We start from the raw sequence: 288,358 nt of genomic DNA on the forward strand, positions 1-288,358 counted from the left end.
CCACCAGTCACTGCCAGCAATCTGTGCCAGTACTGGCTCAAAATGCAAGACCCATTCATGTACAGTCTATGTATGTGTGTTCCTGTGTGTGCTATTGTGTGTGTAGATGTTCCATGCCTGCATAAACCTTCCATATGCACACTTATGCAAACCTTTGTCACTAAACCGGTTAATCTAAGCCCCTTAAACACTTGTGCCTGTGTGTATGTGGCAGCAAGTTTTGGCTTCAGTTTTCCACTCTGCCCTTTTAACCTTTTCTCTTTTTATGTAGGGGATGCAAATGAGAGCTGTACTATGCCTAGCTGTAAGCAACTGAATCCCCATGGTCAAAGGAGATGGCAACAATGAAGGGTCATTCAGTCAATCAGTTTGTCGATGACTCTACTGTTTCCCCCAGAGTGAAATATCTAAACAAATGGCAAATTTTATAGATTTTTCTGGACTAAATGAGGCTTATTAGATTAAACTGTTCAATTTATACAAGTTTAGACCAAAAAAGTATAAAATTTAAGAATGCATAGTGCCTAGGTGAAGAACAACAATTGCATCAAATGTTTGAGGAAACCGTTAATTAACTTGAGATGATAAACCACAGGATATTAATGGGCTAAACACTACTCTGTGTTTCTGGAAGATTTTCTTTTGATATAATATTAATGAATTCTCCTTTTTTGTTGTTGTTTGATTTTTTTTTATTGTGAAGTACAGCAAATAAGTGAGGCCTCTGGGATTCCTGGAGGTCAGAATATTGTATAAAGGTTACTAAATTTAAAATTGCAAAAGTGCTTCTGGAGTTGGCCCAAGCAGCCAGCTCCAGACTAGAAATATAAAGCTTTGCTAAAGTTTTAAAAACTTTAATTTTTCGAAAGAGTATGCTTCAGGCTGGCTTCAGAGATATTTGAAACCACAAACACAGCAAGCCAGAAAAGCACACTTTCACAGCAAAACTTCTCACAATTACAGCCTGGTTAAAAAATATAAATAATAAATTAAAAAAAAAAAAACAGATTGGTCTTAATAGCTCGTCACTCTATCAGCACCAAGCAGCAACCTCCGGTCTAAAAATATGAAGCAATGCAGAAGTGCTAAAATCTACAGTCGTTGAGTGGGGGAGGGCTGTTAAAAAATGTGCACTTACCCTTTATCTTCCCCGTTATTAAACTGACAAGTGTTGATCTTATAAAAATATGGCTGACTGTTCTACAGGAGCTATATTAGCATAACATAGCTTGTTGTTATAATATTTCTGTTTCCTTTAATGCAAATGTTAGTTCAGTATGGGCAGCTTTTCCTTCTGCTTGTGCTCTCAGGTTTAGAGAGCTTGTTGTCGAGAGTATTTAGAGCATCAGCGTTTGTGGTTTTATCGCTAAAAGTTCATCCATTAGGTCCATTTTTTCTTAGTTATGTGCTGTCATGACTGCTAAGATGACTTCTTCTTACAGAATCAGAAGCATCTGGTTGTTTGGGAACTTACTCATTCATATTCAATACACCTCTATGTACCAATAACAATATCAGAAAACAATGCACTAGCTTGATTCAAACGTATATAGGGAATTATATTGGTATACTAGCAGTTAGCGTACATGGATTTAACGGTGGTTTAAAAAAAAAAAAAAAAAAAGATTTTCAACTTCTTTTTTTCCACAGAAACATAACTTGTAAAAGATACTTACATGGAATTATTTTCCAAACAAGATGATAAAAGAAAAGTTACATTTTAGCTAATGGCTGACTCCAGCATAACAAGGGTGTTCAGGTTCCAAATAACTCAAAGCATTGCCATAACCTGTTCTAGACACCAGATGTCCCCCCTCAGTGAATAACATGTAGCAAAACAATGCAGTTTTTCAACATGGCCTCTGTCAACGATTGGGTTTAAAACTCTGTATCAGAAACAGATGGGTGATGTCATGAATAATACATCTAGATATTATATGATACGGTATATGGTTGGCCCAAGGATTATGTGGTGCCCTGTGTACAGAAGTTGAAGTTTGGGTTTGTTTCCAGTGTGTTGCCCTTTAATGTATGTCATTTCTCTTTCTTGCTCCATTCACTGTCCTGTGTCTTCAAATTAATGCACAGAGAAGCTCCCCTGATCCAGGCCCCCCACATGTGGAAGGCCACCCCTGCTATTATTCTTCAAGTGTAACAGAGTCAATGTCTCTTTCTGCCTTCTGCCTTCTGTCTTTGTTCGTTGCTTTAAATCCTTTACCAATGTCAAAAATAGACCTGTTCACTGCTGTTCCCCCTGCTTTTTTCCCTTTTCTCCCCGTTTCTCTTGTCTCCCCCCCTTCCTCTCCCGCTTCTACTCAAGCTGCTTTTCTTCAGTGTCAGGGAGACATTTGTGTGCTCTGAATGTGGAGCAGAGGAGATGTTTGGATGTTTTGAAGCAGAACTGTCTGTCTCACCGTCTGAATGCGGACTGAGACCTTTTGATTTCTGGTTTACTAAGGGATCAGAGGCTAATCTGTATGACACGCGCGCACACAAATGCAGCCGAAAACACACAAAGACACATGCGGTGCCAAATGTTTTCCTTCCATTACAGTAAATATGTTTTTGCTCATCCGGGTATAATAAAGAAGCAGCTTTTATGGAGTGTTATGAGGCTTTCATTAGATGGGAAATACATCTGCCTACACACACACATACACACACACTGATGGCTGAGTTTGCTTAAGGTCACACCATTAGCAAGAACTGAGTGCTGAGCAAACCTAGTACAGTACAAATGACGTCAACTTGTTCTCAGAGAAGTCTGATTTATCCACATTGTTATTTCTCACGCACATGAAAACTGTATGAGCTCTTTTCAAAAGTATCTTACAAAACCAGTCCTTAGTCCTTACAAAGCCAGGCTTTTCAAAGATTTCTTAAGTCTTAGTTTTAGTCACCTGAAAGAAGAAAGAAATATACTTGTTAATTAGTGATGAAAAGGTGTTACTTCCTGCGCAGTTTGCATTTTATACCCTTCATATTTTCAACCATAGGTCATTTTTCAGTTTTATTTTAAGACTGCTGCATAAATTACAGTATTTGATATAAAGCATCCTTTATTAAATCATTTATGTTAAAGTGATTAGACTGGCTGGATTGCTTGAATATTTTTTACGTTTTTTTATACTGAACCGTCTCCTCATTTTCAAGGCAAAGTAATTTTAAAGGCTCCTTGGACAAGTCCCAACAAAAGTACTGCTCCTCTTTTATTAACTCCCTCCTCAGTCTTCTTCCCACGACCCCTTTTATTTCATTTCATTTGCCTATTCTGCCGGCTGTCATGTTGATCTAGTGGGGAAGTCATTTGAAAGACCAGAACTTAAAAAAACGAAATCAAACCCAGACTGGGGCGCAAACTTTTTCAAGCCTGAGGCTTTCAGAAGAAACCAGATCAGCTAAAGCCTATTTGAATAACCTGAAAACAAAAGAAATTGAGTTCATTAAGGTAGGATTTGGGTTTGATATTAATGAATAATTATGTAAAGGGGGTACTGTGCTTTTTAGGCTTTATATTGTCCTTGTGGAGCTGTGAACAAGCTTCAAGATTTTTAGCTGAAAAATAGAACTATTTTTCTCACAGTGGTGTTTAAGAAAGCTCTTATTTCAGCCTCTTTCTTAAGGGCATGTTTTAGCTGCTGTCTCAAGGGCACAGTCACACTGGCCACCCATACAGTGCCGTACTAAAGCATAGTTGGCAGCACCATTCCTGGCCCGGCTAACATTTCTATGACTTTACTTACTCTTGGTTAGGTCGTTTTGTTTCAACACAGCCCTCTAGCAACCCAGCCATTGAGTAACAAACTGGACTTCTGGGTTGAGGTGGGCTTGGGGACTGTAAGGATGGCTAGTGTGACCACATCCCAAGGCCCCCCACTCAACAAACCCCCCTCGGTCTGACTGGGCAGTCCTTTGGAGGCCTGTCAGGGGCAAAGCAATGGGCAGACTGCTGTTTGAGGCCTGCCCTTCCAACACGTCATAAACCAGTTAGGATATCCCTATGAGATAAACTCATCACTTCATGATCTTTCAGAAAGATCCGGTGGAGATCTTGTTCTACTTTTTAGAACTGACTGTTTTGAGCAGTTTACAGCATCTGTTTATAAGACGTGCAGTCTCATCAGAGCTAGTACAATGGAGACCACAGAGAACATGGTTACAGCTCTAGTTATTTTTTGGCTAATGTTAAGACAGTTTGGTCATAAATCCTTTGCTGCCATTGATCAAAATGATTGTCAGGAGGAGCGGTCACATTATCATGGATTATACACCATGCCATTGTTGTGTACACATGCTTGTGTTACATGAAGTGTACCTGACCTAAGCACACCTTTTCCAGGTGTGCCAAAGACAAGTACACCGTGCCTGAGCACAGTACGGAGTGGTCAAACCAGCCAAATGAAAGGGTTGACGCTTGCTTGGGCACGGTACAGATGGACAGTGACCACGCTCTCTCTTCCTTGCTCCAGTTGGTATTCAACATAGACTACAAAAAATGGACATCATCTTGCTCAGCTCGAAGTGATGTTGCCACAAAAACTACTCCCCCTGGTAGCTGGCTGCATTAAAGGTAAAAAAAAAAAATCTGTCTCTCCAGTCATTCCAGATGGACTGTGGTCAAACTTTAAAAAATCAATACACCTCATAGAAATGTTTCTCGGGTCCGGTTGTTGTGGTGATTTGGAGATATTATTTGGCTTCCTTGTATTCAAGTCCTCTTTTTTCTGAAGGGTTTATTTTCATTAGTTATAAGAAGTTAAAAAACAAGGTTTTACATCATGTTTAACAATGATTGACAGCTACCGTTCTTGTGTATTTTTTGGGGGGACTGTAAAATATGTCAGGAGGTAGAGTCAAACTTCATTTATCCCCGAGGGGCAATTAAGGTGCGTAGAGAAGTCAACAACGAGAACAGACAGCACAAACAGACTGACCATATTGTACATCTGACTCAAAGTCTACTGTTAATAATGCTAAAGTCCTAACTTCAGGAAAATAAAATGTAAAATAATTGCTCAGATAGGAAAAAAACGATAAAACCATGAAAAAAAAATTAAGCGCAAAGAAATCCTGAGACATAATTATTTTACAAAAAGATGGATGTACCACATAATTGCATACTTTTCCATTTAAAAAACAGATTTAATGTGTAAAATCTGATACTTGAAACTAAAAGGCGGAAAGATATAGATACCAGTCATTCAGAGGCGGAGTGTGTCTTAATATTGTGTCTTCTATCATGATGTTTAGTGATGAAATTCAGTTGAAATAGTGTCCCAAATGGAGCCAAACTGCATCATGAACCAGTTATCTGACCCTGGGGCTGCTGCTGCTGCCGAAAGAGGCAGAATTGTTTTCCTCAAAGCTGGTGCAGCAGCGTTCAAAGTTAGGCCACCAGCTCCTTGAAATGGGTTACTAAATTATTCTCGAGGTATTGGTGTCAGACAGTGTATTTATAAAGTCTCTATAAAGTTATTTACAGAGAACAAAGTCTTATAGATGCAGGTAAGATAAACAATAGAGACAGGAAAAAGAACAAAACGTGTAAAAAGCAAAGAGGTATTCTATGGGCTCAGTGTCTGATCCTGTTATCTTTTCAGATACGTACAATGAGTCCAGAACAGTAATATCAGCATGCTGCCGATAGAATTGAGTAAATTTTGGATATGGGTTTATATATGAATCTACTGCATACTTTGGCAGATGTCCAGAGCAGCTGGAGGTTCACCTAAAGCTCAAAATGAGTTTGGCTTCTACCATAATGGAAGTGATGGCTGAATTTGAGAAGCCATCATGGACAAAATCCAAGTCAAAGAATTTCTTTCTGCTTGGGATATAACTGAGTAGAAAAAGGAGTTTATAGAACTGCATGAATGAACACTGCACATACATGCTGGGAGATTATGTTATGTAATTATAGATGACAGATGTTTTTACTGCCAAAGTTTCAAAGAGGGAATTTGTGTTGTAGAATGGTGTTTGAATGCTGACTCACATAAAGGCAAAATTGGCCCAAGATGAGACTTCAACCTTGTGCTGGAAGATCAAGCTGTGAGGAACAAAAGTTGTGTTTCAAGCTCAGCAATAATTCTGCTGCTTGTTTAAAGGCATATTGTGCGTGTGTGTGTGTGTGTGTGTGTGTGTGTGTGTGTGTGTGTGTGTGTGTGTGTGTGTGTAAGTGTGTGTGTGTGTGTGTGTGTGTGTGTGTGTGTGTGTGTGTGTGTGTGTGTGTGTGTGTGTGTGTGTGTGGGGTGGGGGGGGGGGGGGGGGGTCGTCCCGGTCTTCCCGGTCGTCCCGTCCCTGTAGTAGCATTGAATGATCAGAAAACCATACTTGCTTTTGCTTCTGTCTCTTTAAGGCTCCCTGCCCCACAAACCCCCTTCTCTCTGATTGGCTGTGGAGGCCATTATGGGGCCACCTCATTTTCTCATAAATTGGTGCAGGTCCAAGCACTGTTGTCTTATAACCAGGGGGCTGTAGTTTGAATTTGTTAGCTGAACACATTCACTTGTGTGAAAATAATGAGGTTTTCACTTGCAGGTGGGGTTGAGGTTAGCTATAATTTATTATGGCTGTAGTACTTTCCCATATTTCAAACATGTGTATAAAGTAAGAATGGTGGATGTTCATACTAAATGTGTGCAGATATTTGACGCTACATATCAATATGTTTTGGAAATCCCTAAATCTGACAGGAAACTGCTCAAAATGTAGATCTTATTGATCTCTTAATGAGACTTGCTAAAAAACGAGGTCTTCACGTAGGGATCTCCATACTGGTTCATGACACATGTTGGAGGGGCAGGCCTCAAACACCAAGGTCTGCCTATAGTTCTGCCCCTGACAGACCTCCAGAGGACTGTGGAAGGGGGTGTTGAGAGTCAGGGAAAGTCTGTAACAAAGTGTTTGAGACAGAGGCTGAAATAAGGGTTTTGTAAAACACCAGTGTGAGAATAACAGGGTTTGTTTTGATCTATAAATCATGTGAAGCTACTTTGGTGGTACCAGTGGGACCCTATATGGTCTCCAAAAGCAAAGTACTCCTTCTTTAACTGAATATATTGTTTCAATAATTTATTTAAAACTGCAAAATCCGAGCTTAGAGAAAATAGAGTTCAGATTGACTAGAATTTCAAAATTGGCCAGACTGGGCAATGAATCATGTGCTTCACTTGCTGAGTTAAATAGCTCCTGCTTTTGTGAAAGTTCAGAGATACAGGGCTTAGCAGGTGGCTAATTAGGCTGACAGTTTTCAGCTAATTGTTTTAGGAGATAAATTTCTATGTTTCTGCAACACTATGCTGCCAGGAAATAGAACACCATTGAAGGAGAACTGTAGAAGTTGGCTGTGTTATATGGACTTAGTATTATACAATAAACTGAGAAGAGACTATGATAATTCTTCAACAGTTTTACAACTTATGTGAAAGTTTTGAGTTCTAAAGCAGACTTCATGCAAACTCTGCAATTAGACAGCTTCAACCAATTAAACAAGCTCTGGGATCAAGTGGCTATAAGCTTTAATCTGCTGCAATACCCTCCATTCAGCAGCTGTCTGACATACAGAGGCTGTGAGAAGTTGTATTTAATTGTAAGAATTGCTCTGAGTTATCTATCGACTGGGTGGGAAATGGGTTGGGTTACTGAGGCGGTCACTCTCCTCCCCTTGCTGCTCGCTGAGATAAGGCTGAAAAACCACAAACGTGTCAGAAAAACAACCCAATTCATTCTTTGGCTTCAAGGACACACCAGTTCACTATGACTGGCTCAAGCTCTGTGTAAGTATGGACGAATTTTCAGTTTCCTGATGACGTGAGTTGGTGAAACATTAATTCAAGAAGAGTGACTAAAGCTACATAGGAACATAACATGTCTTTTAGAGATGAGGAGAAAAAAGAAGATGGAGATGGTGGTACGAAAAAGAGCAAAAAGAAGCAGAGGACAGGAGAGACTTGGCAGCCAGAAGGACCAAGGGACCCTTTTACTTTGGTATGTGCGCTTAAAACAAAGTGAACATTAATAGCTTGTCTCTAGTATTCATATTACTCATAAAACTTCACTATCGAGCACACTCTTGCTTCTCTGTGGTGGTCAAACCTACAATTTTCTGGAAAAGATTTGATAACAACTTGTCCTTGCCTGTCCTTCTCTAAAGCTGGACTCACTTCCAGAGAAGAAGCAGCAGGAGATCCAGAGAGCTATCCACCTCTTCTCAATGGGCCCAAGTCTGCCAAAAACCCTGCAGCAGGCCAAAAATCACAAATACCACTTCTGGGACACACAGCCTGTCCCCAGACTGGGTAAGAAGTAATTTTCTGCTTATTTCTGTTAAAGCAATCTGCCAGAATCCTCTGGATATCAGAGCAGTATGGCCCAACTTATACTTACAGTGAAAGTTTATTAAGTGATTATTCTTTTCCTGCAGGAAAACCAGGGGGGAGTATTCACCGCTACTACATACTTTACATATAAGACACAAACTGTCACTATGACAGAGCACAGTGAGCAATGGAGCTTGCAAAAAGCTAAAATTATTGCTTTAAGCTGTAAAATTTGGGGAGCATGTCTGTGTTCCCACAGCTCTATGTTCCCACTCCTTTGAATTTTTTTTTTTTTTTTTTTTTTCCAAAACCTGGTTTCGTCGGTTTGACTTCAGGAAATGAAAACAAGGGTTCAGCATCTATAAGCTCTGCTTTGGCGAAGACCCCAGCCTATTTTACTTTTTCTTTAAAGACTGTGATTGTGACAATTTGAAATGAGCTAGGCAGCAAGCTAATGGTAAGCTAACTGGCAGCCAATTGCAGAGCTTCCTGTTCATAAACAGAAAACATAAAAAATAATCTTTGAGTTGTAGTTAAAGTTAAACAATAATATAAAAAAAGTTTAGAACAAGATTGTTTAGTTATCTCCAGTCAGCTATCCACCATTTTATTTTTCTCTTTCATTTAGCTAAGCTATCTTAAGCTAACCAGTAGCTAACAAACAGGTTTTTTTCAAAGACAAAATGAAAGTGATATCAATCTTCTCATCTGACACGATATTTTGTATCTTTGTGTCTTCAGGTGAAAGTATTGAGACCCATGGCCCCATAGTAGAGGGTGAAACCAGTGTCCGTACAGAACCATTCTCACTACCTCAGGGTTTTTCCTGGGACACCCTGGACCTCAGCAGTCCTTCAGTGGTAAGTACTGACTGTAGGTTTTACACAAGTGGCAACCTCTGGTCTAAAAGCATCAGACTTTGTGGAAGTGCTGAAATCAGCAGATTGTTCAGTGTCTGCTTGAGCCTGACTCTGGAAGTACCAAACACCACATACACACTGTGCTAACAAAAGCCATTTTCACAGCTGAAATAAACACGTTCACAGCCTGGTACAAAAAAAATGTCCAACCCTTTTGTTTCAGTTGAGAGAGCTTTGCACTCTGCTGAATGAAAACTACATGGAGGAGGATGACAACACTATCAGATTTGACTTCACTCCAGACTATCTACAGTGGTAGGCACCCAACACCAACGTAAAATCACTCTGTCTTTGTTGAGTTTTAAACAAGCAACAGTACTTTTTGTGATCTTTCATGCTCCATCTTTGGTCAACGCTGTGCTTCTGCTCTGATATAAGCAGGTGTTCAGTGTTTTGGAAAGTAACATTGTTTATTTCTCTTAGATTGATGGGATTGTAAGACAGTAATTGGTCAAATTAGCAAAAGATGACAAGTAACAAACTAATAGCCTAGAAGGGGTTATTGACTGAGTATTTTATAAGTTGCCAAAAACTTTTTCAAAAATTGTTTCTTACAACTTACAGAAGATCCGCTCCATCTTGATCCAGATATTATGCAGCCATCCTATTTTTATATTTTTGCTGGACGCTGGAGCTGTGAGACATAAATTCAGTGCAGGGAAGATCAAGCTGGACAGGAAGTCGTGCAAGGAAACTATCTAAAAACACCCAGTGACTTTCAAAATAAAACAAACCGTGTCAAAACCGAATTATATTTAGCTTGACTATAACAACAAACTGACATAATAAGGGGAACCAAACCAGGGGTCAACAGGTTTGATGTTTTGCAGCCCAACCTGAATGATGAGAGGCTCATTAATGGCGAGGGAAGCGCGCAACAGAGCAAAGCCAAACTGCAGACATATCTGGTGTATTTGTGGCATTCGTCTGTTAAAGCGGCGGTCCCAAACCTTTTTGCGACACGGCCCGGTTTAATGTCAGACAATATTTTCATGGACTGCCTCTTCTTCTGTCTCCTCAGGGGCTCATGTGCCCTTTCTAAAGAAACTTTCCAAAGATGTATGTTTTTTGTCCATTTTGCTAGCTTGGGGGTTTGGCCTCAAGAATGTACCAATTGACCCACGGACCGGTACCGGTCTGCAGCCGGGGGTTGGGGACCACTGTGTAAAAGGAATACTACAAAACTGGACTGATGTTGGAATGCTGTCGCTTCACTCCAGTTTTTTATACAGTAACTCCAGAATATCACATCTTTATGGCAAAACCACAGGGGTTTTGTTTGAACTAAGCTAGCTAGCTAGTACAGTAGCTAACTGTAGCCAAATAAATTATACGGATATTAGGGTTGTATTAAAGTCACCAAGTTTTCTTAGAATCATAAATGGCTCCCTTAATCATATTTTTACATGGAACCATCTTCAAGCTACATGGCTTTTCTTTGTCTCTGTGCATTTAGCAAAGTTTTGGTTACTAGCTAGCTTCTCTTGCCCTGAGCTCCTCATTTCTTTCTCTATGATAAGTGCAAACAGTGAACAGTACATCTCCACATTCATTGGCACCGTTCTGACAAGTGGTACAGGTCTTTGTCTCTGAGGTCAATGAAAGCTGCTTTAGCTATTTATTCACACTTCAAGTGTTCAAGTTCATGCTGTACTTCAAACTTGATTATTTTCAAAGGAATTGTCCTTTGTTAGTGTTTCTTACACATATTCATTTACTCAGAGTTGCAAGCCATGTCCTTCTGTCCCTCTTAAGGACTTTACAGCCTCCTAACTGGCAGGCCCAGTGGTACTGTGGTGTGCGAGTCAACTCCAATAACAAGTTGGTAGGCTTCATTGCTGCTGTTCCTGCAGGAGTTCGTATTCATGAGACGTAAGTACATCATAATTATATGCAGAGATATGAGTTTGTGTGGAATCTTATGGGTAATATGAGCATTCAGAGTCCTTTTTTAGTTAAACTAAAGCAATTTCTCTGCTAATGCTTTATATGTGCTCTGCAGAGAGAAGCCGATGGTTCAGGTCAAACTTCTGTGCGTTCATAAGAAGCTGCGCCTCAAGCGGATGACTCCTGTTCTGATTCGAGAGCTCACCAGACGGGTCAACCAGCAGGGAATCTACCAGGCAGTCTACACAGCTGGCACAGTGCTGCCCACGCCTTTAAGCTCCTGCAGGTACGATGTTCTGTTTTTTGTAATGCTTTTAACAGATTTTAACTCAAACCAAAATAACCTTCACATCAAAATCTTCATATAAACTTTGGAATTTTCTAATGGCTGGTGTTATCTTTTTAAAGTCTACCTATTCAGAACCACAAACTACATTTGATAAGGAACTTGCAGCCAATTTATGACGTACTCTTTCAGAAAATTAAATTTAAGTCACACAACTTTATCTAAAAGTGTAGTCGCAAGATTTTGTCATTTGTGGCGGATAGTGAGAAAAACAGAATCTTTGCAAACAGACTGTTTATCTCCTGAATGTTGTGGTTAACTGATATGTGACTTTTCCTCTTTTGAAGGCATTAATCTTATTGATTTGTTCAGAGTAAATGTTTCTCATCCGTCAGTTCTGACAGAACAGTTAAAGTGCTCATGCTGATGGGTCCTCCTCATGGTGATAGGAAATGTTTGTGACAGAAATACTGACTCTTTTTTTCTGATACCAAAGAATAGTCCAGCATGAGGCCTTTTGATCAGTCTGTGACAGATAAAAAGAAAGTAACTAAGCAAATATTTATTCTACTGGAAAACTTCAGGAGCATGGTTTTAAACCCTCCATAAATAATTCAACAGGATGATTATTATTTTTTCTGCTACAGACTCTTTGACTTTGATTGTTGCTCAGTCATTCATGAATATTTAAAGCTAGTCTCCCTCTTTCAGTATGAAAAAGGTAATCAGAGTTTTCAACAAAATGAAGAATTAGAAAAGCCTGAATCATCCTCACTGCACTGGAAACTTATGATTACGCTCTTGTATAGTATAAATTGTTATTTCTTCTGCAAATTGCTGCAGTTCAGTCTTTCAAGGACGGATTCTTTGGAATGTTTATTTCTCAAGCAACATCTACCTTTGCTTCGTTTTTCTCCTGAAATTCAAACTAGATACTGGCATCGCACTCTGAATCCCCGGAAGCTGACTGATGTGAACTTCCCAGGTGTGAGACAGAGCATGAACCTGCAGAGAGCCCTCAAATTGAACCGTTTGCCTGAGGTTGGTTTGTGCTGCCACTTAGAGGTGAAAATGCGTAGTGCTACTACAGTCTGACAATGGACCTAAAAGCACAGATCAAACTAAAATGTTGCAAGTGTAAAGCATAAAAAGCTAAAGAGGTATTTTTTTCTATCTCATTGACTCCAAGGTGACAAAGACACCTGGCCTGCGCCCAATGATGAAAGAAGATGTTGCTGGAGTACTCTCTCTCCTCCACTCACACCTCAGCAAGTTTCATCTCAGCCCCATCTTTTCCGCACAGGAAGTAGAGCACTGGCTGTTGCCGAGGGAGAACGTGATTGACACCTTTGTGGTTGAGGTCTGACCTTACAACTTTTCAGCTCCAGCTTCTTTAACTTCAGAAATATGTCAAAACTTACCAGAAACTAACCTCCTCTCCACATGCAGAGAAGTGACGGCACGCTGTCAGACGTGGTGAGTTTCCACAGCACCTCCTACAAGGTCTTGAATCACCCGGTCCACACCGGCTTGAAGGCAGCCACTCTCCTGTACGCTGCTTCCACCACCACAGATCCAGTCGACCTCATGGAGGACACACTGGTGATGGCTAAAAGTGTGAGTGTCTCACTGGGAGAAATGAATAAGTGCATAAAACATCACCTGGAAAGCTCTTGAAATTTATTTTCCAGTGAGATAATTCCTGTTGCCCTTTTTAAAAAAAATTTGATTCATATTAAACAAATTGACTTCTCTTCTTCTAACCTTTTAGAAAGGTTTTGACATCTTCTCTGCTCTTGACGTGATGGACAATAAAAGTTTCTTTGAGAAGCTCAAGTTCAGCGCCCACACGTCAAACCTTCACTTCTACCTGTACAACTGGAAATGTCCCAGTATTAGCCCAGACAAGGTACTGTTAAAGCATAATACATATTTGCACAAGTGAATGATGTTTTGAAGCAAAAAATAAGGACATTCTTTTATTTTGTGGATGTGTTGATTTATAAATATGCAAAGAAAACTAATGAAAAGAAAAACGTTTCAGATGGTTTAGAGCCAACTATGTTGATATATAAGACGCATTAGTAAGAAAACAGAGGCTAAATTCTACCTTCAAATATATTTGTACACTGTTTTTATTGCAACACATTATATATTTGTTAGAAATGATCTTAAAACACCTAAAACAACACTCTTGCATTAACATTGGTGAATGCATATGTTACAGGTGGGCTTGGTGCTGCCGATATGATTTTCTACTTAAGGAGGAATGAGCCATGAAGAGGAGCTGAGCAGAGTGATAGATTGGACGCAAGAGTGCAACACCACCCTGGACTTACATGTTGAATAAAACTGTCAAACTTATGAAATTGCAAACACACCTGTAAATCAGTAAAAGAAATTAAAGAAGATGTTCCATTTCTAAAATGCATCAGCCATCAGGGTGTCTGTGATTCAGTGAACTTTCTGACTTGACTTGACTTGTTAGTGCGTGGGAGGGTGAGTGTAGAGTGACACATTATATTAGAGTGACCAATACACAAGCTGGCGATCGTTAATCATTTGCACCAAGACAGTTTTACCCCATGCGCACTCACATGCACACACACACACACACACACACACACACACACACACACACACACACACACACACACACACACACACACACACACACACACACACACACAATCTAAGCATACACACAATAAGCATTACATAGAGACATCATTAAGTATGATTATGTTCACAGAGTTTTATTTAAACCTCCTCAGACCCAAGTTTTTTTCTCATGTAAGTGTTTTTTTTCTCTTGCTATTTGGGGCAGGTAAGACCTAAAAAAAAAAAAAAAAAAAAAAAAAAGAATTAAAACTAACATAGGTCTTTGTACAGGAAGTTATGGTCAGTAGTTCCAATGTTACATTAATAGTAATTAGTTAATAGAGAAATTGTTCATAAATACATTGTTTTTTTCCACTGAAGTGGGTGTAATGTTGTGATATTGCGACAGGATGATGTGGGCGTTGTCCCTAAAGGTGACTAATAGAGAGATTCAGATATGTAATGTCCTCATATGAAGGCACAGGGTCTTGGGAAACTTTTTTGTTTGTTTGTTTCACAAAGAATAGCTGGATTACTGACTGAATGATTGTCTATATGTTTTCAAACTTTTTTTTGTATGTGTAAAATCTGTGTCACATCTTTCTAGTCTTCGGGGTCACAGTTATTTTGTATATTTCACTGGTTTGGGGCACACAGTAGACATCTACTGAAGTGTTTGAGGACGCTTTGAAAAATAAAAAAAGAAAGAAAGAAAAAGGGAAAAAAAAGCGGAACAGAACTTACTTGATGTCCTTACATTTTTAATGCACGATCAGCAGGGGGCACTATAACATTAACATTTAGGAGTGTCTTTTTGTATTGTAGACAGCCACAAGGGCAACGTAGCTGATTTTTTATATTCTGTTATTGTCAGAAATGATGCATTCATTTTTATCGGGAAAATGGCAATTAAAGGTTTTCCAAAGAAGAAAGGGAGTCAAAAATATCATATGGAATTGCTTCTGTTCTTGGGGATTTTGCTGTTAAGATTGCTACCCAGATATGGAAGGGCAACAGTATTTTTTGCCGATAAATTAAACATTTTAGGATCTAGAATAAAACTTAAAAGTACTTTTTAACTTTATTTATAAACTAAAATCAAAATTTGGATGATAAAAATTCTTTTAAGTATATAAGTATAACAAATACATCCAAGAATGGGTCGATACTATGGGGGAGTTGGTATGTGAATTTACTTTGTTTTCCTCATAAATGTCGCACAAAATATTTTTGTTCTGTAGCAAAAATATAATTTATAAGCAGGTCGTTTCTGACTTTTCGCTTTTCGTTTTTTTTCTTAAATTGTAGCTTCTCGTTGTACTTCTTACTACTACACACGTCTTGGACCCCACTGTTGTAGAAGTAGGAGGGTCACCGTGGGCACGTGAACGTAGCACCGTGCTGAGTTCCGGACCAATCAGAAACGAGAAGCATTTTGAGTTTGAAGCTGTTGGACCAGGCTCAGCCAGCAGCAGCTCTCAGCGCCTGCCGCCGCCTCCGCGCTCTGCTGCATGGGCAGGACAGAGTAGTGTGTCCCCGTAGTTTCATTTTCATTAAGCAATAGGACAGGACAACGAGACCCTCTCCTGGAGAAGTGAAGAGTGCATGTCTGCCTTTTTGTTTTCGTCACTCGCGAACAGGAACTCGTGCCGGCTCAAACACTGGTCTGTGACGTGCTGCGGTTAAACGTTAGCAGTATCAGGAACTCTACAACATCACGTATGCTGTTTTACTGTTTAAATTCGTCGCTGTATTTTGTATGAAAAGCTGTCTCACGTACTTCTGTGGGTGTGAAGTTCTCAGACGACACTTAAAGACCTCCCTGAAGAACTGCAGGTATGTTTACACACTATACATTCACTGTTTATGCTGTAACTCTGATATACGTGTTTTGTAATGTAATTCACCACAATGTCACGCAGGTCGATTGGGTGCATTCACAAACTCCACTTTTCCGCGGTTTTTGAGGGGTGGTCATTTGTCACCTTTTTTCGATAAATTGCGCAGTGATGTGTCGAAACGCTGTCATACACACACTCATGAGCTGTCAAAGCATTAGTCAGTGTAACTTCCTTCCTTAAACATTAACCTAATTCTCACGGTGACAAGAGACACTGTAGGAAGTCGAGCAGACCTCCTGCGGTTTGTTCCTACAGCTGACAACAGTTCTCCCTTCTTTGGCTGTTCAGTGAAAGGCTTTTCACATCTTCATCCCATGAAGACTGGTTTGAATTTAATTTAAGTTTCTATCCATGTATGTAGATATTTATTGTTCAAACCGTTCAAGTATCAAGTGACAGCTGTTTTTATATCTTTTCTCCCACTGTCCTACTTTCCACCTGCAAATGATAAGCCAAGCTTGTCTGCCCTCTACTCACAAGTAAGACTAAGCTTGCAGATAACTCACCAGCCCTTCCTGCAAGCAGTGACACAAGGGACGGAGCATTCAGGGTTGTGTCTGCAAAACCACCTGTGAAAACAAAGCTACGAAAAGGCTGAAATGTGCAGAAACCCCAAGCAGATATGCAGTTGTACATTTTTTTTACTTTGCATTCCTGTGAGAACAAGTTATTTTCCTAGAGATCTCGACTTCTCAGCCTCGACATCTTCATTTATACCTCCTCAACGCAAGATGATCACAACTTGCATCCTCAGAGTTGCAAAAGCACAAAGTAAACAGGAATCGGTTCAGCTTGCCTCATTAGCGTGTGCAGCGGTATCAAAGCTTGTTGCCAGAACATCATCCTGCTATCACAAGAAAACAAGCCCTTGTTATCTTGTGATGAATGAATCTGTTTTTAATGGGGGAAACCAGCTGCGTTATCCTGAAATAACAAGAAAAATAAGCACAAAATCCACTTGTTATGACAGGAAAACCAGTGTTGTAATCTTGTAATTATGACCCAATGAGCTGAGATTGCGAGAAAACAACCAGAAATTGCTCATTATACTGTGAAATACAGTGAGTAAATGGGCGGATGCATGTTCATTTCGGGCTTCTGTGGAAATTGCAAACCTTTTTATTCCAGCTCAATAAAAGGTTACTCTGATTTGACTAGGCCTGTCACGATAATCAATAAATTGATTGACCGAACGATAATTAAAAACGACCTAGGTAAGTTTGCCTGCCTGGACAAACTGACACGTGCATGCATGTTTGTTTTCCTCCTCTCTTTCCACCAAAGAGGCTGAATGAGAAGATGGCTCACTATGTCTATCTTTCCCAACATCGGGGTGCAAAGGTTCTGTAGCGGATTTATAGTGGAGTGATAGTGGAGTGAGCATCTGTCATTTTTTGGGGTGAAGACGGGGCTGCTCATGTGTACACACGGAGAGAGCTGAAGCGAGCGTCCTGAGGGGTAAGGAGGAAACACACACTAATATGAGTGATGGCACGAAAGATACGGTTCTTAAGCCGCCTGCCACAGCCCCAGTGTGGGAATATTTTGTTTTTTATCAGAATGAACAAAGTGTGAGCTCATGAACACCAACGAGCTGATATGGCGCATTTGTTTGAAAATAGTGGCGACGAAGAAGAAGTGGAGGTGCAGCGGAGCCTTGTTCTTTGACAATCCGCTCTTACTGAGGCTTTTAGTCTGCAAAGTAAATAGAAATAAAAGCGCCAAATGGTGGGCACTCAAAGACAGCTACATTGCCAAAGAAATGCAGCCCTTCAATACGGTTGAAAGCCAGAAATGTTAAAATTGTTTGACAGACAGTACAGATTGACTGGGAAAAAGTACATGTTACAAACAATTCAAGAACTGTATAAACTCCCTTTTATTTAGGCTATAGTTTCTATTATTGTTGTTATTATTATTTTTTTTTTTTTGGAGTTTTGTTTTTTCTTTAGAGACAGGGTCTATGTTTTATTGTTTTTGATAAGTATTAATTATTTTCAAAATCAAAAAAATATTGACAATAATATCGTTTATCGGCAATAATATTTTGGAAAATTATCATCTAGCAAAATTTGTTATCGTGACAGGCCTAGATACCACCAGAGTCTGGGTTATGCAACCCGTGTAGAATCAAAGTCTTGTTTATCTGTGTCAAACCACCAGAGCTATGCAAATACTTGCAAACTGCAAGGGTTATGTGTACACTGGAGATGGATGAGGCTTGTTTGATTTCCTTTGGAATATGCTGACTGTACTCACTGTGAGGTGTTCCCTGTGTTTACTCAACGGGCTTTTCTTTCAGCAGACAGGCTCCTAAGATTTCAACAAAGATTGGCTTTTATTGCTTGTTAACTTTACGTTTTTATAAAAAGAGTCTAAAAAGAGTATAAAATCTAGAGTTCATCACCCCACCCTCCAACTCCAAAAGCGCTCCTGCTTCTTTTTTAAAACTCTCATAGTGGATATAATGAAACTCACTGAAGCTTCATATCCGACGGCTATAGTATTTGAGGCTTGTAAGGCAGTATTTTTCGGCTTGTGTCACAACAGGTTTTCCACAGAACTTCCTCAGCCAGCTGCTGTTGTGCAAGTCAGAGAAAAAACTGATAGTCTCCTTGATAAGACATTCTGTGGAGCTCTAAGCAGGACAGCACATGTTTGTGTCTCTGTGTTCCTCATTAATAACACAGCATGCTGCTCTGTGTCACTCCTAAATAGCACAATGTGAAAGGATGAAGCACAGCCTCTGCTGATCCATATCCAGCTTGTGCCGAGCAGCTGCAAGCAGAGCGTGTCCGCACAGGGAGTGGCTCTTTTTTTTTTTTTCCACCCACATCATTCTGCTGCTCTTTACCTGCCCCTCTTCTTTGGACCATGTTAAGACTCCAAACAAAGAGACAGACGCTTCATTGTTGTTGGACAGGAGTGAGCTGTAAGTGTTATCATTCACCTGAACGCCTCGTGTTGTCATGCTGCCCCTGCAGGGATCGTGTTACTCAACACAGGTTAAGAGAGGAGCGTGTGGTAAATGAGGGTGTGCTGCTGTAGAGACATGTTTAGTCCAACACTTTAACATCAAATTGTTGCAGGTTTTTTTCCTTAGAGTAAGTTGTCATGAGTGATGGAACACACCGCCTAATGTTCTGCCAGCCTCCTGTCATGAAGCAACATCTAAAGTTTCAGTTTGCTTCACAGTGAGTGAATTTACCCCTTTAAGTGTAGTCTCCCTGAAAAGTAATTGGAGGGGTGTTAAATAAAACCTTGTTAAATTAGGATAGTAATTTAGTTTTAAACAGGTAATTAAGGCTTTAACAAGGCTTTTAAAACCAAATAAGGGTGCTTGTGGAGTTTAACTCATTTCACTGAGAGGCAAAAATGTACATTTAATGCCAAATTTAGGTTAGATGGGTTCATTGCTTTGCATTTGTTTTAAAGAGAAATGCCTTCTCGTAATATAAACTTTGCATAAAAGGTTATTTCTCTGTTTTAACAATGCTTCTTGGCATTGAATATTATGTGGGATGAGCAGCAGAGCTGAGTCTGTGAATTACACCCATGAAAAAATAAAAGCCAAATCTTCTCTGCCAATGCCTAACAGCTCATTTTGTGGTTGTTATCAATTTTTTATTGAAGCTTTAGGTGCTGACCACCAGGTGCTGAATTGACACCAGATTGGCAGCACTTGCCATTAGGGATGCACCGATACCGATTCCAGTATCGGTGTATCGGTGCCCCTCAAAGCTGGATCTGTATGGGTGGGAAAGGGGCCGATCCATAGTGCCGATCATGGCAAACAGCTCCATGCCTTTTTTCCCTGGTGTTCTTGGCTATTTGATTTAAAATGTTACCTTTGATGCACTTTAAAAGTTTACATTTGAATAGAATTTCAGTACATTCTGAAGCATTGTTTTTACCAAAACAGTGCTAAACATTTGAATATTATATAGTTTAAATTAGGGCTGCACGATTATCGCAATCGCAATGTCAGCACATGCAATTACGTAATCGCAAAAGAGGTTATCGCAATCGCAATGTTAGCACATGCAATTCAGATTTTTCTCCATGATAACCAAGCAAGTCTGTAGACTCATCATGACACAACTTTTATTATTAAATCGCAAGCACAATATTGTCCACCTAATCGCAAATCGCACCTTTTCCCCAAATTGTGCAGCACTATTGCCAACTGTATCGGTATGGTTCGGGTATGGGCACAATTAAATTTTAATAGATCGGAATGTAAAACAATGTACCAGCTCATCTCTACCTGCCATATTTGACTGATCTGGATAGGGCTTGTGTGGAAGAGAAGGGTCTGTCTGCGTGCTCATAGCAAAGAGGCTGCTCCCATACCACTGTGAAAATCACTCAGAACAACGCCAGAAGTCTTAACCATGCTGAGTTTTTAGATTAAAAGTTACTCACATTTCAGTTTAACACATAAAAATGAACAGCTTGTATTTTCAGTTCTAAAAGCTAAAAAGCAAATATTATTTTGATGAAAAAAAAAATGTACAAAGCTGTTTTTTGTCATTATTTTCATGAACTTCTTTTTCTCATTGTCAGCTGCTGTAACACTGCACATATTTCCATTAAACTTTGGTGGCATAGAGTGCAGAAGCTCTGCCAACAGTAATAATTTAATTTATATCAAAGAGTGTAAAATATAGACTGGAGTGGTTGTGCGGCTGTTTGTCCAAAGAGTTCTCCATTTGGGAGCTCAAAGGAGACAATAATTTTCTGTCCCTGCTAGGAGCTATCTTCTAGAGATGTGTAAGTTTGCACAACAATATGGCGGACAGCTCTCTGCCCAGACTATTCAGAACAGGCTACACGCAGTCAATCTCTGGTGTCAAAGGGCTGGGAGGCCCAAAATGACTGCTTATCAATTCACCAAACAACACCAAAGAGTCAATGGCAGAGTAAGCTGTTTGGCATTGGCAGAAAAGATTTGGCAAATTTTTCATGGGTGCACCCCACGGACTCAGCTCTGCTGTGGCTCCATTTAAAAGTGAAATAAACGGGCTTTCAAACAGTACTTCTTAGCATTAGATCATGTATGATCTTTGATCAAGGTGTTAGAGAGGGATGTTCAAATCTTGTATCTGCATTTCAGTCCTCAACTTTGTCTTTAAATTTCAACTCAGAAGTCAAGCAATGTGGTACAAACTGCAAAAAGATGCTTCAAAAATAGACGTAAGAAACACCCACTCATCTTTTAGTGTCCCACTCTCAGCGAGTGGTGAGCACAACAGCTGCACAGCCACAGAAGTTCTCCAAACAAATGTTTATACAAAGCAAAAGTGATATAACAGCGTGATTGATAGGAAGTCCACAGAGAAGTGTACTATGGGTAACCCACATGCTAATAATTACCAGGACATATTTATAAACCTAGCTAGCACTTTGAGCAGCCAAGGAGGGAGCCTCACTGTATTAGCTCAGTAACCGCTCTGCCAAGGCTCCCTTTAATGACGTCCTATACCAGTGTAATATGTGCATGGCACATAAACATACGTTTATGCTTTTTGACTTTTATTTGATTTGTGCACACATAATAGTTTCCATGCACAGAGGAAGCACGAGGCCCCTCTCTGTACTGCATTTTACTTTGTTTTGCACAGTCCCAGAGCTGCGTTTCATCCGACACTATCGTCAACTGAAAGAAAGACTGAGAATAAAATATCAGAGAGTGTTTTGAAGCTAGGTTCAAAGGGAGTGAGTTAATGGGGGCTTTTTGTGCGTGTCAGCCAGGGTTTAATTGTCTTTGTACCCATGTGAGTGACAGATGTTGCCATGAGTACCCATGAATGAAACATGCAAACAGATGTGTCTTTATAAATCACATTCAGAAATGTTGTTTAATCATAGAGTGGGTAGACAAAATAGTTGTGTTGAGTTTTTTTGAGTAAGGTTGCTCTTGTTCTGCATACTTCTGGAGTTTTATTGTAGGTAAACCGTACACATTTAGCCTGTTGATGGTTTATATGTTTCTGCTTTTGTGTCATGAATGTGATCCGCCCTGGTATCAAGAGACTACTTTTTATGCAATGGTTCAAACAACAACAACAAAAAAAATGTAGTTGAAGATGGATGGCACAGCAACTCCTCAATGGTGAAGCCAAAATATTCAGAGTACCCTCTGGTGGCTGGCTGTAGTATAGATGGTCTCCTTAATTGGGTCAAACCAGATATTTAAACTACATGTCTAATAGAATTCTTAAACCAGTGTGTTTATTATGTTAAATTATGTTCAGTGGTGTTTTGTATCAGCATTTGTCAGACATATAAAGATTAAGAGTGCTGAGAACCTTAGTACTACACACCACACATGTCTTCCATTTAGATTTTCCATTTAAGAGTTAAGTTGGAATTAAACGGTTAATACGTCTACTGTTAATTCTCCATCTCTCAGCTATTACCCATCCCCCCCTGCAGGACAGGACACCCCCTCAACCCCTCCACTCCTCCACCCCACACTCAGTAGCATTCCAGCTGGCCAGATGGTGTCTGCTCTGCTCTGCTCTGCTCTGCACAGCCGACACCAATGAGGGAGAGAAACCCCACGAGCAGGATTCTCTGGATGAGACATTCCTCCCACTGATCTCTCCCTCCCTCCCTCCTTCATGTAGCCCTCTTTCTCTGTTCAGTCTTATGTGTGTCTTACAAGCCACCAGTCTAAGTCCATGTTGATAAGTTGTTGACAGGCAGAAAAATCGCATTAGACGGCTGCTGGGGACAGACAGCTCTGACAACAGTTAATGAGTGAGAAACTGAAGAAAAAAGTAGAAGTAATACATTTCTGCCTGAAACATACACTTCAGTACAACCATCTTGGTATATAAGTGAAAAATTATTCACCTGTTACATATTGAGTTTGGCAAAAAGCATCTGTAAACTTGAGCGTTCTTAGCACATTTCTAACCAAAGAAGTCTATGATGACACTTGATGACACTGTAGAAGGATAGGTCTTGGCAGATATGTCTAGATGTATTTATTGTCCATTATAAGTAAAATGTGCACAGGTAGTTGATCCATAGACTGTGTAATAAATGTACATAGTCTCTGTGATGTCACTCATCTGTTTCTGAACACTGACATCTTTGTACCAGGCTTTGTTTATTTTTGCTGTAAAAACGTCTCTTTTTGGCTTGGCGTTAAAGTGGTTTCCAGTACTTCTTGAACCAACTTCGAGAAGACGCTCAACAAGCTTCTAGTTCAGCACCTCCACATTACCTCTAAATTTTAGACCAGAGGTTACCACTTAGTTCAATCGCGATGACGACAAGAAGTGACAAAAATGCAGGAACTACGCATGAAAGAGCAAATCACCTTATAGCTCTGTTGCTTTTGAGCGCTATTGAAAATTTTGTGACGTTTGGACAAAACGATGGGTTGGTTGTCATTGTACAGATTTCTCAAAGAAACTACGTAAAGAAAAGGAATCCAACCTATTTAGCAATCATTGTATAGTTCACTTTGAAACTACTGGTCTTTTGAGGTGTAGATATCCTAGCAGTCTTCCCGCTCCATAGGGTTTATCCTCAAGCAGTTGGCGGGTTTGACTCCAGCCTTTGGCCTGTTTCCCTCCATGTTACTCCCATAGATTGTTTAAAACAAAGACGTAGCCTCAGCGACGTCACCTGTCAGTTCCTGAAACCTTGAAATGGAGCCAATCATTGCTTTTGAACAATTCCTTTTGGACAGCTACAGGGCGCCTGTCAGTCATGTGAGCTGAGCTGTGTCTCTGATTGGACAATCAAACAATCCCAATAACTTCTAAACCGCCAAGTTAGGAAAAGTATTACTTACAGTGTGTGCTGATAGTGAAATCAACAATTAAGACCCAAGCCGTTGTTGAACCAGGCTGTAAATATGCTGTTAAATGCCGTAAAAGTCAGGTTTTTATGGCTTGGTGTGTACGTGACTTCTGGTCTTTCTGCAGCCAGCCTCAAGCAGATTCTCTGTGAACAGCAACTTCAAGCACTTCCGCATAGGCTTCATTTTTACTGATCCGATGTTCCCTCATGGTAAGTCTCCACTCTCACCCCTTTAGCTAATTTATCCACTGCCATCTCCTGTCTCATTAAAGACATAAAAAGCCCCAGAAAATAATAATTAAAAAAAAGATACAACTGGTCTTTTGCTTTTCACACAATCCCTGTACTGCAAAAAAACTGGAATCCCATCAAGTGTTTTGTCTTATTCTAAGTAAGAATTGTCTTATTATACCTGATTTGAGAAACTTTCAACTGACCAGTCTAGAAAAAGGTCTTGTTGCGGGTTGTGTAGGGACAAAAATGAGGTCTTGCTTGTAACAAGTAAAAAAAATCTGCCAATGGAACAAGAAACATTTGCGCAAAAATTTGCTTGAAACTAGAATAATGTCTTATTACGAGTAACTTTTCTCTTGTTCTATTCACAGATTATTTAACTTGAAACAAGACGTTTTCTGGACTAGTCAGGTGAATGTGGCTTATATTCTGTCTAAAAAGACATTTTCTACTGAAAATAGGACAAAAACACTTGATAAGATCTCAGGTGCTCCTTTAAACTGGAAGTACTTGGGTAATATGAATTAGTTGATAACAATGCATTGCCTTTAGACTTCTCAACTGAGTTATCTGGAAGTTTTTACGCAGAGTGAAATGTGTTATTCAGGAGTGAAGCAGGGAGCTAAACTATGGTGCGACAAAAAGGACAAAATGACAGTGGATGAAGGTAATAATAATAATTTCAGACTTCAGATGGAGTGTGAACTGAACGTTTGCTCTTTACATACATTTTGACAAATTAGATCAAAACATTGGAGTGGAGGTAGGTAGAAAGGTTGTAGATAGCAAGAAGGCCTGAGTTTTAACTGTGGACACTAAAAGTATCTTTCAAAAAAACGTGTGGGTGTTTGTTGACCCACATTAGCATCACTGAAAGGAATCTTGTGTGGTACATTGTGCGTGTGCCTGCATATTACCCCCAGCTTGATAACACCCACCCTTCCTGCTTCGATCTGCAGCCTCCACGATTGTTGCCTGTTTTATAGAATCAGTGCGTTTGTGCATCTGCGTCAGTGTGAATTTTATTGTTTGCTTTCCCATTCATCACATTTAGTGGCTTCTTTTAAAAACAGAAAGCAGGGAGCCTGGGACAAAGAGATGGCCTCTATGAAAAAAAAATACAGGATAAGACGCAGATGCTCCTCTGTGTGAAACCTTAAAACATTTGAATGGCTCAAGCTGTCCCCCCCTGTAAAACAGATTTCTCTGAGGCTAAGCAGCACATTTTCTCTGCCTGGTAACAATAGTTACCCCGCCTGGAGCAGGCCTGTACAGTTTTTACAGTGTCAGTTACTCGGGCAGAGCAGAGTGCAGGCATGAGCACCCAGGGGGCTGTTATGTCAACTGGCTCTCGGGTGACTGGCTGCAGTCAGCAGGACTTCTGGTAAAAGGGATTTGAGGGGGTTTGTGTCTGTGAGAAAGAGTGGGGAAAGAGGGAGGCTGGATTAGGCCCTGTGTTTTTTTCACCCCAGCCTCCTCCTCTTCCTTTTCTGCAGATCTTGTCTCCTCTCCACCCCCCCTTGTACCACCAGACTGGGGCCCCTTGGCACCCTGGAGACACATGCCCCACAAAGCCATCACATCCACCCCCACAGAAAGCCCACTCTGTCCTCAGCTCCTTCCATCTTCTTCCTCTTCTCCGCTGCTCTCTTGACCTGAGCAGCTCTTTCATTCTCATGTTGTGCCCTCCCCTCTTCTGCTCTTTTGATCCCGCACACCCCTCTCCTTCCTCCAGTCCTTCCTCTGCTTTCACTCTGTCTTTCCTCTCTATCCCTTTTTTCCTTGCAGCTCACAGCCAGGGAAGAGTTGAGTCATGTGATTGGCGTTTTTTTTTTCTGTGCTAAATAAACACACCCCTCATGTCAGACTCAGGCTTTGAAGCTCTCTATTAGCAAAGGCCCGTTTCATCATGACAAAGTGTTGCGCGCCTCTACAAATACAATTAAAACTTCTGCCAGTGGTTGAAAGGAGGCAGGGTACTTAAACCGCCTTAAATGCTGAAGAATTGCTTTTTAATGAGTAACACATTTGGCGCTCAGTATGTGGTTGATTGTTACATTAACATGGCTTAAAATAAAAGTGACACTTCTTACAAACGCCCCCATCCCCGACTGCTCTCTGATGGATGTATTTGGATCAGTTAGCAGCCGCGTGTACAGCATGTGGAGGAAGGAGTTATTGGATTAGGGACTGGTGACCTCTACTTAGGCCTATCTGCTTTCAATGGTTGGTCACATGACCTGGTTGCAGTAACACAGACACCTGCACACAAACATGCAACCATTGCTATTTTGCTATAACAGCTGTTTTGATGTCACTTTCGGGAAGTTGAATACTTTTTCAGCCCTAGTGAGGGTTTTAACTTTGCAGATTTGAGCATAAACTAATCAAGAGCAACTAGTCAGTATTTAAGGAAGTCAGGTTTCCTTCAAACTCTCGATTTCCTTTGTTCTGAAGTTACTTCCCGCTTTTGTTTCACACCTTAATGGTTCCTGAAAGTGACCTTGAAACTCTGCTGTGCTTGTCTTAAAAATGTATCCCCAGTATATCCTTTGTTTGCTCTTTTGCCAAACCATGCCCAGCACCTGTGTTTTTTCTCAGCAGAGCAAAGTTTCCATTCTCCACCCTCTTCCCCACCAAAGAATGTGTGTCAGAAGTCCTTAGCTGCCTTTTTTAAAGAGCTAAAGATGGCCAGAGTATTTAAAATCTCTCTGATGCCTGCGGTTACATTTTAATGTGGTTTACTGACAAATTTTAAGTGTTGTCAAGATACAACGTGTTTGGAAAGTGCATATGCTAAATAATAATGACTGCAAAAAACTGAACTCTATGCGTAAACCTCTGTGGTATTAGATTGGAGTTCTAAACTAAGGAAAGAAAGTCAGAGTAGTTAAACCAAAGCTGCATCAGGAGTTTGACATTTGTTCCTGCCTTTGGTTTCCAGCTTTATATGCTCCATTAGTGCTGAGGCCTGTCTTTAAATAGACAGGGGAGCTGTGGGCTCTGTGGTCAAACTAAAAAGCAGACTGTCTGTCATATAACCCTAAATGATTTATCAACTCAACTCCACATTACTAAACCTCAGTCAGAGAAGGCAGTTTTTTGCTTCACAAACTCATACTTTACTCTTAATCACTTCCTTGGAAGAAAAAAAAACGCTTCAATTTAACACAGATATGGTCCCCTCCTTTTCCCATGCAAATCCACTATTTATAATGAGGGTGTAGTCTGCATTCCTGCTCTGTCCTCCTGTGTGTACATGAGAATTCTTAGTGAAGACACAGCAGTGGGCCACAGGTCAGCATTAGCCTCTGAGGCATGTTTCTGTCTTCAGGTATTCTTTCCTCATAAAGATCCTGCTTCCCAGTTCTCTTAGGTCTTTAACATGGCATTAGTGGCCTGTGGGTGTAGTAATGATGACATACAAGGGATTCATTTGGCTGTCTCCTTGGAGTTCCTTATTTGACCCACTTGTTTTAAAATTTAAAGGGAGGCAAAAGCAACAAGTGATTCCCTTTTAGGAGTTACGCCTGAACTTTTATTTTAGGGATGTCCCAATGAGGTTTTCTTGCACTTGAGTCCAAGTCAGAGTCATTTTAATTTCGAGTATCTGCTGATAAAGAGTCCCAATCTGATACTTTTACTCTGATACATCGTAGTCCCAGCTTTAATCTCCAGCTTTACTGCTCCACTTTGTGGCATACCAGTGGTGTCAATGCAGATTTCATGTATTGTTTCTGTGTGGAGTTCAGACTGTCTGACTCTGTACCACCATACGGTTAGGGATAGGTACCTTTCACATTTGAAAAGATATGGTGCCAATTCCTGGAACGTGGTAATTGGTGTCAGTACTCAACAGTACCAATTTTCAGAACTTTTGTGTGCTCATGTGATAAAAAATATCAATTTGTTTATTAATAAAATGTAAATTCATTTCAGTTTAACATATTTATTCTTCAATATAAAACCTTGTAATGCTGTGTTTGTGTCCAGCGTGGAAAATCACCTACTCTTCTACTCCCTTAAAGTCACAGGGATGCAGTTAGGTACCTAAACATATGGTACCTTTTGATTTTACGTGAATTGGTACCTGGTACTTTTAACAGAATTTAGTCGGTACCTACAAAAATGCCTCGGTACACATTCCTAATAATGGTAGTTAATACTTAAGACAATACTAAGGTATTCTTCCCAGTTATTTTTGAATATTATAGACCTGATAAAAAATAATGAGAATTAACATATATCTGGTCCTGATTGGGATGTAATGTCCAATTCCTATTGAGTCTGTAACCATGTGAAAGGCCCCAATTTCCCATCATGTGATGGGATCGGGACATCCCTATTTCATTTACCAATGATTTTAGGCACAAATTAGATTTTAAAAAATCAAAAGCATGGACCAGATTCTGATGAGCACATGTGATCAGCTAAAGAGAGCTCAACCCAGCTCAAGGGATGTGCGATAGAGCTAAATCAGTGTTCGATAGTCACTGACGTCAATTCAGTGATATTAATGAACAGAACTTATGAGCAGTGGATAATGTAGGAATTAAAACTGCATGGGTTGCAAGTCGCCACCAGAGTTGTAAGCAAAACAAGCATTAAATACCTCCAAATTGCTTATCCAGTGTATTTATCTTCCTTCATGCTATTTTAGCTCTGCCTAGCAAAAATGCATTGATGACATTACACGTATATGGTTGCTGTTAAGTATAAACAGCATAGAGCTGAGTTAACTAGATATGTCTGATAGCTCAGCTCTTTGTCACCGATATTTGATCTTTTTAGTCTGTATTGCTGTACACCGGCATCCATAGCAGTTGTGTTAACCCGAACTGGGAAGAAAAACAGCTGGTACGGTCGACGGTAGCATCTGTTTCAACATTTATGGTGGTGTTTTTTAACGTAACAGCAATGCTCAGTCTCTTCTTTGTTTCTGAATCCCCAAGCATTGCACAACCCCTGTATTTCCATACACTTTTGATAAAGTTTTTCTTGTTCTTCTTTTGTTATTTGATGCAGTCACCATGGTTTTTCTCCTGGTATGGAATTCACTTTGAAAACACTTTAGGGACATGCTACGGCCACCGTCCAGGAATGCTTTGATACAACCCATCCAGTCAGTAACAATGCTGAAAATCACAACCCATACAAAGTGCATATGAATACAAACACCTTGACCTTGTTTGTTTTGAGAGAGTCTATATCAGTACAGGTTAAAACCAATAGAGAAGTGGTTTAAGTTCGGGCTTCTGCTTTCACTCTGGGGGTTGGAGGATTGTTTTTTTTTTGTCATCCAAAGTGAGTTCAACAGTAAAGGCTGAAAATTTTACAGAACCTCAAAACCAGATCCTCAGTGATATAAGTACTGTATCTAAATCTATCTGACAGGCCTGTAAGAGTTTGTCTGACAAAGAAGAATGAATTTCATCAAAAGGGGGGCGAAAATTCTCCTCAAACATCTCAAATCATTTTAAACTGCCTTGGCTGTTGCAGCTTCTGCATTTGCGGTCCACTACATCTGTCACTGGATGTAGAACAGCTATTATATAATCTTAAGTAAGAGCCTTTAATCACTGAGGGGGTTTGCAGTGAAGTAAATATTTAAAGATGGGACTACCAAGTGGTACTTATATGAAGACACGGTGACACTTGATCTGATATGATTTGAGTGCACGGTCCAGAAGTCCACGGTTTTCACTGTCCTTACACATCCTGTCCCTCTTGGAGTACTGGACGTTAGCCAAACTTATGAGCAACATTTCCTGGTTAATTGAGCTTTAATGGAAGAGGATACAAGGCTTGGTCAGGAAGTGACACAGTTGGCCTTTGTTAGAGCTCTTTCTCTCACTGCCAGTAAATTCTCCAAACGGGAAACACAGGGTCAGAGAGCGGTCTGAGTGATAGGAAAAGTGAGGACTCTGTTTGTTTACATGCCCTAGAGGAGCAGAATATAATATTGTAAGTATGAATTAACAGGCATGAATTGGCAGGTGAGACTGGTAGGACTGCATTCTTCTCTTCTCATGTGTTCGAAGTAAAAACAAAAGCAGCACGCGTGCTTGGGTGATTTTCCTCCTTTGTGTCTTTCGAGAAACGCCTCAATGGGCGCCTTGCAGACAGTCAAAACAAATGTGTTTACTTCAGTGTGATGCAGGGAATAATCATCTTTAGCTTAATCATTATTAGCTTTTATTAAGGATCATTTTAATGAATTTTAATCATGTGTTTATCTGCCCACTCCTTATTTGTAGTAACCATACATAGGTAACGAAACCAAAACAAATCCTCTTGTGTGAGCTCACATTTGCTGATAGGACCACTGATTTTGAACATGACTCACACTTTTGTGTTTCCAGTCCCACGTTGCTTGAAATAACACTATGCAGCTTCCAAACAAAGCAGGCCCAATGTTCTGGGTCTCCATGGACTAAAGCTTTAGTGTACTGTTTAGCACTCCTTTTATAGGTAGTGACCTAGGTGAATTATGTAAGTGCGTGCACAGTCCTGAAATCAACATCTGAACTCAGGATGGTTTTTGCCTTCATAAGGCAATTCACTTGGTTTGGAGTGGCATGCAGCTCAGAGATGTTCTGATCCACTTTTTTATCTTCCTGATATAAAGACCTTTCTAATGCCATCATAACATAACACAGTTGCCATGCTAATTCTAGGAATTCATACTGATAAATTCAGTGTACTTGTGGGTGCAGTCCACCTTCTGTTTTTAAATCAAATGCCTCTCCTTTCTTTACTACATGCATCTGCATTTTTTATCACTGCTGCCAAATGATTAGTTCTGCACTTTTAATGGCCCATTTGGGTCTTGTATTTTACAGTAAATCTCATTTAAAAACAGCCTTGGCCTCAGTATTCACAGGCTATGATTTCATTTTTGCTCTGACTGAAACTTGTCACTGAACTTACTGAAATGGAAATGATTGGTGCTGATTTGCTCATCCAACAATCAGATGGAGACTTTTATTCATTGCAGTGCCTACATTTCCCATAGTGTCTAGGACGATCCCAGGTTTATGATAAGGAGCAGACAACATGTAATTGGCCAGCAGAGTTTACATTCAGACTACTTTTAAATCCACACAAGGGAGGTTCTCTTTAGCCACGAGCTGTTATGTTAGCTGGAGGGGAGGTCAAGGTGAAACCCACACGTATGAACACTCACATATATCCTGGCATATACACTGATTTCCTGGGTTAAATTTCAAAGCCATATTTTTGAAGGAGGTCTTTGCTCTGGGCCTGCTTTAAAGCAGAGCAGGTTTTCAGAGGTCAGAGTGGGTGCACCAGAGATTTGTTCAAGCTTGTCATGATGACAGGAAAAGGCTCTTAAAGTCAGCCAATTTATTCCACGTTATGACCGTGTTCCTTCTCCCTCTTGACCTATTCTTCACTTGTACGCTTTCTTCTGAACATTCATTACAAGCATTGTTCAGACATTACTCACTTACCTACACTTTTCCCATGCATCCCTCTTCCTGACCATAAATGTGAGAACATATGAGGTGTACTGTGAGGGATACCATGGGGATATTTGAAACCCTTTCCCTCTCCAAAGTAAATATACCTTCAGTTTTATTAATTGGTCCCTGGACAGAAGCCCTGGACAGTTTCTTGAGTTGCGTTTTAACCCCAGGAACTTTCCTCTTGATCTAGGGACTTTCTGAGGAACTCTGGGCTTTTCAACTACAGGAACTATGATCCAAATTAGGTTCTGGGGTAATTGATCCACCCTGTGAAAAACCTTGCTCAGGAGGTGGTACTTCCCAGATATCATGGAAAAAGACTAGTCGAGAGTGGTCTGGTGTTTTGTCTGTTGAGGCAGTTTTGTGCTTTTTGAAATGGCTTTGACCGCATCAGCAGCACTTGTCTCCTTGCAAGTGTTGATTAAATGCATCAGCAGTTCAACATAGCACAGGCTGAATATCCTTGCTAACAGGCTAACTGCTTTACTACACTCGAGGATGCCAGCCTGTTTTTACCTTCTGCATTGTCAGTTTTGCTGAATGGCCTGTCCTGGTGTCTTACTAATCTTTCTCTCTATCACCAGTAGGGATGGGTACAGAGTTAAGTACTTTTATGGGTATTGACCAAATTCTGTTAAAAGTACCGGGTACCGTTTCACGCACAATCAAATACGTACCATGTTTAGGTACCTAAAAGCATCCTTGTGACTGAGGGAGTGAAAGTAGGTGATTTTCCATGCTGGAAATGAACACAGCATTGCAAGTTTATATATTGAAGAACAAATATGTTAAATTGAAAAATAATATATATTTTGTTGTTAAAGAAACTGATATTTTTTACCACACAAACATAAAAAAGTACCAAAAATTGGTACCGTTGAGTACCAGTACCAATTGCCAGGTACAGGGTATCAGTACCATATTGTTTCAAATGTGAAAGGTACCCATCCCTGATCACCAGTCTGATTTGCATTCATCTTTCTGGGCCAGTGGTGGAAACACAGACAAACATTGGGTCACAGGAATCTTGTAGTTCCTAGAACTAAAAGTTCTGGGATGTTCTTGTGGAAGAGCACCGATAAACACACTTGTAGTGTGTGAAATCCTGGAAAAGCCTTTTTATTGAACTGCAGCGATTGGGGACTCAAATTGAGTTTGTCAGCTGGCGATGCATTTAAGTGACAGCCTTTTTAAAACCTCTGAATCTGGGCCATGTGCGGTTTTTCTGCTTTGTGAACACTTAATGGAACCAAATGAGCTCAACCCAACCCCCTTAGATTTAACTCACTAGCTTTCAGAAAGCCAAAAGTTGTAAAATATTTGATTTTTTTACTGAGCTGGATATGGAAATGGAGATGTTGAACCAATTTTCCTTCTTAGGGACATAAGAGAGACTGAAGTCTGTCCCAGCATGCAGTGCTGGAGATGCTGTGCACACTTGAACAGGTTGCCAAGTCCATCACAGGGCTAACACATCCACACTTGAGGGCAGTCATTGTGTTTGTAGTAAATACAGACTCATTATGAGGTGGGATAATGTTGAAGAGGTGATTATTCCAGGCACAGAGCCTCAGTTATGTAAGGGCTAAAATTGGATAAAGATGTTATTGGATGTGTGATTCTCACTCCTTCTTCCCCCTCCCTTTCTCCAACAGGCTCCAAGTGAGCCGATGAAGTTGAGGTTATGTGAGAGTCTCTCTGCGGTGGTCGGCGGCCTCTGAGCAGAGCTGGCTGACATCATCCTCACAGGGGGGTGATGGTGTTAGCTGGGGCAGGGCAGGGCTTGGCTTGGAGCTCTACAGCAGAGTCACTTTTATTTTGCATGCTGAAGCCGTGCGTTAAGATTTACGGTCTCACAGCTCCTGCCACATGATATTCCACTCTGTATTTACGAGACACTAATTATGACTTCTTTTCTTGTTTGCAGCACTGGGATGATTTTGACAGAGTGAGACACTTCTGCTAAAGGAGACCTACTTGCCTTAGTTTGGATCATTGAGTAGCAAAATCAAAGCTTCTCACCTATATTGAATATCAAAGATGGATGGAGTTGACACCTTACAGAGCTCAGCCCCAGAAACCAAGGCTGAGAGAATAGCTCGCTACAAGGCGGAAAGGAGGAGGGAGCTTGCTGAACGCTATGGCAACACAGACGAATTCACCTCCAAATATGTCCGCAGGGATCGGAAGGTTGGTGACACATCTGAAACGGCGTCTTCAGATACTAAAGAGAAGGAAAAATATGAGGATAATGCATCAGAGAAAAGTTACACCAGAAGAGTCCCCAGGAGCAGAGCAGCTCCAGAGCACACGGAGGATGAACCCACAAAGGGAATTGAGGATATCAGTTACCTCAAAGCAAACACAGAAACTGTCTCATCCAGCAAGATATCCTCTCAGTTCAGGTGAGTTTTTTCTTTTCTCAGAATTTTTCTGACTTATGCCTAGAGATGGGAATCAAGAACCAGTTCCAGCTGAGACTTGGTTCTACTGACATCAACTTTATTCCCTTTATTTGTGTTTCTGCTAAGTTGTGCATGCCTTGTAAAACAATAACATCAGGCATCAGGAGAGGCAGTCATTTTGAAAAACAGCCAAGGAGGAAGTTGTCATGATTGACAGGAGACAGAAGTGATCCAGAGTTGCTTTAACACAAACCAACGCTAACAATACCTCTAGCTGTTTGTTTAGAGCAAGAGAGGAAACACCAGTGTCATGCCAAAACATCTGACCGATGCAGTGCGGTTTGAAATGCCAGGAGTGTCATGTGTTTGATGTCCTTCCCAGCATGTGTCTGGTGTGTTGCAACATCTTTCATACATTAAATACCTTTTTAATGACAACCTCGAGGCATTAGCAAGGCTGTTTTGAACTACAGCGCAAAAGTTGCAGGTAGGTGAAAGTTGCTAGCTATCAGGGTGACTCTTAAAACCAAAACACAGATCAACGACTGCTTCCACACCTTAGCAAAAGTAAAATTGGAAAAAATAATCTTTGTTATTTTGTCAAAAACATTGACTGTTGGCATTAAGATAGCTTTAGCTAACACAGATCTGTTTGCTAGCATCACACTTTTGCTGTCAGTTACTATGACAGATAAATTTACTGAAAACAGTTGATTTTTTTTTTGTCGTACACCAGAGGGTATTTTCTAGCTAATCTGAAGAAATGGGGGTTGTTGCTAAATTTGCTATGGGTATTGGAAAAGTTGTCATCTAGCAAACCTCTACTGATGCATCAATCTTATAAACTAGACAAAAATTCAACCATTTTAAGGTAACACAAACGTGAGAGTGTAATAATTATTTAGACTTAATCCAACTTTTATACCTTTAAGACTGGATGATACATGTAGGTTATTTCAGACGGTGACATCATTATTAAGATGTGACTAAATGTGTGTCACTGAATCACATGAGGAGGAGGTGAAGTTTGTTCATTTTTGTTTCTCTTGACAACCAGCTTTTTGACAGGTAAGATGGACAACACCGCCTCAAATGACCAACATTTCGCATCCAGTCTTAAAGGAAAAACATGCATATGTGGTATTTTGCCTTAAAGGTATATAAGTGTAAACATTGCCTCAAGCCTGATGGAATTAAACTGTATTATCAACACATTCACAAACTCTGACAACTTCTAGAAATGTTTGTGGTGATGTTTGAAAGGAGATACAATCTTCACACCTCGTAAGGTAAAACTTTTGTTGGTTAGTCCCAAGTAAAATTCTTGCGAAAAAGTTGCTGATGTAAGAATGCAGCAGAATGAAAACGTGGGAATGATAAATGTCAGTTTATTTTGTGTGTAGTATCTCAATAACTGCAGAAACTGTTATCTAGGCACAGTTCTTTTTCCCCATCAGTACACTGTGCATTGCACAGCTATATCATACCTCCTAAGACTCCAGTGCTTCCCCTACCATTGAATAGGGGGGCGGCCTGCCCCCCCTGAAAGTCGAGTTAATTTTATTTTCAATACAGTGCCAGATCACAGCAGAAGTAATTTACAGTTCCCTCTCTCATAAATTAGGACTATACCTTCTTTTTTTAATCTAACAGACTGAACTAACTTGCGTTATTTATCTAATTTTCAAGATGGGATGCCATATGTACATCTTTAGGTCCACATTTCTCCTCATGGGACTTCAACATGTGCCAATGAGCATCTAATCTTAAGCTCACAGACACAAGCATGCATGTGTCAGCATTTACACACACAGACAAGCTCATCCCGTATAGCGGACAGAGAGCCGGAAAAAACGCTACAAGAAACATCTCCCTACACTTCCTGCCCCCCTCCAGTCTAAATATGTCGAGCTTATATGGAAGTGCTACACACTTCAGTTCTTTGATATTCCACTTGAGACTGGTTAAATTTTCAAACATATTACGCAGGTGAGGTGCATCTGTGAAAACATCAAGAAATTTTTGCACAATTTATTTCATGCAACCGGACGTTGAAAAATGCTACACAGCACAAATTATTACCAGAGGCTGTTGATTTAACTATTTATCAGTGATACCAAGAGCAAAGTGGGCATCCTGTAGCTAACTGCAAAGCATCTAAATACCAGCCCCTTTACCTTATCCAAACCTGAACAAAGTTGATAATTTCTGGACCACAACACTATGAGCTTTCATCAGTTTGTAGCACAAACACGACTGGCTCAACTAGATGCATCCAACTGTTTGTTTAAAACTAGTCATAGTGTTGCTTCTGATGTGACACAAACTTGGCCCAAGACCTGAAAACAAAGCTGCCTGGATGCAGGAACTCATGAAGTATCGCAGGAATTGTTTGAAATAAACACCTGATGTATAATTTAGATACTTTTACATGCAAGGTGCTGAGTGGTCATGAAGTTCACCTGACCTTCAAGTGACTCAGCTCAAACTGGGAGCTAAGTGTTGAGATCAGCACTGATTTTATTAAAGCAGCGCTGTGGCTTCTGTCTGATGCACGCCTTGATTTAGAGCTCTTTAGTGCAGGGAGTGCAGACTGCTATTAGATTAGTGTAAAAAGGCTCACTAACTCCTAATGAGGGAAGAGGAGGCAACAAGTCGGCACATATGCAGAACACTGAGTGCTATCTCCTGTCTGAAGTAAACACGGCTGCCAACATTTCCAAAATTGGCCATGTGTGCGAAGCAGAGCACTGCCTCATTTATTTTGCCAGGCAATGTTTTGTACTGATGACATGAAACCAGCTTGTTTTGATTCGTTTCAAAGTAACATTCAGGGGGACTTACATGTTTAACAGTGCGGGGCAATAAAAAAGAGGAGCTGTCGTAACATTCTGAGTTTTCACATTCACTCTGCTGTGTATCTCTCAGAAAAATGTACATAAATGGAGTAGAACATGACCAGTCGTGTGTCTGGGGGTGTTTTTGCTGTAATCAAGCAGAGGATTCCGCCATGTGCACATAGTCAGACCTGTCTGTTCTTGAAAAACAGCCCCGGGGGGATGAAGAGAGGAGGAGGAGCAGAGATGGACAGAGTGTTGAGATAAAGTCAGATTTTGGCTTTCACAGGGAGGTAGGATTATTGGTCTCTGCCAAGTTTTCATGCCCTTTGCTTAATGAAGCAAGACGTGTAGTTAGCTGCAAGATGGTTGGATATGATCGAGAAACAGCATGTGTTGAGGTTTTTAAGACATGAAGAAGAAAGAAAGTACGTGCAGCATCACATGTTTCATCAAATCTTAGCATATCAAATATTTTACTTGCTAATCTCTGTATTTCTCTGTGAACTAAAAGAAGCTACTATCTCACAGTCTGAGCTCACCACAAGCAGGGGGAATATTCTGGAAAGTCAAGAATTTAGTCACACAGAGGTATGTCTTACTTTTTAATTACAGAGAGCATAAACACAGGTTGATGTGTTGATGTGTTTCTCCAAATGCCTGTCTTTCACTTCGCTATAATCTTGGCAGGTTTGTTGACGTTAACTATGTGTCAAACTTCTTTTCAAAGTATTTTGATGTGGCAACTTACACAACAACTCAGAAAGATCGAGTCAAAGCCACTTCTGAAATACAAATTGTTCATTCTATATCTTTACATTCTTGAGTTCTCATTTATTCCAGCTTTCTTCTTTTAATAGAATAGTTTTTCTGAGCTCAGCGTTGATAGAAAACGTCCCAAATTTCCGGTGTGCTCAAACAGGCCTCTCACATTTTTACTAAACCTTCAAATGTGAGATGTCTACATGTGTCTGCTTCAGAAATAGCAACAAGGAAACTGAGTCTGAGCTCCTCCACAGATAATGAAAACTGTCTGTCAACGGGGTTATCTCAGACAGACAAGAACCCACTCTTGATGCTTGCAGGGTGACATTCTTCAAGGGCTTCATTTTGGCACTAACAATTACCTGTCAATCATAATTCATGGTTTGTAATTCATGAGCCTGGATCTCATTTTCAAAGAGAATACTGTGACGTCATGTTCGATTGTTTCCTGGCAGCGCTGGTACAAAATGTAATCCTTAGGTTAAAGATAACATCTGAAAATGCATTCCAGCATTTGAACTACGCAGTGGAAAATGTCAAGGTAGATAATCATGAAGCATCATTGTACTACAGTATCATATACGTTAGTAAGAACTGGAGCAGCTTACAAAGAAGTCTGGGATTTTTAGCTCCATCCTATGATGCTCTAATGCAAATATGTTCAAAGTAGTCAATTGGAGAATGTTAAAGAGGGGATACCCTAGACCTTTCTCACTCCAGGGTTTAAGTAAACCCACATTTCAGCCTCTGTCCCAAATGCTGCTTTCTCTTTAAAGCTCCCAACTCCAAAAACCCTCTTCCGAAGCACTACGGAAACCTACCAGGGGCAGAGATATAGACAGACCTTTGTGTGTGAGGCCCATTCCTTTAACGTCTCATGAACCAATTAGCAGAGCCTTGTGTGATGACCTCATTATTTCAGCAAGTCTTGTGAAGATCTTGTGTGACTTGAATGGGCTGTGAAGAGTTGGAAAGTGATCTTGAAAAAGTCTCCCTTCCAGATATATACGTGATTGTAATCTACTCTTTAAAGTAAGGGGTTGACCAGGACCGGGTTGATTAACAGCACGTCTAGGTCTCTATGACAACACTACGCCGGCTGATAAAGTTTAGTAGAGAAAAGAGACATAACACAGAGATCTGTATTTTTCTCAGCTAAAAATGATTTCTTTGACTACTTTTGTAGTGATGGTGGACACAGGAGCCGAACTGTCAGACAGAAAAAGGACACAAGAGCAGACAAAAGCTAAACGGGAGAGTGATACAGCCCGAGCTAAAGGCTAATTAGCCTTTTGCTCAGGCTCTATCACTCTATAACACAGGGGCTAAACTGTTGGTGCTAATGTCCATTCAAACCCACAGTCAGCAGTTATTCTGCAGTGGTCTGTTCAAACTTGAGAGTCTATCAATAAAATGAAGAGTGAGGTAACGTTAGCTCTGCTTGATGACTGGCAGGACATAACCAGGATTTACTAAGGTTACACATTACGGACATGTCTTAGAGCCCCGGACTGCTGGCTGCACTTAATATGAACAGCTACTAAACTACTTACAAACTGACAGTGTTTACTTGTTGTCACATTGGCCTACAGACACGTCGGAGCACTGGGATAACACATAGCTAGCTGCTACAACGTTTGCTTGATGTCACATTTTAAACTGTAGAGCTATGTAGCTGTACTGATTAATTCCTTACCTCGGTGCGTTGTATCCAGTGAAAGGTTGTCTTGAACAAAGAAAATTTGTTTCAATCCGATCTCCATTTTATTCCAAAACAAACACACGCCTCACTATAAGTAATTTACGACAGTGTGAAGAAACCCCAGGCCACAAGGTGGCAACAGAGTACAATTAAAACAGATCCTTCTCATAGCATCTTTAAAAATTGACCCTTTTGAGCAGTTCACAGACACACTCAGTGACTTCCAAAACATATAAACAGTAGCTGTTTGAAAATTTGCACATTTGGTATGGACACCCAGTAACTTTACTGTATCCATGTTTGAAATATGGTAAAGCACAATACCTGTTCTTTAAAGTGACTGACACTGCTTTAGTAGAACGAGAACATGGTTTTATCTAAGTACACTTTGAAATGCACAAGAGCCAGAGATTGGCCCACTAATCTACCAGTAATTTATGACCTTCTCTACCTTTGAACCACAGCTGCCTGGAGAACATCTGTCAGGTTATAAACGTAAGAAGTATCTGCTTTTCACTTGTATTCTGGGTTTGATGTTCTGTGTTAACCATGTGTAGTAAACACCAGCCTTTGTGTTTCCTCCATCATAATAAAAGGAGAGAGACGGAAAAGGCTGCTAAGGATTTGAGCTAAGAATTGTTTACATGACTCAACCATTACACAGTGTAATACCTGACTTATAAGGAAGCAGGGCTTCCAAAAGTAAAGCACCCTAAGTAGAAACATTGTAATTAGATCTTTTAGCTTCTCCACAGTCATGATTATATCCCTTCCTGTAACCTGATCCTTACAGTGAGATGTGGTTCAAATAAGCAGAAATGAGGAGGTTTACTGAGTTTCTTTGTCTGCCTTTTTTTGAATGTGTATGACCTTTATTTTCCCAGCTTACTTCTTGAGGTCAAGTGTATATCACCTGGTTATGGATTGCAATTTGTGGCACAGTTTACAATTTGTAATGCTCAGTACCATTTCCCATCTTACACTACCTCATATTCACACACCATGGGTACTTTACCCTGGTATTTCAGATTTCCCACTATTTCACAAAGCTCTCCTGAGGCGTGCCAGACCAAAACTGTCAAATCTCTCCGTGGTCGCCAAACCAAAGCCCACAATTAGTCATAATCATACACTGCTGTAAAAGTTACTTTTTAGATGCCACAACAAGATCAGTCAGACGAGACGGAGTCTGATGGAGTAGTTCATTTTTAGGGTTTCACCCTGAGTTATAGAGCTGTAGTAGTCCACACCAAAGAAGAGTGGGAAGATCTTATAATATGAGTCGAAGATATTTTTTTGTTGATGCACCAAGTCCACACTTAGTTGTTTGAGCCCCTCTATGACTATGCGACTGGGGAGATTACTTTCATGAGCCCGCTCCCCGTGTTGATATTCAGCTTACTAAACATTTGTATATGATCCAAACTATAAACGTAACCAATGCGGTCGTTTGTGTACATTGTGCTGCTATAGGAACTATGATTTCAGTAAAAAACATAACAATTAAAAATTAATTAAAATTAGCATCCCTGAGCAAAAACTCAGAGACTCAAGAGGATGCTGAGTAATGTAGTTTAAAGCTCTTCTGAAGAGGCCTCATGTGTTACAATCATATGTCTAACCATGAGTTTACTGTGATGTCACTGTGGGGCACACTTTGATCAAATGCTTTATCATCCAAATGTTGTTTGATACATTTAGATATGGTATTAAGTATGACTTGCTTTAGTCTTGAGCTGCTTGCTAATGCGCTGTAACACAGATGTCATCATGCCATTTCACTAAGTGGGATTTGTCCTGCTGCCTCTATTCTCAACCATCTCTTTATAAAGCATACACAGAAGCTGTCGCTCCTTCTTAAGTTATTGTTAATGTAAAGTGTTATAAGTTTAAAATTCCAGTTATCTTTAATGAGTGATTAATGGTACTTACGAGAGTATCTTGTTTTCCCATATTTAAATATGGCTGTGAAGTTACAATGGTGGATGTCCAGACTAAATGTGTTTAGATTTCCAAACTGCTATCTCTTCAAATGAAGAAATCTCTTAATCTGTACTTAAGCTGTTCCAAAAAAAATGCTTGTGATCTTCATGAGAGCTGCTGAAATGATGAGGTCATTGCATAAAGATCTCCTAACCATCCTAACCAGGTTGCATTGGAGGGACAGAGCCTTTAACACCAAGGTTGGCCCATAGCTCTGCCCCCAATGACCTCAGAGGGCTGACCAGAGACAGCACAAACAAAGCATTAAGGAAAGAGGCTGAAATAATAGTCTTCTAAGGCCCCGTTTACTCGACAATGTTTCATCTAAAGACACTAAAATGCAGTTAAAAAAATCTGTGTTTACACAGAAACACTGAGGGACTGAAAACGCTGTATTAAGCATACCAGGCCTGTGGGCGGCGCTATAACTGTCTTGTCCAGAAGCCGCTTTTGAGAGATCTCCACCGAAGTAGAGTTGAGCCGATCATCTGGGCTGTTTCCCGAAGCCCAGGTACCTTGCCTTGCCTTGGTCTGATGTGGGCGTGGGCAGGCATCCACATCATCAGTCACTGCCCAAGTGCTGTTCCAATGTTTATGTCCTCCAGAGGCATATGTCCTCCGTTTGGTTAGCATGTGGCTAATTGACCAAGGATACACAGGTGTATCCTTCGCTGCCTTGCCATGGCTATAAATACCCAACATGCAATGCGCAAATATACAAAAAAGGAATCTGATGGTAAAAAATATGCCTTTGTAGGCTGTTCCAATAGCATCTCCTTTTGAGCAGAGGCAGGACACTTGCCTTGGATTGGAAGGAAGTGGCTTCGGAGGCACTGCCTTCCAAGGCAAGGCAAGGCAAGGCAAGGTACCTGGGCTTTGGGAAACAGCCCTGGTGTATTGGGGAATAACAAGTGCAGAACTGGAGCAACAAGATGCACATTTTGTTAAAAGACAGTCAGCAGATTCAGCAGCACAAGCACATGGAGACCATTTTCAAAATTTGCGTTTTAGGTTGACTGAAATGCCATTTTCATGTAAACGCGAGGCTGAAACGTAACAACACTTTTGCGTTTTACCCTAAAGCTGTTGTCATGTAAACGGCCCCTAAAACACTAGTTTGATAAAAGTAGGGATGTTATAGAGCTGTAAATCATGTAAACCTACCACAGGGTACCAGAAGGACAAAATAAAGCCTAAAATGAACAAATTAAAAAAGCACAAGACCCCTCTTTAATAAAAAAAAGACCAGTGCACTCACATCTTTAATGCTCATCATTACTCAACTTTTGCATACATTAACACCCTGATTGTTTGGATCAACCTAATCTTGTGTTACTTTTTTTGATAAACTTAAATTTTGGTGTCTCTGAACAGTTCTTTAGCGCAGTGGCCTTGGTTGAGCAACATAACTTGGCCATTTTTCATTTGTTGTCCACCTGCATCAGTTCATATAAACCGCCTTCTAGCTTTTACCTAATGCTCAAAGTGATATTTGAGATAATTACTTGTAAATTTGTGTGAAACTAGGTTTGGTGTAGCTGCAGTTGCTTACCAAAGCACAGTGAACAGCAGCTGAATCAAACTGCTTGTTTGTTTATTTGCTGCACTCACAGCTCACAATGCTGCACTTTTAATGGACTACAGCACACTCCTTATTCTTAACAGTACACAAAGAATCAGTCAAGGGTCTGTCTTAATTTAGCCGTTACCAACCAGCAGACGTCAGACACACAGATCAGATCAGCCCGGGGCAGCCTCCCCTCACTCAGCGACCCCTGACCCCTCCCAGATGTCCACCAGGGTTCTCCTTTGTGTGTAATGCTCTCCCCTCCTCCTGTTACATCATCGCTGCTACCCCACAGGCAGCTGCTGTCCCCATCCATATTTAACGCGCATTACTTAGAGATGAATGGACATCTTCAGATGCTGCACAGGCAGCACGCTGTCCTCTCATTGCCAACATGAGACTGAAGGAGCAGCATGAGTAAATGTTGTTACATGCTTATCAAAGGAGACACAGTGAGGAGCTTTCCGCAGACTTGTCAGCAGTCAGGGTTATAGCCATGATTTCACAAATCGGATCCATTTTTTCTGTCTAGCTTGCAAGCTTGGGATTGTAACTGACTTGTCACCGCTTCAGAACGTAGAAAGTGACCTCATCTGTCTCTGTCTGTCTCTCTCTCCTCCAGACTGCTGGAAACTGATGACACAGAGGAGCCAAAGGGTAAGACGAACCCTTCACTTTCCTTGCACTCCCATCATCTATTGTTTCACACACACACTCACACACTTCATCCACGAACTCATCCAAGTCCTCTGAATACTGAGCTCACCACTGATGTCAGATCACCGACCTGCTTTTATAGAAGCTGGCTGTTTAATTCTCTGCCACCGAGCAGAGGGAGTAAACGAAAGCAGATCGACTGATGTGTTTGGCTCTGTTTTGTTTAGAGTATAATTGAAACTGAATGTTTTGCCTCGGGCGATAGTTTTCTTTTCTAAAAGCTGAGGGAGATCATTTTTGGCACGTGTCTGCAGAGCTTTTGCTCAAAGAACACGACTCTGTTGGTGTGCATGCAAACACTTGTGTGTACTTGTGTGTTTTCGTGCAGATCTTTGATCACATGACAAAACACTGGGAGCCAGCTAGCTTGCTAGCAAACATTATGGACTAAATTTGGAGCCTGCTGTGATGCAGAGAGTGATACAGTTAAGTTTACACACAGGCTGCTGGCTGTTTTTTTAATCACATTTAGCCACCTGAGCCCCAGCCTGACTGTCTGCATCAGCGCCTCCTGCCTTTACTTCATTGGTTGACCTGCCTGTCTGTTTGTTTTACTGTGCTCACATATTGAACATGGCTTTGTTTTTGTTTGTTTGCTGCTTTTCAGTGAGCTGCCTGTGGGTGTGTGTGCCTCTAAGTGCGAGATATTGAAAGACAGATGTTGAAGGAAAGTCCCTCAGAGGAGAAAAGACGTGTTTTTCAGTATTCAGTCTGTTCTAAGGTGTTGTGTAAAGGGTTATCTATTCAACTTGTAGACTTTTCTTACCTTTCCAGTTAAGCAGGAGGTCTAGTCAGATTAGATTTAATCTGAGGGTTGATGTATTTTCTGATCACACATAGAGCAACAGTGTGATAAGGTTGTGTTTTATATTCTGTTCAGTCTGTTGTGATTTGCTTGTTACTGGATCATCGATATGTAGCATTTCAACCTGACTTTTGCAAACAAAAATCAAAATCATAATTATTTGAGCCTTCTACCTTGATTTTGGTTCATTGATGACTATCCCACTCTCAGCTCAGTTTATTCTGTAATTTTGAAATGAGTCACTGAACTAAACATGCACAGATGAAAAATTAAGGGTTATTTATTGAAGCACTGGAATTGAAGACACATCAGGTAGGATGGAAATGTTTTGAGGCAGAAAATTGAAATAATCGACACAACAGTTTTGAACCAGGTAGAAGCTCTAATTGTTGGTTTCTATTATTTTTCGATGAATCCCCCAGCCCTACTTTTGCCTCATAGTTTCACAAAAAGAAAAAAATGATGTCTCACTGAGCTGATAAAGCCATGAAGAAATGAATCACAGGTTTGATCGGAAAGCTTGTCATCATGTCTGGATTTTGTGATGACTTGAGGGACTTTTTTGTTTGTTTGTTTGTTTGTTTGTTTGTTTTAGTAAAATAGGTCTAACCTACAATGAAAAGTTTGTTTTGATCATTTTAAGTTATCTATAGTCATTTTAAGATATAAAATAGCAGGAAAATTTTGGCTGAAAAATGCTGATGAAAACCTAGGGCCAAAGCATGTTTGTTGTAGGGCTGCAGCTATCGAATATTTTAGTATTCGAGTATTCTACTGAAAATCCCATAGATTAATCGAGTAATTGGATAAAATACATTTTTGTTTAGTCAAAGAGCAGTTATTTTTCAAATGAAAAATTTTCTCTTTAAGAAATAGAATTTTCTGATACAGCATGTCAATAAGAGCACTTGCTTTGGTAGCTCCAAAATTTGTAAACACACTTTGAGACATTTTTTTTGCCTTGTACATCTCATCAAATGCATCAAACCCATTAGTCTCCAAACTCCAGAAAAGAAGCTAGATTTGTTGCTAGTTTCTATTTTGTATAAGAGATAGCTTGAGGGGTCTGAAAACTCTCTTGATATGTCCTCAGCTCTATTTAAAATACCACTCTTTGATCTTTTTTTAAATTAAACGATTCCTTGAAGCGGAGAAAATAACTCGAGTATTTTTTGTAATCGAGTACCTCGAATCATTCGAGGAATCGTTTCAGCTCTAGTTTGTTGAACTGCAAACTGCAGTTTGTACTTCAATGCAAGTGCTGGCCATAGACTTTATATAGAGTGGACAGCATGGCTCTGCCATTTATCATTGTATGGTTTTGAAGCCAAAATAACCCTGTCACAGGCGCCGCCATTGGTAGTTTTGCAGCCAGAGTCTGCGCATTAGAGACTGTAAGGGATTCTGGGAGAATCTGAGAGGAGCTGAGTGACAAAAATTATAATCGTTTTTTTTCTTTTGAGAGTCTAATCACTTCTTGACTCCACCTCCCGACATATTTTAAAATCTCCAAAAAAAAATACACAAGAATGGCAGCTGTCAGTCATCGTTAAATGTGACATAAAACCTTGTTTTTAACCTCTTATAACTAATGAAAATGAAACTTTTCAGAAAAAAGAGGACTTGAATACAAGGCAGCCAAATGATTTCTTCAAATCACCACAACAGTCAGATGTGAGAAACATTTCTATGAGGTGTATTCATTTTTTTAAGTTTGTCCAGAGCCCATCTGGAATGACTGGAGAGACCGATTTTTTGACCTATACTGCAGCCAGTCACCAGGGGGGAGCAGTTTTTGTGGCGACCTCACTTTGAACCTAGCAAGATGACATCTTTTTTTTGTACAGTCTATAGTGCTGACATTTTTCTGCGTGGTTATTCAATTTCGTACAATAAAAATAACTTGTAACATTAAATAACATGAAGAAAGCAAAGTGAACCCAAACAGTTTAACCCATCACAAAAGAACTCAAACAAGATATTAGAACATGAACCTCTCATACTCCAGGCTACACAAGAACCTAACAAGAAGAATTGGGACCAAAGAGACCAGGAAGTGGAATGATTAAAGCAATAAAATGTGTAACAATAACAAAGACTATGAGCAGCAAAAAAGAAAGCAATAACGTAAAATGAAAGCAACAAAGGAAGATGAAATCATATGTGAAATATTTAAGGATAAAAGCCCCCAGAGACTCTGAATTAAACTTTTTTTGTGTTCAGTAAGGGTGAGATGTTGTGTGAAGCAGAAAATAATGAGGGTAATGCACCATGAGGGGATGAGCAGAGGCTGAGTTGTTTTTTTGGGAACAGAATACAAAAGATAGTGAATCGTACCGATTGTCTGAGCCTCAGTGATTGCATGTGTCTCAAACATGACCGGTGATCTTCTTTGGTTAGCGATAAGAGTGAACTGCACTGAAAAGCAGAAACAGCAACAAAGGACAGTCAGTGCTTATCTTCTTTGATGTATGTGAGGAGGAGTGTGTGAGAGAAAAGCAGGGTATTCACATGGCTGATGGCACTTCCTGTCCAGACTGGCAGAGTCCTGTGCTCCCTTTGTGACATATGGACTTTCCCTTCAGCTACCAAATTACCCAGCAGAGGCCTGAGTGAATCCTGCTCTAACTACAAGGATTTAAATAACTTCTTTTCAAGTATGCCGCCCTATATTTGAAGTAAAAGGTGAAGGGTCAATGCAATGAGCTCTCAGCAGCCTTCTTTGAGCAGAGACGGATGAAAACACTTATGGAAAAGTCACTAAGCTGAAGTGGAGCTTTTTCCATTGCTTGAGTTTTCCTTTTTTTTTCCTCTCAGCCCATTCTTGGACGCTGGATGTACGATGATGATGTAAGGGAGTTTGGACAGGAGTCAAACTTGAACGAGTGCAGTCTGAGTGGAATCACCAGTCTGAAATGTTTCATCATCACATCTAAATCAAGCTGAATTCTGGACAGCAGGGGAGCCCGACGACATAAATCAAAAGTGGAGCACTCGGCTCCAGTATTTTTCTTTCCACCAGAAAAGGGGAGTTCATCAGAGACAGATCATTATTTGTAATGGTTTAGCTCCTTTGTTTTCCTAGGGAGGGGAAGATTTTGGCTTGAACGTTGGATTGTGAAGGCAATAAAATGCATTAAAAATGGGAGAATGATGTTGATTGTGCTGACTTAAGAAATGTGTGTTGTTTTGGAATATCATTAAATTTAATGGTTTCCTTTTGTTTCGGATTAGAGGATTATATTCACAGGGCTGTTTCTGATTAGACTACTCCCACGAATAAATATCTCCTCTCTCACACATACTTACATACACTCATACAAACACACACATGCTAAGGATATTTCTTCCTTTTTAAAGTCATTTATTCCACTCTTGGCTCTGGGTGGCTTTACCTTCCTTCATGTCTGAATCCAGCAGAGCCGCACTCAGCCAGAAAAGGACACTGATATCATTTTCTGATCCAAAGACTCATTAAAAGCACTAGTGAAGCCAGTGAGATTATACTTAGTCTCTTTAGTTTATATTAAAACTGTAAATCCTAGCATGAAGAGCTTCCACTTGAGCTGAAATATGCTCCTGTGTGCATGTGCTTGTGGCGTATTGCCCTCAAGAGTAGAGCACTGCTTTTGCACATGTTTGAAACGAACAGTATCAGTTCAGTTCAATAAAAAGATTGTCCCAGAAAGGCCACATGCAACATGCTGAAACTATTTACATACATTTTTATATATTTTACATCTTCAAACCAAACTATGAGATGTCATTCTGCCTGATAACACCTATGTCTTGTGTGTTTCTTTCAGTTGGAGAAGAGACTGAGGAACCAGCCCAGAGGACTTCATCTGTTTTAAAGGTAGAGTTGTCTCAATGCAAAAACTGTGGTCTACACTGCAAAAAGCTGATCTACACTGCAAAAAACTGAAATCTTGAGTGTTTTTGTCTTATTTTCAGTAGAAAATGCATATTTAGACTTAATATTAGCAACATTAACCTGACCAGTCCAGAAAATTGTCTCATTTCAAGCTATTTAAAGACAAAAATGAGCTCTGAAATGTTTATAACTAGGAATGGGTACCGAATAGGTACCTTTAAAACGATTCTCGTGAAATCAAAAGGTACCATGTCTAGGTTCCTAAATGCAGCCTTGTAACTGTGAGGGTGTGGTAGAGTAGGTGATTTTCCATACTGGACATGAACACAGCATTGCAAGTTTATATATTGAAGAAGAAATATGTTGAATTGAAAAAAAAATTAGATGTCATTATTAAACAAATTGATATTTTTTACCGCGTACAGCCAAAAAAGTACCGAAAATTGGTACCGTTGAAAACCGGTACGGATTGCCAGGTACCAGGCATCAGTACTGTATCATTTAAAATGTGAAAGGTACCCATCCTTACTTATAACAATCAAAAATAAACTACCAGTGGAGCTAGAGAAAGTTACTTGTTTAAGACATTATTCTAGTTTGAAGCAAACTTTCGAGCAAATTTTTCTTGCTCCATTGGCAGATTCTTTTAACTTGTTAAAAGCAATTCAGACCTCATTGTTGTCATAAAATTATTGGAAATAAGACATTTTTCTGGACTGACCTGCTCAATGTGGCTCATATCAAGTATAACAAGAAAATTAAAATGAGACAAAAACACTTGATAAGATTTGATTTTTTGCTGTGTATAATATGATACAACTAAACACAACAGGAATTAAAACATGTTTAACAAGCAAAAATGGGAGTGAAAAAAAAAACATTTTTCACTGCTTTGTGGTCATAGGGATGCTCACCCAACTCTCCTTCTATACAAAATTTCTCCTCATCCGCAGTTTTGATTGAAGTACCTTTTCACTTAATAAGAATACTGTAAAATATCAAAGCTTGTATTGTTTTTAGGCACATGGTACTGACAAGAATTAAAGCAACAAAATATAGAAAAGAAATGTGGGTAGGTGTTCAAGCAAAAGTTTAAAGAGGGGGTATTGTGCTTTTTTGAGTTTTATATTGTCCCTCTGTTAACCCCTAGAAGCTTTACATGATTTACAGGAAAGCAAAAAAAAGGCTTTCTCACACTGCTATTTTAGAATCTCTGCTTTTAGCCTCTGTCTAAAATGCTGCAATTTAACTGCCATCCCTTTAAGGCACCCTGCTCCAGAAACCCCCTTCCCTCTGATTGGCCAGCGGTCTGGAGGCCTGTCATGGGCAGAGCAATGGGCAGACCTTGGTGTTTGAGGCCCACTCCTCCTATGTGATATGAACCAGTCAGTTGATTCTTAAGTGGTGATGCCAACATTTTAGCAAGTCGTGTGAAGATTACCTGCTTTTGTTAGAGCAGAACTTTTTGAGCATTTACTCACAGTTTCAATGATTACTTCACCATATGCATACCAAGTGATATGAAAATGTGCACACATTTAGCATGGACATCTAGCAAAATTACTTTATACCCAATACTCAGATTATGGGAAATTGACATACCCCCTTTAAGGGATTGTACAACAACTATATCAGCTTAGAAAGTGACTCTTTCCAAACAGTGGATCCATTTACCCATCTGCATGCTGCTGAGAGAGCTTTGTCCACAGAATAATTCTAATTCTTATGACTGTTAAACTAGGGCAGGATGAAACTATTAGACACAGGACAAAATAAGCAAAGGCAATGGGCAATGGGTGTGCCATAATTGACATTAACTATAGAAGCTTTGAATTTGAACACATGACATTAAGCCATCAGAATGAGATGGCTCTGTTACTTAAACATGAGTGGACAGACTTGTTTGTTCCCTAATGAGGTGACAGGGATGGGTTGTTTTTCATTTGGTCTCACTGCTTTCAGTGGACAGACTAGTCTAGGAGGAGTAACTGTGACTTTGGTGAAGGGCAGGAGAAGAAGGGAGATGGTTAGCACTGACCAAAAAAGGAGAAATCAGAGGAACTTGTTTCATCATTTGCTGTTAGCTGGCTGACACAAGTCTTCTTCTTGGACATTCACATCCACCTGGTTTCCCATTAAGCTGGTGTACAATAGACTCCAAAGGATGATCAGCAAGCTCCTGAAAAGTAAAGCCAAATAACTGTTTGATAAAGTCTTTTTTGGAGCTCTTCTGACTAATTTTACTGCATTGAAATATCAGAGGCAGGAGAATAGCGAGACAAAAAGTCACACTGAACTCATACTGTCATGATGACATGACTCTGAAGGTGTGTGTTTGTTTTGAAAAACATGACAACAGGCCAACTTTGTAAATTTGTACCGTAGTTTATTTACCAGCCATATTTAGTGCTACTCTCAGCACAGTGCTCTGACGTGTCTGTAATGTGTAATGTTAGTGAAGACCTGGTGGTCTCTCGAGCAACTGCTGCATGTGGGTTGAAATGAACATTATCAAAGACAGTTTAGCTCATGTTTTAGCCTTTATCTTGTGCTCTATCACTCTCCTGTTTAGCTTTCTTCTGCTCTTCTGTCCTTTTTCTGTCTGACAGTTTGGCCCCTGTGTCAACCGTCACTACAAAATTAATCACAGAATTCGTTTTCAGCAGAGAGAAACACAGATCTTTATTTCTCACTACTAAACTTCTTCAGCCGGTGTGGTGTTGTCATAGAGACTTTGATGTGCTGTCAATCAATCTTCTCTTGTCTGACCTGTTGGGAAGCTGAGAAATTTTGAAATAACTTTTTTTTGGGTAATCCCATTCTAAGTTTTGGATTACAATCAGGCATCTAGAAGTGAAGATTTTTTTTAAGATCACTTAGAAACTCCTCACAATCTTTTTCATAAGCAGTGGATGGGGCAGGATGTCAATACCTAGGATCCACCATCTGATTTTTATCCCAGCTCGTGCTCAATGGGAGGAGTATTCTGGAGGTGGAGGTGATGTCATAGTATTGAGCCTCTTAGGTAGGGGACTTAAGTACAGTCATAGAGACTGAGCAAGCCTCTGGGTGGTGACAGTAAATCCTTACTCATTATAAGGTTGTCTGTTTGGTTAACCATAATCTTTTCTGTGCAGGTGTGAAATTAGGACAAATTAATGCCACAAACTCAGCTCTGCTGCTTATCACAAAAAATGTTCTTTTCTTACAAATGTGGCTACTATTAAAGGTGAAATGATTAGGGATGCATGATAGACCTTCTTTCTTTATGTCTCTCTTCCTGTTTCTGATCCAAAAAAGAAGACAAAATGTCCTTTTTTGACTGCATTTATCCCGGGTGCTCCATACTTTGATACTCTCCATGATCGTCTTTTTTCACGATTGTACTGCTCTTTCTTTCTGAAATACATCGACACATCATCTCAGATTTTTTTTTTTTTTTTTACCAATATCGATATCGGTTAAAAACAGTTATTGGCCTTAACAACAATATTAATATCGGATATGTATCGGTCAAAATTTTCATATCCATGCACCCTTAGAAATAAACAGGCTCTCAAACAGTTTAACGTTACAATAACAACGATTATCCAAACACAAACATTCTTACTTTTGGTGCTAAGTCTGTATAACATTTTTGTTCTGCTAAGGCATGAAAGGATGATAATTTTAAGATGTATTATTATTCACTGAGCACTGTTCACAAGGAAAATGTTAAAACTTCTGCGACGTGGTCATTGTCTTTGTTTATTCCAAGAAAAGGCCATTTAAAGTGTTTTCACTGACGGACAAATGTCTCTGCTGTCAACAATGATGCATCATGCTTCTCACCTCAGCGCTCGTCCCCTCCCTCTTTGCTCCAGCGTTACATTCCAAAGTCTACAGCTCACCCTGAACTAAATCAAAGGTTCAAAACATACATTTATCTGATGAATGATGCCACAGATGCAATACCTTCCATTTTTCTACACTTATTTACTCACTGTCTGTTCCAGTGCAGCTGGTGTACACTTAAAACCCCCTTTGGGAAGTTTGCTCCATTAATAACAAATTGAGCTGTTTTACACAACACAGAGCTGCTCTGCACCTGGGTGCACACTGGGCCAAAGTCATGACTTCACACAAACACACACAAGGACACACACACACATACACAGTAAGTGGAGGTCTTTTTAAAGCAGTGGTGGGAAAAAGAGATCCAGGGAGGTATAAGATCCATCCAGGCACAACATCTTGATAAAGCCCTGAATCCAAAAGGAAATAGATGTGTGCTTAAATCTCAGATTATCTGGCCACCCCAGGCTGCTGAAGAATCAGAAGTGGTTGGGTTTCATGATATTAGATGTAAATAGCTGCTCTTCCTTGGCCTTGACGGAGCAGGAGCTGTGCCAAGGTTCGCCAAGTGAACCCAGATGGCCAAAAGTTTCTCCAACCAAAAAATCTGCTGGGTAAACTTTCAAGGCTATCTCTTTATCCCATGACTTCTTTTCTTCCCTCACTGTTCTTTGTTCTGACCTAGGCCTCTGTTATTTAAAGACGTCTCATTTGAAAGTCATCGGTAGTGACAGACGCCCCCCCCCTCCTTTGCTGTCATCACTTTTCCCTTATCACTCATTTCTCTTCCAGTCCCCAGCTGAGAGCTGGTGAGTCAGTGTCTCTGGCTGGAGGGGCAGATCAGGAGGTTACAGTACATCTGCTTTGCAGCACGGATGGAGGCAATAAATGTGCAGACTCCTGAGGAGGCCTCATTGGTATTCTCCCTTATACTGCGTATGAACTAAACTATATCAGTGTTGTTTTGATGCATCCACGCTGAGAGGAAAATAAGTCCCTGCTTTATGATCAGCCTGTTTAGAAGAGGTCTCTAATTGTGAAAGCTTTGGTTTGTATTTTTTGGGATAAAGGGCATTAGATTAACTGTCATTAGTTCACAGCTGGAGACCCACTCATCTCCCCCTCCCAGACACCCCAGGGTCTTGGTGAAGCATTTACTGACAAGATGTCTCACACAGCTGCACGAATCACACTGCATAGTTTAGTTAAAGCTAAAAGACGGACGGAAATTGAAAAATTACGATCATGTCTTCCTCGCAAGGTCATGAAAACAGGTGTCTGTTAGAATGTCTGAATAGTTTTCCCAGTGTCGAGCTATTTCTGATTCATCACAACTAAATTGGGTTGAAAATGGTTAATATCATTATATCACAAAGTAGCAGTCCCATACAATCAACATAGTCTCCATCCCTATGGTCGTATCTTTCAAGCTGTTCAAACATCTGCTGAAAAATGTGTATTGCTTCTTGTTTTCTTCACATTAATGCTTCACTGTCTTGTTAGGTCTAAGTATTTCTTTAACATTTTCACAAATATAAGAGCCAAACTCACTGTTCTGTTCTGTTGCATATTGTTATTGGGCAGCATCTTGTTCTTCAACTTTTCCCACTTAGTGTGGTTTGCTCCTTTGTTCTGGAGCTGTGAGCATCTCATCTCCTTGGTCTGTAGAGCTAACCTCCACAGAGCTAATTTTCAGATCATTTACATGTGGGGTGTAAAAGAAATATTGATACAGCAAGATATCACTGAACTCTGAACTCCGATACAATATCCGTATTTTAACTCTTAATACTGATATTTAAAAAAAAAAAGAAAAATACACATTTTTCAGCCGAGTGTGAAGTAAAATACGACTTCTGCACTTCCACAGCGGTAGATACCACCAAAGAGCTACTACCCCATATGTTGCCAATAGACCATATAATAAATTTCATCTCAAAGTATAGTTAAAATAATTAATTTCTTAACTTCATACTGTGGATTTTTGTTGTTATGAGCTAGCAAGTATGCCATAGACATCAATGTTTTCCTTGTTCCTTTGAATTTGGGATAATATTTTGATTTACATATCTCATCTCCATATTTTCTTGGTAAACTGTGTAGAATGTCACAATTTATCACAATATTGTGAAACATTGTGATAGTATCGTGTCATAACCTAAATATCGTGAGGCATATTGTATAGAGAGGTTCTTGTCAATACTCACCCCCATGTAATAATGGACATAGTCTCAGTGTGTGCAATAATCTGTTCCCGAGTTTCGAAGCCTTTTGTCCTCTCCTGCCATAGTACTTGCTAAATTCAACTTAACTTCATTCTTGGTAGTATGGGGAATGATGTGGAGTAAAGGTAGGGTTTAAGCTTTATCGCTAACACCTTCATGTTCTTAATCTTTGTTTACACCAGACTGTAAATTTATGCTTATTTTGCTCTAAAAATCTGCTTGTTTTAATTATATTTCAGTATTTGAGGTGGGCATTTCATGAACTGCACATTTTAACACTTGGACATCCTCAGACTGATTTAAACCCTGGTTATAATAATATATTAGGGCTGGGACGATATGCTATCCCTGCAATTCGATTATATTATGATTTTTGGGGTGCCGATTTGATTTCAATTGCGATTTTTGGATATTTACGATTTTTGCAGTGTTTAGTTCGCTTTTTTTCAACACCAGAGCATGTGAAAAAGTTAAATTATGATGATAATGTCTATATGTCTATATCAGGGGCCATATTTTCTCATAAAATGCACATCACATGAGTCAGAGAGAAACATTTCACCCTCTGCTGGAGAAAAGTGGAAACTTTTTCCGGTCTGGTTTAACAAAGACTGAAATGAAGAATTTGAATTTGGGAAATAGAAGATTTTTTGACAAAGAATCCCAATTTTGATATTGTCAAACAAAAAAATCCTGTTATAATGAATTTTCAATTTTTTTCTCCCACCCTTATAATATTACTTACCACAGTAATAGTTCCTCTTGACAATTTATCTTTATTGTTCACTGAGATTGTTGTCTCCCAGATCACTTAGAACAAGATATTTTTCATAAATACTGTTACACAGTTCCCACCAACTCCCAGCAGATATTGACATTTTCACGCTGCGCATATCTATAAGTGCTGATGTTTATGAATTTTTATTGCGAAGAGGATCATTCTAATGGAAGAGGCAAAGATTATTCCAAACAGCCTCGGGGTACAAAAAGGCAGTTTGATCCCTTGGAGCATTCTTTATGAATTATTGTTTTGACTCATTTGCATTTGTTTTTATGGCTGCAAATGTTGCTTAATTCTTTTTGTGATTAAAGCCTGGGAGTGGGCTTGTTATTGAGTTTGGAAAGCAGATTTTTCCATAAGAATTCTAACTAGGTAATAATAATAATATATGAGAAAAAAATATTCAAAAACAGAGTGTTTTATGTCAGCTGTAAAGTCCCAGAGATAAATTTCAACCTAACAAATGGTAGGAAAGCGACCAAAAAGGCTCCCTGAAGGGTGTTTCACTTTAATGTGGAAAATGTTGAACCAACGGTTCTTTTCTCTCTGTTCAACTTTTACTGTTTGCACTCAGAGTGCTCTTATCCCTAACTAAATACTTCACAATCACTCCCTCTGAACTCTGAGGAGCTCAAGCAAGGGTTAACAGTTTTAGTGTTTAGGTGGAGCCTTGTTCATTCATTCACTTCCCTTATCATGAGTTTTTTTCTTTACAGCTGGTGGAGGACTTCAGCAGGATTTGTCTCAGACGCAATCCTGACTCGAAGGTAACAGATACTTTTTTCCCTCTCCCTGTAGGACCAGGAGGGAACAGAGGATGGAAGCAGGAGCCGACGTGCTAATGACAGACTGAAGTGTCGGCTGATGAGCAGTGAAGAGGAGGAGGAGGAGTCCACCACCAGGTAGGAAGCTTCAGGCTGATGTCTGTTTTGATTGCTGCAGGAATAACTTCTGAACAGATTTCTCAAGTTACCCTACCTCCAAAAGAAAAGCTTTTAGACGGTTATTACATTCAGCCAAACAAAGCAGTTAAAATCACCTTTGTACACAAACACACACACACACACAGATTGAACAGGGCACAGAGGTAATTACAGACAATTTTAAAGGGCTGTGCAATGATGTCATCCACTGCAGAGATAAACCAGATCAACCTGCAGAGCTTCTTTAATACCAAACACCTTCTCTCACGCACACACACGTGCACCCGAAGCTCACACATAAACACAAACAGTCAGAGCTGTGTGGTCGCCATGGGGATGCAAACCAGACTGAGTTTAATAGCAGCAGCAATGCGAGCCAGACTGTACTTAGCACAGTAACTGCAGGGGTTATAGATCTAGAGTGTGTTACAGTGTGTGAGTGGATCGTTGGTAGACTAAAAGTAAAGTTCATTCCTCTCTGTTTCCTCCCGTGTCAGAGGCTGTATTATTAAACTTGGCTTTTAGCAGCTGCACTTGGTCTCTGACTTTTCAAAGAATTCAGCACATCCATTACAGCAACAACTCATTCGGACAAATCTGCTGTGGAGGAAGCTCAAAGTGAAAGTAAAATACCTGGGTATCACTGCTTTCCAAAGGTGAAAAACAATCTCATCAGATCTGGACCTACTTTTCTTATCAGTGTTTGTTTTGGTGTATGAATGATGTTCAAATTCTTCATGCTGGCTCAGAGTCCTTCTGATTGAAAATCAGTGTTTATTGATTTTGGCAACACCCTTTGTGTCAGCAAGCAAAACAAATACAGTCCTGTGAAGTAGTGTAGCATCTACCATTAAAGAGGGGGTATTGTGCTTTTTTTTAGAAGTTTTGAACTGTCCCTCTTGTACCTCAGTAGCAGCTTTACATGATTTAAAGCTGTAAAATCCCTGTTGTTCTTACATAGGTGTTCCAGAAAAACCTTATTTCAGCCTCTGTCTGTATTTTAGGCACTGTCTCTTTAAGGGTTTCTTCTCCACAATCCCCCGTCCCTCTGATTGGCCAGCCTTGTTGGGGCCTAGCACAGGCAGAGAAATTTCAGCAAGTCTAGAATTGTGCAAGTTGAAGTTTAGTATTCCATCCAGCATTGTTACTTTATATCCATATTTAAAACATGAGAAAGCAGAATACCCCCTCTTTAAAGTATTATTTACCTTAGTGGTATTGTACTGCAGTTTGGTTTGTAGCTCTCTTATTTGAAAATGGAGCCAAACCACAGGCCTTGTATCAATAACAGATAAATTTCATGCTGGTACAACTGGCTAACTGAGGTGTCACTCTGGTGGGGCTCAGGAAACAAAGAGTAGCTAGATGAAGTCATGGTACAGAGCAAAGTACAGGGCGTGGGCTGATTGCTGTAGAGCTGCCAGTTCACATCACTGCTGGGGTTTCCTTGAGCAAGGCAGTCCTTTTCCTCTGACATTTCTAAAGGGTCCTCTTGTGTATGAACGTGTGTGTGTGCATTTATCAGTCTTTGTGTTGTAGCATAATGATTTGTGTTGTTTAATATTTCAGCCGAAGCAAAGCAATGGATGACAAAGATGCCACAGATGGACTTACAGGGAAGGAGCAGAGAGAAAATGCTGTCACCACAGAGGAGAAAAAGGTCAGTCTTTGGTCCCATTTCATATTATAAAGCCCCACTTCTTCTTGGGATAGACTGATCATTGGCCAGGCCGATATTCAGCGTTTTATGGCATATCAGCATTTTTAATCTGACGGCCGATAAAAAAAAAAAATTAAAACTGTGTTATTTTGGCTTTGCTGCAGTTGCGCCTCTCTATCTGCAGTCACTACTCTGTCTACAGCATTGTCCCACCCACAGTACCATCTGATTGGCCATGGCTCAGATAACAGCCAATCAGCAGTGAAAGCTGTGCATGCACAGTGCTCACGCACACTGCAGGGAGTAAAAAAAGTTTTGCTGAGTGGAGAAGATCTGGAGAAAAGATATATGTTTCGAAAGCAACTTTAGGCGGCAGACCCTCCCAAAATTGTAATAAAAATCCCAGACCCTTTTTTTTTTCATTTTTTTATTTAACTTTACAAGACATGCTGCTGAGCCTGGAAGCTGTTTAATAAACATGTGCATTAAGGCATTTAAAGAAAGTTAAGTGTTGGGGTTTGTATTTATCAAAACTTTGATGCCAATAGTTTCACTTTTGCTGCAAACAAACATCAGCTCCAAATAACAGTTATTGGTCTCCTTGACTACTAATAATTGTTATCTGTATCAACTCCGAAAAAATCATATCGATCTTGTTTCTACCAAGTGGTTCATTTTGGTTCATCTCGGTACGGCACGCATTTTGTGGAGTTTCCTTATACTAAAACCAGGACAGGTCCCCAAACAACCAACCTGTACCGTCCCATCCCTTTCTGTTGGGTAGTCAGACATTCCAATCCGACCCAAGAAGGTGGAGCTAGAAACACTGCAGTCCACTGATTGGTTGAAAGAATCGTCACTTCCCATGTAACAGCAGTTGCTGTATTTCTTCTTGCAGCACACGGCCTTCTCTGAAACAAAGCTTCATTGCACTTTGTATTAAAGAGCCACATCCCAATTATAAAGAAGATGAATTTCTGGATGTCTTCCATCATCGCGTTTCTCTGCTTCATTGGATTTATTCGTGGGGTACACTGTGTGGCACTGCAATAGCGTCACGCTATTACGTAGCTGACACAGCTATTAGTATCCAGCTGCCGCACACAACCTACTAAGAGGGGGCACAGTTGGCTGTGTAAACGCAAACAGGATCAGGCTTTACTGAGCCAGTCCATACCGAACTGTACTGAGCCATACTGGACCGCTTGGTGGAAACAGGGCTACTCTGCAAGCATGTGATTTGTCACGTGTTTTTCATTACTCAGGGTGAATGTAAAAGTAACCTCGCTGGAATTTGTTTTGGAAAGATGATATTTCCAAGTTGACCAGCACTTCTGAGCTAATTCCAACGCTCTTACTCACCTTTAACTTTGGCTCCATCCTCCTCCTGGATCTGGTTTTGCTTAGCTGTGTGTTTCTGAAGCTTTAGTGTAGATTGTAATTCATGTCAGTCAGTGATGTACAGTTCTTCAAAACACACACATACACCCATGCACACACACACCTCATGTATAAAATGTAATTACGTCAGCCAGCTCCTCGACTGATCCTCTCATGTAATCAGATGTACACACACTGTAAGCACCACACACTCTTATTTCACTCCCTGCTGTTTTGAATTTAAATCGACCACCTGGTTAGCATTGAACTCCTACACCCGTCTACACCCAGCTCACGCTCTGTTTCTCCCTTTATCTCCTCCTAAATCAACACTCCCTCGTGACCTCTTTACCTGTCAGCAGGACGTCTGCTGTTGTTCCAGCTGCTGATGTATCAACGACGCGGTTGCATATAGAGCACACACAAAAGGCTGTGTTTGGATGTTCACTATCTATCCATGTTTGTGTGTTGACATTTAATTTAGAAAGCTTTGTCGAAATTTACTTTTTCACAGTTCCATGGGTTAAAGTTACAGGATTTGGTTTTTTTTAGCGAGAGTTGCGAAAAAGTTAAAGGAGGAAACCTCTTTATTTGTGGAAACTGTCCACTCCTATCAGCTCTTTGATTTTTCATTCAAGTCTTTCCCCTTATCATTATTGTTTGACTTTTTGTGGTTCTAAGTCCACTTTCATGTTTACTCTTCTCTGATTTATCTCCCTTGAATCCTCCTCTGTCATCCTCAGCCTGAGTCTCTTCAAAACAGCTGCTGAGCAGAAAACACTGCAACACTGGTTGCTATATCAGGAGTACGGGTTCATTTTTGCATTTGATAACATATTTGCTTATTGAGAAAACAGTTAGCAAAGGGTTTTCTTTCTTTCTTTAGGTGGGAGAAAAATGTCAAATTTCAGTCAGCATTATATCAAAGTTAAAAATCTTATAACTGGTATTTGAAAAAAAATAAATAACTCTTTAATTCTGTTTTTCTCTCCCTACACTAGACGTCCAATTTTGGCAAGAGCAGAGACGCCTCTCCCCCACCCTCTCCCTCCTACCAGCCGGCCTCCCTGCAGCGCCAAGACTCCGGCCCCCGAGGCATCAAGGGAATCCTGAAGAAAAGCCGCTCCACCAGCCTGGAGTCTGACCAAAGTGAGGGCTCATCGTCAGAGCGCGTGCCCCCAGCTCGCCAGAGCAGCATAACCCTCAGCCACCATGAGAGTGGAGAGGAGGAGGAGGAGGAGGAGGAGGAGGAGGAGGAAGAGGATGAGGAGGAAATTGAGGAGGAGGACCTAGAGGAGGAGGTGAATGGGGAGAGTGACAGAGAGGAGGAGTCGTTCACTGAGGATGTCACAGATGGAGGGAGCTTCAGCATGGACACACAGCAGAGGGGGAGCAGCAGCAGCGGGGGGAGCTTTGAGGAGATGCGGAGCCCATCGCCGGTCGAGAGTCTGGAGCAGACGTCCTCGGTGTCAGAGGATGTTGAGGAGCTGGAGAGCAGTTTGGACGGAAGCCTGGGCTCCTCTATCAAGCAGAGGTCAATGGATGTACACAAACAAACCACACACTATGAAACTGAAGTTTTTCCTCTGTGCAATTCTAGTGAGAAAGAGATAACAGTACAAAGCTTACAGTTTAAACTGGTTAGAAAACTGAAATGAATATTGGTACATCTGTGTGACCTACAAAAGCACTCAAGTGTTTCAATGACAGGATTTATTATGTCTGCTGGCAGATGGGTCAAAGTGCTTAACTCCACATTTCTGGATCAGCTTTTTTAAACACTCTAAGACAATTTCATCTTGAAGGATTTCACTTTTAAAAGCAGTAGAAAAAAACTCATGTGCAGAACTTTATCAGATGAGGGGTCCCGAGGGGTTCTCGAGGTTGAAAAAAACATGAGTTACACACAAGAAACTGAGGATGATTTAAAGTTTAATCTCCAAGAAAGATACACATCTTAATCTCCTGGTGAGGTCCTGACAGCCTGTTTGGCTCTTAAATATTGTTGCAGTAAAGAATTTAAAAGCAGTGGGAGGACTCTGTGAGTGATCTTGAAATAGCCTCACTGTTATTTATTTGCCACAATTTAAAAAGAGATTATCAGTGCCAAAATCAATTATTTCTAAAGGTATTTTTTGGTAACTGTGGCCAGAAAAGCACAAAGACTGAGGGTCCCTTTCACAACACTACGCCAGCTGGCAAAGTTGAGCAGTGAGATGCAAGATGTAGCCTTTTTCTTTAAGAAAAACTTGAGAGTCTATCAATGAAAGGAAGAGCAAGGCTATGTTTGCTCCGCTTGCAGAGGTTGGAGTTTGTAGATAAGCTTTGGTAGAACATAATGGGGATTAACTAACTCCACAAGTTACTCATCTGTCTTGTTGGCTGTGGGTAACAGTAATCAGATAGTCTGCTCAGCTTCTGTCATTAAACTATGCTACAAGTGGAGTTTACAAAGTTTGCTTGTCGCTTTTCAAATAATAGTTATAAGTAACTAAAAAAAAAGCATGAAATGCAGTAGTTGTCTTATACTAAGAAATGAAGTTTTTTCAAAAGGTTTATTTTCCTTTTTTTCCAGCTGTATATTTTTATATTTTTGCAAACCTTTACAGGTGATATAGGATAAAAAAAAATAAAGAAAACAATAACAGACAGAAAATAAAAAGTTAATGTCCACCCCAGAATATAAGATACAGACGCAAATCCAGATCAGAAACTAGATGACAGCATTTTGATATACAACAGGAGGCTTTTGCATCACCCATAGGTATTATTATTGTAGTCATAACAGTAGCATAGGTTCCCATCTTTTCAAAAGATGGCTTTATGAAGCCTTAGTGAGACTGGTCTGCTCCATTTGATTAACATCCCACACCTTTTGAATCTGTGTATTGTACGAGGAAGGTTCTGGTTTCAACCATCTGATGGTTATTCATTTTAAGGCTGTAGTAAACAGTATAGTCTGAGGTATTTGTCTGCTCTTCTGTCCAAACCTTCAGGTATTACTCCCAGTATTGCTGCTGTGAGGTTTTAAAAACCTTCTTCAGGGCATTGAAAAGCTCCCTCTAAAACTTAACTTAGGAAATAACCAAAATATGTGGGTGGGATCAAGAGAAGTAGTTTTAAAAGAAGGTCCGCACTCTCCAAAACAAATGCACACCATGGCAGGAATCATGTCTTTACTACAGTTGGTGATGGGTGCTCATGGGAAACATTTTCATCTTGAAGGAGACACTACTGATTCCAACCACAGGTCTATTTGCAATCAATGACATGTGAGTAGTCCTCACAGCGCTTCAAGTTGTAGTTCAAAACTAACATCAACTGAGAGATCTGTTACTAAAGTTACAGTTTTCTTGAAAGTTCTGCAACTTCAAAAATTCTCATCAATTTGTGTTAAATTTAAAAAAACACATAAAAACATCAAACCAAACAAACAAAATGAAAAGACTGCTGTCAATAATTAAGAGAAAACCTAATCTGTTTTTCCTTTTTTCAGACTGATGGAGTTTAATTCTGAATCTGAGAAGAAGGACAGACGGAAGAAACCCAGCCCAGCTGATAAGATCCAAACGTCTCTGGCTGATCGCTTTGGTCAGCTCCACGATGCTGAAAATGCCTGGAAGAAAAAGGTACCTTGCCTTGTTTCTTCATCTGACTTACAGGTCTCTCACAAAGACAGTCTGTTTCTGCTTGGAGCGCATTGTATTTGATGCAGTAATGAGAAGATCCTGCCATATGTTCAGGCTTACCCTCAGAAAAAAACGATTTGGCTCCAGAAACAATTTCTTCCTCTGCTGAATCAGCTTATTTCCCAGAGCTGCTGCCAACAGGGTGTGAGGTTAGTGTGAGGGGGGGGGGGGGGGGGGGGGGGCTGCAGATTTGGGAGTGGTGGTGCCAAATCCAGAGATCCAGGGCTGAAACTGCCTCCCACTGAGAAGGAGGGACACGCCTATTCATGTTGTAAAAATAAAACCCTCCACCATGACCAAACACCTGCAAACCTCCCAAAGTTAATGCCTCCTTCCTTTGTCGGGCTTTGGCACCTTCCTTTCCTTAAAGTTAGACAAATAACCAGCAGCTCTTTGTGTTATGTTGAGACTTCACTGCCTCATAAATGTACAAAACCATCTCGAGGTCAGCTTTATATAGGTCAGATTTTAAGATTCACAAAATAACAGGCGTACACAGGTTTCTACATGCTTTCCTCCTTAGCAAACAAGACCACCCTTGCTTTGCTTTTAAGTGGAAAAACATCTACACACTCTGTTATTAACGTTGCATAGACAGTCTAAGTAAAAAAAAAAAAAGTGCTACACTCGTGGAAAACCCAGCATGGATATCCCCAAAACTGCAATGATGTCATTTTTATTCATGTAGACTATCTCTTGATCAATGAGTCTTTGGGGTGTTTCTGGTTTGGGCCCATTCTTCATCCAGTGATGACCTAACCTTTAAGTAAATCCACTCTTAGTCTGAAAAAAAAAACGCTAAAGTCAGCCAAAAATGTGAACAGATCCCTGCTTGACCAGAAAAAACTGAGAGGTGAAGTCATTCGAACATGGAGTGTGGTCTTTCTACATAACGAAACATCAACACAGAATCCAGAAGAGTTTAGCGTGATTCCACCAGTGGCACAAAAACTGCATCTTCAACACTCACATGCATGAGCGGGAGCCAAACGGGTGTCTGCAGATGTCTCCTTCTTAAGTCTATCTGTGGTCACTGCCTGTAAATTTGTCTGGAACCTGCTGTGCACTGTGAGGATATAACTCACATGACAGATAATACATGGTTTGGTTAAACTATTGGCACTGATGCTATTAGCTGCGGTGCATTTACTCGCATGATGGAACTATTTTGTAACATTTCTCTTCCTCTCTTGAGGAAAGGATGCTGGTTTCTCGTTCAGGCTTGCACTTTTTTATCTCACACTGCTGCCAAAGCTGGGGCAGATGTTGTCGCTCTCTTGGCTGATATGTGGGAGACCTGGGAATGCAGCATGCATGCACAACACGCTCACCTTCAAGCAACTCCAGATGTTTCCTGTAAAAACCTGCTAAGCTGTTCTGCACACCGCAATTGTGTTTTAAAGTGAGGCCCTGCTGTAGATTTGGTTTTGACAGCACAGCTAATAACAGATTTCATGTGTGCTGTCCACAAAGACTGTTGTGGATTCTACAGTTTGCTTACAAATCCTTTGGGGTTTACTTAATGACTAGGTTTTGTTTTCCAGTGATGACTCATTGAAAACTGGTCTGATCCAGTCCATCAAGCACTAAAGATCATTTGGAAACGTTGGTTCCCAGACAATAACAGAGGGATAATCAACTTAAAACCCCTGTGAGGGGTTTTGACTGGCGATTAAGGAGACCGAAATGAATACTGATGCCTCTTAATGACCTGCAAAAGAAAACAAACTATCATTTACAACAAGAGTTCACAAACTTTTCAGACTGTAACCTTCAAAATAGCAGTGCTGCAGAGTGGTGACCCTCTGCTGTGGGAATACAAGAGGCCAAATATCAAAAAAAGACAAGAATGAACCAAAAAAGACTCAAGCATCTTAATTTAGCAGATCAATAGAGGATAAGACGACCTTTGTACATAAATGTGTTATCTTTACTAATCTGCCACCACTGATGCCAACATAATAGAAAATACAAATACAAATACAAAATTAAACCCCTGTAAAAAGTCGACCCTCCTATCGGTGTTTTGTGACTCCCACTTTGAGAACCACTGGTTTCCACTCTTTGTAGACACACACACATTGTCAAACATCAAACATCGACAAGTCATGGGACTGCATTACTTCCAGTCTCAATTGGTGACACTCATGTTACCTTCTAACACCCCTGGCAACGATGTAAAGGAAAATCATTGGAAAAGCAACTTTTGCTTTCTCTGCCAACTTTTTAGAGCTTCTGTGAGGGTTTTTTTGGTGGTTTTGAAAAAAACTGATTTCACATCCAGCCTTTTTTCAGACAAGCAATACAGACCTAATTTGTGATTTATAAGATTTTAAAAGAAGACATTTTTCCTCGACATGTGACTCATATGGGGCAGATGAAATGAGTGGACAAGATGGATTTTACTAAAGTAATACAAAAACTGTCTCACTTAGATTTCAGTTCAGTCAACTTAGGAACATTTGTTTAAAAAAGTAACCTGGAGTTTCTTAAAAGGAGATCGCTTGTCGACTTTCTCTCCTGAGGAATAAGACTTTCCGCTCTTGATTTATACCAGCTTTTCTTTCCAGTTTCTTTTGTTTTGCCCTCCACATCCACTGTTCTAAACAGTCTGTTTCCCGTTTCCTTTCTCTCCCATCCTCTCAAACTTTATCCCAGCCTTCAAGTGACCCATGTCTCCCTCCTTCAGTCATCCATGCTAAATCTCACTCACTCCAGCTGTTGTGGTCTTATGTTACCCTGCTTCTCTTTCTCCCCGCTTCTCATAATTCCCCCGCCCTATTCCCTTGCTCCTTCTATACTTCCATCTTTTCCTCTTCTTTCCAGCTTCCTCTGTCCTCACCTGCGGACTCTACCCCTTTCTTTGACTCTGACACCTGCCTGTCAACCTTTCCCCGCCCCTTCAGGTGAGTTTGTGCACGTGTAAACACACGTAATGTGTGTCTTTGCATGAACTTTATCAATCATATTTTTCTCTTCTGCTTTTCTATCTGTGTTCTGAACAACTTCACACACTCACAACTCAGAAATCAGTGCTGTCAACACTGACTGTTGCTACATGGATGTGGTTTGCCGGCCCCTCCGCCAGTCGATATCTGTGTCAGTGGTTTTGGCCGAAGCTCTGAGTACACTGTACAGTAAGGCAGGGCTGAGAAAAATGGTTTCCTGTGGGGGTTTTAGAGCCGGGCTCTTTCCTTTCCTTCCCTCCCCTCTCCCTGGGGTCCTGTCAGGCCGAGGTATTTCCCTTCACTGATTGACTCCAGAGATGGGCATCTGGCTGGAGGGGCTGTGTGAGATAACAGGTATGGAAGCGTGTAGCAGCTTATGGCAGGATTCTCTCCCACAGTGAACATTTGTCTTTGTCCTGCATGAAGTCATTGAATTTGGAGGCCCATAGACTTCAAAACAGACCCACTTTTTAACTTGTGTTGACCTCAAAACATTTGTGAAAACAGCTCTGCATGTCTTAAACTCTTTTGTCATGAAACCAGTAAAAGCTAACTTCTGGTTAGCCTTTAGAGCGTGTCTCTGCGTGTATAATTAAATGTAATTATTTTCACATCAGGCTAATATTTCAACACAAAATGCAACAAACAAGACAAAAGAAATGCCTACTGAAGGTTTGTCTTGTTTCGTTTAAGCACAACTTTGTTAGAGGGAACAGTTTTCTACTGTACGGCTTTGGTGTGAAGCTTGTGACACATTTGATCAAGAGAAATAAAACAGGAACTCACAGGTGTTACTCACACAGTGTTTTGGCTACATTTTTGTTATAAAGAGATTTCTGTTCAGAGGTAGCTCATCAGCAAAAGCATTGTCCAACATACCCAGGATGATACATAAAATTAGTAGGAAAAAGCAAAGGCAATTTGTAGCAGGAACCAGTGCTCACAGGTGCTGTGCCTGGGGCCACAAGACAATTAAACCAAGCATCATAGCAACTTAGATTTGCCAAATTTTCCATATACGCAACACACATAATCTCAAAAACATATGTTCCTTTCAAAGTGGCACCATTTGAAAACGAAATAAACAGACTTTCCTATGTTACAAGGTCTATTGCCAAAAAGTGCTGTTACATCAAAGGAATCATTGTCTCACTTTTTGTACTTTGTTTATGTTAATATGTCCGTCTATTAGTGCAAATATTTCATCACTGACCCATAAGCATTTACACAAACAGCATTAGAATCTGAATTAATAACCATAAACCTGAAAAAGTATCTATGGTATCAAGTAACGCTTTCTCAAGTAACGTGTTGGCATGTTGCTAGTGTAGACCAAAGGGTAGCACATATTGCTAGCTAAGTCTCCTTAGGCAGACAAAGAGATATAGACATTTTCACAATTTTCTGTTTGCATGTTTTTTTTCTAAATTTAACCCCTTGTTTTATTTACATTTTTTGAATAATGGGTGAAATATGCTATTGTTAAAAGTTGTTTGCGTTTGGGAGGCATTTTGTGATTCCAATATCAGTGTTTCAAAACACACACGCACCCCACTTTGTGAACTACTGATACTGACAACTGAGTATGACAGACATGTTTTCATAACAGTTTAATTAGAGATGTGAAAAAATATCGATGAAGCAATATATCACAATACTTTGACCTGTGATTAAATATCAATATTTCAACTCTCAATATTGATATTTTTGTTAAAATAAAAATTCATAATTTAGGTGAGTTGGGAGTACAATACGTCCTCCATATCTCCATTATAGTTGATGGCGCCGAAGATACAGCTACTCTGCTGTATGTTTCCCATAAACTGTATAATTTATATAATCTCAAAGTGTATTAAAATATTTTATTGCTAAACTTGATGATGTAGGTTTTGATGCCGTAAACATAATTTTTTTTCGCTCTATTCTTGGGTCGGTTAGTTTAAAATCATTTTAAGTTTAATTGTTTACAGTGTAGTAGACTGATGAAATAATAATCATAGTCATGTTTTCTGCAATAATAGATTTTTTTTATGAATAACATTGGCTACATTATGTGACATTTATCAGTTTCACCAACTGACCATGTCTTTCCCCAATAATTTCTTTGTAACATTAGTTTATTGTCGCAGTATTTTAAGTGACAAATTTGATAAACTTCGTTTTTTCAAGTGTCTGTATGAAACACTGCATCTGACTGTGATTATTTGAACACAATAAAATACAAAAGTTGATTTCAATCAAATAGTGAAGTTGGTAGAATATGGCAATTTATCACAATATTGTGATATTGTGATATTATCGTATCAAGGCCACAAGTATCGTGATGTGTATCGTATTGTGAGATTCTTGCTAATATGCAGTCAGGTGAAAGTCAGGCTAACTAACAGCTTCTCAAAGATAATTGATGTTTTAAAAATTACAGTTTATGGATTTATTTTGAATTTACAAGGGACACTTTATCATGCTGGACTTTATCTTAAATGACATCAACTAATACGTGTAACTGGCATAGTAAGCTATGCAAGATCAAACAATCCAGGGCAGACTGTGGTGATTATTTTTCCCTTTTTTGTTTTTTATTCTCTAAGCATTCACTGACAAAGTGCTTTAACTCCATGTGATTAATATGGAAATAAACAGCTTATTTGCATGTGTTCTTCCGAAACAAAGACCACACTGACAGCATCAGGATCTTAGCCCCAGCTCAATGCCGCTTTCATACTTTTTATTTGGCTGTCTGACAGTGTTTAGGTTGACCACTTGGAGCCTATGCTGGAAGTGTGGCGTAGTTATATCTATATATGTGAGGCGAGTTTTGAATATACATTTATGAATCTTTCATTGCTTCTTGTTTTTCTGCCTGTGAGCTTTTGTAAGACTCTTAAACACAGAAAGGAGCTCAGCACCCATGCTGCACTACACACCGTGAATTGCTCATTATTAGCTGAGAATTATGGGGAAGTAGCCCGTAAAAACTGATGCAGGGTCATAAAACGCTTCAAATATTTAGAGGTGGAATATCTTTAATTACTGTAACAGCTCCTGGGGTCCAGGGGGAACAGGGGGCCAGTAAACCTCTGCTAATTCATTTTTAATGGTGGAGCTCAGGTGCAAAGATGGCAGCAGGAGTAAATCACGTTTGGAAACCTGGCTAATCCCTCAAGATACAGTGTTTAAAAATCAGGAGCTTTGGCATGTAATGCCTGAACCTCTCATTCTCTTTCTTTGTTTTTCTGTAAAATATGGTTTGAGTCATGCAGCAGAAACTTCTGGCAGTCATTATCTGGAAAAGTTTCACTCTTTCAGAAATAATTAGAAAGTAATGGGATCAGTGGTCAGCTCTCTTTGAATTATTTCTTCTTTTTATACCCTACAAAACCTTTCTGCCTCACTGGGAGTTACTTCACTGCACCCTCATTACCGTCTTATCCTTTGTGATATAATTGGACAGCAGAGTGCACGACCTACATTCCTTAAACAAGCCCTTATGCCAAATCTAAAACTGAATTGACATGTGCCTACAGAAGTCCACCGTCGATTTGGAGCCAAAAATGTCGCTGGCGGAGAGGATGAAGATCCTGAAAGACAAGGAGGAGCAGTGGAAGAACAAAGGCAAAGGAGCAGCCAATGACTCAGTCCAGTTCACTGTGGCCGGACGCATGGCCAAGAGAGGTAAAAATACACGGTGTACTCAGCAAGGTGTGACAGAGGGTGGGAGGAAACCTGGCAAAAACTCTGAGCTATTGTTGGACTTTGGCTCAGTAAGAGTCATCTTTAAGCTAATACATTTAGCTTTGAATTAGTCTTTTAGTTGTCATGTTTTTAATATTTTTATAATTTTCTTTTGTTTCTCATTAATACAAGTCTTCGTTTTTATTTCAAGAAACTTTTTGTACATTTTCTTTCCCCGTTGGCAGATTTTTTTCACTCTTTACAAGCAATTTTAGCTTTATTTTTGTCTTTTGATATCTTGAAATAGGACATTTTTCTGGCTTTGTCAGGTTAATGTGACTCATATTAAGTTAAAAAAAAACTGGCTCTGATTTCATTTTTGAGCATTATTTTTAAGGCAAATATTGACCAAGTATATATCAGCACAGGACTGTCGAGCTGATTGGTTTGATTGGTGACGTCATTACACGTAGGGCTGAACAATTAATCGATTTTAAAACAACTCGCAATGTAATAGAATGCAATTTCAAATTGTAAAGGCTGCAATTAGAAAAAAAAAAGTTTCATGTACACAGAGGGAATAAAGTAACTTGTACTTGTTCTCCCTTAAAACCAGCAAAAGTCAAAATGCGTTTTTTTTTTCCTGAGCCAAATCCCCTGATCCCCAAAGATCCATCCAGTGGATCGCAGAGCCATACCCCTTGATCACTTTATTCTGTATGGTTTGTTACTCTCACTGACAACTGGAGGTCAGTAAAATTTCACAGTGTCCCTTTTTTCTTTTGTTGTGTTAGTCATACTATAAAATGTCTTAAAACTTGTGTTAAGTGAACAATGCAGAAGATAAAGCCCCCCCCCCCCCCCCCCCCCCCAAAAAAAAAAAAAGAAAAAAAAAAAATTAAGCCCTAATTACTCGGCACGTTTCGGCAGGAATTACTTGTCGGTCCCTGGTTAGCAGATGTTTTATGGAGAATGGGAGAAATGCCCTTAAACATATTTTCATTTTTAGGTTTCTGATTAAAATTCAACTAAAAACTAAAATGGTATTAATTTTAAGTCCTGCTTAGGATAACCAAAAATGTATTTCTCTCCAAAAACTGAATCCTGAGCAAGTTATCATGACTTGTATTTAGTGAAATGTGCATATAATATGAGCCACATTTCCTTGGCAGGTTGTGAACTGACTTGTTTTAATACATACAGAAAAAAAAGTGAGATCAAAAATTTGCTTAGACTTAAGCTTTTACAGAGCAATAGATGAAAAGTTAATCTACAGAAAACTAAACAGTAGCAGGCCCAGTTCAACTTCATTCAAAGACCTTTTTGAAAAGAAGAAATCAAATAGTTTATTGTTTTTTTCCTCCACTTCAATATTTCTGCAGTCACAAACTTTTGGTTACAAAAACATGACGTTCAGACAATAGTGGATTCTGAAACTTAGTGTGGTGTCCTTGACATTTTAGGTGAAATTTGTTGAATAATCTGATTTTCTCTCCGTGTTCCATCAGGTCTCGTGACGGACACAGGAAAGGAGGAGTCTCCTCTCATCTCTCTGAAAAAGTGTAACGCCACACCCATCAAGCCTCATGAAGGTATCTGACATTGTCCTCAACTCTTGGTTATCATGCAAGTCAAGAGTTTAATGAGTTATATAATACGCCTGATACATTAACAAGCAGATTTTTAAGTGTTAAGTTTCTGTCAGGTTTTTAATCTTCAACCGTTACCACTTTGTTTTTGGCTGGACAGAGATCTCCAGTAGAACTGATGTGAAGGTGGAAGGAGATAAAAGGCTGGACAAGCTCGAGTCCTTCCTCGATAAGCTCCACAGTAAAGGTAAGAGCCTCAGTATGGAAGGTGATATCAAGTTATTACTGTATCCCTGGTCAGGTGTGTTAATGCTTGATATGAATTTGTCATTTTGTGTAAATTCTATTTGACTGCGACCACACACCTTGGCCTCATTGATGTCCCTTTACCATGAACAGAAACCAGCTAAAAAAAAACGGAAATTAGTGAAAATAATTATTTTTTCTTGTATCTTCATCAGGTGTGAGCCAAAGCAAACCATCCACCATCGAAGTGACAGCACAAGTTGAGAAAGAAGTGATGACTCTTGATGATGATGAGACATTCGGCAACTTCTACAAATCTGTCTCACCTGGGACGCTCCAGGACTCCAGTGTGGTTTTGACTGAGGAGGATCTCAGCCAGATCCAGGCTAATACACCAAAGTGAGAAAAATTACAACAGCAGGAACATTTTTAAGCTCTTTCTGTTTTGTTTTGTTTTTGTTTTAAACTTGAAGTCCCCTCTGTCTGTGTGGATTATCTTCAGGCTTGACTCAGCCGTGGCTGAGCACAAGCGAGCGGTGCGACCAGCCAGAAGGAATCAGGGCTCCAGGAATCCTCTACGGGCTCTGGCTGCCCGCAACGACATCCGACAGGTCTACACTGAGCAGAGGCTTAACGTAGCCACAGTGGAGACTAAGAGGATCCAAGTGGAGAGGAGTAAGATTTCTTACTTAGTTACTGTCAGGCTTTAAAAGTTTCTCCTTAGTGAGGTCGATCTGTGACCACAGTTTGATGCATTATGACTCCGCGTGGCGTAAGTGGGTTGTGAGTGTTGTGGTGTCTAGAAGCAATCTCAAGAAAATGGAAAAAAATAGATTCAAGACCATACAGTGATTAAAATAATAACACCTCACAGACTTCAGGTAGTAACAGAAACGTTTCTTTTCTAAGCTGTTTACTTGGCGTCTCTTGTACACCAAAGATACCAAAGAGACTTAAAAGACACAACAAAACCAAGGATGCATCCTTTTATCCTGCTTCCCAGCAAAATCAGTCCCAGTCTCATTTTTCCTCTGGAGGTAACGGTCAATATCTCAGGGCCTGCAGTTGCTTATCAGGAGTACTGATAAAAGAGGACCTTGAGACGACCTCCTGCTTCTTTCCTTGCGCTTGTTTGTTTACTGTAACTTTACAGACAGTGAGTTACTGTGGCGAGATGACATCACCAGTTATTCATTATACTGACATGCATGGATCTGTTAACACAGATAAAAAAGAAGATAAACTTGTGAAATAGTAATCAGTTGGATGCAAATCTCAAAAATGCTCAGACAAAACAAACACGCTGACACTTCAGACTGTAAAACTCATGTCTCGTGTTGATTCTGCATCCAGAGTCAGAAATATGTCCAAAACAGAAAGCTAACTTTGTTTAAAGTCCTGGGAGCATTTTCCTGTTTGCTTTCAAGCTGATGTCACTCACTGAATTTGTTTGAGGCTGGTCTGAGATTACAAGTTAGCTTCCTGACATTCTCTGATGTGTTTTTGGTTTTCAGTTCAGTTCACTGCAGCGTTATTTCCTATATTTGAATTCTCTCTGTTTATACTCCACACAGAGAGGTCTGACCTCAATTACCCCATCACAGGTTACACAAGAGGAAGTTCTGACAGCAGCCAGATCAAGAAAACAACCCTCTTTTGTTTTTTAACTCAGTTACATGTCTGCTCATGATCAGAAATCCTCAGCTGTGTATCGATGTCTAACTGTGTTCTCTTGTCTTCTCTTCATCAAAGTGGCAAAACACGCCAGATCAAACTTGGCAGATGTTGCCCTGGCCGGTCTCGCCAGCAAGGAAAACTTCCGCAAGGTCAACCTGCGCAGTACGAAGTCCACCGATGTTGTGACCAATAACAGCGCTGTGCCTTTCAAGAAGCTCATGCTCATTCGCATCAAAGGTCAGTCACCAAAGAATGTTCTCCGTGTTTGTTTTCTTACATCTTTAGGGATGTTCTGATCAGGTATTTTTGCCCCCGAGTCTCAGTCATTTGATTTTTAGTATCTGGAGATACCAAGTCCCGATCCGATACTTCTATTCTGATAAATCGCGCTCCCAGCTTAAAGCTCCTTCCATGATCTGCTCTACTTAACCGCATTCAACCAAAAGTGTCACTGTTGTGATGTCATGCCTTGCATTATTTCTGTGTGTGGTTGAGACAGTCTGACTCTGTACACAACAGTAGAAAATATTCAGAATAGAGAATTTTTTCAATTTCTTGTAAACTATTATGGATATAATAAAAATCATGTATATATATATATATATATATATATATATATATATATATATATATATATATATATATATATATGTACACACACACACACCAAATATCTTGATCAGGATGTAATGTCTGATTCTGATTGAGTCTGATCAGGACATCCCTAAACATGTTAGAGCAGCTAACTGTGAGGTTTTACAGATTCATATCAATCATTTATTTCCCTGAAAGTGAATATCTGCATTAATTTGATTGTTTAATAATTTCTGCAGGACGGCGGCACGTTCAGGTGCGCCTCATGGAGCCCACAGCCCACTCTCTGAACAGCGGGGACTGTTTCCTGCTCATAACGCCAAAACACTGCTTCATGTGGAGCGGAGAGTTTGCTAACGTCATCGAGAAGGCAAAGGTGAGGAAAATAACCCCCAGAGAGACAAAGTCACCTGTCAGTTTTGGGTGTTAAAACAAGCTGCATTAAAACATTTACAATGTCTTTTTGTGCGGCCAGGCTTCAGAGATGGCATCGTTTGTTCAGGCCAAGAGGGACCTGGGCTGTAAAGCGCCACAGGTGACGACACTGGAAGAGGGAATCAACACGGACAGCAGATGGGCCAAAGAGTTCTGGAGCCTTCTGGGAGGGAAAACCAAATACAGAGGTTTGCCATGTCACCTGCTTTCTGTACACGTGCAGCACTTTCCTCCAAGAGAAATCCCCTCAAGGGCTCAACAAAGTGAATCATATCATGTCATATTGTATCCACCATCTGTTTACCTTTAACATGATCACTCCAAGCTTCCCTCCACCTGAGGCTCTTCATTTAGTGCTTTTTAATGGCTTCTTATTAGTCTGATGAAAACCTAATGCTGGCTCTGTTTTCGTTTTAGGAGCCGGGGAACCAGAGGAGGATGAGCTTTACGAGAGCGGAGTGTGTGACTCCAACGGGGTGTACAGACTCCAGGGAGACAAGCTGGTGCCTCATGAGGACGCCTGGGCCTCCATACCAAGTGTCTCTTTGCTCAATTCCAAAGAGGTAACACAGTCGCACACCAGAGCTATGACCTCATGTTTTCTGGGAAGCTTTTGTCAAATGTGGAAAGCAAATTTGATCCATTTTACACCTGGCTGGAAACATCGCGGAACGGCGCAGAAAGACAAATGAGGAAAGATGAAGATGAATGATGCAGATGGCAAAGATGTAACGACGTTAATGAACTAAACTTTCCCTGTCTTCCCTCCCTGCTTGTCCTCACCAGGTTTTGGTGTTTGATTTTGGCAGCGAGGTGTATGTCTGGCATGGAAAAGATGTGCCCTTGGGTGATAGAAAAGTGGCTGTGAAGTTGGGTAAACAGCTCTACAGCGGCAGCTTTGACTACAGCAACTGCAGAGTGAATCCTTTAAACGCCTCCTGCACGGATAAAGACGTCCCTGTGTGAGCATCTTATGTTGTACTTTGATTTATTGCACCCTGGGGTTTTCTTTATATACTTTGTGATGCAGCTTTGTCAGCTTTGAAGTTGGCTGATGATATTTGTTGTGTAACAGTGGCCCCTAGTGGTGGTATCGTGCAATTGCAGCTGCTTAAAGTGACTCCTTTTCAATCACTTCTTCTCTGTGACTTCTAGAAAGGGGGAGGGTCGTCCAAGCTGGACTTTGTTTGGTCGGCTGTCCGAGCACAATGAGACGGCGCTGTTCAGAGAGAAGTTCCTGGACTGGGCCGAGAGGAAAAAAGAGGAGACTGCACAACTTGAAGAAGTCAAGGTAAAATGCGCCTTTAATCCTCTAAATCCACAGTTAAATTGACTTTAAACTTTAAACTTTTTCTTCTCAGAGCCCAGTCCACACATCTGACCGCACCTCCTTCGACTTGGAACTGCAGCCATGCGACGCCAAAGTCCTCCTGGACAACGAGCCAGAGCCGGTGAAGACAGTCCTGGAGGGCGTGGACGTACAGAGGGGCCACGGCATCGTAAGGGCTGATGACGGTAGACAGGCGGAGCTCGCCACAGTAGCTGTGGATGCCTGGCATATCAAAGAGCACGGAGAGGAGGAGCTGCCTGAGGAGAGCCTGGGACAACTGCACCAAGGAGACGCCTACATCATCCGATGGAAATACTCCATCACTACACTTGGTGAGTTAGGAGTCTGGAATGGAGATGCAGGGAGTATGTGAGAGGAGGCTCAGAGAAATTGAGGAGATTGATAGTGGAAGGAAAAAGTATCTGACTCTAGTGACTTAGTGATGATGAAGCTCAAACAAAAATAGCAAGCTGGAAAGTCGTGATATTTCTGTGTTTTGAAGAAAGTTCTTAGGTCTTACATTTCAGAGCTTTAAGAGTAAAATGTTTCCATTCTTTCCACTCTCTGCTCTGTTTGTCAGTGGGGAAGCGTCAAAAACCTGGTGAGCTAAGTGCCGGGGCTCCTGGGAGGGAGAGGATCGCATGTTTTTTCTGGCAGGGTCGTCACTCCAGCGCCAGCGAGAAAGGGACCTCAGCTCTGATGACGGTGGAGCTGGGCAGCCACAGGGGGTCACAGGTCAGTCAACTTTGACAACAGCCACACTGATGATTGAGTTCTTGACATTTGAACACACTCCTGGTCGATATCATAATCCGCTGAAGTTCAGTCCAGAGATTGACAAATTCTCTTTTTTGTGTGTGTTTCTTTTATACAAATTTAATCCTTAATTAAATTCACTTGGATTAAAATGTCAAGTAGGCAAAGCTACTGAAGCTATGTTAAAACAAGTGTATGAACTACACCTTTAAACAGGGTTTATAATAACTCACATAATATTGCTCATAGTTCAGGGTCAAGATTTTTTTTTTCTTTTAAGTTATTTTTGTTCTTTTTATGCCTTTCATTAGAGAGGACAGGACAGTGGGTAGAGCAGGAGAGTGGGGAATGACGTGTTGGAAACAGGCCAAAGGCTGGATTTGAACCTATTTGAGGGCAAACCTCATGGGCCGTGATCTAGACTGCAAGGCCATCTTTTCCTCATCAAAAATTGTTTCGGATCCAAATGTTTTTCATCGGTTTGTCACTCAATTTACTTGAAATGTGTCTTTATGTTTTTTAAGGGTTATTCAATAATAATTGGTAAATATCATTTTTTTTCATACTTTTGTTTATCCATTATAAAAATTAAATGAATTTTCTGCATCTAAAAAAAAAAATTCAAGAAATGACATCAAGTGCATACAAAAACGCCTATGTACCACAAAAATTGAAATCCAAGCGAGTGTTGACGTCTTGTTAGTAAGAGTTTCTGATTAGACTTTGTATGAGCCACATTCATCTGAACATGTATTTTTCTAATTGTGAGATATTAAAAGTAGGGCTGTCACTTTAATGCATTAATTAGATTAATGAATTACACCACAAATTAATGCGCTATAAAAATTAACACAGATGACCTCATTTGCTGCCAGCCATTTTCAGAGCACCTTGGATGATCTTTGAAGACCCAAATAATGTTGTTTTCTGTGACTATTTTCTTTGACTTCTTTCATGCCTCTACCTGTTTTTGAGCCAAAAAACAGACAAAACATATTTTTTTGATCAAGCTCCATCCTTTGATCTTGCTGCTCTTTCTCTCTGCTCTACCGTGACACATCCTCAGTTGGAGCGTGAGCTGCCTGAACTTTTCGGACTTGCAGCCTCACATTATGTCTCTGTCATCTCACATCTTCTCCTCATATCCATGCCGAGCTCTCATCCAAAGAGCACACTGCTCTCACCCACAGTAGTTTACGAGCATGATTTTGATTGACAAGCTTCACCAGACCCTGCCTCTATAGACATTGATGGCACTGAGCACAGACATTTTAATATTGGCCAGTTGAAAAAAATGTGGATTTACAAATCTTCTCTTCAATGTTTATTCATTCATTTAGTCATGCACTACAGTTCTGTAATTTACTAGAATTCAAATTCACAATTTGGGGACAATAAGCAGATATGAGTTTTAAAAAGAATTAATTAGATTAAATAATTAATCCTGTATATGATTAGATTATTTTTTTTAATCACCTGACAACCCTAATTAAAAGGCATAAAATGACAGCTGATTTGCTTAGAAAAAAAAAAAGAGTAAAAGGCCAAATGTGGATGCAACCTTAGTTTGAGAAATTTCTTGGAATTAGAAGCTTTTTTCTTTTAACCCCATTTGATGATTTGTCTGCTCACATTAGATCTAATAAAACTATTTATATTAAGAACCAGACATAAACACTTGCATACATTTTACTTTTTGCAGTGTGTGGACATTGGCTGACTGTAGTGTTAATTACATTAATGAAAATGTAACAAATGGTTGTCGACGACCAGTATTTCTGTAACAAAGACAGGGAGATGACAAGCTAGCTAAGTTACTGATGATAAGCTCAAACAAACAGGTTTTGTTTTGTTTTATTTAATGAGACAAAGATGAGATATCCCTGAAACGTCAGACCTTCAAAATCTATAACGTCTTACCACGGTGTGACTTATCTGTCAAAGTACAAGCAATCCATTCCTGTCACAGGTGTGTGTTTGACATATTTGGTAAGACTGTCTGTCCAATGTGCACCTTTCACTGCAAGTGAACACAGTTTTTGTATTGTGTGTCCATCCTTTAATCTACAACAGAGAGATGTACAGAGATCAAAAAAAGAGCCATCGAGTCCACAGAGAGAGAAATTTCTTTTGACTTGACTTGAAGTTAGGAACATTCTTCTTCATACAAGCTCAGTGTAAATCTCTGGACTGCTACTTGAATGAATTTGTCCTTTTAATTAACCCTGTCAGTCTGTTTTATAGCAGGGGGAACAAAGAGTTAATCATTGTGTGATTTTGTCTGTACAGGTGTTAGTGACTGAGGGGAAAGAGCCTCCAGCATTTCTCCAGCTCTTCCAGGGAGGTTTGGTCATCCATAAGGGCAGCAGAGAGGGCAGTGCCAACAACACAGGTAACAAATCCCCCTCTGCTTTCTTTTGTTTGCTTCTCACTGATGCATAAACCCTGAATCATTCCCGCTTTGACACGTCTAACCATGTTTCCCTGACTCCTCCAGATGGCTGGAGGCTGTTCTGTGTCCGTGGTGAGGCGGAGGTGGAGGCCTCTCTGGTGGAGGTAGACTGTCAGCGTTCCAGTCTGCGCTCTCGTGCCAGCTTGGTGCTTCTTAATGCCCAGAAAAGCCGTCTCTATCTGTGGCACGGCTGTAAAGCTCATGCCAGCGCCCGGCAGGTGGCTAAAAGAGCCGCAGACAAAGTGACCCAGAGGTGAGGCTGCAGGAGGATGTATTAAGAGAGGTCCCACTGATTCAGACGTGTTTGGAGCTACATTTCTTTTCTTGTTGTGTCCTCAAGGTGCCCCTCTGAGTTAGGTCTGAGCAAAACAAGTGGTGTAAAAGTGGAGGAGGTGGAGGAAGGATCTGAGCCAGCAGAGTTCTCACAGGCCCTGGGCGCAAAGGACAAGAAGGCTTACGACTGCATGCTGCAAGGTGCACCCTCGTAAACAAAAAAGAAATACCACCTATCGCTGTTTTTCATCAGTAGGTGAGCTGACGCAGTAAAACGTTGTTTTTCATCTGCAGATCCAGGGAAGTACAACTACACACCCCGGCTGTTCAGGCTGAGTGCGAGCTCTGGAGTGTTTGAGGGGGAGGAGAAGTTGTACTCAGCTCGGGTGACAGAGGGAGTCATGGCGATGCCGTTCCTGCAAGAGAACCTCTACTCTGCACAACAGCCAGGTACCACACACATGTAGCAGTGATACATCCCCTGTTTCTTTTCAATTAAAGGGGCTGTGAGGAGTTTGAATGTGATCTTGAAAAAGTCTCCCTTCTAGTTATATACCTGATCATAAACCACCCTTCAAAATGAGATTATCAGCGCCAATGTTGTTGGTTACAGGTTATTTTAAATTGCCACTCTTTAGCTACCAGAGTGGGTCGACCAGGACCATATTGACTTACGGCACGTCTAGGTCTCTATGACAACACCACGCTGGCTGACTAAGTTTAGTAGAGGGAAGAGATACAACCCAGAGATCTGTGTTTTTCTCTGCTAAAAATGATTTCTGTGGTTAATTTTGTATTGATGGTGGACACTTAAGCCTAACTGTCTGGCAGAAAAAGGACTGAGGGGCAGAAGAAAGCTAAACGGGAGAGTGATAGAGCACGAGCTAAAGGCTAATTAGCAGGACATAGCTAACCAGGATTAACAAATGTTACACATTACGGACATGTCTTAGAGCACCAGGCTGCCAACTACACTAATTATGAACAGCTCCTAAACTACTCACAAACTGACAGTGTTTACTTGTTGTCATATTAGCGTACAAATACGTTGTAGCAGCAGGCTAATAATGTTAGCCCGCTGCTACAACGTTTGCTTGATGTCACGTTTCAAACCGTAGGGCTACATAACTGAACTGATTAATACCTTACCTCAGCGCATTGTATTCAGTAAAAAGTCGTCTTGAACAAAGAAAATTTGTTTTGATCCGATCTCCATTTAATCCAATCAAACACACGCCTTACTAAAAGTAATTTATGACAGTGTGCAGAGACTCCAGCCTACAAGGGGGCAAGGGAGTGCAATTAAAACAGATCCTCCTTACAGCATCTTTAAAGGTCATATCAACTATTTTTTCTGTGTAATGTCAAGTCATGTTCTTCCTACTCTGTTGTGTTTACAGCCCTGTTCATGCTGGATAACCGTATGGAGGTGTACCTGTGGCAGGGCTGGCAGCCTGATGACACTCAGTGCACGGGGTCTGCAAAGATGCGCTGGAACAGCGAGAGGAAGTGTGCCATGGAGACGGTTCTGCAGTACTGCAAAGGTCCGTGTTCAAGCTCAGCGACTGGAGCTTTAATGTTTAAGTTTATCAAAGTGCAGGACCAGCATACTTACTCTACCTGTTCTGACTTACAGAGAAGAACCCTCGGCGCCCCCCTCTGGCCTATTTGGTCCTTGCAGGCAGTGAACCATTAACTTTCACAAACATCTTCCCATACTGGGAGAAAGACACCAGTATCACCTCAAAGGTGGGAAACCCTATTTTCTGATCAAGATGTTGTTTCTCTTTAAAAGTCTGTGTTGTGGCAGGAGGAGGGGATGGAGGATAGAAATCATCTCACTCAACCAGATGTCTTTTTAAAGCTGAAATCAATGAAATAACTGCTACTGAAGGCACAGAGGAAGCAAAGCATTGAAGAGGATTTACTCAGAAAACAAAAATCAAAACTTTTCTGTTGAGACTGAAAAATGAATATTTTTGTATTCCAGGTGATTGAACCACACACTGCTTGGTTCCCTCCTTTAAAAAATGCCGTGACTTATACATCAACTTGTGATTTGTGTAGGCTGAAGGCTCAAAGAACAAGGTGATCCTGGTGAAGGAGGCTCTGTCCAAGCTCAGCAAACAGCAGTACTCCATCGAGGAGCTGACCAGGAAACCACTGCCAGAGGGAGTGGACCCTCTGCGCCTGGAAGACTACCTGTCTGACCAGGACTTCAAGGTGGGGGAGACTCTCGAAGACTAAAAGATAGCTTTTAAAGAGGGGGTGTTGTACTTTTTGGGGGTGTTGATACTGTCTCTCTGGTAGTAGCCATACATGATTTGCAGTTTAAAAAAAAACAAACTTTTTTTTTTTTCTTTCTCTGGTGCTTCAGAAATGACTTATTTCAGCCTCTGTCTAAAACACTTCATCTTAGCTGGTGCTCCCTGCCCCACAAACCCCCTTCCTTCTGATTGGCCAGCCCTCTGGAGGCCTCTTGTGGGCAAAGCATCGAGTGGACATGGTGTTTGAGGCCCGTCCATCATCGTGTTGTGATTAGTAGAGTTAGGAGATTCTTATGAGATGACCTCATCATTTTAGCAAGTCTTGTGTCGATGGCGTGCTATTTTTAGAACAAACGTTTTTTAGCAGTTAACTGTTGGATTCAGAAATTTCTACAGCATATAAATAAATATGTAGAGATTTGAAAATCTGCACACGCTTTGTCTGAACATCCAGTGTTGCTACTTTGAATACATGTTTCAGATGTGGGAAAGCAAAATACCCCTCTTTAAAAGTATCTCCTATTTTTTTTTCTACTCTGACTTATTTTTGTTTGTTTTGCAGAGCCTTCTTGAGATGAGTCGAGTTGAGTTCAACGCCCTGCCAAACTGGAAGCAAAAGAACCTTAAGAAGAGCAAAGGCCTCTTTTGAACACATCTGTTTGTTAATAACTCTGCCTGTTTTTTATGTTTAAAGAAGTTCTCCTTATGTACTTTTATTCCAAGAAAAAACATGACCTTTATTTTTCACAGATAAAAAAAAGGAACTGTACAATTTGTTCATGTGACCTTATTTGTAAGGAATTTTTAAAGAATCACACTTTTTTTGTAATGTATCACTAAATATTTTAGCCAAACATTATGTGCAATTTTTAATCTTTGAATGGCGAGGTGTTTTTATGGTTTAAAGTAGCTAACCTTCCTATATAAATATGTAATATACTTTTCCTGAATGTGTTTTAATGTGTTCTTCAAATGTGTCAGTTTTTGTTTTTATGAATATTGCCTGTCAGCCTGAGTTTGTTTTGTTTTTTTAATCTCTTTTTGTTGGGATTCCATTGTTCAGCATCCTCTTCCTTATCTGAGTTTTTTCAAAGAAACACAATGTTCTTAAAAACCATGATTGTATTCTTTAGCTTAGTTTTCCTGCAGGAGAAAAACAGCTTAATTTGTATCTTTTCAGCAGACGTCAGGTAAAGTCTGGTAAAAGTCTTACTTTTAAAGCATAAATTTGTTAATAGACTGACCCCAAGAGTTTTTGGTACTGAATACTTCCTGCTTCATATGAAAAGCTGTCTGTGTGCCTGTTATGGCAGGACTATTAACTGGTTGTTTGGGACCAAATGTGATTGTTTCATCGTCTTTTTGTGCGCTGTTTTGTATTTGTGTGTGTCTTTGTATGAGTGTGTACCAATGTACAACTTAAAAAGTATTACGTGTGTCTTTGTCTGTGAAAGAAACAAGAGAGGAACTGTGCTGTGTAAACTGCCTCTGTAGCTGGCACCACAAATGTAAACTTGTGGCTTTTTATGATGTGTAAAACAAACTGTTGATATGACTCCCTGCTACGTCTGAATTAAGGATTCTCTGCATGATATCCACAAAAGCAATTTACCAACAATTGTATTATTTTTTGCAACATATGCAACTTTTTGTGATACATTATTCTACATGGAGACAGCCTTTAGGTCAGCTGTGTTTCATGGCACATACATGAGGTTAACATTGGTGGAAGGGAAGATATTAACACTCAAGATTCCCTTCTCAATAAAATGTTTCTAAAAATGTTTGGCTCTTTTCTTTCTTGGCTCTCTTGATAAGAATTAAAATCACATTTAAACTTTTGAGGTCACCAAGTTTTGTCTTGGAAGTGTATACCATCAAAATACATAGCTTGCTGAATTAGTTAACATGTGATCATGGCACCTGTGGTTTTACAGCTACATATGTACGTCAAATTGTGCACACATGTTCCTCAAGACCTGCAAAATATATAACATCTCTTGTGGCCTCTGAATAAATCAAGAGCAATGACACAAGAAAAAAATCTTTAGAGGTTAAACCTTGAACACTAAATTATGTGAATTAACAGGTGAGCTATGAAACTCGGCTGTTCCTACCAACCAGAGGGGTTATTTCACCCTCCAATATTTTAAACATGGACATAAGGTATTGATATCCAAACTAAACGTGATCTGATTTTCATACCTCAACGTAATTGTGTCGTAGAAATCCTTAGATCTGTCTGTAAACTCACAAGACCTTTTTGAATGATGAGGTCATCGCACAAGGATCTCCTTACTGGTTCCTAACATGTTCAGGGGTGGGCCTCAAACACCAAAGTTTGCCTATAACAAGCCTCCAGATGGCTGTCCAATCAGAGTAAAGGGGTTTTGTGAAGCAGGCAGCCTTAAAGAGACAGTAGCTAAAACAAAGCTTTTCAGGAGCTGAAATGGGAGATGCCAGTGTGAGAAAAATACATTTGTTTTAGCTATAAATCTTTTATGCTAATACAAGTGTATTAAATAGATAGTGAAAACCTTAAAGAAAAGGGGGAACAAATGAAACACTACCCCCTCTTTAATATACATTTCAATGACTTTGAAACACAAATCATTATTTGAAAAAAATTAAAGATCTTGGTGCTTCGTTAGATAGCACATGAGGTCATATTTAATTTGTTTTAAAGAGCTGAGCAGGTATGTCGAATTCTTCAAGTTTCAGGCTCCATATTTTTTTCCTACGACCAGATGCCCCTTTCTGTTTGTTTGGTTGTTAATAGAAATTATTTGGATCAATGCTATACTAGATATAAGAAAAAACTGTAGTGTCAAAAGAAAAAAAACACTAGACTAGGGTTGAGTATTAATCCAGAGGTTTGTTACTAAAGAGATCATATTACGTTTAATAATGGTTCAAATTTCTTTCTCATCATGCAAGATTGCATGTTGTAGTACAACCTTCACACAATGACAAGCAGTGTTTTGTGATATCATGTTAATGTTGGCCAACCTATGTTAAGCAAGTCTTAATTTAAACAACATTTAAATACTCTATGAAAGGTCATCAGTGAATTAACTGAAAGGAAAAACAACAACAACACGACCTTGTTATGATGCTGCTGTGTGATGAAATTAGATGATAACATATGAATCCATCTACAGAGGACATCCTGGAGTCTTTTTTTGTAATGCAGCTTGCATCTTTATGCATTAGGTTGGATGTGGATAATCATTCCCATAAGTAACCACCAGGGGGTGCTGCAAGTCCAATATTACACTTTGTAAATGTTTGCAGATTTTAAGGCCATGCACAATAAATTAGTTATGAGCTGACAGTGAAACATTTAGAGCAAATAAAAACAAACTGGCTTGTAATTGTTGTTTGTAAGCAGCGGGTCTTGAACATTTTGTAGAACATTGTGTCTAAATTGTTAATGAATATCCATTGTGTTCTGCCCGCCTTTTGCATTGTAATGACTGTTTTAAGTAACACCTGCCTGGCTGAGAGGGAGAACATCTGTTTGCCACACATACATGGTCAATGTGATACTGTAAACACACAAAGTTAAGGAGGTAGAAAAGGCACATCTATTAAATCACAGCAAAGCTTCATGTCTCATTTCTATAGATCCCCCTGTCAAACACGCAGCAGCAGCAAACATTATTTCCACAACAGATGGCAGGAGGCAGCCGCTGCTTCCTCCAACAGCAAATGGGCGGCTGGTTTGTTTATTTATTATCATCTCTGTCCTGTGAGCATTAATCACCTGCATCACTCTGCCTCCTGGCTCAGGTGCCCCAGCATCCCACAATGCGCCTAACATGCAGGCAAACAATGAGGCTGCTAATACAAGATTAGCTTGAGAAATAACAGGCTGGATATGAGATGATAGAGCGGAATGGACAGCTTGGAAAGGAAAAACAGTCTCAGTGTCTGATCAGGCTCCAAATTCTGTCCTATTATGAGCCTGGAGGGATTTTAAACTCAGTCTGAACCGTACTCAGCAATATTTTATCAAGTCAACTCAGTAAAAACATCTTGTTTATCATCTTATAAAAGTGGGGCAGAATAATAGGCTACATGCATAAAACCTCACATTTGCATTTATTAAATGACTTCATAGGCTACATTTTCATAATCTGCAAATAGTGTGGCTCATAAACACTATAAAGCCTCTTAAACACTTGTTTTTCTCACCTATTACCTGACTGTATAAAATGCTTGATTCTGATTGGTCAAAAGTTCTCAAACAAAAGCTCTTACTTCTCAGATTAGAGGGAAATGGGATGCCAGGTATAATGTGTTTAAATCAAACCATATTAAATTTAATAGGGTCTTGCTCACTCTGTTGGGATTATAATTTGCACAACCATCTGCTCACCATAAATTGTTGTCATGCATTTCTATCAGATTGGGGAAAATTTATTTAGCTGTTGTGATTAATTGTGTGAAGATGTTTGATCACCTGGGACTTTTAAACAAAAGCACCACTAGAGTCTCCTCAGCTTTAGTCAGTTCAGTAAAGGCGCTGCTGTCATTGTTAACGGTTCACTGATCAGAACAGTATTTTAACATTTCAGCAGTTATGGTTATTCCTTTTCTGGATATGTCTGCATAGAAAAATAAAGCCCAACCTTTATTTCTATATCGCTAAATCATAACAAATCATATCTTAATGCTCTCTTTAAAAACATTAGTAGGTCTGGAAAGAATTGGTCCAAGCACTGAGCCTTGTGGAGCTCCGTAACTAACCCTGGTCTGCACAAATGATCAACTGTGTTCTTATTATTTAATGAAATTCTTAAGTATTATTCAAAATAAAGAAAAAAATGCATAAAAACAATAAGTTTAGGTTTTTTGTATAATTGATAATTGACCAATCCTTGGCTGGGTTATGTGACTACTACTATATGTGACCATTTGCAGACACGTACCTACTGACTTTGCTTACTCCAGTGCACAGTGGAAGCTGGTGAGTTGTTATGCATTAAAGATAGTTGGCCTACTTTACATTAATTTCAGTGACTGTCAAATTTACAAAGATCAGTGTTATTGACCTGTTTTTAGGATTCTGCTATAGATCATATGGCCATGATGCCTTTGAAATCACTCCAAAAATGCAAAACTCAACCTCACTTTGTGAGGTAAGCTTGTAGCCTCTTGACAGGCAGCTACAAGGTGACCACCTTTCTGCCAAGTCAGTCATGTCCTTATATGGGCAAAATGTATTAGGCTGGAAAATGCTATATTTTTAGTTTTGGTATTAAAACAGACACCCCCTATTTTCTGTTCATTTATGTATTTATCTATTTTTTATTTTTTAAATATATGAACATATTTATCACATTTCAAACCATTTGGTATGACAACTACCTAAAAGTGTCAGTAGATAGCGCTGTTGCGCCGTTGTGGCTGCAGGGAAGAGACAATGTAGTTTGTTCTGCTCATGCGCAGCACAGATGAAATGAGCAACGGCAGAGCAAGACGCTAACCGTGTCCTCGCCTCTCCTTAATCCACAGGTGCGTTTCAAACTGTGTTCTACAATACAAACTGTGTTTTGACAACTATTGAAAAATTGAAGCATGAGGTTTTATTACATTTTTTGGCTTTTGTAGTGATAAGTACAGTGTTGTTGTGTTAGCTTTGTGAGTGAGTAGACGGCACAGGACAAGTTGGTTCTTATTCAGTAACTTTCGCCGAAAGCGTGTTCGCGCCAAGGTGCCACACGAGATAGTATGTGTATGTGTATGTGTATGGGTGCGCGCGCGCGTGTGTTGTAGTGAATGTGGGTTTTGCTATGTGCTTTAGAAAGAGTGATTTTGGAAAAGGTAGCGTTTTGGTTTAGCTATGGAGTTGTATGTAGGATTTAATTTGCACTATTGCACTTTTGGTTGTATTTATTTTTGTTTAAAGACAGTTTTATATTGTTTAGTGTCTATTTTGTTTTGTACATGTATTCATTTATGTTACTTTTGCTTTATTTGGATGTTTTTGAGTCATTTATAGTTTATATGGAGTATTTGAAAGCTCTGCAAAGTTATCCAGATTAAATGAGCTATGGCAGAGTAAGAAGCTAACTGTGTCCTCGTCTCTCTTTAACCCACAGTGTTTTATGCCATTATTTTGGGTTACACAGTGCACTCTTGCCTATGCTAACCTTTTGCTATTGGCCCAGTTTCCCCTAGACCTGGTGCCGGTAACAAAAACTTGAAAGTTTAATTACGAAAAAAATAATAATAATAATCAACCCCTGCACTGTTGTTTGAATGCAAGTTGTCCTTTTTTTGATTGTCGTTTTTGATTGTGTGTGTGTGTGTGTGTGTGTGTGTGTGTGTGTGTGTGTGTGTGTGTGTGTGTGTGTATGTGTGTGTGGTTTCCAGCACTTCTGGAGCCAGCCTCAAGTGGACACTTGAGGAACTGCAGTTTCTAGAACTTTCACATTGGCTTCATTTCTTTCTCCAGAGGTTGTCACTTAATTGTAAGCTAATATCAACAGCGTGACTTCTGCTGACATTTCAGCTGACGCGTGACTGCAAATGGTCATTTAGAGCACACCACTACCACTATAAGAGATAAATCTGGTTAAATAGTAGGAGTGGATTGTTCTGTTTGTGGTCTGTAGATTTTGATTATTTCCCCTAGACCATGCTAGTAATGTACAGTGAGTATTCGTGTAAACACAAAATGTTTGGTGAGCTTAACTGGATCAATACAGCACTTTGTTGGACTTGTTTCACTTCACCTCTATCGTTAAAAAAAAAATGTTCGTGCTGATTTGATAAAATACAGTTTAAAAAAAAAGAAATAAAAGAAAGAAACAGCCTTTGTTCTTTGATTTTTGTTTTGTTCTGTTTTTTTTATTCCTGCCAAAAAGTGATGGGATCGTAATTGCAGAGCAGCGAACAGAAGGCTGACAAAACAAAAGATTTAATAAACGTCCAAATGAGACATGCTAGAAAAATTGATTGCCTCAGGGGAACCCAATCAGTTCTGCTGCTTTTATAGCCACTTTCTTTCACTGTAAGAGAACATGTTTATTAGCTGGAGCAGCAGAAATGAACTCAGCTTTGAGGAGGACAAGAAAGTCCTTCAAAATCTCATAACTCTCAAAGCAATAATGCCTTGGAAGGAAGAAAAAGAAATGAACCCTTTTTTTAACGTGGGGAATCCAAGGCCATGGAAATTTCTCACAGCAGGCAGTATTGAACGAGTAGCATGCAATAACCTTGGATCCTGTGTGTTTGTGGGGGTATGTGTGTGTGGTCTTGTTTTTATGTTTATGTGTAAGCAATGAGGAGCATCAGCAGGAATAAAGGTGTTAATGTTTCTAATCAATGTTTTTTTTTTTCTTCCCTGCAGTGCTTCCCCTAGCTCTGGATTCCTGCTGCTGACTTCAGTTTTCTAAGTTTTCCCAGACTGCTCGAGGCCTGCTGCTGAATTAACTCCGAAAGCTTTGCAGTATGAACCCATCCATTAGGTAAGATCCTCATCTGCAAAACATATTGTTTTTATGATTTATTTCTAGTCTGTTAAATGAATGTTTAGATATTTCATGAAAGCTAAAAAAAAGTATGTTCTTATTGTTGTTGTTATGGGTTTGCATTAAAAAAAGATTATTATTTCACATATTATCACACACTCTGATTTGTGTTGCAAACCCATGCTTTTCACAGCAACTTACACACTGTAAATCTTAGTATGCTAGACCAGAATTACTGACAGGTCCAACAGATTTTTGATTGGGCTTATAGTGCTGGCTCAGGCTGCACCAACTGCATTCTTGTGCATTGATTCGCCTGTACTGCTTTGCAATACTCCTCCAAAACACTTGAGGGCAGTGTGGTCTGCCAGATTGCTCTGGATTTTCAAAAGATTCAAATTTAACACAAAGCTTATCAGAAAAAAAAAAAGACAGAAAATTCAAAGCAGACTCTTATTAATAGAAGCCCCGAGCACAGACAAAGGGTGGTGGACAGCGGGGAATTCCAGCTGCAGCCAGACTGAGGATCAAGCCAGCCTTTTAATAAACGCTTCTTCAATTACAGCCCTGATTGGCTGAGGCAGCCTCTGGACGCTCAAATCAGATCAGCTCCAGTCTGGCAGTCTGAAATGAGGGGGAAAGCACACACACAGGCACTTACCAGAACCACACAAGGTACTTCACAATACATACTTACATGTTAATAGGCCTGTCACGACAACAAATTTTGCTAGACATTAATTTTCCACAGTATTATTGCTGATAAACAATATTATTGTCAATATTATTTTGATTTTTTTTTTTTTTCATTGATGTAATTATGATAAATGGGATAATAAAGTGAGTACACCATATCAAATGCAAGAAACTTTAGTTTCTTAAGAGCATTTAACTGTAATTAAAAGGTCAGGATCTTTTAAATAAAAAAAATTAAACAAAAATTATAATAACTTTAACAAACAAGAAAGAGGAAAAAAAATACCATGAAAATGAAATGGACTCTCTTTTTGAAAAAAATACACGTCAGTGAAAAATTGTTAATACTAATCAAAAACAATTAAACATAGACCCTGTCTCTAAAGAAAAAACAAAACTCCAAAAAAAACAACAATAACAACTATAGCCTAAATAAAAGGGAGTTTATACAGTTCCTGAATTGTTTGTAACATGTACTTTTTCCCAGTCAATCCGTACTGTCTATCAAACATTTTTAACATTTCTGGCTTTCAACCGTATTGAAGGGCTGCATTTCTTTGGCAATGTAGCTGTCTTCGAGCGCCCACCATTTGGCGCTTTTATTTCTATTTACTTTGCAGACCAAAAGCCTCAGTAAGAGCGGATTGTCAAAGAACAAGGCCCTGCTGCACTTCCCCTTCTTCTTCTTCTTCGTCGCCACTATTTTCAAACAAATGCGACATATTGGCTCGTTGGTGTTCATGAGCTCACACTTTGTTCATTCTGATAAAAAACAAAATATTCCTGCACTGGGACTGTGGCAGGCGGCTTAAGAACCGTATCTTTCATGCCATCACTCATATTAGCGTGTGTTTCCTCCTTACCCGTCAGGACGCTTGCTTCAGCTCTCTCCGTGTGTACGCGCGAGCAGCCCTGTCGCAAAAGATGCCAAAGATTGCATTTTTGAGAGATGCTCACTCCGCTATAAATCCGCTACAGAACCTATGCACCCCGATGTTAGGAAAGATAGACGTAGTGAGCCATCTTCTCATTCAGCCTCTTTGGTCGAAAGAGAGGAGGAAAACAAACATGCATGCACGTGTCAGTTTATCGAGGCTGGCAAACTTACCAAGGACGTTTTTATTTATCGTTCGATAAATTGATTTATTGATTATCGTGACAGGCCTACATGTTAAAGGGTGGACGATAGCAGCCACAACAGGCTTTGATCTAGTCAGTACATCTGAACAAAGTTTTGTTTTAATGACTCAGTAACCAATTTAAATTTCCTAATAGTGATTAGTTTACCAAAAGAGCAACATACTTTATAATTGGAACATTGCTTGTCAATCAAATTTCTTGCCAGTTGAACCCATAAGCAGCTAAATGTTCTTCCTGAAATGAAATACTTATATTTTAATCATCCAAGAATTTTTGGACCAGTTTTCTGCCACCCACAATTTATTTCCTTCCCCATTAGTGTGAAATGTGGGCGAAAAGTATGCATCTGCAACACTATTAGAAATTTTACAGTCTGCTTCAATTATTTATTTATTTGTTTTAATTTAATGCCTCTCAAGCTGGAACACGTTACTCTCTTTTGAACTCTGCCAATGATATCACACTTGTTATCCAACTGGTAGTGAGTAGTATGGCTTCAGGACAAGGAGCGTGACTGGCTGGAGCTGCCACAGACGTCCTGGTTTTTTATTCCCTGAACAAAACTGTTGGATGTGGATGAAAGATCTGACAAAATTAAAAAGTGGGTCGTTTGAATTCAGTTTACATAAGTTCTGAAAAAGCAGACAGTCTTATCCTGTAATATCAAGGCAGACTTCCTGAAAATAATCAAGGCAGCACTCTCCAGTTTAAAGCTTGTGCAGGTACATAGTTAAAATAACCCCATAGTCAAGTCTCACAACCCCAGAATCAGAATAAACCAGCTGGAATGTCATTTACTTTTCTTGGGGTAAAGTGCAACACCAAATGTGTTTTGAGTCTAGCTGTCATTTCCTGGTCCAGGTCATATATTCTGTTGGTCTGTTTAGTTGAAGCATGCCAACACTTTTTTGTCTCATCTTGAAAATGAAAGCAAAGTGTGTCAGACCAGCAGACATTTGCTAATCGCTCTGGTGATGTCATTGTCTGATAAATCATTGCTGGTCTACTTTCTCTGGGACTGTTCTGCAATTACAGCAGAGCAACAGAGCACAACAGTGCTGTGCTGTCCTCTCAGTTTACCTTCAAATGAAAGTCTTAAGAGCTTTTATACCAGGATTGCCTTTTTATCCGAGTTAATCAACGCAAATTGTGCATTTACATGGATTTGTGTGTATCATAAACAGTAGAAGTGTAGAAAAAGCCCAAAAGACAGCCAACTGAGTGGACCATCCCAGATCAAAGTGATTACTTATGTAAATACTTTTAGGCAAAAAACTTAAAAAGCTTCTTCATAAATTCAATTTGTAGCAAATGAATATTTGTGGATGTATGTGTGCAGTTTTAAATCTTTGTGCACTCTTTTTTTTGTCGCAGTACACAGAGGGCATTGAACCTTTGAACCATCCAGTGAACAGTGTTTTGTTCAATTTTTTCAGTATTATTGGAATTTTGTTTAATTATTAATAATAGGGATGGGAATTGATAAGATTTTGTCAATACCGATGCCCTTATCAATTCTGCTTATCGATCTCATTCTTTATTCATTCCCTTATCAATTCCTGTTGTGAATTTTCTTGGTACAAAAAGTAGCTTTACAGGTTTTCTGTGTCAACAACATTTAATTGAGTTTATACTGGAAGTGAATAAAATGTAATTGGTCCCTGATTCTGGATATTTCTGGGCATAATTATACAGAAACAGATAAAAACTGCACACAATGTGACGTTGATGTACTTTGTTGTAATATATTAATAATTCAAGTAGGCCATCTAGTGTCTCAAAGTGGTTATAGCAATGGTTATTTGGAAGCTTTCCGTAGTTATGAAGTCAGCCATTAGCCTTTCTATTGCCTGTTAGCTTTTGACATTTGAAATTCTCAGTATTTTTTTTACAAAGAGTTGATGCGATATGTTTCTGTGATAAAAGTTGAAATTCTATTCTGAAGCTGAAGATATACTGATGTATGCTAACTGCTAGCATCAAGCTTGCGTTATTTTGTTATTTTGGTAAATAAGGTGATTTATACCATTTTGAATGAACTGAATATGAATCTCCTGAGAGAGAGTAATGTACATTTCTTTATGAAGTCAGTTCTTCAGATAAACTTCAAGCTGAAAATCCTGAATCAGAGTTTCTTGGGAAACGTTATCTAACTGCTAAACTAAGGTAGCTGCAGCAGACTAGTCCACGCAAGGCCCGGCGGCTCCAACACAATGTAAAGAATTGATAAGGGAATCGTTAAGCACAAAGGTTAACAATATCAATGGATTGAAACATTTCTTATCGATCCTCAACAGGAACCGGTTTTGGATCCCCATCCCTAATTAATAACTGTTTGTTTCTGTAGAAACACCTTGTTTTTGCTTCTGCAGAGTTAATTTAGAGCAAGTACAGTGGCATTACTTAGTTATGCATTCACTGAGCATCATGGCGCCACATTCATTTAAGGAAGCAAAAACACTACGTTTAATGAATTTCCCACTTAAAGAATTCTGACCCTTTTTATTGAATATTAACTCAATTTAAAGTATTTTTATCGTAGAACCTCTTCCACCTTGCAATAAATGTAATAACTACTATCAGCAAAATAATCCAGAAAAAAGTAGGAAAAACCTTCTATGTGCGCTTTGCAAAGGCACTTATACTTAGACAGTATTGTAAACAGTTAATACAGATACATAGTGTAAAATCAGTGTGTCATGCATTGAGTATCCTTAGCAAAGAGCATTCTGCAAGAAAACTGCATGTTTTTTTTTTAGTTTTCTCAAAAAAGTGAATTTTACAGATAGGAGGTTTTGTGTTTCTGCCATTTATAAGATGTTAGATATTATACCCAAATATGTTATTATTTATTTATTTATGTTAAGGCTTTTCACATCTTTTCTAGTATTTTACATTTCATTTTCATAGCAGACAGAATCATTCATAGGAAAAAAATTAGACTCTTTATTCGAAGAAGATGCAGCAGTTAGGTTTTATTACTCATGTCTACACTTTCTCTCTTCATCCAATGTACAAAAAGAGTAAAACGAGAGTTTTTAACATTTGAAATGTGTACCAAAAAAGAATATATTTGAAAAGCTTTGTTAGTTTGAAAAGGAGCCAGAATGAACAACTCATCATCCCAGATTTTGAAGTAGGTAGCTCAAACATGAAAAATCCAGAATAAAAATTGCCTTTTTGTCAAGGACTCCAGTCATCAAGAGTTGTGAGCCTCTTCCTTCAGGGTGAGATTCATGTAGAGGAATTTCAATTAAAAAAAGACAATCTAAAACACTCACACAGGACACATGTTTGGGATTAGAAACGCTGCTTCCACTGAGCCAGCTGCTGAAGTGAGCATTATACTGTCTGATGTGGAGTGTCAGCGGGTAATTCCAGGCAGCAGATGGTGACAGTTTGACTACTTAGCTTTGGAGCAACACACTTAAACACACACACACTTACACACACACACACAGGCACATTTGTAGTCACAAACCTTCACTCTTTGCCACAGAGAAAAACAAACATTTATCCGTTTTCAGACCCCTTACATTGCCGCCTTTCTAGAAGCAGGTGCTGCACACTGTTAGTATGCAGAAACTCTCCTTCACAGACACACATCACCGAGGAACAAAGGCCTGCCTGCATCGACCATGACATAAGTCCTCTTTCCTGTGCATGAGAGGGGGACTGCAGATGACACATTGATTGAAAGATCTTTCTCCTCCTCTCATCCATCATTTTTGGCCTGTTTATCATCTCCTCTCTGCTCTATCCATCTGCTGGAGAGAAAAAGGGAAAACCAGAGGCCGAACCCTGACCCCCAAGTCAGCCAGAGGGGCTTCAGATGACACACAGCTCAAGTCTCGGCATAAACGCCCTCGTAAAGCTAGAAGACAAATATTTCTTCAGTTTCAATTCATACAAATTGACATTTACTTTAGCCTGCCTTTCTGACTGTCCAGAAAGCTTTGTCCTCTTCTGTCATTGTGGCAAAGGAGCAGCTGGATAATCTAATGAAGGAAGTTCTGTACCTGAGTGGTATTGAGAAAAACTCTAATTCAATCTTGAACGTGGAGGGATATCTTTTGACATCGCTAAGATATATTGCGGCTGTACAGCGTAAATTGTAAATGTTCCCCATGAAGTTCTCAAGGTACTAACTGTCCCCTGTGTTGGTTTTCAGAACCAGAGGTCAACAAGTTTGCCTTAGATGTTGACACTAATCACGACAAGTCTAATTGAAATTGCATTGTAAGTAGAGCCCGACAGATATGGGATTTTTGGGGCCGATGCCGATACTGATACTGGGGGCAAAAAAAAGCCGATATCCGATATATCGGCCGATATATACATATATATATATACGATATATTCATTGATATATACGGGATATATACTGTATATAATCAAAAATCATTACAATACCCATATGATTCAAGACAGAGACAGAACACTATTAAATTAAAACAAAGAACTTAAATTATAAAACTGTCAACATAAGAACTGTAGTGTAAACCAATGATAAATAAGAACAAGCTGTAAACACAACAATAAATAAATAAGTCAAACCTTAAACACAATAAGTATAATAAAAAAAAAAAAAAAAAAAAAGTTGTTCAGTTCAGTTGTGTTGTGGTGCGTTTGCAGTGCATTTTTCTAAAGTGTTGTGTTGTGATCTTTGCACCACATTTTCTAAAGGCTGCCCACTTGTTGTTGGCCAAAATGTAGCCGATTATATATATATATATATATATATATATATATATATATATATATATATATATATAATCGGCTACATTTTGGCCAACGTCAATTAATCGGTGAAAGGCATAATCGGCCCAGGCTCTAATTGTAAGAATTTGAAATCATAACTAAACTATATACTAAAAATTAGAATTGTACGGTGGCCCTGAGGGCTCACAGCGCTGCAACTTGAGAAAACACACGCAAAAAGACAAAACTCTGGAAAATTGAGATAACATCTTTATCAATTTGACAACAAGTGGGCAGCCTTTAGAAAATGTGGTGCAAAGATCACAACACAACACTTTAGAAAAATGCACTGCAAACGCACCACAACACAACTGAAGTGTTTCCAGAGGACACTTAAAAGTGATGCACATGTCCACTCAGGCTTGTGTTTGACGCAGATTTCTAGCCACAGCTCTATTATGGTTCTTTTTCTGTCAGTTGTGTTGGAAAATGAGGTAAAAAGTTTGTGTTTTTGACTGGAAATCTGTGGCAACTACAAGCATGTTGGGACATGTGCATCACTTTTAAGCGTCCTTTTGAAACACTTGTGTTGTGTTGCAGAGCTTTCAGGGCCACCGTAAAATTGTTTGTGACTGAAAGTTACAATTTTTAGAATAGGGTTCTTCTAAGGACTCAAGTCAACAATTTTCAAAACTTTCAAGTCAGTACAGCCCCATTATATCATAACTGGAGCTCTTAAAGAGGGCTATTGTGCTTTCCCATATTTCAAACATGGATGTAAAGTAACAATTCTGGATGTTCAGACTAAATGTGAGCAGATTTTCAAAGCTCTACATATTCATTTGTTGAAAAAATCCTTGAATTTGCATGTGAACTGCTCTAAAGTATCATGAGATCTTCATGAGACTTGCTGAAATTATGATGTCATTGCATGAGTATCTCATAACTGGGTCGTGACAAGTTGAAGAAACCTCTAACATCAAGGTCTGCCCATAGCTCTGCCCCTGACACACCTCCTAAAGACTGGCCAATCAGAGGGAAGAGGGTTTGTGGAGCAGAGAGCCTTAAAGAGACAGCAACCAAAACAAAACACAGACTGGAATACAGATTTTTAAAAGCAAAGGTTAGGAAAAAATAGTTTTTTTTTAAAGTTGATTAGCATGTAAAGCTATAACAGGAGTACCAGAGTGACTGTATAATGCTTAAAATTAGACAAATACTCTGGTGCTCCAATCAATACCCCTCTTTAACCTGCTGTGTTACTCAAACTGACAACATGGTGTCCATGTTTCCATTGGATCACAGTTCAGTTACAACAGGAGCATCATGAATTTCCAGTACAAGCATTAACAACTCAAAGTAATGTAACGTCGCAGAAAGCTAAAACATAACTCAAGTCTAATCAGACACAACTGCTGCAAGAGTACAAGAGGGAATACTCGAGGTTTATAATCAAGGTATCCTGTTGTGGTTGGATCGTTTTTTATAGCAAAGTCCCATTTGCTCATACAGATCTCTACTGGGAGATCAACCAGCAAGTGAATGATTTGTACTGGTCTCTTTAAATGACCATTTTTCTCATCCCAGTGGACAACTTACTGTGAAAACGCCAATATCCCCAGCATCCAATGCTCAGCTGCCACAAATAGATCACTTAAAGACAGACACAGAACAACCTGGGACAGGTAAGCAGTTAATTAAAGCTTAATACCTATTTTTACTCTGCTGACTGACCGAGGCACAGGCTCCTTAGACAGCCGTTCAGCACAATGGTATTTGGTCAGTAGACCTTACATACGGCACTTTCTTTTGATTTTAAAGTCACGTTTACATCACTGGTTTCATTCATTTATTCACCCCCATTAATATTCAGAAACTAAAGAGCACCTGTGGCCTGTACTTGTTTGCGTTTCTACGAACCTATTGTCCAATCAGAGACACAGCTTAGCCCACGTGACTGGCGGGTGCCCTATAGCTGTTAGAGAGGAAGATCAAAGCTTGTGTCATGTCCAATATGGCTGCGTCCAACTATTGGCTTCATTTCACTATTTCAGGAACAGACGGATGACATCACAGAGACTGTGTCCATATTATATACAGTATATAGGGTCATCGTACTGTATCTCCCAAACCAACCAAACTAGCGCAACAATTCTTCATCACTTAGAGGGCTTTATATGAAAAAAAGAAAAAATCACCTCGAATGCCGCGGCTACATGGGGAACTTGCGAATTTAAACGCGCGTCACGCCTGTAATGCGCCAAGTGAACGCCCGAGTCTGGACGCTGGATTATTTTTACAACCTAGGGGGTTGACGCGCGTCACTGTGCAGGCGGAGTAGAGAGCCCGCTTATTTAAAGACCAAAAGCACAAAACAGCATCTGAAAAACAATGAGCTGTGGTTTCAAAAGCATAACAAAAGATTGTGTGAAAGCTTCTGAGGTTACAATCAAGGCCTGCTGCCTCTCCCTGGTAATCCACCTCGACTGGCCCTGCCTGGCTGTTCCCTGTGACCTCATTCTCGACCCCCTGACCAATGTTCCCAGAGGTCTCCCTGGGGACAATGAAGGGTCAAGGAAAGAGAGGACCGCAGAAAACTTCCATCTTTTCCCTGGCTCTGCCCCTGCCCTGCTCCTCCCTCCTCTCTGTCAGGCTCAAAACTCCACTGAGTAAAACACAGTCAGACTCAGTGATGACCCCTGCAGGCAAGTCCAGCTGGAAACGAATATTTACAGAACTTACATTCAAAACCTGTCTCCTCAGCAACTTTCACCCAAGCCTGCTCCTTCCTTGTTCCAGTCTCTGAGGAGTACACATGTCGTAGCGTATAACTCTAGATAATGACACACTGCACAGCTTATTTTCTCCTCCATCTTCCAACAGGGTTGGAGTTGGAGTAGGTGGCGGTCTCCCCCCCCCAACATCATCAAATCAGTGACGACGTGGGGAAATGTCATTGCTGGTTGGCTGCAGACCAGCAATGAGGCACAGCCTCACGCAAATTCATATCAAAAATTCAATATTTTCAACTTGAGCATTTAGGCGTCTGATGTTCGCGCGAACGCCCCAAACGCGCTGACGCGTCAAAGCTCCAAATGCACAAATGCCCCAAACGCGTCCGACACGCAGTCCGAGGTGAATCGGCGTCCAAATGCGTCTTTGCATTGACTTTGTATGTAATCTTGACGCAAATTTGCTTTCGGTGTGGCCGTACGATTATAGAAAGATCATGAAATGAGGAAGCAGCAGAAATAGGTGGACTTTGTTTTCTGGAGTAAGTCTCTAGTGACCATTTTAAGACTACAGATTTTAGCACTGAAGGATTTTGGATTCATGTGAAATGAATGTTTTGAAGGCTTGAATTATTCTTCCACATAAACCTACAATAAATAGAAGTTAGACTGCAGTAGTGCATACATTGTGGTACCTAACTACAATCATCACCGTTACCCTTTGAAGTGGCACCATCCTTCAGGTGCTGAGATGCGTTTTAAAGCAGTGAAGTAAGGACAGCCTACGAGTCCCTGAAAGTCTGCACAAAGGAGAAAAAAACATTTTCAGGTGTGGATGGTACTTATCCACAGGGACCAACGTCGAACACAACAGTATACGAGATCCAAGGCCAACAACGCAGACACCCATTAAGGGAGAATGCTCGGGTCAATAGCACCAACCGATGTAAACAAACCTTCACCCTTTGTTACCACTTGATAAGACCTGAGCAGGATTCAGCATAATAAAGCATTTCATGTCCAAAAAAAAAAAGAGAAGCACTTGTTAATATAAGCATCAACTGTATGTTGTGCTTTGAAGGAGAAAACAGAAAAATGACTCATTTATATTTTATAAAGATAAAGAACCCAATGCGTCATACTTGGAAATACACCTCCACAGGGGGTGGTGATGTGGGGAGGGGGATCGAGCCTGGTCCGATCACTGAGGGTCACAAAGTTTTTATTGTGCAGCTGATGATTCACTTCTCATTGCCTCTCTTTCACTCTTAACTTCTTAAAGACTTTTGTATTTGGATACTTCTTGAAACTTTGCTCATTGTTTCATGTTGTTTTCTAGCAGAGTAAGGTGAAGATGAGACACTCTGTGTTATACAAAGTCAATGAAAGACGTGAATTGTTTTTTGACTCCTGAGTGGGTAGCACTTAATTACCTTCTGTGTGTGTAGAGCGAGGTTTTTGTTTACTGCATATGAAGAAGAGAGAACAGACGAGGCAGAAAAACATCTCACACAGAGTAATCAGACTTTTGAATAGTCCAATCTTTTGTTTGCTCATGTAATTAAAACTTAAGAGTAAAACTTCAAGACAACTTTCAAATGCATTGCCTTAAAATTAGCATTAAATATTCAAAGTCTCAACAAAGATGCGTCCTTATTAATTTTGACTTCTGCAAATGCCAACTGGAAGCTGGCAGGAAAACACTCCAAACCAAGTTGGTAAACACAGTAGAAATCACATGGTACCCTCTCTTCATGCTCAGTCTACCATTGAAAATATTATTTAAGAGAAGATACAGACCAAACAATGAATAAAAACACCCTCGAAACACCAGCAGTCATTGACTCACAAGATATGGGCATCCAATTAAGCAATTACTGATTTGCCAAAACAAGGCAAACCAGGAGGATGGCAGGAAGACTAATGAACTGGGGACCCAAGACAGTAGTGATGTTCAATACCACCGATGTCCTTTCCGATCCAATCCTGAGTAAAATTCAGGCTGGTATCGGCAATACAGATCCGATACTCGTGTCTGGTAAATCTTAAGAAAAAAAGGGCATTTCAAATCATACCACTAAATTGAAAATACCAGTTCTATATTTAATAAAATTAATTAATTAATCAAGTCATTACCTACATTTTGAGATAAAGAACTTAAGACAGGTTGTAAATTATAATGGATATATTTTATAGGTTAAATGGCTGCCTTAATCCTTGGTGGCATAGATTGAACAAGGCACTGGAAACATTCCTCAGAGAGTTTGGTCCATATTGACATGATAGCATCACACTGTTGCGGCTGAACATCCATGATGAGAATCTCCCATTCCACCACATTCCAAAGGTGCTCTATTGGATTGAGATCTGGGGACTGTGGAGGCCATTTGAGTACAGTGAACTCATTGTCATGTTCAAGAAACCAGTCTGAGATGATTCCAGCTTTATGACATGGAGCGTTATCCTGCTGGAAGTAGCCATCAGAAGATGGGTACACTGTGCTCATAAAGAGATGGACATGGTCAGCAACAATACTCAGGTAGGCTGTGGACTTTAAACCATGCTCAGTTGGTACTAAGGGCCCAAAGTATGCCAAGAAAATATCCCCCACACCATTACACCACCAGCAGCAGCCTGAACCGTTGATACAAGGCAGGATGGATCCATGCTTTCATGTTGTTGATGCCAAATTCTGACCCTACCATCTGAATGTGGAGCAGGAAGATTGGAAGTTTTTCCAATCTTCTATTGTCCAGTTTTGGTGTTGCTGTGTGAATTGTAGCCTCAGTTTCCCGTTTTTAGCTGACAGGAGGGTCACCCGGTGTGGTCTTCTGCTGCTGTAGCCCATCTGCCTCAAGGTTGGACGTGTTGTGTGTTCAGAGATGCTCTTCTGCAGACCTCGGTTGTAACCAGTGGTTATTTGAGTTACTGTTGCCTTTCTATCAGCTCCAACCAGTCTGTCCATTCTCCTCTGACCCCTGGCATCAACAAGACATTTTGGCCCACAGAACCGGCACTCACTGGATATTTCCTCTTTTTGGGACCATTCTCTGTAAACCCTAGAGATGGTTGTGGGTTAAAATCCCAGTAGATCAGCAGTTTCTGAAATACTGAGACCAGCCCGTCTGGCACCAACAACCATGTCACATTCAAAGTCTTTTAAATCACCTTTCTTCCCCATTCTGATGCTCAGTTTGAACTTCTGCAGATCGTATTGACCATGTCAACATGCCTAAATGCATTAAGTTGCTGTCATGTGATTGGCTGATTAGAAATTTGTGTTAACGAGCTGTTGGACAGGTGTGCCTGATAAAGTGGCCGGTGAGTGTATATCCATCCATCCATCCATCCATCCATCCACCTTCTGCTTCTTATCCGGGGTCGGGTCATGGGGCAGCAGCCTAAGCAGGGAAGCCCAGACTTCTTTCTCCCTAGCTACTTCTTCCAGCTCTTCTCAGGGGATCCTGAGACATTCCCAGGCCAGCCGAGAGATGTAGTCTCCCCAGCATGTCCTGGGTCTGCCCCGGGGTCACCTCCCGGTGGGACGTGCCCTGAACAGGCGTCCAGGAGGCATCCTCATCAGATGCCCGAGCCACCTTATCTAGCTCCTCTCAACGCGGAGGAGCAGCGGCTCTACTCCAAGCTCCCCCTGGATGGCCGAGCTTCTCACCCTATCTCTAAGGCCCAGCCACCCTACGGAGGAAGCTCATTTCGGCCGCTTGTACCCGCGATCTTGTTCTTTCGGTCACTACCCAAAGCTCATGACCATAGGTGAGAGTGGGAACGAAGATCGACCGGTAAACAGAGACCTTTGTCTTTCGGCTTAGCTCCCTCTTCACCACGACAGACCTGTGCGGAGTCTGCATTACTGCAGACACTGCACCAATTCACCTGTCGATCTCTCGCTCCATCCTTCCCTCACTCGTGAACAACAGTGAGTGTATAATGCTGTGCAAATCATGTAAACACAATATCTCTAATGAAGAGTAACCCGTCACCCCTCTTTTAGGTGAAATTTATTATCATTACCATTTTTTAAGATAATTACTACTTTTTGAATAAATTCTGAAATGGCTTCTAAAAACGGTGATGCCATTAGCCACACCATTTTATGCTGGCCACACACAACACAATTTAAAGTCAAATATGAGGCCTGTTCAGCCTCTGCCAGTGACCTGGTTCAGGGCTCCTTGTAACTGAGGTGCTCAAGTGTGTGGTGTCGGTATCACTGTTTTATTACTCCAGCCTCCCTGATTGAAATGTGAAACATGAGTGAAATTTATGAGTCCTGGTCTGACTGCCTCTGATGGAATAACCAATGAGCAGAGCAGACTGGATGTTGCTGCCCATGAGCATGGCAGTGAACGTGAACAAAACTGTACCCTGAGCCAAATGAAAAGAAATCCAGCTTCCTACTGTTTTTACTCAGCTTTCTTACTTATCATCCAGGTGAGATATATATACAATATACTTGATTTTGGTTGATCAAACCCATTGACAACTTTCATCAGCATTGCCAGGGGAAAATTGATCACATCATGAGAAATGAATCAGCTTAAGAGATCAGGGAGTTTCACCAGATTTGCTTGTTGACGCCATAGACTATTCATTGAAGCCAAACCTTAAGTTTCATTTAGCATGATACTGGTAAAAGATGCAGTAACAGCGCTAGTTTTAGCATAGCATACTGCTTTTGCAAGCCAAAACAAACAGATGCTTTCTTACCAACTTTGTGAGTGCACTTTTGGGCTTTACCTTGTGAAAGAAAGAGAGTTTAGTGTTAAATTGATCACAACAGTCAGCAAAGAAACCATTGCCATGTGACTGTAACGGCTGTAAATTCATTCAAACCATTTTTTTTTTACCAGCTATATACATTTTAAACCAATAACTAAATCAGTCTCTAAATATGAGTTTTCTTTGGCAACATAATTTTGGAGCTGCAAAAAGTGGGATGTAGGGTCAAAAGGAGGTTATGGGAATTAGAATCCGAGCGGACAAGACCAAGAGCAGTCTTGTCATGTCAGGTCAGGTCACGGACTCTGCAAGATCCAATGTCTATAGAAACGCGTGGGTTGTAGCAATCTTGCAGAATTGTTAAGTGTATGTTTCTGGATTGACTTTCTGTGTGTGGTCTCCCACAAGTTGTAGTTTTCACCATCTAAAGGTTTTCTCGTGTGTGCCTGGCCTTAAAAAAAAGGCTGAATTATCCCAGCTCTACGACTAGGTCAGAGCATCTCCAAAACCGCAGCTCTTGTGGAGAATCTCCAGTCTGCAGACATCAACTGAGCACCAAACCAAAGTGGTCCATGGAAGGACAAGTGGTGGGCTGGCAGCAGGGTCATGGACAGCCGAGGTTCATTTATGAGTGTGGGGAGGGAAGTCTGGCCTGTGTGCTTTGAGCCAGCAGAAGAGCTGCAGGAGCTGAAATTGCTGAAAATATTGTATTGTTTTCAGAATATGAAAGAACACACAGGAAGCATCGTAGCTTGTAGTATTACTCTTAATGTTTGTTGTGGATTTATCAGGAAAAAGATTCAGAGTGTACATGGCATTATGCAGACTTCAGCATTACAGAGAGCAGTTTGAGTGATCCAGGGTTTCGAATCTACAACTATCACTGAAAACAGAGATAGGGTAAATAAGGCGAGTGATGACTTGGACCTTTTTCTGCCCGTCCCAATTTCTCTGCACATATTTTCTGAAACAGTCGACATAACCGTAATAAGACCTCTTCAGTAAATCACAGGGGCTCAGAATAAAGAGCTTCGCTCAGCATTGTGGGTCTGTTATGTGTCATCAGAGACACGTTAGTCACACACAGTATGGTGTCATTTAGCAGCTTTCCCAAACAGACTGAAACGTACTTTTTTGCTGTAAATGTCTGGGGGATTTCAGCAGGAGATGACTCGGTAATTGAGTCATAATTTTTATGTTACGATTGGACTCGGTTAACCTTGTTCTGTCTGTAATTTTTTCAGCCAGTGAGTTTTTGTGCTCGCTTTCTAATCCGTGCTAAGCCCGCCAGGGTCACAGCTAAATGAAGTTCTCCACTTTTTGATCTGAAGCGACCTTCCCTGTGGCAGAGGAAACTGAATTATTTCTGCTCAGGCTCACTCTTTATACCTTCATCCCTTTCTCCTTCTTTCATCCTCACCTCCAGTTGTAGTGTGATATCTCCTCTCCTCTTTTTATGAGATAGGTTTAATCCAGATCTGATGCTCTGGTGTCAGTGCGACCCACTCCTCACCAACAGATAGCCAGAGACACTGTGGAAAGAAAGTACTAAATTTCTGAAGACGACTAAGTGGCAGCAATTTTAGAAAAATTACTCATCCATTTTGAGTTGCAGTTTCGCTCTCTTTTCCCCTCTCTGTTTATCTCTTGAGTTGTTTTTTTGCCACTCATAGTAGCGGAGTGTCTGCTGAGTTTCTGGGTTTTTATTATTTGAAATATAAAAACATGGGGTTGGGTTATTTGCTATATCAGGAAAGACTTTTGTAATAGAAAAAAAGCCCCAAACAGTGTTGAAATCCATTATTGATGATCTTAAACAAAAACAACCTTTGGTGAACAGAGCTCCATCGAGGCATGTATCCTTGAAGGGGGTAGTGATGCAATAGGATGCAAAGAATCAGAGACAGATTTGCTCTTTGTGTGTTTCTTGATGCTTTTCAAAGGCAAACAGACTCAGACTGTACATGCACTTCTTACTCTACCAAAGAAGTAAAACATATCATATGCCCTTTGAGCTCACTGTGGAGTGGGAAGTGTCACGATGGGTTCAACAACAAAGAGGAGGATGAGTACCCATGTGCAGAGGAGGAAAGAAATGTAATAAAGAAAAACTCAAAACTAAGAAAACTAATACCAAAAAACAAACAAAAAAACAGTGAGGAAAGATCCAAAAAGGAAAAATGATAGAAAACATAGAGAATTGATAAACTGATGAAAAAGCAGGGAATGACAGAGACCAGGTACTCAGAGGGTAATTCATCACAGGTGTGAGACAGGCCACAGGTGAAACTAATCAGGGTGCAATCAAAGAGGAAAACTCACAACAGCACAAGATAAAACTAAGGCCCTCCTCACAAGAGGACGGCCCCGTATTGTCTTGGCGTCGGCATCAAAACATGTATCGCTGTTTACACATCGTATTGTACATAGGCTTGAGCATATCCATGACAACGCAAAACTGTCGTCAGGTTGCCCGTTTGGTTCTGCTCCGAGGCGGATTCCCTGTCAACAAGTGCTCATGCCCGCGTAACATGCTGCGCCTCTGCATGAGCACTTGTTGTTGCCATAGCTGGTGTTGTCCATGCTCTTTGAGAAAATGTTGATATAATAGTCGAAGCAATATTTGTAGCTGCTGGAACAATATCAGAATCAGTCCGCCTGCCGCCATTGTTGATGTTATTGTGTGTGACAGCGTGGGTTGGGGGGTGGGGAGTAGGAGAGGTGCTATGAAGTCACCGTCTTTCCCGGACTTGTCTGTTTATACCAAATACGGCATGAAGACTAAGACGCAGATATCCACCTGCAGACCCGTTTTCAAAAAAGATGCGGAGTCATGGACAAATACGCGTCTCCGTGTGTCAATATCACCAGATCGATAGTTTATTTTACCGGAGTTGTAGAAATTCGTACTTGTGTAAAGCCCAAGCAGACTTTTTTCACTTTGGCCCGTTTTCAAAAAACATCATTTTTAGTGACCCAGAACTGCTGTTTCATGTGGACAACAGGCATAAACCTATAAAAATATACACGGTTTCCCAAATACCTGGCTATGTGTGAACATGGCCTTAGGCCTGGTTCACACAGGCAGGTATCTGGGAAATTGCTGTTTAATTTTTTGCCATTAAAATGATGTAGTCTAAAAAAAACCCGACCAAAGTGAAGAATTTGGAAAACTCTGGTTTCAGGGTCTCACGTATCAGCCGGTAAACAGGGTTTCTGGTTCTGAAACATTACTGCTAAATGACTGGGTTCATTCTGAATGGCTGACAGTGGTTTCACGTCACAAACACTGGCAAATATGGGTTTGGCACGCCTCAAGCCACACTTACCTGTAAATTTGCCCGGTGTGTGTGGACAAAGGTATTTTTAAAAACATATAAGTGGGGAATATTCTTTTTTTAAATTTCAGGCTATGTGTGTACATGGCCTTAAAGGGGAAAGAATTTACAGAATAGAAAAAGAATTCCGAAAGACTAAATATGACAACACAAGTTAAAATATTAGGAATACAGCACTAAAATGATAAACAAGGAAGACATGAGGATAGCTATCATAGGGTGACCATATTTTGATTTCCAAAAAAGAGGACAACGGCACAAATTCAGACAGGCTTCTTATGTTCTTAATATTTTCACTGCCCCGTGGTTACTCCCGTCTGTGGAAACACCACAGTACTGGATTTTTTTGAGTGCTTCATGAGTGACTTCAACAGAATGGGGGGCTTTTACACCTAGAGATGGGTACTGAATCAGGTACTTCAAAAGGTACCGACCGAATTCTGTCAAAAGTACCAAGTACCGATTCATGTAAAATCAAAAGGTACCCCGTTTGGGTACCTGAACACATCCTTGTGACTGTGAGGAAGTGAAAGAATAGTCGATTTTCCATGATGGACATGAACACAGCTTTGCAAGGGTATATACTGAAGGATATATATGTTAAATTGAATATATATATATATATATATATATATATATATATATATATATATATATATATATATATATATATATATATATATATATAATATTGTTAAAGAAATTGAAATTTTTTACCACATAACTACAAAAAAGTACAGAAAATTTGTACCGTTGAGCACTGGTACCGATTGCCAGGTACCGGGCATTGGTGCCAGCACTACTAAACTGTTTAGCAACGTCAGAGTCAGGAAATGTCTTTTTTTTTAGCAAGGCACTGGTGCAATCCATGGACCTGTAGCTGTTGTGGTGTTTTACAGTATGAAATGCCATTGTCATGTCATGTTTTTCAGTGTCCATGTGAGCTTTGAGATCTCCAGCACCTTTATTGGACACTGAGACATATGTGCCAGCTTTGCACATGGTTCACTCCGCCTTCCACTTGTCCCGATCTGGATGGTATGTCGGAAATTTTTTTTTGCAGTTTATCTGTGAAGCTGCACTTACGCTTAGGCATCTTCCATGCAATACAGCTCCGTTGTCTAAACAGCCCCGTCTTCTCCGCTCTCCGTCTGTGTCTCTCTCTCTCTCGCCTTCTCTCTGATCTTCTCATTCTCTATGCGTGTGTGTGCACGCGCAGAGCAGACCTGCCCACAAGGCAGCCTCTCGGTAAGTGATGCGCATCATCATATTGTTTGCAAGCGCCGGTCAATTTACGGACGTGCGTAATGGTCCTATGAAAATCAGTGAACACCGGACATTTTCGCGAATTTATTAAACCCGCCCGGACACCCCGGACAGGACGTAAAAAGTGGACATGTCCGGGCAAAAGAGGACGCTTGGTCACCCTAAGCTATCAACAAAACAAAACAAAAGAAAAGCCATAAAACCCCAAAAATCTACAAAGAGAAACAGGAAATAAAATACAAATAAAGATTAAGAAAAATGATAGTGATGTAATATATAATCAAATAATACATATAATTATTTACTAGTTGTTATAAAATACAGCTCTGTTTTAATGAAGAAGCAAAAAAAATTGACAGTATAGTCATTGAGAAGTCAACAAATTGATGCAACAGTAAATTGGGTCTTCTTTTGAAGAAGTCTGTCGTTGTACGAGGCTTCTTTATATTCTAAGAACAGATCAGGCTCAGGTGTGAACAGAGCTTAAATGTGTCTTTTAGTAGATGGATTATGCTTAAATCCTGCTTTCATGTGACCAGTCACATTCACACCACATATATACAACTACAGAAGAGGCTGCTGTGTAAAGAGCCCATCAGTATTGAGTCATCCCATTCACACACTGACTGCACAGCACTTGGGGGTAGATTAGGGTTGAGTGTCTTGCCCTAGGACACTTTGGCATGAGGACCTGGGCACTGGGCCACCAGCTGCCCCTGTTAGTCACATGAGTATGTGTGAGAAAAATGAAAGGCTGAATGAATAAACTGAGCTTTTAAGTCTGAAAGTCTCTTCTCTGTTGCCGTGGAGATATGAATAGTCTGTTTTGTCTATGTAAATTGAAGACTTAAGCAACAACTTAGGCCCAACTACATAAAATAACAGCACATATATGTGAAGTTAATTTTCATTTTCTGGTTTGATCCATGTTTTAATAGTAACCTTGTAGGAAGCTAAATTCAAGATGTATAGTGCCACTTTAAATGTTTTGACTTCACTTAAGGGGAGCTGTTCTGCTGTCCATAGCTTAATACGATCTAGCATGACTGTTTTCTTTGCGTCTTTTGTTTTGTTTCATTTTCAAGCACATAAGCAACAATCACCGTCACCGTCTGATCAACATGAAAAAACTGACATTGAACGCTGCAGACTATTTTCTTTGGGTCGATATGGTGGGATGAGGAACAGAGTGGCACCTGTAGCATTGTTCTGCTCTTCACAGTCAGGGTCTGAAATAGAAAAAAACAGCATACAGAATACTAAGTTTTAAAAAATCATCCACCAGCGGTGTAATGCACTTTTTTCAGACTGTACCAAGAAAATCTTTTGAAGCCTTGTTTTTCAAAAACCCTGTAAAGGCAGAATTGATTTCAAAGCAGTTTCCAACCTTGATTCCACACTTTGGTACACACAAAACTACACCCCTTACTTTGATGTGATACCTTTTTGGACACGACTCCTCTGACCCTCTTAAAAACAGACAAAAGAAGAAAAAAGCAATCATCTGCTGAGGGTTTATTAGGGGCTGAGACTGTACCAAGATTTCATCAAGAGCACTGTGAGGTCAATTTACCCGTGACACACAAGAGGATTTCTCCTTGTGTGTGTGTGTGTGTGTGTTACAGTTGTGTGTGTGTGTTTTGAGGAGATGGGGCTCTGGTCATGTGTTTTGTATGTTTTGAATATGTTTCCTCTCCATATGTTATTTCCACAGCAGCATTTGATGTGCCCCTGTTTTTATCACTGCTATCAAAATCATTATTTCCACCTTACATGCACCTCCTGTGGTTTTGTACAAACTCATTCTCCTACGCAGATGCTGTGAAATTGCTTTCCTTCGCGTGTTTACTGTGACACTCAGCGCTAACACACGAACACATATGCACACATGATGCTTACGCACATATATATAAAATATTCAGAATATTTATCAGTTGCATATTCCCAGCTCAGGTTAAGTGTCACTGCAGGTGTGTCCGTCGTCAAAATTGTTTGTCTCCATTTTTCTCTCCCTTGTTCTCATTTTCTCATGTACACATTATCTTTCCATCAGTGCATCCTCTGCAACTATCCCACACTCATCTCCTCACCTTATTTTTCCAGCAGTCTGCAGAATTGGAAAAGCTAATCCCCTGTGCAAGCAAACATCTGTAATTTGGCATCAAATGTGTTGATGTATACTCCTTTTTAAACACAGACCAGAGAAATAAATGTAGGTTATTCAGTCTCAGGAGGTGTCTCCACTAAATTACAGGTTTTACCCGAATATATTTGAGAGGGATTTGATTTATTTATGGAGCTACTGGGGAAAGTAAAGCAGCAAATACACTCACTTTGTAAGTAATACCTTGCTGGCCCTGGGTTGGATTCCCTTTAGCTTTCAGAGCTGCTTTAATTCTTTGTGGCCTAGATTCAACAAGGTGCTGGAAACATTCCTGAGAGATTATTGACATGTCAGCACCACATGGCTGCACATCCATGATGCTAATCATTGGATCCACCACTTCCCCAAAGGTGCTCTATTGGATGAAGCGTTATCCTGCTGGAAGTGTAGCCATCATCTACCCCACACCATTGCCTAAGCTGTCGATACAGCATATTCTGGGGGTTGGGGGGACAAAAATGTTGCACAATATATCGGGATTTTTTGTTTGTCAGTGTCAAAATCAGGATTTTTTGTCAAAAACTCTTTTTTTTTCCAAATTCAAATCCTTCATTTCAGTCTTTTTTAATTTTAATTGGAAACAAAGCTTGATTGCACTTTATATCGAAAAGCTACGTGCCAATCACAGAGAGGACAAAATGCTGCATGTCTTCCATCTGTGCTCTTTGCTTACTGTGTCGCGTTTTTCTTCTTTGTTGGATTTAATAGCGGGGTAAGCTGCTGCGGCGTCATGCTATTGTTTAGCAGCTGGGGCTTCTGGCACCCGGCTTACACGCCGCCCACCACGAGAGGGCACAGTTTGCTGTGGAAACACAAACGGGATCAGGCTCGACTGTACCAAACCGTTCCAAACCGTACTGAACCGAACCGGGCTGCTTGGTGGAAATGCGGCTTAAATGATCTCGATTTTATTGGCTAGAGATCAGACTTAAACTTTAACTCTTAAACATTGAAGCATTCTATAAAGATGCAATGAAGAGGATCTGTTTTGATTGAACTGCCTCGCCACCTACTGGCCCAGAGTGTCATGCAAACCATCGGAAGGATGTGACCTTTAACCAGCTGTGTTTTTGTTTTGGAACTAATTTTCTTCGATCAAGACAACTTTTTACCAGATACAACGCACCGGGGTAAGGTGTCAGTACAGTTACGTAGCGCTGTTGTTTGAATCGAGAAAACAAGCGAATGTAAGTTAGTACTGCACGTCAGTCACTGTCTATATGTAGCGCTACTAGCAGCCAGGTGCTACAACATTTCCATAGGCTAATGTGACAACATGTGAGATAAACTAAAGACATTTTATCTATATTTTTCAGTTTATTTTAGTCATTGTTTTTTAGTAAAGCCTTGTTTTTGTTTTTGTTTTTCCCACCTGAGGTTATTGTTATTTTGTTACTTTTTGTTAACTTTAATAACCTTCCCTGGTTGTACCAAGTTATTGTTTGAGTTATTGTTGCCGTCTTTATCTTGGACCAGTCTGTACATTCTCCTCTGACCTCTGGCATCAACAAGGCACAAGCTTAGAGTACTGCTGCTCACCAGATATTTTCTTTTCGGGACATTTCTCTGTAAACAAACGATCGGTAGTTTCTAAAATACACCAGCTTTCTGGCACTACCTTACTTCTCCTTTCTGATGCTCAGCGAACATAAGCAAATAGTCTTGACCACGTCCAAATGTCTAAATGCACTGAGTTGCGGCCATGTGATTGGCTGATTAGATATTTTGGTTAACTAGCAGTTGAACAGGTGTTCCGAGTTGCGTGGCAGGCCACATCATCTTTGAGACATCATCTGCGATCCTTGAAGATGTTGGGCTTTCTTTCCTAGCTGCATGCATTCTTCGTTTTTTTTCTTCTAAGATGTTTAAACTCTGTACCTGTCTCATATAGCTCTTCCTTTTCATTTTTTACTTTTAGTTAAATACATTCTCAGTATCACAGAACCTATACAGCATCAATCTCACAGCTCAATTGGCAGCCGTCCGTATCTGTGAAAATGAAAGCGTGCTTGCAGAGCTATTAAAAGGGCTGTTGGCTGTGTAATTGTGATGAATGTTGTCTGTCAACCTGAAACCCCAATGGAAACACCAGCTTCGCTTGGTGCCAACTGACTATCTAACTGCCCCCCTCCCTCAGACCCCTGGTGTGTTGGGCCTGAGGATGTAATGAACTCAAGCAGTTGACTCAATTCCCCCCAGCATGTGTCAGTGCGCACACGTAGCATGCCATGTCACAGAGGATTAATGTATCGTGCGTACATTGGGATGCATCGATGTGCAGCCAGACAACATGTATGCACTCACACTATCTCCTGACATGTGCAGGAACCCTGATACACTTTGAAGTCAATATAAAAACAAGGCGTCCTCTAATTCCTGCAGAACTTCAGAAACACTTGTGTTTTCTCCGGCGTAGACAACAAACTTTAATTTCCTCACATCAAAGGGCTGTCTCATCCTCTTAGTCCCAAACCTTCTGTTTATTTCTCCCACTGCACTCCCATTTTCTTCAAGAGCGTCGTTTTATAATGTCTCACCTTCCATGTCTGCGCTAATGTTGTTTGGAATGCCAATATGTGCGTCTCAGTCGCAAATGTAAAGGTGAAAGTCCAGAAGATGAGTAAGATTTTTCATTATTTACCTTTTTTCTCCCCCCTTTAATATCTGAAAATGTAGCAGGAGATTTGTTTTGACAGGATTCTCTGTTGTTTTATATATCGCAGTGATGTAATAAATGTGAAACAATATCAGCAATTCTCTGTGAGAAACTCAATTTCAGCTGCAGTAGCAGGGATCCTCTGTGGTGTTCACTACAGCTGCATTTTTCCTCAATATTTTACCTCAGTGCTGTACTTTACAAATATTTGTTACTAAAGGGGATTATTAGAGGCAAAGAAGTCACCATGATTCCTCTATTTTCCAAAAGTATATTTTCAGTAATGTCAGCCATCAACTTTGATATGTTTGTAAAAATAATCTGTACTTTGACCCGGCCTGACAAGGGGCTGTATATAAATCCATTTCCCTGCTGTTTTACAGCCTCCCCCGTGGTTTCTGCTCCCACTGGCTGGGTTCATTTGTTATTTGTCCCCTTTTCGTCTCAGCATGACCCCAAGGTCAGCCTGTAATGTTGCTGCAATTTTGTATGCACTGTAAAAGAGCTTCAGTGTTTTTCCCTTGAGATCAGTCAAAGTAAACCTGATGTGTGAGTTTGAAGTTAAAAAGAAGAATAGTTGTCTGAAGGGATGGGTACAGAATTAGGTGCTTTAAAAGGTACCAATGTGGTGTTGGTCTCTGGTGTTAGCTCCATTAGCCATGTCTGTGAATAGCATTATGCTACTCTGCCTTCTGGTATTCCCTCTGTTGCTGGGTTAGCACAGCTAGCTTGTCCATCTTATTGGAGATAGATCTTACGTTCCCAATAACGATGGATGGAAGGACAGGTCGTCACTACTTAGCTCAAGCCTGAGAACCAGCATATCGTCCTAACCTCCTTCTCCTTACTTTGTGGGGAGACATCAGGCCTTGCACCAGTTAGCATTGATTTGCTAAAGGATGCTAATTGCTGATTTCACATGTAAACAATGTAGCCATGGTTACATGTAGGATCTCCAGGGAAACACAGGAGCAAAAGTTGTAAAAAAATATCACTGAAGACAAAACCAGTTTGGTTAATATTTATTGCCACATAATTACACAAAAAAGTAACCGGTGCTGTTTAGTACTGATATGGATTGCCAGGTAATAGGCATCTGTACTGTATTGTTTCAAATGTGAAAGGTACCCATCCCCAGCTGTCTGTGCTGTGAAGTGGTGGAATGACAGAGTGTAATGCAGCTCCATCACCTGCGCTTATAGACTCAATCAATCCCACAGGCAACTTTCTTTGGTGCACAAGTGAAACACTCTATGACGCACAAACAACTAAATTTGACATTTTCTGTAAATATCTTTACTTGCTAAAACAAACTTGGCATTGGAAGAGGAGCTTTCAATCTTATACAATTCAGTCTGTAGGATGAACCCAACCTTTCTTAACTCCCTCAGAGCTACCTGGGACCAGGACCCCAGTATCACAATCTCTGACCAACAATGGAACCATATACTCAATCCTGTTCATGCTTCTTCAAGCTGCGCCAGGCACCAACTCCTACAATGCAAGATCTTACACAAAAGCCACTTCACCAGTGCAAGATTAGCCAAAAACGCTCTCCAGCTGAGCACATGCACATGCTTTGGTCATGCCTTAAAATAACCGCATTCTGGCGCGCCATCTTTGAAACTCTGACCCTCTTACCACTCTGTTTGGAATGGCTCTGGCATTAGACTGGACCGAATTTTCACATCACATTATTACCTTCACCGCTCTGCTCGCAGGAGGCTCATTCTCCTTAAATTGACTCAGTTATCTCCACCTACACAGATGGATCCAAGGAATTTTACAATGCCTGTGACTTGAAAAATAAAAAAAAGATTCTCACTGAGGGGTAACCTGGCAACCTTTTTTACTTCATATTGAATCCTTGCATATTCAAGCTGAAAACCAATGAACTTGAGTTAATTCTATTTATTTATTTATTTATAGATTGTATTTGTTTTTTCTCCCCTCTTCCCTTTTCTCATCCACTCTGCTCTGTTATATCTTCACTTGTTTATATTTTGACAATTGATTGTATTTTCTCATCCATTTTGTCTCCGTGGTGTGAATGAGAGTGACTCAATGAGTCATTTAAGCTGGGAAAGTTGTTTATTGTTGTGCTTCTAAAAAGTCTATTTGACCAAAAAAAAAAAGTATTTGTACTTGCAGTTCCTTGAGTCCCTTTTCTCACCTGTATTTGCTAGGCGGCGCCCTGTTGTGGCTGCCTGTTGTGGCTGCCTGTTGTGGCAGATCTCTTCTTTGTCCGTTTCTTGTAATTTTTTCGTCTTTTTTTGTTTGTGATTTTTGAATTTGGAGTGGGTGCTTACTTTGTATGGTTCATTTGTTGGTCGTGGACACCAAACTGGTTTTGTCATCAGTGATATTTTTACTACTTTTGCTCCTGTGTTTGTCTGGAGATCCTACATGTGACCATGACCGCATTGTTCCATGACCGCTAACTGGTGCAAGGCCTGATGTTTACCCACAAGGTGAGGAGAAGGAGGTGAGGATGATGTGCTGGTTCTCAGGTGTGAGCTAAGAAGTGACGACATGGACCTGTCCTTCCATCCATCGTTATTGGGAACGTAAGATCTATCTCCAATAAGATGAACAAGCTAGCCATGCCAACTCAGCAACAGAGGAAATACTAGGAGGCAGAGTAGCATCATGCTATTCACGGACATGGCTAACAGAGCTAATGCTGGACACCAACGTCACATTGGAAGAACTTCAGCTGCTGTGAGCAGACAGGATACAGGAGACAGAGTGAGCAAATTTCACCCCAAGTGGATGGCCATGATAAATAGGGTTGCTGCCATGTTTGCTGCAGTCCAACACAACAAGCAAACACCATGGCACAAACAAACATAAAAACATATAGAACTAGAATGCTGTTTCCTCTACAAGTGAACCAAAACTAGTTCAGTTTAAAAACTGTCTAATCAAGGAAAAATGTCACGTACCCCCTGCTGAAGACCTCTGTTCTACACTGTGTTTTCAGAGGGAAGTAGAAGCTCTGTAAGACAGTGTTGGTAAGCACCAGTAACAAGCACTCTGAAATTGTGGTTGTGGATGCTGCCAGTGCAGAAACTTCTGTTGTTGGACAGAGGATCTTGCACTTTTCACTGCTTGCCCATATGTGAAAGGCAATTATAAGAGAGAAAGCCAAGAAAAAAAGGCTGAGGCATAAATTAACAGTTAGCTCTTTTGCATAGAGCCTTGGCAATGCTTGCCTTTATATTTCTTTGTATTGTGGTCCAAATGCTGGAATGTCTTTTACATCTGATAATGATTCTAACCCTTAAAAAGTCCCCATCATCACTACTGGAGACAGTCTGTGCTAGTTTCCAGGCAACCCCTGCATGAATCACAGTCACAATATTCCAGCAAATTAGTTGAAAGCTTAAACACTTTGTGCATCTGTTAAAACTCAAAGAACAATGTCAAAGTTTCTTTGTAGCACAGCGGTGTTAAATACTTGATTCTAATTGGTAAATACTCCAAAGCTTTGGTCTTTTAATTTTTGTGTTCTTCAAGCACCAAAGCGTGAAGAACACACAATCACTGGGGCTGCAGTTTGAGTTGCTGGGAGAAGTTAGTTTGATGTTGGTTTGTTTACTGTTTACAAAACTAGGAAAGAAAGAGAAATGGGGAAAAAAGGGAAAACATGCAATAGTTGGAGGCTGTGACAAAAACATCTATAAACTGAAGATGTGATATTTAGGTCACATGCCCACTGCACAGATGCATGCTCATCTTGTTTTGTTTCAGCATCAGTGATTATGTTCACACTGTTGTGAATAATAACAGCAAAGTTTGCTTATTTGTTGAGTTAAAGGTGAAGTTAAAGGTTGATTTGTTTTTAGTATAATAATGTTTAAACCACTGAAATTATTTCTATTTTGTAAAGTAAACATTTATTTTTCATGGAACTGTGTAGATTGTGTTGGACTTCATTCACAGTCCAACATAAAAGCATTCAGATTTCTAAGAGCACCACAAGAGGTGACCTCCTAATTCCATTTAGAAAAAAACTCTTTTGGTCAGAAATCATTTTCTGTCAGAGCAATATAAAACTGGAATTCACTGCCAAACACCATCAAAGACATCCGTAAATACTCCACTTTTACTTCTCATCTTAGAACATGGCTTACAGACAACCACAGGTGCACACACTAATCCCTGTCAAATGGAAAACTGTGTTGGATGTGGCATAGTCATTACTGCTGCTTGCCTCCATGTTATGTCTTATTTGTGCTTTTTTCAGTGGCCTCTATGGTTATTCTTCACCCCTTGTTGTCTCAGCCTTGTCTTTAATGTATGAATTTGATGTGCTTTGTGTCTGTTCTAGTTTTGTGTGATAGGTTGTTTGTCTTCTTCCTTTGTTCTAGGCCTGTTATAACCATATATGTTATGTATTTTCTTTTGTATTTTATGGTATTTTAGAATTTAATGATTACATTTTAGACAGCCTATTTAATAACTGGCCAGAGACTACAGCTAGAATTTAGCTGTAAAGGCTGAAGCTGCCTCTTTTACTGTACAGTAAATTGAAGGGGGCTGTCCATGTAACTATTAACAAATATTTGTGTGATGATGATGATGTTTAGTGTCAGTGCTGTAAGTTGTATGCACAAGCTAATATGTTAGCATGTAAATTTCAAATGTGCACAGAAAATGTTAATATTGAGCTTTATAGAACCTATTGTACTCCGCTGTACATTGCACATTTACGGTGCAACTACAGTAAAGTAGAATGAAAAAGTTACTGGAAGCTTATAGTGATACTTACGTTTGTTTATAGCAATGTGCCTACATTTAACGCTGTTCTTAGAAACTACATGTACTAATTCATAGGTTGATTGGTCGATTCAGACAATGAAATAATAATACCACTTACTCAGCTCACATTGAGTGATACAAGGTTCCCATCCTGTTACTGGAAACATTGTTTCAAATGTCTCTGTGTTTTAATTGCTGACAATATAAGAACTGTGTTTTTTCCTTTTCATTTATACAGCATCATTTCACCTGAAAACACACAAAAAATGCTGTGAAAAAAATCTGTGCTAAAAGACTGAAAACGCTGTAGTAGCCTATGCATGCTGAGCCAGTAGTTGGCGATGTAACTGAAGAGACACACCCTTCCACAGACCAGAAGATGTCCAGCTAGCTACTGATAAATAAAAAAGAAAAAGTGCAGAAGTGGTGCAACAGATGCACGGGTTATTTAAATGTCTTCAGCAGATTCAGCAGCACAAACAAACATGGTAGTCCACCATTGTTACTGTTGTTTTTGATGCTCCCAAACTTTTCTGCCTATGACCCCCAAAGTAGCTGTGTCCGAGACTGGCAACCCCCTGGTGTGGGACTACACTTATGATAAATCAAAAGCAGACAAAACCAAACAAAAAAGGCCTTCAAGGCACTTAATTTAGCTAATCTGGAAAAAAATAGGCTATTTATATGTGTGCTGTGTTTACTGATTTAGTCTTCATCAAAGAAACATGGAAAACAGATCAATTATTTTCTGTTTGAATCTTTTTATGTTAACTTTAACCCCTATGCTTTCTTATGTGCTTACAATGATGGATAAAATTACAAATCTTTCAAAGTTTATGATTTTGGAAGACAGGCCATGACCCTAAATCAGTGTTTCCTGACCCCCAAGGGTCAAAAGTTTCTGTTTTAGGTTGGCTAACATGTTTACTTGTAAACGAGAGGCTGAAACACACTTATACCCTTGCATTTCTTCCTAAAGCCGTAGTCGTGTAAACAGCACCTCAGTCTGATCCACTCCCAACAAAATAAGTTATCACTGGCAGAAATGCTCTGCTCTAGGAACTCCCTGCACTTTCATGTTTCCATGTGAAACGCCAAGGCCTGAGGTGGTGAGAGCACACCTTCCCCTCTCTTTAGTGTGCGAACGTGTAGCTGAAGCAGCAGCAGCAGCAAAGACCCCTGGGTGCAGAACTTTATGGCTGGGAAAAAACTTTTCTTTCTGACAGGCAGAAACCTCGAGCAGAACCAGACTCGTGTTAGACAGACATCTGCCTCTACTGTGCTTGGGTTGGAGAGAAAACTTCAGAAAGAGATGGACAGACATAAACACAACACAGACAGTGAAGGCTGGAAAGGCCAACAATACACCAACCTACTCACTAACTGTGTCTCTTTTCTGCTATGACACCCTTTTATCTGGTTTAAATCTACATTTCAACAGTTTGCCTTGCTTTTCCACTTTGTTCTGCATAAAAAAAAAGTCGATTTTCCCTGTGAAACATTTTTCTCTGACTTCAAGGACGCGCTCAGCTAAAGATCTTTCTTTGTTATTGTTTGCTTTCAAGTGTAACAAAAACCCAACCAATTTTTTAAAATCTCTTGAAGCAGAGGATCGAACGTGAGGTTTTAGTCATTCACACTGTGTCTCTCTTCGATCCACTAAATATCATCAGCTCGTGTTAAATGCAGTCACTCACACTGGCTTTAACTGACAGCACTCACAGACACCTCATCCCTCTGTGGTCTGCCATCGATCACCCATGGGAGGCTCAGTTCTCCCCAAGTACTGACACACATCCCCACTTCACTGAGCACTTCACCTCCTGTGTGCTTCCCCACTGAGGCACCTTCACTTTCATCCATTTAGAGATGCACAGGCAGGCAGGAGAGCCAGCTTAACTCTCACACAACTGGACACATACTGTACCTGCAGTATAGGATCACACCTACACTCACTCACAAATCCACACTCACTGCCCTTGAAAAAAGAAAATCTCCCACGTTGCACATCACACACACTCTAAGCTGCTTAGAAATTCATGCACGTTCTCTCTACACTTCACAGATCAGGTGCAGGTAAACTACAGTGTGAGCATTGTAGAAATTTAAAGGTATACACCAATCTTTTTCAAGATTTGTCTCACTAAAAACAGAGCAAAGAATCAGTTCAAAGTAATGCTGACCACTTTGAGTTAACATCTACACTGTAGAAATGAGGCATTGTCAGGCTTTCTGACAATGCTTAATTGAAAGAAATGAATAATCAACACAAACATGCCAGCATATGAGCTCAAAAGTATGAAGGACAATTAGGGCTTCAATGAGAAAATGAAATTGAGATTTTAAAGAATAGAAACACAATTTATATTGACCACAAAAAAATAAAAACAAAGACAAAAAAAAGAATTTATGTCATTATGTATGATGTTAAAGACAGATTTTTTTTCTAGGTGCAGTAGAAGGATAAAGTTGGAATAAAGTCATAATGTTGTGAGATTAGAATTAAAGACAACTTGAAATTTCGAGATTTAAGACAAAAACAAATTGCAATTTGAGACAATGAAGTCCAAATAAAAACATTATGTGAAGCATTTAATCGGTAATGTACAAGATAAAAATCAAAACGTACGGTGGATAATCAGGGCCATGCTAAGGAAAACATAAAAAGTAAATTTACAAGAAAAGTGTCTTAAATTCATGACAATAATCTCATTGTTGAACAATGAGGAGCTTCTTCTGAAGTTATACTTTGTATAGATTTCACAAATATGGAATTTCTTTATCGTTTGGCACATCAGCATAACATTGTCATAAGATTAAAGAAAAGATAGCTAAGAAACTGGGGCTTCAGTAAAGTTAGAAAGATTCTCACAGATCCGGCTTTCCCATGTCGATAATTTATCGGTGGAGCATAGTTTTCTCAAAATAGTCAACACCTCTTCAATCACAGCAAGGTAGTTTGCCAGCTACAAATGTATTTTCCCCAAAACGAGCTATCCTCTGTGCTGTACTTGCATTAGCCTCTTTGCAGAGCCAGCTCTTGCTCAAATGAAATGTCTGCAAATTGCATTACCGAAAAATTATGATACAAAATTATTAAATGTGTTACACATATCTGGTCACAAGTTTTTCATATCACGTTTCTTAGATCTTCTGATAGCCCAGCCATAAACCAAAATGACGGGCTTATTCTCATAAATCTATCCCATTAATCAATTAAGTGAAGACTTTGAAAAGCATTTGTTGGTCATGGACTTCTTCCTATAAAACCATTGTACAGTAGATTGTTTTCATATCTTCCCGTTTGATGTATCAGCATTTAAATGAATTAGTCTGTAGTTTAGAATTTCCCTCATCAAACTGTTCCTTTATTTTGACATTAATCTTGAGAATAAGATTTATTTTTATTTTTCCTTCTTCTTTTAAATTAGTTACTAATGCCATTTTTTTGTCCGGTAACAGGTAATCTAGATAGTTACTATTTCAAAAGCTATAACGCTGTTAACGTTACCGACAGTGAACTGTGGCCAATCAGAATACTTTACTGGCAACCACATGAAACCATGACACAGAAGTTTTCCAAAATCTTCACTTTGGCTGGAGTTTTCAAAAAACATTGTTTTTAGTGACATAAAGTTGCGGTTTGGTGCGAGTGACAGGCATAACCGTATAAAAATACATCTAGTTTCCCAACTACCTGGCTTCGTATGAACATGGCCTCAGCCAGACATAGGACAGGCACATCAACGTCATTTTCAGGATAGAAATATATAAACACTACTTCAACGTAGATGTAAAAGGTAAGAACATGCATGTTTGCAGTGTGTCCCAAAGCAAAAACTGACTTCTTTTGCAAAACTTATTACTAATCAGTAATTGCTAACTAATACTTTTTTAAAGTAATTTGCCCAACACTGGCTATAATGACTCCTATCCTCATAAAGAAGAACTAATGTGTGTTTGAGTTTGATTTTAGTGCAGCTTGATGGAACAATGGCCCATTGAAGGACGTATAATTTAGCAGCTGTCCCAAAAAGCAGTTGTAAACTTTAAGAAGTGTGCAGTGAACCTTTGAAGTTGAAAATGCTCCAGGGTATACGTTTTGGATTTTCTACTTTTTATTAGTAATCATGACTCATAGAGATGACCCAGTTTTGGCTTCAGCAGAACTTTCCGTCTCATGCAAAGTTCTCCAACAGCAGCAGCAAACTTTAGTTATTATGTAACCCACTGTCTCACTCTTGATGACGACTGTCCTGTAGCACTTGCATCTGTTATAATGAAGTGCTTTGACAGGCTGATGAGGGACTGTGTGATCTTGGTGTTAACCCCATCACTTGACCCTCTCCAGTTTGTTTACTGCTCCAATTGCTCCACTGTGGGCGCTCAAGTCTGACCTTGGCACAACATCTGAGTCTGGAACATCTGGAGGAACACAGCAGCTATGTGCAAACACAAGATGGACTTCAGTTCTGTGTTAATTACAGTTATCCCAGAGGAAGAAAACTGGGCCCACTGGGTCTGAGTTCTCCCCTGTGTTAGTGGATATTAGATTTTCAGTCCATTCTAAAGACCCTCAACTACAGTGCATGGTCAGACACAAATCACATAAAGTATGCAATGACAACATCTGGGACAACCAGAAGCTGGGATTTAGAGAAGAGGGATAAAAATGTGGTGGCTTGGTGTAACCCAAACAATCTGGATGCCTGTAGATAAGCACAGATTTTACAGGTGGTGATCCAGGTCCAACCTCCCAAGCATGTGAGATGACTGTCAGCCAAATGCTGCTGCATTTTCACATTTCAAGGTTAATGTATGCATACCTGTAGGCATATATGTATATTTAATGGCTATGTGTTATGTTCACTGTCATACACTGACTGCACCATGAAGTCTTTCTCTCTGTCCACATGAACCTGTCATCCTCCTGTTTTCTCTGTTTGTAGATACACTTTATATTGAAGTACCATGTTCTTTGCACATTTGCTTGGCATTTTTGTGTGATTCCCTGTGTCATAGTTTTAGGCTGTAGCCTTTGGAGGACCTGGCCTTTGTAGCTTGGATAAACTGCAGAAGCCGAACTGAATTGAGATGGTCTGGTCTACTAAGCATTTCCCGTTTGTCATCCTCGATGTCACACAGCGCCGCCCTCACCTGTCAGGCTTACATTACTTTTTAACACACATAAACCAAAACCTCAGGGTTAGGGTTAGGGTTAACCCATTCAAAACAGGAGGATTTTTACTTTTTCTTTTTTTATTTTGCTTCGTTATTATTGTTATTTTAATGTATATATTGATAGAGTATAGAACAACCATTTACATGAGAGTAAGGCAGCAACGTACATTTTCAACATCTATACAAGTGCTGGGGAATGATAGATACAAAAAAAAGTATTAAATACAATCTGCTGAAATTAGTTCAAGTCTTTTTTTAATTCCCTGTGAAAAAAATAAATAGATAAAAAAAAAAACACCAAGTAAGTTTTTTTTCCCAGAGAATTTACATTTATGTATTTACATTCATTCTCATTTAAAAATGAGAACATTTATAAAGAATTGTTTTTCCTCGGTATATTCCTTGGAAAGAGCCCAAAAAACACACTTTTACACAGTAAAACAAAATATTCTGTGATGTTTTAGACATACATCCACATAGTTGTTGCCAGAAATCCTTTACATCTGGATAAATCAGGACTCCTTCTGGAGTTAGGCTGTGTTCATCAACTTCAGCGTTCACACCCAATTGATCTTGGGATACGTGAGGCCACGAAAGATTCACCGAATCCATTCTTTTGTGGCACCTGAAAAGGAGGTCAGATTCGTCGGCCGCATTTGGAGGAGCCTTTGAAATGGGACAGCCTTTGGCACACCGCTGTGATATAATCGGTCTTAAAATTCAGCCTTTGTAGGCTGCAGCCCCTAAATTGGGACACAGCCAATGTAGACCGGGGAGTGAGCAACATAGGTGTGAAACAAGACACAGGTGAAACACATGAGGAGCAATCAACAAGCAGGGAAACACAAGGAGAACTAAACCAAACACAGGATGAAACAAAGTGACTAGAAAACAAACAGAAAGAACAACTAGGATTAACACAGGTGTTACAGAAACACAAAACAAGAACAGAACAATTACAGAGAAACACAAGAAAACTAAAACACAAGGAAACCCAAACCCAGAAATACACAAAACCCAAACCATGACACCCTGAGCCTATATTATACTTCTACATCCCTCTTAAGACAGATCCAACAAAATTTCCTCCTGTTGTGTTCTTGTCTGTGTGAGAGTCAATGATGTAATCTTAAAAACGGAATATGAAGAGGCTTAATAGACTCATCTCATCTGCATATTTAAAGAGGCAAGAATTGCATTACCCTGAATGTGTGTGAGTGTTAACATTGTCAACATTAAACAAAGTCATGTTTGTATGGTCCTCATTAAAGTGGAATTAGGAATGACACTGTTTTTACTCCCACTCTCACAGAGCTCCTTATGGACCCACAGGTGGTGAACACAGGCTGGTTTGAGCTTCAGTGACAGAAAACTGCTCTGCACCGTACAGCTGGGTGAGTCTGCTGATCAGCTGTTCAAAATGATACGTCCTCATTTTTCATACACACGTTCCACCTTTCCTTTAACAGTTATTTCTAGAATTTTTCACACTTTCATGTACCATAGAGCTGTGGTTGCTTTGCTGTTTTTTTCTACATTTTTCATTTTTCTCATTTTCCTACCCGCCTGTCTCTGGCTATGTGTTTGCCAGCTGTGTGAAGAAAAAAAAGATGATAGATTAATAAGGCTTGGGCTGTGATGTTAGGGGATTAATACGGTTATATTATTAAAATAAAGTATTTTTTTTTCATAAAATTACAACTTTTATCTCATAAGAGTACAACTCAGATCTTTAATATCACGTCTCAATAATTATTGCATAACAACTCTTTTTTATGTAGTGTTACTAGTGTCACAAGACTTTACACCTGCTGATGTTACAACTTTAGTATCTCGACTTTACACTTTTAATACAGTATCATTACAATTTGAAACGTCTGACACTACCACTCCTTTCCTCAAAACATTACAACTTCAGTCCTCAAGCCAGCTGTCTTTCAGTATTATGACTTTAATTTGGTAATATGACAACCTCATTGGTTTGCACAGTGCCACACTGGTTAGCAAGGAGCTAGAAAGTCACCAGTTTGCTTCCTGGTTACATAGACTGTAAAATAAATGCTTGTCATCATTCTCGGCTCGAAGTGAGGTTGCCACAAAAACTGCTCCCCCTGGTGGCTGGCTGTAGTATAGGTAAAAAAAAATCTACTCTCCAGTCATTCCTTTTCTGAAAAGCTTCATTTTCAGTAGTTATAAGAGATTAAAAACAGGGTTTTGCATCACGCTTAACAATGATTGACAGCTGCCGTTCTTGTGTATTTTTTCCGGGGATTGAAAAATATGTCGGGAGGTAGAGTCAAGAAGTGATTAGACTCTCAAAAGAAAAAAAACAATTATTATTTTTGTCACCCAGCTCCACTTAGATTCTCCCAGAATCTCTCACAGTCTCCTCTGCGCAGACTCTGGCTGCACAACTGCTACCAATGGCTGCACCTGTGACAGGGGAATTTTGGCTTCAAAATCATAAATTGCGGAGTCACGCTGTCCACTCTATATACAGTCTATGTTTTTTTTTTCCTTCCACAGTGAAAAAATGCTCACTTGGTTACCCATGATTCTAAATTGACCATAGGTGTGAGTATGAGAATAAAAGTGTCGCTGTGATGGGCTAGTGACCAGCCCAGTGTGTTCCCTGCCTCTCGCCCTAAAGGCTCAACGTTATGTACAGATACAGATACAGACGGAGCCTTCTGTTCGTGCTCTGTGTTCATTTTGTCCCTATTTCTGCACGTTTCCATGAAGCTCACCGATACGGACCAAACAGAGCAGTACCACTAGAAACTGTGGGGGCAGTGTTGCTGTTACTACCCGATACAAAGCTTTAGTGAGACACGAAGAAGACTTAACAATGGCGGAACTTTCACGACATATTTAACTGCCTCACCGTCTTTTATGCAGGCGCTATGTCAGCAAAACCTCCTTCGCAGTTGCCATGCTTGTTTTTAAGTTCCGCTGTCATAAACTTTTGACTCTGGGCTGCCCCCTGATGGATGTATTGGTTAACTGCAGTGCCAACATAAAGGCCATATGGAAGTATGTGAGCAGTGACCGTTACATTGTTTGAAAAGGTAGTATGCATTTTAATATGAAAAGGGAGCATAAATGGGCCTTGGCTGGGATAAGCTCCAGTTACCCGTGACCCTGAATGGGATAAGTGGTAGAAGATAAATGAAAGAATGAATAAATGAATACCTTAATATCCTAACATCATTAAATTTATCTTGTGAGAAAAGGACATTTTATGTTCTGATATAACAACCTGTATTGCAACATTACAACTCATTTTGTGATAACAATATGACTGTCCTCTTGTAGTAACATAGCTTTTTTTGTTTTGTTTTTGTTTTCATGATGTTCATTTGGTAAAATTTCAACTCACTATTATAACTTCACAGTTTAATATCCTCACATTTTGACTTTTATTTGTAACATTACAACTCTTTTCCTCATTTTTCCCATTACATCTCTGTCTCTTATAAGATTGCATTTTTAGTCTTACAAATTTACAACTTAATTCTCAAAATTGTTCGTATTTACTTTTTCACTGTGGCTCCAAATCAGCTGGTCTGCTCGTTGATATCTGCATGAAGGTTCTTCCTTGCTGCTGACATGTTTTTTTTTGGTTCTCTGACATAGCTGTTCTTCAGCTCACTCACCAGGATGTGAGAGGTGTTTATGTACAGCTTTGGGAAAAAGTTTCTAAAAGTATGTTTCACAAAAATATAAGTGGTGCCACTAACACTGAGAGGCATGGGTCCAGCATCACTGACTCTTAAAATCAACTCACTTTGCATGCATTCCAGGAGTTCAACTAAATTGTATGTACAGCACAATGCATAAAGAAAAACAAATGTTTTCAGTTTTCTTCGTCCAAAGAAACAAGATCTTGTGTGCACACTCACGAAGAGAATAAACTACCTAGTCAATGTGGATTTGTTTTAAAAAAGTAAAGAAACAGCTTCACAGAGGTTGATAACCTCATTTCAACCTCTCATGTACTCGTGTAGATGATGTTTTACCTTCTTCGGGACATGTTGCAGCAAATAATCAAAATATTCTCCTGGAGCTGTGAAATTGGCAGACAGAGAGATCCCATTTCCTCCAGAGCAGTGAAAAGAAAATGTTAAAAACTCCCACTGAAGGAAATTAACATTTTGTTTATGGTCATATTCTCACCTTTCTGATTTGATCATTTATTTTGGTGCCATTTCTGCTGCTGCAGAAACATCATTATTTTTTGGAGAAATTACAATTTCCGGGGGGAGCTATTCAATCTCTCAAGGACCCACTCAAATCACCACCCGTGGGTTCAGGGCTCATTTAAATTCTATCAACATCACTGGGAATTGTTTCTACAAATTTACTTAACTCCATAACAAAGGGACTGTCTCACACTATCTGCACAAATTTCTCGTACATTTCTCCGGCTTCTCTCTTTGTCTCAATCTGTCATTGTGAACCCTGTCCAATTCTCCCTCTCATGCACGCTGACGGCCTTATTGGTAGCCATGACGAAGAAATGACTGAGATGGCAGCTCATTATCAATGCTTGATTGGGCACAACTGACACAAGCGCTGTGTTCACTTTCATTGAGAGTGACTGGTGTGTTCGTGAGATTCTCAGGCTGGAGTTTACCATGAATGGACTGCAGGGGCTAATAGCACTGAGATTTGCACATCTTTCCCCTCCACTGTCTGCTCCGTCTCAAGGTCTAATTCACAAAGCAGATAGCTCCATTGGTATTCAAGGGCAGAAACTGACACAAACTTCTGCAGCTCTGTGCAGTTTGCTTCAGTTTTGCGCCTAATTACCTCCACCAAGGTTTACGTTTTTGGGGGACTTTGTCTGTTAGTCTGTGAACAACATGACTCAAAAACTAACGAACAGATCTTGATGAAATTTTCAGGAAATGTTCAAAATGGGATATGGAAGAAGTGATTCAATTTTGGCGGCGATCCAGATCACCGTCCGGAGCCAGGATTGTTTTAAAGGGGACATATCATGCTTGTTTCTCCTTTTCACTATGCCAGACTAGGATGCCTGTAAAGCATTTCTGCCCTCAGTACAAGTCATTTAGTTCCTTCATTGCCCCACAATAGCGTACTCAATATCCTCATTTTAGGCCATTCTGAAGATCTCGTTGAAACGCTCTGTTTCAAGAATGACCACCAGTAACCTCGCAACGCCACAGCCTTTTGTGCTATGATTTGTCAGTTCTATCAGAGGGGCGGAGGGGGTAGAGCCAGGGGGCGGTTTTTGCAGCATGGCAGTATTTACAAAATCGCCATATTGAATGGAGCAGACCGAGCGAGTTTGCTGTTTGCCAAAACTTCACCGTAAGGCATTGATAGCACTAATAAAATGGCAGAGTGTAGGATACGTCCTTTTGTATTGGACCCCGAGTCAGACCTGGACAGTTCTGCAACTCAGGAGGAAGAAAATCCACCTGGACACAGATCATCTCAGGACGCTTCAGTGTGGTGAGTCAAACCGGTACTGTAACATGTATAGTTTATACGTGAAAATATAGGCAGACTTCACCAATAAACTATTTCTATAACAGGGCTCCATCCTGCTCCTTCACTTTTCTCTGTCTGTTTTATCCATCATGCTGAAAGTGTAGTCTAAAGATCGCCTCTACCGTCAGTTCGTCACTATGTTATTACCGCAGCATTATTGTGGTCCAGGTTCACAGTGCATGACAGAACAACAAGCATGCAAATATCACAGTCTCACAAGTATTACGACGTCTGCTAAAACTACAGTGTTTTAACTGCTAATACACCATGTAAAGCCGAGCTGCTCAGCAGAGCAGAGTCTCTGCATCCGCACTCAGTCAAGTTAGCCAGAGCTAGTCAGTAGCTTTATTTATACTCGGCTCTTGGTGGGTGTATCCCTCGGTGGCGGTTGTGTGACTAACTGACATCACAGAGGAGGAGCTGCTTTATCAGATTACTTCAGTAAAAAGAAAGGATCCTCGTATCGTCACAAAGTTTGAAATCCCGCGGCCAAATGGCAATGACCTATTTTCAGAGGCATCAAATCTCGTTCTAGGATATCAGAAAAAATACAATATCTCATCTTTTGAAAATTCAGGGGGTTAAAGGTCTTGTTTTCAACTTTTTTATATTATATGTAAGTATTAAATCAGGGATCAGCATGATATGTCCCTTTAAAGGATTCTTTATCATAGTGAGATAGGGCTGTTTTCACCATATGTGTATATAACTCCACGATAAATGGTCGGATTGCTTTGCAAAACAATGCAAGACAAGGTCACCATAATTTCTGACAAAGTACAATACAGATTCTGGCAATATTCTGGATACTAAGATTCAGAAAATGAAATATGTACTGGGTCGTCATGATTTTCAACACTCTCAGGTAACAAACTATCGTACAAGAAGATATACATAATTAATTCCCTTGAGGGAAATTCTGTTTTCTGCACTCTGAAATGCTAAATATATACACACACATGAACAAACAGACAAACTTCTGCACAGAAACATGCACTGATTAGAAGTCAGAGTGATGGTGCTTCACTCTCAGTGGTTGTTGGGGGTTTTGGTGCCTTGCTCAAGGGCGCCCAACAGCTCTCAGGGTTGTAAGCCAACATCTCCCCATCTATCAGCCCAATTCCTGCACCTGGGCTTAAACCTGCAGCCTCCGATCAATGAACCTAATCCCTCCAGACTGAGCTACTGCCCCCCCCAAACCAACCTGTAACTAACACCAAATTGTAGCAGACAGTCTGCTGAAAGGGAGTATAACATTAAAGTAAGGCTTAAGTGTTGGTGACAATCACAATACGCCTGGTGGAGGTCTGCGTTCTGTGAGTGCTTTTCTGAATTCTAACTGAGACGAGCTGCCACATCTCAGCGCTCAGTGTCGTTATTTTAAGCAAGCTCTGGCTTCACATGTTACAGAAGCAGACATGTGTGACTGTGTGTGTTGGGTGATGGCGTCTAGTGGGTGCTGTGTTGACAGAGCAGTGACACGGGCAGGGTGTCACAGCCATATGGTGGCGAAGAAGGGGTTGATTAATGGCCCTGGTGTGTGAAAGGAAGAAGCTTTTTTTTTTGAACTTCTAACTCTGAGGGGGAGCATGCTGTGTACGTGCTGCTCTGTGTGTCCATGAGGCTGAATGGTGCTGCATGTGTGGACGTGAATGTGTGTGAGTGTGTGTCATGTGTCTACCAGATGGAGCTCTTGACAGTGAACTGTATCGGAGATGTGGGGAGAAGCTGGAGGGTTGGTGTGTGTGTGTGTGTGAAAGGCGACATTGAGATGATGTCACTCAGTCCTCTTCCTGTCTCCCTCCTAATTAAATAAACTCTCCCTCCACCTCTTTCTCTATCTCACTCTAATTCCATCAGATCCAGATCTCCACACCACAGACGCAGGTGGTTTCTGTATCAGTGTGTGTGTATTTGTGTGTGTAAGGGGTCCAGGGGGTTAAACATGCGGATAACCCGGTGTGTGCAGTAAATTCATGGCCTTTCGCGTTTGACAAATGACTCTGTCAGCCCGTGGAAGGGCAGCCGGCCTCCATCGACCCTCAAGGTGCCCTTCCACACAATCAGCTGCAGCTGCAGGCGCCAAAACCACAAGTGCCATGAACTTAATGAACAAATCCACTGCTGAAACCTCTGGAGGGAACAGTTAACACATTCACTGTGCCGCATGGTACAGTGCTCCTTTAACAGGTCATGGTTGGCTGCAGAGGGAATCAAGCATTTAAAAAGGTTTGGACTTATTCAAATCAAGAGCTGTGGGCAGGTGGAGGTGGTACAACACCAGGGCCCGTATGCATGACTAGCCATTAGCGTGGAAAATGGACCGTTTGTACTAACGGACATAAAAAAATGGATAAATGGTATGTAAGAGCCAGGTTAACCGGCAAAAAGAGTGTCAAGTATCGCGGGATACGTTACTGTTTGAGACGAAATAAGCAATATGCAAAGACAGCGGACAATCCTTTGTAAGGCGGCAACGTGTAGCCATACAGCAACTTTAGATTTAGGAGACACAACATTTTTTCTTTAAACAGTTGAGATGAAGGAGACAATCGAAGCCTCAAACCTGCTAGGCTTGATGCTGTCGGTTTTGCAAGTTTGATTCGCTCTTTGCTTTTCTGCGTCTGGGTCCTCTAATGTATGTGTGTGGTGAAATTATGGAGTCAAAAACTGCTTTAAGAGTTATTCATCGAGGTACTGGGGCATTGCTGCAGCGCTTGCTTATTATATTATTGAGGGGTTTTTTATTTTATTTTTTTTATTGCAGAAACACCACACGCATTTACTCTATTCAAGATCGCCAAACTTTCTCTTTCTCTTTGTTTTCCTGATTGACTCACTGATAACAGCTATTTGTGTATTCTTGTAATAAAATCTCCATTTCTCCGACCGAAAAATCTTGATCTTTTCTCAGTCATACTGTTACCGCTTGCCGGTTTATGAGTGATAGACATGCATGTTCAAGTTTGTTTGACAGGGTTTTCCAGGAGGTTCCCCTTAATTATGACGTAGTCTGCACCTGTGTCTCTTTCATGGTGTAATTAGTTAACTTGGCGATTATCTGCAGGCATGCATGCAGCTAACGCTGAAGCTAAACGAGTCGTTCCATAACAGAACGTTAGGACTAATGAAGCTAAGCTTAAGTTTAGTCAGGGTGCTGACATTCTTCTGTCTTTCTCTCTTTATGCTCGTTTTTTTTTTCTTTTCTCTTTTTCCTTCTTTTTTAAAAACGTTTTTATCTCTTCTTCTGTTCTTTTTTTTTTTCTTTTTTTTTCTTTTTCTTTTTCTTCATTTTTTTATTTTTTTCTTCTTTCTTTTTTCTTTTTTCTTCTTTTTATTTTCCTTTCTCCTTTTTTTCTTTTTTTTTTCTTTTTTATTTTCCTTTCTCTTTATTTTCTTCTTTTTTCTATTTGGCTTCTTTTTTTCTCTTTTCTCTTCTCTCTTTTTCTCATCTCTCTTTTTTTTAATCTTTTTTTTATCTTTTCTTCTGACAGCAGAAGAGATGGCCTACATTGATTATTTTGCTGAATGCTTGATGGGGGGTCTAACCACCAAACTTCCCCTGCATTTAGTCACTAAATCTGTTCATAACTATTTCTGGTGTATAAGTCTCTCCTGATTGAATTGGTCCCTTTTGTTTAATGACCGACATGCATACGGGCCAAAGTATAGTGATTAAAAACTGTGTTCACCCAAAATGTCATACTGTATGAATTCACAAGTGACCAAAACTGGAGCTACACTGCTAAAAAATGAACTCTTTTTTGTCTAATTTTTAGTAAAACAAAAAAAAAAAAGTCTTTTTAGACTTAATATGAGCCACAGTCACTTGACTAGTACAGAGAAGTTTCTTTCTTCAAGTGATTTAAAGACAAAAATTAGGTCTGAATTGCTTCTAAAGAGAAAAAAAAAAAATCTGCCAGTGGGGTAAGCAAAATGTACTTGTATTAAGACGTTATTCTAATCTCTACAAGCATATTTCTCTTACCCCACTACACGGGTCAAGAGAATATGACTCATATTAAGTCTAAATACAATTTTTTCACTGAAATAAGACAAAAACGCTTGGTAAGGTTGCAGTTTTTGCAGTGTAAAAACAGGAAGCAGTCTTTACACTTGTTCCAGATCATGTCCTGATTGGCTGGTCCAGTGAATTAGCATCTTAAATCAAGATAATCCATTATTTCAAAAGGTTTCATCAGCCTGAAGCTGAATGTTTTGTTCTTCTTTCTTCATAATACATGAAGGTAATTTGCTGTACACGGAAAAGGTAGTTCCTCGTCAGCCAAAGGGAGTTATACAAGCTTTCCCAATGTAGCAATATGTGATGTGCAAATCTTAGATATTGAAGATGACGCACATCTGGTTTGAAAGCAGGTTGTCAGTGAAAAGAAGAAAAGGCAAAGCTGAGAAGATGATGAACTTAGAAAGATTGAATGCAAATTAATCTGAAGAAAAATTCACAGCAACCTGAAAAAGTGTTTATAAAGTGTAAAAAGAAAGGTGCCAAAGAAAAAATCATTTTGCAAATAGAAGACCACAGAAAAATAGAGAGAACACGTTAGTCTGAATTTCTGTTACAGTTGTTTCTATAAGCATTGATTCAAAATTGCTTAAATTTAAAATTCATTTCTTAATCATTTTCAGAAAATCTGCCTTTTCATTTTTAAACAATTGTTGAAATTCAGTAAATGAAACATGTACTCTATGATGATGATTAATGCTGGGTAAAGATTTGACCCTTTAAGGGATTTTTTTAAACTATTTTTTGTTAATAGCCACAGCATGGGAAAATCTTGCAAATATCAGCCACAACAAAAGCAGCAGAATCCGGTCTAAAAATATGAAGCCGATATGGAAGTGCCAAAAACTGCAGTTCATGGCAAAAGACAGAAAAAAAACCCGTACTCACCGAGCCAAAAAAGCAGACTAACAGAGGACTGAGGAACATATTTACAACCTGGCTCACAAAAAGAAAAAAAAAAAAAAAACGGCTTGGGTCTAAATTATTAATTTCTCTTTCTCTTTAGGGCTCTGATTCAATGTTAGATAGATCAATAAAAGAAACAATTAGAGAGCCAGAAATGTGCTTTACTTTTTATGTATAAAACAGAGTGACTTTCATTAGAATTGATTGATTAAGAAAAAATATTTAAAAGTATATACTACTACTCACCCTGGGCAGTATTATGTCCCCAGAGGCCTCTACAAGAGGCCTGGGAGCCTGAGGGTTCTGCACAGGATCTCAGATGTTCCTAGGAGGAACACTGGCACCACTGTTGCCCTCACGCCCCACATCTTCTCTAGCTCTCCCTTCAGTCCTTGATATTTCTCCACGTTCTGTGTTTCTCCTTCCTGATGTTGCTATCCTCTATCAATTCTAACTGACATTTTCTCTGGCTAGCTAGCTATCTGGCTCCAAAACACAGGCTCACCAACCAATTTGCTGAAATTTCTGATCTGAAGACAGGAAATAAATAATACATAAAGCAAGAATCTCAACAATACACATAAGCCCCGTTTTCACCAAGTGGTTCAGTTCAGTCCGTCTCGGCACGGTATGTATTTTACTGCGTTTCCACTGACTAATCCCAGGACAGACCCCCAAATAACCGAGACACGCCGTCCCACTTTTTGGGACCCTACCGTAAGGGTGCCAGATTAAACCATCGTGGAAGGTGGAGCTACAACACTGCAGACCGATGATTGGTCTCAAGAATCATCACTTACCATGCAACAGCGGTTGTATTTCTCCTGGTGGCACACAGTCTTCTCTGAAACAAAGCTTGATTGCACTTTGTATCAAAGAGCTACATGCCAATCACAAAGAGGATGAAATGCTCGATGTTCCCCATAGGTGCTCTTTGTTAACTGTGTCGCATTTTTCTTTTTTGTTGGATTTATTAGCAGGGTACACCGTTTCGCGCTGCTATGGCGTCGCACTGTTATTTAACTGATGTGGCCATCGGTTTCCAGCTTACACGCCGCCTACCACGAGGGGGCACGGTTTGCAGTGCAAACAAGACCAGGCTTTACCTAGACAACCCACACCAAACCGGACTGCTTCGTGGAAAACAAGGCCTACAGTACAAAAAACACAAGCTGTCTGAAGTGAGAAGCTTGGGTGTTGACAGACAGGATACATTGCAGGGATTCATAGTCTTCAGGGGATACTTGATGGAGCAGGTGTAGATAAGCAGCAGATGTGGATGCAGGAATCAGGAAGCCCAGAAGGTCAAGTTAAATACACACACACACCCAACAGAAAGGAAAAGGGAGCAGGAGAACAGAAGAGCCTGTTGTGAAAGGTAGAGACCTGAGGGGAGGAGCCAAGGTGTCACTGAAGTATGATGTGTGGCAAAACTGCAGAATGTGCCCACTGTTGCATGAAAATGAATGTGCAGATTATGTTATGGGCAGGTGAAAAGACCTGTGCCGGAGCATTCACCTGTGCATCCTTGCTTATTGCTTCCCTGGCAGGCCCCCCTCTCTCCTAAAGATGCGGTTTAGAAATTGAGACATCCGTCAAGAAGGAGTAGTGAGATCGATTTCAGGTCACAGACAGGAAGACGGTGGAGAGGGAAGTAGAAAAGCTCAGAAAAAGGAAGAGGAGAGGAGGAGAAAGCAAAAGATACAGCTGTGGCTGCGGCAGACTGGAGAGAAAGCACAGTTTTAGTGTCCGTCTGAATCTGAGTCTTCAGCTGCAGATAAAACAAGAATTTATTCATGGTTTCTTTACTTCTAAACATGAAATTTGGTTTGGGTTGCAGAGAAATGTAAAGTTTTCATGTATTTACTTGGTTGTACCCAAAATGGAATGTTACACAGTTTTTTCCACCAGTAGGAATAAAACTCAGAAGAAAAGCTAAAAATGTTCCCATCACCTTGGCACAGCTTATCAGTCGTATCATAAAAACATTCACACCAAGCCAAGAATCTATTTACAGCAAAAACATGTCTGTAGCCTGATCCACAAAAGTCCATCTCATTTCTTAATCAGCACACCCCAGGGGGTAAATTTCTCAAAACTTAGTTTTAAAGTAATTACATTCACAAGTTTTGATAAATATTTTCTGCCGTTAAAAAGGACAGCAGTTGAAAACTCATGCAACAAACTTTGCAAATTTCACCTTCACTAGCTTTGGCCACCAATGGACAAAGTTGCAAGATAGGCAAGGAAGAATTGGCCTGATTCTGTGAGAACACTTCGGAGCGAGCTTCAGAGTTATTGAGACAGAATGATGAAAGATAGAGACACAATCAAATACATACACCAATAAATACACAGAGATTATTTATCTCTCTGAAAAGGCGCTAAAGCACCACTAACACACCACAAGCGCAGAAAAATGGAAACATCACTCAGTGACATCTCTGTCAGGATTCACAGAGAACACTAACGAAGCTACGGTTAAAGAAACTTCACGGATTTAGAGATCAGACACCACGCACCAAATCAACCAGCTTCCTGAGAAACTGCTGGTTTTGGATGTGGAGAAAGCCTTGGACAGGGTCAGGTTGGATCACCTCTTCTCTGCTTTGTTGAGGTTTGGAATCAGCTGCAGATTTATTCCCCTTATTAAAGCTCAGGCCTCTATACAGAAAAGCAATGTTAGGTCCAGTTTTTCCCCTGAGTCATTCTACAAGACAGAGGTGTCCCTTATCACCACTGTTATTTGTTTTAGCCATCAAACCTATTGCTATTTCACTATGCACAACAAAGGAATATATAGAAATAAAAAGAGACGCTACACACAGATATCATTACCAACTGTCATTTCCACACTATCAGAATTTGGAGTTGTCTCAGGATACAAAGCCAAGTTATCAAAAAGGAAGTTATCCCTTTAAAATTTAAAAACTATGGAGCACAGAATGTAAAACTTCAGTCACTGTTCATTAGGCACCATTTTGTGAAGAATGAGTTTACTTTTCTCACATTTAGCTTGTTTTTTCTTTCATTTGACACCAAAATTCATGCAAAACAGAATATTCTATATGCTTGTTAAAATGTGTACACATGAAAAAATAAAACTAAATCTAAATGCTAAATCTAAATGTGAAATATGGATAAGGTAAGATAAGATAGGATAAAATAAGATGAAATAAACTTTATGGCACCGAAAGGGAAATTCGTCATGGACACAAGTGCAGTGCTGCTCACATTTGATGCATTATTCACTCATTCATAAATTCATACCGATCAACAGTATACAATATAAAACACAATAACATGCCTGTTGTAAATAAGTAAATAACTGAGTAAAAGCTTTATTCACTGTGGCATGCCACCAGTGGCACAACACATGTGAATAAATACAAAACATACCAATATGGTGCTAAAATCAATGTCAATAAAAAATATTAGTGCATGAAAGAATAAGAACGCCTTTCTGCTCGTACACTAGAGCACTAGGCAAAAGCTCATATTTTGAGTGAAGAACATGAGAATAGCTGTTTAAAATATGTTGTGCCTTGCTGACAACAGTCTTGTCAAAGGTAGTCTTAAGGGACAGGTAATCTTTCTTACCTATCACTTTCATAGCGCATTTAAGCATTTTGTTTATCTTTGATTTGCACTGAACAGATAAGGAGCTAAACCAGGCTGCCATCCCATATCTGATCAGACTCCTCATGACAGCATTATAGAAGGTCAGCATCACATTCTCACTGATACCAAACAATCTGAGTCCATGAAGAAAATGCAGTCTCTGGGCAAATTTGGCACACAAGATATCAACATGTACATCCTACTTTAGTAAGTTGTCTCTATGGATGCCCAAATACCCATAAGAGTCCACCTGCTCAATTAGAATGCATTGTTGCTAGGCGCCACCCTGTTGGCTATGGCTGCCTTTTGCAGCAGCTCTCTCTTTTTTGTCCGTTTCTTGTAATTTTTTCGTCTCTTTTTGGTAATCCTTGTATTTGGAATGGATCATTAATTTGGATGGCTCATTTGTTGGTCATGGACACCAAACTTTTTGTGGCTTCAGTGATATTTTTACTACTTTTTCTCCTGTGTTTATCTGGAGATCCTACATGTAACCACGGCTGCTTTGATTACATGTGAACTCACCTGTTAGCAGCCTGTAGCATGTCAATGCTAACTGGTGTAAGGCCTGATGTCTTCCCACAAGGTGAGGAGAAGGAGGTGAGGATGACGTGCTGGTTCTCAGGTGTGAGCTAAGAAGTGACAACATGGACCTGTCCTTCCATCCATCATTATTGGGAACGTAAGATCTATCTCCAATAAGATGGACGAGCTAGCCATGCTAACCCAGCAACAGAGGGAATACCAGAGGGCAGAGTAGCATCATGCTATTCACAGACATGGCTAACAGAGCTAACACCAGACACCAACGCCACATTGAAGCTTGGAGCATGACTGAAGAAGCTCAGTCCTGGACCCTGTGGAGGTGGAGACTGGCTGAACTGGAGAATGATGGACAAGCTGTCATCATCTATTTTCTTATGGACCTTTTTGCACTTTTTATACACTTTCTTAGTTTTGTTTTCTTGATTGCTGCTGTGACTTCAATTTTGTTGCACTTGTTACAATGACAATAAAGTTCTATTCTATTCTATTCTAGACTGTGACTTATTGAAACAGGGTCATGTGATCTAACTGCCCTGGGGTCAAATATCATCTATTTAGTTTTTCTAGTGTTCAGAATGAGATGATGTTCCTCACATCAAACCTGAAATAAGACAACCTTATTTAGGCAAAAAGAAAAGCAACCGTCAATATGCAAGCGGCTAAGAGTAAAAGTGTCATCTGAAAATTTTATGACAAAGTTAAACCTAAATAAAAATCTAAATCTAAATGTATGATCTAAATCCAAACCTTAAAACACTCGCCAAGTGTAAAGCTAAATGTTTAGAAATTATGCAGAGTAGGCAGGTCAGCGCCTGTCTTCCACGTCCCCTGCAGTTGTGTTAGCTGACACAGCCCCGCCCACATCACCGACTGCAGCTTTGACATTGAACATTCAAATTTAGCATTTAGATTAACCATTTAGATTTAGTTTTGTTTTTCATATGTGCACATTCTTAACAAGTATATAGAACATATATACAACATTGCATTAATTTTGGTCTCAAATGAAAGAAAAGCAAGTTTAATGTGAGAAAAGTGAACTAATTCTTAACAAAATGTTGCCTATTTAACAGTGACTGGAATTTTACATTCTTGTTGTACATTCTAGTCCTACTCAACACCAAATATGATCAAACAACATAGGATCTAGATAGATGGGCAAAAATCAATATTTAACCCAAGTTTAAATTTCTGTTCCAGTACATTCTAAAACTCATCACCAAAGCTTTTTTCCAGTAGTTAGATTCTTTGACATCTAACTTTATGTGGACTAAAAAGACTCCAAGAACCAAGAGAACCTCATTACAGTCATCAGGAGGTGTGGGATTGCCTGGTTTTCAGCTCCGTCCTTGGTCTTGTAATGTAAGTTCCCTGTCTTCGTGGTGTCAGATGTGGAGGGCTGGCTGGACAGGAATAGAAAATCAAAGTGTCTGTCACTTTGCCAAAAGTTCAGATGTATTCAGCATTACCTAGTCTCAAAGTTAAGCTTAAAAACCCAGTTGTCCCTTGTTCAGTGAAAATCTGGACCCAGATAAGGAAACACTTTCACTGAATAGAAATGATCGACGCACTTCACTGAGTCACAATCGCATATTCACTCCTTCACTTCCAGATTTTACATTTTGTCAATGGCATCTTAAAGGAATACAATCCATACAAGATGTGTTTACTAATAGCTAAAAAATAAAAAAGTCATGATTTCATCTATTACAGGAAAAAAATCAGCATACATAATAGAGACTTCTTTGAATACTTTGAAAATTCTTTTCTTTTCTTTTTTTTTTTTTTTAAGAAAAGGTTCCTGTCTTCTCATGAAAAGCCCCTTGACTGTATCGTGGACTCAGTACTCTGACCTGAACCATTGGAAAAAGGGTCTATATCCAAGATTTATAACAATCTGTCACAAATGGGCTGTACAACCGCACTTGAACATTTAATAGAGGCTTGGCAGGAGGACCTTGGAGTGGAAATCTCAGGAAACCAATGAACAGAAGCTCAGGATCTTGTGCACTCTTCATCTGTGTGTACCAGACACAGACTGTTACAATATAACATTTTACACAGGCTTCATCCATCAAAGCTGAAACCCTCAAAAATGTTCCCTGTTGTAAACCCACTCTGGCTCACACTGGCACATATGCACCTGATCAAAATCTTAAGCCCGGTTGAAAACTTGCTGGTATTTACATTTTGCACTGTTGGATCTTAAAAAAGGTCCAAGTAGAGTTTTAGAATGCAACAAAAGAAGAAGGTTTGAGACAATTTATTGATAACAACAATTGAAGTGGAATAGTCTGTTCATCAGCTGATCAAAAGTTTAAGACAACAGCCTTTAAAAGCAAAAATCTGAGCAAAAATGTGAATTCAGTGTCATTTTCTGTCAGATTTTCATGACCTTATGATGGCAAAGGCTAAAAAGCTTTCTCTCTCATGGTCGGATTGTTGAGCTACCTAAGCAAGGCATCTCACAACACGCCATCACTGCTGCTCACAAGCTGTAGACCCCAAAAGATTTTACTGGGACTGAGTCCTTCAACACAAAGGAGGCTCCTCCACCCCAAATTTCCCCTGATCTATCCAATAGAAAAGTAATTTTTAATGAAAGTAAAGATTAAAAATGATCAGACACAGTTGACAGTTTACTATTAGAGCTTTGAAAGGTGACTGACTGCCACTGAGCCCCGGTTGCTCTGTATGCAACACCTTTGAAGTCGCCAGAAAGTACAGGTCTGGAAACTTTAAAAGTCCTTGAGGTGCTATTGTGACTTTCCACACCTCACGCCAAAGCCCTGTTTCCACCGAGCAGTTCAGTTCAGTTAGTCTTAGTATTGCAAGCATCTTGCAACATTTCCTTAAACTAAAACCAGGACAGGTCCACAAATTACTGACCTGTACCAGCTCCCACGGTTTGGTACCCTTTGCCTCGTTTCTACCAAGCAGTCCAGTTTAGATCAGTACGGTTTGGTACAGGTTGACTCGGTTAAACTTGGTCCTGTTTGTGTTTCCACAGCCAACCGTGCCCCCTCGCAGTAGCCGACATGTAAGCCAGATGCCGACAGCCACATCGGTTACATTATAGATAGATAGATAGACAGGTAGATAGATAGATAGATAGATAGATAGATAGATAGATAGATAGATAGATAGATAGATAGATAGATAGATAGATAGATAGATAGATACTTTATTTATCCCGAGGGAAATTCAAGTATAGGTAAGTAATAGCATGACACCATAGCAACATACTTACCACGTAAACAAATCCAACAAAGAAGAAAAACGCGACACAGTAAACAAAGTGCAGCTATGAGAGACATTCAGTAATTCGCCTTCTCTGTGATTGGCATGTTGCACTTTGTTGCAAAGCACGATCAAGTTTTGTTTCAGAGTAGACTGTGTGTCGCGAGGAGAAATGCAGCCACTGTTGCACAGTAAGTGACGATTCCTTCGACTAATCAACAGACTGCAGTGTGTTGCTCCAACTTCTGGGATCAGATCAGTGTAGTCTGGCACCCAACGAAAGGGTCCCAAAAAGTGGGACGGCTGACCTTGGTTATTTGGGATTCTGTCCCGGGATTGGTCAGTGGCAACGCCATGAAATATGTGGCTTGCCAAGACAAACTGAACTGAACTGCTTGGTGGAAATGGGGCTCTAGTGTTGGTGTCAGACATACTTATCTGACTCCAGAGGGTGGAGCTAGAAACACTGCCTTCCACTGATTGGTTGAAAGAATCATGACTTCCCGTGCGACAGCGGACACCATTTTTGTATTTTGTTGGATTTATTAGAGGGGTACACGGTGTCGCACTATTGCAAAGCTGACGAGGCATCCAGCTTACATGCTGCCTGCAAAGGAGAACATGCACACAAACAGTATCAAGCTTTACTGACCCTACCCGTACCAAACTGTACTGATTGGTATAAATGGAGCTTGAGACGAGCACACCCACGGGCGATAAAGTCTGTATATGAATAGATTAATGGATAAATGAAGTAAAACCTATGGTGAAATGTTAATGAATGTTCCCAGCACTGACACAGCCTGCTTTGCCTGGAAAGGTATAAAATATCCAGCGTAAATTCTCATATTTCATCACTGAATGATTAGTTTTGCTTCTCCCAGATTGCTTAGCAAAATGAAACACTTTCATTTCCCAAACATTATTAAGGGACATATTTTCTCTGATGACATTTGGGGATGAAAATCTAATCAAAGTTTTCAAGCTGCTAAACTCTGTAATATTGACTTTTTTCACTCATAACAGAAAGAAAGTGGATTTAGCTCCATCACAGAACGTGTTGATGCTGAGCGATAGAGTATGGGATTAACAGGAGGATAGTTTCTCCCATTAAGGTGAGACTTTGTATGACAACAGGGGGAAATGAGAGTCTGTGAGTGGGCGGGCGGGATGTGACTCCCTGTGATGGAGAGGGATGAGGGGCTCTGCTCGGTCAAAGTGAGCCACTGGTGTAGAGCTTCTCAGTTATGAAAGCAGCTCTGAAATGGAAGCGAGTGGGTGCCAAGTGCCTTGTCGAACACCCGCTTATCTAATTGCATGCCGACAAGTGGGAGAATATTAGCTGTGTGCATGTTTATGTGTGTGTGCATGTGTGTGTGTGTTCGTTCATCCCAAGCCTATTGTAATCCCATCATACGAAATCCATATTATTGCCTCTGTGTTTTGTGGTTTGCTGTCCCAGCTCGTGTGTTTGTTGTCACACGCTTTGAGGACATAATTAGCCTATTTATTTATGTAGTTACAGTACTTTTGCACCGCGTGTGTGTAGGTTTGCATCATCTCACACTGCTCCTTTCTCTCCCCTCTGCTCATAAGTGCAGCTGGAGTCAACCAGATTGGAAGCCGGGATAATTGCTGTGGGGATTGAACACAACAGCTCCTCCGGTGGAGGGTCCCAGGTCAGCACAGGCGAAGCGCTGACTTGTGTTTTACACAGAGCTGGGAAGACATTGCTTTGCTATTTCATTGCCAAACAAGAGCAGATCCTCCCCCTTTGTTCGGCCTGTCTGCCACAGCATATTACCTGGAAGTCTCTTAAGGAATGGAGCGCTGCAATGGCAGAAATTGTATTACTTTTATTGGGACTTTTTTATTGGGCTTCACAGCACAGGTAGAACTAGTAAAAATGATTTGTTTTAGGTCAGAGGGATGTGTTCACTGCTGAGTCTTATGGCTGTAGCAGCTATGAGAGGCAAAATAACACCTGAATGCATTGGTTGCCACAATGAAAGAAACATAAAACCAACTCTAATTTAGTTTTATATTCATACCATTGCTCTACACCGCCATGTGGTTTCACCTAAAAAATGTGTCTACAACTCCTCCCACTGCAGGAAAGTGAAGCCAAAAGTGATGCTCTATCAGGTGGTTACATCAAACAGAAAAGCTCTTTTAATTCAGCAGGATCTACAATTGGGCTTTTTCCTAGTTATTAGAAAAGGAATTTAAAGTCAAACAAAGACACTACGCTACAGTTAAACAGTTAGCCTAACCCTAACCCTAACCCTAACCCTTGATCAATTGATCTTGATCAGCATAGCACCAAATCACAACAAATGTTATCGCAAATCTTGAGATCTGCTGTTCTATGGGCAGTGTTATGAAATCGTTGATAAAAACCTTACTTACCTTACTAGATGGTCCAGGCCCAAGTCAGCTTTAAGGCAAAGTTTATCAGAAAAAAAAGCTTTAAGCCTACTCTGAAAAGTAAAGCGCGTGTCTGCCTCCCGGACCCTGACTGGGAAATGGCTTCAAAGGAGAGGAACCTGATAACTAAAGGCTCAACCTCCCATACTACTTTTAGAGACTTTAGTTAAGACAAGCAGGCCTGCATGCTGGGAGCACAGACTACTAGAGGAGTAATAGGGCACCGTGAGCTGCTTCAGTGTTATGGCCTGATGCCTCCATTGACAGTCCTTTCAAGCATAAAAATGTATGTGTGTGTTTGAGGGCGCGCTTCACGTGTGCATTCTTCACACTCTGCTGTCTTCTGTATGTGTTTCAAACCCTCCGTTGCAATCAGTATGTACGACACAGTGTGCACCTGCTGCATTATTAAAGAGCAGTGTGATGTGAAAAACATGAAGAAGATGAAAGAGAATCGGACACAAGTCTCTTCCACTTTTTCTATCCCCTTAACCTCCTCCCCTCTTTTATCCAGACACACAGAAATAATCAGCTGTAAAGGTTAGCAGGAGTCCCTTCTCCTCACTTACATTTATTCTGTCAATAACACTAAATGCTAATGAAAACTGGGCCACTTTAGCGCCCCTGATGGTAATGTTTATGTTTCATTCATCCCTGCTACCAGAGTCGAGCAGGGAGAGCATAAGATCAGGTGTGTGTCTACGCCTCACGCAGTGTTGGACTCAAACTTGAAGGCGTGCGCTGTGCCTGGGAGGAAACTGTGTGTTCTTTATGCGCATGAATGAGTAGTGTTAGACAGGAGCTAACCCCTGGGAGGATCCTGTGTGCATGTATGTGTTTTGCATGAGTGCACTTGTGTATGTAAATGTGCAAGTCGGGGGGGGGGGCTGTCCTTATGCATACTGTCCATAAAGCCATGAAGATGACGAGGAAGACCGTTTGCATGTGCTGCATATAAAAAAACACATGTGCATGCTTGTTAAGGAGGTCACAAGCTATGATTCCTTTTCTGTTTAAACTTAAAGTGGACATCTGGTACAGATCTCCAACCCTGAACACTGCTGCAAATTTAAAGTGATACTCAATCTGTTGCAAGTATTTTTGAGCCTGGATTCTTTACATTTTTTGAAGCACTGTTTTTTCATATCTTGTTTTAAAATGAATCTTCCCTCTACAAATAATAATAATATTATCTATGTAGGGATAATGCAGTGAGTGGGTGGTTATGCAAAGTAGAACTTCACAGTGTATCTCTGGGTCTTTGTCTAAATACATTTGTTATGGAAATCAGATCTAAAATGTATGCCCTAGCCAGCATATGTAATTATTTAAAAGAGGTGTACTGCAGTGTACCAAGGTCAGTCAGTCCTACTGAAGCATTTGGAAGAATTAGGAAAAAAGCTGGGTTTGGTTTGCTGTCACAACATGTTAGAAAGTAGGCCTGTGATTAATCCAATTAGTATCTCCACAGGATGACAGAATCCAATGCTAACTCCTGCGCAGAACACCTCATATTCTCAAATATGACCCTCTTTTGATTTGATGGATGAGCTTAGATGTGATCTGAATATGGAATCAAGCTGTATTGATGTAACTGATGCAGTGTTTTAAATGCCAAGTATGTCACATTTCTAATCAATATTTTTTATGCATCATTGACATGCTATAGATTTGTCCATAAATTTAAGATAATGCATGGGGCAATATCTGGATATTTAAAGCTAGAGTCTGCAGGATTTTTCTATAAAATAAAACTTTTGCAGGAGTAAATCTACTGAATTGTCTCCTCTGGGCCTGTATATATGTGCATCAGTGTCAGTTAGGGCTGGACAATTAATCGGATTTTAATCGTGATTTCAATTTTGCCATCTGACAATCATAAAAACAATATAATCGAAGAAAAACAATTAATATGCCACACAGTGTAGATGTATGCAAGTTCCTGTGCTTCACAGCTCTTCTGTGTTCCATGTGCAGCCACAGCGAGTGTGTGTGACTTATGTGTATCAATAATACTGTATGTGCCACTTGCTGGTTCTTTAAAGTTGTGTTTAAATCAGTACAGAAGTTTTTGAATAAATGAATAACTGTGTATATTAATCGTGATTTCAATATCACTTAAAATAATCGGGATTCTTATTTTTACCGTTATCACCCAGCCCTAGTGTCAGTGTCTGCCTCAAACCCTCTCCTCTGCTTTTATGATTGTGTTGTGGTTGTATGGGGACGTTTCTTAGCAGAGAGTGTACATGGTTACATCAGCCAATCACAGAGTGCCCAGTGCGCAAGTGACTTTGCATGTTGATTGGCAAAAGGAAGAAGGTGTCCCGAGTGGCTGGGATAGTGGACGTAGCTTGGAGGAGGAAAAACACAACCAAAGTGAAACAAAAGACCAAACAGATAAAGATTTTTCCTAAATGAGGGTGAAGCTTGGCTCGACTTCCACTCGCTTTGGACTCTAGTAGAGCAGCACAGGATCTAAGAGCATTGTGAGTTGGCTTTCTGCTGATCTGGTGTGCCTGTGAGTAGCTTGTGCTAACATACCAAGTCAGGTGCACGGCTCTCGAGTCTCTCCCATGTAGAAACGCAATGCTACAGATGGTTTCTGGGCTAGTGAGTGTGTTCACATAGCTACGGTTGGATGTGGCTTTGGGTGTGTGTGCTGCCGCTGGCACTGAGCCAAGGGGGAGGAGCCTAGTTTGAATGTTGTGTTTACTAATAAATAACAAAAACCCCGGCAGTCCCAACCTTTACTAAATATATGTAGATAACTGGACACAATATATTTCAGGACAGAAATTTTGTTCAGCATTAGTCTCAATATAATGCAATTATAAATCTAATTTTATAATAATATAGAGTCATACAAGAATTGGAAAAAAAATCTTTAATTCTTGGGGATTTGTTGCAACATCCAGGTACCAACCAAACAAGCAGAGACAAAGTGTTTTCTATTTCTTGATGAAGGATTTTTGTCGATACAGCTTAAAAAGAAAATTACTTTAGAAAAGAAAAAAAAGGAAAATCAACATACCCTGCACATTTTTATTGTGAATTCACATCAACCTAAAATTTTAATGTCAAGTCTTTTTTGAAGGAGCAGATAATGGATGGGTTTGTTTATACGGTGCATGTGTTGGTTTTTGAGTTTGACGGGGATCAATTTGGCTGAATTCTTCACGAGGAGTGAATCTTCTTTATGTGGTCAGGTGTTCCATCCAGAAGTGGAGAACGGTTTTGGACCGCTGAAGCAGCACTTTTCCCATACATGCTTCTTTTTTTTCCCCATACAGTCCTGGAAAATGAATTTGTTTCATATTTTCCGGATGAATGAACTGCCTCCTGTCCACTCAGTCATATGTCACTGGAAGATCTCCTTCCTGGTTCAGTACTGCTGAACAAATGATTGGCTAGAGTGCTGATTTTTCAACTCTTGCGAATAAAACATTGCACCTGTGAACACTTGCTTTTTCAGTATTGCCAACTCCTCAGCAATTCAGAATCAGAATAAGAATCAGAAATACATTATTAATCCGAAGGGGAGAATTAGTGTTAGTATTGCTCATCACACAGTTACAGCAGCTGGAAATGCTACCAGTGATATGAGCAGGAGAAATTAATTTACATACCTTCACCTGCTCTGGCTGCAGCTGTGAGGGACTGTGAGGAAGTCTTGTTAGTCTGTGTGTGTTTTGGAATGGGGAGGGGCCTCATGGCAGCAGCCATTGTCTTTTAAGATCAATTCAAGTTTTCATGTCAAACTCTTAAAAAAAGTGGAAGATGGTCGCTAGTTGTGTTCTATAAAACTGGTGTTTGTGGGGTCTGAAAAAGTCCCTGAATATCTCAACAAAGTCTCTTAGTAGGTGGCACAGTGCTTCTGTGCACCTCAGTTCCCATTATTCCAACAAAAACCTGCTCCTACTCTGTCATGTGTCTTCAGTTATGTTGAGTTTGCACCTTTTTCTTCAGTCATGTCTTTCAGGACGTCATGTCTGCTTTTATTTTGTAATCACGTGTCTCCTCATGTTCCAGGCAACTTCAAATCCTGCTCTCGTGTTTTCATGCTGTTACGATTGTGATTCCCACCCTTCATTGTTTCCATTTGTGCCCCAGTACTTCTTGTATAAAAGTTTGGGTGGATAGAAGAGGAGGGTATTTTAACATTTTAAAAATGACAGAAGAAATTTCATTTGTTGTTGTTCTTCTTCTTCTTTCCCTTGTTATTCCTCTGTCCTACGACATCCATGGCAATGACATGCATATAGCCAATAACTGAGGAGTTGACAACACTGCAAAAATGATGTGTTCACATGTGCCTTTGTCTTTTGCTAGATTGTTATGTTTTACTGAGTTAGACTCCTTTTAAGAATCATTTTGTGGTTTTAAGACTGCAGTAGTTACTGGGATTTTTACTTGATAATAAAGTTTTGTCCAGCTTAGCTGTGATTCTTAGTTTATTCTTTTCCTCTAGCTCTTTCATTGTGGCTGAGATGTTTAGTTCAGTCTTTGTGAGTCTTTCCTCAACAAAGAGCTGTTTGTTGTTGCTGTTTCCCACCTGAGTTGAGTGTTTCAGTCTTTTGGTGCCAATCATTGTCGTATCTATATCCTTTATACTTACTCTCCGTGTAATTCACTTGTCCAATACTTTCCACTCCCAAGACAGAAAGTGATATTTTATCCACAGTGTGAAATGTGTCAGACACTTTTAGACAATTTTTTTATATGATTTGTGTGAACAGATTTTCACTGGTGCTGCGTTTGACAATAACAATTCACCATTGTTAGAGTTTTGACAAATCAGAATCAAACATCTAACACAGCTGAGAGGAAATGTTGATTTTTGTTTTTATTCATTTTGTAAAAAGATACTGATGAATATCACCATCAGTTAAAACCACCATACACTTTTTTGTTGTTATTTTTAATAAATAACCCAGAGGACATAAAATGTCAACACAAATCATTCACATCGCTATGCAAAGACTTTACATTCTCAGGTCATTTATTATCAACCATTACTGGAGTAATGGAGCTCATTAATTCAAATGAACTATCTCAAACCCACATGAGGTTTATATGTCTGCGGGCTGTGTTTACAGATGACAGTCTGGCACAGTAAGCTATGACGGTATGTAATTATGCTGAAGGTTTGCACTGATGTGTGGGTTGTGTATGTTTAATCGGGCAAGTATCTGACTTAAAGGGCCAGTCCATTCAAATGAAGACAGTAATCATAACCCAGAGTCAAATTCACTTTTATTAGGTCAGCATAAGAAACAAGTATAAGACCTCTTTAATGTGATTGTATAAACACCCAGATGAAAGGTTTCATAAGAAATGTAAAAAGGAGTTTAAAGGCTGCAGCTCTACTTTTTTCAACCATGGATAAATCATTTTATCCCACCAGGCCTCTTTCAATTTTCAAGTGTATCTGTGCTACAGGAATGAGTCATATTTTTAGTCCAAATGGGCATGAAGTGTAACTCTGCATACAGCTGGGAGTTTCCAGAACATGGATCTGTGGTTGAGGACTCCTGGGTCAAAGAGGTTGGAAACCTGAGAGAGGAAAAAAGTTGATTTTTAAGCATTTAACCTTAAAAAGTATAGGTCTGAGCCTTTTTTTAACTTGAGGTGAAAACCCTCTGAGAGAATCTTTGTGAGGATATGAAACAACGCAGATTCAACTAGATTTTGTGAGAATCGTAAACACATTACATGACTCTTCCAAAGGGCCATCCTGACAAATGAACCCTTCAGTCACACTGTCTCTTTTCAACAGTGACCCAGTTTGTAGCTTTAGAAGTAGCTGTGAATTATTTCCACTGGATGTATTTTAATCTTCCTGTGAAAAGTGTCAACAGTCAGTCTTGAGGATTATCCACAGTAACAGGGACATCAGGGAGAAAAGTTTCCCTTTTTATATAACACGAAAGCCGCGACACTACATTTTAAATAAACCTTTTTTCATATCTAGAAGATAAGACGTGAATTTATACAAATCCAAGGAAATGAATCAGATATATTTGCACGGTTGGACTCCAGAAGAGGAAAGAGAGCTGCAGATTTGATGGCTCACCATGTTTCAGTTTAACAGCCTGGCAGTGACTGAAGACAACACACAGATGGTTGTTATGTAACACTCCTGTTCTGTATAGTCTCAGAGTCTTACCTAAAGGAAAACTATATGAGCCAAATAAATCCACCTTCCAGTTTATCATTTTTTATTATCAGATTCAGACACTTAATTAATCCCACTGGGAGGATAAATCCATACAGTTTCTTATCATCATAGACAGAAGGAGAAGGATTCAGTATGAATATTAAATACAGAGGCTAAGCCAAAGTGTTATAAGATTAGATGGAGAGGTAGACAAAATTAACCTGTGATATTTAACAATGTTTGTTTATAAAAAGAAAAAGCATTTAGCTAGTTTTGTTAGCTTTCCCTGATTGAAATTATTGCACAATTGATGTGTTTATGTAGTTTATGATAATAAGGCTAAGACAAGTTACAGCCTATTTTATTTAGTTTTGTCAGGGGAATCGTCTTGAGATTAAAACCTGAACCCCTTGTACAGGCTTTAGCCTTCAACTCAGTTCCAGTTCCAGTCAAGCGGCACCCTCCAGTCTAGAACTATGAGACAATGCGGAAGTGCGAATATCTGCAGTTTCTTGAGTGTCCACTAGAGGCTGGCTCCAGAAGTATCGTAATTCACATACACACCAAGCCAAAAAAGACGTCTTCACAGCGGACACAAACATACCTACAGCCTGGTCCAAAAATTGTCTTCTGTTTGAATCTGTAATTTCACTATCTGCACTCACTGTACAGGGGGGTGATGCTTCTTCTAACTCAGCAGTTCAGAAGATATAAGAATCGCAAGTTTATCTAATCAGAGGCACGGCTCAGCTCAAGTGACAGACAGACGCCCTATAGCTATTAGGGTGGAGACCCAAAGCCCACCCTGTTCCAAGATGGCCGAGCCAGTTTGCCTCAAAAATCTGTTTCAGAAACAGACGGGTGGCATCACGGAGACTGGGTCTATTCATTGTACAGTCCATGGTTCCAGTAAGGCAAGGCAACTTTATTTGTCAGGTATTTTTCAGCAATATGTCAGGGGTGTTTATTCTTGGACCCAAATGTATTACAGAGGTCCCAATTAAATCGGAGAAGAGAAGGGAAGTATTTTTGTTTTTTATTTCTTTATTTATTTTGTTTAGAAAAGTTGGTTGTAGAATTTTGAGGCTGTGGTTGAGTAGTGCAAGTTGAGGCTGAAACAGCCGAAAAGAAGAGTGTAACAGATGGAGACAGAGGGTAAGTATCACAAATCCAAAACACATATCTAAGGTTTTTAAGATAAACAGCTTGGCTGTAGCACAGCATTACGTGAAGAAGTGAAATTCTAGTAAAGAGTAGTTGTGTCCATAGTTGTGAAGCCCTGGTGTATACACTGCTGGAGCCTGATTAAAGTTTAGGTTTCATGTGTAGAATTGATTGTTGACCTTGGGACTAACTCTGGGACTAATGTTGCAGACACACAACTGTGTAATACACAGACACACAGACACGTGAATGTTTTGTGATCACAATAAATTAAAAACATATTAAAGACAGCATTTGAAAACTATTTCAAACATTATAATAAAACTGATTCAAAATTTAAGTATAATCGTTAGAGTGCAGAAATGTGATAAATTCTCTCCACGGAACAAGACAAGCCAAGTCGGCTGAAAATTCAGCGAAAGCCGTGGACAGCCTGAACATTTTTCTCTTATCAGCTGCAGGGCCAGAGCAACGCCACTGGCTGTGACTTCGCATTTGATTTCTCAAGACCTGAGGTATAAAAGAACTTGTTTTACTTTAATGGCTCATGCAATTTTAAACAATCCCCTTGTACTCGGTGCAGGACTCTTCGGGTGTATGAGGGTTTTTTTTCCACATACATCTCAAGTCTCATCTGCTCTGGACAGTCAGCTTTAATGATTTCAGACCCCAAAGGGAGGAATAAAGCGAGGAGAAACCTTCATTGCAATGATTACATTATGCACAAAGCAGTGTATGTATGTTTGTACATTTATATATTCACATGTCTCATGTAAATGTACTGTGTTTATGTTTGCTTCAGTTGTTATCTTACATTCCCTTGTGAATTTAAAGTGAGGTGCAGGATTGTTAGTTAATCATTATATGCCACATAATACTAGATCACAACTAATTAGAGCTGTCTGTCAGGCAAATGTAGCTGGTAAGAAGTCTACAATCCCAGTTCCAGAAAAAAATGTGCAGAACAGTAGTAGAACAGAAATGGTTGTTACATATATATTTTTATTAGGTACACCTTGCTAGTACCGGGTTGGACCTCCTTTTACCTTCAGATCTGCTTTAATCTTTGGTGGCATAGATTCAACAAGGTACTGGAAACATTCCTCAGAGAGTTTGCTCCATATTGACATGATAGCATCACACAGTTGCTGCAGATTTGTCGGCTGAACATCCATGATGATAATCTCCTGTTCCACAACATCCCAAAGGTGCTCTATTGGATTGAGATCTGGGGACTGTGGAGGCCATTTGAGTACAGGGAACTCATTGTCATGTTAAAGAAACCAGTCTGACATGATTATGACATGGAGCGTTATCCTGCTGGAAGTAGCCATCAGAAGATGGGTACACTGTGCTCATAAAGGGATGGACATGGTCAGCAACAATACTCAGGAAGGCTGTGGACTTTAAACCATGCTCAGTTGGTACTAAGGGGCCCAAAGTGAGCCAAGAAAATATCCCCCACTCCATTACATCACCAGCAGCAGCAGCCTGAACCGTTGATACAAGGCAGGATGGATCCATGCTTTTATGTTGTTGACGCCAAATTCTGACCCTACCATCTGAATGTGGAGCAGAAATCCAGACTCATCAGACCAGAGTTACTGTTGCCTTTCTATCAGCTCCAACCAGTATGTCCATTTCTCATCTGACCTCTGGCATCAACAAGGCATTTTGGCCCACAGAATTGCCGCACACTGGATATTTTCTCTTTTTGGGACCATTCTCTGGGATGGTTGTTAAAATCCTAGTAGACCAGCAGTTTCTAAAAATACTCAGACCAGCCTTTAGGGAGCTTCAAGAGACAGCAGCTAAAAGTTTTGTTCATATTTTGTTATTATCTGTCTTCCTCTCTTTCAGTTCTGGTCCAGTCTCCCTCCTGTGTGATCACCTGACCACTCCCTGATGTGTTTTACCTGTGTCTTGTTTTAGGCACTCTTTTATCTTCCCAGTGTGTCCACTCACCTTGCCAGATAAACTTGTTGGGGTTGCCCATCTCTCTTAATATTTTAGCACCCTGTGTTCAGACTCCTTCTGGTTCCTGGTTCTCGTCTCTTGGCTGTCAATTCTGTGCCTGCGCCTTTTGTCTCGCCTTTTGGTAACGATCCCTTTCTTTGAATAAAGACCATGTTTTTGGATTAAGACCTCTGATGCCGCATGTCGGTCCTTTCTCTGTTTGTTCCGTGATAAAAACATGGTCTGTCAGACAAAGTGTAAAATAAGGGTTTTCTAAAACACCAGTTTGAGAAAACAGATTTCTTTTTTGTAGCTGTAAATCATGTAGAGCTACTGTGGGTTACCAGAAGCAAAACTCAAACCACTTTGCTCTGCCTCATTTATTTTAAACTTTGGTTTCAAACAGAGTAAAAATCATTGTTCATTCATTTAAGTGAGGAAGTAGAACATTTATAGATCTAGAAGAGGTCTCTATCATGATGATCTGACTTTTTATCTCTTTATCTTTATCTATCCTTAGATTTTCTCATGGCCTTGCTGTCTCATTTAATAAATAACTTTCCTAAGTTAAACTGCTGTGCATCTGGGGACTGTTTTCTGAATTTTGCCTACAGCAAACTTGTGCCTGAGCTGACCTTCCAGATGAGCTCACATAGCACATCTCTGTTTCTGTTTCAAGGTAAATTCCCTGTTCAGCTGAACGAGTGAAAGGTCACAAGTCTTTCCCTCAGGGTCTGGCAACAGTTGGTGATCTCTGTCCACTACTTATTTCCAAAGACATACACCAATATGCTGCAGCATGCTGATGTCTTAATTGCTACACCAGTGAGCACATCAACCTTGTGACATCCTTGAGAAAATCTGCAGAAAGACGGGGCACGATAAGGTACACTGGGCTAAATCATACAGACAGAGTGGAAAAGGTTAGAGCAGGCAGCGATGAGAGAAAACAAAGTCTGAGATGTGTTGTTTTATTACATGCAGGGCAATAAAACTCTATTTGTTGATATTGAATCATTTACTTTTGTTCAGAGCATCAGAGAGCAGCTTATTCCACTCTGTGGTCAGTTTTGCGCTCGTAGTTTATTAGTTAGAAAACTTTATATTAACTTTGCTGATACACTGACTTTCACTTTTGCTGTTATATTCAGTTATTTGAAGCTCTCGTGAGGAACTTTTGGTTTGTGTCCATTTTAGAGCCCCCAGTGGACATCTCTCCGTTGATATTGTCCTGTAGATTGAGTAGAATACATCACACAGAATTTGTCGCCATAGCTGCCTTCAGATGTGTCAATCTGTGGGGTCGACTGTGCTACATCTATGAAAGCTGTACTGTCATCTGATAACCCCACATGGGTCATTACGTTGGCAGGTTTGTTCCAAAGTATCCTGTCGAAAGCTTTGAGTTTGGTAGACTGATCCAGATGCTGGGTCCTATCAGTGCATACATTTTCAATCTGTGCAGATTTCTAGTGTTTATGGTATAGAAGCACTGGAAACGCACAGACCAATTGCATTTGTGTTAAGCCATCCCACATGACGCTTCTCAGCCAATGAAGTCTTTGCATTTCAGGCATTAAATATTACTGTTCTGCATGCATATGAAAAAATTAGAAGTTAGGGAGAGGTAAAACTGGAATCGAAGAGGTCAAAAATGAATTAAGAATAAATACAGACACTGAATCACATTTTCTGTTTAGGAATGAAAAAAAAATAAAGTTTGAGGATCTATCAATATCATTTAATAATAATGTTATTATGTATTATTAATGAATATAATAAAATTCAAATATATTGTAATAATTATTAATTATTAATAATAATTTCATACATTCAGATCTGTACTCATGGTGGATTAAGATAAGACTCCTTATCTTGTCTTGATGTTGGATTTCTGCTAATAAAATGTTATTAGCATTTACGGGTCTGGACCTGTAAATGTTTTTGTAAACTGTCTTGAGATAACGTTTGTTATGATTTGGCGCTATAAAAATAAAGATAGATTGATTGATCTTTGTTTTTTTAAAAACAAATGTATTATTTTGGAAACAAAAATTGGCAATGCACTTTTTATTTATAGCAGAGCTGGCTAATACAACTGGGTGGTGTTCTAATTTCCTAAGCTCTATACTTAGCAACAGATGCTGAATATTGAATGTTAAATGTTATTGCTAATGTCATAATAGAAGCCTTGGCTACATTAGATGGAATAAGCTAAAAACAAAACCAAAGGAAAAAAAATGGAAAGAAAGAGCATTTCTCCGGGCACTAGATGGCAGCACTTGCAGCCAAACAAATTTGAAGCACTTCCTTGCACTTTTTTGCTCCAGTCTAAATTCGTTCTTGCGATCCATTTGTATAAAAGTGTCTGCTACATGAAATTCGCTACATTTTCTCTGTCTGGATGTTTTAATTCCAGTTGGATAATCATTTTGTACAGCATATGATACCATTCTGTTGCACTGATTTTAAAGATGCTATGAAGATCTGTTTTAATTGGACTGCAGCGCCACCTTTTGGCCCGGAGTCCCTTGACTTTTAACAAGGCATGTGTTTGTTTTGGAAATGATGAAAAAAATCGGATCGAATAAAATGTTCAATGTTGAAGACAACTTCGATACTGGATACAAGGTATGGTACAGTATTAAGTAGCCGTCTATTTAGCACGACTGGCAGTCGGCATGGTGTTGTAGACTTGGGCATATTGTGAATCAATCCAGTCCTGCTCAACCTGATCAGGTAGCTAAGAAGTAGCATTTCAAAATAACCTATACTGATGCTGATACTCTCATTTTAAAGTGTGGATTACGATAGGGCATATATCTAGAAGGGAGACTTTTTGAACACCACTTAAAAACTCCTCACAGCCCCATTACGTGAAATACCTTGACAGGAGTACAACAACTGTATGGTATCAGAATGCTATAAGTTATACTAGACACTGGTGGGAAGAGAAATGGTAAAACAGAAAGTGTAGTATGTAATTTTAGAACAGGACAGTGCTGCAGATGGGTCAAAAAATATGGACGCGCCCTGTAGGGTGTTCTGATTGGAGGAGCCTCCAGTCTCGTATAAGGAAATTAAACAGAGTGATGGTCTATTGACACTTAACCACTCCCTGAAAGTGGGTGTGTGTTTACTTGATTGGACTGACTATACTACCATGCATCCTCACTGTTGTGCTGCTGAATCTGTGTGTGGAGGCAGGTCACATTTATATTCATTAAGTGAGGACAAATTGTGTTTGGGTGGGACTTAATTAGATTGTGGAGGCCTGTGATTTCTTATAATACCTTGTTCTCCATCAATAGGAGGAATTTTTAGATCTGATTGCTTGATTGATTTGATTAGTTGATGATTTCATCAACAGAGTAACTTCTAAGAAACTATCACCCCTCTTCTGCTGGTGGAGACAGTCTGATCTGGATGACTCATACTTACAGACAAAGATATTTAAATCTGAATAAATACCATAAAAAATATATTACCATTTAAATTAACATGAATGTCAAAGCTGTGATTACAATTATTCATACGTTTTCTGATCATGTACTATTTATGTGTTGTATAATTCATAAGCTTCTTGAGATAGTTTAATAATAGATTAAACTAAGAGTCATTAAATAAACATCAGACGATCTTTATTAAAAATGCCCCGACAATAGAATGCTGACAGAGCAGCAGCAAAGCTTTAGGCTGCTTTTATGAGTGGAGATGATAAGATCGAATCACCTTGAGTCTCCTTCTACTGTGGCAGTGCGTGTTAATGTAACACCCAGGTATACCATAAATAGTATACCCCTGTTTTGTTTTATGTTAGCAGGATCAGGGATTTTAAGTGCCAGATAGAGTGGTCGGTTTCCTCCCTGCATTTAATCCTGTAACATTACAGAGAAAGGACAGGGACAGATCCTGGATGATGGCCCGAGGCAGAGTCTGAGCTCATGTTTAGCTAGGTCTCCTATCACAGCTTGTACAGTCTTTTTCTTTCTGTAAGTGCAAAATTATATACAGTTAGTTAAATTGGATAATTTTGGAAGACAGATTTCTCCTGAGTTCAGCGACAAAAGAAAGAAGTAATGACACAACCCATCCATCTTCTTCCTTTTCTTCCTGATAATGACAGCTTCTTATTTGGACCCTATATGAATTCCTACCAAACCATGATGAAGGGGTTTGCATGTACTTGTCATCCTAGGAGCTGGTCTGTTGAGAGCAAACGCCTCTGTTTGTGTCTTCCAAGGCAAATTGGTTAGAGGGAAAGGTTCAAACTATTAATGAATCAAGAGCTCCAATGAAGAGCAGGGCTGCTTTCCCAGGGTGATGAAGACCAGAGGCCTGTTGCACAAAACTATAGCCCCATTTCCACCAAGCCGTTCAGTTCGGTTGGTCTCAGCACAGCATGCATTTTACAGCGTTTCCACAGACTAATCATGGGACAGATCCCCAAATAACCGCGACGAGCCATCCCACTTTTTAGGACCCTTCCATAGGAGTGCCAGACTAAACCAATCTAATCCCAAAAGGCGGAGCTACAACTCTACAGACCTTTGATTGGTGGAAAGAATCGACACATTAACAGCAGTATTGCCAATCACAAAGATCACAAATTGCTCTTTGTTTACCGTGTCTTTCTTCTTCCAGCTCACAAGCTGCATACCTAGAGGGGGCACGGTTTGCTGTGGAAATGCAAACAGGATCAGGCTTAACCGATCCAACCCAACCTGTACTCATCTAAACCAGACTGCTTTGTGGAAACGGGGCTTAGGATAAGGGATTAAGTTGGGATATCTTTGTTAACCTGGCTCAACGTATCCATGATCCTGCTGTACAAAAGCAGGACAGTAGAAATTGGGTTAGACCAGGTTTAGTTTCAGGATCTTTTTAATATCATCCCTCATCTCAGCCAGCAATCACCACAAATGGAAACCAATAGTTATTCCACTGCCCACTACACAATGTTATCAGTGGGATAAAGCACGCTGCTCTTGTTGTCATGGTAAATTAGTGAATCTGTGATCTATGGTGAGATCTGTTCGAGGAAGCTACGTTAGCACACTGACCCTTGATTGGTTTCACCTGGCTTGATGAATCTGTGTATGGACATTCTGATCATTTATACTGGATGCTTGAATCCTACTTTTGTGCAATGGACCCCAGGACACACTCTAGAACTGGACCTTAGATGAGTGTCTGGTGGCTAGGCTCTCATCTGTGGTACAACCAGAAGTGACATGGTGCTTCCACTTTGTGGTAATTACATGTGGGGTCAGGTGCATTTGTGAACCAGTCCTGATTCAATTACAAACACAATCAACAACAGTTTTAAGTTCAACTTAAGTTTCTCAAAGGTTTTCGAAATGACTTCTTTGATTGCAGAAGTGCCTCGTCTCCTGTCCTTCCCCAAACCAGATGATGTAACCGAATGCTAACCCTTCGTCTGTTCTTGTTCTTGTAGTATACCTCAGGCCTGAGGTACACCTGGGACAGACTGAAGGAGGAGATCTTGCTTTTGCTTGAGTGTAAAAAGCCAAACTAGACTAAAAAGACAGGCATTGTTGTGAACATATTGAAAATTTTGTCGTAGGATTACACCTGTAGCCACCCAGATGTCTTCAAAAGCATCACAGCTCTGACAGGTACATGTCAGTGGCTGAAGCCATCAATGTGACAACAGCTATAATGAGATCCATCCCTAACAGAAGAAATGCTTGCACATGTTTTCTGAAGTCAGCCAGTATCCAACATACTTGTCATAGTGTTACTGACACGTGTGTCAATCACAGGTAATGGCACCACAGGAGGAAAACCAGACAATGAGCTTTTCGAGTGTCAACAGATATTTCTGACTCTGCTGAGCCACAAGACCCTTTGAAAGAATGAGGCATCTCTCTGAGCTCTGAACAATGCCCTGAAGGAGAGAGTGGCAACATGAACCATTCATGCTCAGTTTATTTTTAAAAACAGAACAGAACACAGTCTCCATCAGTGTTCATGAGGAGATGAGTTGTAGCTCTTTTTTGTATTTGCGCACACTTCAGTGTGAATTTCCTAATTTCCTCATTTCTGTTACAAATACTGAAGCTTAGGAGACTCTAAGAATACAATCTTAACTGAAGCACTCTCTAATGCTGGCTATATTTGTCTTTTTCTTTTTTTTTTTTTTGTTGACAGGTGGTCAATTAAATTCATTTAGCACTGTATGTTGATAAGTGTGCTTATCAAGCTAGCTGCCCTTGCAAGAGAACATGCAGTTAACCTGACACATATGGATATTTCCACCATTTCAAACACTTAATCTCCCTCTATACAAATGCTGGCAAGCTAACAAATTTTTTTTACAGCTGAAATTGCTATTGCTCACTCATCACTCAAACCCTGTCAGCTAATTGAGCTTCAGCTAGCTAATTGATTAATGAGGTTTGCTGAGAAATACTGGAAGCATGTTAAGAGTGCAAGAATCTCCAGGTTTGTTTATATATATATATATATATATATATATATATATATATATATATATATATATATATATATATATATATATAAATATATATATATATATATATATATATATATATATATATATATATATATATATATATATATATATATATACATATATATATATATACATATATATAATTATATTATTATTAAATTATTATTGAATTATTATTGCGTTTAGGCCCTTAGTGTACATTGGGTTCATTTGTGTATCTGAACCATTTACGTGGCTCTTCTATTCTTTTCCACTGAAATGGAATTAGTCTCCTGATTTCAAACACACCTCTCATTAAAAGGAGACAGATTAATATTCTCATAGTGACTATGACTTGCTTAAGTGCTACAGGAAAGTGATTATGAACTTTTTAAAACCTCTTCAACTGACTTCCTGTGTCTAAAATCATTTAATTATACCACTGAAATAAGAAGAAGGACGCATGGATTTTTTTGAAATGTTGCATTTATACATGCTTTGGAAATATAAAAGATGAATTGCTGAGGATAAATAAAAATTAATGGTCACTGGGTTTTCATGTTTCATACAGCGGCACAACCCTCTAAGGGGTGAAGCAGGATTAGTTTACAGCTCTGAAATCTCCAGCAGCCGCAGCACATCTCGTTTTTCAGCTGTGTGAGCAGCTTCACCCAAACAGGCTTTAACTTCACAGCCTTTGTTGGCTTTGGTTCAAAAGGTCACTCTTAAAAAAAAATCAAAGAACTAACTTTTTAGTGGAATATTGATTCGTCATGGGAATGATATTCTGAGGAGCAATTATATCCGCCTGTTTCCCCTCTATGGTAAATTCAAGCATGGCAAGTCTTATCAAGTTTATTTCAGGACGCTGCACACACTGTGAATACTGATGAGAGGGAGAGAGGAGGTGCAATATCCCCGCCCAAAGCTGGAGATGAGTCTATTAAAGGGATAGGCAGAAAATCAATTCCCATTAAATAGTTAGTGCAAGCTATCCTGTGCTGTTGCTTCTTACATGTTATATCTAAAACCAGATTTCTCTGCAGTTTTTGGGTCAAGCCCTTTGGATATTTAATTGGAGGAGAAATAGATATTTCAAGCTGCTTATGCATTTTACAACCAACAGGACATTTTACTGATACATGTGATCATCAGTTCCTGCCACTGAGACACCAATTTAGGAAAAAAACAATAAAACCCAACTTTACTCTTTATACTGTTATTTTTTTGTTTGTTTGTGAGTTGAACATATTTTGATCAAGCAGAACAACAGTAAGCTGAAGTTAACTTTCAAGTTTTGACAGAGAAAGAAAAAATATTTAGTTATATAATTATACCGTAGTTATGTTGTATGACAAGTTTATGTTCTTTAGGTCATGTTTGCACAATCATAGTCTAACAAACCGTCCTCTGCATTTCCTTATCACACAAACCTGCCTCTCCAAGACAATTACCCCACAGTTCAATTGAGCCAGATGGCAGAGAACTGCAACGGCTTTTAGCATGAAAAAAGATCTTTTTTTATCTTCACAGCTCAGCTGCCATATTGTCTCATTATGAACTCACATGAGCATACCGCGCCTTCATCTTCTTTCCTTTCTGTCAAGGGCATTTTGTCACACAAGTCGATGTCCTCCTCAGCTGATAATAACATGACGTGCTGGGCGGCAGAAATATTGACACAAGTCCCGGGAATGGATGGGGTTTTCATTAACACCTGGTATGAGCGGATCACTTCATCCACTACACTGACATAAGTTATTAGATACCGTCTCAGGGGTCACCAAGCTCCCCTGAAGAGGTGCTTTCAATGCTCCACACTAAGTCCCCTGTGATGGACTTGGCCTGACCTCAGCAGCTGATAAGGAGTGGACATGGGAGCAAAAGTTTTAGCTCCTACAACTAACAGGGTTAAGGGCTCCCTCATAGGTACAAATACCAATTTTTGAAATAAAGGTCACTGTCACTCCTTTTTTAACCCCATCATATGAAATAAGGTAGCTTGGTCCGTGGCCTAAAGCTTCCAAACATCACAGCCGAGGCTTCAGAATCATTATGCAAACTCACCTGTCTAGATATAAAAATATGTAAAATCTGGCATTAAACTCAGCAATCAATTAACCCGGAGCCATCTTTTCACTTTTAGATAAAGTCAGCTGATAAAAGTTACACTCTTTTACAAATGCAAACACACAGTTGATGTTCTATAGAACAGTATTACATATGTCATGTTCCAGTTGTTTGCTTTTTTTGGCCACTCGAGAAGCCGCTTGTTGCAGTAGCTTCCACTTCCTCGTCCTTTTTGTCCCCCTACTTTTTTATCATTTTAGTCATTCATGACTTTGGAGGTCAGAAGACATTTTTTACCTTTATTCTATCTTAATATGAACATTTTTTTCCTAGATTAAATTTACTAAATTATCCTTTTTTAAGTATTCTTAGTGTGATATTTTCACTGTGCACTTGTGAGTTTGCTGATGTTCTTTAAGTTTCCCCAATGTGGGTTGAGTAAAAAAATATCTTATCTTTATCTTATCTTACGTGTGTAATCATAGTCTGCAAAAAAAAATGGACGTCGGCTTACTTGGCTCGAAGTGAGGTCTCCACAAAAACTGCTCCCCCTGGTGGCTGGCTGCAGTAAAGGTTAAAAAATCCAGCTTTCCAGCTATTCCAGATGGGCTGTGGTCAAACTTTCAAAAATGAATACTCCTAGTAGAAATGTTTCTCACGTCCGATTGTTGTGGTGATTTGAAGATGTTATTTGGCTGCCTTGTATTCAAGTCCTCTCTTTCTGAAAAGTTTGTTTTTATTAGTTGTACGAGGTTAAAAACGAGGCTTTATGTCACGTTTAACGATGATTGACAGCTGCCGTTCTCATGTATTTTTTTCAGGGATTGTAAAATATGTTGGGAGGTAGGGTCAAGAAGTGATTAGACTCTTGAAAGAAAAAAATTAATTATTATTTTTGTCCCCCGGCTCCACCCAGATTCTCCCAGATCCCTCACAGTCTCTACTGCGCAGACTCTGGCTGCACAACTGCTACCAATGGCGGCGCCTGCGACGGGGGTGTTTTGGCTTCAAAACTGTACAATGGTAAATGGCGAAACCAAGCTGTCCACTCTATGTACAGTCTATGGGTGCGATACATAACAAAAAAGAAGTTAGTTTGGTGGTGCTGGTTCCTTTGTCTGGTTATTGTAACCACAAGTGAATGTGCTGTAAATGTTTCTTAATTGCAGACTACAAGGCACATTTGATTTCACTTAGTGATTACTTATTGAGGATAAATGCTATTCCCAGAAGTACGAGTCTTATCTCTGCATGAGCTGTTTGCATGTGCCCTTCCGGCTGCTGGCAGTGTTGTCACAGATGGTCTGTGCAAGTGTACAGAAGAATTATGTGACCAACACAAAGCAGAAAACAGAGTAAGAGCTCATTTTTATTCAATCCTGACTCTAAAAGACACATTCAGCTTCAACAGAACATGTCCTGGAGAAAAGTTATCCTCGATGAGTGAGGTGCCATCTGTCTGAGACGTTTTCAGGATTTATTTTCCATTTCCACACAAAGACAGCTTCTATTTCACTAAGAGATGAAACTTGTCAATGGGACATTTTAACAAATGATGCTATGTATGAGCCAGGCAGATTTTTTCATTGTTTTAGCGATGGTATCAGTTTTCCTGTCAGAGAGTAGACAACAGATGCAGTAATTGGTGTTTTCTGAGGGACTCCCTTAGGCACTGTGGGTAAATGATGAAGAGGTAACTGATTGAAACTACTCATGGTTGATTTGGAAACTGGAACCAGTACAAAAAATGTACATAAACATGAGTGGCCACTTCCACTGCAAAGAGATTGAGAGAAGTTTAAGCTCAAAAAGTTGTTTCTGAATGATAAAGAAAAAGATGAGTATTGTTGTGTTTCACCTTCTCCTGTTCCTCAAGTGTGGACTTGAGGCTGGCTCCAGAAGTACCTGAAGTCACATACACACAAATCCAAAAGAAGTCGATTTCAAAGCAGAAATTAATCTATTTACAGTCTGGTTCAAAAAACGTCTCCAGTCTGAATCGTTGATTTCACTATCAGCACACACTGAACGGGGGAAAATCTTTTTCTAACTTTGCAGTTCAGAGGAAATTAAGATCTCTTTCCCAATCAGAGGCACAGCTCAGGTCATGTGACTGACAGGCGCCCTGTAGCTGTACGTGAAGCCCCTGCCACTTTGAATATGACCACAATAGTCAAAAAAAAATGTGTTCCAGAAACAGACGGGTGACATTGGAAAGACTATGTCCATTAATTAAACAGTCTGTGGTCATGCTCTGCTTTACGCAAGCGCATACACCAGTACAACAGTAACGTTGTTACGATTGTCGTGGAGGACACTTGTGCTGCTCAGTGAGGATCGGCTCAACTTTACTTCTGTGGAGATCGACCAAAAGGGGCTTCAGGACAAGCCAGTTATAGTGCCATCTAAAGGCCTGGTATGCTTACTACAGCGTTTTCAGTCCCTCTGCGTTGTAAACGTAGACTTTTTCCACTGTGTTTTTTGCTTTTTGGGATGAAAAATTGTTTTGAAAACGCCTGAGGCTGATTGTGCTAATTCTCTTTTGGATCCGACCTGCTGAATACTTCTGACCCTGTGCCAGTGATGTAGTTTTGGTATACAAAAATGAGATGTACAATTGGGAGCCACATCTTGGTGCTTTATTTTGAAATAAATAGAACTCTGATCATCTTTGTGGCTGTTTTCCTGTTTGGTATGAGCTGCTCTACAGAAATTGAGGCATTCCTGAAGCAGACTCCAGCAAAAATAGACCCCCAGAGTAACAGCTATGAGCAGCCATTGGTGGCAGGCATGCTGTGTGGATGCAGCGATTGAATTAAGTGGTTTCCAAGTATGGCATAGTGTACAGCGCTCACGCTTTATGTTTAAATTAGGAGTAGGCGTCAAACTACAGGTCAGATCAGTGGCATTGGCTTTTTGAAGGGCAGGGGCGAAAAGAGAAAAAAGGCAGCCAAGGGGCAGGTTAGTGAGTTTTACCAATCAAGAGAACACTTTAGCGAGCGTTTTTGGCTCCCAGGAGGCCACTTATAGATGATTTTTTGCTCCCAAATGGCCAATTTAGCATGCATTTTGGCTCTCAAGAGGGCACTTTAGCATGTGTTTTTAACAATTGGGCCAACTGCCTTTTAACAATGTGGGCTACTACACACACAGTGCACACCACTAGGTCAGATACATTAGACAAATATTTGTTGACTGCTCATTGTCTTTCTGCTGATGGTCATAGTGCTCAATATTCTGCTTTATAAAGTAAGCCTATAGCCTTGATGGTTTGACCCCTTAGTGATCAACCTAAAGGGTCAGCGTTAGCTGAGTAAAAAGGTCCAGGCCACAGATGCATCTTCCGCACAGTTTCCATCCTGGCTTTTGCTGCTTAATTTTCCCAGAAGACACCCTGGCATAGTGACCAGTGTGGGATATGTGGGCTCAACATTTGTGTGTTTGCCAGATCAGCGAGCCTGTTTGCTCAGCTGCTGATTTTTTTCATGGTACTGTCCAATGTGTGAGACAGTGTATTATCTGTCATTTGACTGAGCAAATCTGTGCAGTTTCCAGTTTGGCAGTCAACTTATAGTCATGACAGGCACCGAGTCCAAAAATCATCAGGATGACCTGCTTTCTGCCTTGCTGGGTTCCTTTAAATTCCTCTGACATAACCTCCTATTATATATTTGAACACCTGGACAATAGAAAAAGAGATGAGTGGTCGACAGGAAAAAGGAAGACTATGAATTGAAAGAATAAATGTCCTTAAGGTTGCATTGGGACCAGGAATTCAAAACATCCATTCCACAAAGGTAACAGTAATAGAAATTAAGTGGGTCTGGTATGTTGGGCTTGCTAAAAAAAAATCCTGTTGAAATAGTTAGAACTAACCTAAGAAAGAGGAAACTTGAAAGAAATTGATTAAACAGGCAAAGACAACGGATAAATATAACCAGTGGAGACAGAAACCACCAACACTTGTATTAGATAAGATACACAAACAACAAACTCACACATAAATGATTTAAAACTGGTAAAAGGTGTCATTGTTTTGATTGGGAACAAACAGGTTAAAGGCAGGGTCAGCAGGAATTTTTGTGACATGTTACTAAACACAACTTTCAAACTGGGCTCCTCCTCCGTGGCTCAGTGCCAGCGGCACCGCACACCCACTTCCTTCAAACATGACCATGTGAACACACTCACTAGCCCAGCAACCACCTGTAGCATCCTGTTTCTACTTGGGAGAGACTGGAGAGCCGTGCACTTGACTTGGTATGTTAGCACAAGCTAATCTCGGGTATTTGATACATATCTGTTAGCAGAAAGCTAACTCACGCCGCTCTTTATCCTGTGCTGCTCTACAAGTGCCAAAAGCGAGTGAAAGTCGAGCCAAGTTTCACCCTCATTGAGGAGAAAGCTGTTGGGTGTTTTGTATTACTTTGGTTGTTTTGCTTGCTCTGTGCTACATCCGCTATTGTAGCTGCTCAGGATAGCTTCTTCCACTCACTAATCAACACACAAAGTCACTTACATACTTGGTATTCTGTAATTGGCTGAGGTAGCAATGCTACTCTCCACCCAGAAACATCCTGACGCAAACAAAACATCAACATACAAGTAGAAGGGGAGGTCGAGGCAGACACAGACTCTGACACACATGTAGAGGCCCAGAAGTGACCATTGATTTTTAATGGACAGTGTTTGAAAATTCCAGTTTTGTCTATCTATTTGAAATGAAGAAATCTTACAGTCCAAAAGCTAGAAGGTTTCTTTTCAAACCACTCATTTTTCATTATATACTCACTTCATTTTACCTTTATGATGAAGCATTCCCTCTTCCGAGATTGTTTTATCCAAGCTCCCTCTAGGATTGCTTTCAAGAATAATGAAAGTTTAAATTAAACATGGTGTGTATGAAACAGCCACCTCTCAATATACATGTCTGTGTGTCTCTTGTCGTGAGCAGCATTTTAATGGGATACTTCTCCACAAAGCTGATGAAAACTGATTTTGGGGAGAATACTGAAGTCAAAACAGCTTTTCACCGACATACTGTGATGATTGATCAGAGACTAGTTTGAAAAGCAACCAGCAGCATTTTTTCCTCCTGTTTTCAGTTCAAGTTGTGTTTGTGTGCATATCATAAAGTGTTACTCATTTTTAGCCTGCCAGTTGAAACGAACAATGATAAAATGGATTCTCATGTTTTGCAGTCTAGACAAAACCCTCCCATCTAAAAGCTGTGAAGATGATGGAAATCAGTAAGAGGAGCTGCGATATCTCGGTGTCCCAGAAAATATGTAAATTTTCTGAAAATATGCAAATTTCCTGGGATGTGAACAAGTCTTCATTCTCAGACCTCTCTTTGAAGCTTACTAAATTATCCCACACGGTATTTACTGAATGTGTTACTTAGGTAATCCGGCGGGGGAACGATGAATTAAACTAATGAAGACTCCAAACTGTCGAAGCATGGCAAAGCCTTTTGATAGATCAAAGGTTTTAGTTTTTGTTGGACGATGTTTTTAAGCTTTGGAGCATCATGTATTAAAGACAGGAGAATGATGGCTTTGTCTCTGGCTGAAGGTCTCACTTGAATGAAGGCTTATAGAAGAGCTGGTGTGTGGGAGAGGCACAAAAAAGGTGCAATTTCTCTTGAATGAGATGAACAACATACACCTTGAAATAAATTGCAGTTTCAGCTTCACTAAGAATCAAAAGCACACTGAAGACTTTTTTGATTTTCTTTAAAGTGTCAACGGGATCATTCTTTAATCATTGCGCCACCAAAGCTTTTAATGAAATGACTCAAGGAGTAGCGTTTAACCCTTTAGATTTAGGTCATCCTCTGTCTTGTGATTTTATGAGACACAGTACAAATCCTTCCCTCAAGCAGTGCTTTTCACTTATTAAAGGATCAATCAAATATTTACAGGACAGAGGATCTCTCAATTCACAGACATGTTGCAGTTGACTAAGGGCGTAAATGGTTCTGGCTGCTCCTCTAACTCCCCCCTCTCAAGTACTTAGGGAAGGAATCCGTCCATAAGGAAGCTCTGTAAAGATGACTGCTCATTCAAAGGAGCAGCGGCCGCCGCCCCTGAGGTGCGTGTTTGCTAATGCGGCAAGTGAATTTGTATTCACAGCTGAAGTAGGATTGTAATTCAGATGATTTGAGGAAGTCTTGGTGGGAAAACCTAATTAGGATGCCTAGGAGGGGCATGTAATAAGATTCTGTCACTCTGTAATGGAGTGACAGGGCGCGTAATAAGGCTGGCACATGTTGAGCGCTCCCTCTTTGCAGATTTCAATCAGAGCTGTTCTAGGAAACATGTCTTGACTCAATAAGTGAGTACAACCTCCCTCATGATAAAACTATCACATAAGTGGGAGAGCTTTTGTACTGTAAATCAGCAAGGTTCTGATTTCGATTTCACAAGGCCTAGAATAAAGACAGCAGTCCTTTCTTTACATACAACAGTGTGTTACGACTTTTTATCACAACTGCACCAGTGCAAAATATATCAAAAAGTATTAAGCAACATCAAATAATGGTTTAGATATATTCACTCATTCTGTCAGCTCAGCCCACACAACCTAACTGTTGGCCGACTGCTGCAACAAGAAAAATAAACATTTTCTGCCCTTCTTCTGTTTTGTATCTGTCAGGCTCACAGTCATTAGGATATAAATGTTTTACTCAAGGATCAGTTTTCTTTGGCTTTACTTATATTCATAATCCCACTCCAAACAATAAAAGCATTTCCATGAACCCTGGCACTATAGTGGCATTCATTGGCTATTTAAATCAAGAGCATGTTAACAGTACAGATAATGGCCTCTAACGTGTGAGAACTAACATGTCCCCTCCTTGTATTGAGCTGGAATATTAGTTTCTTCCTCCTGCTTTTGATTCTGCAAAGGGAGGTATCAAAACACCCAGAAACAACGCTCTGGCAGCTTGACAGTGTGGTTGTGAATGAATTCAGACTTTGCTAAAAGTCTTACAATATCTGATTATAAATACATTGAAGTATCAAAGAGATATTCCTGATGTTAAAAAGTTAAAGTTTTAGAACAAGTCTGTGGTGTTTTATAGGAGAAAAAGTATCCAAAATTTCAGAATTATGAAGATGAATATAAACTTGAAGCTGCCTTAACACCAGTGTCGCTTTGTTATAGAGCAAGGTCATCACAGCTTAAAGATCCACGCAGTCGGAAAATAAATGATTTGTCAACTTAAAAGTTTAAGAAAGCCATCTGAAAATTTCTTACTTCCACACGAAGGCAAAAAAAAAAAGTTGACAGTGGTGTAAATAATTATTTCTGCTCTAGTTTAAGTTAAACTAAAGTTCAAGGATCTTTTTATTTCTGATCCCTTTTTGACTTGTTAGAATGTTGTGATCTCTGCTGACCCAAGAAAATATAGAAAACCAAGGAAATCTCGGCCATGGCTAACAGGCTCCTTACAGAATTTGGAGACTGCATGAAAAAGGAATGAAATGAATTAACTTAGAAGTATTTATGAAACCTGGCATGTAGCATTGAAAAATTACCAAAAGGCAGTTAAGGATGCAAGGGCAGCTTTTTAATCTCACCTGATTTTAACAAACCACTCAAGCCCCAGTGCTTTATCCAAGGTTTTAAAAAAAAACCCTCCACATGTCCCTTTGCTGATACCTACAAAGACATGTGTGATTTTTTTTTGACTACCTTCACTGTTAACTTTTGGACATCAGGCAACAAATATCCCTACGGGAAGCACGGGAAGTAATAGAAATTTAATAGTTTTGAGCCTGTGTAGTCTACAGTTTTAACTGAAACTATATCTAGAATGAAATGAAACTCTGTAAAAACCTTGATTTTGTCCCCAGATTTTTCAGAGGATTTAAGCAGTTGAACTCTGCATTTTAGAAGTTGTCAATAGTTCCCTGGCAGAAGGCAGGTTTCCTTTTGTTTTAAAACGTGCTGTGGTTCAACCTTTTTCAAAGAACCAGATCTCATCTCTTCTGATTTTAACAACTTTGGGGCAATTTCAAAATTTGTTATATAACTTTTTTTTTAAAGAAATCAAGTCAAATCTTATATTTTATGTCTTGAAATAACCTATCTGAGAAATTTTAGTATGGTTTTCAACAGCATCATTTTACAGAAACTTCCCTCCTCAAGTTCACCATTTGCCTCTTTATAACTAAAAACACAGGGGAGAGTGCATTATGTTTTATTAGTGTATATTTATTTATTTATTTATGTATTATTGTCATCTTTTACAAGTTGACTTTCACTGTTTAACATATATAACACATAACATATCATAAATGATATTTCCTTTTATTTATTTGGCTACTTAATTCCTTTTTGTTGTTATAATTTTTCTTACCATTTTTACTCTTGTAGTTGGGATATCCTCTCCTGCCTTTGTGTATTTCCTTAATTACATTCTGGGGGTGTACTCCTGATTAGATTTTGTTATTCACAGTTTGTTCACTACCTTATATTTTTATTCAATTTTTACTTTATCTTTTTTGTTTCAAGGCTTCTACTGTAGAACTCTTTGTAAACTAATTATTTTAAAGGTGAAACATAAAAAAAGGTATAATATATTGTTATTATTACTATATTCTTTCACCACCCTCCAGCCAATCAACTCAGAGAATGTGGGAGGGGAAAAATCTTTTTACAGTGTGACACAGCTTCAGCAGGACGATCTGAATTGGTTCCTGTGGTTACGTGACGACAGGAGTGATTTGCAAAGGCATGCAAGCAAAACTGTTCCCACTCCCACCCCTTGCATTTCGCTTCCTCATAGGATAACGTGGTTTTGCCTTTGTGTTGCAGATTTAAGATGTCTAAGCTTAGAGCAAGACATGCCAACTGCTCTGTTATTGATTGCAAAATTCAGCATAAAATCCTGTATTCTGTCCCAGCACCGGAGATCCAAAGAAGGCAGTGGCAACTTTTCATTTTTAACAACAATGTGCCAGATACAGTTAGTACTCATTTGTTTGTATGTGCAAACCACTTCACCCCGGACTGCTTCAACAACTGGGGTCAGTACAAAGCTGGGTTCGCTTCGACTCTGACCCTCATAAGAGGATCTTTACCCACGGTTCGTGAGCCAGCAACAACAGGCATGACCCTGGTAAGTGTCTCCTAATCGCGACAGTTTATGACAAGGAGCCTTTTGCTTGATATAGGTTAAGATTCTTGCCATGTTTGTTTTGCTGTTTTCCGCCTCTGCATCAGACTGCACCGTTCAGCACCCTCCTCCTTCCTCAGACAACATCGAGTCAGCCAATCAGCGCAGCGTCTCATCATCGTCAACAAGACAGCCCCGCCCACTCGGAGCTCTGCATGGATAATGAGGTTAGAAACTGAGCTTCATGCTACATTACACAGCCCATGGATACATGTCATCAACAGATGCTGAATTTGGAATGGCTAAACAGCTAAAATACTATCACATAGGGCATTGAAACCGATAGACAGCACTGCACGGGACCCTACGATATTTTCAAGCCATTATGTCTTGGAAAAAGTGCGTTCTCGGTTGTGAGGGGAAGTCACACATGTTTACCTTACCCAAAGAAGAAACCACCCGAAAACGTTGGGTAGACTTTCTTTTTGGGAACAGGCAGAAGCCACAGTCTGTCGTGTATGTTTGTTCACGGCACTTCACCGATGACGCTTTCGTCAACGGAGCCCAATATCACGCTGGATTTGCGGCTAGGCTGGTGCTAAAAAGCGGGGCTGTTCCATCCCTGAAGTGTCATGTTGAGGAGCCAGAAAAGGCAGGTGTTAGCTTAACTATAGCACTGAAGTAAGCGTTACTGTACGTCCGGGTGCTAATTCAGTGTTCGGGGTACAAAGGGAGAGAAGTGTTCTTCTAAATATGATGTGGAAATAATATCGACCTGAGTTCGTCATCCGTGGTTCTTTGGGGTAAAATATCCAACTATCATGACACATGTAAACACAATATATTTTTTTATATTTATATTATTAAATTTACCAGCCTTATGTTAATATGTCCGCCATGTTTGCGTCACATGATGCAAGATACGTCACATTAACAGGTCGGGAAGTCATATTCTTTGTTTATGGCTGATGTTTGGCCTTGATATTAGATGTTTCCAGCTGGAGAAGCTACATTTTGAGCAAAGAAATTGCCTGAAAACACACCAATAGCTGTTTATAATGCTTCAAAAAGGCACCTTTTATATCTACCTACACTTTTGACAAACATAAAAATGTTTCTTAAGGTTTTGAATTTCTTTCTTTCCAAGATGAGAAAAATCATTGTACCAATGTACCAATGAGCCCATCAGCAATCCATATGAAAGGGGATGATGACATTGTTTCTCAAACTTAATCTCTACAGCCTCTGGTGCTAAGGACACATTGTGGATACATGTACATTTTTCAAATACACATTATCACTTCTGTTTCATAAGGAAATTTGTCCTTTTCCTGTCCTCAGCCAATTTCTTCGGAGGAGCACACAACTACCCATATAAAAACAGAGAGCAGTGACATGGTATATCACACTCACTCAACATTCAGCATCTATTTTATTCTTAAAGTTCAGTTTGATGTGTGTCCAGCTTGTTTTGTTTTTTCAAAGAGAAAACACAATTACTGAAGTTGCTCAATCTTTTTCTTTGTTTTCCTATTCACATTTCCTCACAACAGCCTGTCACAACCTATGTCAAAACTGAGAGCAGCAACATGGTATGTCAAACTTACTGTCAACTTCAGTTTTTATTTGCCCCAAAATACTGTTGTTTATTATTAAAGTAAGATCACCCAGAATACAAATTTTTACCTCCACTTTCTCTTTTCCTGAACAGGCTTCATCACAACAGTTCTCTGCAACACATATAACAACACAGCAAGGCAATGTTACCCTTCTAATATCCCCAAAACGTACAGTCAGTGGTGGGACACAGTGTTCCTCCACTTCTTCTTTCCAGTCCGTTGGCACACAGTTGCCTTATGGTGCATTATATTCCAGAGCAAAAGGTAAGAGCCTGATATGAATATTAACAGGTTATTATCATAACATCTTTGTATGACTTATGTGACAAAGCACAGCCTCACTGTACTTTTACTTTGTCCTCAACGTAAAGCTACTGTTGCTACGCAGTTCTCCCAGTTGATGTTATCCATTGGCACACAGTGTTTCTCCACTGTTACTTCAAAATCTGCTGCCACACAGCTGTCCAAGGGTACACTAACGCACTTCAGAAGCAAAGGTGAGTATTTGTTTTGGACAAACAAGTTGGTATTGAATGTATAAAGTAGGTCTAGCCTGTTAATGACATGGATTTATGTAGCCATTCATTACAGGGTTGCTGTTAAAGCTCTGTTTTTTTCTATCAGGTACACAAGCTAATCTGTGCTGCAGCAGTGTTTTCAATGAGACCTCCCAAAGGGACAGAGGGCCTACACGCTCCTCACCACCTAAAAAGGCTTCTTCATCTATAATGGAGGCCAGACCAGCAAAGAGACCCCGTTTAGAAATTAAAGAGGAGGAGGAGGATGAAGAAATTATGGCACCTATTTCTCCATCTGAAATCAGGTAAGCTGCTTTTGGAAGTGGAAGTCTATACACTCTGTGTATCGATCGTTCAATGGATATTTGCCTCTGTTTTTTTCTTCCCTTTCAGGCAGATGGAGGCCTCCTGTCAGCACAATGAGCCAAAGTACATCGTTTTTGAGAGCTGTTTGAGAGCGCTCTTTGAGACCTGTCCCCTCTGCATGCAGGACTGTGAGGTGCAGCAGCAGAGACTGGGGACTTATGTGTCCTTTAGTCAGCGCTGCCCAGACTGCCTGTATAGTAGAACATGGCAGAGCCAGCCGATCAGAGGCAGCACACCTGTCGGAGACCTCCAAATGTCTGCAGCTGTTTATTTCACAGGTGGATCTTTCCCACAGGTGAAAAAGGTAATGAAAAGAGTTCACAGTTGACAAGTAAGGATGCTTTTGAATTCATACAAAAATATTTTTTAATGTTTTCTTTGTTTCATTTTCAGGTCTGTAAAGCAATGAATCTTCAGATGTTCACGAAAGACAGCTTTAACAGAAATGTCAGGATGTTTATTGAGCCTGCAATCATCCACAAGTGGAAAAATGATCAGCAGACACTGATTCAGGATCTGAGACTGCAGAACAAAGTAGCAGTGGGTGGGTTTATAAAGACAGACCCACCAGGTGAGGAATATAATATTATTAACTCACTTGTTTTAGTCAAAGTAATATGTATGTTAATTTTTTCTTAACATTAAAAACTTTTTTTTATTTTGTTTTATGGCAATTTTCAAGGACGAGCCACCAAATTCAGCAGCTGCAGCCTTATGAGCCTGGAGACAAAGCACATCATTGATGTGCAGCTAGAACAGGTAGATCTTAGTTTGTTTAGTCTGAAAATCATTAAGTTATCTGACAGTAAAATTATGTATACATGCATAAAATGACATTTCAATGTGTGTTTTTTTGTGCTAGAGCTGTGGATCCAGTGAAAGCTCCAACATGGAAAAAGAGGCTCTCAGAAGAGGACTCAACCTCTCAGATTCAAACCATCTGAATGTGGATTACGTTGTGACCGACTGCAATGCACAAGTTCAAGAATATCTAAAGGAGCGAAATGTCACTCATTACTACGATGTTTGTCACTTTGAGAAGGGTAAACAATCTAGTTGTATAAGATTTAACACTGTAAGAGTTATCTGGAAAGGTTTGCATTTTTTAACATTATCAAAACTTTTATTTCTCAGGTTTGTCAAGAAAATTGAAAGCACTGGCAAAGAAAAGGAGATTTAAAGCGGTGCGGAAATGGTTGCCTAGTATAAAAAAACACATCTATTACACAGCCAGATCCTCGCAGTCTGGACCAGAGAAGGTTGCGAAATGGAAGTCCCTGCTCAATTGCTTTCAAAACATCCACAAACATGATGAGCCATGTTTCCCCAGGTGTGCTCATTCAGATGAGTTCTCTACAGACTCAAGCAAGTGGCTTCAACCAGGTTTGTATGAAGTATTTGCTAACTTAATGAGTTCACTTTGAGCTACCGAGAGAGAGGGTGATTTTGTGTGGCAAAGGAGCAGAACCAGGACTTCTGTGTATGGGGTGTGTGATTTTTTTTCCTGTTAAGCAACCAGATAGCCCATGCATCAAATACCTTACTATTTAGCAAACAATTTGAATTTAAAGAAAAGATGAAAACAATAGAGCTGCTCCCTCAAAATAAAATGTACAGTTTATTTTTTTTAGGATTCTCAAAGTTTACTAACACCATAAGCATGAGAACATTTAAACTCAAAATTGGTTTCGGAGCTACAAACTAAAAATCCTACTGACTAAAATCCTTTTTCAGCCTGATGATCAAAAAATGTGCTCTGTAAAATGTAGGACTGTTTCTTTAACCCCAGAGACTGAAAAGACGACTGCTAACATTTGCACAAGATAGATAAAATTGGAAAGTTAAATAAATATTAAAGAGGGGGTATTGTGCTTTATTCTTTAATATAGTTTCTCTGGTGCCCCAGTAGTAGTATCGCATTATTTACAGCTTAAAAAAAAATCTAGATTTTTCTCACACTGGTGTTTTACAAAACCCTTTTCAGTATCAGTTTGGAACACTTCATTCCACAAACCCCCTTTCCTCTGATTGGCCAGTTCTCTGGAGGCCTGTCAAAGGTAAAGTTATGGGCAGACCTTCGTAGTTGAGGTCTGTGCTTCAAACATGACTTGTTACAAGGTTCTTATGTATGACCTCATCATTTCAGCAAATCTTGTGAAGATCTTGTGCTTTATTTCAAACAGAACAATGTTTTTTTTTTGTTGTTGAGCAGTTTAGAGACAGAGTCAGGGATTTCTACAATATTCAAGTATGTAGCAGTTAAATAAGGACACCCAGCATTGTTATCTTATATCAATTTCTAAAATATGAAAAATCATCAAACCCCCTCTTTAAAATCTTGTTGATTAGTATTGGAGCTTGGTCCAGTCTTAACAGGATCTGTCTGTCTCTTCTTTTCAGGGTCAGATACCTTACACAGAGTGGAAAAAGTTGTGATGAATGAACAGGTTCTTCGTAATGTTGAAAACCTCAGTCATGAACCACAAACTTCTTTAATGGAGGACTTCCACCGCGACGTTCTTCACTTTGCACCAAAGAAGGAAAACGCCCCTTTCATTGAAAAGCTTTGCAGGTAATGAATGTTTGAAGTCGAAACACAATTTCAAAATAGGATTTTTTTTCTTAAATCTGAAACATAGTATATGATGATGGGTCCTTCTCTAGCTTTATCCAGTGTGCATAGTGTCTGGTAACAAAAAAGCCAATTTATTGGTGATATATTTATTTATTTCCTCAAGAAAACACAAATACTGATCACTCCTTTACAGTTGCTTTAATTTCTGTTACAATTTTAAGATTGAGGAAGAGTCTATTTCACTATGAAGTGAAGTAGAAAAATATCAGCTCTTACAAAAATGTTCAAACTTCTAATGTCCAAAAAAAAACTGCAGCGTGCAGAAACAAACACATTTCAGTGGTTAGGACCCAATTATACATGATTGACTCCAGGTGACAAACCACAGAACAAGCATGGAAGAACATGCTCATACAAAATTACAATTATTTAGTTGAGTTAACAATGTGAAGGCAAAAACACGGGTCAAGTCAAGTTTAAGTCAGTAATATAAAAGATGAAAAAATTGAAAGAGAACCGCATAGGTAGAGACCGTCAGAATACATCATATAACACATATATATTTTAAGTTCATTAGTATCATAATCTGAGTCACTGGGAGCTTAATTTAAAAGAAAAATAACACAGATAAAGAAATAGTCAATTCACCAGAATCAGCATCCATCAAGTCATCCTTAACAACCATCCTGTATCTTTACTGCTTTTGCCCTTTGGGGTCCCAAGGGGTGCTGAAATTGTCCCGGCTGTCATTAGGTACATCCTGTATAGATTGCCGGCCCAAAGCTTTTAAACATTTAATACTTTCAAAAAAAAAATGAATACCCAGCAGCATGATTATTTTTGTAAGAAAACAACATACAGGGTGTAGGGGACAGGGTCATCTCAGAGACTAGTCATACCACTTAGAGGCTGCCAACCATCTGTTCAAACTCAAAGTACCTCATAGCTGCTTTAAAAGTTTTACAAAATAGTTTGTTTTTGAACTAATGGTACAAGTTTGAATGCTTATTTCCCCAGACTGTACCTGGCTGCCATGCACTTTAACGAGAACGTAGAGCAAAAACTAGAAGCCACTTCAGAGGAGAAAGCTGTAAACAAGAACATGTTCCAACAGTCCGGGAGCAGGAAACTGGCGCCAAAGCATCTCAAGACAGCACCAACATGCAGTGAGTGAAAACTGCTTATTTTGAAGGGGTACTACAGTATATTAATGTGATAAACAAGCAGCAATTCTTTAGCATACTTAATATTTTTTATGACGTTGAAATTAGAACTGAATGATGTAAACGTATGTTTCAGGTTATATACGGGATTTGATGACACTGCTTTTTGAAGAAGTCCTCGAGGACCCAAGAATATACACAGAAGAACTCAAACAGATCCCCATCCCAGAGGACTCTCACACCCTGTTAGAAACACCCTCATAAGATGAGGTCATCACCGGACATATGCCACTTCATAAAATGAGGCTGCAACAACCCAAGATGATTGACAGCAGTGTCCAAAAACTAAACTGAAGTGTCAAGAAGAGACGATGGAAAAACAAGTCTGATGTCTGCCAAGGAATCCAAAACACCAACTAACAGAACTTCAGTACAAGAGGTACAAGCAACGCCTGAGAGAGAGCAGAACACTGTGCTCTGCACAACTTTGATACCAGCAAAGGGAGGCAGCAGATGGGAGCAAACGACAGGGTGCAGGATTTAACGTGATGTGTGATAAGCTGAAAAGAGCAGGAGTTGATCATTCGGAAAAGAAAAAATGATCACCATAGCCTCTGACTGCACTTTGCTCATTGTGAGGTTACATGATGTCTGGTTTAAAATGAAAGAGAGAAAACTGTTGGCTTAACTATCAGTGTATCATTCCTTCATTCCATATCCGTTTTAGAATCCAAAATCAGAAAACAGATGACAACTTGTCATTTCATTTCTCATTGTCAAATCAAAAATCGGAAAATAAATAACGGCCTATTTTTCGCTGTTTTGATTTTGTTTTGAAATTAAAAACAGAATATGAGAGAATGGAATCATCATGTGAATTTTGTTTTATTTATTTTTGGTTAGTATCATTTTCGATGTTTATATGTCACTCACTGTATATCGCCTTCTCTATCTCTGTGAACAGGTTTCAACATCTGTGCAGGCTGGCCTCCCTGAGAAAAAAGTCAACAACTCCTAGGTCACAACACAACGAAAATGATACAAACCAAAACGAATAGAACAAAAATCCCATGATATTTCCATTCTCTCATACTCTATTTTTAATTTCAAAACAAAATCAAAATAGCGAAAAATAGGCCGTTATTCATTTTCTGAATTTTTTATTTGAAAACGAGAAATAAAATAAGTCGTTATCCGTTTTCCGATTTTGGATTCTAAAACGGATAAAGAAATGTACAAATGATACACTGATACTTAACATTTAACTTTAGAGAAAAGTTTAAACATTGCCTGATTTTTGTACACAACAAACTGGAGATTAAACAGACCTTTCTGCAGGAATATTTATGCTGACATTTCTGTCATTCAGCTCTCAGCTAAATGACACATAAATGAGGTGAACATCACCACTTTTAACACTGTTTTTATCATCATTACCACTTACAGTTCAATTGTAAAGTCACTCATATGGTTTGTTTTACATGTTTTAAAAACACAGCTTCAGTGCATATTGTACCGATATCAATAAAACTGGTAAAAAAAAAAACAGGCTTCAGATGTTTCATTCATGTTTTATTCATTTTACAGTGAACAAAAAACTTTCACTGTAAAACTGAAATCAAAGCAAGTTTGTATCTTATTTTCAGCAAAATGGTTTTACTATGAACCACAGTAGCATGTCAAATCCAGAAAAGTATTTTTCTTATTTTCAAAATATTAAAAGACAAAATAAATGCCTGAATTGATTGTAATGAGGAATAAAAAGTATGCGAATGGTATCAGAAAAAATATAGTTTTAAAATTTTTGAAAAAAAAAAAAAAGAAAAATCTCCAAATACAATAAACTTTTCACAGCTTGAATTTAGAACATTCTGGACTTGTTGGATGAATGTGGCTCAGATTGAATGTTATAAAGTAAAATAAGACAAAAGCATCTGGATGCTTTTTTGGTCAGTGTTACTAAAACATTTTTTGCACTTGTCAGACAATTTGACAAAAAAGGGTGACATTAAAAAGAGCCCTTGGTGATGTACGGTGACTTTTGGAGAAGCCAAAGATAGAAAGGCCATTGAGATTCTGCAAAGGAGACTGGGGCACTATTTACCGAGTCTGCTCTGAGCAAGCCTGTGGGCACAACATGGATGACACCACAAATAAACGATGTCCACTCTGGGCTCTCTCGGTGATAAATGGAAACTCTAAAGACCATGCAGGCAGTTTCAGGCTTAAAAAAAACACCTGGTACTTTTTCATTTCTGAATGATTTCTAAAGGAACAGGGGCAACTTATTTGAGTACTTCCATAAACTTACTTAAACTTTCACATTAATGTTAGTCATTCAGAGCTGCTTATTTGTAAAAATCGCTACAGCATGACAGGAGGTCAAACTACAGCTGAACTCAGCCCTAACTACCCAGATCATCTCTCATTTTACAGGGCTAATGGCGCTGCGCTTTACAGAGGACATGTTTTTTTGTACTCATTGACTATGGATGAGCATCTGGTCAATGTGCATGTGTGATGTGATAACTGAGCTCTTCTTGAAAGCATCTCACTCACAGTTTCCCCTATACGCCCAGATTAACATGCACACATACAGAGCCCACACACAGAGTAATATTCACATGCACAGCTGCCTCTGTGGTGGATAGAAATGTGACTTCACATAAGTAAACAGAAAAGAGCTGATCACACTGATTATTAATGGTATTGCACTGTCAGAAATCTGTAATTAATATCTTTTGATGATAGATAAAAATAAATAATTCAATGCAGCAGCATGAGAATAATTTGGATGCTGCTGTATCAGATCAGCTAGAACAGCCAGTGCTGTGACGATACAAGCACTTTAGGGAATGAAATTAATGTGGCACATCTTGCTTCTTTTGTAATTAGAGAACTCCTTGAATAAGAGGCATCCAAACAAAAGTGCAAATGCCTTAGAATGGAAGTTAAGTAGAAACACGTTCTGAATATGTCTTTAATAAAGCATTGTGGGAGTAATGTGATATGGAGGTATTAAACGTGAATGTTTTGATATATATATATATATATATATATATATATATATATATATATATATATATATATATATATATATATATATATATATATATATATATATATGTACACTTCAGTCTGTGATGAAATGACTGTATATGTTGCTGTTATTTCTATAGATCTGTTTGATTTAGTCTCGTTTACAAATAAAATTAAAGTCCAGGCTTATATATGTAGTGTTGCATTTATCTTTATAATACAATGACCTTCATTCTAAAGAGAAAAATTACCCTAATCCATTACCAAGCTCCATGTAATGACTGAGGAGTGAACAAAACAGATTTCCTTTACAGTAGGATCCATCATTATACAGTATTACGTCTGTGTGAGGAATGGTCTGTGATTTATTCTTCCACACCATCATTAATCTGACTTAATTTTATCTAAAGCAAGACAGAGGTCATTTTGTCAAAGAGTTATATAATCTGATTTCTGTTTTGTGCTATTCTTTGCAACATGACTAATTAGCTCTGAACATCCTTGACTGTGTTATGTCTGGAAAAATGTCCTCCTCCAGAAGACTTCCATCATGTTAGCCACAACAGGGAGAAAAATTAACCACTGCCCCGGCTGGGTTGACGTTCAAACAGCCTTTCAGATGCTAAATGTTTACAGAAAGCTGCATGTACAGAAAATGTGGATGATCAAATGTTAGCAGGTAAAAACAGTGTATGTTTTAGCTCTGTGTGACCTTCAACAAAGCATTTCATCAGGTCAGGAGTTTATTTTAATCCCTACTTGCAGCTCTCTTAAACGATTCAATTTAAAGTCAGTTAAATCATCACAACAGATTCCACACAAGCATGTGAGATGTCTTGGAAGTAAAATATTTGAGAGAGCAGAAATGTTAAACAGTCAGCTAAAAACCAATTGGAGTCCCACAGGAAAGGTGATGCTGCATTTCTGTACAGGAAGAAAAAAAACTCATGGATCCACTTGTGACTTCAAATTATTTTTTTATTTATAGCAGTTGCAAGATTAAGTTAAAACTTATTTAAATATATGCAGATATATGTGTCCCCTGATGTAAGCATCCCTGCATTCCCAAAATATTTATCTCATTTTAAATAAGTTGGTTCTTAATGAAGGAAAGTCCAAGTAAATCCAAAATTCACTTACTATTTTATCACCCAAGCTTAAAATGGGCAAATGGGACCACAGTGCAGAAAGGTAAAAATAGTTAAAATTTATTAATAGTAAACATACAAAACAAATTAGCATTCAAATAAATAAATATTCAGTAAAAGTGATAAATTTAGTGTATCAGCATTTTCTGGTAGATCGACCGCTTGCTAAGCCCTGCTCCCATTAGTTAACAGATGTCTTACCTGTGAAACTTAAGTTTTTGTACTTCCGTTATGAAGTTAAAAATGACCATCGGTGGATTTTACATTTTTTAATATTTGTTAAAACTTTGTTTGAAAAACAAATGGTTTTTGATTCATACAGAGGTAGACTCGTTTATGGCCAAAAACCACTGATATAACCAGCTTCAAGTCAGCAAGCTAATTAAGCTAAAGTTAGCTTAATGAGTTTACCAAAACACAGTTTCCAAAGGGTTTTATATTGTTGCAGGCTTATGTTTAAAATAAAATAAAAATAGTTAAAGGGGTTATTAACCTGATATACAGTACAATATATTGTGCTAAAAGACTGAGGCTAAAGCTAACCAGTTCAGAAGGCAAAAAGTTATTATCGTTATTTGTTCAGAGACAGCAGTGTAGAGAGATTTTTAGCTAACCTGAAGTTTGGTAGGGTGACATGAGATAGATCAGCTGTTTTATTACCATTTGACTGCTTTTCTAATATGCTTGCTAATGTTTACTGGAAAACATTTCAGGATCCAAACTTTGAGGTTAAGAGTTAACCTAGCTAACATAGTATTGTCTTTGTTTATTGGGCTGGAATTGCTTGAATAGAAAAACATTGAGAAGGAGGACAGGGTTTTGAACTTTAGCTTCCTGGTAGTTCCAGTAATGAGTTTCCCACAGTGAGATATAACTCAACTAAATGTGCTCATCATGAGCCGAGCTTTTTTATGTCAGTCTTGCTAACAGTTGCGTTCTACTTTAAAGCATGTAGACACATATTTCAATGCTGTAACAAAAATGAATCTATAACCCACACAATTTTGATTAGTTTTAAACAAAAAACAAAGATATGGTATCAACACTTTAAATGACAACAATTTGGAAGAAGACCCACTGAAAGCAAACTAAATGTAGGTTTTTGCTACTCAGCCAAATAGCAAATGTCATAGACCTTGTCCCATAATTTCAGTAATGCTGTGAAAAGAAACGTCCAGTTTTAATTTTGTACGTTATTCCGAATGCTTCAGCCAAAGAAAGTCGGGACCACATAGAAAATCAATTTTCTCAGTAGGTTATGCTGTCACTAAAGCAAAAATGAACACAAAATAAACAAATCCTCATGCATTAAAATTAACCTTGAAGGGTTTTTTTTTTCACTTGCTTCCTTTACATATATTATAATTCACCTGTATGAGTAATGGTTTAAATCACCATATACTTCTCTTTGTTATTCAAAATTACGAATCCCCTGAGATGGGAAGCACATCATATTGTTTGTGCTTTGGGGAATACCGCCAAGGTGCACATTTTAAGTTACAGGAGCAGGGCCCCACTACATCTAAAAATTCAAGTTATTCCTTTTCCTTCCCCCTTTCTTTTCTTACATTTAATCCTTACCTCTGTTTTTATTCCTATTTCTTTCTTTCTTTCCAACTAACACTCTGATTGGAGTTTGTTTTTCCCCAAAGCAACAGAATATGCCAGGAATACATCAAATCTGTGTCCATTCCATCTCCACTCTGTTGCATGTTGACTGCCTGCCCTCTCATCTGCCAACTTGTTCTTGTTGGGCTGTAAAACTTCAATCCTGTTAACTCCTGGCCTGGTTATGCTCATATTTTTAGTTTGTTGATATGGTCAATCAAGATTCATGTGGTTTTTGTGCACAACCTCCTGTGCCACTCAATCTTCGTGCAAATTGAAGCGTCACTGCTTCAGAGTCAGGCAAATATAGAAGGCTTGCGTATCTGATAGAGAAGAGACATTTGCTTAAAAGGAAACTATTCAATCTGGTTTTGTGACAACCTGGAGATGGAGCGAAGTTGCATCTAGTGTGTTTTGCCAATTGACATTCCCAAACCAGGAACAGCTAGAAGTTTAGCATCAAATACAGAATCAAGAATTTAAATCATTGATCTTGTTGATGGCGTGGTTCCAAGGGGCAATATTCAGTTAGTAAAAATTAAGCCTTTGCTGAAGTGCTAAAAGTTGCTGTTCATCGAGAATCCGCTTGAGGCTGGCTGCAGAAAGACTAGAAGTCACGTGCACACCCAGCCATGAAAACTGGCTTTACGGCATTAAAAAGCATATTTACAGCCTTGTTCAAAAAACGGCTTGGGTCTAAAACGCTGATTTCACGATCAGCACCCACTGTACGGAGAGTGATTTTTTTTTCTAACTCTGCAGTTTAGAAGTTATTAGGATTGTTTGATTGTCCAATCAGAGACACAGCTCAGGTCACATGACTGCTAGCTGTTCAAAAGGAAACTCACAGCCGGGGTCCTATCAAATGTGGCTGCGTCCACGGATTGCCTTCAATACTCTGCATCAGAAACAGACGGGTGATGTCGCAGAGGTTACGTCCATGTTTTATACAGTTTATGTGTGGTTCTAGCTTGTGAATTACAGTTTGTAGATAATTTATTAGAGAATTACAGAGTATTCACAATCCAGAACCTTAATCTGGGTAAGACTGCACAAAAAACCCACAACAAAGCTCTAATTACCTCTGTAATAGTTATGCTACAGTGATTTAAATGACCAAAAATTACTATTTGATTGCAACAGTGATACAAGAAAAAATGTCATTCTAGGTTACAACAATCCCCAGACCAAACCAAGGGACTGAAACTTCACTTCATCAACGCCTGATAGAATAAAAGTGCTGTATAGCAATAAACTCAAAGGTCCCTTTGAAAATGGATGAGGCCAAAATTTGCTCTACATTGAGCTGCTTCCAGTGGGTCTTTTACCGTAGTGAAACCACAAAAACAGTGTGTGACAGATCTCCTGTGTGTGAGTAATGACTGGACCCCTGCTTATTGGGGAAGGGGTTTAGCAAATGGTCAATAAGGGCCAGTCTTATTCATGACTACCACTTTGGTGCTTTATTAGTTAAAAAGGGATGCTTTGGGTTTTAAAAGTCTTTGATGCAACTTAGTGAACAGAAGTGACAAACAAGCAAGGGCAGAGGTGTGAGAAGTCAGTGGGGGGCACAGATGGTGATCTATCAAAAATGACTCACAGTATGAGCGGATGGATGGCTTATTGGCGTTGTCCTTCTAATTGTGGCTATAGACAACTTATTAGAGAGAGCCCGTAAGTAAAGGTAAAATACTGGTCAAAATCTGCAGGAAAAAATGACATATCACAGTATTTTTCATTTTATATGCAATGCCCATTAAGCCTGACTCAGTTTGTTTCATGTTTGAAGTCTTAAAGGTAGTCTGCTTTAGTCAGCGGTCAGCGTTCATTCTGCGCAGTTTGGCCGGCAGGTTGTCCTCTGGCCGACTCCCAACAAAAGGGATCTGGACCGGCATTGGGGTAGGAGCAGCGACTGGCAGTCTGTGTTTCTCCAACTCCCCTTCCTCTGCTTCTCCATCCAAAGACAACAGCTGGACCTGCTCCTCCGGCTGTCCTTGCCTCCCAACTGGGATGGAGCTGGACCTCAGCCTCTGAATACTGAGCGGAAGGTCTCCTGTGCTGGAGGCCTTACCGCCTGGCAAGGGTGCCCCAGCCTTCAGCCCCCTCCAGAGGAGCTCCTCCTTGGTGGAGCTCATGCGCTGGAGTTTGCTGGGCAGCCTAGGGGCTTGGTCCTCAACATGGTCTGCACAGTCAGCAGACAGGAGCCTTTCCCTGCGGCCTCCGCGGCCACCATTGCCTAACAGAGGGGAGGAGGGGGTGGGTGCAACAGGTAAAGGGTTTGGGGACGTCAGTGAGGACTTCTCCTCTTGCTCTTTGACGCTGTATGGAGGTGTGGGGACCTCGAATGTGTTGTGAAACTGCGAGTAGTCGACTCTGAAGAATCCTTCTTCCAGTGACATGACAGGGAGGAAGCGATGGCCCCACAAGACTTCATCTTCTGTGTAAGACGTCCTTGCTTGGCAAGTCATTCCTGTGATGGGGAAATGAGATGTAAGTGTGCAGAAATATTGAAAACACATGTGGAGAATACTAAAAACTAGGTAATTTTCTAAGGGGAAAGGTTGGAAGTGATATGTTAAATAAAAATGATCAGTTGGCCAGACAGGGATTAGGAAAGTGGAGACTGCTCAGGGGGAAAGAGAGCTAGATATATTAAAAGCAATACACACACTTAACAGAGACGAGGAATCTTGTGCCACTGAATAATTAAAGACCACAGAATTAATCATTTGGTTAAATAATTTATTTTCTATCAGTGAGAAATGCTCTCTACCTCAGGCTAAATGATGATCAAAAGTAATTGAGGGAAATGAAAGTTCAGTCAGGGTTATTATTTGATTTTTAAAAAGCTGATCTAACCAGTGGTCTCCACGATTCCCTCCAGAATGACGACGATCTCAAACTGTTCGTTCATGAGCGAGCGCTGCGACAGATCGAAGAACGGGCTCTTGGTGTTGATCTCGTGGCAGATGGTTAGAGGTGATACCAAGAAGAGCTGGTCCGCCCCCGTCCCGAAACCCACGTCCAGCTCACACTGATCCAGGGGCAGGAACTCGCCTTCTGGGGTCTGCCGAGACTGGGGAAAAAAACAAGAGGAGGCATAGTATGTTTATTTTTACCCAAAGACTAATGCAAACTAGGGGTGAGGATTGGCAAGAACTTTTCTTCACAATAGGATACCCATCACGATACTTGGGTTAAAGTACGATAGTATCAATATTCTAATTCTAAGTATCCTAAGTATCGATATTCTACACAGTTATCTAAGAAAAAAGTAGAGATGATGGATATGTAAATCAAAATATTACACAGAATTAAAAGGACCAAGGAAAACATTGACGTCTATGGAATACTGGATTGCTCAGTACAACAAAACCCCACATCATCAAGTTAAGAAGACTAATATTTTAAATGTACTTTGAGATGATATTTATCATACAAACTACAGGCAACATACAGGGTAGTTGCGCTTTGGCGCCATCTACTGCAGTGGAAGTGCGGAAGTCTTATATTACTTCCAACTCAGCTAAAATGTGAGTTTTTATTATTACAAAAATATTGTTATTAAGGGGCAATTTATACAACAACGGTTTTAGGGTGAAACGCAAAAGTTTTGTTGCACTAAGGCCTCACGTTTAAATGGAAACGGTGTTTCAGACGACCTAAAATGCAAACTTTTGAAAACGGCCTCAAGAGAGGGATTTTTCTGAAACGCTGTCGACACCGTTGTCGTGTAAACAGTAAGCTGGCGTTTTCAGTGGAAATGCTGACGTCACACTCCGCTTCGCGCAAGTGCATACAACAGGACAACAGTACCGTTGTTGCAATTGTCACTGACTACCGCGTTGTGCTTGTGCTGCTCAGTCTGCTGAATCTGCTGACTATCTTTCAACAAAATGTGCATCTGTTGCTCCTCTTCTGCACTTAGTATTCGCCAATACACCAGATTAGGGGTGGCAAACCTGTGGCTCGCGAGCCGCATGTGGCTCTTTACCTCTTGGTGTGCAGCTCTTCGATCCATTTATAAAAAAATATAGATATTATTATGAGTAGTGGTGTGCTGATCAATCTAAAATATCTATGTATTGATGCCAATGTTGAGATCACTATTGATCTATACTTAGGTGATGAGATTGATACTTGAGTTTCAGTTTCTCTTCTCTACATGTACTCCTCTCAATCGCTCATGTGCTCATAGCTATCTAAATAGATAGATAGATAGATAGATAGATAGATAGATAGATAGATAGATAGATAGATAGATAGATAGATAGAAGGAAGGAAGGAAGGAAGGAAGGAAGGAAACGTATTGCTGTATGTATGTATGGCTCTTGATCTCTGACTGGTTGGCCACCCCTGCACCAGATGATCTGCTCAACTCTACTTTCGTGGAGCTCTCCCAAAAGCGGCTTCTGGACAAGAAAGTTATAGCGCCGACTACAGGCCTGGCATGCTTACTACAGCAATTTCAGTCCCTTGTTTCTGTGTAAATGCGGATTTTTTCACTGCGTTTTAGCGTTTTCAGATGATACGTTGTCGTGTAAATGGGGCCTAAGAGTTGTAATATCGATGTTGTATCGGAGGTCAAAGTATCATGATATATTGCCTTATTGATGTTTTTCCACACTTCTAATGCTAACTGCTGGGACAGTTTTTGTCATGTGTTTCCATCTTCTGCTAAACATGTGAGTTTGGATTTATTTCTCGCAGGTTAAGCTCTGATTGTTGTGAAACAAACGTTGTGTTCAGGGTCTCATGAAGTCATTTAAAACAACCGTCATCTGAGATTTCACTCTGTTCACTGTGATGTTGGATGATGGGTTAGGGATCAAAGTGTGAAGGTTGGCAGATCTTCAGAGTCGCCTGCACCTTCCCCTAATGAGCGCATATTTCTGACTACACAACTTCTTCTGCGTCAGTATAAATGCACAGCCCTTTTAGTTTGTCAACAAACGTGCATGTGTCTTGAAATGGAAATGGGAGGCTGTATCTTCCAAAAATCTATGATGACATTTTTAGGACAGAATATTTATTTGCCTGTGCTAGCAGCCAAGAAAGGTTCTTGCAGCTTTTGGCAGAGACATGGGAGGATTTTGAAATAAGAGTACAAAGAAGAGGAACATTTTGACATGTTTTTGGCACATAGTATAGACGGCAGGACAATACATCCAGGAGAAGTGACAAAGCTATAAAAGGTGTTCAGAAGACCTTGATACTGTTCTGTGCGTGCTCACTGGGACACATGACAGGTAAAGGGAGGAATTTGGAGTAAAGAAAATCCTCTCACTCCTTCCACATCTCTGTGAACATGATTGTACAACATCGACACACTACTGCAGAAATCTGTCTCACTGCCAGCACGGTTTGGTATTTAAAACCCCTGATATTAGCCTGGCCTCAAATATCATTAGACCATGAGAAGACACTAGTGGTTGCTCTGAGGAAATCAAGCCCAATCAAATAAAGCACTCAATAGCTGTTAAATTAAAACATGGGATTTAGGAGGAGGCTCCGAAGGAGCTTATAAAACCTCTCTGCCTGTTAATTGCAAGCCTCTTACACCATTCACAAAAGAAAAAGGTGTTAATTTCGCACAGAAGGTGAAAGATTACAGTCAAACAACCGGTATGAGTTTCACTATCAACAAGAGAAATAGAAAATAGGAGGAAAAAGAAACAACATTAAGATAAGTGATACTCTGCCAAATTCAAAGTCAGACTTTTTTTCCTCTGTTGCCTCGTGTTAACTTGTATTCAGCGTAGCCTCTCTGGCCCTTTGAGTGGAGAGCCACCGGTCCACAGATGGCAAACAGACTGTCATTTGTATTCATAGTGATGTTGAGGACAGAAGGGTGTGACATTTCACAGGAAGACGTCTGTGCCCACAGATCCCCACAGCTCGCCTTGCTGAGGGAAAGCGTCACCCATCAAACTATGTATCAGTGACGGGCACTCCCACAGTATTAGGACAAGGAACCTATGTTGCATGTCCAGAGGAGTTAAATCAGAGAAATTAGACTGGTGTTTTACAGAATACTTGAGAGAAAGTGTGGATGACTTCAAAATAGTAATTTGGAAGAAGAAGAAAAAAAAGGAGAAGAAATCCACAAATCTTCAACCATCTCTCTTTCTAGTCATTCTGCAAAGAATAAAATGCAAAACTTTATCTTTAAGTGTTTAGTGTTTCTTCTTTGACATATCCAGAATTATTTAGTCTTCAGAAAGACCCAGGCTAAATCTACTATATATCAATACAAACTAGCTGGAGGCTGTAGCCTTTGATTACACAAGTTCGTGCATCATTGTTAAATTAAGTTTGCACATAGTTCAATTTCCCTGCACTATTGAGCATTTCACATATATGCAATGTGATAGTTCAAGGGGTAGCAAGCACACACACACACACACCAGTGAATAAATAGCCAACTTGATGTAGTAAATCATCATATAGATCTTGTTTATCCCTGTATTCAAAGTGGTGACACAACAGAGAGGCCTACTAAATCTTTTCCTGGGACTCAAAAAGAAGTTTGTTGTCTGCAGTCCTAGTTTAATATTATGTATGTTAAGGATTCCAACAAACCTTTTCACACTACCTGTCAGAAAAAAAATTATATATATATATATATATATATATATATATATATATATATATATATATATATATATATATATATATATATATATATATATATATATATATATATATATATATTACCAACTTTTCAATTCCAAACATATCCAACGTGTGACAATACAACTAGTAAACTGTGAGATTTGGGCTGACAACTGGGGTAACCAATCAGATTTGAAGTGGGGCCCTTGTCCCCACTCTCAACCGAGGGGCAACATTCAGTTTAGAAGAATGAAGCCTGCAGGAGTGCTAAAAGTTGCTGTTCTTCGAGAAGCCACATGAGGCTGTCTGCAGAAGGACCAGAAACCACAAACATGCCTAGGATAAAAAAAAAAAAAACTAGAATTTTATGGCATCAAAAAAACTTTTTACAGCCTGGTTCAGTCTGTAAGCTTGGGTTTGAATTGTTAATTTTGCTATGGGCACACACTGTATGGGTACTGAATTTTTTTCTTACAAGGCAGTTTAGAAGATATAATGATCGCAACATTGTCCAATCAGAGACACAGTTCAGCTCACATGACTGACAGGCAGCCTATAGCTGTCAGAAAGGAAGCTCAGAGCTCATGTCATATCCAATATGGCCCCTGCCAATGATCAGCTTCATTACTCTGCATCAGGAACAGACGGGTGATGTCACAGGGACTATGTCCATATTTCATACAGTCTATGCTCTGGACAAGCCACTGGCCAAGAAATCAACTTTGAATCCCAGACACAGATCTCCCTTTTCATTCAGCTGCAGAATCTCTGTACAAATGGCACATATAATTTCATTGACTTTAAGTAGCAGAGTAATAGTTTTGTAACTGATTCTATGATGTCACTGAATATATTTCTTGTTATAGCTCCCTCAATTTCTAACAAGTGGGAGGTTTTTATCAAAATCATTTTAAAAACCTGCTCCGTGTGTCAGTGTATTTACTCATTATCTCTCCCACTCATTTAAAAATGTAAATTGTCCCTGAGATAGTGCAGGCAGGTGTCCTTTTTGTTAGTCATGTTCATGAAAGTCAGTGGAAATGGAAACCAATTTCCTGGGAAGTCATATTTAAGTAATTCTAGTCATGAAAGCGAAGGCTGCTATTTTTCAGACATTGCTCATCTCTCTTTGGACTACTACTACAGTGCTGCAGAAAAATGATACCTCTGCTGAGGAAGGAGCAACCTGCTTCGAGTGATAGGTTTGAAACAAGGTGCAAACCTTGTGTGTTCGTACTACCAATAAACAGTCAGTGCCACAAGGGGTAAATTTATGGCCGTAGGAAAGCAGCCTTATATAAAGGGAGTGCTTAAATTACCAAGCCATGTGTAACTCAGGTTAAGTGAAAGCAAGCTCAATCTATAACGACATGCTTCTTTCTTTTAGACATAAATCTCTTTGTGAAAGTGGGTATGTGAGAGGGATGCAGAGAACATGAGCAATAACATTCAGATAAAAAGTGTATTTGTGTATTCATTTGTCTATCTGTGACCAGTTGTAACCCCTGAGCTTTGAGCTGGACTTCTAATATTTAATTGCCCATTTTCAAAATGAGACTACTTGTTGTTGTTGTTGTTATATTCATGATGGGTGTAAATATATTTCTTTAATGTTCATGTTTTTATAGACTATTGAAATATTGCATATATAAGTTCAATACTTCCATTATTTCATTTACTGATAGTAAAATATTAGGGGGAAATTATGACAAGTATGAGACAATACAGTATCTTAAAAACAATATATTTGATAACCAGATGTCTGCCACCAAACGATAGCCACTTTATTTTTTCACATTGATAGCAAAAAAAGAAAGTGTCTAAATGTTTACACAACTGTTTCACTGCGTAACATGAGCTAACAATAACTTTTGACAATGTAGACTATGCTTATGGTAATGTTAATGTTAGCTAAAAGAGACTGAATGTTGTGCTGGTCATGCTAGCAACAAGGTGGTTTGAATTCTTGGTTAACAGAACTCCAAATCTCGCACAAGTTCAAGTAAGCTAAGGTAGTAGTTTAGTGCTATCATTGTTCTGTTTAGTAGTTTAAAAGTCAGAGGATAGTACATTTATGGCTAACTCAAGTTGGCTAGCAAAGGGTGAGATACTAACATTAATGTTACATAATACTGTACAAGGATGTAAGAAAGGTCTTAACTTATAGCTTAAGATACTGCTAGCTAAGAAAGGAGTGAATAGGAACATAGATATTTATTTAACAATTGCGGTATAAAAATAAAGGGTTCTACTTTTAGCTAGTGAGGAAGAGCCTGTAACCACACTGATAGTATTACAATACAAAAGGCATACATTTTTAACTGATTGTCCTGTTAGCTAGGTGGTGACTGAATACTGACCTTAAATGTTTTGTTTTTTATATGAAAGTGGCTAACAGTATTTGCTAAGAAATGATTCGGTGCTTGCATTAGCTGACTTAAAATTACAATATGTTTCATGTTAGTGTTAACGTGTGAGTCAAAGAAATTACATTGTGGCTCTTTCACCCTTCAGGTTTTAACTTTCAGTTGTATTTTGGGGGCTGACCAAGTGAGAGGCAGTGAAATGACTATAACTGTTGACATTTTCTATATTGTAAAACAGACCAGAGAGCACCTGGACATCATAACACAGCTGAGCCTCCCATGGTGAGAGTTACACCTTAGAAAAAGTTCAGATTAGTAAACTGGCTTAAGAGGTGAAAATGAATAAGAAGAAAATATATAGTTGATGAAAATCTAGCCAAAATCAAAACTAAAGGAAGAGAAGGTGTTTTGTTTTTTTGCTTGTTTTAAGCTATCCTTGTGCTGGGTCTCTGAACTGAAGCACCTATCATTGATTCTTCTATTATAGCAGAAGTATGCGTTTTTCTATGCTGCATACTAATTCAAAAGATAGCTGTCCTTGAATTTTCATTAATATTAATGTGTCTTCCATTAGTAAAACAAAAGAATGCAACCATGCGTTTGCTGACCCCTGAAGCATTTTCAGAACATGATTTCTAAATAACCCAACATGTCTTTATCTGTTTTTTCAGCAGCGTGTGAAGAGCTTTAAAAGTGCTCAGACAAGAGAGAAAGAGGCAGTACAAATAGGAGACATGTGGTAAATGGGACCAAACAAAAAGACTGAGAGGAAGAGTGGCAGCTGGGTGGTGCTTGTCATCATCAACAGAGGATGGTCTCAGTAGTTTGATCCACAGCGGTGGATGAGTGATGAGGGAGAGCGGTAACAGATCGACAGGCATAGATGCTGGCGTTTGGCTAGACAAGCATGTCACCATGACCGTGCACATCTGTTACTAACTCTGAAGGACGAGATGAGGATAACATGAAAAGAGACTGGAAGAAAGACAGCTAAGTTAATGAGCATGCAGAGCGCTTTAGAAAAATCCCAAAATGCCACCAACATGTGGCATGTTTAAGTGCCGTTATTTTTATATTTAAAGCCTTTTTTCCTCTGCACGCTCAGGATGAGAAGCTCAAACACAGTTATAGGAGAGATAAAGGCCAAATATTAAAGTTATAATTAAAAATAATTACTGCTTAAAACAGATTTAATTTCTTCTTTTATGACTCATGGTGGTGGAACTAATGGCATTAATTTGTTCTTTGGAGGCACTTTGGATACTTTAGTTAACCAAACACTGTGATGTAAGATTAAATGACTGTCATGTTGTCTTTTTTAATTTTTATAAAATCGCTGTAACTTTATATTGTGTTGATTGTACAGAGTAATGTTTAATAGGTAACGTAAAATGTCATGTATTCTTTGAACCACCCCCTTTGTGTCATATTTCTTAATGTATCTATCAGGGGTAGAGAAAAAAAATCAAATTGCAAAAGTATCGGGATTTTTTTTTTCCAATATTTAAATTGGGCTCCTGGTACAGTCTGTAGATGACATCATCATCATCATTCAACTTTTTCACATGGTCTGCTGTAGGGTTAGGCATTGATAAGCTTTTATCGATATCAATGCCCTTATCGATTCTGCTTACTGATTCAATTCTTTATCGATTCCCTTATCAATTCCTTCTTTTTCAAGTGAATAAATATGTCATTGGTCACTGGATCAGGATATCTCTGGCTGTAAATATACAGAAATAAGTAAAAATTCCCCGTCATGTGACAGTTTTGTAATATGTTATTGACTCAAGTAGGCCATCTAGTGTCTCGAAGTGGTTATAGCATTATTCTAAGTTGTTTGGAACCTTGTCATATTTATGAAGCCAACAATGAGCCTAACTTTTCTTTCATTTGCTTGAAAGTATTTTAACATTTGGAGTTCTCAGTATTGTTTAAAAAGAGTAACTGTGATATGCCTCTGTGATGAAAGTTGAAATTCTACTCCGAAGTCAAAGTTATACCGATGTATGCCGACCGCTAGCGTATCAATGCAACTTCCCGTACACATTAGCATCTCAACAGGAACCAGTCTTCGATTCCCAACCCTAAACAAAACACTTTCAAACAGTGCCATGCTACGAGATTCAAGTTGTAATCTGGTTTTTTTTTTACATCCAGGTGGTAGTAGGGATGGGAATTGATAAGATTTTATCAATACCAATGCTGTTAACGATCCCGCTAATCCATCTGATTCTATAATGATTCCCTTATCGATTCCAGCAAATTTTGCATGTGTGCAAATGGTCTGATTTTCAGTGGCAACAATGCCAAACATACATCCCAGTGTAGATAACTGCTTCTGTAAGTTGCTGGTGTTTCCACTCACTTAAAGGTGAGTAGGCAGGATTACCCAGGTAAGATGGCGACCAGCACAGCCCCTCCTGTCCTGTGTTCTCTGACATCACGCCCTTACACAAGTTTAGCCCCTTCCTCAATAAGTTTACACACAAGTTTATGGTTCTTCTTTTTGCTCTTCTTCTTCTTCTTCTCCCTCTTCTTCTTCGTGCTGTCCTCGTTTAACTCTTTGGTGTTTTGGGGGTTGGAAGTCCGACAAGGCAGGTAAATATGCGAGCCAGGACTTCCTCAAGCGCATTCACGAGAACAAAGATCTTTAAAACCAATTGCGATGCAGGACGAAGCGCTGCCCCTCGACCAATCAAGATAGAGCCTCAGGGGCTCTTCTGATTGGTCAAAGATACCTGGAGCGGTCGAGAATCCTTGTCAGCTCATAACAGAGACAGATGGAAATGCTGCGACCTTGCGGTAGTGCAACTATACTACACTCATAAAGGGTTATCAATGGATACTCTAACATTTAATCAAAAGAAAACACAAAAAATTTAGCATTGACTAGCTAAATCTTGCCCGCGGCACCTTTAAGGTTGTGCAGTAGGTGTAATCAAAATTAAGCCACAATTCTGATGCTTCTGAACCCTACCAATTGAATGAAATTAATAAGCGAAATGATTAGCAAAAAGATAAATGATATTGATTCTTTGATGGAACTGTTAACAATTCTCAAATTGAATTGGTTTTCGATTCTAATCCCTACTCTGCTGTTGAAAATGTGAACCAAAAATCGAAAATATCCCAAAATTTAAAATGAATCAGCACCCCCCCAAAAAAGGAAAATTATCAAATATAGAGAAAAGCATATCGTCCCAGTCATAGTATTCATTGGTATTTTATCCCATTACATATTTGGAATAAAACTTTTTCTCATTCTTTTTTTTTTCGTATTACAGTGCGTTGTAGTGAATTGTATCACATGGCACAGTAAGTTATCTTATTGTAGTATATCTTATGTAATCATCTTATCGTGATGTATCATATTGTATCAAACTGTATTTTTTGGTTTTGTACTCTATTACATAGCACCAAAAATCCACATTTCTTTCTGTATCATTTCAAAAAAGTCCATTCCCTCCTTACCTCTGAAGTAACATTTTATATGATTGAGCTCACTGCAGTTTTGCAGACATACTGAGTCACTAACCGGCTTTTTGTGACTGGGTAGCGCACTCTTATTTGTTGAGGTTAGTGAGGCCAATTTACTCTGTGTGCCTAGCTCACTTCGTAGTCTATAAATATGATCTGACAGCATCAGCAGCGTGATAAATTGAGTTAAAGCGGTTGACGGCGCGCAAGATTTTATGGCCCCTGCTGTGTTGTAAAATCTCATTTTCCTTTTCTTGTAAAACTTGACGTCAAGACTGGTTTGATTAAGGTAAATAAAACCCTTCATGTAATAATTCTCATGCAGTGCCTTACAATTAGTGTTAACATGATGAACAAAAAGAGATAAAATGAGTTAGAATACTGCAACAACACACTCTATTGACAACTGTTTTTTTTTTTTTACACTTATCCGCAGTGTCCAGGTCCCATAAGAATTTACAACTTGTGACTCTTCCTGACACTGGGTTCCAGTTGCCATGTCAGAGCCTGTTTACACAGCTCCATCATCAGGATTTACTGCAGCATGCCTCATTTCTCCTCTCAGCATTGAGGGCAGGCTCTTCTCACTGTGACCTTGAGCTGCGTGTTACCTGAACACAAGCCATACCATTGTTTCCATAGTGCAGGAATAGTACTAGAGGGTGATGAAGAGTCAATTTATGCTACAGTGGCACACTGTAAAGTCTGGCAGCACAGTGGTGTAGCTTTATGGGCTCTAAATCATCACAGTGTCAGTTAACATACCTAAACAGAGACATTAGAGCATTGCAGCTGTTTGGCAGGAGGCTCGCAGCAGAATCTGCACAAAGTATTTAGTGTAATAAAAACTCAAATCTAAAAAAGGCAAAAAGGAGAAAAGCTGATCTTAAACCTTTACACCTTTTCAGGCACATCATTTAAAAATCCATTAATACCATGAAACTGGGCTATGAAGAGTTAACTTTAAGAAGCAAGTCTGGATTGATTGGTTTACATCCTCGGGGTAGGATCAATGGCAGATAAACGTGAAACTTTTAAGCAGATGAGTAGAGAAGTCCTGAGTTCTTGACCTTACACATCCACATAAACGGTCGTGGCTTTAGGGACGATTTAATCATCATTTTAAAGATCATCATCCACTGGCAGAGATCCCAGATCAGAACCAGAATATAAATCGAATCGATCGATCTTGAAGAAAAGCCAAGGTTTGTTCGAGTTCAAATAAATTCTGAAAAAGCAGACGTGTGAGAACACTTTAAACGCTCTCACTTTTGTTGATTTTGCTTTTATTATAACACCCTGAGGCAGGTTGTTTTCTCTTTTTAAAAGTCCTTGGAGGTTATGCAGGTACAGTGCAGCTGAAGTATTCCAAAATGTATCCACTCTGCAACCACATACTGCAGCAGTCGATGCAGGCTTTTTTTTTTTTTCAGCGTCTATTGTTGTGGAACAGATCTGCTTAAACTTCAAGTTAAAGTTTGAGCTCTTCCTTCAAGCCTTAAGGGATCAAATCAAGTCTATTATCTAAATCCTTTACGTAATTAATCTGTAATGATAAATCTGCGGTGACTCCATGTGCACTCAGAAGATTCAGATGTCTTTTATTTTACAGTATTGGCACATAGAGCAGACAAATTAAACCAAGGTCGAACATGTCAGCGTGCCCCTTAGGTGAACATCAGGGTGGAAACTTTTATAGAACATTAAAGCATCTGCATGTCCTGTAGGCTGCTTTGGAGAGAGGAAAAATGATGATACAGAATGTATGCGACTCTCATGCGTGAGTAATTGTGATTACCACACCATATTTTCTTTGCTTTCTGGGCTGTTAATTAAAGAGTCGTTGATAATAAAGTGTAATAAAACTCTATCTAGAGAGGGCTGGAACATTAACAGAGATAGGTTATTAAATCCAGACTTTTAATGGGTTAAACTGGGTGATTTTCATCCCCCCATTGAGTATTAGATTCTTTGTACTGTAATCAAAAAAGAAATTAAACAAACTGAGTAAATGATCGTCCTTAAAGCCTTGACTGCAGCAATGAGCACCAACTGTTTTAATGTATAAGTTGAGGTTTGAAAAAACTAGGAGAAACCTGCCGACTCTCCCTGGAAGTTCAGAAAGCAAACTATCCTAATGGATCAACACGCTACTCCACAGAGACAACGTAAGCCCGACTGACTGCCTGCCACAACAAAACTGAACAGCTTTTTAGGCACGAGTAGTTTTCATGCACGAGCAGTGAGAGCTTCTATGGGCAAATGCAGACAAACATCTGTCTTAGAATCACATGAAAAGCTCCTGTGAGAAGTTTTCATCTTATTATGTAACAGACAAGGGAAGGGTATCACCGAGTAGTCAGTGAAATCTGAAATGGTGTATCTGTCGACATCATTATAGCTTTTATGTTCAAAGATTCCTTTATGTTGGCTAGTCTGCCCCAGCTTCCTTAGCTTAGCAGTCAGATAACAGTTTCCCAAGAAAACTCTGATTCAGGATTTTCCACTTGAAGTGTCACTCAACTGAACACAAAGAAATGTCCATTATGCTCTCACGCTAGATTCCTATTCAACACATTCAAGATGTTATACATCTCCAAATGGACCAAAAAACGACACAAGAAAAATGGTGTTAGTTTGATATGCTGGAGAAGTGGTCCCCAAACTATGGCCCAGGGGCCGGATACGGCCCGCCTCCACATTTTGCCCGGCCCCCGAACAATACCAGAGGCGCATTATGATTTTTTTTTTTTTTTTTCAGTCTGGCCACGTGATTGAGACTTACACCTGCATGTAACTTTCTATCTGAAGCCTATCTGAAACCCCGCCCTTAAAAAAAAAATCCTGTTATACCACCATACTAGTAGTGAAATGTATTGTGCTGGTAGGTGTTTTATCACTTAGTTTGGTTTCTTAGCCTGCTTGCTTTCTGGTTTTCACAGTGAAGTTAATGAGAGAGAGCTGCAAACAGTGGTGTCTACAAGAGAGTTAATATTTCATGGTCTTTTTCTGTGAAAAAACCTGAAAAGGGTTATTTAGTTATAATATATTTTATTAATAGTGTTATATATTTCATTAATAGTGTTATTATTTATTTTCTGATTTTTTTTTCCTGTCAAGATTCCAGAAAGAGTTATTAATATTTGGTTATGTGTGGCTTTCTGGAAAACAAAAAATATTCGCGTTTGGACACCTCTGCAATTGTCACAATGTTTTTTTTTTTACAAACTGACCCTGGCCCCCCCATCAGAGAAGGGAAAAGTTGTTTGGCTCTGACGGGGAAAAGTTTGGGGACCCCTGTGCTAAAGGTTAGCATACGTCAGTATAACTTTGGTTTTACAACAGAATTTCAACTTGATCTCAGAGATATGTCACAGTTACTCTTTGTAAACAATACTGAAAACTCCAAATGTCAAAACACTAACAGGTGCTACAAGTTACTACAGGCTCGTGGCTGATTCCAACATAACTACAACAAGCTCAATGTTCTAAACAACTCTTACTTTAGTCGATAACACACAGCAAAACGATACAGCAATGCCACGTTATTACAACTTTTATTTATTTACATTCAGATATGCTGATCCAGTGACCAGTAAAATGTTGTTGACGCAGAAAACCTGTAAAGCTATTTTTTGAAAAAGGAAAATTCACAAGAGGAATTGATAAGTGAATCGATGAAGAATCAGATCGATAAGGGCATTGGTATCAATACTCATTCCTGGAACAGACTGAAATATAGTACAGCTCTTCTATCCGACTGTGATCATTTAAGGTAAAAGATAAATAATTTCTATCAAGTGGTAGCAGGATGTTCTATCAGAAAGTAGTCCCTTCACATGTACAGGTAAGCTGAGCAAAGTGATAAAACACACCGTGTCCAATTAGAGAAAAGTTTATAGAAACTTATTTAGGCTCAAAACCCACCGAAATCAGTCTCTAGTTCATGAGATCAGTGATAACCACATGGTTTTTCTTGCGCCTTTATGATATGTGACTTTTCTTTCTTGCCTTTAAAGAGGGGTACTGTACTATTCCATATTTTTAAAATGTGAATTAAATAACAATGCTGGACATCTATATGAACCAAACAACACAGGATCTTCACAAGACTTTCTGAAATGTTAAGGTTATCACACAAGTATCTCCTAACTGGTTAATGATATGTTGGGGAGGCAGGGCTCAAACACCAAGGTCTGCCCAGGACAGGCCTCCAGAGGGCCGGCCAATCAGAGAGAAGGGGGTTTGTGAAGTGGGAAGCTTTAAAGAGCCAGCTGAAAAAAAAAATCTTTTAGACTGGGGTTGAAATAATGGTTATCTAAAAAACAAGTATGAGGAAAATTTAAAATATTTTCAGCCGTAAATCACAAAAAGCCACTATGAGGGTACCAGAGGAACAGCATGCAGTTATAGTAAAAAAGGCACTGGAGTTTGCTTTATTTTTGACTGTTTTGTTATCCACTTCATCATACTCCAAAACTGTATGTGCTATGTTCCCTGTGTCTGAGAATCAGAGTTAGGAAACTCAACATTTGGAAGCTCTGTATTGGAAATGCTGACTCAACCTAACTGTGAAGTCTTGAAAAGAGACAAAGAAGCAAACTTAGTGTCCTGGCTGACAGCTACACCTGCAAAATGTATAATCTTAATCTCTTAAGAAGGTTTTCAAGGTGCTTGGTTTCAATGAAAGAACTGGCTAAAGGCAAAAGTAGCTTTCTGTGCAAAGTTTGCATGTTCTCCCCATGCATGTGTGGGTTTTCTACTGATACTCTCTTCCTCCCACAGAAACATGCTTATCAGGTTGACCACTCCAAATTGCTCGTAGGTGTGAGAGTGAGTGGTTGTCTTTCTCTTATGACCTGTCCAGAGCGTACCCTGCCTTACACCCAATGACAGCTGGAACAGGCTTTGGAAAAGCAGTTAAGATAATGGAGAGAGAAGTCACTGCATGGACAGAAAGACAAATTGTGGATTTTAAACATCTTTGAGGAGACACCGATAGCATGAATGTGTCACCAGTTACATTTTAAAGAGCACAGTGCTTTCTGTGTAGGGCAAAGTTTACATTGCCTGTCACAAAAACTGGTAAAGAAAAGTAGGAGAGATCAGTAGAAGCTGTTCTCTGGCATCAAATACTTCTCTGTGGTGTTAAACAGAGTGTCTTGTGTGCTATGCTGCTTTTAAAGTTGTGGCAACTTTTATCATGATCATCCAGCGTTAAGTTCAGACCTTGAAAACGACTGAAATGAATGTCCTTTCATGGGTAAGAGTATAGGTGAAGTGTATGGCTGTATGTCTGCTAAGGGCTTCCATAGAATATTGTAAAAGACAAAAACAGCCCCGACTGCTTCTTAGCGGTATTTTATCCTAGGCCGAGTGAGACCTCAAAACATGGTCTTTACACAAGTGTCTCCCTTCAAGTATAGGAATGGGTTCAATTGATTTTTTAGTCAATAAGCCTACTTTCTCCCCCCCACTGTCCCCTGGGGGGCTATTCATTTTATCTGCAGACAGCTGAAGCACAGGCTGAACTTAGATATACAGCCCACTGACATCCATTCTGCTGACTGGCGGTAAGGGGGGCAGTTTGTGAGGACCCTGACTGTACCTTTACACACTATACTACCTACTCACTATATAGATGAGAAAACTGCAGACTAGAGGATGGCATTTAAAAAAATGTGTTTGGGTTAAATCAGTGTATGAAGAAGTTGCTGCAAAGAAAAGAAGGAAATGGTCACTCACTATAAACGCATCATCTGCTAAAACCATGGACCCTGCAAATCATAGAGACCCTCAGGGAGTGCAATCAATTCATGAGATGAATGAAAATTCAATGCATGACTTGGAAAGCACTCATAAAACATAATGAGCTATTTCAGAACAAATTATGGGAATGTCAATTATAGCGTCAGTCTTGATAAAAGTGTTTCAATGCTCCTTATAAAAAAAGAATAGAGGACAAGTGCGCTATCTTATGTGGGGTGTTCTTTTTTTTTTTCTTCTTCTTCATTTCTTGGCCTACCTTGATGAGTTTGCACCTGATCTGAGCGGACACCATGTGGCTGTTCCGCAGGTTCCCCACGCGGAACATGAGGCACAACTTCCCGTCCCGCTGCGAGATGACCGCGTCCTGGCTGAACATCAGCGTCTCCGCGCGCTTCTTCGGCTGCGACATCTTGATGAACATGCAACCGATGAGAAAGGCGTCCACGATGGAGCCCAGCAGCGACTGGAAGAGGAATAGGATGATACCCTCGGGGCACTTCTCTGTGATGTAGCGGTAGCCGTAGCCGATGGTCGCCTCCGTCTCGATAAAGAACAGGAACGCGGAGGGAAAGTTGTACACGTTGGCGACGCATGGGGTGTAGGACGAGTCGTGGCCGCCGTGGCTCAGGTCCCCACGGATGTAGGCGATCACCCACCACATAGAAGCCATCACCAGCCATGCGACTGTGTAAGTGAGGATGAAGATGAGCAGGTTCCAGCGCCACTTGAGATCCACTAATGTGGTGAAGAGATCGGAGATGTATCGGCTGGTCTCTCCGCCAAGGTTACCGTGCTGGACGTTGCAACGGCCGTTCTTCTCCACAAACCTTTGTCTCTTCCTCTTCACCGGGGCGGAAAAAGTAATGCTCCGGTTGGTGTTCACCACCTGGTAGTCCTCTCCTAATTTCCTCCGTAAAGCTGACATTGTGTAAATCACATAAAAGGAGCCCACTGGTGCACAATACGGCTCTTTACGCAAGTTTGGCACCCCCTCTCCAAATCATTCAGGAGCTATCAGCGCGCAACGCGCATCTTGTGGGATGGGATGCTCCTCTCTCCTGGAAATTAATCGTAACTGAGCAGAGATTCTGCGCAATGCATGATTCAGACTCGCTCCTTTACGCACAGGACTCAACTTTTTATTCATCCAGAGAGAAAGAGAGAGAGGGGGAGAGAGAGCACAAAGTTCCCTTACAAACAGAGGCTGTTTTCAATTGGTTTCATTCAAAGGATGCGTCCTTGGTAGATCCACTGAGGTGTTGCGTCTCTGTGCAGGTGCGGATGTGAATAGCAGCGACAGTGCGTGATTCAGCCTGAAGGGGACATGTTCTGGTGGGAGTGACTGCAGTTAGAGCATTGAATAAAAGCAGCACCAAGGGTGGGCAAATTTCTCTTTCAATGAGGGTGGAGGAGCTGATATGGGGTTAGGAGGGATGATTCTTTTCTGCCCCAGCAGGTTAAAGCATCACAGCAAATAAAAAAAAGACTATTAAGCCAAACGTAGACCACCTATTTTTTTCGTTGCCTTACTTTGAAATGAATGCCCTATTGCCTGCTTGTCTCATCTCAAGGAGAAGACTGTACAATAAAATCATGCTTTCCGATTGGCGGCTCTTTGGTTCCCCCTAGTGTTCGTGTACCGTCAGTAAGCTTCGGGAGAAGCTGATAGCCTACAGGTAGAGCCCTATAGTAATTATTACTATAATAAAGGACTGTATTGTACGGGACTATATGGGAGTGTGAGTTTGCTAACTGAGTTAACCAAACCACATTGCTCATCGACCCTCACATAGGGCCAAATCACAACCAACATTATCTCAATATGCTTCACACAAACATCAGGGGGAGACTTTTTATGTTATATTAACAAAGACCCAACATCAATACACGATAAGGAGTCTCATCTCATCTTTACCAACCATGAACCGAGCACTTTGCAGAATTCAGCAAGTAAAACCTTCCTGTAACATCTCAACCGCCCATACTTCTTTTGGAGATTGTGACGAGTGTTCATGAGGGGCAACAGGGCACTAGATCTTTAAGATTCAATGGTATATTGCCATTAAGAGCTGGTCAGAGGAAACATTTTAAATTCTATTCCTGATTTTTTAGAGGGAGCTGGTGTAGAGATGCTAACACTGGGGAGATGTGTTGTCTCCTCCTGGTCAAGTATTGGACTAACAGAAGAATCTTTGACTCATTTGTTGGGATATAACCTCTGTATAAATTTATATTATCCTACTGTAAATGATTATACTGATTTCAAACTATTCATTAATGGTGTGGGAAGTAAATAGTTAAGCCTGGATTTTTGACAGTTGACATTACCTCTGTGGTAACATTATCATTATCAGCCCACTGTTAAATGAACATTATACCTTACCTTTGTTAAATGGCAAAACAAGACAAAACAGATTTTTTTAAAAAATTCTTTTTAGGTTGGCAGTCTTAACAGATTCATAAAAGCTTCACCTGAAGAAGATCCTCTACACTGTTGGTGTTTTCCTTCCCCTGAAACTGTTCCTTAAACTCTTTAAAGCCCTTATCATTAGGAATGGGTACATTTCACAATTCAAACGATATGGTACCGATGCCCAATACCTGGCAATTGATATCAGTAATTACTAGTACCAATTTTCAGTACTTTTTTGTGTTCATGTGGTAAAAAATATCAATTTGTTTCATAATAATTATAATAATTAATCAATTAATTTTCAATATAATGTACTTATTCTTCAATATATAACCTTGTAATGCTGTGTTCATGTCCAGCAGCATGGAAAATCAACTACTCTTCCACTTCCTCACTGTCATAAGGATGTGTTTACCTGAACATGCTACCTTTTGATTTTACATCGACCTGGTACTTTTTGACAGAATTGGGTTGGTACCTATAAAAGTACCTAAATTGGTACCCATCCCTACTTATCATATTGCATTTGTATTGCATTGGATTTTTTTCTTTCAACTTGGTTGATGTCTCTGCCACTCAGCTCAGTGTTTTTACATCTCTCACTAATTTCTTCCCTGTACCCCACTTCTACTCTCTGCTGTTGATAAGTCAGTAATCAACCACCACTCTTTAACTTCCTGCTGAAATAAGATCAGACCTCCCTGTACCAGCCTTGCCTATCACACCCAACAGAAGTTTGACAGGAAAAATGTGGGACGTCTGGTGGTAAAAACATCATGTTCTTCCTGTCAGCCTTCTCCAAGCTTATTTAAAGCTCACCCTCTTGTAGTAGGTGAGGAGGACCTGTTGGGGCTGAAGCTAATTCCTTACTCCCTGTGCTCCATTAGCTCTATTCAGACCACTAGCTTCAGTGGTCATAATATGAAGTCTGATCTGTACAAATTTCTCAAATTAAAAGCCAAATGAGTCAAATTTCTTATGGGGCAAAACAAATTTCTATAGCTCATTCAAAATGTTTAATTCACTTATAATATTGTTAGTATTCTAGTCTTCTTTAGAGGAGCTGTAAGAGATCAACTCCATATCTGTTCTGGATGTTTCTCCTTTCGCCCAGCTGTGACCCTCATCAAAGCTGGTAATAGATAAACTGCAACACCTTTTTTTTTTTACCACACAAAGGAATATGTACCATCTTAATTTCCTTAAGAGATAATTCAGGGCTGTTTATCAGCCATCTAGCACTCTGACAACACTTGCCATGTTATTCAACAGAAAACAAAGACACATGAGGCTTAAAGGGAGAGACTTCCAGATGGATTTGGTGTTGTGCCAGCAGGAAATGAAGCATTCCACACAAGTATTACGTTTGAGTACAAATTCAATGACTGCGTAAAACTTTTTTCTTGTTAATTTTACATTGTGAAATAACTAGGATCATTAATCTGTTCAGTTTTGTGGACAGGTGGCAGTATGTAGGACTTAATCCACACATAAAAACTAAATGTCTCCTGAGCTGTTTTAACCTTCACACAGGAACAGCCGCCACAGATTGAAGTGGCTTTTATTGCTATCAGGAATATGCTGTGATTCACCAAACAGACACACTAACAGGGCGAGTCAGCCTACATGTATCCCTAAGGTAATTCAGACAACAAGGGAGTCATCCGATGAGTCAGCTCAAATCTAACACACCACGGTCACACGGCATTGTTATTGAATATCTTTGAATCTATCTTCCTTATCTAATTATCTCTTTATCACTTTAATCTAAAATCTGACTCATACGCAATCATCTTATGACTTTGGACCAATAAAATCCTGACTTGATATTTTTTGTATTTGCCAACATAAAAATTCCAATTACAGAGTGTCATTAAAGTAAAGCTCTGAGGATTATTACGTTAACAGTCAAAACAACCAGTTACACTCAGGCACAAATCTGTTGAACCAAGAATATCACGACATACACAAAAGAAAAAGGAGGGACCAGAAATAAAAAACAACAACACTTTATTAAAACTCTGTACAGGACAGAGTTTCTACTTCTTACACTGAATTGTACCAAGGCATATATAATCTTTTAAGAAGATCTCAGGAGAATGTTGGGCTCATTCTGATCCCCCAAATCACCATTCTCGATCAGGAATATTCATGAAAACACTTTCACAAGTCTTTTCTTTAAACTGCAGAGTATTTGGGCCAGTGATGACAAATTACTCATAAGAGGAGTTACAATGATAGGGTTTAAATTTCTGAGAAAATTTTAGCTTTCACTTTGAGAAGCAGGACAATGGTTGCTAAAAGTTGACGCCACGTTCTAACACTCCTTCACAAGCTTTCCCTTTCTGTTTGTATCAGTATACCTCTGAGCTGATATGTAATCTAAATGCTGTAAAATATACTAACGTCTCACATCCTCTGCTCCTCCGGTCAACATGAGGTCTTACGTCTTTCTTATTCTGGTATTAGCATACATGGCCAAGTGCAGCCACTTATCATGGTACATCATTTTGCTTTGGACTATTTATGTACACATGGGAATGGAAGTATGAATGCATATCTGTCACCACTCCTGTATATCACTGCTATGCAAAGATTCAGAGAACCCTTCCTTCCACTTTTCTCATTTCATGCCATTTCATCTCATCTTATGCACTGAAATCAATTCACAGTGACAGTATGTACACCTTTTGGGGCTTCATAGAGAGAGTGGTCTGCTTTTGCCCTTAGGTAGTCCAGGGCTTTATTGTCAACCACTGAATGCATCAGTGTGAGTCATTTAATTTGCAATGGCATAAGCAATATCCTTATAAAGTGTATCAGGCAAGTGATGGATGTGACCAAACCACATTGTGTGCAGTTACTTTAATACTTCCATTCAGTTCTAAAAGACAATTCAAGCCAAAATCCCAGGCCTAATGGTATCTGGATTTATGATACTTCATGGGTCCAATACACACATCATTAAATTCTGAAAGAAGAGCAATGGTGTTGTATCAATAACTTACATCTTCAGATACATTGAGATGAGATAACTGGGGGGAGAAGTCAGATATGTACATACCAATCTGTGCTAGCCTCTTTTAGTGTTATGTGATGTTATTTTTGTTGCTTTGTTTGGATACTGTAAATAAAATGTAGTTGAGCGTTGTGAAGATCTGAGGGATGATGTTTCATGAGGAACTTTTTTTTTTTGCTAAATCATTTTGTAATGATTTAACACTTTGTGGATTAAAAAATGATAGATTGAATATGGATTAAGTCTTGTTGAAACAACAGTTCTACATAGTTCCTAAAAAAATTAAAAATCAAATACAGATGTAGCGTCTTATTTTGAGAATTTTAAGGGGCAATATTGAATTTTGAATGGGCTATGTGATACCATGCTGTATTTCTCAGTCATGTTTAAATAAGGGACAATTTTGAATATCTGATTATTAAAAAACGTGATAGTACAAACACAACACAAAATTTGCCGCAAAGACAACAAGTTGCCGGACGCCATATCTATTCATAGCAGTATATGCTCACGGAAATGTGTTACGCATGTTTACATTCCTATGGAGGACAGAGTTGCATGTGTTGTCCGGTGAGGTTCTCACAAACCTCGGCAACCTTCGCCTGTCTCCTCTCACGACCCGTCCGCTACACCCATAATTCCCCGCGCCAAGACAAGATGGAAGAAAGCAGCCACCGCCGGAGAACAATGTTTTGGCAATAAAACCCCAAAGCGGCGAATACGGAGAGAATATAGGCACGTTTGAAACCATCTGCGGTCATGTGTAGGTAAGTCTGAAGCTAGATTGGATTTTGTTGCTTGTAAATGCTGAGGATTTGTCGAGATATATGCGACGGAATTGTCTGGCTCGGCGCAAACGGAGATGCATTCAGACCCAGCATCATTGTTTCTGTTGCATGGGCCGTAATGCGGGTTTTCAGTCGGGGCAGCTAGCGGCTACCTAGCTAGCTCATGGCAGCTTGATTGTTATAAACACAGCTGCCTTTATGCGTACAGTTTTCTTTGGCTCAGTCATTCGATCTGGAGTCCACACGTGCCGCTTTCGTCGAAGAATGTTTTGGTAGCTGAATCGGTAAGCATTACCCGGCCGTAATAACATTTAAAGTTAGCTAACAATAAATAGAGCGCGAGCGTCCCAGAGCCAGACAGATTTGATTTCACGAGCGTCATCAAAGCTTGGAAATTGGAGAATGAGCAATTTCTACCACTGCTCCCAGTGCTAATTTGCTGTTTCGTCTCATAAAAGTTACCGTTATTCTCATTTTTCTTACCACAAATGTTGTGTAATTTTACTGAGGGAAAGTTCCCTTCATAATATTATCATTCTACTGGTACAGCAAACGTGTTAATATCATCAAATCATGCTCCCCTTGAGCGTTAGCTAGCTTGATAGCAACACTTACGTTAAGTAACATGCTAAACGATATGTTACGTTGCTCATGAACGTATACCTGTTAAATGTATGCACTACATATGCTTCTTGTTACTGTCCACGTATTGTGGACTTTTATTTGACTTTTCTACAAATCTTGATGTGGTTTGTTGAAAGTCGAAGCCGACTGTTTTGATTGTGGACGTAAAGGTGCGTTGATTGTCTCTCATTGTGGCTAACCGGCTAGCTAGCTATGCTAACTAGCAGGCTAACTATTATGCATCACAAAAGCTCATCCGCTCGCTTTGAATTCAGTGTCGCGTAGCCAAATGGTCGACAGGGCTCGACTAAACAATAAATTCTCACTTCAGTCGTTCTTACGCCCTCGTTTCTGTATACGTAGGTCTTAGTCACCAGTCTGCCTGACTGAAATGTCTGGCTGGGTTTGACCTAAATATCGCTTGTTTTAGGCAAGTGTAATGAACCGATTAAAACGCCGATACTGCAACGAAATGCCCCAAGCTCGACACAGGAATTGCGTTAACAGCAAGATATAACATTCTGTGTATGAGTGGAAATGCGAAACTAGTGGGATGTTACTGTATCAGCGATCAAGCGTACTACTACGCGGATTTTATTCTGGCTACAATCCAAGTCACATGTGTTACTACATGTAGAACAATGCGAGATGTGGATTATACCTTTTACAGGCTCCATATCCTCATTTTACTTAGAAATATAGGAATCACTTACAACTGTGGAGAAATTCAATTTCCTTGTTTTCCTACAAATTCCTTTTAAATTAGATAATTTGTATAATATTGAATCATCGTGTCTCTTGTTGGTTTTGTTGATATCAGATAGACTCTTAAAAATGACTCCATAATCATGGATAGTCCAAACAAGTTCACTTTTGTCTGCATTTTGGTCAGACCTTGCAAGCTCTTTATGTTTTATTTTTTTACGTGCCCCTGAAATAATTACACAAATGGAATGTTTTGATTTGTTGTCAATGTTGGTTCGGTTGGAAGCGTCTATGTGAACTTGTCCTTTACAATGAAAGTAATGATTACAGTGTTTATTCATGTTGATGCTAAATATTCCATGAAACCTCCTGCATTGAGCAAAGTACCCTCAGCTATTTATTTTCTTTCTTTCCTTTTTTTTCTGACAGATTTCCCAGGGTAAATGAAATGCAGTTTTTGTATGTACCAATTGAGGTTTCCAGATGCCGTGCTCTGTGTTAGGTTAGGTAAAGCCTAATAAATCCAATTACGTAGTTAATGGACAACTGACAGGATATTCAGAGAACATTGAAGCACACACAGTACACTATTTAGTCTATGTGGAAGCTATTCAGTTTCCCAAAGTCTTTAATCAGATGTAACAAGAACAGAATGTGATGTTTATTTTGTGTTGGCTACTTTCCTCATTTTTCAACATTATTCTCTGTCTACTCTCTTTCAGGATATTCTTCCCCTGCATTCTTCTTTAGATCAACTGCCCTTCTTCTTCCCTGCACACGCAACACGACCACCATGAGTATTATCCAGGACAAATTAGGCAATGAGTTTTTGCGTAGTAGTGGCATGGACCCCAATTTTGCACCAGGTATGCTCATGTTTAGCCACCTGCCCCCTGTCACCAGCTTCACACGGTTGGCCTCCCAGTCAGTTATGGGGGAGCTTTCTCAGGAAATGATCCTAAAGAAAGAACCTGACACGCCACCAGAAAACCACGGTCCTGCATCTGCAAACACTGGGGGCTTCCTCCATAGCATGGGCATTAAGCAGGAGAGGTTAAGTGAGCTGGATTACCGCATGCCCCTCTACGGCGGTGGTGGAGGAGTCGGAGTGAACTGTGTAGGAGGGGGCGCGGGGAAGAGTGGTAACGACATGCAGGACATGTCTTATGGCAACCATCACCCAAACCATCAGAACATGCTGCTCCATGACCTCAGCATCAGCAATGTTCGCTCCCTTGGAGAGCAGGTGAGACAGGCTCCTTTTTTCTTATCTTGTTTCAATTTGTTATGAATCAGTTTTAATGATTGAGATCCCCTTTTCATATGTTTGGTTCAGGCTTTTCTTAGGGAACCACTGTTCCTTATAAAAACTGGGGCCTTCATTTACTGTTTTAAGAATGTGATACAGTCAATTTGTATTTTGTCCTTAGATGCCTGGAAGACCTGGTAAAGAGCCAAAAGAGTCCTCGGGTAGAAGAGGGCGGAGAAGCAATGGGGATGGGCAGGGAGGGAAAGCACGAAGGAAACGAAATGATGCCGCAAAGGTTATTAACTTTCCATCTTCTCCTTCACGTAACACTCAAGTGTTCTTTCTGTAAAACATTAACAGTTTTTTATACTGTAGTTTTGATCCACTTGTATTTGTATTTCTGTATATAGGCCATGATGTTGGATGCCGAAGGAGCCTGTCTGTCCCCCAACTCAAAACCACATATCTGTGAGCACTGTAATGCTGCCTTCCGCAGCTCCTACCACTTGCGCAGACATGTGCTCATACACACAGGTGAGAGACTTTAGCTGCTTGTCAGTGCATTTCTTGGAATTCTAAAAGATTACGAGTCAGAGGTAGCTCCATCCACCTATAGCTTAAACTCTTTGTGTTTAAACTCAAACTGGGCAAACCTGCAGGTTAGGTCAGAAACTGAACTAAACAGAAAACCTCAGCTCTCTTAAGACAATATTTTTATTATTATTATTATTTTTTTGCTTCCCAAATGAAATATGAGTAAGTCAAATACAACACCAAAGAATAGTTTGCTTAGGATCTGGTGTAATGCTCTGTTGTGGAGGTTTTTTTACCAGGCTTATGAGGTAGCCTTCACTGTGACAGCTGGGGGCCTCATTTCAATCCAGACAATCACCCGAGCCGGTGATGACTCACTGGTTACTCACAGGTTTCTGGACATGTAGTCATTCTCCTTGCTGTGAATTCCTCACTTGGTTCTTCCAGCTTGAGGTTGTAAATAATTCAAAAGTTTTTTTTTCTTCAAAGCCTTTTTTATCATCCCTTTTTCTTTCATCCTTTTTCATAGTCCTTAGTATTATCCCACTATGTATTTATGGTATGTGGTTATGTGTTACATTTACATACAGTCCTCTACATATTTGTGCTCTTCCTTGAAGGATGTTGGTACGGTGGAAGCCTTTCTGAATGCTTTTTGTTTATTTTGTGGCTTCATGTTAAATGCAGCCACTTAAGCGGTTGATTAACGTGATGGTGGGGGGTTGTACTTTTGATCGCACAGGTGAGAGGCCTTTCCGGTGCAGTCAGTGTAACATGAGCTTCATCCAGAAGTACCTGCTCCAGCGGCACGAGAAGATTCACAGCGGTAAGTTTCTGATATCTGTAGTTTACTGCTACCTTTTGGAGGGAGTCCCTTCACAGGTCACCTACAGCATTAGTGTCATTGCTTTCGTGACACAAGCCCCAACACTGTCTCATCCTTCTTTTTCAGGAGAGAAGCCTTTTAGCTGTGACGAGTGCAACATGCGTTTTATACAGAAGTACCATATGGAGCGGCACAAAAGGACACACAGTGGCGAGAAGCCATATCGCTGCGACACCTGCCAACAAGTAGGCCTCATGTTTTCTCTGTGCTAAGTAGCTTACCTCTGTTTTGCCTTTTAATCTGATGTGTTTTGGCCAGTTGTAAAGTAGTTAATGCTTCATTCTTTTTTCATTGGAAGCTGTTTCTCAGGTAAGTTGTATTGGTAGTATTAACATGAAGTCAGTTCTAAATTTAGGATTAAATTTGATTTTCTAAATTTAGCCACAATCTTATTCTTACACTCAAATTACTAAAGCCTTGTTTCAATGGGATTAGTCATGTCAGAAAAGGTCAAGAATAAAATGTTCAACCATTCAGAGGAGACTGAGCTTCTCTTTCTCTCTTCTTCTGTCATTCCCCTGTCCACTTTCAGTTTTTCTCAAGAACAGACCGGTTACTGAAGCACAAAAGAACTTGTGGAGAAGCCATAAAGAAGGGCCTGGATCCGAGCATGCTGGAGCTCAGCGAGGCAGAGCTAGGCCATGGCAGCTATTCACTTACTCAGGGAAACTCTACCACCTCCGGACGCAAGAGGGCCAAGTCCAAAAATGGTGAGGGTGGTGAGCGCAAGAGGAAGAAGAATGCCTCAGCATCAATGGTAGCAGCCTCAGCCTCTGGGGGGATGGCCCGGGACCTGGGCCTGCAGGACTTCAGTATGGAACACCCCTCAGGTTCAGGCTCCAACATGCAGGGACGCACTCCAAAATTGGTCTTTAAAAAAGCTGGCCGCAAAGGCCTGGACAAGGGCATTCTCTCTCTGGAGGACGGTACAGATGGACAAAAGCAGTGTGGGCAGAAGTCGGGCTCCATGGATCATGTGGAGGCTTCTGGCCTTGATAACATGGGTCTGCTCCAAGGAACTGTGGGTAACAAGCAGGGGCCCACTACCACCAGCAACTACGATGATGCAATGCAGTTTGTGAAAAAGCGGCGCTACCTCCATGCGGTTAACAATGACTATGGGGCCAGCTCGCTGCACATGGCGTCCCAGGGCAGTAGCGTTATTCAAGGCTCCCTGGGGCCAGAACCCACACTGGCCATGCTGGACTCCTCACCTCTGGAACTCAAGCACGACAAGTCGGGCATTCCAGATGAGGTTCTGCAGAGCCTGCTAGACCATTATAGCCATAAACCTGAAGGGTCACACCACCACGACGTGACTTTCGACCTGCCGGACCATCCACATCATGTGGACCTGCAGCCAGCAGCCCCTGTTACCCCTGAGCTGGAGGATGACTCGCCCAACGGTGGGGACAAAACAGCGGTGATGAGTGAGTATTCTAAGTTCCTCCTGCAGGCTCTGGAGCGCACCAGCCACAGCGGGCCCTTCCCCAGCCTTGGCCCAACAGGGCCTTTCCCACTCCTGTCAAGCAGCTCCAGCCCCACAGGGCCTCTGTTCTCCGACAAGCATGGGTACACCACATCACCGCTGGATTGTGGCTACCCGCCTACTGTCTCCTCTCCACTGCCCATCGTCACCCCTTCATCCACATCCTCTTCATCTTCCTCCAAGTCCCATTACGGCATGCTTGTGGGCTCCCCCTCCCAGGCAGGCTACCACCTCAGCCTGGAATCTACAAGCCACCAGCAGCTGACGCCATCTCAGGAGCTGACTGAGCAGTTGGAGAAGCAACACTCTCCTGGCGCCTTCAACCTACCTCCCCAGGACCTGACTACCCAGGCAGAGGGCTCCAAGGGGCAGCAGCCTAAAGCTGCAGCGGGGGCTGCACCTACCAATGGCTCCAGCTACTCCGACCTGTCCCCGCTGAACCCGCCTAAAGAAACAACGTATCAAATTGAGAACTTTGCCCAGGCTTTCGGCTCCCAGTTCAAGTCAGGGCGGCAGACCCCTCTGGGCTACGGCAGCGATCCTGGGACAGAGGTCGACCACAGAATACGGACTCCAGTGTCAGAATTCTCAGGGTATACCAGTTTGTTAGCTGACGTCAGTGAGCCAGTGAGTACAGGATCAAAAACCCCGACAAGCCAAAGTTTCAGATAAGGGTCAAACGAGGTGAATCCAGTAGGGGCTGTTCTCTTGCTGTCCATATGGTCCCTATACCCATCCTAATTTTGTTCTTGTAGCAAAGTTATTTTAAACACTGCCATTAATGTTAATACAAAATGACCAGGGAGGGTCTTTTATGGCCTCAAATGCAATTTTTTAAATATTCTCATTTTTATTATGTATTTAGTCGCTCAAATTTTGTTTACGAGTAGTGTTTTTGATATGAACGTACCGTAGATTTAAATGTAATTTAAAACATTTAGAGGGTAGCTATAAACTTGCTTGATTTTTTTTCTTTCTCTGAACTGTTGTGTTTTACCAATCATCATACCATTGTAAAGTAATAATGAAAAATGTTGATGATTTCAATAATAATAACATTGTGGCAGGGAAAGGCCCAGAATTCAAATGGCAAAAAAAGTATATATTGTCTGTTACAAGAAGCGTATTAACTCAGGAAAATAGGCAAAATTGTGTAATAAGACTTTGTATTATGAGATGCAATTAGCACAATTTTTACAGGTGTACTTTGAGACTACAAAGCTTTGATTTTGTTATCTGTGTTTTGTTTCAACTAGTCAGAACAACAAACTTCAACACATGATCATGTTCGGTTTCTACTGCATTTTAGCTTTGTTGAGATTATGGTACTGTTGTGTCAATGTGAGAACGTCATCACTCCTTTTGAGAGCCACGTTTCCTATGCCAGGGAGTACAAATTGTAGTGGAGTTCAGGCCGTGACACGCAAACATAATTCATAAGTGAAGACGGTGTTCGAACATAATGACTGAAAGTAGAAAGCGTTGGTTAACGATGCCTGTCTAACCGCCGGTGGCCAGTAAGAAAAAGGAAAAGAGACAGCTACGGTTACGTTAAATCTCAGTGCTGTCACTGTTTTTCTCATGGTAAAATCTGGAATATTATTTTTTATCACTCTTTTGCTGAAATGATTCATTTCATTTTTAAAAAGTCACCACTTTTTTACTCCATGCCTTGCTGTTCCTTTTTTTAATGTCAGTGGAATCAAACAAGCACTTTTTAAACAAATCAACATTGTAAACAACAACAACCCATTCAGTTTGCAACTATGATCCGTGAATATTATGCTTATGGTTATTAATTTTATTTTGAGAGGAAAAAAACTGTGAAAAGGGGAGGGAGGGAGGGTTGGATGGATGGGTATTGGGAGGGAGGGAGGGAGGAATGGGAGGGCTGGATTATTGTTAAAGGGGCTTTGGAAGGGGTTGACTAGGCATGAACATGGGCATCTAAATGTATTTTGTTGCTTATTCTCAAGGGTAGAAGAAGGGGGAGGGGAGGGGGGTCAGTTTTTTGTTTTGTTTTTTTTTCTTACAGTTTGTCGGGTGATGTAAAAAGATGATTTGCCATAATTTTGTTATACAATATTTTGAGAGTACCTCTTTGTATTTAAGTGTTTTGAGAGACAGGCTGACATGCTGGAACCCTTCTATCTTTAGACCCCTGGGTATGTTGGATGCATACCTGAACCCTTTTATTTATTCTCCACTAGACACAACAGAACTCTGTAGAAGACATTTTGTTGGCAAGTAATCACCGGACCTACATCCCTTTCATCTTCCTCTACTTTTTCAAATGATTTTTTAAAGTCCTACAGGTAGTAGTAGTTGCAAGAAAAACTGCTTGAATTAATCAGTCAAAAAAAATAACAGACTACGATTTTAGTTAGACTCACATCCCCTTCCCAAAATGCAGCCCTGCACTCACAAAAATAAACAATGGCCTTCTTTGTCTTCCGTGGCTAACGCCATTCTATCCTGGCAGCCAGGGTTGATATGTAATTTAGTTGATTTCCTGTGAGCCGAACCCCAACCCCTTCTACTTTCCTTTTCCTATGTCTGTGAGCTCCACAGCCAAGAGACTTTGAAGCTGCTCAGATCACAGGGAACAAAGACTGACTGACCAGCCACCTCACTCCAAACACACACTATGCTTTTAAAGGAGAGAAAACAAGCGGGTGAGAGATGTTAGAAGAAAAAAAATGACAATAAGATTGACCTAAATATACCTCATATCACTAAAGCGTAAGAAAGCAGGGACACGCGTTTCATGTATGTAGTGGAAATATTTGTAGTATAGGTTCGACATAATGTATAATCATGTAACACTGCCTGTGTTTACAATTATAGAGCAAGTGACTTGTCAAAATGCAAATGTATTTTTTTTTTTCTTTTTCTGTACAAACATCCACGCCAAGCAGTGTTGCATTCTAGATGCCTCATAGAACATTCATTTTTCTCGTGTTATATCCCTTATTTTTGTTACTTGCCATAACGTGTTTTGATATGATCTCTAGAAGGACATTGTTTACAAAAATGTACAAAAACACTAAAAATGTGTGTTCTCATTTTTTTTTTTTGAGTTTTTCTCCAGTATGCATGATAAAGACATTTTTGTATGGCTTTTTTTCTGACTGTCAACTCAATACCAAATTTTGTAGCAGAAGCCTCCCCATTCCTTTGTCTTATTTGTTCTAGACCCCTTGTGATATGATTTCCCAGGCTGTACCTGTTATTGAGATGATGAACGGATTAGAGAAGCCAATAAAAACTTTTTGTTACAAAAATGTATGTAGTGTTCAGTGTTTGTCTCTTAATGGCAAAAAAAAAAAAAAAATCAGTTGTTAATGCAGGGAGAATAAAATGTTGCATTTAACTCAAAATAATTAATGGGAAAAAACATTTTAATGATATCCCAAGTAATTAAAAGGGGCTTTTATTAGGGCTAATTATGGGAATGGGGCTTTTGACTCTTATGTCAACCAGAAAAATGCTGCAGAATTACCTGATTCAATCCTTTTTTTTCTCAGCAACATACCACTCATAATTAAAAGTTTAGTGCACAAATAATGGACATTAACCATGACCAGGTACAGTCACAAATACATAATTCTGACCTTAGGATAGAAGAAAAAATATCTTTGTTGTTATTGCACAATGTTCAATAAAATCTGAGTGTAAAATGTTGGTGCAAGTACATAAAATAAGAGACAACAAAACAGGATAAATGATGAGTAAAAAGCAAAATAACCAGGAAAAAGAGTAGCAAACCCTCACACACATAGCACTGAAACTTGTGGGTTTGAATATTTTTTGAGGATAGAGTGCAGGATTTTTCTAAAAAATAAAAATGTCAACTTTGATGGGAATTATTCTGCTCAGTCATTACTTCTAAATGATAACGTCCTGTCAAAGCCACCGTCGTAAGTCTGTGTTGTAAAAAAGAAAAAAAAAAAAAATAATAATAATAAAAATGTCTGTGTTGTGTTTTGTGCCGTGCCAGCAGAGCGCAGCACTAATCTTACTTCATGATGCCGACTCGGATCCTTCTCAAGAGGTTATTACGGGGCAGAAACAACTTTTTACAGGGACGTTCCTGGACGGAGAGTGTGCGTCGTTACGTCACATCAGCCAATTACAGAGCGCCCAGTGCGCAAGTGACTTTGCTTGTTGCTCGTCGAGCGGAAGAAGCTATCCCGAGCGGCTACGATAGTAAACTTAGCAGCAGAAGGAAGAAAACCACCAACAAACTGAAACGAAATGCCAAGGAGATAATACTTTTTACTCAGTGAGGGTGAAGCTTGGGTCGACTTTCATCGTTTCGGGATCTTGGAGAGCTGCACGACGAAGAGCTTTTTGCTAACCAGGTATGTGTCAAATACCCGTGTTAGCTTTGCTAACATGCTAAGCCAGGTGCACGGCTCTTGAGTCTCTCCCACATAAAAACCGTGTATAAGCTGGCTACTATTTTTTCAAGGTTCCGATTCTGCCTCGGAACATGACATTTGAAGGTTACTTGTTTATTCGTGTCCCGTGTTTCAAGGCCTGGTCAACAAAGATGAAAACTGGAGAAAATTTTAACTTTTGTTTAGTTTAGTTTAGTTTTGTAAACTCACAGTCAAGTTTTAACGTCTCGTTTTCATTCTTATTTCGGTTAACGAAAAACGTTTTTTTTTTATTTATTTATTTTTTTTTTATTTTACCTCTAGTTTTCATTTTCTCAAGTTTTCGGTAACTGAAATATGCTCGATCCCCACTATTGCATGTACACATTGTTTAAACTTATTTTTTACAGTTTTCTGTGCAAAATCTGCCAAATTTATATTGTAGAATGAGCTCTGACAATGGATATAATGCCTCCTCTGGTTCAATAATGAATCTGATGGTTTCTTAAAGTTAAGCAAGACTTAAGACTCAGAATTTAGCAAATAAATTGCTGGATTGCATGAAGTAATGCAACATTAAAGCAAGGGATGGGTACCTTTCAAATTAAGAATGATACTGCACCAATGCCTGGTACCTGGCAATCAGTATCAGAAACAAATGGGATCAAATTTTGGTACTTTTGTGTTTTATTTGGTAGTAAATATATATTTGTTTCATGATAAAATCTCAAAGTTCTTCTTTTTAAAATATTATTTTCTTAATATATAAACTTGTAATGCTGTGTTTATGTCCAATATGGAAAAATTGTGTTCTCTTCCACTTACTTACAGTCACAAGGATGTGTTCAGGTACCTAAACATGGTGCCATTTGATTTTACAGGAATCAGTACTGAGTACAACAGGCATAATCCAGTAGATACCCACAAAAGTACCTAATTCAACCTTTTGGCCAGCAACCAAAAGCTGACTATTGCTTTGCCTGTTGATATCAATACTCATTTGTTTTCATGCGGTTCAAGCTTGGCTCTCACCAAAGTTGGAAACCCAGGGCTTTGGAGTGCAAGCAATTTGGTCACACATGGACTCACCTTGCTTAACCTGTGAGAGCATGTCATTTAAAGCTTATGTCATGTGATCCTCCTCTCATTCCTCAGATGTGAGGTCAGTTACCAGTAGATGGAGCTGTCACATTGACATTATAACAGCTGAAGCATCATGCATGTTATGCAAACAGTCATTTTATAGCTGCTGGCTGTCCTAGTTAGTGTATTATCAGTGAAGTGATTTCTGTGGTGTTGCTTTTTATAGGATACAACCTTTTTGGAACAGTCTGGCAACATTAATCTATTTACATTACACGACCACTAGTAAACCAGTTTTCAGACTTATTATTTGAAATTCGTATGTAAGATGAGAATACAAGCCTTTGCCATAACATGGATTCAATGAGCTGGAATCCGCACAGCCTCTCATTTTCTCAAACAAATGTGTTAGTGTATAAGCCTCCTAACTGAGCAACAGCAATATGTTCCTGATCATATTCTGAGTCAAATTAGCCAAAAAAAAAAAAAAATCATTGTCAAATGGCATTTTGTTGAGTGTGGTCCTTGCTAGTAAAACTATACAGAAAGAAAGTTCTTATACAAAAGAAATGTTGCATGCAGTATCTGGTTCTCAGTGGCTTCCTTTAGTTGCCTTGAGCATAAATAAATACATGAGGTAATTTTGAGTTTATCAACATTAAAATATCAGAAAAAAGAAAAACGTAATAAAACCTTATGAAAACACAACCTTCAAAATTAATCTATGAGTGTGTTAATCAGGGACGGGGATCCCAACAGTAACTGTCTTTAACAAGTATATTCAAGTACAAATAACCTCATTGGGCATTACAATAAGGATAAAAGCTTATGAAATCCGTAACAGCTGGTTAAAGGAATTTAAGTGAAGTTAAAATACAAAAAGGAAACACCCAGCAGGTAATATATATCAATCACACAAACAGGTCACACTAAGTCAAACCCTAAAGCACTGCTGTTCATGCAGCCACAGGAGTTATCATATTAACATACTTGCACTTTAGCTGTTCCTATTAGAGCCTGACCGATATGGGATTTTTGGGGCCGATGCTGATACCGATATTGGGGGGCAAAAAAAGCTGATATCCGATATATCGACCTATATCCGATATATTGGCTGATATATATGAATTCATTGATATACACAGGATATATACTGTATATAAACACAAATTAAAATACTCATATGATTCAAGACAGAGACAGAACACTACTAAATTAAAACAAGGAGCTTTAATTACAAAACTGTCAACATAACAACGGTAGTTTAAACCAGTGATAAATAAGAAGAAGCTGTAAACACCTTAAATAAATAAGTCAAACTTTAAACACAGTAAGTAGAAAAAAAAGTCAAACTTTAAACACACAATGATAAATTAAAAAGTTAAACTTTAAACACAATGATAAATTAAAAAAAAAAATTAACACAATGATGAATTTAAAAAAAATCAAACTGTAAAGACACAATGATAAATAGGAAAAATTAAACTGTAAACACACAATGATTAATAAGACAATAAGGCAAATCTGTGCAAACAAACTAGTGCAAACTGTATTTTAAGAATATAATGAACATAGATATTCAAAAATAAAGTTTTCAAACTGTAAACATGTAAACAGTTTCATAATGCATATATTCCTTTCACAAAGATGCAACTTACATGGCATTAAAACGCTGTATATTACTCTTGTATTAGATAATGGTGGTTGTGTAAATTAACTGTTCCATTTATCTCTGTTTACCACACAAAAAAACAACTTACAGAATGTTAAAACGCCATATTATACTCTTACATTAGATAATGGTGGACGTGTGAATTAACAGTAGCATTTATCTCTCTTCATCTAACAAAAGATGCAACTTAAAAACGCAGATTAATTGGTCGGGCTCTAGTTCCTATGCTCTGTGAAAAAACATGAACAGGTTTTAGATGGTTTCAAAAGTAGAGACAGATGTTATGGACCTCAGGTCAGTGGCCAGTTTGTTCTACAGCAAAGGAGCACAGTAACCAAAAGCACGTTCACTAGGTTTTGATTTGATTCTGGGCACAGCTACAGAATTCCTCCTGATGATCTCAGGGGTCTGATCGGATTATAACCTGTAAACAACACAGAAATGTACCGAGGTGCTGAACCATTGAGACCTTTATGGTCCAGTGATAGGATTTTCAAAGTGATTCTGTATTGAGCGAGGAGCCAAGGAAGTGGTTTGAGAACCGTATGTTTTGTTGCATGTCAGGACTGCGGCTGTTTTGTTTTGGATTAGTTGGAGTTATCTTGCGGGTCATTTTGAGCGTCCTGAGAGCAGAGCAGTGTAGTAGTCTAACCCAGTCGAGATGAGTACATGAGCTTGTTATTTGGCGTCAGTTCTGGATCTAAATAGTTGTAAAATTAAGATGTTTTTTTTATAGATGGTACAATGCCATTCTTGTATTATTGGTAATTTGAGTCCCAAGGTTGAACTCAAAATCCAGAATAACACCAAGATTTCCAATTTGCTCACTTTAGCAAGCAGGATTTCTCATGATTTGATCTGTAAAATATAAGTAATAGAATTCCATACTATATTTTATTGTATAGTAAGATATGATGAACAGTATTTGACTAATAATGACACAATACAGCAAATGTATAATGACTGATAGATATTAAGAAAAGACAATTAAATTGCTGATTTATTAAGAGCAGGAAGGATAAATACTAATTGATAATACTTATTTAATTTTTTCTTATTTTTATTTAATATTTCAAATTTAATCAAACTCAGTGGGAGCACACAACAGCTGCTAAGAGTGAAAGTGTAGGAGGAATCGGTTTAAAGGACCATTCCAAGTTTGTTCTATTTTTATTTATCTTTTTATGAAGCATATGTATGAATTCAAACTGACATATTGAAACTTTGTGCTTCTATTGTGAAGGGATATTTGGGATGATGATAAATCAGAAGATATACTTGGTTACACCCCAAGTACAAAATTGTGAAACATACTGTACATGTTCATCCTAAGATCTAATCAGGACTGAAGTGGGTTAGGCAGACACTCTGTTAACTTCTGTAAGTTCCCAGAAATGCAGTGTTAGTGCAGTAAATGTGAAATACTTGAAAATTCCAAGTACAGAAACATTAAAAGACTGTGTCTTAGGAAGAGATGTAGTGCACAGAAACCAAATACTGCAAGTGTAAAAGTATAACAGTTTCTTTGTTTTGTCTTTTCTTGAAGCACCATTTGAGCAGATCAGAGTCACCAGACTGACTGCCACATTTTGCCCAGCAGGCACAGTCTCTTTCCCTGAACGCCATGTCCCTACACTAATTTATAGCCCTGGATGCCAGGAACAGCAGCTTGGGTGTGGTTAAGGATGGCTGTAACCGTAGGTGACTTTGGACTTACTGTAGGCAAGAGGACACAGAGGTAATTACTGCGCTCTGTTGCACCTCTATTGACTCTCTTTATAGCAACATGTTCATAAAAATCTGCTGGTGAGAAATGCTTTACAGTCTTGATATCTTAATAAGAAGGCTGGAGGGTTTCATAATACGCTGCACCTCTTTCTCAAGTAAATGATTAACATTTAGTTAAGTTAACATTTATTTGAATGCTTTTTTTGCAGAAAGCAGTCAGGAACATGACAGTGTAGCATAAATGTAAGTCAAATGTGTCAAAGTATCTACTCTTTCTAAAGCCTTCCTATGCAAGTCATGTTTACAGGAGTAATGTGAGAGAACACATGAAGACTTAACACATAACAAACCAACTTTACATCTTTCACTTGATGGGGATGATTAATGAGACCAGTCAATTAATTATGTCAACACCACAGAACCACAATACTTCTGCTTGGTAAAGCCAAGGACTCCATAAGAATTATGGTCTTAAGTGATGACATGGGGTTGTATGAGGTACTTATCCACTGTAACTAAATGGATCAAATCAAATAAACTAAACCTATATGGCACTAAACACAACATAGTTGACCCAAAGTGCTCCACAAAAAATCACTGAGGGAAAAACAAAAAGGGCAGAAAGCCAGATGGTAAGTTTAGGGATGTGTTATATATATATATAAATATATATATATATATATATATATATATATATGTGTGTGTGTGTGTGTGTGTGTGTAAGAGCCCAACCCATATGGGATTTTTGGGGCTGATACCGGGGACAAAAACAAGCCAATATCCAATATAGTGACCAATATCCTATATATCGGCGGATATATATAATAAATTCATTGATATACGCAGGATATATACTGTATATGAACACAAATTATTGTAATACCGATATGATTTAAGACAGAGACAGAACACTATTAAATTAAAACAAGGAACTTTTATTATAAAACTGTCAACATAAGAACTGTAGTGTTAACCAATGATAAATAAGAACAAGCTGTAAACATAATAATAAATAAATAAGTCAAACTTAAAACACGGTTAGTAGAAAAAAAAAGTCAAACTGTTAACACACAATGAGCAACTTACACAACGTTAAAATATAGTCTTACATCAGATAATGTTGGACGTGTGAAATAACAGTACCATTTATCTTTGTTTATCTTTCAAAAAAGCAACTAACACGACAACGCCGTTCTATAGTCTTACATTACACAATGGTGGCCGGAGGGGGCGGGCACGAGGGCAGGGTGCAGCCCAACACGCAGACACACAGGAACAGGAGTGACATTCTCCGCGGAGCAAAATTTTTTTATAATCACCTACATTTTGGCCGATGTTGATTAATCGGCCTGACTGATTAAACGGCCCAACTGATTAATCAGTCAGGCTCTAATATATATATATATATATATATATATATATATATATATATATATATATATATATATATATATATATTTTTTATATATATATATATATATATATATATATATATATATATATATATATATATATATATATATATATATATATATATATATATATACTGGTGCATGGATATGATGGAAAGTTGATTTCAGTCATTCATTTCAAAAAATGAGACTCATATATTATTTAGACTGAGAACAGACAGGGTGAAAGATTTCAAGCATTCATTTCTTTCAATGTCGGTGATTTTTTTTTTCTTTTTCCAGTAGCGCGTATATTTGGAATTTTACTCAAGACCAATGAAAAAGATTTTTAACATAGAACTGTTTGCCTTCTAAAAAATATGTTCATTTATTTGCACCCAAAACTCCTTCTTTGCATGAATAACATCATCAGTGCTGTGTGCCATGAAGGCCAGGTTTCTTTGAAAGCAACCTTCAGCTCCTCTGGGTTCCTGGGTCAGGTGTCCATCAGGTCTGATGAGTTTGCTGGCCCACATTTAGGGATGCACTGATACCGATCCTGGTGTATCAGTGCCCCTGAAAGCTGGATCGGTATGGGTGGGAAGGGGCTAATCCATGGTGCTGATCCAGGCAACCAGCTTTATGCCTTTTTTTATTTATTTATTTTTTTACCAGCACTCTTGGCTAGTTGATTCAAAATGTTACTTCTGATGCACTTTCTTTGTTTTTTGCTGCATTACCAGTCTACAGGGTATAAAAGTTTACAATTGAATAGACTTTCTGTACATTCTGAAACATTGAAACTGCTGCTAAACATTTAAATATTCTAAAGTTTAAACTAATGCCAACTTCTGTAATTCCATATACTATTTTTTGCCTCTTACCCAAAACATTACCATTCTTATCCCACAGTAGAGCAATGCAGGTTATTATCTCACAGTTGTATCAGATCAGTCTTGGTCCATAACCAAAGCCCAGGTATTGGTGTTGGAAACAGAAAAGTTGGATCAGTGCATCCCTTGTCATATCACAATCAGTTACCTGCTTTGGTCCTTTTGGCGGTGTGGGCAGGTGTCAGGTCCTGCTGGAAAATGAAATCAGCAAAAAAACGCTGGGGTGACTCTGGACTTCAGAATCTCCTCACTTATTGAGGCCATTGGCACCAGTTTTTGCTGGCTAACTTGCAAAATCAAGGTCAGGAAAGATCATTTATTTGCAAGAAATGTTTGTACATCGGTCCATGAATTCAGCGATTTGATATTTAAAGCGAGGCCCAAATTATTATTTTGAGATTCTTTGTGAAGACCTTAAATTGATAACAAGATGTTTTTTTTCTTATCTGTAAAACATCTTGTTACTCTGGAACTTCATGGCCAACACGTGTTGTGAAAAGTGTTCATTTTACATTATCTTTAATGACCTGACGTCATATTTTCCACTGACGCCAATGATGATGCTGACATGTCACAAAGATGAAGTTGTCACAATTGCATCTAGACATGCAGGCAGGGTCAAAGTCAAGGTGGAGATAGGATCATTTATGACTTGTGATGAAGTGGAAAGCTAAGATCAAAACAAAGGAAAAAAAATCTTTGTTGTGACTTCAGACTCACATTGTTGACGTGTAGTTTTTAACACCATTGATACACCAAAGGCTTGTGCTTGTGACGATCTTTTCTGCTCTCTTTCTCGTCTTTAACAGTTTGTACCTTTATCATTTTATCTAACATGGCGTCTTGAAGCAAAGGTTTTATTTTCCTTGGCCCCACCTGGTTTTATTGTCCGCCTTGTTTCCTGATAACATTTGCAGTCATAAACCAGTTATATCAGACTCTCAAACTATGTTTGAAGACTTTGATGAATAATAGTGTTAAACTTCAATAAAATGGCTTTACAGAGGGGGTGTTGAGAGATTTTAATTAGGTCGGTGAAGAAATCCTTTTCATATGAGTTAGTTTCATGTTTTTTGAAGTGCAATAAATTCATAAAATGACTGGTAAGGAATGTCATCTTTGACCTTCCTGTTTGTAAAGGCTCTTATCAGTATCTAAGGCTGAGATTCACTTCCATACAATATACTTTCTATCTAAAAAGCTGAATTTTGCCAGAAATTATAAATCATGCAACCCCTTAGCATACACTGTTGGTGTTGCCGTCTTCTTTGTCTTTTTTGTTTGGAGATGTCAGCTAACTGTGTAAGAAAAAGTGTTTACAGCTGTGAAGCCAAAACTCAACCAGGAACCATGTTGTTTGGTTTGTCACTGTGATTGTGACCTCTGCCAGTAAATGCTGTCCTCTGGTTTGAACCCTCGGCTCTATTTAAAGAACTGGAATATTTCCAACAGGAACTTAACTTGAGATGACATTTGCTCTAATAAAGTTTGACCCAGGAACATTGTAGATAAATGACGTGACCATTTTTATCCTGATCATGTTCTGATTGCTTATTGGCAATTGTGTTTTTAACCATAGAGCACATAAACTGTAAATAAAAGTATACGTATAAATCTTTGATTTTTATCATAAACACTCTTGGCAGCAGGCTTTTTTAAAAATTATCTGAAGAATTTCATTAGTTTAGTTGTTGCTCTGACTGGTAAAGATTCAGTCATTACTGTAGGCAACATAAAAATGACAACACTGAACCATTTTTGTACTCCATGTAATGTAAACTGTGATCTCAAGAAGATTTGAGTTATACATGACTGATCGTTTCAAGCGTGAATCATCAAAAAAAAAAGCAAGAAAATTCCAATTATGTTTGGATATTTTAACCCTTTTAACAAAATCCACAAAACAAAATTGTAATATCATTTTGTTTAAACTAATGCCAACTTCTGTAATTCCATATACTATTTTTTGCCTCTTACCCAAAACATTACCATTCTTATCCCACAGTAGAGCAATGCAGGTTATTATCTCACAGTTGTATCAGATCAGTCTTGGTCCATAACCAAAGCCCAGGTATTGGTGTTGGAAACAGAAAAGTTGGATCAGTGCATCCCTAGTCATATCACAATCAGTTACCTGCTTTGGTCCTTTTGGCGGTAATATCATTTTGTTTATTAGATAATTTTTATTTCACATTTGATAAATTAGGCAGTTTTGGTAAGTTGTTGTAGTAATGTATGTAGTAAATATTCTTTATTTTAATACAGAAAATACCTATTTTAAAAAACAAGTAACAATTTTAATGTTATTCTTACCGCAACTTCTTGAAACCTAGCGATGATTTTCCTGTGGATGATTTTATGGGTGTAGCCATTATACAACCATATAAAATATAAATACAGATAAAGCTGCTTGTAGCGGTATGATAATCCTTAGGGGGATAGAATCTTGTCTTTTTAATTGAAGAGGTTTTTAAGGAAACTATTATTCATGTTAATAAGATAGAGTTTTTTTTTAAAACACAGGAATCAAATATGATACATTCAGCATTTAAGGGTTTAGTTGTGTATTTGAAAGTGTTTAAAAATGTAATGTTATGATGGGATTCATGTTTTCAGCGCTGAATTTGGACCTAACACAGAAGTTGTTAAACTCAGAGCAGAAAAGATCACTATTTGAGGCTGGGGTAGAACAGCAACTCCCATGTTTGGTAATTTCTACTTCTCTGTATGCAGAGTTTGGGACTTTGTTTTTAAAAATTGTTTTGTGCAAGACTATATTAGAGATGCACCGATACCAATCAGCGGTATAGGTTATCCGTGCCCCTCAAAGCTGGATCTGTAACAGTGGAAAGAGATTCATGTTGCCAATCCAGGCAAACAGCTCTATGCCTTTTTTTTCTTTGCTACTTGATTTTTACATGTTGCATTCTGAATAATTGTTTTGATGGTAAACCTTGAAATAATCCATAGTTTGAATAAATATTAACCTCAGTAATTCCATATACTTATTTTTGCCCTTTACCCATAACATCACCAGTCTTATCCTATAGTAGGGCATGCAGGTAATTATTTAACACTGGTATCAGATGGGTATAGGAACCACAAAAGTTGGACCAGTGCATCCTTAGACTATAGGTTTGTTTTTAATGGCTCAGTAATCTTGAGGACATTAAAAATGAGGGCAGCCTGAAAACCCTTGCACGAACAAAAAGAACTTTAAAGAACTGAAGTGGAATGAAAAGTTCAACGGGTCAAAATGTGTTTTTAATGGAGTCTGTTGTCCTTACACCGAGCAATTTAGTGTCTGTTTCTGGTTTGCAAAGACAACAGACTCCCCCTTTATTATATAGAGAGGTTAATTGTAACAAGTACTGATGTGGATCCTTTTCAGTAATGTTACTGGACAACAACAGTTCAAGTTTGGATCTGTCTATGGTAAAAAAAAAAAAAAAAAAAAAAAACATGAGCTTCCATACTTTGAAAAGACATCATGTGGCTAAAAATGGGTTTGATGGTTCAAGCTTGACCCGATGGTTAAGTCACGGTCCCATGTGGTGGGAAAACTGGGTTTTACCGCCAACCTAAGGCACTGCATGTCATTTCAACACTCCCTTTCTTTATCCTCTTTTCCTGCTCTGTTCACTGTCCCATTCTCCAAAATAGAGCAGGGCAAGAGTTACAAATCATAAATTCCCATTTAATTTTGCTATATTCTTATGATATACATGAATTTTATTGTCCAAATTCTTTGTATAAAAGATTTCGTTTATATGGGTTTTGGCAACCACTTTAAACAAAACACTACATCGGTGTAAGTCGCATTTGTTTTTTTTCAATGCTCACTTGGTGGTCGAATGTATCGCTCCACTGCTTTTTGTGCAAAACCAAATGTAAAAAAAAAAGACTGATTTGTGGATTTGCTGAAACATTATGTCATCCGAAACCAATCCATGGCAGCAGTGACAAGCTTTGAAATTTAGCAAATCTTTTTGCTTCGAGTCTTATTTGCATTTCTATGTCATTTCAGTCTGTTCTATAACCAGGTTAAAAACCCTCACCAAGGGCTTCAATATTGCTTTTGTCAACATCATTAAATTCAAAACTAAGAAAAGAAAAGAAAAGAAAAGATACTTGTTACATTTTAAAAGCGTTCCCAAATGGTGAAAAAACTTTTCACACAGAAGATCTTGAAGATCATGTGCCAAACCAAAAGCCTTTCACTAAATGTTGTCTTGGATACACTTGTGCTTGTTGAAGACAGGCATAGTGAAACAGCTTTAGTGACACACTTTCCCAACATTTATGAAAACACAAAAACATGATTAAAACAGATGCATGTCATGGAAAGGTGAGCCAATTCGTCTTGTCTGTAATGGGACTTGTACTTTGGCACAGTCCCGCCTTCTTAGGAGTGGCTAATGATTAAAACTGCTGCTGGAGAACACCTGAGCCTCAGACTGCAAAGGTTTTCGCGCACAAAAGGATTCACTCTCAGACCCCCGGCTGGCTTTTTTTTCTGTACTGACATTTTAAATCTTAATCAAATGGCGCGAGATTTCAGACTCCTCACAGTGCTTTGGCTGGTTTCAGCATGTCTCGGTAAGTAACTTAAGATTCTTACTCAAACTTGAAATGCTTCATTTGAAATTTTCTTTCATTTAAGTTAATGGACAAGCATTAATGTTGTCACTTTAAGTCTGTAGTGTAATTATTCAACAAACAGTCAGTAAACCCTTGACAACCTAAGATTCATGTTTAGTTTATATTGCAACTTCAAACACGATATGGCTTCAAGCTTTTCCCTAACAACCATTCTCCCCTCGTGGTTAGGTTTGTAAATGTAAATGTTTAACGACAATGTTGGCACGGGCAGATTTAGATCATGACCATTTTGCCAACCTACCTTTCTTTAGAAGTCTCTTGCTGTCAAGCAATCTTTTCTTCAACTCCTCAGGTGTGGTTATTGCGTTACATGGTTAAAGTCCTACCTGATGATACTTAAGCAACTTTTATGGCAGAGATAAGGGATACTTTTTTACTAGTTGAGCTTCTGTGGACACAAATCATGGTAACGAAATGTTTTGATGTTTGTTTTATGTCTCACATGCACACAAAAAGGAAACTTACAAATACAGATGTTAATTGTATTTAATTCAACGTTTCCTTTGAGAATTTTCATTGTGTGTTAGCAGTTTTTAGCAGCTGTGCTCACAGTGCACACACTTCAAAATCTTCCAACACTCTCACTGTAATGTCAATCCTCCCTCAACAACCAATCAAAATCAACACCAATGGGGCATTTAGGGTAGAATTTCAAGTTTAAAGCAGCAGTTAATACTAGCCACTACTGATGTCTAATAAAATTGAATGTACCATGATACGACTCAAAATGAAATTTAAAAAAGAATGTAAGAACTTGTTACAGTTTGGGTTTTGTTACATGTTTCAATTACATTTTGGGCTTAGCACTTCTGTTACATTATCAACTGGTTATTATATTTTAGGCTTTTACATTTTTTTTAAATTATATTTTGTGTTGTGTTTCGGTGCTCTAACATGGCAATGATACATGCCAGAAAAAGGTGTTCAGAAACCCAGGCCATGGACGCTGCCAGCCATTAAAAACTGCAGCATTAGTGGATTTAGGCCCTGGTTTCCTCTGTTTAATTTTTCAAATTCTACAGCCTGAGTTTTGCAGTTTAAGACTGGGATTAAGGTATAAATCCCACCGATAATTCCGTGATCAATGTGATTGTATCACAGAGGCAAACAAATATGTAAAAAAAAAAAACTGAGAAAGGACTGTTACTTCATGTATTTCATTACAACTGCTACACCAGTAGCTTTCTATCACTTACCTTTATTTTTCATAGATATCCTTGCCAGATAAAGAAGACTCAGTTAAAACTTAACGAAAAAAGAGCTGAGTTTGACTTTCTAATCAGCTATTTATTCAGCTGTAGCTGCAAGATAAAGAACCATAATCATTAACTACTTTATTACAATGCTTCATCAACCACAGTCTCCCTTGCGGTAATGGATGCTGCCAGTGGAGATCAGGCCACACAACCTCCCACAACTGCACCTACCACTGCAGATGCTGGGGAACAGACCACAAAACTTCCCACAACTGCAGGTACCACTCCAGATGCTGGGGATCAGACCACAAAACCTCCCACAACTGCAGGTACCACTCCTGATGCTGGGGAACAGACCACAAAACTTCCCACAACTGCAGGTACAACTCCAGATGCTGGGGAACAGACCACAAAACCTCCCACAACTGCAGGTACCACTCCAGATGCTGGGGAACAGACCACAAAACCTCCCACAACTGCAGGTACAACTCCAGATGCTGGGGAACAGACCACAAAACCTGTCACAACTGCAGGTACCACTCCAGATGCTGGGGAACAGACCACAAAACCTCCCACAACTGCAGGTACCACTCCAGATGCTGGGGAACAGACCACAAAACCTGTCACAACTGCAGGTACAACTCCAGATGCTGGGGAACAGACCACAAAACCTCCCACAACTGCAGGTACCACTCCAGATGCTGGGGAACAGACCACAAAACCTCCCACAACTGCAGGTACCACTCCAGATGCTGGGGAACAGACCACAAAACCTGCCACAACTGCAGGTACCACTCCAGATGCTGGGGATCAGACCACAAAACTTCCCACAACTGCAGGTACCACTCCAGATGCTGGGGAACAGACCACAAAACTTCCCACAACTGCAGGTACCACTCCAGATGCTGGGGATCAGACCACAAAACCTCCCACAACTGCAGGTACCACTCCAGATGCTGGGGAACAGACCACAAAACCTGTCACAACTGCAGGTACCACTCCAGATGCTGGGGAACAGACCACAAAACCTCCCACACCCGCACCAACTGTTCCAGGTGATTGTGGTTATTCAACCTTGAACTTATCTCTTTATTATTCATCATAAGTGTTTTATTATACCTCCATACTTGGTATATAAAATCATGTTGTTGTTGTTTTTTATTCTAGTCTGTCTTATTTTCTTTATTCAAAGATCCTTGTACACCTAACCCATGTGGTGGGGGCAGTACCTGCGAACGTCGTTTTAACGGAACGTTTGAATGCGTGTGTCCGACTGGTGCTGTCTACAATGAAGACAAGCGAATTTGTGAGAGTGGTAAGTATTTGAAGGTGTTTCTTGTTTGAAGCTTTAGGCATAGACTGTAAAACATATGGATTTGGTGTCAGTAATTTCACCCATTTGTTTCTGATTAGGAGTTTTGAAGTTCATTCTTAATGGGGTCTAGGCTGGCAATGCTGACGTCAACCTAGCTTTTTTCAAGTCTGGATGAAGCGAAATGCCAGTCCTTCAGCCCACTTTTGAACAGGATGCCCACCTGTCAATCAAGTCAGCCATGTCTTTATATGGGAAAAACTCATAGGTTTAATAGTTTTAAATAATAATAGTAAGTAAAAAAAAAACTAGCCCGCTGTACAGTGTGTTGGGATGGGTACCTTTCACATTTGAATTGATAAGGTGCTGACTCCCGGTACCTGCGAATTGGTACCGGTACTGAATGGTACCAATTTTCAGTACTTTTTTGTGTTAAAGTGGTAAAAAATATCACTTTGTTTACTAATATTTTTTTTTCAACTCAACATATTTATCTTTTAATATTTAACCTAGCAATGCTATGTTCATGTCCTGCATGGAAAATCACCTACTCTTCCACTCCCTCACAGTCACAAGGATGCATTTAGGTACCTAAACATGGTACTTCTTGATTTGACATGAATCGGTACACGGTACTTTTGACAGAATTTGGTTGGTACTAGGGATGTACTGATCACAATTTTCTGGCCGATCATCGATCAAGCCTGACTGGCCAAATACCGATTTTGGCAGATACCCATTTTGATTTTGATTTTTTATAACTGAAAGTATATACCTTAAATGTTCCAATCTTATTTCATTGAAAATCATTGAACAAAACCTGTGAAACAATAAAATCTTTATGTTCTCACTTAAACAACTAATAAAGTGTCCTGAGTTTTAGGTCTCAGAGCAAACAGCGACAACGGCTGGCTGTCAGACCCTCCTGGAGGGATATAAGATCAGTTTCATATGTAAGGATGGGCTGATCACCGATCTCTGATCTCTGATCACTGATCACCGACCTACCAAAATTAAGAAAATCGGCACCGATCGATCTGTGCATGTCTAGTTGGTACCTATAAAAGTACCTAATTTGGTACCCATCCCTAACAGTGTGTGCCATCAGGAAAAGAATGGAAAATTCATCCCAAGTGTTTGTGCTTGGCTGATATGATTTAGATCATGCTTTTGGCACAATCCCAATGGGAGGTAGAAAATAAACATCAACCTTTGTAGAAAGCGAACAACTTCAAGACCAGAACAAAGATGATATCTGCACATCTAAAATTTACTACAGCACTGGTGTCACTGTACTGTTGTTGTCTGTGGCAACACCTCACCCTGCCTCCTCGGTTTTCATCCAGTGTTAGTGTTGTGCAGGCTTTTTAAAGGGCAGGGGTGAAAAGAAAAAAATAAGGCACATACAGCTTGATTTATGCCACTCCCGAGGGCAGTTTGTCATACCAGCCAAGTGAGCTGTGACCCCGTCCCCATCCCCGTCCCCGTCCCCGTCCCCGTCCCCGTCCCCGTCCCCGTCCCCGTCCCCGTCCTGTCCTGTCCACACCACTGTTCTCAGGTCCCCAAAATCTGTTGTTTCTACTGGGAGTAGCTTACTGTAGTCATCAGGAAGCTGTTTCTATTGCAAATCATGTACCCACTGACCCTTACAGCTGATCATAGACTGGCTCCTCAAAATAAGGGCTCATGTTTTCTGTAATTAATCAGTATGTCACACAAGTTTGTTTGAAAGCTCCTTAAGGCCTGCAGGATAAAAAAACACACCTCTGAGAAATTAAGAAAGAAAATTCCAACTGTACAGCTTGGCTAACAACCTGCTAACTCTTTTTATATGTTTACTAGACCAAATGTGTTTATGTGCTCCTCTTCTTGTTTACTCTATTTTCCAGAAAGTAAATAAAATAATCTTTTTTAATATATAAAAAAAGCTGTTGAAACATTTATTTTTTATAAAGTGTGAACCTAATGATATGTTTTTCTGGTTTTAGCAAAGGTTTACATTGGAGAACTGACTCTGCCAAAGATAGTGTACAGTGAGAAGCTTGAAGATCCAACATCAGAAGAATTTCAAACTGAATCAAATAAAGTCGTTGCAGAGGTAACTAAGCATTTCACTTTTCTCTTTGTCAGTGCACATGTGCTTATGTGGTCTTAGGGGTACGCTGTGTGGAAGTGGCAATATTAGAAATAAAGTTCAACCCCCTCTCAGTGAAGGAACAATGGAAAGGGAGTTCATGGGTTTTTAATTGTCAATTTTTTTTAAAACCCTCTCCAAATAGAAAGTCAGTCCTTTTTTGGCTAAGTTAAAAAGCACATTGGGTATAGTTTATCCCTTCTGTGCTTCTGTAGAAACATGGCAGTTTAATATTTCTGCTTTCATTTAAGGCAGTTTGCTCCATAGATATGAAGGACTCATTCTTATTTAACAGTTGTTTAAACACAATTATGATTATATTTTTTCGATCTTTACCATATCTGTTCTGATAAATCCTCCTAAATACAACACTGTGTACCTCCCAGGGCAACCAGCACATCAGTGTCTGTTCAACATACTCACCTTTGTTACTAATAAACCTGATTTTTGAAATGTAAGCAACATATCTATAAAGGCAATTTTTTTTCTTCTCATTTTTCTTTTTTTCTTTTCAAAACAGCTGGAAAAGGCTTTTAACGAAACTGACGGCTACATTGAGTCTACAGTCCTGGGATTCCGGTATGTATCTGAGAGTCAACCATCTGGCTCTCACTATCCACTAGCTTTTACTACACACCTGCTGCATACTGTGCCAAAAAACCAATGTGAGCATTTTTTTTTCCTTTTATAGGAAAAAAACGAGTTCCAGAGCTTGGTCCAGGGCAGAGACGGTGGTCTTGGCAGATGTGGAGAATACATTTGAGACAAATACCAACTATAAAGACGAAAACATTGAATCTGTGGTGAAAAGTTACATTGAAACTGCTGCTGAAGGCTCTCCACTTGCAGGTGGAAGTCTTGTAGGTCAGTTTGTTACTCAGGCCTCGCACTTAAGTCCAATCTTGGTGATGATTTGTGGTAGGATTTTCCTATTAGATGTTCAAGCATCACTTAACATACTGAAAAGGAAAAAAAGTCCTCTGCATCTGTTTTTCTCCAGCATTGTGCTGATGGTTTTTTTTTTTTGTTGATTGTAGAATGATAAAATGCAGAGGCTGGTACATTTTTGGAAGTTCATGCACTTTGTTTATTCTTTCTTCAAAGTTATACTTTAAAGCTTTTTTCAGCCTTCATTCAGAGAAGATAGGGCAATGAAAAGAAAAAGTGTGCCTTGCACTTTGTTTTTGATTTTATGAGCTTTGACTGACTGCAGCATGACATTTTATCCATAGAAGTTCACCCAAGAAAAAGGCAAAAACATCTAATTAAAACTTAATAATAAGAGATGAGAGATTTGCAACCAGATACATGTCGAGGAGAGTGAAGTTGAGTTTTTTGACCCTTCAAGCTGGGATTATGGCTTTTCTGTGTTCTTTGCGTTCCACAGGAAGCTGAGATACACAGTTCAAGGGTTTTAAAATGGAATTAGCGATAGAGAATTCAGTCCGATTGAATCTTTGCACCTTGTATGTTTTGGAATGAAAGGACAAGGTGAAAAACAGTTAGAGAGAAAGTGTTGAAATTTGGTGGTAAGTTGGGTTAAGCAGAGTCTGAATGTCCTAGATCTACTTTCAGTTGTCAGCTTCAAAGAACACCGTTCTGAAATTCTGTCTGGAAAAGCAATAGGTTAATTCTTAATTCAAGAGATGGAACCAGGTCAGTTTGGTTATTGTGACAGCATCTCATCAAAGTAGTCTGCCATCAGTGGCCTGAGTTCCTGACACATTTACCCATATCACATTTTCACGTACATCATGCAGGAAGTCATTTTAAAATACGCTGCTGATGCTGCTAGTACTTGGGCTCTGTGAATCTAACTGCTCAGGTGCTGGGACCCCCGGGTGCTGATGGATATTAATGACACATACTTGCACCACTTTTAGAGAGAACTTCATAGTAAATTAGGGGGCCACAGGTTTTGGACGAATAGACATTAAATCAACTCTGCAAGCAGACCTTTAAAATATGTCTCTTATAAACAAGTTTTCAACATCTTTTAAACATTTGCCATAGATCTTTTAATCTATATTCCAGCACTAACTCAGCAAGAGCATTAGAAAGTGCCAAAGCCTTGTTGTTGGCATCTGGTTGCATGTGACCAGAGAACCATTCAGCTGATAAATGATAAGTTTGTGCTGCTGATGGGTTTTCCTGTCATACTGTTTTAAAGTTGTTTGCACATCATGTACCTCTTCTTTTGTTTGGGTTACATGCTCAGAGATTTCTGTTTTCCTTCATTTAAAGTGTCGGAGCTGTGTGATAGCGCTAACTGTGATAAGACAACAACTGACTGCACATCAGGAGATGGAACTTTTGAATGTAAATGCAAAAAAGGGTATATTACAACGGACTACAGCTCCTTAACATGCATTGGTAAGTGAGCCTGATGTAAAGAGTGAGAGAGAACAAAACTTCTCTTTCTTCTGAACTTATTAAATGTCTGATCTTTTTCTACCTCACAGCTTGTCCCAGTGGTGAGACGCCTTTCAACTCCAGTACATGTATTGCGTAAGTACTTCATTTTCAAAGCCTCTGTTCAACATGTGAAAATTATGTGACAAGAATTTACAAAGTAGATTTGATCACTGCACTGAGGAAAATCTGAAATCTGCATGGATGGATGTTTTATAGAGAGCTTGGTATGAGTGTAACTATGAAATAAATTCTTCTTTTCTAGTTGCCAATTTGGTCGTTCTGGTTTTAACTGCAAAGAATGTGAGTATACAGTGTGTGTTTGTTAAAACGTGAAACTCCTTGGCTGCTTACTTACTCATCTGCACATGAGGGTCAAAAATTTCTATATTCAGATACCAAATTAAATTATCAACGCTTCTGTAATATTTTAAACAACACCAGCGCAGAAGTTTCTTGTACATAATCAACAAAGCACAACTTAACGTTTCCTTTAGGTTGAGTTTTCAAAAGTGTTTCACTCAAGTCGTTTTACGAACAAATCCTAATTTTCTGATCTCTTTTTCACCCCGTGTTCTTAGCATGGGAACTTATCCTGGTGATTGTTGGGTCTGTGTTGGGGGCGCTGCTGCTCGCCTCAGTCATTGCCCTGGCTGTGATAGCATGCAGGTGAGTTTCTACATCCACACACTCACCCACTTCCTGCCTGGCTTTAATTGTCTTAGTCATACTTAGGATCAGTTGTTCCTTCAACCTAATTGAAAGAACAGTGCAACTTTCTTCCCTTATGAGTCGATTAATTCTTAGAGCTTCCCTTAGAGACTGACTGCAGGATAGGTCATAAAGCCTGCTTCCTCCACTGTGTGGAAAATAAGAGGCAGTTTTATCAAAGATGCTATCCGTCAAAATGGTTAGCTCATATGATGCTGTTTAATTTATTTGTTTCATTAGTTTAAGTGATCATTATTTATGGGAACTGAAGTGTTAATTAGTAATTTGATGACCAAAAGAAGACTTATTGACAGCTCTGTGACAAAAGTTGCTCCTGCAGCTGTCTCAACAAGACTGGCATTGTAAGGACAGAACAGTTAGAGAAAACCTAAACATTCACACAAGAGTCAGTCAACTCCACAGTCACAAGTATCTGCTTCAAACCCACACAAGAGTCAGTTCTGTTGTTAACTGTGCTGAAGATTTGTGATATTTCATCACCTTAAAAAAAAAGGTGCTGCATCTCAGAGATCAAGCTTATAATAAATTCATTCAATCAGTAAATAGCGAAAGACCAATATGGATGTTTTGGGGCCGTTACAGATACTGATTATTAGTAGGTAAGAAGGCCGATAACCGATACTTGAAGATGATATTAATCTGCAGTCAAAGTGAAAATATTGGCGTAAAAAACTCCAACACTTAACTGCATTTAATTTTTTCAAGCATATGTTTATTAAACAGCTCCCACGCTTAGCAACATTCTTTATAAAGCTAAATAAAAAATTAATAGCTAAAGTTTTCTACAGTAAATACATTTTTCCAAAATTTCTATGTAACTGCAATAAAACTGGACAGAGTTGAGTTTGTGCTGCTTTTTACAGGCATGTTATGCAGTTGAATTAATTTTCTGTTTGGTTTTACATGACTGATTTTAGATTACCATCTAGGGCTTCCATAGTGTAGACAGGGAGGAATTCTGTGCAGAGAAGCATTAGAGCCAAAACAACTCAGTTTTGAATGGGTTTCATATTGGCCATTGAATTTAAAAAAAGCCTGATGCCGATGTGCCCAAAAATGCCAAATATTGGCCCGGCCGATAATCGATCTATCCCTAGTAAATAATAAATTGTGTAATTTGGTCAGCAGGAAGGGTTGGAAGTTGTAACCCGTCCACCCAGAATGCTTCCTCAGTTTTGACTACAGTAGCACAAGGTTACAAATCTTTAAATCTGACAATAAGGACAAATGAAAGCCTGTTGTCCATTCCATAGACGCCTTTTAGACCCTGGCACATCAGTATGAACCTTATTATTATTATTATGAAAACATGGTTTTTGTGAAATCTGACGTGTTGCCAGTGTTTCTAAAAAAAAACCAAAACGGTTTACTGATTTATCTTTTCAAACTTTCAAAATGTCTCCTTAGACCAGCCAAAAAGAAGTCAAAGAAGAACACAGATGAAAATGTCACCAGCTTCTCTGCCAAAGCACCACTGGATAGCAACAGCACAGCCAACAGCAGGGGAACCCCAGTGAATGGATCAGCCAATGCTTACGCTAGCGCTGGAGTACCCAGAATCCCACGGGCCACTACCACTACTACAAGCAGCTTGGACCGCAGGACCAACCTGGAGATGACTCCGAGCTACAGCCGGCCAAATCTGGGCCAGGCAGGGAGGAACACAGTGAGTAAAAGTCTGTGGACATCATTGGTTGGTTGGTACTGGTTTGGCACGAGATTAATTCATTTCTTTATTTGTTATAGCGTCTCTATGAGGAACCTGAAGACCTAAACCCATACGCACGTGCTCGACCCCCGAGCAGCAACTACGCTCAGTCTAAACCCCAGAATAACCCATACGTCCAGACGCGACCCCAGTCAAACCCATACGCCTCCAATCAGGGCTATGCCAACCCTTACTACAGGCATGACAACGGAAGACCACTGTACTAAGAGACTGATCAAACCCTACTTTGTGCTTTGTTTAACCCACTCATGTGACCAACCACACGTCAGGAAAACCAAATGAAGGAAAGAGCTGTGTATCCAAAAATGCTGATACTGTTTATCAAGCATTTATGTACTTTTAGTCCAATGACCAGCTTAGTCCAGAGTTCTTTATGACTGGTTCAAAGCTGCCAAAACTCACTCCTGATATTTCTCTGACTATTCCTTTTGACATTTTCATAACCATTAGAGATACATAACTGACTGGCACAAATTACACTCAGACCAAGATTAAATTCAATAACCATGTTGTTGTTTTTTTTGTGTGTGTGTTTTTGTAAATGAAAACATGTCCCATCCCTTTCAATCAGTTAATCAACGTACCTATTTATCTTTCTATCTATCTGTCGAACAGAAATGTTTACTATATTGAAATGGTTCCTCAGTTATTGTTGTAAATATTTTGTCAGTTTTTATTCATTTCTGATTCATACCAAACATCTGTTTAAATGTGAATAAATCAGTAAAAAAAAACGTTTTAGTACCATGCATTGTATTATTTAAGCAGACTTGACAAGATAGGTTCAGTCCTCTTAGATCTCTGACATGAGAGATTTCTCTCCTCCCTCATAGACTCCCCTGGTGGTCTCGCCTTATTTATCAAAATGGATTCTTCACAATCCATCCCCGCATGTTTGACCTTAGACTGAAGCTCACACTTTGCTCCGTCTGTGTCAAGACAGAGAAAAAGCCCACAACTGCCCTTGAAACCCCCACAGACAGGGGCTGTGGTGGCAGAATTCACCCACAGTCTTAACACACTGTTGGGATCATCAGTAATGGTGAACTGGCAGCTTTTCATGTACACAAGAACTTGTCGGTGTCAAGTCAGTGACTTGTCAGACTCCAGTCTTGGATAAAGACTCACAAGTTGATCCATCTGTGGACAGTCACAGCTCACTGGCCAGCTGAGACCTCTGGACCCCTGATGTGGGTGCAACTCGACTCTTCTCAGTCTCATCACGCGATATTTGTAATGCTTTGTTGAATTTCTTTCAGTGTTTCATCAAAAGTAAAAAAAATCATTAATATGTTTTGAAATCATTACACTTAATTGAAGTTTTAAAAGTGATGAGAACACTGTTCAAAAAACAGTGTTCAACCATCAGAGGGTAAAGAAAGAAGTGTTAAAACGAGTTCAGTTCAAGCAGCTAACCCCTGATGTTCTCAGAGATCTAGCAGGTGCTTGTCTATTTAAAAAAATATTTTTTCATAAGTTATGATAAATTTGATTCACAAGCTTAAATTGAAAATGGACTTTCTCTTCTCACAGCCTGTTTTTGACCCTACAGGACACAGGGAGTGAGGGCAGGTCAGTTCCTTTTCCTGTTACAACGTGCACTACTGTAAAAGCACTGATAAGTTATTTCATTATTCATCTGTCTCCGATATCAAACAACATGTCTCAAAATCAACTGGGTGAAGGCAGTTGTAGAGTACAGGGTGATATCTTGGTAAATACCACTAGAGGGCACTGCATTCTCACTTCAACAAACAGTTAAAAGAAACAAATGGACTTGTTCCTACAGGAGCATCTCAATAAAGTAGAATATATAGATCCAGGATACAAGGATGGAAACATTCATTTATTTCTTGTACTTGTGATCATTATGGCTCACGGTTAATGAAAACCCAAATTTCAACAGCTCACACAGTTTGATTACATAAGGACAATAATACAAGATGTTATAATAATAACAACATAGATTCAACATAGACTCTGCCATCAGTGTGTGAATGTGGTGTGGATGTGTGAAAGAGAGTAGAGGTAAGCACACATAAGCTCTGGTCCCCTTACCATTTACCATTCTCTACCAAACTGCTACTTTTAGCATCTCCACAAAGCTTGTCAGCAGAAGGAAGCATGAAGTGCTCTCAGCTTTCCTGCTGAGACCTTTGGAGCATCCTTTGGAGCATCACATCACTCTTTGACTCCTCTGCAGTGGCTCCCTGTAACTTCAAAAAAAAATACTATTGAATATTTTTTACTTTTCTTTCAGAGGTTATTGATGATCAATGACATTGACAGTGAATAAAGTAATAATTTAACATTTTGTCAAACTAAATGTGCATCACATCTTGCAGTAAAGTCTAAATCTCTACCTCACCACCAACAGCCCACTCACTTGGTAAGATAAGACCCTGGTAAGATAACTAAATCAAGAGAAAGACTAATCTGGGAGAAAATGGAGAATTTAATCCTGTGTGGACAGCTTCATTTACATTTTCATTTGCCAACATGTGGCTTAATAAACATGTTTGATATGTGGCAAGAAATGAGCAAAAAATAAAGAATTGAGCGACATTATCAATATACGTTATCAACTTAGAGTATTCTTTTTGTAGTTCTAAAATTTCATAAATTGAAAACACTTCTTGTTCAGATAATTATGTAAACATTTAACACTCTATAGAATTTCATACACCATGTTGTATTTATGTAGAGGTAAAGTAGATTTTGTGGCTCTAAAATGAGATGAGGTAAAACGGCTCCTTTGATAGTAAAGGTTGCAGACCCCTGCTCTAAACCATCACTGAGGTGGAAAACTTACACTGGATTTAGAGAAACTTTGATTCCACTCTTTGCACCACTGTTTGTTTTTATACTTTGAGTCCCAAGCTGTTATTGTAAATGAGAATTTGTTCTAAGTAACTTACCTGGTTAAGAAAAAAGAAGGGGTTGAATGAATATATAAAACACAAAACAAAGTTCAACTCTTTTCCTCCTTAACCCAGACAAAACACTTCAGACGTCTCTTCTTCAGGAGTAGCTTGACACAGGAAGTTGTATCCAGAATCCTTGAATCATCTGTGCGTTCAGGTTACAGGTGTTTCCAGTGAGTTAGCTGTTAAGAAAGTGACAACATTTGTAAATAACATTGAAATATTTCACAATTTTCTATTTTTTTTTTTTACCAGAAATTCAGTTTTCATCAGCTGCAAGCCACAGTAAAAAGAAATAAATGGTTGAAAGTTTCCCTCTGTGTGTACTGAATCTGTGATAAACAAGTTTCCCTTTTTGATATGAACCAGTGAAATAAATATACTTTTCCATGATATTCTAATTTATTGAGATGCATCCACATTTAACCCTTTTCTGGTCTTTCTGACCACTCAAAGTGCTTTAACACCACGCTGCTGGCAGAGGCTGCTGTAAGGAACCTTCAGTATCAGCCACTCCCATTCATACACATTCACACACCACCGCTGGAGAAATTTAGGGTTCTGGTTTTTGCCCAAGGACATGTTATGTGACCTTGAGAGCGAACCCTGACCTTCTTATTGAGGCAAATGAGCCACAGCCGCTACTGGCAGAAGAAGCCGCGCTGCGTTATGTTGATGAGTTTCACAAATGTGACTCAACAGTGAACTTTGCCAGAGCACAACATTCAGTGTCTACCTTTGAGCTCCTTAAAAGCAGTTTTAGTTTGTGCTGATTTTGTCCAGATTTGATCTTTTTCTTGTGTTGATGACGTTTACTGACAAAAAGCCAGACAAAAGTCAGTTTCTCCTGTGAACATTTAATACCTTCCCTGCTGCTTTGATTAAAGGGACGCAAAAGTGGAGTTCAAAAAAAAGAAAGATCGCTGTAGAAAGTTTTCAGTTGTCGATGGCCATTTTGCATGTGTGGGTGTTGCAGATGGATTAGAGTTGTTCACTTTCTTTCATAACCAGATCAAAACTGTACACAGGAGTTTTTAACTGATGAATTTAAACACAAAATCTATAGAAGTGTTATGATTGACTTGTTTTGAAAGGCTGCTCCCTCAGGGACTAAAGTACTGTGCAAACATTTTGACATCTGCAGTGTCAAAATCACGAGAAAAGAAAAGAGATGTGATTGTGTCAAGGCTGTGTGTGATTTTTAAAGTAAAATAACATATATCTGTGTGTGTGAGTAAGTGTCTGTGTGTGTGTTTCCCCGTGATTTTAACGTACAAGGAAAAAACACAAGAAGTTGGACTGCAAGAAAAAACCATAGATACCAAGTGTTTCAAGTTATTAGGCTGCAAGTGCTGCCATCTAGTGCCAGAAGAAGTGCTATTGTTTTTCTTTTTTTTCATCAACTAAAAAGAGACAACCTTCTCATCCACAGGGGAAACCCCAGCCCTGAGGCGCTCAACTTCCATGCACAGCACCTCCTCACTGGACAACGGTGCAGGCCATAGAAGTAAACCCAACGTTAGCCAGCCAGTACTGCTCATCCTCCAGCACTGACTCTGACTCCAGCTCCATGTCCCTACAACAAGCCTTTCCCAGCATGCTCTGCGCCCAACCCACATGCCTATTTGTGTGGGTGATGGGCCCCGACCAGGTCTCACAGAGAGGAGCTCAGCAACCAGATGCTGAGGTAGGTACCTCAGTTTAGGGGCAAGGTGACCCCATCACCTATCTGCCTTTACATGTGGTCATTTATGAATCACTCTTAGTCTGGACCCTCCCCTGAGACCAGTTTGTCATGGGAGACCCTACCAAGGGCTGATGCCCCAGACAACGTAGCTCCCAGGTTCACAGGGCCACGCAAACCCCTCCACCGCGTTAAGGTGGTGATTCTCGGAGGGGTACAATTTTTAAAAAAAGAAAAAAAAAGAAAGAGGAAAAAAAAAGACAACCTCATACTATACAAAAAAAAATTAAATAAATAAACTAAAATACAGTTTAAAATGTAAAATAAATAAATAAATAAATGACAATAGATACTAGAAAAAAGTAAAATAAAAAACTTTTTAACAACAAACTTAAGAGAACATTTACAAAACTTGAATAACAAACAAAATGATAAATTAAATAATGAAAAAATGAGACATAAATTACAAAATACAGTGAAAAAAGCTTTAAAAATCACCAAAAGTATAAATAACAAACTTATAAAACTCAAAATTGAATTCAAATAACAAAATAATCAAAAACTGAAATAACAAACTACAATTTAAAAAAAACCCTGAAAAATAATAATTAAAAGAATCTTGACAATTTTTTTAACAAACTAAAAAACTGATATAAATTACAATGATGAACAAAAGGATTTACAAATATAACTGAATTTCAAAAGGAAGTAAATAAATTACAAAATTTCCCTACATAAACTTAACAAAATATCTTCTTACATGGAAAAAAATAGAATAAACTTTAAAATACCCATAACAAAAAAAATTACTAAAATTTAAAACCACAATTGAAAATTTAAAACCACAATTGAAAATTTAAAAACTAAAATGACAAAGTACAATAGAAAATGAAATAAACTTTAATAAAAGAAAAAAACAATATTGAAAAAAAAAAAGCTGTTGGGTCGTTGATCTCTTGCAGAAGCTTGAAGGTCCATGTTTCGGTGAGTGGCAATTCAAGAAAAGGGTTCACTTGAAATCCGTGGCTGCAGGCGTCGAATAGGTCGGAGGTGGTTAAACAAGCTGTGGGAAAAGAAGGCTGCAGAGAAGTGGAGGTCATTTCGCTGCTGTAAACTTTTGGAGCGGCCTCAAAAGCTTAAAGATGGTTCATAAATGCTGTTGTTGAAGTTGTTGGTTAGAAACTGCAGGTAAAAGTGGCCTGCAGGTTTCAAGGAGCAGCTGGAGAAGAGTGGCGTGATGAGACGATTCAAGCTGTTTGATCCTGATTGCAGACTGAGACAGAGGTGAAGACTTATTTATCCGGCACAGTTTGGTGAATCCAAACAGAAGCTCTCCGGCTCAATCTGCAGGTAAAAGCTGCTGAAGATGGGCTGAAGCTGAAGTCGTCGTAAGAAGCTGGAACACATACTTACCCTTTGGTATCAGCTGTGAGCCACAAGTTATTATTTGGTGTTCTGTGGAGTTGGTGGCATGACTTCAAAGCTGACTGTCAACCCAGAATCAAGGGGGCCTGAAGCTGCTGGATGATGCGCTGGGCTCGATGAGCTGGGAAGTAACTTACCTGTAAAATTCCTCAGGCTGATGAGAGACTGAAGTTCATGTTTTCTGAAAGCCTGGAAGCTGCGTAAGAAAGCGTTGAAGATGGGTGGTTTCAAGAAGAGACTAGACTGAGGCTGGAAGTGAATCAACAAACTGCACATGGAGCGCTTCAGTTGTTGGCTGTGGAAAAAAATTGCTGGCAGAGGCTGAACGTGGAGGTGGAGGCTGCAGGTGCTTTACAGAGGCTCAGGCTGGAGGTGAAGCTGTCTGCGGTGTCCTGGCAGAGGATTGGTAAACCTGGCGGCTTGTGGCAGAGAAGTCAGGTGGAGGTGGTAGTCTTCAGGAACCTCCTGCAGGTGGATGAGGCTGCTGGAGGTTGCTGGTAGAGGCTTGAGTGAAGGCAACGGTTGAGGCAGAAGATGATGACAGTTTCTTTTTTTCATGTGTAGCAGTTAGATGGTAAAAGCTGCTGGCACATGTCAGAGGTCACAGATGTTTGGTTTGCATAGGATGGAGGCAGGTTGGAGGTCTAGTTTGGTGGTCAACTTCGGTGGTCTAGTTCGGTGGTCTAGTTCGGTGGTCTAGTTCGGTGGTCTACTTCGGTGGTCCAGTTCGGTGGTCTAGTTAGGTGGTCTACTTCGGTGGTCTAGTTTGGTGGTCTAGTTTGGTGGTCTACTTCGGTGGTCTAGTTCGGTGGTCTAGTTCAGTGTCCAGATGGTACATGGAAGACTCAGGAAGTGTTTTGATGGCTTGAGGAGGAGGAGGTGCGTCTTTTGGCAGTTGACTGGTGTTTCTGGCTGATGCTCGTAAATACACTTATCTTAAATCTTACTTAAAACTAAAGTTCTTGACTTAACACTAAAGGTCTAACTTATAACTAAGGATCTTAACTTAAATCTAAAGTTCTTAACTTAAATCTAAAATATATAAAAGTAAGCTAAAGTAAAGACTTTAAGTCTTTCTTTGCTTCTTTGGATATCTCCCGGGTTCTGGTTCCCCGAGGACATCCAAATCATAAAGCGGAGGATTATCTCCGACCCCATACAGAGGAGTTATTGTCATGAGTCCTGTCTCAGTGACTGTATGGGTAAAAGCCGGTCGGCCCAGTCGCTCCCACAGCTCCTGCTTCATGCGCAGTCCCATTTCCCGATTGTATGGCCGAGGACGACCAGACTTGTAGCTGTAAAAGAGTCAGGATTTTAATCACACTTGTGCAAAAGTTGAAAGAAAAAGAGTCCATAACTTGAACTGTAGCCTGGAGTAAAGTCCGGTTTTTTGACACCAGCATACCTGAGCTTTTCATCTACCACAGCGTGGTAGATCTCCTTGTACTCCTCAACTCCAAACTTATGAATCATCAGTGGACTGTTGTCCGGCTGTGGAGCTGTTGAGGACGGGGTTGCTAGGAACGCACTGGAGACAAGAGCGGGAAGCTCTTCAGGTGGGATTGCGGACCGAGGCCTTTGGACCAAAGGAGGGATGACAGCTGCATTGGTGAAGCAATGAGGAGTTGGATCCTTGGTCTTCTTTGAAGGAGGTTCAGCAAAGGTTCCGCATGCTGAGAAGACCTCCTTCCTCTTCTTCTCAGTGAGAGGAGGGATGACAGCTGCATTGGTGGAGCAATGCGGAGCCTGGGTTCCTGGATCCTGGGTCTTCTTTGGAGGAGGTTCAGCAAAGGTTTCGGGTGCGGAGGAGACCCGCTTCCTCTTCTTCTCAGTGGAAGGGGGTGGGTGATGGGGCTTTTGATCCTAAACAGAGTTTTAGTGAAGGGAGGATGTTAGGATTTATAGGTTCTCAGCAGCTTCACAAAAAAGTGGAAATGATGCAGTTTGAGGTGAACTAGATCATCTGGATCCTCTGTCAAAGCACAGTCTGTGCTGCTGTCTGTGCACAAGTCTGCTTTTTTCTGCTAGTTCTTCTAAAAATAATGTGATCTATGATCAAATCCTAAGGGAGAGTGAAAACTTGCATTTTCTGGAACATTCATCAGCATAAATGTAAAGCTAGTTTGTACAGCAGTTTGAAGACACTGGGCTGAAAGATCTCAAAGTTAGAGACAGGAATGTCTAAAATGTTACAACTGTTCCCAGTCTCCCCTACCTTTTTATGTTCAGCATAGAAAGAATAAAATAACGTGAATTTATAAAATGATACAACAAATATTCAGTAGCAGTGGGACTTTTGACTTGTTAAGAAGAGGTTTAAAAAGATAAATATTATAAATTAAAGATTAAGATTTGTTTTCATGGGCCACAAAAAAAGGATGTTTTGAAAATGTCATGTTGTTTCATTGCTTATATTGAATTTCCAATAATCCATAAATATTCATGTGAAACCTGTATTTTTCTACCTGAGGAACTCAATAATAATAATAATAATAATAATAATAATAATAATAATAATAATAATAATAATAATAATAATAATAATAATACAATTCTGATTCGTTCCAAAATTTACTAAGTATGATCAAGTTAGTTACCTTTGCGTCGCCGCCGCCGGGGCTGTAAGGTCGGGGCTTTCTCCTGAGCCGGGGTGCTCGGGTGATCCAGATCCGACAGTAGTCATGCTCCTGAAGATGGCGAGGAATTACCGACTGCAAGAAATAATAATTATACAGTTTAAATAAAATGATCCGAAATAAGCCTTGTGAGGGAAAACGTCAACAGAATTCGTTTTCTCCTGCAGTCTTATTGGCCTGTTAGTCCTTTGAACTCATATTGGAGAAGTTCACCGGGAACAGAATGAGCTGCTGTCCCAAAACCTGTCCCCAGTGTGTGGTGATACTAACACCACCGGATCACACAAACTTGCGTCTGACTTCGTTTGTAATGAATATTAACATGTTTAAAACCAGTTACAGTCACATTATTGCAGTGCATCATTACTCTACAAACCCCGAAAAGCGAGGAGGAGAAGTAGATAACAAATATAAATCCAAGTGTTAAAACCACGAACTTCCAAAAATCAACCATCAGTAAGTCTCGGTGCAAGCTGAAGGGGCAAATGAATTTTAACATCTTTGACTCTGATCCTTCTGATTAAGTTTTCTGATTAAGATAAACTGATAATAATAATAATGTACTCCATCAGTCATGTAAAAGACATTTGAATACGGAGGCTGTGCAGGGTCTATTTCTGTAGATACGAGAAGTGACCTCAATGATTCAAGAACAAAATGCAAATTTATTAGGAAAACACATTTTATTTATTTATTTATTTATTTATTTATTTATTTATTTATTCACACACTCCAAAAACAAACATACATCTACAAGGCATTTATATAAAAGTATGAGTGTAGGTGTGGGAAAAACCCATGAATGGTTTATATGAGAACCGCACCAAGATAACGCTGTTAAGATAACACAAACCGTCCAACACAATGTAAATACCAGAGTTACACGGTCTGGGAAACATTAGATTAGGACAAATAGTCAGAAAAGTAAAAACACCTGAGTTGATAAACTGTTTGTGATTTAAGAGAGCTTGAAACAGAATGTATTTCAACACTGGAGGTTTTAAAAACATCCTCTTAAAGTCAGGACCCCACGGTCAGTGAGGATAGCCAACAATTCAAGGTGTTTACAAGGTGCTACACTGACACTCAGAATATGACTTGACTTTGTAAAGTACTTAAACACATTCATTTAACTTAAAAGAAATCATTTTATGTTAATGCAACAATAAAACTCAATTTAAGTGAACCAAAAATAAAATCATTATCACGTTTGAGCATTTACAAAGTGTAACCAGTTTAACGGGAGAGACCGGGAATCGTCAAGAGTTCAAATTTCATATGTTTCATCGCAAAACTGTAAGTTTTGTCTCAAAAAGCTTTGCGTAGTCTTTATTCTTTGTTTTGGAGGAAAAACTCCGCAGATAGGGATAGAAGTTTAGTGAAAATAATGGAGTGAAACTCGAGGAAAATACGGTCATTGCTGCTTGAGGTTTTAACTGCCATAACCAAAAAGTTATTGGTTATAAAATATTGTTTAAATGTCGGGTATTCAAGGTCAGTGAGAATGGCAAAAAAAAATTCAAGTGGTTTAACTCATAACTTCACAGCTTTATGTCTTGACTGTTATTGAAAAGAACTTGGACTTATTAGTATAGATGTATATAAAATCACATCCTGACACCATTAATACTTGAATATCCGGGAAAATGAAACGAAACGCTGTATTTTTTATCTGCTAATGGTTCACGAAATGTTAAAAACAGTTGAGAAATATTGTCTTTAGGTCAGGACCTCGAGGTCAGTAAGGGTAGCAAACAAATAAAAGTGGTTTCGCTCATACCAACACTGACCAGGATTTGCAAAATGTTAGCATCATATCGGTGAAGACCGGACATCGTTTGGAGTCCATATCTTACATTTTCCATGTCAAAAAGATGTTCTTTTCACTTGGGAAAGGTTGCGGAGTCTTTATTTTGATGTTTTTTGAAGAAATCCGCAGAAATTTAGTAAATTTTTGTGAAAATGGAGGAGTAAAAGTCGAGGCAAATGCGGTCCTTGAAGCAGGCGGTTTTGTTATTGTATAAATGATGCGCTTAAAGGAAACATAGAGACCATGGAGGACTGCGTAACCAGGGTTGTGCGTCCTTACGCACGACCAAGCAGACTGTTTACGCACAAACCCATGAGCATAACAAAGACTGAAATAAATAAAAAAAACTTTCAGTGGCATGATTTAAAAGCACATCCAATATGTGGTCCATCAATATTTAAATATATCCTGTAAGATGCGGGGAAAAGTTTCAAAATATGCTGAAAGCTGAAAGTGGATTCAATTGATCTGCTAGATCAACAAGCGCTCACAGCTGAAGTTTGCAAACTGAGCCTCATTTGATTCATTGACTTGTAATTCATACTTTTAGATTCTAGCGGTTAACATGTGTAGGATAGGTGTGTACACATGCAAACAGAGGGAGAAAGGATAGGTGCTGTACGTAATTTACGCATTTGGCTGAGCTTCATGCCAAAGGAAAACAGGTTCAGCTCTTACGGTCACTCACATCTTTTATTTTATACGTACAAGCAACGTGAGCTGGTAAACACTGAACCCGGGCCAAATAAAACTAGTCTGAACAAACTCTCTGTCTGTATGATATACGCAGCTCCATCAGAGTAAACAATGAAATTTATTTAACGAAATACAAAAGAAGATTCAAACATTAGATTCAACCCTGCAAAAAGTGAATTAAATCATGAATTGTATTAATTTTCATAATCTGTAGTAGTAGAAGTAGTGATATCAGTGTCTTAGACTTTTTTTTATTGTAATTCTTAAAATATTTTACATGCATCCATCAAAACTTAACTCGAGGTTCACTTTGCGACAGAATTTGTTTCAACCTCGCTTTAGGGCATGATTAACCCTGGGCTGAGAAACATCAAGTCTATGACCTGACTTTAACCCGGTTTAAAACAGATACTATGAAATAAGAAGCAGACGTATCTTATCCATCTGCAAAGCATTGAGACAAAGGTCGTAACTAACTGCTGCTGGAATTTAGCTCTTCATTGAAATAAGTTTGAAATATATGAATTGCAGAAAGTATCAACCCGATTAACCCAAAAACAAATGAACACAGCTTTCTAAACAAGGCATGGCCTCAGAGTCAGGTGATACATCGTAAACTATGTTTTATATTTTCTTCAGCAGGATTAAATCCCATCCTGACACCATTAATACTTGAATATTCAGAAAAAAAAACCCGAAACGGAGTATCGATTAACTAATTATGATTTACAGGGAGCTTCAAAAGAGGAATCAAAATCAAATTATTCTAAAACACTACAGGTTGTAAAAAATATTGTTTTAAGGTCAGGTTTTCAAAGTCAGGGAGGATAGCAAACATGGTTAACATCGCAATCTACAAGCTATGTTTTTGTCCTTTATTTAGCAGGATTAAATCACATCCTGACGCTATGAATAGTAGGTCAAAAGGAGCAGTTTAACATCGAATTATTTTACTATCAAAGATTTTAGAAAAATATTGTCTTGAAGTCAGGACCTTACCTTCAGAAATGATAGCAAACAAGTTAAAGTGGTTTTACTCACAGCTACACTGACTTTCAAGATATGAATTGAATTGATGGTAAAGGACTTAAATACATTCATTTTAACGTCGAATAAATCATTTCATCTCGATTTTACAACAAAGGTTACTTTAAATGAACCAAAGAGAAAAAGCATCGACATGTTTTAGCATTTGAAAATTGTTAGCATCATATCGGTGAAGACCGGACATCGTTTGGAGTCCATATCTTACATTTTCCATGTCAAAAAGATGTTCTTTTCACTTGGGAAAGGTTGGGGAGTCTTTATTCTGATGTTTTCCGAAGAAATCCGCAGAAATTTAATAAATTTCAGTGAAAATGGAGGAGTAAAAGTCGAGGCAAATGCGGTCCTTGAAGCAGGCGGTTTTGTTATTGTACAAATGATGCGCTTAAAGGAAACATAGCGACCATGGAGGACTGCGTAACCAGGGTTGTGCGTCCTTACGCACGACCAAGCAGACTGTTTACGCACAAACCCATGAGCTTAACAAAAACGGAAATAAACACAATATTTGCAGTGGCATGATTTAAAAGCACATCCAATTTGTGGTCCATCAACATTTAAATATATCCTGTAAGATGCGGGGAAAAGTTTCAAAATGATTTGTTGAAAGCTGAAAGTAGCTTAAATTGATCTGTGAGATCAACAAGCGCTCACAGCTGAAGTTTGCAAACTGAGCCTCATTTGATTCATTGACTTTTTATTCATAGTATTTGATGGTGTCATAGCGGCTTACCTGTGTAGGATAGGTGTGTACACATGCAAACAGAGAGAGGTGCTGTGCGTAATTTCACGCATTTGGCTGAGCTTCATGCCAAAGGAAAACAGGTTCAGCTCTTACGGTCACTCACCTCTTTTATTTTATACATACAGGCAAAGTGAGCTGGTAAACACTGAACCCGGGCCAAATAAAACTAGTCTGAACAAACTCTCTGTCTGTATGATATACGCAGCTCCATCAGAGTAAACAATGAAATTTATTCAACGGAATACAAAAGAAGATTCAAACATTAGATTTAACACTGCAAAATGTGAATAAAATCATAAGAAGGATTGATTTTGAATATTTGAAGTAGAAGTATCTATCAGTATCTTGGACTTTTTTTTTTAATTGTTGTGTTGAAGAAATCACGTGAAACCATGAAAACTTAACTCGAGGTTCACTTTGCTCCAGGATTTGTTTCAACCTCGCTTTAGGGCATGATTAACCCTGGGCTGAGAAACATCAAGTCTATGACCTGACTTTTACCCGGATTAAAACAGATAATATGAAATAAGGAGCAAACATATCTTATCCATCTGCAAAGCATAGAGACAAAGGTCGTAACTAACTGCTGCTGGAATTTAGCTCTTCATTGAAATAAGTTTTAAATATATGAATTGCAGAAAGTATAAACCCGATTAACAAAAAAACAAATGAACACAGCTTTCTAAACAAGGCATGGCCTCAGAGTCAGGTGATACGACATCGTAAACTATGTTTTATATTTTCTTCAGCAGGATTAAATCACATCCTGACACCATAAATACTTGAATATTCAGAAAAATACAACGAAACGGAGTATCGATTAACTAATTATGATTTACAGGGAGCTTCAAAAGAGCAATACAAATCAAATTATTGTGAAACAATACAGGTTGTAAAACATATTGTTTTAAAGTCAGGTTTTCAAAGTCAGGGAGGATAGCGAACAAGTTCAAGTGGTTAACATCGCAATCTACAAGCTATGTTTTTGTCCTTTATTTAGCAGGATTAAATCACATCCTGACGCTATGAATAGTAGGTCAAAAGGAGCAGTTAAACATCGAATTATTTTACTATCAAAGATTTTAGAAAAATATTGTCTTGAAGTCAGGACCTTACCTTCAGAAATGATAGCAAACAAGTTAAAGTGGTTTTACTCACAGCTACACTGACTTTCAAGATATGAATTGAATTGATGGTAAAGGACTTAAATACATTCATTTGAAACGTCAAATAAATCATTTCATCTCGATTTTACAACAAAGGTTACTTTAAATGAACCAAAGAGAAAAAGCATCGACATGTTTTAGCATTTGCAAAATGTTAGCATCATATCGGTGAAGACCGGACATCGTTTGGAGTCCATATCTTACATTTTCCATGTCAAAAAGATGTTCTTTTCACTTGGGAAAAGTTGGGGAGTCTTTATTCCGATGTTTTCCGAAGAAATTCGCCGTAATTTAGTAAATTTCAGTGAAAAGGGTGGAGTAAAAGTCGAGGCAAATGCGGTCCTTGAAGCAGGCGGTTTTGTTATTGTATAAATGATGCGCTTAAAGGAAACATAGCGACCATGGAGGACTGCGTAACCAGGGTTGTGCGTCCTTACGCACGACCAAGCAGACTGCTTACGCACAAACCCAAGAGCTTAACAAAGACTGAAATTAATACAAATACTTGCAGTGGCATGATTTAAAAGCACATCCAATATGTGGTCCATCAATATTTAAATATATCCTGTAAGATGCGGGGAAAAGTTTCAAAATATGCTGAAAGCTGAAAGTGGATTCAATTGATCTGTGAGATCAACAAGCGCTCACAGCTGAAGTTTGCAAACTGAGCTTCATTGATTCATTGACCTTTAATTCATACTATTAGATGGTGTCATAGCGGCTTACCAGTGTAGGATAGGTGTGTACACATGCAAAAAGAGAGAGGAGCTATGCGTAATTTACGCATTTGGCTGAGCTTCATGCCAAAGGAAAACAGGTTCGGCTCTTACGGTCACTCACCTCTTTTATTTTATACATACAGGCAAAGTGAGCTAGTAAACACAGAACCCGGGCCAAATAAAAACAAGTCGGAACAAACTCTCCGCCCGTATGATATACGCAGCTCCATCAGAGTTAATAATCAAACTTATTCCAAAGAGTCCAAAGAGGATTCAAACATTAGATTCTTCCCTTGAAAAATGTGCATATAATCAAAAAAAGGATTGCTTTTGAATATTTGTAGCAGTAGAAGTAGTGATATCAGTATCTTGGACTATTTTTAAATTGTTGTTTTTAAGAAATCACGTGCAACCATCAAAACTTATCCCGAAGTTCATTTTACTCCAAGACTTGTTTCAACCTCGCTTTAGGGCATGATTAACCCTGGGCTGAGAAACATCAGCATCAAGTCCGTGACCTGACTTTTACCCGCTTTATAACAGATGAAATGTAATAAGAAACATCTTAACCGTTAGTAAAGCATAAAGACAGGTCACTACTAACTGCTGTTGGTATTTGGGTTTTCATTAACAATACGTTTTAAATATATGAATTGCAGAAAGTACAAACCTGATTCACCAAAAATAAACGAACACAGCTTTCTAAACAAGGCATGGCCTCAGAGTCAGGTGATACGCCAGCGAAAACTATGTTTTATCCTTTCTTCAGCAGGATTAAATCATAACCTGACACCATTATCACTTAAATATTAAGGAAAATAAATCAAAACACAATATTGTTTTACTGCTTATGGTTTACGAAAGCTTGAAAGGAGCAGTTTACCATCAAATTATTTTACCATCGGAGATTTTAGAAATATTGTTTTAAAGTCAGGACCTCACGGTTAGTAAGGATTGCAAACAAGTTCAAGTGGTTTCACTCATAGCTACACTGCCCCTCGCGATATGACTTAAATTTGACTGAAAAGACTAAAACACATTCATTTGTAACGTAAAATGAATCGTTTCTTCTTGATTCTACAATAAAAAATAATTTAAATAAACCAAAATAGAAAAATCATTGACATCGTTTAGCATTTGCAAAATGTTAGCATCATATCGGTGAGAGACCGGACATCGTTTTGAGTCCATATCTTACATTTTCCATGTCAAAAAGGTGTTCTTTTCACTTGGGAAAGGTTGAGGAGTCTTTATTCTGTTGCTTTCTGAAGAAATCCGCAGAAATTTGGTAAATTTCAGTGAAAATGGTGGAGTCAAAGTCGAGGAAAATACGGTCCTTGCTGCATGCGGTTTTGTTATTGTATCTGAATGATGCGCTTGAAGGGAAACGTAGCAACCGCAGGTTCGGAACCAGTCGAGGGGACGTACGTCCTCACGCAAGTTCAGGCAGACCGCACGCACTGATCCAGCCATCAGCATTACAAAGATTGCATAAAAGAGAAACTCAAGGTGGCATCATGTAAAAAAAAAAAAAAAAAAAACTTCTTATGTGTTTCGTTAACTCTTAAATAAAGTATATTCAAAGCGAAATATAGTTTCAAACTGATACATGGAAAGTCCGATTGTTGGTAAAATTCATAAACGCAGCCACCAAGCACTCACAACTGAAGTGTATAAATTGGGCTTCCCCTTTCCATGACTTTTTATACATTCTGGTAATTTTTTTCATATATTAAGCAGTTAACAGCCGTAGGATAGGTGTGTACACATGCAGAGAGAGGTGCTGTGCGTAATTTACGCATTTGGCTGAGCTTCATGCCAAAGAATAGCTCTAATGGTCACTCTCCGCCATTCTACAAACATAAGCAAAGCCGTCATTATTATTATTGTTGTTATTATTATTATTATTATTATTATTATTATTATTATTATTATTATTATTATTATTATTATTATTATTATTATTGTTGTTGTTGTTATTATTGTTATTATTAGTGTGCATGGTTTGACATAAACTCTTACTCTTACATTGTAAGTTGCTACAAAGACACCACTCAAAGTTTTTTAAAGAAAGATTATTTTGGATTCAAAAATCTTGTAGTTGTGTATCACTGGTCTCACTTGTGCTTCATAGAGCACCATCAACACTGTATGTTTTACAGAGCTGCAGATCAGTGTTAATGCTCTGTATGCATAACTCCTTCTTCTACCCATTAAAGAAACACTACCAACATAACTTAATGCAGGGACACTGTTTCCAATGCCAGTATAATTTTGGGGGAATCAAAAATTAAAACCATTCAAATTATTTGTCAAACAGCTCCATGTAGCATTTGAATTTAAGTTTCAGAAGTTATTAATCAAAACGGAGGCTTCAGAAGAATTTTAGGTGGAAAAACATCTTTTCTGTTGGACATCACATGTTCATCCATAATGTGCTGTCTCTGGGGTTAAGGAATTAGAAAAAATGTCATATTTTGTTGAGTGTATGGATTTTGTCCTCAGGAGCAGATATTAAAATATGTATATTGTCTACTCCTTCTGTGGTTTCAGCCACAGCTAGTATGATTCTTCTGCTGCACTGTTACACAAAAATGAGTGGCTTCTTTTTTTCTTGCTGATGCAGATGACAAAGCTGGAGGTAAAAGTTAATCTTAGATGAGTTTTATGTAAAGGAGCGAGCCATAAAAAGCTGAATTACAACCTGTCACATTGTTGGTCTGCTGGGTTCTTTTTTTTCATGGTCATACATCTCAGTCTCAAAGGCACTGTCTTCCCGGGGCTCATTTGCACCAGCAGGGTGAGAGTGAGCATGAGTTTTAACACTCAGCCAAACTGAAGGCAGATTTGAATAATGGGCCATAACGGTCTTTACCTTCTGTGTCTCTTTCTCCTGTCTGGGATTCAACTTGCTCAAGGTAAGTATTTTTTCTTGGATTCATCTTCTTTTGACATATCACTTGGTTTGACAAAGTAATGGGTTAAAGCAAAAGAGAGTGATAGAGGGGATGAAAAAAGAGGGAGTTATGCCTATTAGATAGATAGATAGATAGATAGATAGATAGATAGATAGATAGATAGATAGATAGATAGATAGATAGATAGATAGATAGATAGATAGATGGACAAATGAGAAAAAAGAAAAAATATGAATATGAATGTGGAGGTATGTTTAGAGATACAAGAATATGAATGTGAATGACAGAATAAATATGAGTGTAAACCACCATATTGACATTTGTAAGAAATGATGGTATTTTAGGGGTTTTAGTTTAACATTCAAAAAGATATGAAAAAATGGTAACAACAAAACAATTTTATTTCAGTAACATTCAATTTGCTTTCAAGAAATAGCCCACCTTTGAGAAAAAGGCAATGACTAACAGTTTTATTCAAGACAAAAAAAAGTAATGAAAAACGATGGATGTAACATTTAGGAAAGACCGTGTTGGCAAAATTCCAAATCGACATTCCTGCAAAGTTTCCAGAGTTTAAAAATTTCCAATATAAAATAGCACTTTCTGATATTTTAAGTTTTAAATACTACTTTCAAGGTCCCAAGATTGTAAATGAATACAAAGTGCATCCGTCTGCTGATTCAGACCTCGGCTATTTCCAAGGATGGGCTGTATCCGCTGAGGTCACAAGATCCGCTGTGGATTCATGGTGAAGAATTAACTATCTTTTAATGGCTGAATCACATGTTTGAGGGTTCAAACGTTGAACACGGAGCATGGCAAACGCGGTTATAAACATAGTTACTCATTTGTTAAGCAAACTGTAAAAATCACTTTATTTTTCAATTAAGCAACACGGTCGTCTGACATTTAAAGGTGCTCTGCTGCTGAGTGTAAATAAAACAATAAGGAAGGTGTGAATGACCTGTTGGACTAAAACCATGCACCCAAAAGGCCATAAAAGATGAAAGCTTCTGGATGCTGCTAGTATCAGTCTTTTTGTCGTCGTGGTTTTTTGCAGGAAGTTGTGATAGCACAGAGTTTCAGTGCACCAGTGGGCAATGCATCGACAAAGATTGGAGATGTGATGGGACGAAAGACTGCACAGACGACTCTGATGAGGAGAACTGTCGTAAGTATTACAGTCATCACAGGAAACACAAATAGTAGCAAGAAGAGACTTGAACACCAAGAGGTTCAGGTGATGTCAGACTTTTTTTCACACGTAAGAGGTGTGTATGTCCAAATTGAGTAAGAGCACTCTTTATTTAAGTTTAAATGTTATTAACCTTTATGTTTCCTTTTTAGCACCTCAACCATGCACCTCACAAGAATTCAAATGTGTGACAAGTGGGGAGTGCATCCCTTCAGAAAGTGTTTGTGATGGGGACCTGGACTGTGAAGATGGCTCTGATGAACAAAGAACCTGTGGTATGTAGACCGTACCAATGAGGCTGGACTTGGACAGAAAAGTGTTATCAGCTCAGAAAAGTTGGCTAGACAAAACTAGTGTGATGTGTCCAGAAAATTGTCCAGAAAACAGTTTTACGTGTTTCCCCATTTGTATTATTAAGTTGCTCCTGATTTGTGTGCAGAGCTAGACTGGAACCACTAGATGGCACCATAAACCTTATGTTTGAACAGGAACCAGAGCCAAACAATTTTAGTTGATCCAACACTTGACATCAAACATCGCTGGTATAATACAGCAGCTTCTCCAAATTTAGAGAGAAATATTTATTTAGTGGATTTTTTGTTTGTTTGTTATTTGTTTTGTTTAACTATTTACATGTGTCTTGTTTCAGGTGGACAGACCTGCAGCCCAGACCAGTTCACCTGTGACGAGGGCCAGTGTATCCCCAAGAAATACTTTTGTGATCATGTAAAGGACTGTGTAGACAACTCTGATGAGAACAGATGCAGTAAGACTCCTTCTTCATTCATGATGGTCTCATCTAAAATGCTTTTTGATGTCTAAAATTCACAAGCCACTATAGTGCCAGCTTTTGCAGTTTGCTTGTATTTTTATTTGATTACTTGAGGTTTTTTAAAAGGAATCATGTGATTTACATGCACATAACAAGCTTGTGTTTTCTGTAGCCTATCCACACTGCACGGAGAAAACATGTGCTTACGGGGCCTGTTACAACAACTCCCAACACTGCAACGGGTTACAGGACTGCAGAGATGGCTCTGATGAATTGAACTGCAGTAAGTAATAAAGACCTGTGTTAGATTTAATGATTTTTAGACTCACTTTATTTCTTTTATTATCTCTTTTAGACCTGGAATTAGACATCTTGGTGATGCCGGTGAAAACACCATTTAAAGGGAAAAAACATGCATGATTAGCAACAGCTAAAATGTGGCTATATTTGCCTCTTAAAGCTCTATACAAGTTGCTATGGAAGGTACTAGTTGAATTTAACATCTTGGTTTCAAAATACCCTTGTGATGGACAGATTAGTCCCTACTAAATTAGAGTTAAATGTTTAAATATTCACCAGATTGCACAAAATTAGATATGATATGGTCAACTTTTATCCTACGTCAAACAATCTCAAAGAGGTTTGTTTCTTAAATCTTAAAGAGGATGCACGCGTAATTGGAGGCCAATGTTGAAAATGAAAATGCTTATTGTTATTTGACCATAATAGCTTAAATTTGACTCATTAGCACTGGCAGGTCTGTTGTTATTAAAGTGATACTTGAATTGATAAACACACACATTCAAGTCTTTTCTTCAGAAAATTTGCGTTGTTCACCTGTAGTCATTTACAGGTCGGACCTTCAGCAGGTGCCACCACCAATATGGTGGTGGTCAGTGGAAATGTGTTAGCTTAACCTACTGTTACCTACCATAGCAGTCTCTGCCATGAAGCGCCTTGAGTGGTCAGAAAGAAAAAAGCTGGTGTATTGGTAAAATTTCATTTTTCATTTCTAAATCTAGGGCCTACAGCGCTATGTCTGAGTTGGTACACAAAAGCCGCTTCCAGCTTTAGCCAGATTTGGATTTGTTATTGGATTTTTTTGTTTGTTTTCTTTTCCTTTTTTTGATAATCTTTCTCAGGAACATGATTCTGATTAATAATAGCGGTTCATGGATCAATCTGAAATATTTATATGACTATACTAACATTAGGTATCAGTGTTGATCAGTACTTGCATGATCATACTTAAGTTTCAGTTTCTCTTCTTGTGCGTTCCTCTCACTAACTCCCACGGACTCCGTCCATGTGGCCCTTTTCAAATTTGCTGCTCTCATAAATCTTCAAAAACATTTGGAAAATAATTGCTAAATTTCAAGAAGTTGCGGTAAGAATAAGTGTAACCGTCAATCATTTTGGAAAACAATACTTTCTGCATCAATTTACTAAAAACTTTACTAAAAAGCACTAATGTGTCAAATATGAGACAGAAATTGTTTAATTATCAAGTAACATTTTATTTTTGTGTTTTGTTTAAAGGGTTAATAAACAACTCAATTCCAAAAAGTTAGATTTTTCTGGCAATTTTTTGGTGGGTCAGACTTTGCAGGGTTAATAAAGCTAGCGTAACATCATTTGTGATATGAGGCTAAAACTCGTGGTTAAAACTAAATTGTTGTACTCTTCTAATGTCAGCATTCATGCAGCCTCCAGCTTCATCTTTTGGTAATGCTAACAAATGCTTTGCTGCTTTTATAAAAAAAAAAAAAAGGAATTAAAAGTTCTCTTCAGACGTACCTGTGCTCTATTCTTGCTGAATTTCAAGTAGCTAGCTTAAAATGTAATTTTGGTAACAGGTTGTAGCACTTTAGTCAGGACTGCTAACAGCACTGGTTCATCTCTTTCACCATGGTTTTATTCTCAGCTACCCAGCACTGTCCCATCCACCAGTTTGAGTGTGCAAACGGTTACTGTGTGCCTCATTCGTTTGTGTGTGACCACTGGAATGACTGTGGGGACGACAGTGATGAACAAGGCTGTGGTAAGGATACAGTGACACCTCATACATTCAGATTTTTGTGTCATGTTGACATTATTTATTCAGATCACTTTGAGTTTTAATGTTAATTAGTGGTTAGTAGTTAGCCATGTGACCATGTAGATGACCAGGTGCAGTAATGCTTTTATGTTTGTCAGCATTTCCTTAATTTTTGGGCAACATTTCTTAAAGATTGAAAAAGTTACTCAAGATAATAAGTTGTTATCATTCTAAAAAGCTTTTAATTAGTCTTTGGAGTTGTGTCATGAATCAGTGCTTGCCTCCTTTTTGAATTTTCTGGGCACATATGTCTTCATCTATAAATCGTTAAAGATTCTGTTTTTTATAACTTAAGTGGATAACAGACCAAATGTTGATTTTATTGATTTTTTGAATTATTTTGTGTTTATTTTTAAGATTACCCAAGCTGTAGCGGCAATGAGTTTACGTGCTCCAGTGGCCGTTGTATTCCTCATGACTGGGTGTGTGATAAGTTCAACGACTGTGGGGACTACAGTGATGAACAAGGATGTGGTGAGCAAATCTACATATACATATAATTCACATTTATAGCTTTTTAAAAATGGCATGAACGGAAACAGGATTGATAAAAGTGGAGGACAGTCATTAGAAAATATATCAAATGATAGATAATCCACAGCAGAAACATTCTGTTGTAATATTCTGAGTAAATGATTTCATTACGATTGTTTCTGTTTGTTTGTAGATAGTGACTCTCGAGGCTGTTACCCTGGGGAGTGGGGATGCCCAAGCTCGACAATGTGCATACCACTGAACAAAGTATGTGACAACAAACCTGACTGTCCAGGAGGAACAGATGAGACCAACTCCACTGCACAGCAAACCTGCAGTAAGTCACAAAGGGCAGACTACGCAAATGCCCCTGAAACAAAACTTAGAGCTTTCATTTCCTGTCACTGTTTCGTTGTTGCTATTTTGTCCACATAAAAGAAACAAATATAGAAAAGCAAATTTGATGTAGATCACTTCACGTGTTGAGCATAACCACCCATGAACCACATTCGTAGGCGTACAAATGTAGGTTCAAGGATTTTACACTTTATGGGGTGTAAATGTTTCTCAGAAATCAGCTGCTAAGTCAAAAGTTATGACAGCTCCCACATTCCTCATAACTTCCTTCATACAATCCTGGTTAAAGATTTACCTTTTTGTGGGTCTCAGTGCCATAATGGAGCACTGAATCACATAATGATGACTGTGGCAGACATAGTCATGCAGATGATAAGTCCATTGAAAAACTCTTCAGATTTTTTTTTATTTTTATTTGTTTATTTTTTTATTTTATTTTATATTTTTCCCAAAAAATAAATAAAACAAAATAAGAATAAAAGATGAAATAAATGAATAAAAAGAATAATAAATTTAAAAAAAAAATATATATATATATATATATATCAAAATAATAATAGTAATAATAATTTAAAAAAAAACTTTTCTGTGTTTAAAGAATTCAACGAGGTGCTGATTTGGGATTTGCTATTTTGCTTTCAGGCCTGGATCGGTGCTCCAGCTTGAGCTGTGAATACCTCTGCCATCCGTCTCCTCAAGGGGGGACTTGCTACTGCCCAGATGGCTTCATTGTGGCCAATGACAGTCGTACCTGTAAAGGTGAGTGACAGATATAAAGCAGAGTGACATCTTAGGAAAAATGAGTAAAACTGAAGATTTGTTTTCAGTTCACTGTCTAATACATTACTGATATAGACTCCCATCTCAAAGATCAAAAACACTGTTTTTCCTTTGTTTTCAGACTACAATGACTGTCAGATCTGGGGGATCTGTGACCAGCTGTGTGAAGATCGCCCTGGGACACACCACTGTAGCTGTGCTAATGGGTATTTCCTTGAGCACGGTCATGTCTGCAAAGTCAATGTGTCAGGTACATGAGGTCACACAGCAGCTTCATGAATAATCTGGGGATACTTTGAAGATACGGAAATACAGTATTTATTTACAGTACATTTAACACACTCACTGATCATGTCTGGTGTGTGTGTGTGTTTTCTCCAGCTGGGTTGCCACAGATCATCTTTACCAACGGAGGAGATGTGATGATTGGTGATATACACGGGCGCTTTGTTCGGACTCTGGTGCCATCACAGGGCAAAGGTTATTCTGTGGGGGTGGCCTACCACCACAACAGCAACAAAGTCTTCTGGAGTGACACCTATACTAAAAAGGTCAGTCTGGGCCACCCAAGCCTTTATCTAAGTCACAGGAGTCCTCACAGCACTGACCCCTTTCATTCTTCTTCTAGGTTTACTCCGCAAACTACAACGGGGACAACATTCAGGAGATTCTTACAACCGCAGTCCATAATGTCCAGAATCTTGCTGTGGATTGGATCAACTTCAAACTTTACGTCTTGGAAGCGATGGTGGAGCGCATCGATGTGTGCAACTTTGACGGAGGGGATCGGGTCACAATAGTGGCTGAAAACCTGCAGACTCCACATGGGCTGGCCCTGGACCCTACAGTGGGGTGGGTTTAAAGATTTTCACCGTTAAGGGCTGCCTCCAAAATGGGAATGGTGGAAACATGAGACATTCCTGCTTGAGCTGTGGTGATTTTTACAACACTAGAATACAATGTAATGTGGTCATAACTTAAGTGCAGCTGCAGTCAAGTTACAATAGATTTACAGGTATACATAAGGAATGAGTCACATTTATGGGACTGATCTTTGTTGGTCCTTCAAAAAAAGGTGTCAGGCTGTTTTAAAGTCAGCAAATAGTTAAGATTAGATAAGATAAAACACAATAAAACTTTATTGAACTTTTGCAAGGCAGAAATCCTTCATTTACAGTGGATCAAAACATTTATGTTTAGAAAAGTGGTTATCAAACAATAAGGGAAGAAATTGCACCTTAAATTTTTGGATGTTTATAACTTGAATAACTAACTTCTTTTTTTACTTGTGTTTGCAGCTACATGTTTTTCACAGATTTGGGCATTGGGAGTGAGCAGATGAAGCTAGAGCGAGCTTTCATGGATGGCAGCAATCGCTTAGAGCTGGTGAAGAACAGACTCGGCGCTCCAACAGGAATCACGCTAGATATCGTCACGCAGAGGGTGTACTGGTCTGACAGCCACTTTGACACCGTAGAGACAGTCACCTACACTGGTTTACACAGGTACAACATGTATTACAAAACAGTGAAGTAGCATTTTTAAACAGTGTTACCAAACCAGAAGGGCCTCTACTATGGCTTACAATATGATATGATATCATGGACACTCCCAGATAAAGTTTGTCTGCGTTTAGTCCCAGACGTCCATTTTTAAATACTGTCATTCCACAGAAAAATTGTCCTCAATGGCGGGACCCAGGCCCCTCATCCTTATGGAATGACCGTGTTTGAAAACCACGTGTTCTTCACCGACTGGACTAAGATGGGTGTTGTGAGAGCAAATCGCTTCAACGGCAGCAACCCGACACTCTTGTACCGTACAGCAAAGCGACCAGGCCATGTTGTCATCTCACATCCCGTCCTGCAACCTGTTGGTAAGGAGACACAAAGACATTCTGCTGTGTTTGCTCAAAATAAAACGATTACTCTGCCTGGATCTAATATTGTGCCACAATTGTTTTCCTACCAGTCTCTATTTGTATAGCTTTACCTGATTCGACCTGTTTATGTTATAAACAAAGAGCCCACATCCCGACAAGATGAAGAGTTTTATCGCATCTTAATCCACTATAAGTGGAGTGCTTAGCAGTATTCTAAGCTTCCTTTCAACTAGCAGAAACCTTGGCCTTGATATACTCTTTTGTCATGTTGCTCAGTGATGAACCCTTGCGGCAGACACAACGGCGGCTGTCAACACATCTGTATATTGAGTCATCGTACAGACAACGATGGACTGGGCTTCCGCTGCAAGTGTCGCCATGGCTATGACTTACAGCCTGACCTTCGGACCTGCTTCAGTGAGTATCAAGATGTTTGGAGTTGATCATTTCTAGAGCTTAGTGAGCACTTAATGAAAAAAAGAGTTTTAGGATAAACCACCCCCTGACTAAAAATGTGTGGGACTAGGGTGAAAAATGTTCATTTCTGACATAAGAAACTTTTTTCTTGACCGTACATGTAGTTTCCAGTGCCTCTGCGGACAGTTTTAAGCAGACACTCAAAGAACTTCAGCCTTGACCACTTCTGCACAGGGTTCATACTTTTGGACAGGAGGTTGCTGCTTGATTCAGAAACTTGGACGACATATTTATTCATCTCTTGTTCAAACCATTGATTCAGAAAGTCTGAACCCCTCTGGTGGGCTTCAGGGAAACAAATACATGAAACACAAACCTATTGTTCTGGGTTTGACCCTGTTTAGGTTTGGCCTTAGCATATTTTAGAACGACTCATTGAAGGTAGCTTCTGCAAGATTTTCCCCCCAAAATAAAATGTCAGCTTTTACAGGAATAAACCTGCTCAATTGTCTCCTATCGACCTCTATACATGTGTGTCAGTGTCAGTGTCTGCTTCGAATCCTCTCCTCTGCCTGTATGATGATGTTTTGGTTGTGTCGAGATGTTTCTGGGCAGAGAGTAAGTGTGGTTACGTCAGCCAAAGGGCGCCCAGTGCACAAGTGACTTTTGTGCTGATCAAAGTGAGTGGAAGAAGCTATGTTGAGCATCTAGGATAGCAATCATAGCACAGAAGAAGAAAAACACAACCAAAGTGAAACAAAACGGCCGAAAGATAAAGCTTTTCCTAATACCTGTGCCTGTGAGTAGCTTTTGCTAAAATACCAAGTCATGTGTGCAACTCTCAAGTCTGTCCCATGTAGAAATGCGATGCTGCAAACTTGAATGTTGTGTTTACTAACAAGTAAAGAAAACTCCTGCAGACTGTACCTTTAAGGAAGCTTTTGTTAAATACCACGACTCTCTGTGAACAGAGCTGAAGGACTACCTGCTGTTGGCCACCTCTCTGGGAGTGCGGGGAATACCACTGAATATCTCACAGACAGAGGACGTCACCCTACCTCTGTCAGGGTCTCTCACGTCCTTCTCTGGCTCTGCTGTGGAGTTTGACGGCAACGAGGAGGCTATTTTCTACAACGACAGGTCCAGAGGAATCATCTATAAGTCCAACCTCAATGGAACAGGTGAGTTTTTATAAATCTGGGTGTAAACGCTCTGAGTTAGCTAATGCATAGAATTTTGTTCATCAGATAATGTATTTTGTAATAAAATTTTAGACTTTATTCCCATCCTTTGTGTCGAACTTGTGCTAACTTTTTAAATACATTCACAGTCCAGGACACCTTGACAGGCAACAGAGTGGGATCAATTGATGCCATGGCCTATGACTGGACCTCCAAAGTCTTGTTTTGGACAACAAGCACCTACAAGTCTGTAGTGGCCTTCAAGACCACAGACAAGTCCAGGCGGGACATTGTGACAGGACTGAGAAATCCTAAAGGAATTGCAGTGAGCCCCAGTGCTGGGTGAGTGCTCATGTTCACTGTGTTAAATGTCTATTTGAAAAGTAGTTTAAATGTGACATATGAGGTGAGATTATTTTGTTCTGCCCCCCCTCATGTCTCATGACTGATCCACAGCTACTTGTTCTGGTCTGACTGGTACCGTCCAGCAGTCATAATGAGAGGCTTCACTGATGGCAGTAATGCTGTTCCTTTAGTCAACACCACACTAGGATGGCCGTATGGACTCGCTATCGACCATGTGTAAGAAAACAAGCAAAGCAGGATGAAAGTGCACATTTGAAAGTCTCTATGATAATCTGTATTTTTTTTAATTATTATGATTTTACACATCAGGATGGATCGGCTGTACTGGGTGGATTCCCAGCTGGGCCAGATTGGACACATTGGATTTTTGGGATACAACAGACAGACATTTACCAATATCGGTCAAATCACTTTACCCTACTCGCTTGCAGTTTATTCAGGTTGGTTTCTTCATCTCTTATTCCAAATCCAACTCAAATGATTAGACACTCTGAAAGTTTATCATCTTTAACATAACAAAAACACTTCAGCGTGACATAAAGATTGGAAATGTAATCAAAAATCCTCTGTATTTGCATTCAGAACACAACAGCGTAAACAGAGGTTGGTCAAAATATGGCCTTGCCAGTTAATTGACTTCTTGACCAGTGTGATACAATTAAAGATATAAATGCAAATGCAACGCTTTAAATAGCTTTCCTTCTTTTTTGAAGGACATTTATTATTCTTAAGGTTATAATAAGAAATCACGTTGTATCTACTTTTCAGCACATCCACACCAAGAGGATATAGGGAGCTTCTTGTTTAGCTTTTGGTGGAAATAGAGTGAACTACATTAATCCATCTGTTTTTGTTCCGTAGAGTTCCTGTATGTGTCTGATACGAGGGTCAGAGCAATATTTGAGATGAGAAAGAGGGATGGGGGAGGAAACATTATGGTCAGACAAGGAATTACAGGCATCATGAATCTCAAGGCTTACGAAGCCGACCTCCACGGCAGTAAGTACTCACACAGTGAAGTTTCAGGACTAAAGTCGAGTATGGATCTAATGGGATTTTTTATTCTTCTGACAGCATACACTAGCCGGTGCAATGCTATCCCCAACGGGCAGTGCAGCCACTTCTGTTTCCCAACTCCATCCTACAGCCGGGTGTGTGGCTGTCCATACAACATGAAACTCCAGGCCAATCAGAGGGACTGCATCAAGGACGAAACTGTCCCCACGCCTGACGGATGTGGAGACTACTCCTTTGAGTGCGATGAAGGGCGCTGTAGACCAAACTCCTACCGCTGTGATGGAATCATTGATTGTGTGGATAAGACTGATGAGGCCAACTGCACACATACAGGTGAGTGTTGGAGAAAACATGAACTTCAGGGCATGATTGAATGTTTAAATCCAGCAGTTTCATCTCTCCATCTCCCTGCTTCGCTTACCAGGAGCAACCTGCTCACCTCGAGCGTTCACCTGCGACAACAAGCACTGCATCCTGTCCAGCTGGCGCTGTGACGGCATGGACGACTGTGGTGACAACTCTGATGAAGTGAACTGTCCCACTCGCAGGCCCACCACCTGTGCTGCTAATTACTTCACCTGCGATAACTACAGGTGTATCTCCAAAGTGTGGGTGTGTGACGGCGACAACGACTGCGGAGACGGCTCTGATGAACACAACTGCAGTGAGTGTGACGTGCATGTGTCTTCACCTAACAAAGATCAAAACTGTTTCAGTTGGCTAACAGTTTAATTTGTGGTTGACAGATTCTACCATTACCACCTGTCCTCCAAACTACTTCCTGTGTCCCAACCACCGCTGCATCTACAGCTCATATGTATGTGATGGAGACCAGGACTGCCTGGATGGATCTGATGAAGCAAACTGTGGTAGGAATCATTGAAAAGTCACTCTGTGGTCAGTTGATTTTATGCTCATTAATGACAGATCATGCTTTTAGTTAGCCTAAAAGTTTGTCCTAAGACTCAGTGATGTTTTTCTTCCCTGAAGAGCATGGACACAAGTGGTAACACAAAGTTTCCTTTTCTCTTCTCTCCTATGTATCCCTAGAGTTTAACTGTGCCTCCTATGAGTTCGCCTGTGCCAGTGGAGACCAGTGTGTCAGTTCCAGATACCAGTGTGATGGCGTGTTCGACTGCAGAGATCATTCTGATGAACGAAACTGTCGTAAGCAAACAACTCTGCTTCAAGATACTCAATAAAAATAGATTGTATTTTGATTTTATTAGTGCTGTCAAGATAACACAATTTACCCAACCAAATACAGGGTATTAATTAACTCCGCCAAGGAGGTAATGCTCATGGGAGAGTTTGTGTGTTTTTCTGTGAACAACATAACTCAAAAACTTATGAACAGATCTTTATGAAATTTTCAGGAATTTTTTAAAAGGGGATAAGGAAGATATGATTAAATTTTGGAGGTGATCCAAATCACCGTCTAGATCCAGGAATATTCTTAAGGATTCTTTATCATTGTGAGATAGGGCCGTTTTCACCATATGTGTATATAACTCCACAATAAATGGTCAGATTGCTTCAAAACAATGAAAGACAAGGTCACCATAATTTCTGACAGGTGTAAAAGTATGATCCAGATCCTGGCAATATTCTGGATACTAAGATCCGGAATATAAAATATGTAAAATATGTACTGGGTCATCATAATTTTCAACACTGTCAGGTAACAGATTATTGTAAAAACCTGCAACTAACACCAAATCGTAGCAGACAGTCTGCTGAAAGGGAGTATAACATTAAAGTAGGACTTAAGTGTTGGTGACAATCACAATATGCTTGGCGGGGGTCTGCGCTCTCCGAGTGCTTTTCTAGTTATCACGTGGGAGTCACTGCTTTACAGGTAGTTGCTGTCTCGGATAGAGAAAGATTTTAAAAATTAACCTTAAAAGAATAACCTCATAAATTTACAAGAATAAAGTTGTAAGTTTATGGAAATAATCTAGCCAAGCTACAGAGTAAAATAAAGACTTTATTCTTGATTTTTTTTATTCTTCATGAGATTAATCTTGTAGATTTATTATTTTTTTCAATGTGGCCCTAATCCTCTAGGTAATAAATATATCAAAGCTCCCCCTGAGGAGTTTATTTCCTGGTTGGTTCCTGGACTCAAATCAATACTTATGCTCCCAAAAAAACCAAAAACTTTTTCATCCATTTGTTTTTAATGCCTAAAACTACTGCGAAGGGATAGGCGTTGGACACAAAGGGTTAAAGCAGCCTGTAGGAGCCTTTGTTTACAAGTATACAAAGCAAAGATTAACAGTAAGTGGTACATGTCAAAAACAAACACGAACAAGAAAAAGCACAACAGTGAAAAAATTGACAAAGTACTGGCAAAAATTTTTAAAAAAGGAAAGAAAAAAATACTAGCAATATTAAAAAAGGGAAAACTTGGAGAGGCAAAAAACAAAAATCTCATTAAAAATCTGGCCTTCAGATATAGAAAGAAAAAACCCTGAGCACCTAAATATCCTCATGTCTCTGGCCCTTCCAGCCACTCCAGTTCCAGGATTGTGCCACGATGACGAGTTCCAGTGCCAGACCGACGGTTTCTGCATACCAGACGAGTGGGAGTGCGACGGCCATACAGACTGCGAGGACGGATCTGATGAGCACAACTCCTGCTCACCTGTCACCTGCAGGTCCAACTATTTCCAGTGTGCCAACAAGATTTGTATCCCCATGAGCTGGTTGTGTGACGGCGACAACGACTGCCGGGACATGAGTGATGAACAGAACTGCCCAACCCCTCCATTCAGCTGTCCCTCGGGACAGTGGCTGTGCCCAACTGACCAGAAGTGCATTGACCTGGACAAGGTGTGCGACGGTCAGAGAGACTGTCCTAATGGAGCTGATGAGTCACCTATCTGCAGTAAGCCCAAAAATTTGATTTACTGCTTCTTACATTTAGAGAGTATTCCTTAAAGAGATGAGTACAATGCTTTTGATTGATGCTTTTAAACAGATCAGTGACGCTTTTGAAAGATGTCATCATCAAATACGTTGAGAAGAGTTGTAACTTATTCTCATCACTTTACTTCAAGACCAGGATGACTGTGCGCTGAACAACGGTGGATGCAGTAACGGCTGCATCCAAGGACCATTTGGGGCTGAGTGCACATGTCCATCGGGATACCAGCTCCTCAACGACTCCAAGACCTGTGACGACATCGACGAGTGTCTGATCCCAGGTTTCTGTAGCCAGCAATGCTTCAACGAGAGAGGAACTTTCCGCTGCTACTGCTCACATGGTTACCTCCTGGAGCCAGACGGTCGCACTTGTAAAGCTACAGGTGAGCAACCAACGTTTGTCAAGCTCATGTACACAAAGATTCTTTTGAACAAAATGTACAGAAATTAGTTTTTTGTTTTCCCCTGCCTGTAGACCCAATATCAGCAATACTCCTGGTCGCCAAGCGTAGCCAGATCATCGCCAACAGAATCAACATGAGACCACCTCAGATGCGTCCGGTGGTTAGCGGTTCAAGCATTGTGACAGTGGACTTCGATCGCGCAACCTCCAGAATCTACTGGGCTGATGCGTCACAGAAGAAGATATGGAGCTCCTTCCAGAATGGCACAGACAAAAAACAAGTAAGAAGAAAGTAACTGCAGATGTATCACAGAAAAATCTCATCCAGTGTTTACAAAATGTGTCCAAATGTAGAAATTGAAACATATGTTGTATGTGTCTGTACAGGCACTAAAACAAACTGTACAGTCCATGACACGGTGTCATAACAACGCGCTAGCATCAGATGTCTTGTTGCTTGGGACACCACAGATGTGCGCTGTCTGCATCACACCTGTTGACTGTGTGTTGTTGCATACTGCTAAGTGTTAATTGAGTCTGTTCTTGCCGTTCCAGGTGTTCTCCGCTGGTCTGATGGTACCAGAAACCATAGCTGTGGACTGGGTGGGAAGGAACCTTTACTGGACTGACTCTGTCATGGAGAACATTGAGGTCTCTACTCTGGATGGTCGTTTCAGGAAAGTCCTCCTCTCCAAGAACATTACAAGCCCCCGGGGACTCGTGTTAGATCCTCGCAACTAGTAAGATGAGACACAGAGTTCATAAAGCAAAAAAAGTAAATAGGCATTTTATTCCCTGTCTTGATCATACTGTCGTTCCTTACAGCACCTACCTCATGTTCTGGTCAGACTGGGGCCAGAATCCTCGAATTGAGCGTGCAGACATGGACGGCAGTGCAAGAAAAGTTATCATCAGCACAAAGGTTTACTGGCCCAACGGTCTGACTTTGGACTACACCACACGCAGAGTCTACTTTGCTGATGCCTACCTCAGATATATAGACTACTGTGACTATGATGGAAACAACCGCTTTCAGGTCATGGCAAGTGACATGGTACGTCTACTTAAACTTGGTTGTTGTGGGGAAAAAAGGGTGTTTTGTCAAATGAGCTGATGGGCTGGATAAAACTGAGATCTTATCAAGTGTTTTTTTTTTCTTATTTTCAGTAGAAAATGTCTTTTTAGACTCAAAACGAGCCACTGATGTCTTGTTTCCAGCTACTTCAAGACAAAAATGAGGTCTGAATTGCTTGTAACAAGTTAAAAAAAATTTGCCAATGGAAAAACAAAAAAGTTACTTGTATTGAGAAATTATTCTAGTTTCAAGCAAATTTTCAAGCAAAATGTCTTATTCAGAGAAATTCAGACCTCGTTTTTGTCTTTAAATAACTTAAAGCAAAACATCTTCCTGTACTAACCAGTTGAATGTGTCTTATATCAAGTTTAAAAAGACAATTTTACTTTAAGTAAGACAAAAACTCTTAATAAGATTTAATTTTTCAGCAGTGTATTAACTTCATTCTGGATGCACTTGCTGCATTAAATGAACTTAATGATTTTCCCAAATTGGTGTGTCAGGGAAAGTTCAACCTAAAGTATTTTTGTTACCGGGTGATTGTGAGGAGGGTGGGCTGGATGATTGAGATGGGTTATGAATCAGGAAAAAGGTAAAAAAAAAAACATACTTGGAATTGTATTTGAAGTCTCAGCATGAATCAGATGCCTTGGAGCTCAAAATTCAACATTTATTTGGCAAACAAAGGTGAAGTAGATATCATTCATGCCCTTTCCCACCTCATACACCAGGTTCTCCAGCACCCGCACGGTATGACCATCTTTGAGGACAGCATCTACTGGTCAGAGCGCTACACCAGCAAAGTGATGAAGACCAACAAGTTTCACGGAGGCAACGTCACCACTCTGATGACTAATGTGTACCAGCCCATGGGCATCGTGATGGACCATCCTATCAAACAGCCTGCAGGTAAAACTTCAGTCAAGCAGCTCTTCTCAACTTAGAGTGGTCTGGGGTGGAAACCTGATTAAAAAAGGACAAACTTAAAATGAATTGTCAAAACATATAAGTCAATGATCTTAGTTATTGTGGCAGAGGTCAAGAGAACAATCCTCGGCTTGGCGTCCTGCTCACCTGTAACCTTGTCTTCTACAACAACACACACAGTAAACATGACCCCTTTATGAATAATATAATACATGATGAAACCTTAAAACTAAGGAAGTGCCTTTGTCGAGTTTCAAGTAAAAAATGTCTGACTTGACTCGATAGATGTTGCAATCAACTAGAAAAGTGTTATTTTGAGATACAAGAAGCAAAAATAGAGCCATGGTTGATTGTAACAGGTACACATCTGCCTATCAAATAAAATGACATGTTAAGTTTCTTTATAGAAAAGTTTTGTCCATATTCAAAAAAATATTAAAAAGTAAATTTCCTTACAATAAGTCTGTTCTTGGTAGGTGAATCCAGCTTTGATTAAGAAATCGAGAAATTTCTGTTTATGTTTTGACTTTTTTCAGTGCCATTATTTATGAAAGATAACTTCTCAATAAATGTTATCCAAGATGCTTAGCAAAGGAGCAGGTGTAAACCCATACTCTGTGTTTTATTATTAATAACAGAGACCCAACATCAATGTTTTTTAAGAAAAAAAACAGAGTCATAAAAAATTGTATTCATTTTCTGACTGAAGATACTTTTGTTTGAATTTAGCCATCAACCCATGCAGAGAGCACCTCTGCACTCAGCTGTGCCTGCTGGCCAACCTGAGGCCTCGGTACTACACCTGCCACTGTCAGTCTGGCTGGAAGCTGGATGCTGACAAACGCACCTGTGTCAAAGGTGAGTGTTCTGTACGAGCCTCTTTCTTCAAGTTAGTCACATAAGAGTCTTGAATACACCCCAACTGAGTGTGATTTTCTTCTACAGTTTAGAAACGTTTGTTTTTGTGTGTTTTTTTGTTTTCTTATAATAGATGATACTCCTTTCTTGATGGTGGTGAGAGATACAGTGATTTTTGGCATCCCTCTGGACCCTGCTAATCCCAGCAACAACGCTATGGCCCCTGTGTCTGGCATCAGCCAGGGCCGGGACATCGACTTCGATGACCAGGAGCAGCTCGTCTACTGGGTGCAGAGCACGGTAAGTGGAAATATTTCTTAATGATATGTGTTGAATTTAATAACTTATGGAATCTTTGTTTTCTTATAACAATGAGGTTACATCATTATTTCTGAAAAAGTTGACTGTCTTAACTGAATGTACACAGCTGTGAATGCATTGTTTCTGATTTTACTCTCACATAAGGGGGCTATCTGGCAAGTGAAAACCAGTGGCACCAACAGGTCTGAGTTTGCTCCAGCTGCTTTTATGGGCTCACCATCTGGGCTAGCTTTTGATTGGATCAGCCGGATGATGTATTACACCAATCCCACCAGTAAAACCATAGAGGTAAGCAATGTTTATTGATTTAAATGAGCCTAAAATCACCCTAAACAATGTGTAGTATTCAAGACTAAATAATTCATGGATTACTAAGAAGGGGATACATTTTAGCCATCGTATTTATTTCAAGTTATAGCTTACTTTATCGGAATTTTCACAGCTTTTATTTCTAATGTGCAAATTATATTCAATTATAAATGTCTACTTTTTTAGTTGTTTGTTTTTTTTTGTCATGCTAATGAACCACTTTTCACACTTGGCCCAGGTTATACGTGTTGATGGAAACCAGCACTATAGAAAGACCCTCATCACATCGAACGGTAAACCAGAGGGGACAGGAGAACCACTTGGAATAGTTCTGGATCCAGCCCGAGGGTAAAGTTTAAACATCTTTACTGACAAGAACAAAGCAACAAAACACAAAATCTGAAAATGATTTTCCTTGATGCTAACAAACATGATGTCTCATTGCTCTGTTGTTTTACAGGAAGCTGTTTTGGACAGACAAGGGCTCGGACAGTGGAGTTCCTCCAAAAGTTGGCAGTGCAGACATGGACGGAGGAAACCTCAGGAACCTTTACACCAGCAACCTGGCTAACATCGGATACATCACTGCGGATATTTCCACCAGGAAGCTGTACTGGGGAGTGGCTGGCAAAGGGGTGGTGTGTGTGGCGCTCAGCTAACAAAACTAACAAAACTTAACATTTGAATTCTTTGAGTTGTTCAATAATCTTCAAAACAGAATGTGTGTTTTGGATGTTTTCCTCTTATTAACTACATTCAGTAACCTTTTTCTCCTGCTCTCTCCTTGTGTTGGCCCAGATTGAAAGCGGCACCATGGACGGGGTGAGCAGGGTGACAGTGGTCAGTGGCCTGTCTCACCCATGGGGCCTGACGATCCACCAGAACCACCTCTACTACACAGACATGGACTTTGAGGTCATTGAGAGGGTGGATAAGGAAAATGGAGCCAACATGGTGGTGATGAGGAGCAGCATGTCCGGCTTGCGTGCTCTCAAAGTGCATGCCAGAGACAGTACGTGAATCATCTTTGTGTGGTTTTGATGAATCTCTGAGATTCTTGTCCTTGAGCTGTTTTTTGTTTTTGTGCAGACGAGTTCATTATGCAGAGGTAATTACTGCCAGTGAGCGAACAAGCGGGGCTTTTGTTTCCTTCTCAAGGACAGCACACGGCAGGATCGAGCACCACTCGAGTTATTATTCTGTGAGCTTTTCGTGTTGAATAAGCTCTCCACCATTACAGTCTGCAGAGCTACATCTCCTTTTAGAAATATAGATAAAACCATCTGCAAACATTTGTGAAAAGAATCCTGATGACACATCATCAGTTATAAAATGAAGGTTATCAAAATGTGGTAGAGGAATAAGTGTCTTTGAATACTCAATGAGTCTGTGCATAAAACTAAAAGTCACACCACACGTCTCTGCAAAGCTGCTGAAAAGTAAGAAAATAAAATCAAAAGCATAAACAGTGGTTAGGGTGAGATTTATATGCTGTGTTTATCTGAAAGGTTGTTTTGATTCTGGTGATCTTTCAGGGAAAAGTTGTAAGTTTTTCGAGTTTAGACCACATTTTCCATGATAACTTTGACTTTTTTAAAGATGTGGAAGAAAATCATTGAAAAAAACCTTTTTTCTTTCAATTCTAAATGTCTTTGCTCAAGAAAACCTTTTGCAAACTAGACTGATAAGACTCAGAAAAATAACTTTATCAATATCCCAAACATAACACTTGCCCTTACAGTCAAGTACAGACATTAGAGTTGTAATAGAAAGTCTAAATAATTAAACAATAAACACAAATTAAATAGAAGAACAATAAACCCTGAAAGGAAAATGGTGGAATAGCAGGAATAAGTGCTGTACAAAAGCAATGACGTCTTCTGCGCCAGCTCTCTTCCCTCATAGTTTCTGCCTCCCCTGTATCCCTATGTGCCTCTAGTATCCAGTGTTGTTCACAAATCTCTGGAGGTTTGATCGATGAGCCAGTTGGCTTCAGCACAGATGAACACAGGTTTAATAGTGCTGGAAATGGCACCTTAGACCAATGATTCTCAAATTCTGTGGAATAGTTAAAAAAAATTAGCTATAGTATTTAAAAAGCATATCAACATCTGGGATCTCTTGCACTAATAAAATAAAATCAGCTGTTTTTCCAATACTGATGCCCAATTTAACCCTTTGATGCCTGTTGTCACAAATGTGTGACATACTCCATCAGGTCTTGATGCAGCTGAAATTACATGTGTATCTCATTGTTACCTATTGATTCATATTCTACACAAACCAAAGATCATATCAGATCCACTATGTCACAATATATTGGTCAAGGGATGAACTTCTCATGTCTATGTACATAATATAACTTGGTTATAACTATTGTGTGTACTGTACTCAAATTTACAATCTCCACTTAATTTAACATCTGTAAGACTGCAAAAAACAATCTTTTTTATATAATTGTTAATTAATTCAGGCAGTAAGGGGTTAATTTTGTGCCAGGAGATGAATTCTGATATGACGTGTCTATCACTCCATAGTGTGCAATGATTGAAAAAAATAATAATTATAGGGAAAAATGCAAACCCAAAAAACAACTGGAAGCCAACATTTTTTCAAAGTCTTCGGAATGAATTACTTGGAAAGTATAAATGTTGCCCAATACCATGGTAGCAAAGAACTACTTAGTACATTATGACATAGTATTATATATAATATATATAATTTTGTGTTAATCAATGTTTCGATATTCGGAGGGTCTTTGGAAAAATTTCCCAACTGAGAGAGGTCTGTGATCTAAAAAAGTTTGAGAACCCCTTTAGACTAGAGCCAAAGCTTGCACGCTTTACCCAGAATGCCTTTGTTGATTGTAACCAAACAGTTCTTGTAACTGTGAGTGAGGGGGAACGCTGTAGATATCAGACCGATTATTGGGAAGTGTGTGTGGGGTATTGGCAGCATCTTGTTTGAATAACAGCTAAGTCAGCCTGTGCTCTATTTGACAGTTTATGAAAATTTAGAAAAAATGTTGCACAACAGACCTTGTAAACTCTGATTTTCTCTGTGCTCCAGCATCTCAATTACTGTTTGAGTAACTGTACAGATGCACAGTTTAATTTTTTGGAGCATTCACACGCAGGAATAAACATTAATAAACTTCAAACTCTGTTCATCAACAATTTGCTCTTTTACTCAACTAATCTTAGATTTTGGAATTTCTCTCTGACTAAAAATCAAACTTCAGCAGCACATACTTTTGCAAATCTTGCTCCAGTATCAGCCACCAGCACAAAACGGGAAAAGTTTCAGCTGAAAATAAAAACTACTCCTCCTCAAAAACTAACTTCTCACAGCTAAAGTTTTCCAGCCACCACCAGGCGAGTGCCATTTTCTCCTCAGCTTGAGCACAGACTATTTCAGAATCCGTAAAAAAGAGAATCACAGAGGATATCTGAGCAGTTTTCAAAGATCCCTCTTAAAAGGGTTGAGATGTTCAGACACAAACTTCAGTCCTTCAATCAGAAATTCTCTCCTGATTTTGTAAGCGACCTGAGAGGACTAAGATTTTGCAAAGTAACACCTCTTACTTTAACAGTTGTTCAGTGATGGATTACAGTGATGGGGACGGATATCCTCCAGTAACACACGCCTCCTCTCTTCCTTGTCAGACTCAGCAGGGACCACCAACGCCTGCAGCTCCAACAACGGGGGCTGCTCCCACCTCTGTCTGCCCAAACCCGACAATCAGAAGACCTGTGCCTGCACCACAGGCTTCCAGCTCTCTCAAGACGGCACCAGCTGCCAACAGTTTGATTCCTTCGCCATTATCTCCACGCCCAAGTACATCCGTGGTTTCCACATCAACAGCTCGGACCACTCTGAGGCCATGGTACCTGTTGGTGGATGTAAGTGGGATTTTTTTAATCTAGATTTTGATGTAAATTTGTACAGTTTTTCTCTAAAATGTTTCCTTTAAATATATGTTTTCTCGTAGCTTACACTTCTAAAGGAAAGTTGGACCTTCACATCCAGTCTGGATTTGTTTACTGGTCTGACAACTACACCTCCACTTCATACCGAGGCATCTTCAGATCCAAAACAGATGGAGGATCATACACCCGTGTCATCAACTCAGGTGTTGGAAGAAGAGGCATTCAGGGTTTTGCTATAGACTGGATTGCAGGTATAAGTCAACTCTATTGATGCTGATGAACACTTTGTTCCTAATCATGGTCAACATGCAACATTCAACACAATCTAACAGTTCTTTTTCCGTGTTGAGCAGTAAACCTCTTTCATCATGTCTTTCCCATGTCTCTGCTCTCTCTTTAGGTAACTTGTACTTCACTAACGCCTTTGAGACTGAGACTTTCCTTGAGGTGCTCGCCATCAACACCACCTTGAGAATGATTCTCCTCAAGTCCACCGAGGACCAGCCCCGTGACCTGGCGGTTAGCCCCAAGCTTCGCTACCTCTACTGGACCGATGGAGGCCAGAATCCAAAGATCGAGCGAGCTCTGCTGGACGGCACAAACCGCACAGTGCTGGCATCAGAGAGCTTAGCGTCACCTCGTGGCCTCACCGTTGATTACACCAACGATTTCCTTTACTGGACTGACGATGTGCTTGATATGATATCCAGGATGGCCCCAGACGGCACCCAGAGGCAGATTATCAGATATGGGAGCCGGTTGCCATCGCCGACAGGTATGGCCATATTTGGAAGATACATGCTGTGGGTGGATCAGAGGCTTGGGAAGCTCTTCCAGGCCAGTAAGGACCCAAACAATTCAGACCAGCCAGAGGTAAGTCTAATAGTCACAGTTTGACTGTGGTGTGACCATGACGTTTAACTTGTCTTTGAAACAATTAGATAACTTTTACCCTGTGTCTTAGCTAGGCTACAATTTATGTTCGCTATGTCATTGAGTTTAATGTTTTTTTTGTTTTAACATTAACAACGGTATCAAAAGCTGATGTAAAAAATAGTTTCATTACTGATAAATCTGGAGGTTTATTTAAAGGATAAGAATTCAGGCTAAGTAAAAGTATTACTCAATAACCACAAGCATCTATCTAGTGATTGATCAGTCACCCATTTGAAGCTATGGACTGTGTAACTAATGGACGTAGTCCTTGTAACCTCACCTGCCTGTTTTTGAAACTGAGTTTTGAAGCAAATCAGCTGGCACGGCCATATTGGAAATGGGGTGGCCTTTGAGTCTCGTCTCTTAACAGCTACATGGTGCCCGTCAGTCACATCATCTGAGCCTCTGATTGGGCAAACTTGCGGACACTCAACGAACTTCAGATTTTAGCTCTTCTGTGTTGTCTCATATTTTAAGACCAGAGGTTGTCGTTTGATTGAAACACTTCACCCTCTGTAGCTAATGTTTTCTTCTTCTTTTGCTATTTGATGCGGTCGCCATTCTGGTTTTCTTGTTGTGGAATGTGGTTAGCATCAGTAAAAACTATGAAAAAATATAATTTTGTAATAAGTTAGCATTTGTCACAACCTCACATTCAAATTTGAACAAGATAATGAATATTGGGGGATAAGAAAATCATGACCCATCCCTAGTTTCTATCAGTATCTGTTCATCTTTTGTTTCTTTTTTGCTTGAAAGTTTTCAAATGGTGTTACTTTTTTACTGTAGCAAAGAACAGAAAAAGAAATGAAACAAAGGCACAGAATTCTTACATTTAAGAAGCTGAAACCAAAACAAAGCTGCTTTTTGGAGTGACGTATGTAAATCAAGAAGTTAAGTCATTGCTTCAGCTCTGATCATTATTATCTTATCTGACCTTTGCTGATGACGCATTTCAAATCAGCTTTAATCAGAAAGTAATCTTTTGTTTTAAAAAGTCCTGACGCAAAGTCAAAGCCTCCATTTGGAAATGGAAACAGAAAAACGGACTGCACTTAATACTTATATTATTTGGATGATTCAATACTACTTTACATTGGGAAATATAACATTTTATAAATAATAATGATGAAGGCCCGGTTTGCTGGCCTCTTATTCCTGTAGTGAGCTAACAGGCGACTGAAGCCAACAAATTCCTGAGGATGGCTGGACAAAGCAGTGATGAAAAGTAACATCTGTCATTTTTTCACATCTGATAAAACAGAAAAAAAAACCAAGTTTGCTTGATATGGAGTACAAATCAGATTTCTGTGGTCATGATTTTTCTTGTGTCCTGAGTTAAACCTTGTTTCCTGTGCCATGTAAATAATCTTGTCTCACTTATGTTTGGAGTACGCTTCAGATTTCAGATTGAAATCCATGATCCACTCAATGCAGTAATCAGCTTGCATCAACAGTTATGCAAAAGTTACATTGATCTCCCATATCCAGCAATGGATTCTGGAAAAAAAAAAAACATTGGGTTTAGAAAAGAGTCATCTTCCATTGTGCTTTTCTCATATCTCTTTATAAAAAATGTGTCTTTTCCCACCTGTACCAGGTGATTCGTGACAGTATTGATGGGATTTTGGATGTCACAGTCTTTGACGCCCACGTACAGCCAACATCAGCCAACCAGGTGGGCTTCAACCCATGTCAGGAAGATAATGGACGCTGCACACAGTTCTGCTTCGCCATCGCCGGCCAGGAGAAACCAAAATGTGGCTGCGCGCACGGGTCTCTCCTCAGTAATGGAGTCACATGTGGTTATGGTCAGGACGAGTTTCTGGCGTTCACTACAGACTACACACTGAACAGCATGAGGCTGGACCCCGCAGACCACAGCACCCCGTTTCCAACGGTGAACCTGGGCTACAGCGTGATGGCTCTGGATTATGACTTCAGGGAGAAGCGGATTTTCTTCGCACAGTACGTGGGGATTGGTCGGAGCAGAATTGGCTACCTCACTACTACATCTATCACCAGCCCGCCTGTCATAATCGCTGCTAGTGAGGAAACATTAACTTCTCTTTACTTCACCTCCTTTTCAAAGCTTTTCTCATGTCTTTTCCTCTGTAAAAACTGTCTTCCTTGTTCCTGTGCTCAGATTTGGACGACCCTGAGGGGTTGGCCTATGACTGGATCAACAAGCGTCTCTACTTCACCGACTACTACAAGCGCAGTATCCAGGCCATGGGGGTGAACGGGCAGAACCGCTCCATCATTGTCAATGCAAACCGTCCCAGAGGCATCGTGGTTGATCCCTGCTATGGGTAGAAGCAGATAAACACTACTTTACCATCTTTTTTAGACACGGTATAAAATGTGGTGAAAGGATTTCCTTCTCACGCTGTTCTCTCTTTTTCCAGTTACTTGTACTGGACTGACTGGGGCTCTCCTGCTAAGATTGAGAGGGCAACACTGGGTGGAAACTTCCGAACCCCCATCATTAACACCGGCCTCTCAATGCCCAACGCTCTGTCTCTGGATTATGAGGAGAGGATGCTCTACTGGGCTGATTCCTCTTTGTATGTTCAGTCATTTATTCCCTTTCTTAAGGAAATAAAACCTCCCGCACTTCATTATTTCTTCTCTTTTACTGTCCTTGTTTCCTGCAGGGATAAGATCGAGCGGTCCACTCTGACAGGAGAAAACAGACAAGTACTCCTGACAGGTGTTATCTACCCGTACGCCCTGACTGTCTTCCAGCAGGACATCTTCTGGACCGACTGGACTGAGAGAGGTGTCTTTAGAGCTGGGAAGGATGACGGCTCTGGCTTCACAGTGCTGGCCCAGGACATGCAGTACCGACCCAACGGCATCCATGCTTATGCTGCGTCAAAGCAGGAGAACTGCTCCAGCTCCTGTCAGCAGTTCAACGGAGGGTGCAGTCACGTCTGTGTTCCCGGTAGGAGCAGACTTGTTGTTACAGTAAATATTTTCTGTGCTTGGAGTGCATGTTTACCAAAAATTACTAAAAGATCATTTGCAAAGAAAGGTGAAATGTTTCAGTGCCTAGAACTTTCTCTGCCAGACTTGAGCAAAACACACAAGACACACAGCACTTTTAATTAAACACACAAGTTATCTCTCCGCACCTCTTCCTTCTTTAAAGCCCTCATCTCCCATAATCCCTCCTGCAGGTCCCTTGGGTCCTGAGTGTCAGTGCCCTCATCAGGGGAGCTGGTACCTGGCTAACAACGGCAAAGACTGCATCCAAGACAAGGGGGAACGCTGCCAGCCGGAGCAGTTCACCTGTCTGAACGGTAACTGCATCTCAGCGCGCTGGAAGTGCGACGGCCACAACGACTGCCAGGACAACACAGACGAGCTGGAGAGAGTGTGCGGTGAGTCAGCAGGAAGAGGTTTTAGGGGGCAAAGAAAAGTTAAAAACATCCATAACATTAACAAATCCCAACATCTCTGTGTCAGCCAGTGAGTAACAATCCCAGACTTCACGCCAAGACTTCCTTTAATGTGAGCTGCGTTGTTCAGAGTCAAACAGAAACACTCAAAAATACTCTGCTTATCTGAGGGGTCATTACAGTTACCTTTATACACAACAAAGTAAGAATATTAGTTTGGGAATTGAAAGCACAAATAAAAACTGAATAAAATAAGATATTAAATGAGGTAAGAAGTTGGAATAAGTTTTGTATAAAAGCACTGATTTCAGTTATTGATTTCAGAAGCTGTCAGCCGTTCTGTGGTCGCAAATATCCTGGTGCAGCCATGTCTCTGAAAACAGTGGCATGCACAGACCTCTGAAGAGCAGGGACAGAAAGAAATAGATGAAAATGTTGGTGTATTATGTTGTAACTAGTTAAGGGTTTGGTGTGTTTTTCCACCCAAGAGAGCAGGTTTGTGAGTTTTGACTCTCAAGAGGGCACTTTAGGTTGTATTTTTCAACAAACTTCGTCAAACTCTTGGCTTTGTCTATCAGCTCATGTAGTCTATAAACCAGAGGTCTCATGCTCCCCATAATGAGCGAGTGCCTTATCTTTTTTTTTTTTTTCTTTTTTTTTGTGCCTCCTCTGCATCCCCCTGTGTGTCTTTGTTTAGTTGACGAGCTGAGCACGGGGAAAAACATATCTGGGCTGTGCAACTGCAGTAAGGGCAATGCAAGTTCAAATTTAACAGTTTGTGAAAAACAGTCCACAATACTCTACAATCACATGTGGGCACAGCTCAGAGAAACTGCCACAGAAAAAAAATTACAAGTTTGGTTAAAAAAATAGAAATTAAATCAATAGAAGAAAGAATGAATGAACAGGAGGAAATGCTACAGGGTTCGAACGTAGTTGGTACATATGCACATTAAACACCCGCCTGAGAAGCAATTGCAAACCAAAAAGCTAAATTTCTTGTTAATTTTCATTTTATAGACAAAGTTCCACAGAGGTTTGACTCTGGTTTACTTCACCAGTATAACCCAGAAAAAGAGGTCAAATATCTTGGTTAATACACGTCCTAATTTTGTCAACGTAACGACATCAGTTTAAAGATTCTCAAAAAAAAAAGAGACCAGGCTGTCGTCTGTTTTCATGGGATTAAGGAAAGTTGTGAATGTTTTCATCTGGAAATCAGATTAAAGAATTCAAGAGATTAAACGCTGGTTTGCTATCCCAGCACAACTACAGTTTTCTCAGCTAGGGTAAAGTGTTTATCTGAAACTTACTAGTAGCTGCATACGGCAAAGAATGCTAAAGCACGAGTGGTCAATGAACAGAAATGTTATGTCATAAATCTAAACCATGGGGAGCAGCTGCTATGTTCCTTAAGTACAGAATAATATCAAAGTGTGAAACTAATCCAGCACTCTGTCGCTCCCTCCCAGCCTTCCACACTTGTGCTGCCGTTGACTTCACCTGCGACAACGGGCGCTGCGTCCCGCTCAGCTATGTCTGCGACTACACAGACGACTGTGGTGACAACAGCGATGAGCGAGGCTGCCCCTTCCCCACCTGTAACCCTGCCACAGAGTTCACCTGCAGAAACGGACGCTGCATCAACGCCGGCTTCGTGTGCGATGGACACAACGACTGCCGGGACAACGCCACCTCGGATGAAATCAACTGCCGTGAGTAATATTTGAGTTTATCACAGATGCATGAACTGTGGTTACCTGATTGCTTTCTTCCAATTTTATTTCTTCACCTTATTAAGTGGAAATAAGATCCTGAGGTTTGTCTTTATTCTGGTTTTTACATCACTTCTTTAAACTCTGTCATTTTCAGCTGACCGAACGTGTCCTCCAGGCCAGAGCAAATGTGAAAACACCAACATCTGCATCTATCCTGAAAGCCTCTGCGATGGCTTCAACAACTGTGGAGACAACAGCGATGAGAATCCTCTCTTCTGTGGTGAGTCAAACATTTGCTGAGAGAAAGAGGTGAGGGTTGAAAGCCATGTCACCTGTGATGTTTAGATTTTACCTGCTGAGGATACCCTGTTGATCACCACATGGATGTACCGTACAAATAACTGATTCAGCTCACATTGATTGTTTTCCTGTGATGCAGCGAGCCGTACCTGTTCTCCAGATGAGTTCCAATGTGACAGCGGGACGTGTATCCCCAAGTACTGGGAGTGTGATGGCATTCAGGACTGTATGGATGGCACAGATGAGCCCCCGTCTTGTGGTGAGTGCTTCACATAAGACATGTTTGCATTTAAAACCCCCAAAATTGCTCAAAGAAAATCCAATGTTTGCACAGTTGTTCCTTTCCTGCTTTTGTGAATTTGTTCTAGCAGATGATCGAGTTATATATATATATATATATACACTACAAAAACTGAAGTCTAAGCAAATGTTCATCTTACTTTTGGTGGAAAATTGTGCAAGTTTTTTTTTTAGTTTTTTTTTCCTTAAAATTTATTTATTTATTTTTGTTTTGTTTTTGTTTTTTGGTTTCCCCTGTAGAATAATGCCAAGTCCAAAAAAATGTCTTGTTTAGAATATTGAGGAAAAAAATAACTGACTAAGAAATATTTGCTTGTTTAGGTTTGTTGAACAACTCATACTCTCAGGTCAACGAACTTTACAAATTTTACTCGCCTGTTTGGGAGATTTTTGCCCTTACACACAATCCAGACGTCATTTTTGTCTCTCAATAACTTAAAATAAGACATTTTCTGAATTTCTCAGGCGAATGTGACTCATTTTTGATCTAGTAAAGCAATTTTTACTAAAAATAAGGCATAAACTGAGACATAAACACTTGATTAGAATTAATTTTTGCAGTGGTTGGTTTCTTTTCGGTGGGGGGTTGTCTTTTTGTACCTCATTTTCACAGTTATGACACCATCAGAAACACTAAGCTGATGGAAAAAAAATATTGTTTGTGTTTTTTTTGTTTCACAAAAACCTGTTTATTAATTTTTTCAAGTGATTGATTCATTCAAAAAAAAAAACATTCTTGTTCTGCAGAATTTTGTTTGTTATTAGAGCAAATGTCTGAGTGTCTCTATTTTTCCTCCTGTACAGAGGATCAAATCAGAACATGCAGCCCCAGCCAGTTCACTTGTACCAATGGAAACTGCATCCCCCAGTCACTGGTGTGTGATGGTAACAATGACTGCTGGGACAACAGCGATGAGGCTTCTGAATTGCAGTGTGGTAAGACAGGAGTGCACATTAGATGACACTGTTACTGATTATTTGAGTGTAGTATAGGAAATGCTTGAAATTTTTCCAGCATTTTTCTGAAGCATATTCTAATATCTCCATTTCTCTCCTGACTCTGTCCTGCAGGCCAACGTACCTGCAGCTCCAACCAGTTCACCTGCCCAACCTGGTACCCAGGTCACCCTCGCTGTGTGCCACTGAGCTTTGTGTGTGATGGCGACAAAGACTGCGCCAACGCTGCTGATGAGCTCCAGAACTGCCCGAACCGCACCTGCCACATGAACGAGTTTCCCTGCTCCAATGGGCTCTGCATTTACCTCCCATACCAGTACGTAAAAAAGCATGTGAGACATTTTTTTTAAGTCTGGAAACCGTGGAAACCATCATCTCCTCTTCTGCAGCTGTGACCGTGTGAACGACTGCGGAGACGGCAGTGATGAGATGGGCTGCACCTACGACACCTGCAGCAGTAACGAGTTCACCTGTGGAAACGGAGCCTGTATCCCTTCTGCCTTCACCTGTGACGGGGAGAGTGACTGTACGGATGGCTCAGATGAGGTTGACAGCTTATGCCTCACGCCGCAGCCCACCTGTGCTCCTCAGCATTACATGTGCAATTCAGGGGAGTGTATCGATGAAAGTAAGGTCTGCAACGGACAGAAGGACTGCCAGGACAACAGCGACGAAAAAGGCTGCGGTGAGAGACAGAAAAATTAACACTTTATGATAATATTCATGAATGAGTCAAGAAAGACAAGAATCATTTTTACAGGCAGGTGATTTGGTTTTAAAATCCAAATGTCCAGTTATTTTAACCATAGGTTTCTATCCAGAGTTACTGAGGGGTCTTCAAAATCTTTAAACTTCTAACCTCCAATAATTTAAATTTAAGGCCTTAAAATGTCTAAAATTCTTTTAAAATCTCATAAAATGTTTACATTTGATTTCAAAAGGGTTTAAAAGTATTAATATTTGAAAGAAAGGCACAAACTCCAATCTTGCTTTTAACGATTCAGTTTTTTTGAAAACTGACCCATGCGCAACGCCCAGATGCGCAACTAAAAGGCTGACTGTGAACACCGACTAGACGCATATCATATCGTTTCTGTACAATAGCATACTGATGTTTTGTTAGTGTGATCAGTGTTTGATCATATCATTTTTAGGAAGCATTTAGGAAGTACTTTAGGTCTGGTCCTCTGCACGTGTGTAATTTATGAAAGGCACCACTAGTGTCTCTACCCTAATTCTTACTAGTGCGCTAAACAACTGAACACGGTTACACTGCAGGCTTTTTTCATTCATTCTGCTGATATAAAATGTTTTAAAACCTTCTGTTTACAGTCAAAGATCGAGCAAGGTCATACAAAATATAAACAATAGAAAACTCGAAAAGCACTCAGAGAGCGCAGATCTCCACCAAGCATATTGTGATTGTGATGCAACACTTTAGTCCTACTTTAATGTTATACTCCCTTTCATCAGACTGTCTGCTACAATTTGGTGTTAGTTGCAGGTTTGTACGATAATTTGTTACCCGACAGAGTTGAAAATTATGATGGCCCAGTACACATTTTTTATTCCAGATCTTAGTATCCAGAATATTGCCAGGATCTGGATCGTACTTTTACATCTGTAAGACATTATGGTGACCTTGTCTTGTATTGTTTTTCAAAGCAATCCGACCATTTATTATGGAGTTTTATACACATACGGTTAAAACAGCCCTATCTCACAATGATAAAGAATCCTTGAAAAAAATCCTGGATCCAGACGGTGATCCGGATCACCTCCAAAATTTAATCACTTCATCCTTATCCCACTTTGAACATTTCCTGAAAATTTCATCAAGATCCGTTCGTTACTTTGTAAGTTATGTTGTTTACAGACAAACAGACTCTCCCAAATACATAACCCTTTGGCGGAGGTAAGCAGCAGAACAGTTGAGGGAGGAGGATGTGAAATGGGTCTTGAATTGTATTCATTATGGTCCTAAAAAAGTCTTATGAAGTCTTAAATTTGGCTAGACGAAACCTGCAGGGACACCGTCTTTCAAATTGGTTTGTATTTTGAGATTGTTCAAATTATTGAAAAAAAATAATAATTTAAGAATCAAATATGACTCAGATATTTAAAATCTAAAAAGTTTCTTTGGAAACAAATTTGAATGTTTATGTTGTTAACAAAGTTACAGTCTAACCCCGTAATCATAATAAGAAAAAAAACTTGAAAGACGTTAAAGGCGAAATTTCAGAAAACTACATATTTTTAACCATAATAAATCTCTATAAATGTTTATCTAAATCATCTGATCTGATCTCTGTGTATCCTCCAAAGGGGTGAATGAGTGCCGCAGCCCTTCTGTTCACAAATGTGCCCAGATCTGCACCGACACCCTCACGAGCTACTACTGCTCCTGTTTCCCCGGCTACAAACTGATGCCGGACGGCAAAGCCTGCGAGGATCTCAACGAGTGCATCAGCACGCCCTCCGTCTGCAGTCAGATCTGCGAGAACAGCGTTGGCTCGTACCACTGCAAATGTGCACCGGGCTACATCCGGGAACCGGACGGACGCACCTGTCGTCAAAACAGCGGCATCGCACCGTACCTGCTGTACACCAACCGCTACTACATCCGTAATCTGACCACTGATGGGTCACAGCTCAGCATCGTCCTGCAGGGGCTCTCCAGCGTGGTGGCGCTGGACTTTGACCACTCTGAGAAGAGGCTGTACTGGCTGGATGCAGGGGCGGGAAAGGTTGAGAGGATGCGTTTTGATGGAACGGACAGGGAGACGCTGGCAGATGAGGAAATGGGAGGAGCTGAAGGGTTGGCGTTGGACTGGGTTGGCAGGTGTGTGGTGGTGGGGGCTATAACACACTGACAAAGTTCTTGTAAACACTGTGAAAACTGACTCAGTGTGGCTGACAAACAAATATAAACGTCGTGTCTCTTGCAGGAAGCTGTACTGGGTGAACGGGTATTACGGCTCTATTTACGTGATGGAGCTGGATGGACGCTACAAGAAGAGGCTTCTTACCGGACATTTCACCAGTGGAAATAAAACATATGTTGTCAGTCGACCTCGGGCTGTGGCTGTTAACCCTAAATACGGGTACTGACACACACTCAATACACACCATGATTGATTACATCATCTTGTGTTTAGAAGTTACTACCCAATCCTTCTTTTCTCTCTCCCAGCTGGCTGTACTGGACCGACTGGGGTGATGATGCCTACATCGGCAGGGTTGGTATGGATGGAACCAACATTACTGCCATCATTACAACCAAGCTGGAGTGGCCAAATTCCCTGACCATCGACTACACCACCAATAAGATCTTCTTTGCTGATTCCCACCTCAACTTCCTGGAGTGAGTCTCAGAGTTATTTTAAGAAGTCTTTTGTAAAGTCTTTTTTCATTTATAATATTTCTGGTGAAATTTCTCGAATGTTTATAACCCTTTTGAAAAACTCAGCTTTGCAGACATGGACGGCAAGAACCGCATGCGGGCAATCGCTGGCTCACTCCCTCACGTCTTTGCTCTTACGTTGTTTGAAGACTGGGTCTACTGGACCGACTGGAACACACACACAGTAGAAAAAGCTCACAAGTACACTGGTGAACAGCGCGCAGTCATGGGCAACAACACACATCGGCCCTATGACATTCATGTGTACCACCCGTACAGACAGCCCCGCAGTATGTACACTCAGTCTCTAGCCCTCAGTGTTCTTTGTGTTTTATCAAACTACAGCTTTAAATTCCCCAGGATTCATTCTTGTCTTGTGTTTCTGTTCCAGGTGAGAACCCTTGCACCTCCCATCATCTGACCTGCAGTCACTTGTGTCTGATTCGTCCTGGTGGACAACAAGCAACCTGTGAGTGTCCGGATCACTTCATCGGACTCATGATTGGCTTTAAGGTCCAGTGCGTTGCAGACTGCTCCAGCACCCAGTTCCGCTGTGGAGACAATGAGAGGTCAGATATTGGAAATTAACTTCAGCATCTTCACTTAAAGAGCTTCATGTGTCTGTGTTTGATATCCCAAATAATTCCAAAAATGTAAACTTTTACATACAGGTGCATCTAAATAGGTGCAGGAATGATGGGAAAAATAAATCTATTTCAGTAGTTCATTTTGAAAAGTTAAACTCATGTAGGATATAGATTCACCACACTGAGACGGAAATAATTCAAGCATTCATTTCTTTAACCTGTGACTTTTACGACTTAAAGTAAATAAAAACCCAAATTTCAATATCTCCTTTGATTAGACTATTACATAATAGCGATAAAAAGGGATTTTTAATTAAAGAAATGTTGGCCTTCCAAGGAAGTATGTTCATTTATATGCACTCATTATTTGGATTGGGCTTCTTTTGCATGAATTACTACATTAATACTTTGTGGCATTGAGGAGGTGCCAAGTCGTGTGGGAAAATAATTCAGCCTTACTCTAATGGCTAAAATACACCAGACCACTGGATGCGTCTGCAGTGTGTTTCTGTTCCGTTACTGCAAACAGATCAAAGAGGTTTTATTCAAATCAGTGTGTCAGCTCACACTGGATCTGTTCTGTTGGTCCAGCCAACCTATTTTGATAGACGCAGAGCTGTGATGCAGAAATTCAGCGTAGGGAAGATAGAGCAGTACAGAAAGTTGTGACAGGAAACTACTTAAAAACACCAAGTGACTTTCAAAATAAAACCAACAGTGTCGAAATCAATTTGTATTTACCTTGACTACGCCGACAAACTGACTTAACGAGTGGAAACAGACCAGGAGTCAACAGGTTTGAGGTTTAAAAGCCGAACATGAATGAGGAGAGACTTATCAATGGAAAGAGAAGTGTGGGAACTCCTCAGTCTGTGACTCCAGCTGTCTGTCAGTCACGCTGCTTATCAGACTAAACATGCAGCCAGTGTAAGTTGACCAACACTTGTTCACATAAGGAAGGGTGAAGTTTTCCAAATTTCCTTTTTGGCAGGTTAACACTCAAGACCATCACTGACTGTACATAGTTTTGCCTCAAAATCAAGAACATTGGCTTCCGTGCCTTTCCATTCTTCCTCCAGACTCTGGGTCCTTCATTCCTAAATCTAATGCAAAAATTATCTTCTTAAAAAAAGGACTTTGAACCACTCAGCAAAATTTCAGTTCTTTTTTACCTTAGACCACACAAGGTGCTCCAGACTTCATTTCTCATCCAGGACAAGAGGATTGTGACAGCCATAGTCAAATTCCTCAACATGTCTGCAATAAACCATAATTATCACATATAAAAACAAAGAAGTAAATGCTTCAAACACTTCACATAGTGTTTGCTGAATCTTTTAGCTTTTCAATTGATGTAAATTAACTTCTCAACAATATTCTAGTTTCTGAACATGCACCTTTTATTATGGGATAAACTGTTGATTGTAAAGAAAAAAAATGTTGACACATGTACACTGTT

At 39.6% G+C, this 288,358-nt stretch overlaps 7 protein-coding genes and 1 long non-coding RNA gene across 12 annotated transcripts in view; 7 read left to right on the plus strand and 1 right to left on the minus strand.

Moving 5' to 3' along the window:
* The first annotated feature begins 7,869 nt into the window (after window positions 1-7,869).
* Window positions 7,870-13,743, plus strand: LOC141785351 (glycylpeptide N-tetradecanoyltransferase 2-like). The gene is made up of 11 exons (XM_074663638.1): window positions 7,870-7,989; window positions 8,156-8,300; window positions 9,063-9,181; window positions 9,405-9,496; window positions 10,997-11,113; window positions 11,244-11,414; window positions 12,347-12,455; window positions 12,604-12,774; window positions 12,864-13,031; window positions 13,186-13,323; window positions 13,642-13,743. The coding sequence occupies exons 1-11, from the start codon at window positions 7,870-7,872 to the stop codon at window positions 13,663-13,665; spliced, it is 1,374 nt and encodes a 457-aa protein (XP_074519739.1). The 3' UTR covers window positions 13,666-13,743.
* Window positions 13,744-15,469: 1,726 nt separating this feature from the next.
* On the plus strand, window positions 15,470-82,586 carry svild (supervillin d). Its single transcript, XM_074663548.1, has 29 exons — window positions 15,470-15,851; window positions 33,386-33,863; window positions 43,340-43,374; window positions 48,046-48,095; window positions 55,752-55,855; window positions 57,446-57,536; window positions 59,918-60,450; window positions 62,413-62,545; window positions 69,078-69,225; window positions 70,734-70,817; window positions 70,975-71,061; window positions 71,276-71,459; window positions 71,563-71,735; window positions 72,813-72,974; window positions 73,571-73,707; window positions 73,807-73,954; window positions 74,184-74,329; window positions 74,553-74,728; window positions 74,922-75,057; window positions 75,128-75,428; window positions 75,677-75,831; window positions 78,142-78,244; window positions 78,350-78,557; window positions 78,645-78,778; window positions 78,872-79,027; window positions 79,978-80,121; window positions 80,214-80,326; window positions 80,645-80,800; window positions 81,407-82,586. The coding sequence occupies exons 2-29, from the start codon at window positions 33,499-33,501 to the stop codon at window positions 81,491-81,493; spliced, it is 4,449 nt and encodes a 1,482-aa protein (XP_074519649.1). The 5' UTR covers window positions 15,470-15,851; window positions 33,386-33,498; the 3' UTR covers window positions 81,494-82,586.
* A 3,711-nt stretch (window positions 82,587-86,297) lies between these two features.
* Window positions 86,298-123,086, plus strand: LOC141784878 (uncharacterized). The gene is made up of 3 exons (XR_012597488.1): window positions 86,298-86,364; window positions 88,205-88,322; window positions 123,013-123,086. It is a non-coding gene; the product is annotated as an uncharacterized LOC141784878 (long non-coding RNA).
* Window positions 123,087-168,546: 45,460 nt separating this feature from the next.
* On the plus strand, window positions 168,547-176,705 carry LOC141785613 (uncharacterized). Of its 3 annotated transcripts, none has more exons than XM_074664035.1 (15): window positions 168,547-168,942; window positions 169,047-169,166; window positions 170,281-170,337; window positions 170,493-170,531; window positions 170,651-170,822; window positions 170,930-171,055; window positions 171,183-171,381; window positions 171,470-171,746; window positions 171,836-172,013; window positions 172,125-172,201; window positions 172,305-172,485; window positions 172,577-172,825; window positions 173,843-174,014; window positions 175,035-175,183; window positions 175,317-176,705. In XM_074664035.1, exons 1-15 carry the CDS (start codon window positions 168,646-168,648, stop codon window positions 175,442-175,444), a joined length of 2,421 nt encoding a protein of 806 aa, XP_074520136.1. In that variant the 5' UTR covers window positions 168,547-168,645; the 3' UTR covers window positions 175,445-176,705. The 3 variants fall into 3 exon arrangements, with proteins under 3 accessions (XP_074520136.1, XP_074520137.1, XP_074520138.1); XM_074664036.1 differs by having other exon boundaries at window positions 169,080-169,166; XM_074664037.1 differs by lacking the exons at window positions 168,547-168,942; window positions 169,047-169,166 and adding an exon at window positions 169,179-169,591.
* Window positions 176,706-178,420: 1,715 nt separating this feature from the next.
* On the minus strand, window positions 178,421-200,481 carry LOC141785224 (G protein-activated inward rectifier potassium channel 1-like). The gene is made up of 3 exons (XM_074663402.1): window positions 199,462-200,481; window positions 183,835-184,051; window positions 178,421-183,445 (listed from the first exon to the last, which is right to left on the minus strand). Exons 1-3 carry the CDS (start codon window positions 200,128-200,130, stop codon window positions 182,787-182,789), a joined length of 1,545 nt encoding a protein of 514 aa, XP_074519503.1. The 5' UTR covers window positions 200,131-200,481; the 3' UTR covers window positions 178,421-182,786.
* A 4,712-nt stretch (window positions 200,482-205,193) lies between these two features.
* On the plus strand, window positions 205,194-212,742 carry znf281b (zinc finger protein 281b). Of its 3 annotated transcripts, none has more exons than XM_074663426.1 (7): window positions 205,194-205,404; window positions 207,477-208,000; window positions 208,185-208,298; window positions 208,414-208,536; window positions 209,270-209,363; window positions 209,490-209,608; window positions 209,956-212,742. In XM_074663426.1, the coding sequence occupies exons 2-7, from the start codon at window positions 207,548-207,550 to the stop codon at window positions 211,582-211,584; spliced, it is 2,532 nt and encodes an 843-aa protein (XP_074519527.1). In that variant the 5' UTR covers window positions 205,194-205,404; window positions 207,477-207,547; the 3' UTR covers window positions 211,585-212,742. The 3 variants fall into 3 exon arrangements, with proteins under 3 accessions (XP_074519527.1, XP_074519529.1, XP_074519528.1); XM_074663428.1 differs by having other exon boundaries at window positions 205,195-205,404; window positions 208,414-208,537; window positions 209,280-209,363; XM_074663427.1 differs by lacking the exon at window positions 205,194-205,404 and adding an exon at window positions 205,539-205,709.
* Window positions 212,743-215,053: 2,311 nt separating this feature from the next.
* Window positions 215,054-236,817, plus strand: LOC141785246 (uncharacterized). Its single transcript, XM_074663429.1, has 12 exons — window positions 215,054-215,276; window positions 228,084-228,974; window positions 229,112-229,234; window positions 231,220-231,329; window positions 231,886-231,944; window positions 232,057-232,229; window positions 233,610-233,738; window positions 233,828-233,873; window positions 234,043-234,080; window positions 234,359-234,446; window positions 235,917-236,175; window positions 236,256-236,817. Exons 2-12 carry the CDS (start codon window positions 228,098-228,100, stop codon window positions 236,442-236,444), a joined length of 2,091 nt encoding a protein of 696 aa, XP_074519530.1. The 5' UTR covers window positions 215,054-215,276; window positions 228,084-228,097; the 3' UTR covers window positions 236,445-236,817.
* A 17,124-nt stretch (window positions 236,818-253,941) lies between these two features.
* lrp2b (low density lipoprotein receptor-related protein 2b) overlaps window positions 253,942-288,358 on the plus strand; it is a 51,592-nt gene continuing 17,175 nt past the window's right edge. The window contains exons 1-55 of the mRNA XM_074663763.1: window positions 253,942-254,005; window positions 255,066-255,176; window positions 255,353-255,475; window positions 255,850-255,966; window positions 256,145-256,255; window positions 257,897-258,013; window positions 258,428-258,544; window positions 258,738-258,881; window positions 259,544-259,660; window positions 259,803-259,931; window positions 260,063-260,232; window positions 260,310-260,533; window positions 260,980-261,186; window positions 261,355-261,557; window positions 261,840-261,980; window positions 262,952-263,161; window positions 263,311-263,503; window positions 263,618-263,743; window positions 263,837-263,967; window positions 264,389-264,526; window positions 264,602-264,877; window positions 264,969-265,208; window positions 265,291-265,413; window positions 265,595-265,711; window positions 267,057-267,434; window positions 267,607-267,855; window positions 267,948-268,156; window positions 268,431-268,615; window positions 268,701-268,929; window positions 269,682-269,859; window positions 270,607-270,735; window positions 270,869-271,035; window positions 271,201-271,344; window positions 271,604-271,713; window positions 271,826-272,003; window positions 272,164-272,377; window positions 275,031-275,267; window positions 275,357-275,545; window positions 275,695-276,167; window positions 277,831-278,278; window positions 278,377-278,542; window positions 278,639-278,797; window positions 278,888-279,177; window positions 279,413-279,616; window positions 281,107-281,349; window positions 281,507-281,632; window positions 281,792-281,911; window positions 282,757-282,888; window positions 283,024-283,225; window positions 283,299-283,594; window positions 285,235-285,751; window positions 285,858-286,013; window positions 286,103-286,273; window positions 286,379-286,602; window positions 286,704-286,881. Coding sequence (XP_074519864.1) covers window positions 253,942-254,005; window positions 255,066-255,176; window positions 255,353-255,475; window positions 255,850-255,966; window positions 256,145-256,255; window positions 257,897-258,013; window positions 258,428-258,544; window positions 258,738-258,881; window positions 259,544-259,660; window positions 259,803-259,931; window positions 260,063-260,232; window positions 260,310-260,533; window positions 260,980-261,186; window positions 261,355-261,557; window positions 261,840-261,980; window positions 262,952-263,161; window positions 263,311-263,503; window positions 263,618-263,743; window positions 263,837-263,967; window positions 264,389-264,526; window positions 264,602-264,877; window positions 264,969-265,208; window positions 265,291-265,413; window positions 265,595-265,711; window positions 267,057-267,434; window positions 267,607-267,855; window positions 267,948-268,156; window positions 268,431-268,615; window positions 268,701-268,929; window positions 269,682-269,859; window positions 270,607-270,735; window positions 270,869-271,035; window positions 271,201-271,344; window positions 271,604-271,713; window positions 271,826-272,003; window positions 272,164-272,377; window positions 275,031-275,267; window positions 275,357-275,545; window positions 275,695-276,167; window positions 277,831-278,278; window positions 278,377-278,542; window positions 278,639-278,797; window positions 278,888-279,177; window positions 279,413-279,616; window positions 281,107-281,349; window positions 281,507-281,632; window positions 281,792-281,911; window positions 282,757-282,888; window positions 283,024-283,225; window positions 283,299-283,594; window positions 285,235-285,751; window positions 285,858-286,013; window positions 286,103-286,273; window positions 286,379-286,602; window positions 286,704-286,881 — 10,550 coding nt within the window. The remainder of the gene's footprint in view (window positions 254,006-255,065; window positions 255,177-255,352; window positions 255,476-255,849; window positions 255,967-256,144; window positions 256,256-257,896; window positions 258,014-258,427; window positions 258,545-258,737; window positions 258,882-259,543; window positions 259,661-259,802; window positions 259,932-260,062; window positions 260,233-260,309; window positions 260,534-260,979; window positions 261,187-261,354; window positions 261,558-261,839; window positions 261,981-262,951; window positions 263,162-263,310; window positions 263,504-263,617; window positions 263,744-263,836; window positions 263,968-264,388; window positions 264,527-264,601; window positions 264,878-264,968; window positions 265,209-265,290; window positions 265,414-265,594; window positions 265,712-267,056; window positions 267,435-267,606; window positions 267,856-267,947; window positions 268,157-268,430; window positions 268,616-268,700; window positions 268,930-269,681; window positions 269,860-270,606; window positions 270,736-270,868; window positions 271,036-271,200; window positions 271,345-271,603; window positions 271,714-271,825; window positions 272,004-272,163; window positions 272,378-275,030; window positions 275,268-275,356; window positions 275,546-275,694; window positions 276,168-277,830; window positions 278,279-278,376; window positions 278,543-278,638; window positions 278,798-278,887; window positions 279,178-279,412; window positions 279,617-281,106; window positions 281,350-281,506; window positions 281,633-281,791; window positions 281,912-282,756; window positions 282,889-283,023; window positions 283,226-283,298; window positions 283,595-285,234; window positions 285,752-285,857; window positions 286,014-286,102; window positions 286,274-286,378; window positions 286,603-286,703; window positions 286,882-288,358) is intronic.

Source organism: Halichoeres trimaculatus, unplaced genomic scaffold, assembly GCF_033239565.1.
Source record: "Halichoeres trimaculatus isolate MK-OKI-2021-1 unplaced genomic scaffold, fHalTri1.1 fHalTri1_scaffold_23, whole genome shotgun sequence".
Taxonomy (NCBI): domain Eukaryota; kingdom Metazoa; phylum Chordata; class Actinopteri; order Labriformes; family Labridae; genus Halichoeres; species Halichoeres trimaculatus.

Excerpts from the sequence above, each read along its gene's own strand:
- LOC141785246 (XM_074663429.1), top strand. The coding sequence starts at position 228,098 with ATGGATGCTGCCAGTGGAGATCAGGCCACACAACCTCCCACAACTGCA. Across the intron at positions 228,975-229,111 it reads ACCCGCACCAACTGTTCCAG|ATCCTTGTACACCTAACCCA; the intron begins GTGATTGTGGTT and ends CTTTATTCAAAG. Across the intron at positions 229,235-231,219 it reads CAAGCGAATTTGTGAGAGTG|CAAAGGTTTACATTGGAGAA; the intron begins GTAAGTATTTGA and ends TTCTGGTTTTAG.
- LOC141785351 (XM_074663638.1), top strand. The coding sequence starts at position 7,870 with ATGTCTTTTAGAGATGAGGAGAAAAAAGAAGATGGAGATGGTGGTACG. Across the intron at positions 8,301-9,062 it reads ACAGCCTGTCCCCAGACTGG|GTGAAAGTATTGAGACCCAT; the intron begins GTAAGAAGTAAT and ends TTGTGTCTTCAG. Across the intron at positions 11,415-12,346 it reads ACGCCTTTAAGCTCCTGCAG|ATACTGGCATCGCACTCTGA; the intron begins GTACGATGTTCT and ends AATTCAAACTAG.
- LOC141785613 (XM_074664035.1), top strand. The coding sequence starts at position 168,646 with ATGTCTAAGCTTAGAGCAAGACATGCCAACTGCTCTGTTATTGATTGC. Across the intron at positions 172,826-173,842 it reads AAGCAAGTGGCTTCAACCAG|GGTCAGATACCTTACACAGA; the intron begins GTTTGTATGAAG and ends TCTTCTTTTCAG. Across the intron at positions 174,015-175,034 it reads TTCATTGAAAAGCTTTGCAG|ACTGTACCTGGCTGCCATGC; the intron begins GTAATGAATGTT and ends TTATTTCCCCAG.
- svild (XM_074663548.1), top strand. The coding sequence starts at position 33,499 with ATGGATGGAGTTGACACCTTACAGAGCTCAGCCCCAGAAACCAAGGCT. Across the intron at positions 48,096-55,751 it reads GGACTTCATCTGTTTTAAAG|GACCAGGAGGGAACAGAGGA; the intron begins GTAGAGTTGTCT and ends CTCTCCCTGTAG. Across the intron at positions 73,955-74,183 it reads AGGGAAAACCAAATACAGAG|GAGCCGGGGAACCAGAGGAG; the intron begins GTTTGCCATGTC and ends TTTTCGTTTTAG.
- LOC141785224 (XM_074663402.1), bottom strand. The coding sequence starts at position 200,130 with ATGTCAGCTTTACGGAGGAAATTAGGAGAGGACTACCAGGTGGTGAAC. Across the intron at positions 184,052-199,461 it reads TCAGGTGCAAACTCATCAAG|TCTCGGCAGACCCCAGAAGG; the intron begins GTAGGCCAAGAA and ends TTTTTTCCCCAG. Across the intron at positions 183,446-183,834 it reads GGGAATCGTGGAGACCACTG|GAATGACTTGCCAAGCAAGG; the intron begins GTTAGATCAGCT and ends TCCCCATCACAG.
- znf281b (XM_074663426.1), top strand. The coding sequence starts at position 207,548 with ATGAGTATTATCCAGGACAAATTAGGCAATGAGTTTTTGCGTAGTAGT. Across the intron at positions 209,364-209,489 it reads GCACGAGAAGATTCACAGCG|GAGAGAAGCCTTTTAGCTGT; the intron begins GTAAGTTTCTGA and ends CTTCTTTTTCAG. Across the intron at positions 209,609-209,955 it reads GCTGCGACACCTGCCAACAA|TTTTTCTCAAGAACAGACCG; the intron begins GTAGGCCTCATG and ends GTCCACTTTCAG.